The sequence below is a fragment of the Acomys russatus genome, chromosome 19, assembly GCF_903995435.1.
Source record: "Acomys russatus chromosome 19, mAcoRus1.1, whole genome shotgun sequence".
Taxonomy (NCBI): Eukaryota; Metazoa; Chordata; class Mammalia; order Rodentia; family Muridae; genus Acomys; species Acomys russatus.
Window position 1 is genome coordinate 61,829,287 of NC_067155.1, and position 265,673 is coordinate 62,094,959.

The 265,673-nt window shown below is 51.9% G+C and overlaps 7 protein-coding genes across 10 annotated transcripts in view; 4 read left to right on the forward strand and 3 right to left on the reverse strand.

Annotated features, from left to right (window-relative positions):
- Window positions 1–24,214: 24,214 nt before the first annotated feature.
- Ssh1 (slingshot protein phosphatase 1) lies at window positions 24,215–74,187 on the reverse strand. Its single transcript, XM_051161696.1, is given in 16 exon segments — window positions 24,215–25,914; window positions 27,618–28,167; window positions 31,625–31,825; window positions 33,043–33,189; window positions 34,461–34,507; window positions 36,902–36,946; window positions 36,948–37,031; window positions 38,686–38,779; window positions 39,228–39,422; window positions 42,309–42,374; window positions 42,860–42,928; window positions 47,339–47,460; window positions 47,803–47,867; window positions 50,627–50,730; window positions 69,371–69,411; window positions 74,073–74,187. Coding segments are annotated over 16 exon segments (3,114 nt in total). The 5' UTR covers window positions 74,142–74,187; the 3' UTR covers window positions 24,215–24,699.
- Window positions 74,188–84,898: 10,711 nt separating this feature from the next.
- Dao (D-amino acid oxidase) lies at window positions 84,899–100,894 on the forward strand. 2 transcript variants are annotated; one of them, XM_051161697.1, is made up of 10 exons: window positions 84,899–85,094; window positions 89,200–89,314; window positions 90,494–90,570; window positions 91,755–91,820; window positions 93,931–93,985; window positions 95,146–95,250; window positions 96,070–96,152; window positions 97,199–97,316; window positions 99,603–99,701; window positions 100,680–100,894. In XM_051161697.1, the coding sequence occupies exons 1-10, from the start codon at window positions 84,904–84,906 to the stop codon at window positions 100,809–100,811; spliced, it is 1,041 nt and encodes a 346-aa protein (XP_051017654.1). In that variant the 5' UTR covers window positions 84,899–84,903; the 3' UTR covers window positions 100,812–100,894. The 2 variants fall into 2 exon arrangements, with proteins under 2 accessions (XP_051017654.1, XP_051017655.1); XM_051161698.1 differs by lacking the exons at window positions 97,199–97,316; window positions 100,680–100,894 and having other exon boundaries at window positions 99,603–99,663.
- Window positions 100,895–103,733: 2,839 nt separating this feature from the next.
- Svop (SV2 related protein) lies at window positions 103,734–164,232 on the reverse strand. The gene is made up of 16 exons (XM_051161699.1): window positions 164,013–164,232; window positions 138,445–138,605; window positions 137,350–137,435; window positions 135,247–135,345; window positions 131,917–131,988; window positions 128,428–128,552; window positions 121,325–121,388; window positions 119,566–119,691; window positions 117,818–117,946; window positions 117,662–117,735; window positions 114,206–114,282; window positions 111,331–111,438; window positions 110,559–110,670; window positions 109,328–109,409; window positions 107,876–107,965; window positions 103,734–104,473 (listed from the first exon to the last, which is right to left on the reverse strand). The coding sequence occupies exons 1-16, from the start codon at window positions 164,045–164,047 to the stop codon at window positions 104,267–104,269; spliced, it is 1,647 nt and encodes a 548-aa protein (XP_051017656.1). The 5' UTR covers window positions 164,048–164,232; the 3' UTR covers window positions 103,734–104,266.
- Window positions 164,233–170,866: 6,634 nt separating this feature from the next.
- On the forward strand, window positions 170,867–193,662 carry Usp30 (ubiquitin specific peptidase 30). 2 transcript variants are annotated; one of them, XM_051161700.1, is made up of 13 exons: window positions 170,867–170,961; window positions 172,882–172,991; window positions 173,904–174,086; window positions 176,794–176,897; window positions 179,222–179,320; window positions 180,233–180,278; window positions 182,055–182,149; window positions 189,674–189,733; window positions 190,331–190,417; window positions 191,643–191,723; window positions 191,824–192,043; window positions 192,592–192,712; window positions 193,380–193,662. In XM_051161700.1, exons 1-13 carry the CDS (start codon window positions 170,879–170,881, stop codon window positions 193,642–193,644), a joined length of 1,554 nt encoding a protein of 517 aa, XP_051017657.1. In that variant the 5' UTR covers window positions 170,867–170,878; the 3' UTR covers window positions 193,645–193,662. The 2 variants fall into 2 exon arrangements, with proteins under 2 accessions (XP_051017657.1, XP_051017658.1); XM_051161701.1 differs by having other exon boundaries at window positions 180,236–180,278.
- Window positions 193,663–195,680: 2,018 nt separating this feature from the next.
- Window positions 195,681–199,854, reverse strand: Alkbh2 (alkB homolog 2, alpha-ketoglutarate dependent dioxygenase). Of its 2 annotated transcripts, none has more exons than XM_051161963.1 (3): window positions 199,640–199,854; window positions 197,053–197,251; window positions 195,681–195,915 (listed from the first exon to the last, which is right to left on the reverse strand). In XM_051161963.1, the coding sequence occupies exons 1-3, from the start codon at window positions 199,851–199,853 to the stop codon at window positions 195,708–195,710; spliced, it is 621 nt and encodes a 206-aa protein (XP_051017920.1). In that variant the 5' UTR covers window position 199,854; the 3' UTR covers window positions 195,681–195,707. The 2 variants fall into 2 exon arrangements, with proteins under 2 accessions (XP_051017920.1, XP_051017919.1); XM_051161962.1 differs by having other exon boundaries at window positions 195,681–196,014.
- Window positions 199,855–201,496: 1,642 nt separating this feature from the next.
- Ung (uracil DNA glycosylase) lies at window positions 201,497–209,928 on the forward strand. Its single transcript, XM_051161702.1, has 7 exons — window positions 201,497–201,693; window positions 202,135–202,341; window positions 202,897–202,992; window positions 206,940–207,037; window positions 207,299–207,387; window positions 208,270–208,448; window positions 209,640–209,928. Exons 1-7 carry the CDS (start codon window positions 201,568–201,570, stop codon window positions 209,778–209,780), a joined length of 936 nt encoding a protein of 311 aa, XP_051017659.1. The 5' UTR covers window positions 201,497–201,567; the 3' UTR covers window positions 209,781–209,928.
- Window positions 209,929–236,654: 26,726 nt separating this feature from the next.
- Window positions 236,655–265,673, forward strand: part of Acacb (acetyl-CoA carboxylase beta) — a 90,832-nt gene continuing 61,813 nt past the window's right edge. The window contains exons 1-11 of the mRNA XM_051161704.1: window positions 236,655–237,313; window positions 247,724–247,856; window positions 252,378–252,516; window positions 254,969–255,078; window positions 255,305–255,386; window positions 256,415–256,513; window positions 257,970–258,079; window positions 258,203–258,313; window positions 262,114–262,323; window positions 262,517–262,687; window positions 263,721–263,930. Coding sequence (XP_051017661.1) covers window positions 236,661–237,313; window positions 247,724–247,856; window positions 252,378–252,516; window positions 254,969–255,078; window positions 255,305–255,386; window positions 256,415–256,513; window positions 257,970–258,079; window positions 258,203–258,313; window positions 262,114–262,323; window positions 262,517–262,687; window positions 263,721–263,930 — 2,028 coding nt within the window. The 5' untranslated portion in view covers window positions 236,655–236,660. The remainder of the gene's footprint in view (window positions 237,314–247,723; window positions 247,857–252,377; window positions 252,517–254,968; window positions 255,079–255,304; window positions 255,387–256,414; window positions 256,514–257,969; window positions 258,080–258,202; window positions 258,314–262,113; window positions 262,324–262,516; window positions 262,688–263,720; window positions 263,931–265,673) is intronic.

Genomic DNA, 265,673 nt, shown 5'->3' on the forward strand with positions numbered 1-265,673 from the left:
TCACCCCCACCTTCCTAACTACCCCCACTCATGAGTGTTGAGCCCAAGTGTGTGTGCACATGGGGAGACCAGAAGACAACATTGGAAATCTTTATTACACCCTGCCTAGTTTTTTGAGAGCAAGATCTCTCAGTAAACTTGGAACTCACCAATTACTGGTTACTGTTCTGTTTCCTCCAAGACTGAAACATGTCATCCTTCAGGGAAGCTCCTTAACCAGGAAGATAAACAACTCAAAATAGTTTCAGGAAGTCCCTGAAGCTGATCAGATTCACTAGGCTTCTCCCTGCCCAGAGTGGTCAAGAAAAGCCAAGAGCTCCTCTCAGACGGGACAAGCTGCAAAGACCCTGAGACCAGACTAGCTGCCTGGAAGAAACAGAAACCAGCCCAGGTGCCGGGGAGAGCTTTAGACCAGCTGAGGCACCTGGAAAGGACACTCTCCAACCTGTTGAGCTAGCTGCAGGCTGTGCAGTGCGCTCCCAGTGTCCAGGTTTAATAAGCTGTCACCCTCACAGCACTCAGGAGGCAGAGGGAGGCAGATCTCTGTGAGTTCCAGGCCAGCCTGGTCTCCGGAGCGACAGCCAAGGCTACAGAGAGAAACCCCTTCTCTAAAAACCAAAAATAGAAAAATAAAAAAATAATATGTATGTGTGCATGTGTATGTGAGTATGTGCATGTGTGTGCAGGTGCCCTCTGATGTGGATCCTGGGAACCGAACTCAAGTCCTCTGGAAGAATAGTTCCTGCTTCTACCTCCCCTGCCCTCGGGCTTTCTCTGACATCCTGTTTTGCTTCATTTCTGAGACAAGAGCTCACACAGCCTGGTCTGGCCTCAAACTCACTACACAGCTAAAACCAGCCTTTTCTTTTTTCTTTTTTCTTTTTTTCGAGACAGGGTTTCTCTGTGTAGCCTTGGCCATCCTGGACTCACTTTGTAGACCAGGCTGGTCTCGAACTCACAGCGATCCGCCTGCCTCTGCCTCCCGAGTGCTGGGATTAAAGGTGTGCGCCACCACGCCCGGCTCTAAAACCAGCCTTTTCACACTCATGCAAACTAACTCACTCAGAGACCATCCCTCCATAGGCGATGCCACCATGACCTAATTAGCTGGCTTACGACCTCCCCCCACCTTTTGTTTTTTCGAGACAGGGTTTCTCTGTGTACCCTTAGCTGTCCTGGACTTGCTTTGTAGACCAGGCTGGCCTCAAGATCCACTTGCCTCTGCCTCCCTGACTGCTGGGATTACAGACATGCACCGCCCAGCTCCACCTTCTAAAGTTATGCCAAGCCCCAGTGCAAACGTGCTAGAGTCCAAACTCCCAGCCTATGAACTTTAGTGTGTTAGCTTCACAGATGTGGAGTCTGAAAACAGTGAGACTCAACCATGCCTGTGTGAGGGCATGTATGTATCAAACGCCTGGTCACTGTGGAGCCACTCCTGCTGTACAACAAGGGGAGCTAAGGGAACACATTTCAGTGCTCTCAACAAGAGACTACATCAACAACAGCACTCGGGAGGCAGAGGCAGGCGAATCTCCGTGAGTTTGAGGCCAGCCTGGTCTACAGAGCGAGTCCAGGACAACCAAGGCTACACAGAGAAACCCTGTCTCAAAAAACCAAAAATAAATAAATAAATAAAAATGAGAGGGGTAGGGGGAGAGAGAGATCGATCATCAGAGAAACAGGGTGTGGCTGGGTGCAGGAAGTAACATGTAACTCATCCTCTCGGGGCCCAACCTTTGCTCAGCCCCTCCTGAAATCAGTATCTCTAGCCTTCAAGTGTCCACAACTCTTGGGAAGGGCTGTGGCTCACTACGAGTGTGGAGTGTTCTCTCAGACTGTTTTCTCTGTGAGGGAGAGAGCAGCCCAGGCTGCCGGAAGCTGTGGAAGTTTCTCGTTACTTAATGATGTACAAAGGCCTTCCAGATGTGCGGCAGCAGTGGTTCTCAACCTTTGTTGTTGTTTTGTTCTGTTTTTTGACACAGGGTCTCTCTGTGTAGCCTGTCCTGGACTCGCTTTGTAGACCAGGCTGGCCTCAAACTCACAGCGATCCACCTGCCTCTGCCTCCTGAGTGCTGGGACTAAAGGTGTGGGTCACCACGCCTGGTGGTTTTCTACTTTCTGAATGCTGCAACCCTTTAATACAGTCCCTTATGCTGTGGAAACCCCCTACAATAACATTATTTTTGTTGCCACTTCATAACTGCAATTTCACTGCAGTATCCATGTTTTCCAATGAGACTGCGAAAAGGCCATGCAGTCCGCGGAGGGCCATGACCCAGAGATGAGAAACCACTGTTCTAGACGAGAAAGGGGTCAGGAGCGAGTGTGTCCTGTTTTTACAAAGCACAAAGTGTGGGAATCATTTCTTCCTGATAGAATTACGAGCACATCAGCCAGGGTTGTGCTAGACGGACAGATAAATGATAGCTAGATACATAGATAGACAGATAGATAGATGACAGATTAATTGATTTATTGATAAATGATAGATGGATGGATGGATAGATAAATAGATAGATAGATAGATAGATAGATAGATAGATAGATAGATGACAGATAGGTGGATTGGTTTTACAGTTTGTCTTGTCCGATCTTGGAACCCGAGGAGCTGCACACTCTGTCATCTTCCTTGGAGACTCAGGGAAGCTAATGATGCAGCTCTGACTCCTGAGAACCAGCCAGCCAGTGGAATGGAGTCAAGTCCAAGCACCAAGGCCTGAGATCAGAAGCTTCGAGGGTGCAGAAGACTGAAGTCCAGCTCAAACAAGCAGAGGGAAGCGGAGCATGGTGGCCCATGCCTGGAATCCCAGGACATGAGGAGGTAAAGACCCGAGGGCCATCTTGGCTACATGATAAGGTCAACCTGGGCTCTGTGAGCCCCTGGCTGTCCTGGAACTCACTCTGTTGACCAGGCTGGCCGCGAACTCAGAGATCCGCCTGCCTCTGCCTCTGCCTCCGCCTCTGCCTCCCAAGTACTGGGACTAAGATTAAAAGCGTGCTCAGCTATCAAAATGCTTGTCTTAAGTGCTCCTGTTACAGTCACTCATCACCCAGCACTTAGGAGGCAGAGGGGGGTGGGTGGATCATAAGTTCCAGCGCAGCCTGAACCCATTGCTTCTGGAAACTTCCTCATAGACTCCCAGACACACCTAGAAATCATATCTGATCAGCTCCCTGGACATCTACTATGTAGTAGTAGACGCACAAGACCAACCATGGTGATGGGTAAGCTTCTTGTTCCCACTTCCTGTTCCCGCTTCCTGTTCCCACTTCCTGTTCTGTATTTTCTCATTTTCCTGTAAGTATGTTCAAAGAGTGGTTGGCTGTCAGTCAGACAGGAAAAGAAATCCATAAACTCACAGTCCCTAAGCCCAGTGTACCCCTTTGACAGTCCTCAGCAGAGTGCCAGACAATGCAGTACTGGCAGATTTTCCAAAACTTGAATGTGAATCTCGTCACCCAAATTGCTCGCTTACCACAAGAGTCTCACTGTGGCAGTGATAACGCTTGCGACTGCTGTGCCTTGTGCAAAGACACCCCCTCGCTGTACATCCAAAGCCTGGCCAGGCCAGCTCCAATAGGAAACTGGAGTCACTGTGAAGAAAGAATTAATGCTGGTTAATAAATACAGCAAGGGCCGGGCGTGGTGGTGCACGCCTTTATTCCCAGCACTCGGGAGGCAAAGGCAGGTGGATCGCTGTGAGTTCGAGGCCAGCCTGGTCTACAAAGTTAGTCCAGGTCAGCCAAGGCCACACAGAAAAACCCTGTCTCAAAAAAAAAAAAAAAGAAGAAGGAGGAGGAGGAGGAGAAGAAGAAGAAAACACCAAGATTCACTTCACAGAGGTCTAAAAACCTTGTAGCTGTGTGGCTGGAATCTGAACCCCATTCCAAATGCAGTGTCCGTGGCTGCCACTTCTGTAGATAAGGTCATGTCAGATCCCAAAACGACCCCTACTCTTTTTTTTTTTTTTTAAGATTTATTTATTTATACAGTCTTCTACTCGCATGTACCTCTGCACACCAGAAGAGGGCGCCAGATCTCATTACAGATGGTTGTGAGCCACCATGTGGTTGCTGGGAATTAAACTCAAAACCTCTGGAAGAGCAGTCAGTGCTCTTAAACTCTGAGCCAGCTCTCCAGCCCCGCTGACCCTTTTAACATTTCCCAAATCTCCCAGTGTCAGGGAAGCAGAATAAATATTCATGGGCCATGTGGATAACACACAGATCTAGGCCTGGGTCTGTGCTTCAGTGGGGAAGCTTTCAAACAGGAGAGGCGGAGAAACAACGGAAGCCGAGTTCCTCTCTGTCTGGATTATTCCAGCGATCGTGGCCTCCTCCGACGAAGCCAGATGTTTTCGCTTACTCTGCTCTAGAGAATACCGAGAAGAGAGCGGAATTAACTTAAAACAGGCCGAGCTTGTTTGCTGCCCAGCACGGTCTATTAGATGGTTTAGCTGGGCAGGAGTAACAAGCTGCGAACATCCTATTGTGGCCACAAATCAAAACCCAGTCTCCAAGAGGGGGCAGAGCAGGAAGGGCGAGTGGCTGCAGATGTGGCGTCTAAACAGACACCATGACACAGGAACTCCTATCAGAAGGTTATGCAAGGTCACACATAGGCCAGTCCCGTGACAAAACAGGAAGCAGCGAGCTGGTGACTGATGGGGGGGGGGGGGGGGGACGGGGGAGAAGACTATGGAATGCTGGGTAATAAATCTTAAAGGCACTCCAGTCTTAGATCCATTATCTATTACTGTAAAAGACATCGCCGATTGGTGTGGTGAGGGCGTACGCCTTTAATCCCAGCACTCGGTAGGCAGAGGCAGACGGATTGCTATAAGTTTGAGGCCAGGGTGGTCTACAAAGTGAGTCCAGGACAGCCAAGGCTACACAGAGAAACCCTGTCCCAAACAAACAAACAAAAAAGAAAGACATCACCAGAACCATCCAGGCAGAAAATAGCATTCATACTGACATTCTATTTCTATGCTTGGGACTAAGGAGGGTATCTACTGCATGGGTGTGGCTCTGGTGAGGTCTCTCCCGAGGTTTTAATCAGCTGAGAGCCAGGGCTGTGGACAGATGAAGGACGAGGGAGTTCCATGGGCTCTCCCAGGTGGCTCACTCACCCAGGTTGATTGACAAGTTCCTGAGTCCAAGGCAGATGAGTGTGGCCGGGAATCCCTGTAATTCCAGCATTCTGGAACTACAACCTGAGCTAAAGTTCACCACTGTCTCTCTGCCAGTTCTGTCTTACTCTCAGACCAGCCTTGACTCAGCGTGGAAGGCGACACAAGGGACGTGTCTTAGCCAGCTGGAATTGCTCTCAGGGCACACCGTAAAAGGGTGGCTTTAAACGCTGAGGCCAGAGTTAGGCTCTGCTGAGCGCACAGCCCCTGGTTTATAGATGGCCACCTTCCCACAAATCCATACACATGGGACAGTCAGAGAGTGCTCTGGTCTCATTTTCTTGTTTTTTTAATTATTATTTATTATTATTTTTTTTTAATTTGGTTTTTCGAGACAGGGTTTCTCTAGGTAGCCTTGACTGTCCTGGACTCACTTTGTAGACCAGGCTGGCCTCGAACTCACAGCGATCCGCCTGCCTCTGCCTCCCGAGTGCTGGGATTAAAGGCGTGCGCCACCACACCGGCTTCTCCTCATTTTCTTACAGGGACAATAATCCCATCACAGAGGGCAGGTGTTAGGACTGTTTTAGGTAAAAAGAAGTTCATGGTAGCCTTATTTACAATAGAAAAAATTAAAGGTGTCGAAGAGTTACTATAGCAATGAAACACCTTCACCAAAGCAACTTGAGGAGGAAACGGTTTATTTCAGCTTTCATTTCCACATGGCTGTCCATAACTGAAAAAGTCAGAACAGGCACTCAGGCAGGGCAGGAGCCTGGAGGCAGGAGCTGATGCAGAGGCCATGGAGGGTGCTGCTCACTGGCTTGCTCCCCTGTTTTCCTGTAGAACCCAGGACCACCAGCCCAGGGCGGCCCCACCCACAATGGGCTGGGCACATCACCCCCCACCCCCATCGATCACTAATTAAGAAAATGCTCTACAGGCGTGCCTGCAGTCTGACTTTATAAAGGCATTTTCTCAACAGAGGCTTCCTCCTTTGCAGTGACTCTAGCTTGCGTCAAGGTGACATAAAACTAACCAGCACAAGGGAGGCCACCAGTGGACCCATCTTACAACCCTGGCTAGGCCAACTCCGGCACTCCTCGTAACAGAATAAGATTATTCAACATGCATACGTCCCGAGGAAGAAGAAGAACATCACTTCACTTCTGTGCTTTGAGCAATGGAGATTTGCCCAGATGGGTCTGTGTTGCCGAGTGCCACAGACCACCACGGGTCAGGAAGCCCCAGAGTGCGCCGGAAGGAAAACTTCTGTCTTCCTAGGCACTTCCTCCTCAGTCCCCGGGAAATCGACCCAGGCTAACTGGAGGCTCAGCAGCCACCTGCTGGTTTGCCCCCCAGCAGTAGACTGGCCACCTGGTTGCAGGCACTGTCTTTCACCCACCTAATCTCTGTCACCCACACCCATGAGGACCCGGAGCACCCAGGGCTGAGATAGGCCAGGGGTCTTCCTTGTCCCTGGGTATTAGCAGATGGCTTTCCTCTGCTCCCGTCCTCTCCCCCCAGGCCACTGGGAGCTACCAGCCATGGTCTTGACCTCTAACACAGTAATTACCCAGGGATTGCAAAGAAAATGAGCTGTTTCTGGAAAAACGTACAGTCCCATCTGGCTCTCTATTCCCTAAGGCTCTCAGGCCTCAAAAGGCTTCTTGTGGCTACAAACACAGGTTCCTTCCAGGCAAAACGCTGCTGCGACCCAACCCATGTCATTGCTGGAGTGGAGGCTGATTGAGAGTCAGACATTAGCTACCCGCGCCTAGCCCTTGTCAGTCAGCAAGCTGGACGTGACAGAGACAAAGGGCACGCTTTTCTGCTGTGATGGTAGCACCCATGGAAGCAGCAGGTGACAGAGACCGTCTCTGGCAACACTGTATCTTGGGGAAGCCACTTTCCCTCTCTGTAGGTCCATTTCCTGTCCTTGAATAATACTCGGCCTACCTGACAGCACCTAAATTCTAAGCTAGCTGCAGGGCATATTAGGAGCATTAGAAATGGCTGCCACCTACCAAGAAGAGACTTGATACCCTATGAGCATATACAGGGGAGGAGGCCCCCCTCAGTCACAGTCATAGGGGAGGGGAGTAAGGGGAAAATAGGAGGGAGGGAGGAATGGGATGGGATAACAAGTGAGATGTAATATGAATAAATTAATAAAATATATTTAAAAAAAAAAAAGAAATGCCACAGTTACGCTATTGTGCTGTCTGAGGGGAAGGGGCCGTACCTGTTGTAAACGTGCAACTCCCACAATTCCTTGCTCATCCTCCATAACCTTTTTCCACTTGATGATTTGGGGTGCCATTTAAAAAATCATGTCATGTTTATCCAGAAAGGCAGAAAAGTGTGGGAGACAGTCTGGAGCAGAGCCCGCTAAAGGGCTCGGTGCGCGGGGTGGCTCGACCTTTGCCCTGGGAGAAGGGGCTGTGGTGTGCGGTGGGGAAACCGAGACCCTCTGAGCATCAGCGTCTTCATCTGTGCATCTGACAGCTGATGTTCAGAGGCCAGCTATGAGAAGTTGGCTGGACTGATTGATTTGGGTTTCCAAGACAGGGTTTCTCTGTGTAGCCCTGGCTGTCCTGGACTTGCTTTGTTGACCAGGCTGGCCTTGAACTCACAGCAATCCTCCTGCCTCTGTCCTCCGGAGTGCTGGGAGTGCTGGGATTATAGGCGTGTGCCACCGTGCCTGGCTCTACACACACACACACACACACACACACACACACACACACACAGAGAGAGAGGGGGGGGGCTTCCTGCTAACCTCAACAAATCTTTTCTCATTTCAAAGAAGAAAAAGATGTAGCCTTTTCTCCTTGTTCACCAGAATCTTCTCTTTCCAGTGTCATTGGCAAATGCAGGTCCTACCCGTTACTTGCCTGACTCTGACATGTATGCACTCCCTGTCCTGCCTGCATTCCTTCTCTGGTCCCTTCTCTCTGTCCCCATGGCCACCTCAAAAAAGCTCTAGGCTTACCCCTCTGGTTGGGAGTTTAGTCTGCCCTCCTCCTCCCCTCCCTTCCTTCCTCCCTCCCCACACCTCCCTGCCCCCTCCTTCCCTCCTCCCATTCCTGTTCTCCTTCCCACAGATCCTAGCTCTCAGGGTTTAAAGATGGGGTGGGGTGGGGTGCGGTGTGGAGTGGCTGGTGGGGGGGGGGGGGTTGCCTCATTCTGAAATGACACAAAGGTGACTGGCTTGTTGCAGGAATGGATGCAGTGTTCAAGACCCGAGAGCAATTGTTTAAAGTCAGGCCACCCTGCTCGGACTCTCGCTTCTACACATGCTGGCTTGCTGGTCCGCTCTCCACCAACATGAGGTCCTTGCCAGCTACGGTCACTTATCTTAGACTCCCAACCAGGAGCTAGATGAACTTGGCTTAATATAAGATCCGGTCTCAGGTGTTCCACGGTAGCCACCGGAAACAGAGCAAGCTACCTCAGGGAATAAGCCTGCCACCCACGCAGCTGCAGAGGCCCAAACTATGACACACGCTTGCTTCCTCCACTGGCCTTTGTGACTTTGCCAGTTTGCTTCTGGAAGCAAGCTCACAACCACCTCTTGTCTCCATCTTGCCATCTCTCTCACATGCACTCAGTTACCCACTCAGGCGCTGGCTGAGTGCCAGCCGCCATGCTGGCACTGGCCGACCGCCTCCCACCTCACCGAGTCACGTGAGCCCATCCGTCCCCACTGGCTTCCTTCTTTCTCTCCAAAACGCTTTCCACCCAAACCTCGAGTGCTGTCCCTAACACAGTGCATCTGACACACTTTGAGACGCTGCCTGTGTTGGTGCCGGTGCCCACAGGCGTGCCGTCCTCTATGGTAGACACACACGTAGCTGGTGAGCACTTGAAATGACGCTGGGTGGCTGAGGAACTGATCTGTAGTTGACTCTTTGTAAAGTCCGGGCACACAGGCCCCATGGAGCCTCGAGCTCCTCCATGGCGGTGCCCTTATGCTCAAGCCCAGCTTCCTGATAATGACAACTCTCATCGTGGCCACTGCCATTACACTGGTTTGCTAGGAGTGTGTGGAAACCACGGCCCTAGCTTCCTGGACCTCTGCTAGAACATTCTTCCCACACAACCCTCGCTGGTTTTTTTTTTTTTTTTTAAAGCTTTTTATTGTGTATACAGTGCTCTGCCTGCATGTACACCTGCACACCAGAAGAGAGCATCAGATCACATTATAGATGGTTGTGCGCCACCATGTGGTTGCTGGGAATTGAACTCAGGACCTCTGGAAGAGCAGTCAGTGCTCCTAACCTCTGAGCCATCTCTCCAGGGCCTGCCCATCCCCACCCCCCTCACCGTTTTTAATCTCACTATTTCCGAGTTCCTTCTGGCTTCTTACACATGGCTTGGAAACTTTGTGTCACTGTGAGGAGCTGCACCAGTGCCAGGCTGTCCTCACTGGCTGCCTGTCCACCAGAGATGTTCCCCAGAGATTCCTCATGGTGATACAGGAAGGGGCTTTACAGGGAAGAGTGTGGCAGCCAGCGGGAAGGGTGGGGCCTGTGCCCGTTTCCTTTAAGAATCCAGCCTTTTCAGGGAAGGCGAAGGAAATGGAGAGATGGCCTTGAGAACTTGGGGCTTGAAAGTCCCATAGGCCGTCAGGGACATAGGGGCAGCTTGGTCAGGGGTGTGCTCTCACCAACTCAGGTCTACTGTGAATACAATTTTGTTGTTGTTTGTTTGGCGCTTTTTTTTTTTTTTTTTTTTTTTTTTGGTGTTTCAAGACAAGGTTTCTCTGTGTAGCCTTGGCTGTCCTAGACTCTCTTTATAGACCAGGCTGGCCTTGAACTCACATTGATCGACCTGCCTCTGCTGGGATTAAAGGCATGTGCCACCATGCCCCAGATACCCAATTGGACACTGTGCCCACACTTTAATCCCAGCACTCAGTAGGCAGAATAAGGACGATGGGCCTCTTTGAGTTTCAGGTCGGCCTGAGCTACACTGTGGGACCAAAAGAGAGTGAGACAGTGTAACAGCAGGAGTGCTGAGGGTCTGTGTGGACCGGAGGCATCTGCAGCTGGAGCACTCCTATGATTCCAGTGGGGGGTGGAGAGGAGCGTCCTCCAGGAAGGGGAGGAAGCTGAGATGTGCCCCACTCCTACCCCACTCCCCACCCTTGCCAAGTCCCTGGGGTAACTAGAGATGGTTCTGAGCACCTCAGAGCTGACCTGGAGCTCCAGCCTGCCTCCTGCAAAGATCAAAGTAAGACGTGGCCTGCAGGGCACTGAGCTGAGATCAGAGGTGGGACAGGGCAAGGCCAAGAGGTCAGTAGGCGTGGCCTAGAAGGAGTGCGCCACCTCCACCTGGCGCCACAACCACCAGTTTCCACCAAGGTCAGCATAAAAGGCCACCACAGGGCACGGCCCTGTGTCCGTCCACCTTGGCTGGAAAGAGGTGGAAAGCCCCGTGGGAAAAACCTAGGGGCGAAGAGGAGCTTCAGGGCACACACTGGGAGATTTTAATGCTTTCCACAACTTGTGTCCCTATTGTGTGTGGGGGATGCTGGAGAAATGGCTCAAAGGTTAAGAGCACTGCCTGCTTTTCCAAAGGCCCTGCGTTCAACTCCCAGCAACCACATGGTGGCTCACAACCCTCTATAATGAGATCTGGTGCTGCCTTCTGGCTTGCAGGTGTGTATTCAGGCAAAACATTGTATATATAAGAAATAAGTCTTTAAAGAAAAATTATTAAGGGGCTGGAGAGAGGAGGGCTCAGTGGTTAAGAGCACTGACTGCTCTTCCAGAGGTCATGAGTTCAATTCCCAGTAACCACATGGTGGCTCACAGCCATTTATAATGTGATCTGATGCCCTCTTCTGGCCTGCAGGTGTGCATGCAAACAAAGCACTGTATACATAATTAAAAAAAATTTTTAAAGAAAAAAAAAGATTAAAAAAAAAAAAGAATGGAACATTTAAAAAAAAATAAAAAGAAGAAGAAGGTGGAAAGGAAATACCACATTCTGGTCCTTTGGTTGCTTGTTGGAGTCACAGAGGCCACGTGTTTCCTTCATTTCCACACAGCCTCAGTGATTTGTGCTCTCACCCAGCCCAGGTGAGGAGCCTGAGGCGTGAGGTCTAGAGATGATCTTTTGCCTCAAGCCACAGAGTGACAGCCAGTACTGGAGTAGAGCGCTGAACCCCAGACATCAACCTAAGGGCTGGAGTCATCTTCCTGCAATGATCCTGCCGGCCACTGAGACCCAGCTCTCGTCCTTCATTTGGTTGCCCAACAAGTATTTATTAAGCATGTATTACAGCTGGCACAGGGTAGCGACCAGGATAAACCGGCCCCGGCTGCTACTGTCCTGGCGTGCCCAGAGCAATGCTCACACTCAAAGGCCAGAGTAGCGTAGTTTAGAGGGAGGACCTGTCAGGCTTCCTGGGGGAGGCAGCACTGCAATTCTGTCTGCCTCTAGCTGGGCTACCTGTGTAAGAAGAGGTGACCCACACTGTCCCGTGTGACTTAAGAAATGGCAGTCTTGAGCAATGATCCCAGCCAAGACCACCGCACAGGTGCAGCAATAGAAAGTGGGTGTGAGAAGAGGGCGGTCATTCCGTCCTAAGATTACTATCTCTGTGGAAAACACCACGACCAAAGCAAGTAGGAGAGGACAGGGCTTATTTGGCTTATGTTTCCACATGTTCATCACTGAGGGAGTCAGGACAGGAACTCAAGCAGGGCAGGAGCCTGGAGGCAGGAGCTGGTGCAGAGGCCATGGAGGGTGCTGCTCACTGGCTTGCTCCCCATGGCTTGCTCAGCCTACTTTTTCTTAGATTTTTTCGAGACAGGGTTTCTCTGTGTAGCCTTGGTTATCCTGGACTCACTCACTTTGTAGACCAGGCTGGCCTCGAACTCACATCAATCCACCTGCCTCTCCCTCCCGAGTGCTGGGATTAAAGGTGTGTGCCACTATGCCCAGCTCAGCCTGCTTTCTTATAGAACCCAAGACCACCAGCCCAGGGATGGCCCCTCCCACAAAAGGCTGGGCCCTCCCCCATCAATCACTAATTAAGAAAGTGCCCTATCGTCAGATCTTATGGAGGCATTTTCTTAGTTGAGTTTCCCTCCTCTGCAGTGACTCTAGCTTGTGTGAAGCTAACATAAAACTGACCAGCACATACCTCCACAGGCTTATTGGGAGGGTAAGTAGAGTAGTCACAAGACTCTCTGAGCCCAGAAGCACAGCCCAACAGACAGAGCGCAGGCTTGGTGAGCAGAGGGTAGCCACCCCGTCAGCTCACCTATGGCTTCTCAGGATGGGGTTGGGTGGCATGTGGTTTGAGGGAACACAGAGGACTTCTGGTAACTAGAAAAACAAGAAAGGGACAGGGACGCAGGGGTGGGAGTTTGGGGGGTTGGGGGTTGGGGGTGGGGGGTGGATTACGGATTGTAGCTTTGGAGGCACAGGCCTGTAAGGCATTAGGCCCCAACCTAATGGGGAGGCTAAGGCTGGATGATCAAAATTTCAAGGCTAGCCCAAACAGTGTGAAGCTCTAGGTTAAACCTGCCTCCTCTCAGTTTCTCTCTTAGAAAACGTGTCACTAATACCCGTGACCCCAGCTCGTCACATGGGATCAACTCCAGTTAGCCAGCCATCTAGTTTGTATGCAGAGCTTACTCTGCAGCTGTACGGATCATCAGGGGCACGTGGCCCTCCCCAGGCCCAGCTCAGACTCACCCCTCTACAGCCAGCACTGACCCCGTCGCCATGGCGACTCTTTTATGAACCATTCAGAAGAAGCATCAGCAGCTACTGTAAGAGTGAGGGCATGAGTTCCACCTGCCGGGAGGGTGGTGGGGCTTAGGGAGGCTCTGTGGGCCTGGCTGGGAGCTGGACCAGGCCGGAAGTTGGGAGGCCTCAGGCCTGCCAGGCTGCGTACTCAGGATCTCCTCTCAGAGTTTCCAAGAAGAAAACAGAGAGTTAGGACTGGGTGTGGCAGCATCTGTTATGCCAACACTAGGAAGGCTGAGGCAGGATAATTACTACAGGATTGAAGCCAGCCTGGGTTTATAATGGGGAGAGACTTTGTCCCAAACAACAATTTAAAAAAAAAAAAAAAGGGCAGTCAGGAGGCTGTTAGGGTTAAGGCACAGGCTTCTCTTCCACAGGACCTCAGTATGATTCCCAGCATCCACACATTGGCCCATAAGTGTCTGTAACTCCAGTTCCAGGGGATCTGATGCCAGCTTACAGCCTCTGAGTGTTCTAGGTACATACACACACACACACACACACACACACACACACACACTCACTCACACAGAGGCAAACTATCCATACACATAAAATAATAAATAATAATAATTATCAAAAACAAAGGCTGCCAGGCATGGTGGTACAGACCTACAACTCCAGCCCTGGGAGGGGGCGTGGTGGCGCACGCCTTTAATCCCAGCACTCAGGAGGCAGAGGCAGGTGGATCGCTGTGAGTTCGAGGCCAGCCTGGTCTACAAAGCCTGGGACAGCCAAAGCTACACAGAGAAACCCTGTCTCGAAAAACAAACAAACAAACAAACAAAACCCCCAAAACGCCAGCCCTGGGGAGATGGAGGCAGGAGAATCAGAAGTTCAAGGTGATCCTCAGTCACTCAGCAAATTCTAGGCCAAGCTAGCTGCACCACGAGACCTTCCTTCAAAACACCAAACCCAACCCAACCCAAATGAAACATTAAAGAAGAAAAAAAAATTATCAAGTAACAGAAAAATCCAAACGAAAAACAAAAAATACAAAATTCCTTGGGAAACCTGCATGAGCTAGGAGCTAGATTGTGAGAGAGAGAGAGAGAGAGAGAGAGAGAGAGAGAGAGAGAGAGAGAGAGAGAGAACACGAGAGAACTGTGCACATGTGTGTGGGAGACGGGCAATTTTACCAATCCCTGCCCAGCTGCAGGCCTTGCTCAGTCTGGTACTCAGCCTGCCCAGGCCCTTCTTGGCCAGAGCTCTGCTGCCAGGCGCCACCCCAGCCTGTGTTGTGGCAGATGTTTTCGGATACACCATGGCAACCGCAGAACAGGATGTGCCTCCACCGCCGCTGGACTGCGGCAGGGCCAAGCCCACGCTCTCAGGCTGCCCTGTGGGAAGAGCGGCCCAGGGCCTGCTTCTAGAGGGAGGTAGATCCTGGACTTTGGCTGGGGTCCCTGGGGGGAGGGTGTGTGCACATCCCTGCTAGCGGTTGCTTCTCCAGTGACCCTGTCTTAGTGCCTCTGGCCCTTAAAGAGGTACCAAGAAGGCAGGAAGCAGAGGATCTGGTCAGTAAACGGGTCACCCACTGTAGTCCTCAGGCCACTCGTCCTTGAAGGATGACTTATGTCCCAACCTGGACCCACTACTTTATATTGTACACAGGACCACAGTTCAGGTAGTTTTACTATGTGCTCATTACCCAGTGATTTTATAGGTGTGTGTGTGTGTGTGTGTGTGTGTGTGTGTGTGTGTGTGTGTGTGTTTTCTTTGAGGGCAGGATGAGACAGGGTTTCTCTGTGTAGCCCTGGCTGTCCTGGAAATCACTCTGGAACTCACTTTGGAACAAACACACACACACACACATACTCACACTCACACTCACTCACACAGAGTGTAGTGTAGACCAGGCTGGCCTTGAACTCAGAGATCCACCTGCCTCTGCCTCCTGTGTGCTGTGTGCTGGAATTAAAGGTGTGGTGCACCCTCCCACCCAGCTCTACCTAGTATTTTTTTTTTTTTTTTTTACCTCCGGGTGAAGCCATTCTGTTATTCCTTTTTTTGTTTTGCTTTTGAGACAGGATCCCAGGTAGCCCAGGCTGGCCTTGAACGCCCTTCAACTCTGCAGATTTGAGTACCTGTGGTATGACTGTCCTTCCCCTATCACCCTCCTGTCAGTGCCTATGACAGCAGCATGGAGCGTGTGCCCAAGCAGAGACGCAATTGTCACAGTATCAGACATTGGCGTCGGTGCTGTTGGTGTCACAGTGTCGTCAATGTATTCGTATGCACAGCTGTTTTGTTTGCTTACGAGACAGGCTCTTGGTATACAGACCAGGCTAGATTTGAATTTGAGGTGTTCCTGCCTCAGTCTCCCCAGTGCCAGGTTGCACATGTGTATGCCTATGTGACCTCTGGCCCTACTTTGATATCCAACCTCAAGAGCCATAGGAGGCTTGGCTCGGATACAACACTTCAGGGAGAACTGCCCCCTCATTTTTCCTCTTTTCTGATTTTGTTTGTGAGACACAGTCTCTCTATGTAGCCTGAGCTGGCCTGAAATTCATAACATAACCTTGGAATTAAAGGCATCTACCACGTCCTACCAGAATATGCCTTTTAAAAAAAATTGTTGCTGTAGAGTATCATGTAGCCCAGGCTAGCCTGAAACTATGGCCAAGACTGGTTCTCTATTCCAGGTTTTTCTGTCTCCACCTCCCAAGCGCTGGTGTCACCACTGCTCCTGGGCCCCTGGTCCTCTTCCCTTGGCCCCTGCCCTTCTGCTCCTAGTTGTCAGGCCTTGCCTCCCTCGCCTCAACTGTGAATCTGTGCACTGGCAAAAGCTCTCACGTCTTTGACCTGTGCTACTGGCTTTTCTCATCTCCGGGTGGGTAGAGGAGCGAGGGGCTTCCGAGCCTCCAGGACAAGGTGAGACAAGCTTTGTTTTGGAAATATCTCAGGTAGCTCAGGCTGGCCTCAAACTCACTCTAGCCAAGGGTGACCTTAAATATCTGCTCTTTCTTCCTCCACCTCCTCAATGCTAGGATTGCATGACACCACATGCAAGCTACTCCCCCCCCCCCCCCTCAGCTTTGCACAGGCTAGGAGACTTCTCCGCCTCAGAGTCTGATCTCAGACCTGAGAATGGGACTTTCAGATTCCACGTTAGATGTTGATATGGCCCCCTCTGGCTTGAGAGCTAATAATATAAAATGCTAATGAGAATTTTATTAGCTGGAACAATTTACCCAAAACAGAATTTCAGGTGAAAACTGGAATCCTAAGCCAAGCGTGGTGGCGCACGCCTTTAACCCCAGCACTCGGGAGGCAGAGGTAGATGGATCTCTGTGAGTTCGAGGCCAGCCCAGGACAGCCAGGGCTACACAGAAAAACGCAGTCTTGAAAAAGAAAGAAACTGTGCTCTTTACAACGTCTACTTTAGTGTTCATAAGCAGTTTTCCCTTAGATCACATTCTGTGTGGGAGGCTGACGCCCTGTGCAGCCCAGCAGTGCAGAGCATGCAGTGGGGCGGATGTCTGCAGGGTTGCGGGTTAAGCTTTGGTTCCCACTACAGCCAGAGACATCAGGGGCTCAGAGCAGGGCTGCTTTCCCAGCAGACTGGGTCATGTCTAGTCCTGGCACCTGCAGGGCAGCTCATAACCATCTGTAACCCCAGTTCCAGGAGATCTGGTGCCCTCTTCTGGCCTCTTTGGGCACCAAGCACACGGACACACATGCACTCAGGTGTACTGGCAAAACACTCAAATACATAAAAAAATTAAGAGGGGGAAAAAAAAGGGAATACCCTTCTACAGAAACGTTTCTGGGATTCCAAGCCTTTTGGGGGTGTCTTCCAAGCTCTTCCCATGAAAGACATACTCAGGCTTAAACAAACGCCGGTTTCCTCCCTGGCAAAACCACTTGCGCTGCAGGTGTGATCTGGGGTTGCACCCAGCCCTGGGATGGTTACACTGAAGACAAAGATCAAGGGAAAGGCAGCCAGCTGAGGCACATTCTGGCAGGGCCTGGAGCACACAGGTGATATGGCTAAGTCCTGAGAACACTCTCTTGCTGTTTGGGTGTGTGTGGGTGTGGGTGTTGTCTCAAAGTATGCATAGAATGTGGTTGTCACTAGCAAAGTGTAATCCTCCGCCACATCCTTATTTCAGTGGTTTCTAAATATGGCTATCAGAATTCCCAGAGCATTATGGGAAACATACACAATGCTGGACCGGCCCCTGGACCAGCGGTTCTCAACATTCCTAACACTGGCGGCCCTTTATTACAGCTCCTCCTGCTGTGGTGACCCCACCCCCACCCCCAACCATTAAATTGTTTCATTGCTACCTTCACAACTGTAACTTTACTACTGCTATGAATCATAACATATGGATATACAAGCCCCACAGATCAGTAACTGCCACCCTAGATTGATTTGTGGCTGGAGAGCTGAGAGGTGTGAGCCCCAGGTTGGCTTAACTTCCAAAGAAGCCCTTGGACCGTAGAATCCACCTGTTTAAAAAACTCATCTGAGGGGTCTGGAGCGCTTGTTCTTGTGGGGGTGGGGACAGGGGCTAGGCTCCCAGCTCTCACGTGGTGGCTCAGGAGATGCACTACTGCTGTCTGGTCTCCTCAGACACCAGATGCACATGGCGCAGACACACAGGTGAGCAAAGCACCCACACATGTAACATAAAATTTTAAAATCTTATGAGTTCGAGGCCAACCTGGCCTACAAAGTGAGTCCAGGACAGCCAAGGCTACACAGAGAAACCCTGTCTCAAAAAACCAAAATAAATAAATAAATAAATAAAATCTTAAAAACACACACACGCCGGGCGTGGTGGCGCACGCCTTTAATCTCAGCACTCGGGAGGCAGAGGCAGGCGAATCGCTGTGAGTTTGAGGCCAGCCTGGTCTACAAAGTGAGTCCAGGATGGCCAAGGCTACACAGAGAGACCCTGTCTCGAAAAACCAAAAAAAAAAAAAAAAAAAAAAAAAAAAAAAAAAAACACACACACACACACACACACACATTTTACAGAGGGTGGCGTTACAGTTTGATTCCACTGATTTGTACTACTGACTTTTTCATCCTCCCCCACTCTCCCCCTCCCCCTTTCTCCACCTTTCATCTTTTTCAGTCTGGGGATGGAAGTGAGGTTCTTGTGCAACTCCACCACTGAGCTCTATGTCCGACCTTGAGTCTCACTCTGTAGCCCAGGCTGGCCACAATCTCCACCTGCTTCAGGCTCCCAGCTGCTGGGGTTACAGGTGTGAGTCTCCATGCCTATGAGCTCTAGCCGTTTTTTTTTTTTTTTTTTTTTTGGGGGGGGGGGGACAAGGACTCACACACCCCATGCTGGCTTCAAACTTGCTAAGTAGGCAAGGATAACATTCAATTTCTGATCCTGGGGTATAGGCAAGAGTCAGTGTGCCTGGTTAACCTTTTCTTTTTCTTGTTTTTTTGTTTTTGTTTTTGTTTTTTGAGACAGGGTTTCTCTGTGTAGCCTTGACTGTCCTGGACTCACTTTGTAGACCAGGCTGACCTGGAACTCACAGAGATCCGCCTGCCTCTGCCTCCTGAGTGCTGGGATTAAAGGTGTGCGCCACCACCACCCAGCTCTGGTTAACCTTTTGCTTAGATTTATTACATTATTCCTAGTTACTTCCGGCTCACGTGTGAGTTTATCCAGGGCTGTGAATCTGGCTGTTTCACTCAGTCCAGATGAGTGACAGCTAAATTGAGATGAGTTGTGAAAGAACCTCAGTATCTGTAGGTACCGGACTCAGTGCCCCACCCACGGACACAGCAAATCCGGCGGGTCCAGCATACCCGCCATTGGTTTGGGAGGCTGGGGTGACACTGCAGCCAACACCCAGAAGAAAGGAGTCTCCTTGGCTCTTCCAGATTGCACAGCTAGGACCATGTGGGGAAAGGCGTCACAGCTGATGCTAACTTTAGGTGAGCTTTAGCGGTAGAACCCTTGGTCACAGGGGTTGCGTCCTTCAGGCGTATACAGGGGAGCACTCTGGTCATTCCCTGCAGTTTCAACGATTTCCAGAGAGCTGTTCTGCCTTGCCATGGGCCCCCAAAGCCAGAGATCACATGATCCAGGAGAGGCCGGCTTGCTTTTCTATTTGTCCAATCACAGGCACAGGTGACAAAACTGGAAGCTTTGGGGTGGCCAGCACTGCTTCTCTGGGTCGAGGGAGAGCCTCAAACTTAGTAGGTCCAATAAATCTCTCTTCAAAAAAAGGGGGAGGGGGACTCCAGGCGGTGGTGACGCCCGCCTTTAATCCCAGCACTCGGGAGGCAGAGGCAGGTGGATCGCTGTGAGTTCGAGGCCAGCCTGGTCTACATAGTGAGTCCAGGACAGCCAAGGCTACACAGAGAAACCCTGTCTGAAACCCCCCCAAAAAAAGGTGGGGGTGGCAATAATGATGGGGGAGAACACATGGCATGCCTTGGCGAGGGCTAGAGGCGGAGAGCCCTTCAGTACACACAGGCACTCACATGGCGTTTATAAAGGAAATGTTTATTTCATCACAAGAAGCACACAGACTATATACACAATACACACCGATAGAAGTAAAAAAAAAAAAAAAGTGCACTATGCCTCTTCTACTGCAAGTTCACAGTACAAAAGATACCGCCTTTTTAAATATATAATATAAAAAACAAGAAGTAAAACAAAAAACCATCAAAGTTGTAACGTGGCATGAGGGAACCCAGCAGCAGCCTCTGAAAGGTGAATCATTCAGTCTGGTGCAGCTCCCCTAGGGTGAGCTGTACCCATAACTTGCTGCAGGAGCTCAGGACATGGGCAGGAGGGAGGTGTGAAAGGAAACTAAGTGGTGACAAACCTCTTTAAGCCAGAGGGAAACTGGGAGGGGCTCTGGGGAGGTTCAGGTAGCACCTGGACTGCGCCAGCCCTCAGCTGGCTGGCAAACCAAGTCACAACCTTCATTGGCTCACATAGGTCGAGGGGTTCGCTGATGCCAGCCTGGCCTGCAGGGACTCAACAATGCCGTTTCTAGTGGGTTCTGTGGAGCAGTCAGGAGCCACAATGTCAACTGCACAGCAGAATAAAGGCAAGAGGACGGGGGAAAGGGGACAAACTCAAGTCCTAATAACCGCCAGGACCAGACCCAGCCACAAAAGATGGGGGCTGAACAGTTGTGCGTAAATACACAGTATTTGTAAACGATTATTAAGGCACTCACTTGTAAAAATAATAATAATAATAATTACAGTGTAGAGGAGGAAGCAGCTATCTTCTCATGCGGCAAGGCCAACGGCCAGGGCAGCAGAGGCTGCACAGTAAGGACTCCTGCCTGAGACAGAGATGAAGGAGGGGCTGTGGGGTCTACAGCAAAAGGTGCTCCCCCTTCTCCAGAGAGGCCCTGGCAGCCTCACTGTAGATGGGTCCAGGTGATGTCACTGCATAGGTAGAGGGCAGCGTGACGAGGAGACAGCTCACACCAGGCTTGACTGAGTAGGAGCTACTTATATGTATGTATACATACATATAATGCATACACAAGGCATATGCGCACACACGTGGACATGTGTGCATGCGGAGTGGACTCTCATACCTCAAGGTTGGCAGAAGCGAGGGGCTTTGGATAGGAGAGTATCAGTGACCTTCCTCTGGTCGTTATGGTCAGCAGGAACTCTGGATGGGGGACCAGGTCAGGTGATTCTGGTTTTTTTTTTTGTTTGTTTTTTGAGACAGGGTCTCTCTGTGTAGCCTTGGCCATCCTGGACTCACTTTGTAGACCAGCCTGGCTTCGAACTCACAGCGATCCGCCTGCCTCTGCCTCCCGAGTGCTGGGATTAAAGGCGTGCGCCACCACGCCCGGCCTAAGGTCAGGTGATTCTGAGCCGTGCTAGCCACCAGATGAAACCAAGCTTCGGTGTAGCCAGTGTTCGTGCCACAGGCATGGTGGTTACCCTCATGGGGTTGTTATGTGTTTCTGGTGAGCCCTGCTATGTGTCATCCAACCCATGGTGGTCAGTGAAATGAATTCTGACACCAGTAATTGCCAGTCACCAGGAAGGGGCTCCCTTAGGGCGATGTTTCTTGTGATCTGTTTGTTTTTGCTCAAGAGCAGACCTGCAAGCCTCCCAGGGTGGCTGCCAGTGTCTAGCCCCTCCAGACCTGGCTCCATCCTGCAGCTTTTCTGAGGCAGTGGATGCTGGGCCTAATCTTCCACTAGAGCAAGCTGTGGAGTGAGGGGAGCAGAGTGGGCTGAACAGCACAGTTCTCTTGAGTGTCTGTGAGAAATCTGCATGGCTGAGCCACAGGGAGAAGCTGTGTGTGCTTGGTGAGATCTTCACACTCACTGAGTACAAGGGAGTGTGTGTGTGTGCGTGAGAGAGAGAGAGAGAGAGAGAGAGAGAGAGAGAGAGAGAGAGAGAGAGAGAGAGAGAGAGAGAGACTTTGCTTTTAGTTCACTCAATCGGGCATCCTGACTCCCCACCCCCATCACCTCCCTTACATTTAGAAGCCTTCTGTGCTCCGGCTCTGGGGAGGCTGCGTCCAAGTGAGTGGAACCAACGAGAGCCACTGAGTTCCCAGGGCGTCAGGCTGGGCAAAGACATCCAGTGAAAGTGGCGGCCAACAACATCGGCGGCTCCTGCGGCAAAGATCCCTGTGCCTCTGCTTCTTAGCATTAACCAGGCATGGAGCAGCTCAGAAACAAAAATAGCCATGTTTGTGTTGTGTATGTGTGTGTGTACATCAGGGTCTGTGTGTGTGTCTGTGTCAGGGTCTACGGAGTCCTGGACTCAGTGACCTGCCAGCCCCTGCATCACAAATGCTGAGGTAAAAACGTGGGCCACCCTGCTGGCTGGAACTCTTTTCATGAGACAATATGGGAGCTGTCACTGCTGAGGTGAGCCTTAACGGAGCAGGGTAATTTCATGGGACTCTTAAACAGCAACTGTGTTTACAGAGAGATCCAAGCCCAGAGGACGGATGGGAACCATCAGGCAGGGGTGCAGTGAGCGCCTGCTGTTTGCATCCTGTTGGCTGAGATCCCCCTGCTTCTAAAAGAGGTGTTGGTTTGCCAGAAGCCACAGACCAGCTTCCGTCCACCCTCCTCCTGTCCTTACTCACTGAAAAGAACAGGACAAATTATGGTTCTCAAGATCCTATCACTGGGGTGGAGGGGGGGGGAATGAAGCTGGGTGTGGTGGCGCACACCTGTAATCTCAGCACTCGGGAGGCAGAGGCAGGTGGACCGATGTGAGTTTGAGGCCAGCCTGGTCTACAAAGTGAGTCCAGGACAGCCAGGGCTACACAGAGAAACCCTGTCTTGGAACAAAACAAAACAAAAAAGATCCTATCACTCTCCCAGATGGGATTAAAAACTCATTAAAAGCAAAATCTAAGGGACTATTTTGACACAAAAATTGATGGACCATGTGAGACCAAACTTGGCGACATATATTAAATTTGGCTTTTTTTGTTTGTTTGTTTCCTTGGCTGAGGGAAGAGTGGAGGAAACCCACAGGGTTTCAGGAATAAGTGAGTAATCACTTCTTAAGGTGATTGCCATTGACACTAGTGGAAAAACAAATCCCTATAAAATAATATATATGTGTTTAAAAAAAAAAAAAAGTCAAGCCAGGGAGAAAAGTTGTGAGACAAAGGTTCACAAAGACCGTGCACTAATGACACGAAGACAAGCCTCATTCCTGGAAGCGTTCTGGGTGATCATGAGGAGGGCTGCTTTGGGGACTCCAGTGGGATGACCCCAATCCACAGCCTTCCAGAACACGGCTGATCCTTGAAGGCTTTGTGGTCTCACTGAGCTGTCTGGCTGCGCCAGCCAACTGCAGGAAGGAGCTGCGCTCACCCCCCACAAGGGCCCCATCTGCATAGGAGATAAAGGGGCAGCTGGCAAGTCTGGGCGTGGGAGAGAAAAGGATTTGGCCTGTGGTATGCAAGGAGCAATGGAGGCCTTCAGACACATCTCAAGTCTCCCTGCAGGGCCATCAGTCAGGAACTCTCCACTGAGGGCTCAGAGCAGATGCCTCCGGCAGGTAACGTAGTCTCCGACAAGGTTGCTTACTATTTCTGAGGTAGAGTCTCACTCTGTGGCCCAGGCTGGCCACACGCCTGTACCACTACTCCTGACAAACAACCACGCCTGGGGCATGAAACACTTAAAGATTATACCCTGTAACCTCAGCATCGGGGAGGCTGAGACAGGAGGGCCAGCCTGGGCTACACAACGAGATTCTACCTCAAAAAGAAGAAGAAGGAAAAAAAAAAAAAAAAAAAGGAGGAAGAGGAAGGAGCCACCCTTTAACACCAGCACTTCGGAGGCAGAGGCAGGTGGATCTCTAGAGTTCGAGGCCAGCCTGGTCTACAGAGAAATCCTGTAAATCCTGTAAAGTACCCCAAATCATTACCACAGCAACAACAAAAACAAAGGAGCTCATCTTATAGGGCCTCACAGCATGGCTTTGCCAAACACCGAGCCAGGCCTTTCGCCACGCTGCACGTCTCTTCAAAATACTTAGGTGCCCTTTCTTCCTGCTGGGCACCAGACAAGGCCCCTGATTTGAGCCCAGAGGCCAGGCCTCCTGCTTCAGTGAGCTAACCTGTGCTAACACTTGTGCTGTGGTCAGCCTCCTTTGCCTCATCACTACTGCATGGGAGAGCTGGGGAAAAGGAAGCAGTGTTCTACTGACAGGAAGTAGCATCTCCCCATGGGAAGGGACACTTGTAAACATCTGTGAAGCTGTTCAACAGACTCACTACTCTCAGGGTGGCTCCTGGGGAGGGACCCACAACAAAGTATCCCTTTCCTCTCGGCAAATGTGGAGATGGCACCTAAGGAACCCCGGAGTCAGTGTCTCAGCAGGAGATCCACACCCTAGACCCACAACCTCTCCCAAACAGGACGAGGCCTTCTTAGCAGCAGGTGAGGCTCAGCGATGCCCAGGGTCCTTCCCTGTGACGGGTGATGAAGCCTGATGCTAGCAGCTGAGGAAACCACACAGCAGACCACGGGTGCTGGAGGGAGGGCTACACAACCGCTGCCCCTCAGTGCCTTCCTCTGGCGATTTCACTTAGCTGTTTGTTCTTGGGATGGTTGGGTTCAAAGTCTTGACACTTCTGAGGGTCCCCACCCTCCAAAAAAAACCAAGGCAAAGCAACCCACCCCCTCCCCATTCTCATGGAAAAACCCTTTCAGACACAGCACTGTTCGTCAGAAGGAGCCTTGGTCATTACTATTTTAAAAACAAAATGCACAGTGAGAACAGAGGTAGGACTTGTCTGAGAATTCTCCCTCGAGGACAGGAACAAGCTGGGAACGTGGGCCGCAGTGGTGACGTCACCACCACAACTCTTCTTACATGTTGCAAATTAAGTATTTTGTATGTGCACATTTTTATTTCTCCTCTCCACCAGGCTAGTCCAAAACACACCACCTTATGTGTCTTTGGATGACTTTGAACTTCTAATCCTTTTGTCTCCACCTCCAGTGTTGGGATTACGGTGTGCACAACCATGCCTGGTCTAATGGGATGCTGGGGGTCAGCCCTAGGGCTTGGTGTGTGGTAGGCACGCACTCTTAACAACCGAGACACACACCCCAGTCTGTGTGTGCATATATGAACGAGGATCAGAAGCTGTGTGCCTCCGACTGACAGTTTCCAGGGTGCCCAGGCCCACGCCCCTTCTTCACATTTCTGTTACTTCCGTTCCTCCCCCCTACTCTTTGGTAAGAGCCGGGAGAGCCTGGGTTCCTGAAGTTGTTAACACAAATCAAGAGGGTGGTCAAGACGATATGAAAGCCTCAGTGTCACAGAGCTGGAAGCGGGTCAGCTTTTGTTCACCCTCAACAGGCTTTTCAAGTTTTCTGGGGCAGATTTCCCTGATGGCTTGGAGGTGGCAGCAGGGTCCCTCAGTGCAGCCTGGGGTTCAGGCAAGAAGGAAGAGTGGCCGCACTTGGCATCCTGCGAGTCGGCGATGGTGGACGTGTCCGCCTCACTGGACAGGTCCTCCGTGGAGAAGTTGAGACTTCCCAGCTTGGCGAGGGAGTGGGATCGCTTCAGAGGGGAGGATACGGTGAGGCCCGCCAGGCGGAGCCGCGTCTCGATCTCCTGCGCCCGCTGCTTCACCAGCCCGGGCTTCCCGCGGACACTGTGGATGCTGTCGCTGCTGGAGCTCCGGGTCAGGTTGGAGCTCATGGAGGAGGAGGTGGGGGTGTAGCACACAGTCTTCAGGAAGTCTTTCGAGAAGTTACTGGTGTGATCTAGGCGGAGGAGGGTAGCACTAGGACTCTTTACCAAGGCTCCTTCCAGAGGTTTCTCTTCGGCCACCGCTTGGCCGCACAGGGCTGGGTATCCGGGTTCCTGGGCCTCCTCGGGGATGCTGGCCTCCAGCCTGCTGGCAGCGCTGTCCCTGCAGGTGGCCGGGGGGTCTGAAGGCAGGCCCTTCAGCCTCTCCAGCTCTTTGGTGTGCTTCCGGACCAAGCCGGCCTTCTGCAGCTGGATGATGGACTCCTGGTGCTGCGTCAGGTAGCTGTTGGTGCTCAGCTTCTCCACCTCGCCACTGAACAGCAGCCTCAGCTCCTTAGCTGGCTTCGCATCTTTCTTAGCTGACAGGTCTTCCCTGACCACATCCACGTTGGCAGCGCTCTTATCACAGTGAGAATTCTTCAACGGGATGGATTTTGGAAGGACTTTTGAGGTCTCTCTGGAAGGTTCTAGAATGCTTGCTGGTGGTTCTGGGGCAGCCCCGGCTCCAGAGCCACTGACGTCTGGCTTCCTCGGGCTTGCTGGTAGTAGGAGTGGAGGGGTGACCGGACCAGAGGCCTGTCTCTCTGGAGCTCGGGACCTGCTGCTTGTGTGGGCTGTTGCGGAAGACGTGGCGTCAGGTAGAAAGGCTGGCTGGGTGCAGATAGCAGGAGCACTGGGGTCTTCATGTTGTTCCGTGAAGGCCTCGGGAGCCCCACCGGCTGCGGGGTACATGCAGTCAGCACAGGATGTGTAGGAAGGTTTCACTTTACTGAGGCGTCCAAACACAGCACCGCGCTGCAAGAGACAGAGTACCGTGAAGCCAGCGCGATCCCGAGCCAAAGACCAAAAGCTCCAGTCTTGGGTGCACAGGCTGTATTCTCACCACCAGCCTAGCCTGCCACCTACCACTCTGCTTACAGCCCCCCCCTGCCCCCACCCCGTGCTCCGCTGGGTCCCCAGCACACTGCACACAGCCCTACCAACATGGCAGGGAGGCTCAGCCACCTCCAGCCTACACCTTTCACCATCACCCACTGCAGTGTGCATGCGCAGCTCCTGTCCATCATCCCTCACCCTCAGAATTCTCTGCTCAGACCTTAGCTCTGGAAAGCACTAGCTCTCAGTTGTTCTCCGTCAGGGCACAGATGATCCCCCACGGCTCTGGGTCACGCTCTGTCCTCTGTTGCCCTCACAAGTAAGTTTGTGCCCCCCAATACATGTGGGGCTAAGTCACAGAGCAGGGCTCCACACCAGCCCAGCACCCCACAATTAGTAAAAGGAGCCAGGCACACTAATGGCTGCTTGTCTCTAGGTCCACTTCCAGTGGGTCCTGGTGCAGAGCTCACTGAGCACCTACTCAGGCTGCTCCTCGGGTTACCATCCAGTGACTCACAGGCAGGCCGTGAGCTAACCACAGCACCACTGTCCCAAACAAAGGCATTTTATGTCATCTGTCTTCTCTGAGGGAAATGTGGGCAGCGGGGAAAGACATGTAGTTCCTCTCAGAACATTTCATTACATAGAGGCCTGGGGTGGTCAGGTGGTTTTTCTGTTTTGTGGTTTTGCTTAGCATTGTATGTAGCACAAAGTTAATTTACAGACCAACTTTCTACCTCAGTGTCCCCACCGAGACTCCTCATTGCCTGTGGGGAGTGGCAGAGATGACCAGGGGACATAGCTCCTGGTCACAGGCTTTTGGTGAGGCAGAGCCTAAGAGCAGGCAGCCCCCTCAGCCCTCTGCAAGGACAGCCATGTTTCGAGGTCATTGCCAGGTGCTGTGACAAGGTAGACAGGGCGAGGTGGGGGGGCAGAGCACATGGACCAGTGACTTTCTGACCAGCCTGAGGGTGGAGCTAATAAGGCTCCCAGCATATCATCCCTTAAGGATGGAGGCTGTAAGGGACCCAGGGACACACGAGGTGGAAGATGGGGTGCCTGGTGAAGCTAACCCGCACTGTCACTTGGTCACCTAATGAACCATTTGGGAAGGAAATGGCACCTCTGGGATTTGTTTCAAAGCCACCCAAGGTGAAAGAGTTGGGGGTCTGTGAAGGGTGCAGTGAGATGCACTAGGAGCACATGCTGGGTGATGCAGTGAGTCCTAAGGAGCCCTCGCCCTAGATGGGCGTGTCTCCTATACACGGCCTATCCACTAGCCAGGCACAGGCCATGTAGTCAAGCAGTAGCAGTCCCCCCCGAACCCCAAATAAACCCTTGTAGGCTGAAGTAAAAACTACAGCCTGGCAGGGCTGGCAAGGAAGGTGCTCTGTGGGGTGGGTAGAGGCGGCACAGCATGCTGCCCCGTCCTCACGGTCCCCCGCCTACCTTAGAGTCACAGCATGCTGATCCCCCCATGGTCCCCGCCCCACTGCCTACCTCAGAGTCACGGCATGCTGCCCCCGCCCCAGTCCCTCCTCACGGTCCCCTGCCTACCTCAGAATCACGGCATGCTGCCCCCCCCCCACACACACAGTCCCTCCTCACAGTCCCCTGCCTACCTCAGAGTCATCGGGGCAGCTCCTCTTGCTGTTGTTGTTATTTAGGTTTTCCTGGTCTAGTAAACGTCTGTCCAGATGGGTGGAGGCCCGCCTCCACCTCCCTGTTCTCGGGCCACCGTCCTTCTCCATCTCCTCGCTCCGAGGTGAGGAGCCACCTCGGGCTTTGGGGCTCCCAAACTCCAGTTTCCTCTTTACATCCTTTTCACACGGCCTGGCCCCTTCCTGGGGATGCTGAGCTAGCTTACACAGGTCCACTAGCTGAGCCGTGTCCTCCGTCAGAGCATCTCTCTCAAGATCCTCTAAGTGGACCAGGCCACCCATGTCATCATGGTAGGGGAGGAGGAGAGGGTCTGAGAGTCTTCGGAAGCAACAGGGGAGAGCAGGTCCTCCTGGGGCCTGGCTCCCCGGGAGCTCAGGCTGGGTGGCATCATCCAAGCACGGTGGCCGGGTGTCCAGGGCTCCATCCAACGTCTCTGGCAAGAACTCACTGGGCTCTGCTGCAGCGTCGTCCACAGGCTGCTGGCGCCACAGTTTGTTATGCCGCTGCTTGCTGCAGGGAGAGAGGGCGTGGCCTGCGTCAGCTGGGTTCATAGGGCACATAGGGATGAGAGCGCTGGAGATCACTACAGCCTACACGAGAAGCCTTTCAGGACTGTTTACCACGCGGTGACAACGTGGCAGGTGCCCAGCAAATTTTGACTGGAGGTCCTACCTTCGTGTTTGCGCTTATCTTGCTGTGGGAGTCTAGTCTCACCGTTTATATGGCCCATGAGAGTAACTATGGTTTCCCAAGCACACTGTGAGAACACTCAGAGATCAGAGCAGAGGGTGTGCCAGGCTCTCTGCACAGTAGTGTAGCAAGGCAAACATGACCACATTGTCACAGACTCTAAAAGACTCCCAAGTGTGTGTTTCAGGCAGAGGCTACAGGTCTGTTCCAAATTATTTCCTCATTTTTTTTTCTTCTTTGTAAGAATCAAGGGCTATGTAGCTCAGGCTGCCCCAAACTTATTATGTAGCCAAGGCTAGCCTTGAGTTCCTGATTCTTCTGCCACTTCCTTCCAATTTTGGGATTACACGTCCAGACTGAATAAATTCTGATATTTTCATTATTATCTTTTAGTATGAAGATAGAATCCATGGCCTTGTGCCTGATAGCCAAGTGTTCTACCACTGGGCTATATACACGGCCTTATGGTATAAAAAATAAAACAAAACAAAACAAAAAATAAACCACACACAGCATTTCTTTACTAATTCTTGAGAATTTCGTGCCATATTTGATCCTATTTACCCCAGCTTCTTTGCTCCAATTTGTGTCTCTTTAAAACAATCCAGAGTCTGGTTTATGCCGCCATCACTCACGGGTGTGGGCATCTCGTGGAGCTCAGGTAACCCCCAGGAGTCTCCCCAAGAAGCCATCAACTGTCAATAGCTACTGAGTCAGGTCAGGGGCTGGCACTGTCTGTGTAGCATGGGTTAGAGGAATAAGTAAAGAATAAAGAGAGAGTTCACAGTGACATGAGCCCCCAGGATCGCCTCCACCAAAGGCTTCAGAGTACAATCAACACTGGGGTGCCAGGGGTCAGTGGAGAAGTGACTACTGAGAAGTGGGGGCGAGGGGGTCGGCGCATCGGTCCCTGTCAGCGCCCTGTGTGTCCCCCGCCCCAGCTGAATCCAGGCTCCACACTATGATGCCTGTGCCTGCAGGAGCCCCTGGGCTAGGCTGCAGCATGGGAAGGCATCAGGTGGCTTGAGAGGCCAAGGGAGAGCAGGGTACCTTGTTTGCCTCCTCCCCTAGTTGCCTGGGGACCTGCCAGACACAGAGCAGCGGTGGCTGCAGTGGCTCTCCCGCCTGTCCAACTCTGCTGGAGCACCCTGCTTCCCCACACTTGCCCAAGGAGCTGGAGGACTCGCCTCTGGATTCCTCCCTACACTACGCAGAAACAGTCCGGGCAGCTGCTTCTGCAGACCAGGCACGGAGCAGGGAGAAAGCGAGTCCTCAGATGCTGGCACCTGCCCTGGCAGCCTGGGATCTCAGAGGAACCCTCACTGCCCTGACAGGGGCCCCCTGCATCAAGTGCTTTCTCCTGTGGCACTCAACACACATGGGTGTAAATCTCTTCTTGGCACACCAGAAGTCACTGTGTGACATCAGACACGCTTAACTGTCAGTGCTGGCTGCTCTGCTCCTCGTAACATGAGAAGCAGAACTTCTTTGAGGTGGGAGGAGACAGATTTAGCAGCCACAGTTACTAACTTGCTGGAAGTCAGCGTGCAAAGGCCCTGTAAGTGACTGTGCAACCTCACAGAGCCACCGTGCCGTCTTGACCACTTTTATGTTCACAGCCAGGCAGGGTGCATTCACAACACTGCACCCACAACCTTCCTTCCGTCTCCCTAACTGTCCGCTACTCATCACATTCATACCATTCCCCCCAGCCCTGGACACCAACAACACTTTCTCCAGCTCTGGAGACCTCATGCAAGCAAGGGGCCACAGAGTTTTTCCTGACAGCCCCAGTTTGTTCGGAGTGAACCACATGTTAGTAGAATTCCCCCTCCTTTCCTTTCTATGAGGCAGAGAACAGATGGATCTTGGTATATAGCAGAGACCAGCCCTGAGCTTCCTTCCGGGCCAGGCAATCCTGTAGGTTTAGTTCCCCAAGCAGCCTCACCTACAGTCAGGAGCTCCTTCATCCTTCCTTGAGCAGGCAGAGGAAGATTCCTGTGTTTGGTTACCACCCACCCACCAGCGCCTTTGCACAGACAACACGCAGTTTGTTTCTCGTCTTCTGGGCATACACGGCAGAGTGGGATTTTTGGATCCTGCAGTAGTTCTGCTTTTAGGGTCTGGAGGGACCACCAGCACCTGATCCCTGGGCGTCAAGCCCTTAACTGGCTTCAGAAAGATCGCCAGGCTCCTCGGTGGTGAACCACACCAGCGGCCTCTTCAGCCCTTGAGTTTGGCACAAAACAGTATTTAGGAAATGGATATGCTGAGGCCCACACCACATACCAGGACGCGCCTTGGACGAGCAGTTAGGCACCTTCCCTTGCCCAGCCAGACAAGCTTTTTACGTGTGCCAACAAAATAAAAAACGGATCCCTCCTGGAAACCACTACTCAGAGCCCAAACAATAGCTGTATTTTACAAGCTAGCTCTCCCGAGAGGCCTGCCTCCACTTGTGGAAGCTCCTGCCAGGCCTGGCCAGCTTGGTGTGCCAGCCTGTCTCCAGATGCGCACGCACCTGGCCAGCCTGTCTCCAGATGCGCACGCACCTGGCCAGCCTGTCTCCAGATGCGCGCTCACCTGGCCAGCCTGTCTCCAGATGCGTGCTCACCTGGCCAGGCTGTCTCCAGATGCGCGCTCACCTGGCCAGCCTGTCTCCAGATGCGCGCTCACCTGGCCAGCCTGTCTCCAGATGCCCGCTCACCTGGCCAGCCTGTCCCCAGATGCGCGCTCACCTGGCCAGCCTGTCCCCAGATGCGCACTCACCTGGCCAGCCTGTCTCCAGATGCGCACGCACCTGGCCAGCCTGTCTCCAGATGCGCGCTCACCTGGCCAGCCTGTCTCCAGATGCGCGCTCACCTGGCCAGCCTGTCTCCAGATGCGCGCTCACCTGGCCAGCCTGTCTCCAGATGCGCGCTCACCTGGCCAGCCTGTCTCCAGATGCGCACGCACCTGGCCAGCCTGTCTCCAGATGTGCGCTCACCTGGCCAGCCTGTCCCCAGATGTGCGCTCACCTGGCCAGCCTGTCTCCAGATGCGCACGCACCTGGCCAGCCTGTCTCCAGATGCACACTCACTCACCTGGCCAGCCTGTCTCCAGATGCGCACGCACCTGGCCAGCCTGTCTCCAGATGTACACTCACTCACCTGGCCAGCCTGTCCCCAGATGCGCACTCACTCACCTGGCCAGCCTGTCCCCAGATGTGCACTCACCTGGCCAGCCTGTCTCCAGATGTGCACGCACCTGGCCAGCCTGTCTCCAGATGTGCACTCACCTGGCATCCAGGATGCCTTCGTACTCAGACAGCTGCCTCATGAAGCCCGCGTTGGGCCGCGTGACGCTGCGCTTCTGCTTCACGTAGCTGTATGCTTTCTCCAGGGGCCAGCCAAACTCCTTCATGGCATAGGCTATGACCGTGGACGCAGACCGGCTGACGCCCATCTTGCAGTGGACCAGACATTTGGAATGGTTCCTTCTGCAGGGGTTTGGGGCAGGGGTTAAGAGCAAGGATTAACGGCCCTCCCCAGGCAGCTTATCATTCAGGTTTTCCTAAGCTGATTTTTGTTACCTCACAGCTCCCAACCCTCTCTGTCCTTCTGTGAATGGAGCAGATCCAACACACCTTCTAGGGGAGACAACAGGCGAATCTGCACAACCCAGCCCGGCTTTGCAGTGACCGCTTCAAATCGTAGTCTCCCCCGCTGCTGGGACAAGTGAGGGTACCTACGCTCGCTTCCTGGACAGCTAAAGGGATTTCTGCAAAAGCCACTCAGCTGCTACAGCAGATGGAGGCCCCAAGTGAGCTACTGTAGAAAATGGGGTCAGCGAGGCGAAAACGCTGTGCCCTGGGGGACAGAGTGAGCACCCGAGGGAGCTCAAGGATGACAGCAAACCTGGCCAAGAGAGAGCCGAGCCAGGGGGCAGAGCCGATCTGCCGTTGTAAAGAGGCTGTGCTGGCCAGGGCGCAGCTGATTTACGAGATACACACGGAACAGTGACCCATGCTGGGCTGGCAGAGGCCGCACCTGGGAGGCTGGGGTGGGAGCCAGCAGGGTCAGAGCCCCACCCCCATAGCACTGTTCTTTCCTGACTTCTAAACTCACCAGCCAGGGAGCCCAGAGTCCGTGCCCTGGGAAGGCAGGAGAAGTGGGTTTGATAGGACATGCCTTGCCGCTCATGGGGAAAAGGACATTTCTCCATAGTGCAGGAGACGGGTCTGGGGTGGGGGTTTCTCTGCTTCATGTCCAGAGGAGAATAAGAAGGGGCCTGGGGCTCAGGGACAGTGGAGGTAGCCCCATCTCGGGACTGCCCTATTCTAGGCACCCGGGAACATGGTGCCCACCCTGTATGTATTCCCTGAGGAGCTGTTCAAGAGGTCTATGGCCAACATGCATCAGCCGTTTGTGAGAGAGAGCTCCCCACAGCACTTTGTGGGAGACCCTGGCCTGGCATCAGCGCTGATGAAGGAAGGCAATGCTACAGTCGACGGTGGCCTGTAGGAGCGGATACGAGGGCACCCTACAGAGCGCGGACATTCCCCATGTTGGTGTCCTGTTGCTAAAGCCAAAGGCCCACCAGACAGCAAAGCCTCTTCCGGCACCAGGCTTCTGTAGCCGGGCTACCTACTCCCTTATCTGGCCTGCCCCCTGGCTGCACCATGCCCCTCCTATGGCTGGCTCCCCGCATACTTACTTCGCTTTGTTTATAAAATGATATGCTTCGTTCCAGTGCGCAAGAAGGTCTGTGGTCTCCTCGTCATAGACACGGATGTTATGATAAGCAAACAAGCCAGGGAAGAAATTGTCTATTTCTCTAGTGACGTTTAAAATGTAGTCAACCCTGCAAAGAAGCAAACAGCCCAGAGAATAAGAATGAGGGACAAGAAAAATAAAGTAACAAAAAACTGGCAGAGAAAATTCAAATTACATACACACTAAAGGGTACACGCTTGTGGTGAGAATTTTGTTTTTTTGCTTAACAATCATTTTTGTGTGTTTCCTTCACATATCAAGAATGTATTATTCAAAAAACCTTTTAAGAAAGAAAGAAAAAGGCATCTAGAGTTGCCCAACAATGCAAATTACAGAAGGTAAACTCTGAGACTTAAGTAAATTCCTAAGCTCCAAATTTCAGAATTTATAATACCAGTAACACACTGAGGTGTGAGGGTGCGTGCTCATAGTCACAGCACTGGAGAGTCTGCCTCAGGGATTTTTGAGTTCAAAGACAGGATAGGTTACATGGTACATATATTCAAGACCAGCTTGGGTTGTGGAGCAAGACACTGTCTTTAAAACAAAACAAAACAACAAAAAAAGACATCCTCCACTCTAGAAGCAGCTACAAAGCAGAACGGGCCTATTACTCATTTCTTAGTGAGGCCACCTGCTAACCCCAACTCCACAGCCCTCCACCCTTAACCAGAGCACTCATTTCTAGAAAACCAAAACAATTTTGGTAATCGGAAAACATCTCAAATAGGTTTCACCATAAATAACAACCAACGCATCGAGAATCATGTATTTATTCCCAGTGAGATGGAAGTGTGAGGGCTGAGCTCACACTGAATGGCCGCTCTGCTGGGGATGACACTCTGACCCGAGGTTCTAGGGATGGGTTTTAAACTCTGTTTAGTCTAAGAAGGCCAGCACAGAATGGTGATGCTGAGGCTGCTTTCCCCAAGGGCTTAAAGGGTCGCTCCTCAGGATGAACACTTCACAAGGACAGGCTAGTTCCCGCCCAGTAGGGAGCATCCAGTCACAAGATTCCCAGGCACCAAAGTATTACCACGAGTGGCCCAGTTTTCAGGGTTGCTGACTCGCTAAAAGGCCAAAAGAGATGAGAATCCACGCTAGGGTTCTCAGCAACCCTGCTGCAGACCGAGGCTGTGGGAGGGTGCTCAGAGCCTGCCAAAGGACAGGCTGCCCCCCATCCTCCAGAGTGATCAAGCTGTTCCCGGACCCCCACAATTACCTAAGACTGCAGGAGGAATCTAGAAGCCATGGATTCCTCTGGGAAGTATTCTGAAGCACAGAAGGCTCCCCGACCCTAGCCAAGGCAGAGGCTGTCTAAGATGCCTGCAGAGATGGGGGAGGTGGGGGCAGACTCACCCTGAGCCCTGCAGCTCCTCCAGATTGGATGCGTTCCACTCGGAGCCCTGAGGGACAGATCACACAAACCCCTGTGAGTGTCACACGCCAGCCTCAGAGCACCTGACAGTGGGGCCTCAGCAGTTCCCGAGGTCCTCGAGCATCACTGAGGGTGACAGAGAGGACCCCCACCTCATGGAAGCCTGCTGCATGTCTCCCAGTCTTCTTAGTCCGTCATGGGCACAGCCCCTCCAGGCAGTGACTTGTGAACGCCTCACCATTGGTTACAGAGGGCCCCACTCCCCTTCTGGCAGGTTTTTTGATATTATTTTTTAAAGTCCCCACTCTCTGACCCAGTAATTCCACGTTGCAAACAGCTCTCCTGTGATGACCAGAGCTCACACGGAGACTCAGGAACTCGGGATGTGGAGCCCAAATGTCCACCAGGGTGAAACCAGTAAGACAAATGATAAAAGACCCTCATGACGAACGCTTCAAGATAAATCATCCCAGGACACAAGAGGCAGAGGCAGGAGGATTGCCATGAGTTTGAAATCCAAGGCCACCCAGGGGTACATAGTAAGACTTTGTCTCAACACAAACCAGAAATAAATAAATCATCATGTTAGTGTGTATAAGCATATGTGTGTGTGTGTGTGTGTGTGTGTGTGTGTGTGTGAGAGAGAGAGAGAGAGAGAGAGAGAGAGAGAGAGAGAGAGAGAGAGAGAGAGAGAATGGTCCCCAAACCAGCTTCCACAATGGGCTGTGCTTTCAAGGATAAATGCAATAAACAGAGAGGGACACAAATCTCACAAATCCGCTACAGGGTGATCAGGGCACAGCGTCCTCTTTTTATACAGAGACACAGAGAAGCAACCCATCGTGCTCTGGAACATGCAGCCACCTCCTGCCCGTCCCTGCAGCTCAGCCTCTCCTGAGCTCCCCAGGTCCTCCGGGGCCCAGGTTCCACTATCCTGGCATTGGGTGATGTGAGCTGGATTTTCGCATCTCAGGGGCAGCCGCAACCATAAAATTCCTTTACTATCTCTCCTGGAAAGAATGACACAAGGCGCCAAGCCTCCCCAAACTGCAACAGTCCATGACAGCTGAGGCCTCTGGCCACTGCCCCCACCTAGTGCAGGGAGTGGAGGGAGGCCAGCCAGCACACCCTGTCTGTCTTTCAAGTTATTCACACGTCGGTAGACAAAGCATGAAATGTACACGCAGAAAGATTCACATATAAGCAAAAACATAGAAACATACACAGCCAATGTTCAGGGGGCTGAGGCAGAAAAGCACAAATTCTGGGCTAGCCTGAGCTACAGAAGGAGCTCCTGTCTCAAACCTTCTGTTCCCACTACCCCCCACACGTATGTTTGTGTGTGCACACGCGTGTATCCACACACGTTCATGGAGACTGAAGGTGCCCTCAGTGGCTAACGCCATCTTCCTTCAGCTCCTGTAAGCACCACAGTCACCGTCCATCACCAGCCTGCAGAAGTGGCATTTGCCGCCTCTAGGATGCGTCTCACTTGAGCCTCATGAACACTCCATGCGGTGCAGAGGCAGGTGGCTCAGAGGGGACACAGGACAGGTGAGGGGGTGAAGGGGGAGCCTGGCCTTGCTGGGTCTGACTTTCAGCATGACTCCGTGGTCTCCTAGCTAATTTTAGCAAGCTGCCTGCCTTTGAAAACTGGCCATGCTGGCCAGTGGTGCCGCATGCCTTTAATCCCAGCACTCGGGAGGCAGAGGCAGGCGGATCGCTGTGAGTTTGAGGCTAGCCTGGTCTGCAAAGAGAGTCCAAGACGGCCAGGGCTGCACAGAGAAACCCTGTCTCGAAAAACTGAGGGAAAGAAAGAAAGAAAGAAAGAAAGAAAGAAAGAAAGAAAGAAAGAAAGAAAGAAAGAAAGAAAGAAAACTGGCCAGTTCTCTCTACAGAGATCTACAACGTGGAGACGCCAGCTGGAGGTACACACGTGCACGGGAGACAAGACGAGGGTGAGGTGTGCCCTTCAGTGGGCTCTGAGAGCAGGGCTTAGAGGGGAACAGCTCGGCTCTTGTGTTTCTGATTAGGTGCGAAGTTAGGAGCGAAGGCACATGGGCGTGTGTGTGTGTGTGTGTGTGTGTGTGTGTGTGTGTGTGTGTGTGTGTTTGTGTGTGTGTGTGCGCGCGCACACACATGTTTCTGCCTGTGAGCATGAGTGTGAGCATGCATGTGTAAACATGTATGTGAACGTGTGTGAGCAAGTGTTTGTGAACACGTGTGTGGGAACACGTACCTGTGAACATGTGTATGAGCATGTGTGTGAGGGTGTGCGGCATGAACATGTGTGTGGGAGCATGCATGTGTAAGCACATATGTGAACATGTGTGTGCAAGTGTTTGTGAACATGCGTGTGGGAGCATGTGTGTGAGCATGGTCACCCCACCGGACTCCCCCAGGGACTGGCTGCGCTGCTCACAAGATAAAGATGGTCGAAGATGAGGGAGGGTTTGTCCATCTGGCCCCAGGATGAGCAGCATCTCGTTATCGATGAACTCCTTGAATTCCTTCAGGTTGCAGTTCATCTGCTTCTCTAGCTCATTGCGGATCTGTGGGGACAGAGCAGAAGGCATCATGGGGTGCAGCCCGTCAGGTCAGGAGTGATGTGCTCCAGCAGCAGCCTGGCTCCTCTTGCCTCTACAGAGGCCTACAGAGGCCTCAGGCTGTCCTGTTTCCCAGAGTAAGGCGTAAGTAGACACAGGCAGGACTGTGTGGGCTGCGGATGCTCACCCACTCCACTTCCAAATTAGCCCACTGTTTTCAACAAGGGAAGCAGATTTTTCCTTGGAGCTTTTCTACTGAGCTTAAAACACTTAACCTTTAACAACTAAGTACCAACAATACTACCGTTGAAAAGGTAAAGTTGCTTTCTTTCTTTTCTTTTTTTCCTTTTTTTTTTTTTTGTTTGTTTGTTTGTTTGTTTGTTTTTTTGAGACAGGGTTTCTCTGTGTAGCCTTGGCTGTCCTGGACTCACTTTGTAGATCAGGCTGGCCTCGAACTCACAGCAATCCACCTGCTTCTGCCTCCCGAGTGCTGGGATTAAAGGCATAAAGTTGCTTTCTTGAATGAGAAGGCGCCACTGCATGGTTTTTACTACTTAGTTAAAGATTAGGCTTTAAAGCTGAGGCAGGATAAGTGAGTTTGAGGATAGCCTGAAAAATGCACAGTGAGTTCTGGGGCAGCATGAGCTACAGAGGGAGACCCTGACTCAAAAATACCAAACTAGAAAACAAACAAATAAACAAATGGGCACCTTAAACTTCCTGTAACTCATTGTAGTCTTCAAATAAAAAAAAAAACAGCAACAAAAGATAAAACCATCAAGATGTCAGCAACAAAACTTGACTGAGTTCACAGTGGAGAGAGCTGACTCCCGCAAGCTGTTTTCTCTCTCACACGTGTGTTGCATGACACACTCCCAGCCCCAATTACATACATAAATAAATATGATACTTAGGAAAAAAATTAAAGACTTTTGTTTGATACAGGGTCTCACTATATGTCCTAGCTGGCCTTGACGCCAGAGAACTTATGTCCAGGCACTGGGATTAAACCTGTGCCCCATGCTTGGCCTGGAGATTTGTTTGGGGTTCCACCCACATATATGTCTGTGCACCATGTGCATGCAGTGCCTGCAGAGGCCAGAAGAGGGCGCCAGATCTCCTGGAGATGGAATTACAGAGGGACATGAGCTACTACCAGGTGGACATGGAACTCGGATGATGATCTTCAAGGCAGGTAGGGCTATTTACTGAGGAGCCATCTCTCCAGCCCCCTGGTGAACCATTTAAAGCTATTGATGATGATGATGATGAAGCAACCGACAAAAGAAACAAGCTTAAGAGGCACAGGGAGCAGCCTGAGATTACTAGCTCCTGTACAAGGCCAAGGAGGGCACAGAAGCAGGAAAGGGCGCAGAAGGCTGAGGTTCCTCGGAGGACCTTCTACAAGAACTTCCATGACTCAGAGAGGGCAGGCCATCTGTCTGTGGTCTCCAAGCCTGGGCCCTCCACAGCCCTCGTGCCTCTGCAGAGGGAAGTACAGGAGCCTCCGGGTGGACAGAGGTACTGGGCATGCCCGTGCTGGGGACATGTGTGATGGGCTGGGGCCTGCTGTGGGCTGAGGGGGAGGGCTGGGGGAGGGAGGGAGGGAGGGAGGGAGGGAGGGAGGGAGGGAGGGAGGGAGGATGGGAGGGCTCCTTACTTCCTTAGAAGTCACATTTTCAAGGTCCTGGCTCATCATGATGCTTCGGAGTTTGGCTCTAATAAGCCTCTCGGTTCTTTCGCCTTCGGTTGGCCTAGGGAGAAAACATACAGGAAGCTGCAGACTGTAGAGGAAGCAGCGTCACAGGGACACGACACCCTCACAGGTTTACGGCAGCGTGCACAGGTATCAGGCCCTGTGAGGAGAAGTGGAGGAGACCTCCCCCCAAACCCCAGTCCCCACGGCAGCCGAGTGTAGGAAGAAAGAGGTCAGTGGGTAGGGCGCTCGCTCACACACAGGCCACACACGCTCTAACTGCCAACGTGCTGGGCTGTCTGTCAGTCTCCACTTGGGGCCACTACTGCATCCTAAATGTCCTCACAGGACACCCAAGCCTGTGCCCTCCCAGGGCCATCTATGTGCCAGCGCTGCTTATTAACTCAAGGGCCACGGAGACCTGGACAGTCCTCTCCTGCCCCAGGGAAGCAGGGCCCCGAGAGGGCCCGTGGGCAGCGTCGGGAGGCAGCCCCCCTCCCACGCACTTGTCCACAAACAGCGCTGGGGAGTCGGGCCTCGTGGACTCCAGGTCCTGCATGGCGTTCCACTCGTTAATGCAGCTCTGCTCGGAGCCGATGCAGCTCTCATAGTAGGTGGCCCAGATGAGTGCCACGCCCCCAGGGAAATAGTTATGCCTCCGAGCCACTTCACAGGCCTTGTGAAGCACTTGCAGGGCAGACCTGGGGGAAGAGAGAGCAGCTCAGGATACGTGTGTGCGCACACATGTGCCTCCCACACACGGGGGGGGGGGGGGGGTCTTGGGTTCTGTAGCTCACACCACGGCAGTGGAATGGGCAATTCAGAAAGGACTCCTCACTCACAGGGTATGTGAGGCATACCGGCAGCTGGGTACACCTATCAGCTCCCAAAGGCTGTATCAATTAAGCTCTCAAGTGCACAGATAGTATTCCTCATCGTTTCCACAGGAACGAACAAATGCCAGCAACAGACCCCACCCCATAGCACCCAACTCTTCTAAGCTGGCTGGGTCACACAGACCATCTGTGTCTGAAGTCACAGTAGCCCGAGTGCAGGCAGGGCTGTGCTGCACTGCGGGCATCTAACGTTAGGAAAAGGTCTTTAAGGATCAGCAGGGGCTCCTGAGTGCGCCTGAGGACCCCTCCTCAGTGTGTAACATCTCAGGGCCCCCAGGGCTTAAAAAACGCGTGTTTTATTTAGTCAGCTTCTTTTACTTCTTTTGACAAAAATACAGGCTGAAAATTTCTCAACGAATGGGCTGCTGAGGGAGGTAAGGCAAAGGCAGAAGGGCTGCCCCCAAGGGAGGGCATCAGCAGATGAGGCACTTCAAGCAGCGTCACTGTCCATAATTCCAATTGTCCTGCCATCTAGGCTAGTTGAGGGAATAAACTTGAGCCAAGTTATTAAATTCAGTTCTGGGGCTGGAGAGATGGCTCAATGGTTAAGAGCACTGTCTGCTCTTCCAGAGGTCCTGAGTGCAATTCCCAGCAACCACATGGTGGCTCACAACCATCTATAACGAGATCTGGTGTCCTCTTCTGGTGTCTGGCTCCTAAGAATTTAAAAAAAAAAAAAAAAAAAAAAAAGGCAAAACAACCATCAACCACCACCATCACTAATGGTGATGATGATGATTATGTTAAAAATTTGGCCAAAGAAAAAAGAGACAGCAATTATCCGAGGGCGCTTGCTGGTTTGTCCATCCTCAGGACACTGCCCTCCACTACCCGTCCTTACCTCAAGTGAACTGAGTGTAGCCTAGAGTAACAGAGGCGGGAATGGACATAGGCTTAGCCAGGGACCCGAGAGAGCTCTCTGCAACTCTCCCAGCCTGGACCAGAGGCATCGCCTAGAAATCCCATCTCCTGCTTCTCGAGCTTGAAGTTTTCCTAGTGTATTCCAACTGCTCTGTTGCACTTGTACATAAACTGTTGAGCCCACAGGAGTGTCCCCGTTAGACACTGCAGTATGACACTGCCTATAACCCTGCTGGGCCACACCCCGTGAGTATGCAGCCGCAGGGCTCTAGGCTGGTCACACCTAAGAGAGCCCTAAGAGGAGCTGATCCAGGAAGCTGTGACGCCGACGCAGTGTTCGCCCACAGCTGCTGCTAGGGTCAAGGCAGCCCTGCCTTCCCTGGGATCCAGGCTGGCGACAAGCACTCTGAAGCCTGGCAGCCATAGAGAACAGCTGCCCAGCTGTCCTGGCATGACATACAAGCTTGTTCGTGTGTGTGTGTGTGTGTGTGTGTGTGTGTGTGTGTGTGTGTGTGTGTGTGTGTGTGTGTGTGTGTGTGTGTGTGTGTGTGTGTGTGTGTGTGTGTGTGTGTGTCTGCCTCCCTTCAAGAGGTGATTCATGCCTACATCATGACCCTCTGGCCACTTGCAGCCCCCGCCGAGCACCGCGCTTGTCGCTTCCCGGCAGAAAACTAAGACCTACTGTGCGCCAGGCTCAAGGAGTCAGTGAACTTCTGCCAGGTCGCACTCACCAGGTTGATGGGCGAAGCTTCATCTTCAATAGTAATAAACTTTAATTTATTTGGGTTTAAATGGGCAAAGAACTTAAATAAAACATTTCCCACAAAGACACACACATGAAATTCATATAAAAAATGCGCAGTGTAGGATATGGGGGGCATGGAGGCGCATACCTTTAATCCTAGCACTGGGAGGCAGAGGCAGGTGGAGTTCTCTGAGTTCGAGGCCAGTCTTGTTTACATACTAAGTTCCAGGCCAGCCATGGACCCTGTCTCCAACAGAAAGAATTCTCCACAGGACCTAACAACTTGTAGCTATAAACCCCAGAGCCTCACACCAATTAAGCATCCAGGGACAGTCGGGGCAACACTGTCTGCAGTAGGTAAGATGGAAGCAACCGCCTCAGGGATAACAGGGCAGACACAACACAGCAGGGTGTTCTTCAGCTTTGTAAAACAAGGGGGCTCTGAGTCACATCACGACATGAGCGAACCTGACCGTTATGTTAGAGAGAAGAGACATGGGCTGACAAGTCCACTCAGAGGCAACACAAAGTACAGAATCTTCTGGGGCCAGGGGAGTTCACAGAGGCAGGACTTCCTGTTGGGATGTTGAGACTGTTCTGTCAGCGGACAAGTGTTGGCTGACAGACACTGAATCAACCCCCTCCAAACAGCTAAGGTGGCTACTTATATTATGCAAGATTCTAAAGACAGACAGACAGCATTAGCTTCCAAATAGACGTGGTTTTTGTTTGTTTGTGTTTGTTTTTGAGACAGGGATTCTCTGTGTAGCCTCAGCTGTCCTGGAACTCCCAAGTACTGGGATTAAAGGCATGTGCCAACGCCACCTGGCTAAAAGTGGTTTTTCTTTTTCTTTTGGGAGGAGCGTGGTTTCAAGACAGGGTCTCTTTGTGTTATCCTTGGCTGTCCTGGACTCGGTTTGTAGACAAGGCTGGCCTTGAAATCTCAGCGATCCACTTGCCTCTGCCTCCCAAGTGCTGGGATTAAAGGTGTGCGCCAACACGCCTGGCCTGAAAGTGGTTTTTCTATTCATGCTGTCAGGTAGGAAATATCTCTATGGAATTCAAAGCCCCCAAAGCACACTTACCACATGGCCTGGACTGACACGGGCTTGAATATGTGCATCCTGCCTGCCGTGCTCACACTGAACCCGCTGAGGACAGAAAATACAAGTTTTCAGTCAAGTCACTTGCAGACTGTGGGTGCAGTCCCACCCCAGGCTCGGGACCAGCATGCCTTCTGCTGCCTGACAAGGAGCGGCAGAGATGCCACGTCAGACAAGAGAGTGGCACCTGGAACGCTGCTGTGTCTGCCAGCCGCATCCCTGGCACCCCAGATACAAGTTACTGTGTGGTGTCTCACTCACCTGTGCACCCCCAGGTCACAGCCCTGGAGGGTCCAGAGTGAGTGATCCACACAGCAAGCACATTCCAGACCACCCACGTGTGACACCCATGCCGTGGTCGTTCCTGAGTAAATCCCTAAAGGACGCCCAGCACGGCCCTCCTACGGGCCTGACCCACAGGCACACCGTGGACCGGCCCACCACACGGTTACAGTTAAAGGCCATGTGGGTGCTCTGAAGCCCTGGCCCAGCCCCCAGCCCCAGGAAAGAGTCTCTTCAAGGCGCATCCATACCCATCCCCGTCCAGGTGGATCTTGGTGTCGCTCCAGAGGCAGAGAACCATCCCGATGGTGCAGCTCTTGCTACATGAGGAAGAGAAGACGCCGGAGTCAGGGCACGCCCTGCACGTGTGCTCTTCCCTCGGGCTCTTTGTCCAGCAGGTCCAGGCTACAGCCACCCGGCCCGGCACCAACTGCGGTGTGTGTGTGGGAGGGGCTCCCAGGCAGTCTGCGCAGTGTCCACTCACTGTCTGATTCCAGAGGACACAGGACTAGGGTGGACCCACTAGTGGGAGTGGCTGTGATTCCACAACTACAGAGGCTCTTGGGTACTGGAGACAAGCAGCTGATGTTGGGCACAGGCGCCTGCTGCAGTGGGCCAACTGGGGTGTGCAGGCAAACAGCGAGTGATACCATATGCCAGGCTGGGTAACAGGAGATGGCAGGGTCCCCACGGCTCCACTGCCTTTTGTGCTGCTGCCACTTTACAGACTAGTTCAATCCGGTTCTGTTTGGCCCATCCTAAGAGTGAATCGATACTCGCAGATTTTAGAGACTGGCGCCACTGGCACAGAGGCTTATCAGAGGGTCTCAGATTGTGATCAAACTCCAGAGGCATTAACTGCGGCAATTGTGCCCCCGGCAGCCCCACGGCCCTCAGGAATTCCGAGCTTCTATCTCTGCCATGGCTTACAGGCTCTGGGCACAGGGTAGCGGTGGGGGAGGGGAGGAGGGCTGGAAGCGGGTGGTAATGTTACTCCCTCCAGTGCCTGGACGACTCCCACTCCAGAGATATCACCTTGGTGCTAACCTGCCTTACGGTATCTGTGGTGAAGTGTAAGGCGGTAGGTCTCAACCTGGGGGTTGTGACTCTCAAAAGACCATCAGAAAACACAGTTATGGCTCACATTACAGTTATGAAGTAGCCACGAAAATAATCGTATGGTTGGGGGCCACCACGGCCTGAGGAACTGCACTAAAGGGCCGCAACACCAGGAAGGTTGCGAGCCGCTGCTGTAAGGCCTCCAGGTTAAGGTGGACTAAATCTCTGGGCAGGCAAAGTCCCCAGTTTTCCCTCCTGCAGTTCTACCCACCAGCAGAGGGCTTCCCGGGTGTCCTTACTGGGGGTAGAAAATGAGGTATGTGCTGAGCCCTACAGAGCTTTGAAGGCTACTGAGCTGAGTTGGGGCCAACAAGGCCCCTTTGGCTGCCCCAGAATGGCACAGAAAGGCATGCGGGGATATGATGGCAGGCCTGGAACCTTGCAGGAAGGGAGGTCTGTGAGACAGTCATTTCAACTGCCCCCGTTAGGCACGCAATGTAGAAAGAGCAGGTAACTGATACACCAGTGGACAGATGTCCCTGAAGGACTAGGGCCCAGGGCACTATGTCACCATGACAATGATGGCAACAATTTTATGAATTCACGAACCTGTCCATGGTGTCACTACCGTAACTCTCTGGCTTCCCCACGTGACTCACAATGAAGCTGGACAGTTGGAGGCAGGCCCTGGGGTGACACATACAGCAAGCGAGGCAGGGACTGGGGTAGGGAAACTGCACCTTCACGGGTGACAAATCACCCTGGAAGGGGAAGCAGGGGGGAGCAGCTGTGGGCAAAGGGAGCAGGTCACAAATCCCTGTGGGTTGGGAACAAAGGAGCCAGAGGACCTGGGCCCGGCCGGAGGCCGGCAGAAGACACAAGCTTGCGAGCGGAGCCCACTTTGAAGGGCTTTACAGATTCCAAAAGAAAATGAAGGGCCGAGGATGGCAGAAACGTTTGCAGTACTCAGCACCCGTGAACCAGAAGCGGAGTTACCCATGATGGGCCCAGGAGGCCTATGGAGATGCCTGCACCCACCACAGCTTCAAAGTAGCCTTTCTAACACAGTCCTCATATGTTCTCACCCTGGGAACCCAACACTTACTGCACCCCAAGAAAATAAAATCTCATGGCAGCAATTTAGGAAAGCAGAGAACCCTTATGTTACCAGGGCACTGGCTGCCATGGAGCCTCGTGCTTGGGGCTACAGCAGCAGCCAAGAAGGCCAGGTCAGGCCTGAGCCATCACCTCCCTGGTGAGATGCCCACGCACAGGACACATCCCAGCTGCCTCAGTCCCCACTGCAGAAAAGGGATTCAGTTGCTCACCGCTCTCTTGACCCCCCTGTCTATTTTTTTTTTATTTGTTTTAATGATTTACTTATCTTATATGTGTGTGTGTACATGTTTTGTCATGCGGCATCGCTTCCCTCTGGTCACAACAAGCTGCCACTCTCGGACTTTGCCCCCGTACCACAGCAACCAGAGCATAACAGCACCATGGGAGCTGGGTCTCCAGGGTGAGAACTCCCTGGGGAGGGTCAGGACACCGGCACCTGGGACCTAGCTGTTCCTCCCTCCCCTGACTGCACATGATTTTGGCGGATGCCAAAGGCTGACGGAGCGGGACTGCGCGGTGCAGTCCTTACCCACAGGATGAACAGAGTGACAGAACCACGCTCTGCTCTGCGATGTCAACAGCAGAGATGGTGGGAGGGGACCTGACTCCTACGGAGCTTCTACAGAAAGGATCGAAAGGAAGGCACAGATCGTCCTGTGAGGTGACAAAAACTCCTGTCCCTGAAGATTCCTACGGGGATGGGCCATCATCTGAAAACCCGTGAGTGACACTGTAAAACATGATGCCTTAGCCTGGCCATGGAGGCATGTGCCTGGTGCCTGTTAAAAAGCTGAGGCAGAGCTGATGGCGCAGGCCTTTAATCCCAGCAGAGGCCAGCCTGGTCTACAAAGTGAGTCCAGGATAGTCAAGGCTACACAGAGAAACCCTGTCTTGAAAAAAAAAGCTGAAGCAGAGGTAACAGGAGTCACTCAACCAACAAAGACGGACCCGCCCAGTTCTATGAGCACCCTCCTGGCGGCCCCAGGGCAGCAGTTCTGAGAGCACACTGGCCATTCTCCCAGCAGGTCCCCTGCACACGGCAGGGTGCCAGGAGGCAGGCAGAGGAGAGGAGTCACAGAGTGGATTCATCCCCCGCTCTTGTCTTCATCATCAGCCCTAACAAGTGGCAGAGTCTTGCTCACTGGCCTATGACACAGCAGCTTAGTCACAAGACGACCCGGCTGTGGTCATGCAGCCTCTGGGATTTCCCTCTTGCTACTGACTGAAGCACCACCCAGGTGCACCTGCCGTCCTACAGGCCCTGACTTCACCATGCTGCCCACTGGACCGATAACCCACCTGGCACCTCGCCCCCGCTTGCTCGCCCTCTCCCAGAAGCCTCGCGCCTTCCTGGTGGTGACGTGGTCCTCGTGCTAAGCTGAATGGGTGCTATGGCATCTCGGCTGACTGGAGGCCTAGCGGAGGCCTAGCCTGTTGCCGCCTACACAGGATCCTCAGAAAACCCATTGGGTTATTGAACACAGGATCCTCAGAAAACCCATTGGGTTATTGATGAGTAGGGTAAAGGGTAAAAATAAAGGGTTCGCTCTGACAGATCCAGGGTTGCAGACACCTCCCCACACGGGTCATTTCATGCCATGCTAGGGCCATGATGGAATATGCTTGACCTCCAATCCTAGGAACCAAGGGCCTTAAGAAGCTTTCACTTAAGAACCTGTCGAAAACAAAGAGCCAGTCTCTTTGGTGGTGACAGCGCATGCCTTCAACCCCAGCACTCGGAGTCAGAAGCCTGTGGATCTGTGTGAGTTCGAGGCCAGCTTGGTCTACAGAGTGAGTCCCAAGATAGCCAGGACTACACAGAGAAACCCTGTCTTGAAAACAAACAAACCAAGCGATCTGCAAGATCACCACTGGACAAGGCCCACAGCATACCATCCTCCTACCCGGGCTGTGTGCCTGGGAGGCGTCCTCCTGGCCAGCTCCCCTTTGTCCTTCAATGCTCATCACTGCTGTCCCATCCTTCGGTAAACGTTCCTGTGTAGGATGCCTTTACACATTCGAGGGACCCCCAAATCTGATCACGTCTAGAAGCTGGGTCCCTAACCCTGGAGCACTGAGGAGCTGAGACCTGGCAGAGGATGGCACCAGGTTCCACCCACAGAAGGAATTACTGCTGGGTAAGCCTCGCTCCCGCTGCGGCTGGCTTCCTGCTCTGCCACATGATCTCCTCTGCACGTGCTCCCACTCCTGTGATGTCATCCATGTGGCCAGAGGCCTCACATTAGGCTTGTAGGCTCTGGCACAGTGGGCTGAATAAACATCTTTCCTTTATAAACTGCCCGAGTATTGTGTGTAGCAACAGAAAGCCATCAGGCGCCTCCTCCTCCTCCGCAGCGCTCAGCAGTGTGAGCAGTGCATGTTTTCCAGCTGGCCCGCGGCAGCGGGGAACTAAGAGCTGGGAAACCAGGCCTTCTTCCCAGAGCCTTGGTGGCCCCATCTTCTGTAGGCTTTCACCCCAGGACACCAGGAGGGCCTTTGGCCAACATGACCCATCTCTTACTCAGATGGGAACTGCCATCCCTGAGACTCACCTCTCCTCACTGGAAAAGTCAACTCCCAGCAAGATGTTCTCCTCAGTGTCCTGGCGCCCGCTGGTGTACACCACGACCATGTAGCGGACACGGTCAGTCCAGACGCTCTCTAGGCGCACGGCCTGAGGATGGGGATGGGGTGTCACCTCACTGGTTTGTTCCCTTCCTCTGTTCCCCAAACGAAGACCACGGGCTTTAATTCTGTGTCTGGCACAGAGGCGGAACACAACCGTGTGCAGTGGGGGCGTGGGTGACGTGTACAAATTACATTCACGTTCAGCATGGATGACACCTCACACACATCTCTTCTGGCCCCTTTGGGGAGCTGGCACAGAACCCAGGGTGTCATACATTTCACAGGATGCCTCTACCACTGATGAGCCCCCCAGTGCCCTGGCCTTGGCCAACAGTGTGAGAGAAGAAATCACGACAGAGAAGGGTTCGATACCACCCACAGCTCTCACCAGCTTGATCCTGTCTTCACAGCGGAGGAGGTTGATCATCACTTGGAGGTGCTGAGGCAGGTCACCTGTCGGGCCAACGAGAAGAGGTTTTAATGGCCGAGTAGCCTACCTTCTTAGAAAAGCCAAGCCAAAAACAAACCATGGAAAGCTGACTCCAGTGGCCTGGATGACACAGTGGTACTTTCAGTGGTATTATCAAGAAACACATTGGGGAACACACGTGGGCCCGTGGGAGAACGGAAGCCACCACGGCCAAGCAAACGCTCCCAGGCAAGGCAGGAGGCAAGAACTATAGCTGTGGCTCCAGGGAGGCGCTGCCAAGGGCTGAACTGCAAGAAACTGTTCTTCATTCTTGGACATTTTCCACACAAGTCAGATGTTACTTTTGCACTGACAGGAGTGGGAGTGGGGGTAGGGTCAAGGGGGTGAGGAAGAGTATCTACCTGACCACAGACAACAGCTGAATACTGGGTGTCCAGAGAAAAGAAACTGAGAAAAAAACCAAAAACCAAACCAAAATAAAAAACCAACCTCAATCTATCAAAAGAAACTACTAATCTGTTGTCCTTTTCCTTCACTGCTAAGTACAAAAGACAGTCATCTAAAGCAGCAACCCCCCTGCCTCAGCATCGTGGGATCTGGGACTGTGGGTGCACACCACCACTCTCAGCCAGATAAAGTCACCTTTACTTTTTAAGACTGAAAAGAAGAATATGTGTACATGTGCGCAGTGGAGGGTGTCTGTCTACATGCGGTTGCCTGCAGAGTCCAGAAGAGAGCGTCCGATTCCCTGGACCTCGAGCCAAGGCAGTTGTGAGCAGCCAAGCTAAGATGCTGAAACCCGCACCTGGGTCCTCTGCGAAAGCACCATGCTCTCTTAAGCACTCATCTCTCTGCAGACTCACTCCACTTCCCTTTTTCGGATAGCGTCTACATAGCGCAGTCAGGCTTCAAGCTCACAACCCTCTTAGGGTGGATGTGAACTCCCCTGGGAGGCACCCCAGCGTTGGGGGTCTGGGGAGCTTGCTCCCTGGAGGATGGTAGGGTGTTCCAAGGGGTGTGGCTGCTGGGTCTGGGGTACAGTGTTGCTATAAAGCAGGACACAGGACTCAGCCCTGCCTTTCCTTGTCCTAAGGCTTTCCTGCCCTCCGAGGAAAGGGTCATCTGCGAAGGTGCTCAACCGTGTGAAGGCGCAAGAAACAACCCAGTAAAGCCTTTACAGTGCAGGGATCGGAGGAACTCAGCAATTTGTCTTAATTACCCTCTAGGGAGCTGAGGGTGAGGCTCCGCGGCACGTCAGTTGCTCAGTATGTACAAGGCCCTGGGTTCTGTGCCCAGTACTGCAAAAGCAGGAGAAAGAGTGACAACAGAGACACTGGACACTCGCTACATGACACTGCCTGTTTCTGGAGGCACTGGACGCCATGGATGTTAGGAAACTGAGGCTCAGAGGCAGAACAAGGTGGACAGAGGCAGGTCTGGCTGGCTTCACTAAGGACCCTGAAATATACCATGTAGCCTAGAGTGGCCTTGAACTCATGGTCCTCCTGCATCTATCCCACACCCTACTGCTGAATTCACAGGCTGACTAACAGCCTGCTCCAAATCAAAACTGTTTCCACACACCACACTGCCCCTCATACAGGACAGTGATTTTCTTAAGATTCCAACCTAAATCTTGGTTGCCAGGGTCGGTAAGTGCTTGCCATGAACTACAAGGAGGGAGATTCCAGCTCAGCACTTAGACCTAAGATGAAGCTGAGAGAGTAGAAGCCAAGCACCCCCCCCCAAAAAAAAAACAAAAAAAAAACAAAGAAAGAAAAGTAACAGAGGTAAGGAAAAGTCCGGTGTTTCCAGAGTCCCATCCTGGCTCTTTTGAAAGGTGAAGGGGCCTCTCTACCATGAGAACAATCAGACCCCAATAGCTCCCCTCAGAAAACCCCCAGGACCAGGATACGTTACAAAGGGCCCCTGTGCACAGGGACCTCTTGAATTCCACTTTTTTTTTTTTTTTTTTTTCGAGACAGGGTCTCTCTGTGTAGCCTTGGCTGTCCTGGACTCGCTTTGTAGACCAGGCTGGCTTTGAAAGTGCTGGGATTAAAGGCATGCACCATCATGACAGGCTTGAATTCCACTTTCTTTTTTAAATTTTGTTGTTGTTGTTGTTTATTTATTACGTAAGAAGGCTCTATCTGCATGTACACCTGCACACCAGAAGAGGGCACCAGATCTCATCATAGATGGCTGTGAGCCACCATGTGGTTGCTGGGAATTGAACTCAGGACCTTTGGAAGCGCAGTCAGTGCTCTTAACCTCTGAGCCAGCTCTCCAGCCCCCTTGAATTCCACTTTCAGTTTGCCTTCATTTCTGGAGTCAGGCAGCCCAACCAGACCAGTCTTGGTACCTGGCAGGTACTGTTTCTCACTGGTTCCCCTACGTAAGTTACTGTTCAAATTGACCCCAGTTCTATTACTTCTGTTCTTTCCACAGGTAGCCATGATAGGACAAAGACACTCTGTCACATGATCACTCCGAGTGCAGCCAGGCTCTTAACACCACCCACCGAGGGGCATTCAGGTGCTCATGAGGTATAAAGAGCTTGCAGGCTGCCTGCAAAGCTCATAGCTGTAATGCACACTGGTCCATCTGTCCAAGTCTCTCTGTGAGCTGAGATGTTCACTTAACTGGCAGAGAACACACAGGGAGCCTTTGCACCCCGGTAACTGTGCTGGCCATCACCAACCCATGATGCACTGCTTCCCTGGCTGTGTAAGAGCCAGCAAATGACTTCCCACCAACTACGGCTCATGGACGTTTCTCTCACCTGCATGTCTGTGAGGGTGCTGAAGACTCCGTTGGCCCTGGGGGCTGTTTCCCTGCTGTAGGAAGAGGGCCGCTCCTTTCACCATGAAAAAGCTCTCGCTCAAGCTGAGAAGAACAAAACCAGAGGATGGTTAGGGCGGCTGAGAGAAATATGGGCGAGGCATGCAGCAGAGGGAAGGCTTAGCATGGACACACAACAGGATTAAATGGTACAGCTGCTGCCACAGCGCTCAGGAGCAGACGAGGCTTCAGCTACCACCCTCACCCCACGACCCCCATTTCAGGTGTGCTGCCCCAGACCAACAGCTCCTCCTGACAGAAGCGAGATGAGGCTATCGGTGTAACGCAGAGACCCCATCCCAACAAAAGGCTGTTGTGCACTTGCTTTGAACCTGCACTCCTCGGTCTCTGCTTCTAGCCCTCCTACTCCCACCCACTGCCTCCCAGGAACTTTCAGTACAGTCCCTTCTCCCTGGTGCAGTCCCACAGATGGCCTCCCAGTGTGTCTGCATCCTTAGACCCTGGTTGGGTGCTGAGCTATAACTGTCCTCAGTCAGGACACCCAGACAGAGTCTCTCAGAAGGATGAATTTTGGGCCTATTATTATTATTATTGTTGTTGTTGTTGCTGTTTTAATTATTTGGATTTTCAAGACAGGGTTTCCCTGTGTAGTCTTGCCTGTCCTGGACTTGCTTTGTAGACCAGGCTGGCTTCGACCTCACAGCGATCCACCTGCCTCTGCCTCCCGAGTGCTGGGATCACAGGTGTGCGCCACCACGCCTGAACGGCCTTTTTATTTCAACAAAAATATTCACATTCATATTCAGTCTGTGACTGTCACTGTTTACAAGGCCAGCAGCCTGGGCAAACAGAAAGTAAAAAAGGACAGCTGGGGATGGACAGCAACACACACACACACAGAGCAGAGGATCAAATCAACAACCAACAACAACATTCTTGCAATTCTTCACTTATAATTTGGTTAGAAGTTTTTTTTTTTTTTCTTTCAGGGCTGGAGAGACAACGGTTCAGTGATTAAAAGCACTGGCTGATCTTCCAGGGGACTCAGGTTCAACTCCCAGCAACCACATGGAGGCACACAACCATCCATACCTGCAGTTCCAGGGGCCTCTGAGGGCACTGCACGCACATAGTGTCCAATCATTAATGCAGGCAAAACACCCACGCACGTAAAACTGAAAAACTCACATCTTAAAAAGAATTCTTCAGCTTGTGCAGACAATGAGGCTTTGAGATGAGGCCTCAGCTATTAACTGTTAGCAAGCGTTCAACAGCGACTGCAAACCAGAGAAGCATCCGCAGGACACAAGACTGTACCAGAGTGTTAACCTAGGACACAAGACTGTACCAGAGTGTTAACCTAGGACACAAGACTGTACCAGAGTGTTAACCCAGGACACAAGACTGTGTCACAGTGTTAACCTAGGACACAAGACTGTACCAGAGTGTTAACCTAGGACACAAGACTGTGCCAGAGTGTTAACCGACCTCCTGTGATTACCTTCTTTCAACTTCTTAGCAGTTTCCCTATTTTACAAGCTGAACATAAATCAACACTCCTGCCCACCCCTCCTGTGTAGCCTTGACTGTCCTGGGCTTACTTTGTAGACCAGGCTGGTCTCGAACTCACAGAGATCCACCTGCCTCTGCCTCCCGAGAGCTGGGATTAAAAGTGTGTGCCACCACCACCGCCCAGCTATTTTTGCTTTTCAAAGGAACATAAAAAACTCATAACACACATTTCATCTTTTATCAGTTCTGTAAAAGGATCACAGTTTAAATTACTGAGATACAGAAGTGTTCTCCCTAGCAAGCAGCAAACATGGGTAGATGATCTGAAGGAAAAAAAAAATCTTAAGAAAGTAGTACCTTTTAAAACCTTGGAATTGCAGAGTGCAGTGGCGCACGCCTGTAATCCCAGCACTCGGGAGGCAAAGGCAGGTAAATCGCTGTGAGTTCGAGGCCAGCCTGGTCTACAAGGACAGTCATGGCTTGGTTACACAGAGAACCCCTGTCTCAAAAAACCAAAAAACAAAACAAACAAACAAAAAACCCACAAAATCTTGGAATTAAGACTATTAATTCCTAGGTAAATGGAAGATGTTATCTACAGCGCAAGAGGGCAAACTCGTCTTTGATACCCGACGCTGGTGGCTAAGCATTGCAATTTAGAACTAAGGACCCTGCCTGCAGCTGCTGAGACAGCTTGCCTCCTACAATAGTGGATCCATAATAAACTCTGAAGCCTTCCTGCTTATGTTCTCATGGTAGGGGCTGGAGAGCTGGCTCAGCAGGTGAGAGCACTGGCTGCTCTTCCAGAGAACCTGGGTTCAATTCCCAGCACCCACACGGCACCTCACCAACTGTCTGTAACTCCAGTCCCAGGAGACCTGACACTCTTACACAGACACACCTGCAGACAAAACACCAATGTGAGTAAAACAAAAATAAACGAATCATAAAAGAATTTGAGAGGGGAAAAAAAAAAACCCCTCATGGCAAACACTGTTCAACTCTGATTGAACAAAGCTTGGCTGGGCCCCTCAGGTGCAGACCTTTGAACGCTGACAACCCAGCAATGGGCCATGTGATGCCAAGCAGTCACAGACCTACAAAGCACCTTCCCACCCCCACAGCTGCCACACACCTGCACTGAGGAACCGACAGGAATGTCCCCGCTGACGCTCCAGAAAAGAGAGGCCCTTAGCATTCGCAGCGCAGGTAAGAGCCAGGCTGTCTCCTCCTATCTGCCCTGCACCCCTCGTCCCCAGCCTTTTCTACTCATTTTTACAGCTAGGCTTTCAGAATACTCTGATCTCCACTATAGCCATCCAAACTCCAAGAGCCAAGACCCAGGAAACTTAAAGCAGCTATCTCCTGATCAAAGCGGCTGCGGAGAAATTTTCAAGGCATCATCAACTCCTTTTGTTCACAAATTAGAAATAAAAAGAAAGAAAGAAAGAAAAGAACTCAGACTGACCAGAAACCAGAGCATTCTGGAAACAGCCAGTAACAGTGACCTTTGCCTTGGAAACCATGAGCAAAAATTCCCCTTGGTTTCCCTTGCATTTCCTTTGGAAAAAAAGGGAACAATGATAAAGAGCAAGCTGGGCTCACCCTGTGACCTGCTCTGCAGCGGGTGACTGCTCTGCGTCATAAGGAGGGGCACCCCCCTCCACCCTCGGGGTGCATTAGGGTCCTGCAACCACCTCAGTTACTGTCAATAGACAGCCTGCATGTTGTGGGGAGCCCCACTGCCCTGAGGCCTGCAAGGTCCCGTGTCCTGGAAATATACGGGAAATAGCCGACCGCTGGTGGCCGGATGACCCTCAGCCACAGACAGAAAGGCCGTGTGCAGGACAGAAGGCTGCAGAGCATGCTCAGGCACGGAATCTACACAAACAGGATGAAGCTACTCCACGGCCTGGCTTCTAGGCTGTGTGTGGCCTGGGCCACTGCTGCTGACGGATAGCCCCTGGTGTCCACAGGCGGCTGGAGAGCACTGCATGTGATGGTGGCCAAGGGCACCTGGTTTTCTACACTGAGCTCATACAGATGCTCAAGACCAAGGCGTGGCGAGCGGCCTCAGAGCCCAGCAGGGTTTCCCTATCAGTAATGGCGCACATCCTTCTCTGAGTACTCAGGGCACAGATGCATGCCAGCCCAGCCGCCACCTATGCCAGACAGTGAAAAACCGTCCTTCCTACAAGAGACTTTAGAGCCCTAAGAGTTACAGAAAGTGTGACGCAGACGGAGGAAGCAATCCTCCTCCAAGGCTCTAAGGAAAATCCCGGCCCCTCCAGCCCTGCTAGAAGCTTTTTATCTCCACAGAACAAGCAAGTTCTCAGACACAGCCTGCTGCCCTTGGGGAGACCCTGCAAGATCAAAGTTTCTCAAAGCTGGGAAGACAAATGCAACCCTCCATGCCCAGGGCCGGCTCTCACACAGACAGGAGTGCATCCGAAACAGTTCCCAGGGAGAAGGCGAGTCAGCTGAGCTTACGTACTAATGTGGGCCGGAAACCTCCGAATGGCAGAGGTACTGGGTTGGCCGAAGGAAGACACAGAGGTCAGAAAGATACAAAAGGTCCATCGCAGCGGCGTTCACATCTGCAGTGACCCGGCTGAAACAGCCAGTGCGGTCCACACGGCACACACCGGACCAGCAAGCAGCACTGGGGCTTTCCAGGGCAGCAGTGCAGTCCGTCCTCAGACAACGGTCCCCACCCAAGGAGCAAGTGGCTCTTGTGGCACTTGTCCTCCTCTGATATGCTGGCTTAAAAAGGCCCTTGTCCCAGCATTTCCCGATGAAAAGGGTCCATTCAGGGGAAGCAAAGCAGCTGAAGGTCCTCCAGTCACAGCACTCCCACGGGCTGTACTGCAGGCAGTGGAGCCAGGAGGAAAAAGCAGCTGGCCACAGAGAGCCAAACCCCAGCGAGAGGACCCCATCCTGGGTCAAAACCATGTACAGGAGGACGTCCCAGGGTGTCCTTTTCTTCCAAATCCCCACCCATCCCACCAGGCAGGATGGTGGGTGGATGCCATGGGTATTTAACAAGGCATTGTTCAAAGCAGCTTTATAGCCTAAAAAATACTTTTAGTTATATTTATAGCTGCTCGAGGTGCCTGGTGACTCTCAAGTGGGGACACTGAAGATGGAGGAATTCACACTTGCTTCCATGAGGAGCTTTGAGAGGTGCAAGGTGACCCAGCAGGCCACGCTGCAAAGCCAAAGCAAGTCTCCGACTCCAAGGGGCTGGAGACACCGGAGACGCTGAGAGCCTTAATTTATAGGTTAAGGAGAGGACCTTGGGCGGGTGTGAAACAGGAAGACTTGGCAACCTGGACCAGTTCCTGAGCGAAGGAGCAGGAACCTCTGGGAGGTCATGTCCGGAAGCCCCGCCCAGGTCCAAAGGACCATTTCGCCTTTACTAGAGGAGTGCGTGAGTCATCCCCCTCTCACTCAGCCGACGTGTAAACCATTGCTCATCCAGGAACACACGTCGGTACAGCCGGGACTGACTCCTTTCCAAAAGCCCCGCATCACTGTCTCAACCCCAGATAGGAATCTATACCAGGCACAGCTGCCACCTCTGCACACACCAGCTCTAGTGGCCCACACCAGTGTCACCAAGAAGCCGGGACACAGATCCAAAATATAGAACACAGCAAAGACTAAGGAACGGCTAAGAGAAACAACTCCAGGCCGGGAAAGCTTGGCCACAGAATGCTTCCATGTACCCAGAGGACCTGTCCCATCATCCGCCCACTGCCACCACTAGGGCCATGGGACAGCCCCTCGCTGAGCATGGATGGAGAGATGCTGTGGGAGAAGCAAGGTCATGCTGGTCAAGGCTTCTCATGGAAAGAGCTATCCTTCTCCTTCATGCCAGAGAGTGCCTCAAGTGTTTGGCTTGCCACAGTGTCTTCCATAACAGGCATGCTCAGTCCTTTCCACAGACAGGCAGCAGGACTAGGTGCAGTGAAGGAGGTCACACATGCCCCCCATATCCTCCTTGGAAGCAGAGTTTAGCTGGTAACCGTACACACCTGTGACTGACCAAATGCCTTCGGAGTCTAAGCACTCTTGGAGGCTAAAGGAGCTCAGAGTCCACATGACAGGGGACAACAACAGTGACAGCAGGCTGGGCATTCAGTAAGTCCTGCTGCTGACAAAACGTTCCAGCGGATATCTGGAACTCACTCTGTAGACCAGGCTGGCCTCGAACTCCGCCTGCCTCTGCCTCTCGAGTGCTGGGATTAAAGGTGTGTGCCGCCACCACCCAGCCTGATTTAACCTTTGATTGTACTCTGGTTGGGCACAGTGGTGACTGAGGACAGAAAACGGACAGCCTGAAGGGTAATCCTTGACTGGGAACTACAGAGAAGGTGGCTGTGGACATCCCAAAGAGGACGGCCCAGTAGCTCCCTCCAGATTAACGACCGGTCGCTCCATGGCTGCACGCCTACAGACTCTGCTTTCTAGAGCCTGATCAGCATAAACTAGACCGTTATCACCCGAGGAAACACATAAACTCACTGTAGAATGTGAAAGGCTATGAACCCTTGGCTTGTGGTGCAGCCATCCATCCGTCAGCCTACCAAGTTCTCAGCACCCGAATGCGCCGTCCCTACGGGCACTCCAAGTGACTCCGAAGAGAGCTTTACAGCCTGGAGAGCTCGCCGCTCCACTGTTACACCTAATTCTTACAATTCCGCTCTTCTGACAGAAGATCCAGATGGGAGGAGAGTGAGCTATTGGAGGTTGTAGAGCAAACGGGGGCAGAAGGGCTGCTCCACGCCCAGGACGGCAGGGCTGTCTGACCTGCAGCTGCTTTAGGCTGGTTTAGACGGATTCACAGCCCCAGCCAGGCCTGGCAAAGTGACGTTTAGGATGTAGAGAAAGATGGAAGCTATTTGGAGACCAGGAAACGGCTGCAAATGGGATGGAAAATTCTTCCCAGTTTATGCACAGCAGCCTCCTGATGGTCAATGTCACAGAGAGCCCTTGGCTGCCCTAAACATCTCTTCTATCTTCTGCCTCCAAGTGAACCATGGCGGCAGGGTCTGGCTCCCAATACCTTCTTTGGAGTGAAAGAAAACAAGCTTTGGGGCTCCCAGCTTCCAAGTCCTGCTCCAAATAGGTCCCTGAGAGAAGGGACCCTGGGGTTTCTCTGCAGGCCATGCCATTATGAAAGGGGTTATGGGCAGAAAAAAAAAAAAAAAAAATGCTGGCAGGGCCACGCATTGTTTGGCTGCAGGCGTAGGCTTCCCTCAGAGAGAAGGACTGTGCGGAGGCACTGTGGACGGTCAGAGACTCTCCCAGCCAGCCACACAGCCTTCCTCATACCCAGCTGGTGGGAACAGGCAGCGGAGACTCACAAGAGCAAGACTTTTTGTTTCTGCTTAGGTAAATTAGCCAGTGAGCCCAGACACAGCCTGCAAACCTTCAGAAAGTCCACCCATGACCCTCCAGAGCCCCTAGCCCTGAAGGCAGCCTGCTGCTGCAGCTCCACTCTCTCATTGGGTATACGGGGCCCTAAGCCTCCTTACCAAGGGCTGAGGTATAAAGGCTGCATTGTGCGGGGACGCTACAGCAGCAGCAACCCAGCCAGCCAGAACCTATAATAACATGAAGGCAATATTTTTGAAACAACTCAAAAGTTCAAAAAAACAAAAAACAAAAAAAAACAAACCACCAAAAAAACAAAAGCAAAAAAATCTCTAGTGATGTCAGCTGTGCCAGGCACTCATGGCTTTCCGTGGTGTGAAGCCCCATCCTGTACTCACTGAGGAACAGCCTTCCCATAAGTCCCTCCTTTCCACTCTTCAGTGCCACCCGCCTCTGGTCTTCATTCCTGTGAGTGCAACATGCTAGCACAAGAGCCTACTGCACAGTTCTCATGTGCTCAGGGTGGCCAAGGAACCGAACTGGTGCTGCATTAACATCTGGCATGCACCGGGCCTAGAATCCCAGCACTCAGGACAGCGGCAACAATTAGCCTGCCCTCCACTCACCCGACTCCAGCATCAGGCTCCGACTTAGGAGCTCCTACATTACCACAGCCCATCCTGCCCCGTGGTGCTGAGGAGCCAGCCGTCCACTCCAAGTCTGTGTTCACAGCCCCTTGCCCACTCCCCACGCGGTGCCTGACACCTGAAATCGTGCCTTCTTGAGGAAGCTTTCCTCGGCTGCTCTAACAGAAATCCAGTTCCTCTCTGCCCAGTCCCTTGTCCAAGGTCAAAGCCCTAAGCCTTGTTTTCCACATCCTAGTCCCTGCCCACTGGTACTGCACTGTTCTCCGCCAGTATGATTTAACTTGAAAATTGGATGCGGTGGCCGAGATACACCCCTTTATCCCTGTTAGGAACATAAGTAACAGATCTGAAACGCTGAATGAAACAGAAAAACACAAGTGCAGAGGATACTTAATAAATACATCAGAGGGCTGGGGATGTAGCAAGGTTGGTAGAGTGCTTTCCGAACACTCACAAAGCTCCCCGCACAAGCCAGGTGTGGAGATGCAACACCACACTCGGGATGCTAGTGCCTGGGTGAGGGAAACAAGATGATCAGAGTTCGAGGTCACCCTCCTATACACAGCCTGGGCTATCCCAGACCCTGTCTCAGGAAAAACAACTGTCAACATTAACAAACCAAACAAACTAATTAACTAAATTGGAAAGCACCTTGACAGGGCATAGTATTAACGTCACAGTGAACTATCTTCCCTGGGCTATGCGCAATGGTAAAGAATCCAGACGATACCGCCACCCACCAGGGCTTACACTGGTGTCCAGCCAACCGTGGGTCAACGGCTCGAGCTCCCTCACGGACTGTGACACAAATCTAATACAAAGGCGTTATAACTCACATAAAGGGCCTATTATTAAAGATGATCTTAGCCAAGCAACCTACCCAGCATTCAGGATGCAGAGGCAGGGGAATGTCTGTGAGTTTCAAACAGCCTGGTTTACATAGAGTCCAAGGCTAGCCCAGGTTATATGGTGAGACTCCGACTCAAAGAAAGAAACAAACAAACAACAAAACATAAACCAAAAAAGGGATAAGGATAGATACAAAGTCCCCAGACCAGACAGGCATGGTGGCACAGCCTGTAGTCCCAGCACTCGGGAGGCAGAGGCAGGCAGATCTCTGTGAGTTTGAGGCCAGCCTGGTCTACAAAGCGAGTCCAGGACAGCCAAGGCTACACAGAGAAACCCTGTCTCAATAAAACAAAACAAAAAAACCAAAGTGCCCAGGTCATAAGACTGGAATGTTCCAGATGGAAAGAACAGGTAAGGCAGTGTGCAGTGACAAACCCTGAGCTAGGCTCTCTTCTATAAAGGGCATTCTGAAGGGGTGTGTGTGTGGAGACAGGGTTTATCTGTGTAGCCTTGGCTGTCCCGGACTTCCACTGATCCTCCCGCCTCTGCCTCCCTGAGTACTGGGACTACAGGCATGTGCCCTCTGTGCCCAGGCCAGATTGTCATTTGTTTGTTTGTTTTTTCAAGACAGGGTTTTGTAGGCTCTGAACTTCTCAAACCTACTTTATTTGGGGGTCTTTAACGCTTACACCTCCCTTCCAACCCACCTACCCTAGACAGGAGAGAAAAGAGGTTAGTGGGAACAGGGGAAGTAGACCTTTTTAGACTCATTTCCTTAGAGCAATTCCACTCTTCGTAGTCAGATCCCAGAAAACCCTTTAAGTAGCAACCCAGCAACCCAGCAAAGGTGACTGCAACCACAGCAGGCAGAGTGTTTCTCTGGAGCGTTTCTCTCAGCCGGAGTGTTTCTCTGGAGCGTCTCAAAGCAGAGTAACGAACAGCCAAACAACAGGAAGCAATACCAAAACCAAAAAGCCCAGTCTCTCATTTGGGGCATATGTATATATATATCCTCTCAGAGTCCGTACTAGAATATCAGTCAGCAAAGACCATGCCCCCGCAAGAGGAAGTTCCTCTTCTAGTGGAAAACACCACCTGTCCTCTCACAAGCCTGTTTCCAGGGGACAAACAACCGCACACCCTCACACAAGTCGGCTTCACATCCCACACTTAGGATCAAAACAATAACATGTTTACATCCACTACATGGTTTCTCTGTGTAGCCTTGGCTGTCCTGGACTCGCTTTGTAGACCAGGCTGGCCTTAAACTCACAGCGATCTGCCTGCCTCTGCCTCCCGAGTGCTGGGATTAAAGGCGTGTGCCACCACACCCGGCTCTCTCGGTTTTTTAAACTGGCATATTTCACAGCTTTCCTTTCCACCACCCGGGTCATTTACCTTCAGGCTTAGTGGCCTCCTGCCTGGGGCCCTCTTTTTCCACTTGATGTTTTCCAGAACACAAGCTGGACTAGGCGCGCTGCTCTGCCAGTGCCTCTTGGTTTAAGAGTCCAGACTTAGAGGGCTTCTCTCTGGGCCACATAAGAATTCATTTGACCACTTCCCTGCTCTGAGACTATATTTTTGGATCGGTGGGGTCTGACCTACTTAAGCAGGGCCTCCCACAGTGCTGGACAGGGCTCTGGCACCTGACAGGAAGTGTCTCGGCACCCAACAAGTGATGTCGGGTGGCTGCACCTTTGGTACCAACTACAGCTGCTGCCCTCACCTCCCAGGACTACAATTAACTCTGGTTAACTGGCAGGACAGACAGACAACACTGGCGCCCAGAGCCACACCTAAGGCTACCTGCTTGCTCATCCATCCTCTGGGTCTCCCCCCGGGCATCTGCAAGTGTCTCTGATGGGAAGAATTCTTCTGAAGAACTGACTGGCCTGAGCTTTTGTTCTGACCCAGGTCTTGCTGTATTCCCGTGTTCCAAAACCAGTGAGCTCAAGTGATTTTCTTGTTTCAGCCTCCTGGGGTGCTGGGACCACAGCTACACATCATTACACTTGGCAATCCGACTTCTTGGTGTCTTACAGATACCACTAGGAGCGTAACAAAGTTTTTCTTTCACTTCTTTGATGACCAGAAAACTTGGAAGTCAGATTCAAGCCCATACTCTTGTAACTACCAGGGTTCCAACTTCCTCCAGTCAGGCTCTGACTTTATTTCCTCCTTGTTCTAAGTTCCAACTTTCTGAATAATGTTGGTTTTTTTTTTTTTACATTGTGTATGTGTGTGTGCATGTGTGTCTGTGTGTGTATCTGTGTATGTGTTTGCGTGTGTATATCTGTGTGTGTGTATGTGTGTGTGTGTATCTGTGTGTGCGCGTGTGCATGTGTGTATATGTGCGCATGTGTATCTGTGTGTGTTCATGTGTATTTGTGTGTGTGCGTGTCTGTGTGTTCGCGTGTGTGTCTGTGGTGTGTGTGTGTGTGTGTTGGTGTGTGTTGCAGAGCATGAATTAGATCCCTGGAACCCAGTAGTGGATGGAGAGAACTTACCCTTCGGGCTGTCCTCTGACACACACACACACACTTACACTCAGTCTTGGATGTTAGGCTTGACAGCAAGCATCTTTCCCCGCTGACCCATCTCACTGGCCCTTCACTAACATGTGCTTTACGAATTGATAAGCTGTTTCAAGTCCCTTTTTGAAGGCCTGTGGCTGACACAGGAGGTGGGGGGAGGACCATTTTTATTCAACATGGTATCCCCAGCACTCAGTGCAGAACCCACAGAGTTCTGCACCCGCTCAGTGATAATGAAACAAAACGCACTCCCATTTCCAGGTGGCCTTCCTCCTCACTGTTCCACACGGGATGGCTGGTCAGCCATTTCCAGGGCAGGGCTCCTTGGGAAGGCTTTTCCCCCAGTCCTGGGAACTAAACCTCAGGCCTGCGTGGGTTTTGTTTGTTTTGTTTTTTGTTTTTGTTTTGGTGTTTTTTTGTTTTTTTATTTTGTTTTGTTTTGGTTTTTGGTTTTTTGAGACAGGGTAGCCTTGGCTGTCCTGGACTCACTTTGTAGACCAGGCTGGCCTCGAACTCACAGCGATCCACCAGCCTCTGCTTCCCAAGTGCTGGGATTAAAGGCATGTGCCACCACGCCCGGCTGTTTCTTTTGTTTGTTTGTTTGTTTTGTTTAGCTTTTTGAGACAGGGTTTTTCTGTGAAGCCTTGGCTTTGTAGACCAGACTGACACAGAACTTTCAATCTTTCTGCCTCCACAACCCTAGCACTGAGATGGAAGGTGCGCACCCTGCGCCTGGCTTCATATCACAGCCTCCCTGGAGGATGAAAACTGAGAGGGTCATATGTGGACACAGCCTGTACAAGCAGGCCTGTAAGTGTGCACACTCAGGGAGTGGAGCGTGGGAGGATGAGAACAGCCCCCTGGTAGTCTTTTAAAGTCTAAAAATTGGCATCACAAGAGTTTAGTGAAACCCACTTCAATGTAATTTACTTCAACTGCAGCAATGGAACTTAATTAAGCTGTGGCAGAGTCAATTTAACTCTTCGCCTCCACTACAGGATACTCCTCTAGATGTAAAAGTTTAATATATACTGAAAACAAATTATGACTTTAAAATAACATTTTCTAGGCTGTCAAGACAGCTCAGTGGGTAAAGGTGCTTGCTGTCAAGCCTGAAGACCCAGGTCTGATCCCCAGAACCGAGAAGAGAGAAAAGATTCCCAGAAGTTTTCCTCTCACCCCTCAAGTCCCCGGAGTCAGGACACAGAGAGACACGGGCTGAGTACAGACTGACACGTCTGAGTGAGAGGACACAAACAAGAGGAAACGCTGGCCTTCCAGGCATGGCGTCACCTCCAGATCGCAGTTCACAATATGGAGGGTCTGACCCGTAAGACCCCAGAGGCCACCTAGGGCATGCCAGACACTGAGGCTTGAGCGAGGAAGCAGAGTCCTGCAAGTGTCTCAGGCCTGCTGGGCGGGGCTGATTCTCACACAGTCACAAACTGAAACCACTGAGCTTCAGCTGTTAAGTCTGCAGCAACCTGTGACCCAGTGACAGGGTGACTGACTCACTGGCCTACACACTCCTGCCTATGTCGCCTCCCTCATGGAGGAAACACAGTGGCTGTTCAATACTTCAGAGGCCTTCACCTGCCAGAGTGTCAACGGAGGCTCCAAAAACGCTCTGAAGTAAACCCTTGAGCAAGGCAGAGGGAGACACGAGCGAGGGCAAGCTGCAGGCAGGTGTTTTTTGTTTTGTTTTGTTTGGTTTGGTTGGTTGGTTGGTTGGTTTTTTGAGACAGGGTTTCTCTGTGTAGCCTTGGCTGTCCTGGACTCACTTTGTAGACCAGGCTGGCCTCAAACTCACAGCAATCCACCTGCCTCTGCCTCCCGAGTGCTGGGATTAAAGGCATGCGCCACCACTGCCCAGCTGCAGGCAGGGTTTTCAAAGGGCAGGCATTGGAGTGGTCCACAGGGCAGGGCACGCTGGCCCGATCTGACACTGTGGGGCAAGGTCAGAGAGCAACCACACGCCCAGCAGCTGCCAAAGTGGAATCCCCTAGGGGACCCCAAAGTCAAGACCATGAGGAGTGTAGGAGAAAGGCAGATAGAGGGAATAGGAGGGTTCACGGCTTACCCCTGAAACTAAAAAGAACTCAGAAGGCCAAGCCTGCTGCCCTGACCCAGAAATCCATGGGGGGAGGGGGAACTGGGAGGAGGGGAAGGGCCAGGCGACAAGAATTAAAGAAAAGGCCTAATGAGCATGCTTGTGGACCTGACTCAGAGCACAAGATTGAAAAAGAAAGGAAATCCCACTCAACCAACAGTCTGGGGATGACAGGATGACACGGCTGGACCGCCTTCCCAGTGTCCCACCTGGCACACAACCCCTTGTGCCTCGTGCCAGCCTGAGTGGCTCCCAGGGTCATGATGAGAGAGTCAGGAGCCACTGCCAGAAGGGCCACCTGCTCACCAACTCCCATGGTTTTAACCACGCTGCTTGACCATGAGAGGCCAGCAGCCAAGTACATACATACAACACCAGAGGGTCACCACAGGCTTGGGGGGGTCACTACAGGCTTAGGGGGGCTTCTACTTGGCATCTGTCTCCTTCATCTAGGTGTGAGATAATCAATGCCTGGACATTTTCCAGAAGGTCTTTCAGCGAACCTGTCAGAGTTAGATCCCCGAAGCCCCAGCAGCCCTCCGGAATGCAGCCACATGTGGGCTGTAGACTGTGCTGGCCAGGGCATCCTTGTGACCTTCTCAGGCCGGGACACATACAGGCCCACTCGTTCTCCTGTGCCACTGGCCAACACTTCATGGAAGGCACACCCGAGGAAGATATTAAGCTCGCACATAACTAACAAACATATCTGATCCCACACAAGGAAGTGTCCACAGGCTATTAACCCATGGGCTGGCTCCCATCCACAGATAAGCCCCACAGAGGCAAAGCCACGGCCTTTCAGAGTAAAGAGCTTGGTGCAGTGGCAGGGCCAGGACCCCCATGCAGACTCACCCAAAGCAGGGCCCCGCTTATCCAACACTCCGAGCCCACTATGTCTCATGTTTATAGTTTACCAGAAAGTCCCATCTTATATCCCCTTCAACTATGTAAATGCCACGTGTGGAAAGGGAACTTGGTCCTATTAGTAATAGGAGCACTGGCGACAAGGAATGTGACAACAAAAAACAAACAAACAAACAACCCACAAGAGGCTGGAGAAGAGGCTCAGCAGTTAAGAGCACTGACTTCCACAGGACCCAGCAGTTTACGACTGTCTGTAACTCCCAGATCTGGCACCCTCACGCAGACATACATACAGGCAAAACACCAATGCACATAAAATTTTTAAATTTTTTTTTAACTCACAGAGAGCTGCGACGCAAGAGGCAGGTGGGACCCGCCTTCTCCACAGAGAGCCATGAGGAGGGCTGCCTGCTCACTCAGGTACCAGGGAAGTCACCTGTGAGTCAGCAGATAACACAGGGTGCAGCCTACTGGAAAAGACATGGCTGAGGGGACCAAGTCAGGGACAGGAGCTGTTCTGCAGGCTCCAAAAACAGTATGTGGGCAAGAAAGGCAGCTAGGAGGTGGGCCTTGTGGTGCACGCCTTTAATCTCAGCACTTGGGAAGCAGAGGCAGGTGGATTGCTGTGAGTTCGAGGCCAGCCTGGTCTACAAAGTGAGTCCAAGACAGCCAAGGCACCCAGAGAAATCTTGTCTCAAAAAACCAAAATAGAAAAAAAAAGAAAGGCAGACAGAGATGTGGGGGGGGGGGGGCTGTGAGAAAGAAGCAGGAAAGACCACAGGGGTGATACACTGGGGAGCACTGAAAGGCAGCAAGAGGACCAGTAGATAGTACTACCCAAGAGACATGGAGATAAAAATTTAATCCCAACACTCAGGAGGCAGAGGCAGGTGGATCGCTGTGAGTTTGAGGCCAGCCTACAAAGCAAGTCTAGGATAGCCAAGGCTACACAAAGAACTCCTGTCTGGAAAAACCAAGCAGGCAGGCGAGCCCCAGAAGACCATATGGGATTCAGCAATGTGCTACAAGTAGATGAGCCAACAGGATTACGAGGACCACCCTGAAGAGCAAAAGTCACCGCTGTCCCTCAGTACCCGTAGGGAAATTGGGGGGGGGGGTACCTGCCTACAAAAACAAACATATGCAGGTGGGCACACTTTGTGGTTATCTGTAGTACAGTGTAAATAAGGGTTAAAAGTCAATACACTGTATCACCAAGTAATGACAGTTTAAAAAAAAAAAAAAAATCTATGCACTGTGCCCAAACACATGCCAGTAACAATGTAACATTTAAACCTTCTGTCTACAAGGGTTGACATCACTAGACAGAACCCAAGGCTCCAGAGGCCCAACTGTAATCAAGACAGAACAGAGCACCCCTCCTCCACCCCACCCACTCCTACGCCACCCCACCAGCTTCCCAGGCTTTCTCTGGACCTCAGAAACTGAATAATGGCCGGTTACCATTCTAGGCCAAGCCAAAGCCAAGAGAAATCTCTCCCCAACTCTCCTGCCGCAGACAAAACCACGTGGCCGTCCACTCCACGTCTGTTTTGTTTTTCTAGGAGAGGCTGAGGGAGAGCAGATCTGAAAATGCAAATGAGCAGTGTGGTGGAAGACTAGCAGTCAAAGGTCAAACCTAGACACAGAACTTCCTTGTTAGAAAGCGGGATGGAGCCCTTTGCCTGAAAGGGATCGTGAACCACTGAGGTGAGTGAACAGGCCTGAAAGGAAGGCTAAGAGAGCAAGCAGAAGCCAGCACTCCCCACCCCCACTTCCCCTACCATGAGAACCCAGGACCTCACTCCAGCTGGGGCTCTCCCTGTGGCCACAGTGGCTTTGGGATCCTGTTGTGAGAAGGGCTCAGCTCTGCCTGGATGGATCTAACATCACGGGAGCTCCTGCCATGAAGTCAAGGGGACTTCTGCTTCTTGTCCTGGGACTGCCTGCCTTCAGCCCTTCAGCTCGGTCCCTCATCTGTGGGTCCAAAAGAACTGACTCCTCTGGACTCTAAAGAGCTCCTGGACTATCAGCCTGGAGGTACAAGATATGTGTGCGTGTGTCTGTCTGTCTGTCTGTCTGTCTGTGTGCGGCTCTTGTGTCTTTGTGTGTGCCTGTCTCTGTGTGTGGCCATGTTTGGCTTTGTGTGTGTGTGTGTCTGTCTGTCTGTCTGTCTGTCTGTCTGTGTGCGGCTCTTGTCTCTTTGTGTGTGCCTGTCTCTGTGTGTGCCCGTGTTTGGCTTTGTGTGTGTGTGTCTGTCTGTCTGTCTGTGTTTTTAAGCAGCATCTTGCGACGTAACCCTGGCTGCCCTGGAACTCTGCAGGCCTCAGAGATGCTCTTGCCTCAGCCTCTAAAGCTGGGGCGACAGCCTTCACCACCACGCAAACACTTCACTCTGAGAGTATTTCAAGCAGGAAACCTGAGCTTCCAACTGTCACCTGGATCACAAAGATGTTCCCACCCTTCCCCCACCAAGCGCCACATCAGGCAGCTCTCCCTTGTATTAGTCAGTGAGAGAGAGGGGACCATGGACACAGTTTCTTATCACAGCTCTTCCTAAGTTCTTGGCTACAAACACTATGCATCCAGATAATTAAGGGCAATAAAGACAGAGCTAGCTCAATGCTCTCCCTGGCCCAGTGCCCAGAGAGGAAAGGCCGGGTGGATGGGAGAAGGAATTCTGACCCCAGGGCCGGGTCGCAGGGGCCGGGCACAGGAAACTGCGGAGGCTCTGGGGGCCGCATCACACTCATGAAGCTCCCCTCCCTGTTCCGGGCCTGCACCCAACATCCAGACTCCACAGGCCCTCCTCTACACGCAGAGGCTAAGCCCATTACTGTCCCCGGGAGTCAGTGTCTCCAGCCCGGGAACCTAAGCCTGGACCACAAGCTGCTCCAAACCAAGGCGGGGAAGAGCCAGTCTCCCCCTCCCTTAGCCTAACTTGACTGACAAGATTTGGCAAGTGAAACAGCTACCACTTCGGTTTCTGCACAGCAGGGCTTCCCCATCCACGTCATCTTCACAAATAATACGTGCGCTGACCAAAGTGGAAGGCTCCCCTCCTCTCACTCAAATACATGAAGTCTAGAGACAGGCCAGGCATACTTCTACTGGTATTACAAGAGTTTAAGCAGAACACCAGAGAACAGTACTGAGCACAGCACTGAGCAGTACTGAGTACAGCACTGAGGGGCTGATCCCTTTCAGACTCTCCCTTCCTTTTACAATCACTGGTTTGGGCCCCCCACAATGAAACAGGCTCTTCTTTGTAAAGAATGTCCCTGTTGGGGCTGGAGGGATGGCCCAGTGGTTAAGAGCACCGCCTGCTCTTCCAGAGGTCCTGAGTTCAATTCCCAGAAACCACATGGTGGCTCCCAACCATCTATAATGTAATCTGATACCCTCTTCCGCAGATAAAGCACTCATATGCAATAAATAAATCTTAAAAAAAAGAATGTCCCCGTCCCGTGTTCTTCCGCGCGTGCCCCCCCCCCCCTGGACTGGCTCAGCAGTTAAGAACACTTGTTGCCCCTAAAGACGACCCCAGGCTCAGTCCCCAGCACCCACATGATGGCTCACACCCATCCACAGGTGTGAGTGTAGCATATATACATGCAGATAAGACACTTATACACATGGAATAAATAAACCTTGTTCGTAAAAAACACCTCTGAAAGTTTGTTTACTGTGTTAACATATTTCTATTCGATGATTGGTAAAGATTTCAGATGGGCAGCCAGGAGCTGGTGGCGCACGCCTTTAATCCCAGCACTCGGGAAGCAGAGGCAGGTGGATCTCTGAGTTCAAGGCCAGCCTGGTCTACAGAGTGAGTTCCAGGACAGCCAAGGCTACACAGAGAAACCCTGTCTTGGAAAACAAAAAGCGAACAAGCGATCTTTTGACTTCAAAAGTAGCAGCTTGTCAAAAGAAGAGTGAGAAACAAAGGGCATAGCTTGGAGGTGGTCATTTACGCCTTTAATCCCAGCACTGGGGAGGCAGAGGCAGGTGGATCACTGTGAGTTCGAGACCAGCCTGGTTTACAGAGTGAGTCCAGGACAGCCAAGGTTACACAGAGAAACTCTGTCTTGAAAACCCAAACCAAACCAAAAATCAATTCTTCTCTGACACACACAGACACACAACGCAAGCATGTGTACACACACACTCACACATACACACACGGCAGTTAGTTGCCTCCTTTTCTAAACCACAGCTCCTATGTAGGCAGTACGGGGCTGTGTGTTTACTGGTAAAGCATTTACTTAGCATGCTTGAGGCCCTGCGTGCGACTAGCACTTCCTGCGACCTGAAGCAGTGACTGGTATATGAGTTTCACTTAATTTTTCATTTATTATGGTGCTGCAGATGGACCTCAGCCCTGGTGCATTATGGGCAAGAACTCTGCCACTGAACCAGATCCCCAGCATTTTTTTTTTAAGATAAGGGTCTCATGATGTAGTCCAAGCTAGCCTTAAACCCGCAATCCTCCTGCCTTTACCAACTGCTGGAATTACAGATATGGACTACAACAAGTAACTTATACAGTAGTGTCTCACCACGTAGCTCTGGCTGGCCCGGAACTGGCTATGTAGACCGGGCTAGCCTCCAACTCACAGAAAGCCACCTCCTTCCAGAGTGGTGAGATTATAAAGCATGAGGCACCGTCTTGGGCTTCCGTTAAAGACACTCGCACAGGGGAAAACATCAGTGTTTGTTTGTCAAGCGCGGCCGCAGCGTCCCTTACCTGAGTGTAAGGCCTAGTGTTTGTCAAGCGCGGCCGCAGCGTCCCTTACCTGCTTGTGAGAACAAACACCGAGTGGACTCACCTAAGGTTTACCTTCCGCTCTTCATCGCTGCCAGCCTCCAACTACAGAGAGAGAGAGAGAGAATGTGACCCCACAGATGCCATTATCACCCAACAGCAGGCTGCTCTCCCCCCACCCCTGTTAAGGCGCCCAGGAAGGAGGCTGCCCTGCTCAACACACCCCTGCCCTCTCCTCGCCAACCTGGTGTGTTGTTCCTTGAGTCACTCTCACATGTTTACAGCAACTGCTGCCACAGTCTAAAGCCAGCCAGCGCCTGTGGGCTGAGCCACTGTGAGAGCTACCCAGCACATCCTTACAGCCCTCAGCTCCCGACACACTGGGCGCACTGGCTCTGAGCCTTATTTTGGTATCACTTGCTTTTTAAGGGATGCAGGGTTATGTTCTTAAGAAAATTTATTTCTCTGTTGAGCCAAACACTAGTGAGCCTGAGGAATACACCACCTAAAAAAAACCCCATTCCCAAGCAAAGTCGCACACCTGTCACCCTAGCTACTAAACAAGCTGAGGCAGGGGGCTGCATGAGCTGGGAACCTGAAAGCAGCCCAGACAACTTGGCATGTAGGCCTTTCCACACACAACAGCAGCAGCGGCTACAACAACAACAACCCCAGGCCAGGTAAGTCTTTGACCATGGAAGGTAAACCTCACCACTTTTTTATTCTTTTTGGGTGAAAACACAAAACGAGGGGGGGGAAAAAAAAAACAAAAACAGCAGGGTGTGGTGGCACACACCCTTGATCCTAGTACTTGGGAGGCAGAGGTAAGCAGATCTCTGTGAGTTCGAGGCCAGCCTGATCTACAAAGAGAGTTCCAGGACGGCTAAGACAACACAGAGAAACCCTGTGTTGGAAAAGAGAGGGGAAGAGAGGGAGAGAGGGGGTAAGGAGAAAACATAACGCTTCCCAGGGGGACTTGGTGTTTTTTTAAGCACCCACTATACGGAGGATAGCCCTGTGATGGCCAGGACAGACACAAGACTGACTGACTTGTCCCTATCCAGCCAGAGGTCAACAGGAAATGTGTCCAGAGCTAAGGTAAGACAGGAAGCCAGCAGTAAGGGAGGTAAACCAAGAGGTGGCAATTTCAAGCAAAAACAAGTCGTTTACAAAGCCCGGGCATCCCTCCTTATATGAAGCTTCTGTGTCCGGCTTCACAGACACACACACTGGGGACAGACCACACGTCTGTTCCTGGACTGTAAGGGTGAAGAGGAAACCAGAGAAGGCCCCACACACCAGGGTCAGACAGACGCTGACTAGCAGCAATCAACACGTGCATAGAAGCATTCGGTCAACAAGGGCCACTGGGCACTACTGGCATCTAGTGGGCGGAGCACAGGATGCTGCCACAAGAGAGAAGGCGCTAACTGTCCTGTCAGCAGCGAGGCTGAGAAACCCTGGTCCAAAGTGTCTGGAGACCTGCCCGTGCCAGGAAAGAGGGACCTTGTACATTTGTCAAAAACAATGTTACTATACACCAGGAAAAGGCTGGTGTAGCTACTTCTCGGCTCCCCTTCTTCTCCTCAAGGAGTTCAGATAAGGTTAACAGGAAAACGACAAGCTTGAGATAATTAAGGATCCAGAAAAAAAAGGGGGGGAAGGGTGACAAAGTAAGAGGACAGGGCTGCTGCAGAGCCAAGGGCTGTGATTTCCCTTGGTTTCCCAAGGCTTTACAGCCACGCTAGCTGTGTCAGGAAACCGCGATGTCCCTGACTCATAAGAAAAGCTGCCGTTTGATAAGTGCTGGGGGGAAGGGGACGCAGGCTCCACAGCCATTTAGTTTCTTGGTCCACACTCTGAGGTTTTCCACTGAAAGGTGATATAAGGTCAGGAATTCCAGAGAAGCAGAGAGGGCTAAGACAAGCAGCCCTAAGAAGCAATCCAGGTCTCTGTCCAGCTGACTAGGGGCAGCCAAGTGGAGGAGGGGCAAGCCAGAGGTACAGGCGATCTGGACCCAGGTCTCCCAGCTCAAGGCACACCTGCCACGTCCTCTCTGCCTTGCTTCCGGCATCAGCACATCTGGAAGGCAGCCTTTCCATCCTGGGAACAGCCCAACCTCTGACAAATGATGCCACCGATGTGCTGAAGTTTTTAAAAGGCAGTCTGGGATTTTAGGTGGTTTTGTTTGTTTCATTTTCTGTTTTTGTGTGTACCTGTATGTGTGCTCACAGTGGGTGTGCACATGTGTGTGTTTGTGTGTGTAGATGCTGGAATCTATGTGGGCGTCTTCCATATTCAGTCAGGGTACCCATTCTTTATCCCACTAGTCTGGCCACGCAGCCTGGTCTAGGGATTTCCTGGCTCCACCTTCTACATGCCTGGGCTGTAAAAGGCAGGTTGGCTCTGAGCATCAGAAGCCTTCCTCGCACTTTCAGCATCTACCATCTCCCAGTTCACGGCTGAGGTTTTGGGGTTTTGTTTTGTTTTTTGTTTGGTTTGGTTTGGTGTTTGCTTTTTCGAGACAGGGTTTCTCTGTGTAGCCTTGGCTGTCCTGGACTCGCTTTGTAGACCAGGCTGGCCTTAAACTTAGTGATCCACCTGCCTCTGCCTCCCCAGTGCTAGGATTACAGGCATGAGCCACCGCACCGGGTGGCTGAGCTTTATTCTGTTAATTGGTCATTGGGACTTGGCTTAATAATTGTCTTACGAGCCAGGTGCAGGCGCTTTAATTAACCACTGGAACTTGGTTTAATAACTGACTTATGAGTCAGGTTCAGGGCAAAAAGACCAAATAAAGGAACAAATAATAAATAAAATGTAGATCAAGAGGGGACTGCAGACAGCTCAGCAGTTAAAACCACTTGCTGCTAAAAGCAGATCTCAGCACCTACAACCTGCAGCCACACCCCCAGAAACCTACACAGATCTGGTGTCCTCTTCTGGTCTCTGTTGGTATCTACATTCACCTGCACATACCCATAGACAGACAGACAGATGGACGGACGGATGGACAACACACACAACTTAAAATAACTTTTACAAATATATGAGCTGGGAATATAGTGCCGTAGCTAGCACACACAAGGCCCTGGCTCAACACTTAGCACTAAAAATTAATAAAATAATAAAAACGTCCTGGAAAACCTTCACTTCCATGTAATGGGTTATTCATTCTTAGAAAGGAATGAGATACTGAGCCACGCCATAACATGGGTAAACCTTGGGACCACTGTGCTAAGAGAGAGATGCCAGACAGAGGCAATACTGTATGTTTCTGGTTATATGAAATACATAATAGGCAAACAGAATGTAGATTAGGGGCCACCTGGCTGGGGTACGACAAAGACATCTACAGGTGGTGAGGAGGGGCGTGGGCCAGTGCAAAGCGTCTCCTGTTGGCTAGAACTGACTTACTTACGTTTCAAAGGTAAATTCGAGGGCCCTCCATTACATCTCTGGCGGAAAGATTAAAAACCTAAAGATTGGCCTAAGACAGGAACAGGGGCGATCGGGTGCTAAGTTACCAAAACAACATGGAAGTTGGTCAGAAGCCCAGGCTGAGAGCCAGGAGGGGAGGGCACTTCTGAAATGCCAGTCCCTGGGTTGCAGAAGAGGGCAACCAGTCCCGAGTTTGAGACCAGCCTTGTCCATATAATATACCAGGCCAGCCAGAGCTACATGGTGAAACAAAGAAAAGAAAAGAAAGAAAGAGAGAGAGAGAGTGGCCGGGCGTGGTGGCGCACGCCTTTAATCCCAGCACTCGGGAGGCAGAGGCAGGCGGATCGCTGTGAGTTCGAAGCCAGCCTGGTCTACAAAGTGAGTCCAGGATGGCCAAGGCTACACAGAGAAACCCTGTCTCGAAAAACAAAAAAAAAAAAAGAGAGAGAGAGAGAAAGAAAAGAGAAAAGAAGGAAGGAAGAAAAAGAGAAGAGGGAAGGAAAAAAAATTTAGGCTGTGAAGGCCTGTGCTGTCACTCCCTGAAGCTACACTCTTCCCCCAAGTTCCTGTAGCTTTGTAGAAAGAACATGAGATAAGGGGATAAAAAGTACTTTGTAAACTGATGTAGAACCGAGCTGTGTGGGAGGCGAGTCCCTACTAGAATCTCACTTCTCAGTCGCTCTGCCTAATTGTGTGCAAAAAAAACAAGGCAACCAGAACCTCTTGCCTGCAGATAAGACTCTCAGACAGAAGAGGCCCTGGAGGCTTAACCTCACAGCCACTCAGCAAACGCGGCTGCCAGTCCCTGCAACAACACGGGCATGCAGGGGTGCTGGGTCTCACGCAGACACACAACCGGGGGACGGGGGGGGGGGGGGGGGGGGGGGGGGGAAACAGGGCCCAGAGTCCAGCTGGCAACTTCCTGGGCCTACAGGGCTGGTCGAACAGGCGGGGAGTCCCCTGCAGCGGGCTGGGTCTTCAGGGGCTCATAGAGGGGAGGGGGATGAAGAGGGAGGGGGGATGATGGGGGGTGGACCGTGAGACCGGTTGGTGTAGCGCAGCCTAGGGCGGGCCGTCCTGGGGACCCGGGCGCAACGGTCCCTATCTACCTCGACTCACGGCAGCATGAGCCCAGGCCCGAGAGCACCCCGGGGACCGTGCAGACCACAGCTAGCCAGAGCCTTTCCGGGTGCCGCGCGCGCTGGCAGCATCCCCTCCCCGCAACCCGGCCACCCCGCGCATGCTCAGTCGCGGGGACGCCCGCACCCCAAGGGCGGACGCGCGCCTCCGCCTCACACCTTGCGGGAGGGCGCGGCCGGGCTCACCTCGCTGTTGCTGGCGGAGGACGACGCGGCGCTGGGAGTGGGAGAGCGCTGCAGGGTCACCAGGGCCATGGCGGCGCGGGCCCGGCCCGGGGTCTCCAGCAGCCGGCCGGGCCCGCCCCTGGCTCCCTTAGCGCCCTCTTTCCCTCCCTCCCTCCCGCGTCCGCCCCCGCGTCCGCTCGGCCCGCAGCGCGCAGGCAGTGGTGCGCATGCGTCTGGGGCCGGCCTAGGGCGGACCCGGCCGCGCGGTCACGTCCACCCGCGCGCGCCCCCGCGGTGGCTGCTGCAGCCCAGCCTGGGCCCCGCCTCCGCGGCCGGGCTCGCGGGCAGAGTAGGGAAACTGAGGCCCGGGAGGGAGCCCTGCAGAGCCAAGGCTGCTCGGACTTTGTAGAAACGCACTCGTTTATTCTTTCAGGAAAGTTACTCCGCCCCTGCTAAGTGCGGGACCGCGGGGACTGTTAAGTCGGCTTGCCCAGTTACTTTGCATGGGGCTGGGGTGTAGCCCGGTAGCTGGGTGCCCAATTGGCTCCAGGTCCTGGATTTCAGCCCCAGCACCGCCAAGGTCCGATCTAATCTGCAGCTTCCTTCTGGTATCTAGAAACGCCGGTAGCCCGTGGGGTGAGGAGCAGAGGACGCTCTGAGGCAGGATTTGTGAGCTGGGAGAGACAGCCTTCGGGCAGGGAGCCTTGGGCCAGCCAGAAGGCTGCTCAGAGAGGCAGCAGGGAGGAGTGGGCGCCCGTGGTGTGCAGGGAGTGCAGGGTGAGGTGCCTAACGCCTGTAAGGGGTGGAGCGGCCCCAGCAAGGTGGTACTGGGCGACTTGGTAGCAGCTTCTCATATATACAGGTCGCACCCCATCCCCAGACCTCTGCGTGGTGCCCAAGACTTGCTGATCATGGATCTGCCATCCCACTCCTCCTCCACCCTCCTCAATGCCCAAGCGGAAACCTCCTGGCTCCTCCCTGCCTCTTCCAGGCCCTGGGGGTATTAACAGTCCAGGTCCTCAAAGGGGGTCGTCTTTCCTTTTAAATTTTTATTTATTATTATCATCATCAGCGTGTGTGTGTGATTTGCGTGTGAGTACGTGCATGCCAGGACTTGCTGAGGAGGTCGGTGGACAGCTCTGTGGAGTCAGTTTTCTCCTTTCACCTTTATGTGGGCTCCGGGAATCAAGTTGAAGGCGACAGCCTCCTTTACCAAACCCTGAACCATGTAACCAGACCTTAGAGGGTATTTTCAGCGGGGATACACAGTAATGGAATGAAGTTTCCCCGTTGCTCACATCTAACAGCCACCTGTTAGGTGCGAACCGCCCCAGTTTACAAAGATCTGAGGGTGGCCCCAGTATCTGCCTGCTGTGTCTGCACAAAGTTATCGGCTGCATTTTCAGAATGCAACTAAAGAAGCCGGGGCGTGGTGGCGCTCGCCTTTAATCCCAGCACTCGGGAGGCAGAGGCAGGTGGATCACTGTGAGTTCGAGGCCAGCCTGGTCTACAAAGTGAGTCCAGGATGGCCAAGGCTACACAGAGAAACCCTGTCTCGAAAAACCAAAAAAAAAAAAAAAAAAAAAAAAAGAATGCAACTAAACTATGCCGAAACCTAGGCCCGGGCATACGTTTTGTCTGTGAACATGGTCCACAATTTTTCAGCATTAAGTAAGACAGGTTTAGGATGGCAGCCCCCACCCCCGCCGCCCGCCCCAGCATGACTCGCCTCTGTTTGGAGAGCTATTCTTTGGCTGGTAGATGATCACAGAGTGTTCCAGAATGTTAAACAGCAGGTGAAGTTGTAGGTGTGGGTCAATAGAAAAGCGAATGTGAGCATCAGGCTCTGGCTGCTTCTTCTGTTGTTTTTTGTTTGTTTGTTTGTTTGGGTTTTGTTGTTGTTGTTTTTGGGGTTTTTTGTTTTGTTTTGTTTTGTTTTGTTTTGTTTTGTTTTAGACAGGCTTTCTCTGTGCAGCCTTGGCTGTCCTGGACTCGCTTTATGGACCAGGCTGGCTGGTTTCGAACTCACAGCAATCCTCCGGCCTCTGCCTCCGAAGTGCTGGGATTACAGGCGTGGACCACCATGCTCAGGATTCTGAGGCTTCCCGTGGCCAAGCCTGTGTATCTGCAGTGAGCATGGTTTCTTTATGATTTATCTTCTCAAGTGGGAATGTTTGGGGAACCCCAGAGAAAACAGCCCCTGGCCCTGTTTAGACTAAGGCAGTGGGCTGGTTGGTATCTGTGAGGAGAAAATGCCTCCATAAGGTCTGGTTTATAGACAAGCCTGTAGGGCATTTTCTTTCTTCTTCTTTTTTTTTTTAAGATTTATTTATTTTATTTATTGCATTTGAGTGCTTTATCTGCAGAAGAGGGTATCAGATCACATTACAGATGGTTGTGAGCCACCATGTGGTTGCTGGGAATTGAACTCAGGACCTATGAAAGAGCGGGGGGGGGGGGGGGGGGGGGCGCTCTTAACCACTGAGCCATCTCTCCAGCCCCAGAGCATTTTCTTAATTAGTGATTGATGGGAGAGGGCCCAACCTATTGTGGGTGGGGCCACCCGTGGCCTTCTGGTCCTGGGTTCTATAAGGAAGCAGGCTGAGCAAGCCAGAGGGAGCAAGCCAGTAAGCAGCACCCGTCCATGGCCTCTGCATCAGCTCCTGCCTCCAGGTTCCTGCCCTGTTTAAGTTCCTAGCCAACTTTCTTCAATGATGAATTTGAAAGTGTAAACCAGAATTACAATCCGGAAGTGTAAGAAGTTAACCCTTTCCTCCCTAGTTGCTTATGCTCAGGGTGTTTAATCTCAGCAACAACAGCAACAGCAACAACAGCAACCCCAGCTAAGACAGGTAGATCTGGAATTCTCTCATGTCTCCTCAGCCCCAGGTCAGGGCCAGTTCTAATCCCCTTGATTTTAACCTTTGCCTACACCCCTGTCACTCTTGGTCTTGCTGCCCTGGCCTGGCTACCTCATCCCACCACAGAACCCCACCCCTTCTCACTTCCTCCTTCTGCTGAAAGGTTCCTGTCCTACAGTAGACGTCACCTCTCTGGAGCCTTCCCCGCTCCCAGACACTGCCCTTTTTAGGATGACACAGCCTGCTCACTGCCCCCCCCCCATCCTGCATCAGCATGCTGCTAATTACCTTCTGTATTAATCACCCTATACCTCAGGCATTCAGCCATTAACATCCCAGAAAGGCCTCAGGGAGGAGGCTGGGATTAGGCGTAGGGAGGGGGTGGGGCAGGGTGAAGGGAAGTGCTAAATATTTAAAGACATATCCTCACAACTTCAGTGCCAGATACTAGTGTGATCAGTTGTTATTTTCATCCGTGTGTATGTGTGAGAGTATGTGTGTGAGGGTATGTGCACACATATGTAGGTGCCCATGGAGGCCAGAAGAGGGTGGCACATCCTCTGGAGTCAGAGTTACAGGCAGTTGCTAGCTACAGAGCTCCAAGCATTTTTAATGGCTCCCCTGAGATAGCATTTTAGGATAGCAACATTAGCATATAGCTCTGCAAGGAACAGAACATCAAAACTCAAATAAAAAGACAGCATCAACACCAAGTGTGTGGGTGTTTCTTTACCTCCACCCCAGGCTCCTGTATGCTCAGCAAGGCACATTATTTATTTGATTTTGTTTTGATTTAAAAGTTTGAATCTTGGGGCTGAAGAAGTGGCTCTCAGGGGTTAGAGCACTGGTTGCTCTTGCTGAGGACCTGGGTTCAAATCTCAGCACCCACATGACAGTTCATAACCATCTGTAACTCCAGTTGTGGGCATCGATGCCCTCACCTGGCTCAAGGTGAGTACAGACATGCACGCAAACAAAACATCTACACACATAAAATGAAATGATTTTTTTTTTTTTTTTTTTTTTTTTTTTTGGTTTTTCGAGACAGGGTTTCTCTGTGTAGCCTTGGCCATCCTGGACTCGCTTTATAGACCAGGCTGGCCTCAAACTCACAGCGATCCACCTGCCTCTGCCTCCCAAGTGCTGGGATTAAAGGCGTGCGCCACCACGCCCGGATCAAAATGATTTTTTAAAACAATTTATTTACAGTATTCTGCCTGCATGTGTGCCTGCAGGCCAGAAGAGGGCACCAGATCACATTATAGATGGTTGTGAGCTACCATGTGGTTGCTGGGAATTGAACTCAGGACCTTTGGAAGAACAGCCAGTGCTCTTAACCTCTGAGCCATCTCTCCAGCCCCAAAATGATTTTTTTCTTAAAAAGTTTTTTGAGACAGCGTTTCTCTGTGTGTAGCCTTGGCTGTCCTTGAATCACTCTGTATACCAGGCTGGCCTCTAACTCACAAAGATCTGCCTGCCTCTGCCTCCCGAGTGCTGGGATTAAAGGCATAGGCCGCACCACTGCCTGGCTTGAAAAAAAATTTTTTTTCAAGACAGTTCCTCTGTGTAGACTCTGCTCTCCTGGAACTTGCCTCAAACTCAGATCCTCCTGCCTCTGCCTTCCAAGCACTAGGATTAAAAGCATGTGCCAGCACCACCTAGCTGAAATTTAAAAAAAAAAAAATTAAGATTGACTTTTTTTTTTTTTTTTAAAGAATGAACATATTAGGCCGGGCGTGGTGGCACATGACTTTAATCCCAGCACTTGGGAGGCAGAGGCAGGCTGATCACAGTGAGTTCAAGGCCAGCCTGGTCTACAAAGTGAGTCCACAACAGCCAAGGCTACAGAGAGAAACCCTGTCTCAAAAAAAAAAAAAAAAAAAAGCAAAACACCAAAAAAGAAAAAACAAACAAAAAGGAACAATACTTACTATAGGCTTTGAATTTTTTCAAATCTACTTTATTTGGGGTTCTTTAGTGCCTACACCTCCCTTCCAACCCACCTACCCTAGATAGGAGAGAAAAGAGGTTAGTGGGAACAGGAGAGGTAGACCTTCTTAGACTCAGTTCCTTGGGGCGATTCCACTCTTCGTAGTCAGGATTTCAGCAGACCCGTTAAAAAGCAAAATGGCAGTTCAGCAAAGGTGACTGCGACCTCAGCAGCTGGAACCCAGAACCTCAAAGCATTCTCTGGAGTGACTCGAAGGGGAGCGATGAACAGTTGTGTGTGTGTGTGTGTGTGTGTGTGTGTGTGTGTGTATGTATGTTAGTTTCTCCTCCAGTGGACAAACATCACCTGTTCTCTCACAAGTCTGTTTCCCATCCCACGCTTGGGATCAAAACAAAAACATGTTTACATCCACTACCACAAACCTTAAAGGGCTGGACCAGCTGAAGTGCTCAGGACAGGTCCCTTCGCAGAGCACTGCAGGAGGGAGCTATCCAGGGCGTGGCCACACACGTGGCTCACTCTTGGTCATTTCCAAGTGCATCAGAGTCATGAGGGACTTTGCTAGGGTTTCAAGGCACGTGAGACATGTGACTCTTCTCAGCGTGAGAGAGGACACTAAGTGGAAAGTGGGCTTTGCCCTGGGCACTTGTTATGGTTACAGAAGACCAGGCTGTGGCTTTCCCTCAGAGGCACGGTGCCTGCCTAGCGCGCATGCAGCCAGGGCCTCTCCAATGTTATGCCTGCTTCCTTTGCCTTCTCTTTTTCCGTTTATGTTGCTCAAGAAGAAGCTCGTAGCACAGGCTAGACCATCACAGTTCTCCTCTCTCTGGGCCTCAGCACCCTTATCTCTTTAGGCAGATGTGTTTGTTTGTTTGGTTGGTTGGTTTTTGGTTTTTCGAGACTGGGTTTCTCTGTGTAGCCTTAGCTGTCCTGGACTCGCTTTGTAGACCAGGCTAGCCTTGAATTCACAGCGATCCACCAGCCTCTGCCTCCCAAGTGCTGGGGTTAAAGGCGTGTGCCGCCGCCACCGCCCGGCTAGGCAGATATGTTTTAGTCTCACCGTATCCAGGCTGGAGGTCTAGCCTTGGCAGAAGAAGGACCCAGAGACCTGCTGCTTTGGTCTCTGGGGTACTGAAGCAGAGGGCCACACGTCCTCATAGCCCAGACAGGCGTTCCTTCCCAGCCTCATCTGTCCAGCAGACAGCAGTGAGCTAGCTGGCTGGCCATGAAGGCCCCATCCTGTGCCTTTGGCCCACGGTGGCCCAGGGAACGATACCCCCCTCTCCGCTGGGGTGGCAGCCGGAGGGAGGGCAGAGGCTCATCTCCAGCTGGCCAGGGAGATAGGTCTTCTTGTGCCTATGCGCCCCTCCCCCACCCCAGGCCTGTCCACAGGGGCTTGGAATCAGCCAGGAAGTCACTAGAGCGAGGAACCATGAGGTCCCTTGGCCGGACTGGATCCTGTTCCTGGGAGCAGCACAGTGCCCAGCCCCACCCCTTGCTCTGTGCCCCTCCGCTGCTGAAGACTTTGACCCTGTGTTCCAGTCCTAGCTGGTGGGCAGAGGGCTGAAGTCAACACACCCCAGAGTCAAGAACACTCCTGCTGGAAACTGGAACCTGCACCCCCAGACGTTTTTGTTTTTCTCCAGACACCTGACACAAGTGGTAAGTGAAAGATACACGCTCGAGCTGGGCCAGGGGACAGGCGCAACATGCTATCTTACCCATGTCAACAATCCAGGCTCAACATTAGCGCCTGAGATTGGTAACATACAAAAAAGGACTGACTTGGGAAAACGTCTTCCAGAGAGATGACACCATACCCTGGGATCGGAATAGCAGGTTAAGAACTCCACCTAGCCAAGCCTCAGTTTCCCCCTCTGGAACATGGACTCTTTGAACAAATTTTTCTGTTATGTTATTGATTGGCTGATTTGGTGTTTGGTGGTGGGGGACCACTTTTGCCACGGTCTGCATGTGGAGGTGAAAAGACGGACGGCTTTTGGAACTGAGTTCTTTCCTTCTACTGTGGGGGGGGGGGGTCTGAGGAGTAGAACACGGGTTGCCACCCTCACGGCAGGCGCCTTCACCAGCAGAGCCGTCTTTAAGGCTCTGGATGTGAGACCTTGCCTTGTGTTACAGGGCAAATTTGAGGCTTAGAAGACAGATGGATATAAAATGCCTGGTGCTGAGCTGTGCCTAACGAACACCCCCATATGGTTTTTGCTGTTATATATGGTTTTTGCTGTTACACTGGAGAGGGGGCTTGATTCTTGGCCTCTTAGAGCTCCTGTCCCAGTTTAAAGCTAAACTGCACAAGTTACAGCCATTGGGTGTAGCCTGGTGGAGCAGGTCCCTCCTCCTCTCGGTGCCTCGCTGCGGCCTTTTTTTGCTTTTACGACACTAGATCCTTCATGTTTTCTGCTAAGAGTGTGTGGACGATTGCAGGTGCAGGCTGCCTGCTGCGGTTGCTTTCCCATGGACAAAGGTTGTAAGCAGAGACCAGGGGAAAAGTCAGTGCGGGCTGATCGCCGGGGAGAGATAAACCCAGGCAGAGCTGGGTGAGCCCTGACGTCCCACACGGGCGGGGTGGCCGGTGTGGCCGTCAACAGAACTTCCTCTCATTCAACCTCTGTGCCTGGTTTAAGATGACAGTAAAGGCAATCGTCTCCTACGGGAGCTGGGAGGGTGAAGACGTTGTGCTGTCTGCATGTGTCCTGTGTCTTTACGGTCCAATAGGCTCTTTCCTGTCCCGTGCTTGTATTTACTTTATAATCTTTGTGTGTCTGTGTCTCTGTCTCTCTTTCTCTGATAAATGTAATAACTCCGCTGGTCCCAGGATACACACTCCAAACATGCTTAATTAAGTGGCCACAAGACAGGAGACTTGCATGACTAACATAAAAACATCAGCAACCACAGGAAACGGCTGGCTTAACAGAGCTATGCTCTCGCAGGCCCTGAAGCTCAATACTGCATCTTATCAAGACTGTGTGAGTGAATAGCCTTACTCACTATACTCACAATAGCCTTTGTATCATATTTTAATGACAGCTACTCGGCTACTCTTTTTTTTTTTTTTTTTTTTTTTTGGTTTTTGGTTTTTCGAGATAGGGTCTCTCTGTTTTAGCCTTGGCTGTCCTGAGCTCACTCTGTAGACCAGGCTGGTCTCAAACTCACAGCGATACACCTACCTCTGCCTCCTGAGTGCTAGGATTAAAGACGTGCACCACCAACGCCCGGCTTCTTTTTCACTTTTGAGACAGGAAGTCGATATGTAGCTCACCAGCCTTGAATGTACAATCCTCCTGCCTCAGCCTTTTGAGTGCTAGGATTACAAGTGTGTGCCACCAGGCCTGCCTCAGGGATCCCCCCCTGCCCCCCCCCGCTCCTTCCCTTTCCTTCCCCACTTTTCCCCTTTTCTTTTTGAGACATGGGATTGCAGATGTGGGTTCTCTCTCTCTCTCCCACTGACACTGCTCTCTGGACAACTCAGCCCCTTGCCTGTGAACGGCTGTTTCATATGAGCTCCTAAGCACCCAACAACTTTTGTTTTTAAGTTTTACTTATTTATTTTATGTATATCGGCACCCTATTTGCATGTACACCTGCAGGCCAGAAGAGGGCACCAGATCTCGTTATAGATGGTTATGAGCCACCATGTAGCTGCCAGGAATTGAACTCAGAACCTCTGGAAGAGCAGACGGTGCTCTTACCCTCTGAGCCATCTCAGCCATAACCTGAGAGTTTTCTAAGCTGTCCCTTTATTGGTGTGTTCATATATGTGCTACTCTTAGTCCCAGGAGGTGGGGGACAATGGGCATTCCCCCCCCTCCCCCGCCCCATGGAGTGTGCTGTGGTCGGGAGCTTTGTCAACCTGCAAGTGTGTAGGCAAGTGGACAGGCTCAGTTCACATGGAGCAGCTCCCCTGGAGTCCCCTGGCTCAAACACTGAAAATGCACATCCCAGGAGCACCCTAACCCTGGGCAGGCTGGGAGCTACTCTCTCTTAGCCTGTCGGGTCCAGTGACTTGGCCAAGGTCACCTTGTCAGTGTGTGTCAGAGCTAGGCTGAGCTAAGCACATCTGATCTACTAATCCAGCACAGTACGAGTTTCTAATATTGTGCACTGTGCACTAAGTACTAAGTACTGTGTGCTGAGTATTTGTACTGTATAATGTATGCTGCCTGCTGAGTACTGGGTACTGGGTACTGGGTACTGGGTACCATGTACTGAAGGTCTACCAGGTAGCATAACAGGAACCAGTGCAGAACTTGGAATCGACTCAAGACGGCTGATGACTCTTGAGCTGCCTCTGTTTTACTAATGAAGTGGTCTCGTCTCAGAGGTGGGGGGTGGAGAAGGGTGGGGGGGGTCTATTCCCTCAGCACTGAAGCACAGACTTCAAGCTGCCACCTTCTGTTTGTGAACTCAGTCCCCAATTTGGCGTCTGAAACCTCATCAGAGTCCAGCTTTTGTGGCCTGCAGCCATCCCCGCTTTGCAAAAACTAGGCCATATTGAGAATGACCCGCTGTTCAGGGCCCCGGGCCCATGTTGCCAGGAGCTGGGGTCTGTGGGAGGCCAGCTGAGTGTACAGGAGGCAAAATTGAGTTTGGCCCTTCCGGACACACACAGTCCCCTTGTTCTGCCTCACAGGAGCTGACTGAATACAGCAAAGTCAAAAGCAGCTAGGCCTGAACAGCTGAAGATGTAGCCAGCCCAGTACGCCCCGTCGGGCCTGTTCCCCTGACAGAGGAGCAGATTCTTGAGGCGAATCCTATATGGGGCAGGCCTAAAGCCACACCGGCTAGCTGGCAGCCTGGCACGTGAGAGGGACACAGTAGATGTGTGCTGAATTTACTTGAATTGGGTCGAAATTCCACCACCACCACTGGTGGTGTGTGTGAGGCACTTCGCCACTCCAAGCCTCGGTTTCTTTATCTGTAAAGTGGGACCCAAACCAGCAGCCCTGAACTCAGAGGGACACGGGAGGCTTAGGATGTGTGAGGCCGTAGTTGAGGGACAGGAGCACTGGAGCTGTTTCCTGAAGGTGGGCTCCGCTTCGCACTGGGAGCTGTTTGACATAATTGTCGCCCTTGTCCACCACTGAGGTGTGTCTTCCTAAGCTCGCCCACAGTTGTCACCTAGGAGGGCTGAGCCAGTGCTGCTGAGCACCAGAGTACCCGGAACACGGGCAGCTGTGACCATCCTCCGCGGTGGGGCGTGCGGGGAGCTGTGCCATTAACAGCCGAGTGACGGTAGGCAAGTGATCTGCCACAAAACAGGAACACTGCACATGGACAGACGGCTCAGCAGTTAAGAAATTTCACTGTGCCAGGCATGGTGTCGCACGCCTGTGATCCCAGCACTCGGGAGGCAGACGCAGGCAGATCGCTGTGAGGCCAGCGTGGTCGACAAAGCGAGTCTAGGACAGTCAAGGCTACACAGGGAAACCCTGTCTCGGGAGAGAGAGAGAGAGAGAGAGAGAGAGAGAGAGAGAGAGAGAGAGAGAGAGAGCTCTTCCAAAGGACCCCAGTCAAGTTGGGGAGCTCACAGCCATCTGTAACCCCAGCTCCAGGGGACCTGATGTCGTCTTCTTGCCTCCAGTGGAGCCTCACACTAAAGTGAACACACACACATGCACACGCACACACACATATAGACACATGATAAAATGAAATAAGCCTGTAAAAAATCTAAAAAATCGATTGACTGCCTCTTATGTTCTAGAATTATTTTTTTTTGCTTTGTTTTGTTTTTCAAGACAGCGTTTCTCTGTGTAGCCCTGGCTGTCCTGGACTCGCTTTGTAGACCAGGCTGGCCTCGAACTCACAGCGATCCCCCTGCCTCTGCCTCCTGAATGCTGGGATTAAAGGCGTGCGCCACCATGCCGGGCTCACATTCTAGAACCCTGGGCTCTTGATTGTCACCAGTGGAAGGGGCTTGGCAGTGTCTGATGCTTCCTAAGCTGTATGGAGCTCGCGGTGACGGTGGCGACAACAGCAACCCTCAGTCTACTCTCTCCGCTTGCAGGCCAGCGCGATGCGAGTGGTAGTCATTGGAGCTGGAGTCATTGGGCTGTCCACCGCCCTCTGCATTCATGAGCGTTACCACCCAAGACAGCCGCTGCACATGAAGGTCTACGCAGATCGCTTCACCCCACTCACCACGAGCGACGTGGCCGCAGGCTTCTGGCAGCCTTATGTCTCTGACCCCATCAACCCACAGGAGGCGTGAGTGAAGGTTCCACATGGTAGTCTGGGGGCCCATGGAGCTGAACCCACAGAGGGAGCCTTTCAGCACAGTCCACATGACCGAGGACAAGTCCCCCGTGGAAGCTCTGACCTGACATACCATGTGTCCCAGTGCTTGCTGATCGAGGGTAGCAGGTTATAAATTTGAGGTCATCTAGGGCTGTATAAGATTCAGATTAAAGGGAGGCAGAGGCAGGTGGATCGCTGTGAGTTCAAGGCCAGCCTGGTCTACAATGCAAGTCTAGGACAGCCAAGGCTACATAGAGAAACCCTGTCTCGGAAAAACAAACAAACAAACCAACAAACCAACAACAACAAAAGATTCAGAGTAAAAAATAAACATCCAGGTGAGTACAGCTACTTGTAATTCCAGCACTCAGGAAGCAGAGGCAGGCAGAGTCACTGCAAGTTGGAGACTAGCCTGGTCTACATAGTAAGTTCTGGGTTAGTCAAGACTACATAGAAAGACTGTATTTATTTTTCCCCGAAACAGGGTCTGTGTAGCCCTGTTTTTGTTTGTTTGTTTGTTTTGTTTTTTTAAGTAAATACACAATGAAAGAAAACAACAACACAAGCTGGGCAGCAGACACAACTGTGGTCCCAGATCTTACAAAAGCCATCCTGGCCGTTGTAGATCCCACCAGGCAGGACTGAGACCACGGCCACAGTTACTGAGCCAATCTGAAGCATGTTTCACAAAACACCGGCCAGGAGGATGGACACAGGCCATATCCATCCCAGACAGTGGCCACACACATCCTGACATACATCCTGCCCACATACCTCCCGCCTACCTGGGATCAAGCATATGCTGTGCAGTTGGGGCAACCAACTGTAAAAGTGACTTTTTGTTTTCTCGGGTTTTTCTGTCTAGCCTTGGCTGTCCTGGACTCACTTTGTAGATCATGATGGTCTCGAACTCGCAGAGATGCGCCTGCCTCTGCCTCCCAAGTGCTGGGATTAAAGGCATGCACTACAGTACCTGGTTGTAAAAGTAACTTTTTTTTTTTTTCTCCCCTGATGTAATTGTCATCTCTGAGATCCTAGGCCTAGTCCTGGAATCTTCTAGTTTCTGTACAATCTAACCTAGGCCTAGAATGTTTTCAGCCTCTGAGACTTATGGTTGAATAAGCTCACCCTTACTTGTTCTTTCTGAACTCTGGCTGGCTGGTTCAACTCAGCTATTTTGGCTCAAACTCCTCTCCAAGCTGACTGATTCAAATTGGCTTCTCTCAACTCCTGACTGCATTGCTCTGCTTGGACTCATAGTGACTTTGGCAATCTGTCGTAATCTTCTGGCTCCTTCTCGTTCTGCCTTCACCTGCGTCTCGTTTGCTCTCTCTTCAACCTGTCTCTGTAAAACTGCCTCTGAGTTCCACAAACTGAACTGCCATGAACTCAGCTCCACTGCGCTGCCTCTTAACTCACTGACTCAACCAAACTGCCTGAACAGCACTGACTAGAGCTCAGAGATCCACCTACCTCTGTCTCCTGAGGGCTGAGAGTAAAGGCATGTACTACCACGCCTGGACCTAAGCTTTTCTTTACCTGAAACTTGCTCTATACCAGACTGGCCTTGAACTCAGAGCTCTGCTTGCCTCTGTATCATAGGATTAAAGGCATGTCTGCATGCCAGCCGGATCACGCAGACCTACCTAGAAGGTCTTTGGATGTGATCTCTTGCCAGAACAGCCATGTTCTGAATTAAAATTTCTCTATAACCAACCTTTTTTACAGAAGTGAAAACAAAACACACACAGCTTCTTGTCTTACATGAACAACGGCCACCGGCATCCTGGAACGTTATCTGTCTTTTCGTGAGTGAGGGCTTACAGGTTAGAGGAACAATTTCTGTTTTACAGATCTCTCTTCTTTTTTTTTTTTTTGGTTTTTTTCGAGACAGGGTTTCTCTGTGTAGCCTTGACCATCCTGGACTCACTTTGTAGATCAGGCTGGTCTCGAACTCACAGCGATCCGCCTGCCTCTGCCTCCCGAGTGCTGGGATTAAAGGCGTGCGCCACCACGCCCAGCTCTCTTCTTTTTTTTTTAGATTTATTTATTTATCATGTATACAGTGTTCTGCCTGCAGGTCAGAAGAGGGCATCAGACCTCATTATAGATGGCTGTAAGCCACCATGTGGTTGCTGGGAATTGAACTCAGGACCTTTGGAAGAACAGCCAGTGCTCTTAACCTCTGAGCCATCTCTCCAGCCCAGTTTTACAGATCTCTTAAGCACAGTTAGAACATAATTTTAGCTGTCACAGGCTTCAGAGCAATCGGTGGCTGTGGACCGGCTCAGAAGATAAAGCCTTTGTCATCCAAGCTGGACCACGGGGGGGGGGGCGGGCAGATCCCCAAGAACCCACATAAAACTCAGGCGTAGTGACTCACCTCAGTAATCCCAGCCTGTCCTTGTTGATGGGGGGGGGGGGGCAGGGGGGACCACAAGAGAGCTGCCCGAAGCCCACATCGCTCACGCAGCAAACAACAGACAAGGTGGAAGGGATGAGCCAGCGCCCAGAACTGGGCTGTGACTGTCTCACAAGGACCACAGCAAGTGCAGGAGTGTGAATTTGCCAACCAAAAATAAGTAAATAGAACTAATGACTGTGGCAGGCCCGTTCTGTGACCAGTTCTGGGCACTGGGGCCTTTGCTGCTTACCACAGCATGAATGGCTCCACAGGGCCTCAGAGCTGGAGGCCTGATGAACTTGACTGGAGAAGGCACAGAAGGGCATTGTGGGAAATGACATCATGCAAACCCTAATGCTCACCCCTGTTAAGAAGAAACTGAAGCCGTGTGCTCCATCTGTGGTATCACTTCCACCTCATGTCCCCCACCCTTGAACACAAGGCCACTGACAAGGTTTCCTTTCCCTGTACCCTGCAAGGTTGCCCCACCATGTAGCCTTGGAGCCTGCAATGTAGATCAAGCTGGCCTCGAACTTACAGAGATCCGTCCGCCTGTGCCTCCTTCTAGGATTTATAAGGCATCTGCCCCTATGCATGGCATTGATGTTAGTTGCTTGAGGACCAGGAACTACAGGGAAGGACCAGGAAGCACTCCCGGAGGCAGGCATTGGATGGCTCTACCTAGCTAGAACGGAGCCTCTGAGCTGTGTGTCTGGAGAGCAAGCCAGGGTCTGTCCCTGGTGCTTACAGCGGGCATGCTCAGTCCCAGGCTACACAGTGTGGTGCTGAGTTCCCAAACCCAGATCAAGGCCTTCACAGCGTAAGCCCAGGCCCCAGGCACACTCCTCAAGGGTGCACATGAGAATGGTCTTCACCTGGGAAGCCAGGTGTGGTTGAGCTGTCTGGAGCACCATGGGCATGAGCACCGTGGGTGTCAGGTCAGGGCTCTGTACACATCCCTGTCAGCATTACAACCATGATCCACAACTGGCGTTCTGAGCAGTTCCTCTGCCCCGGGGTGTTTAGTGACCAAGACTGGGGTGCCATTTTGATCAGGAATAAGTTTGAGGTCACAAAGAAAGAGACCAATATTCCAAGTGAAGTGTCTGGACAAAGCCCTTGATCAAGAGGGCATGCTTAGAAGAGGAGAGAGGGGGAGAGAGAGACAGACAGACAGACAGAGAAAGAGAGACAGAGAGAGACAGAAAGAGGAGGAAAGTGCATTTGAGGTTTATTCTAACTCAGATGGTGACTGTATCTTTTCCCCATCGCCTGGAGTCTGACCACTCATTTTATTTTTCTCTCAATAGCAGTCTTTTCTCTGTTTAGCCTTAACCTGTCCTGAAACTCACTCTGTAGATCAGGCTGGCCTTGTGCCTCCCACATGCTGGCATTTACTTAGACAGTCTGAATAGAATCGGTGCCCAGGAAACAAAGGAGGAAGGGGAGAGGGGTGCCTGTCCCAGATCACCAACTTCTTAGCAAAGAGCAGTGGGTCTTTGTGTAAACAAAGGTTCTACTGGGGGGGGGGGCGGGGAATTAATACATTTACATAAAAGTCTAAAAGTCTTAGAACGTGGGAAGGTAAGAAGATGTAATTTCTTGACCTAAACTTGGGTTTTATAGTAATTGGTAGACGAGACCCACACGCCATATGCCTTACACTTCCAGGGAGTGGAACCAGCTGACTTTCGACTACCTGCTGAGCCACCTCCATTCTCCAAACGCTGAAAAAATGGGCTTGGCCCTAATCTCAGGCTACAATCTCTTCCGAGATGAAGTTCCGGTGAGGCGAAAGTCCTTGACCAGGGTGGGCATATAAGTGAGGGTTCAGAGAAACTACAGAACTAGACCACTCCCTGGGTAGAAAGAAAGTTTTGTTGGTGGCCACATTTCCAATGTTATCATCTTTTTTTTGGGGGGGGGGCGGGGTGGGGAGAGGGGGAGGAGAAGCCAGAAGACAAAGACAAAAGCAAAATGGGAGAAGAGCAAGTAGATTTTATGTCAGCAGGGTGAGGATCTGGCTGATAAGCATTGTCTGGATTGACCAGGAACTAGATGTCTAGATGACAGTTGACCCTTGAGGGAGGGTCCAGGGAGGTGGACTAAAGGATGGCTCCTGCTCTGCTTGTCTGGTCAACTGAAGGCCACCTTTAGGGTTGTCTGCCCAGTAACAATCCTTCTGTTTACTCTGCCTGAGTCCTTCTGTTTAGGACAATGTCACCAGCACTGCCATTTGGATGGGTGGGTAGGTGGAGGATTTGGGCCTAATGGGGCACAGACAGCTGACACCCTGAGCTGGAGGGGTGCTCAGAGACGTGGGTCCAAATTAGTTTTATATATCTGTCTGTGTATGTATGTATGTATGTATGTATGTATCTATCATCTATCTACCAACCTACCTACCTATCATCTACCTATCTATGTATTTTGGTGAAGCTGAGGATCAGGGCTTTGCACGTGCTATGCAAATGTCTTCCTACTGAGCTACACCCCAGCCTCAGGTCCACTAAGACCCTTTGTCTCTACCCTACTCCTGCCCTTTACCACACCACTTAGTCTTACTCCCCCCCCCCTCAGACAGGGTTTCTCTGTGTAGCCTTGGCTGGCCTGGACTTTGCAGACCAGGCTGGCCTCAAACTCACAGAGATCCGCCTGCACCAACGTGCGCCAACGCACCCGGCTGGTCTTGCTCTTACATTAAGTGGAGTGAAAGGAAGACTGTAGCCTAATTGTGAGTTTGGGTCTCAGCTCTACCTCTTAGCTGTGTGATTCAGACAAATTACTTGACTTCATTTGGCCTGGTGCAGAGCATCCACTCAAGTGGCTGCTTCTAAAGATCAAACAAAGCCAGAGAAGTCAGTGCCTCGGGCAGTGTCTGCCACCCAGCAAGCACTGTGTGCTTCTGCCATCCTGGCGATCGCAGCCACCTGCCCCTGGGAACCTGTCTCTGCTTCCTCCTCAGGACCCTTTCTGGAAAAACACAGTTCTGGGATTTCGGAAGCTCACTCCCAGAGAGATGGACATGTTCCCCGATTATGGGTAAGACTGCTGTTGAGTGAAAGTGAAAAAAATGAATAAATAAATAAAAAAAAGAGGACATGACTGCCCCCAGGTAGGGTGGAGGAGAGAGCTTGATGTAACGGAAAGAGAGAGGATGGCAGCGTCAGAGACATCTGGGAGAGGCCAGAGCAGATGAGGCCAGAAGGAGCTGGGCCATGTGGGGAGACAGAGGAGGGGAGGGGAGAGGGGAGACAGGGGGACCGTGTGCAGCAGCCAGGAGACCAAAGGTACAAAAGGGACAGGTAACCAAAATGGTTGGATTATATAGAGAAAGGCAGCCCAGACCCCCTGGGTTAGAGAGTTCAGGGCAGAGGGCGGGCATGCCAGCCATGCACTCTAACAGGCAGAGACTGAGGGATGCTGGGAGAACCTAGAGGCCAGGTCTGCTTTGCCTCAGGGTCTGAGACTTACACCTGTCATGGGCAAAGACACTGGGGCATGACACCTCAGGGATAGAACCGTCTAGAAGGCATCCAAGAATGGAAGCACCGACTCAGCATCCCGACTCGGTGCTAGAGACCCTGGTACCCTGTCCTTCTGGTGTCCAGCCTCTTCCTGGGCCTCCAGGTGTGCTGGGCTTTGGGCAGAAGTGTCAATCAGCTTTGTATACTAGACACAAGCTACCTATGAAGAAAGGCTACTTCAGCTCAGGAGGGTCCTTGTCACAGCTGCTGGTGTCACAGTTCAGGAAGCAGAGAGAAGGGACGATGGGGTCCCACAGCGGCCTTTGAAGGAAGCACCTCATGGCTTAAGGATCTTTCCCGAGGTGTCACCTTCTAATCCGGCCACCTTTCAGTTCTGTCCCCTTAGAGACCAAGCATGGGCATATGGCCTCTGAGGGACGTACAACATTTAAACCTTAGCATTCACATTGTTAAACCGCTCGGAGGGGCTAAGTGACGTCCCAAGGCCACACAGCCATGTGACCAAGCTCAGCCTGTGTGATTCCACACTCCTGCCCTCTGGGCCTCTCCTCACTTGCCCTCATTCCCAAAAACACACATTCAATTTCTATTTGCATAGCCCGGGGTGCCCAACGTGTCAGGGAATTCCTCTTTGCACTGAGCTGAACCCCACAAATGCCACCTGGTGGCTCAGAAGAGCACCAAGCCGACCTTCAAACAGCAGATTCTGACTCCTTTTCCCCCCGACTCTGTCCCCAGCTATGGCTGGTTCAACACCAGCCTCCTGCTGGAGGGGAGGAGCTATCTGCCGTGGCTGACTGAGAGGTAAGACCTCAGCCTTCCTTTGAGATGGCGCAGGGACCAAGCTATGGAACAGCAGTCCCAGGGACAAGTGCCGAGGCTGTCCCTCTGGGTGCTGTGTGGGAACTGTCCCCAGTCCTGATCACCACTGTGGGCTGAAGCGATGGTTCTGCATCCTGCAGAGCATCAGACCTCCTGGGCAGATGTGGCCCCTGGGCAGATGTGGCCCCTGGGCAGATGTGGCTTGTTATGCTTCTTAGTGACTTCAGGAACCAAGCCTTCACGCCTGTGTAAGAGTTTAAAATGGATTTAGATGTTTTTCTAAATATACTTACATAATTTGTATACATTATCTTTAAATGTTTCTCTCCTGTTGCTGGGCGGTGGTGGCACACCCCTTTAATCCCAGCACTTGGGAGGCAGAGGCAGGCAGATCCCTGTGAGTTCAAGGCCAGCCTGGTCTACAGAGTGAGTCCAGGACAGCCAAGGCTACACAGAGAACCCTGTCTTGAAAAAACAAAAACAAAAACAAACCTAAAAACAAACAAACAAAAAAACTTATGGGTTTTAGGGTCCTACTCCACACTTACTGAATCAAAAATGTTTGCTTTTTTGTTGTTGTTGTTGTTTTGGGTTTTTTGGTTTTTGGTTTGGAATTACCGATGCAGACCAGGCTGGCCTTGAACTCACAGAGACCCACTATCCCTGCTTCCCAAGTGTGTGTCTCCTGTCTAGTAGGCCCAGAATTGTGTATATCAATGACTTCCCTGGGTGAGCATAGCTGTCAGCCAAACTTGGGAACTGCGCGGTGTGAGACCTTTCCTGGGGGACACAACATACACACGACGACTCACCTGACACAGGGACCCCCCAACAGACTATTACCTCAAAGTCCAACCAGTGAATTCATTGAGTCAGTAACAGGAGGTATAGGTAAGGGGTCATTTACGGGAGCAGGGATGACTCGGTGGCAGCTGCAGCCCATCCCAGTGCAGGTGGGAGCTTGGACCCCGAGGAGCTCTCGTCTTCAGGCAGCTGCACAAGCCGGAGACTCTCCCCTGGGCTGCTCAGCTGCCCCAGTCTCCTCCCTTGGCTGGTCATTGCTTGTTGCTTGCGTAACCTCAGGGATGGGCCTCCTCATGAGTCTTGTGTTTCATCTTCCCAGAAGTGTGAAGTTTGTAAACTTTCCGCTTCTTCCGGGAGGGCATGTTACAGATCTGAGGAAGTCCGGGCAGGACAAACCACTGCGCTCCTGTTACTGCTCTTGCCCTGGGGACATGGTGACCCCTGACCAGCCTCTTCCCAGGTGTTCTGTCATGAAGAAATGACATAGTTAGGACTCCCTCCCAGGGAGCCTGTCATAGTTATGGTCTCTGTACTTTTTGTTTTGTTTTGTTTTGTTCTTTTTTGGTTTTTCGAGACAGGGTCTCTCTGTGTTAGCCTTGGCTGTCCTGGACTCGCTTTGTAGACCAGGCTGGCCTCAAACTCACAGCGATCCGCCTGCCTCTGCCTCCCGAGTGCTGGAATTAAAGGTATGTGCCACCACTGCCTGGCTGGTTTCAGTACTTTTGATGGATTTTCAGAGCCAGGATCAAATCCAGGGCCTTACATACTGTGGGCAGACATGCCACCACTGAGTCCCATCTGCAGAGCCCATCTCTGGGACATTCAAGAAGAGAGAAATGGGTGTACCAGCACCATTTTGGTGTCTTGCTCTGACTGAGGCGCATATGGCGCTTGCCCAGTTCCGCCTCTTCCCCCAACTCCCCTAAAGTTCATCATGTAAAGCAACATGGCAGCTGCAGAATGTAATGAGAGAGAGAGAGAGAGAGAGAGAGAGAGAGAGAGAGAGAGAGAGAGAGAGAGAGAAGCCTGGGTTTGTGTCCCAGTCGCTCTGTGACCTTCAGGAGACCCTCCTCCATGGGCCCGATGATGAGCTGGGGCCATCCGAGAGGACCTCGTCTTCAAATGGATGCTTTTCAGACCCCTGGTCCAGCTGGATGCTCATGAGCTGAACAGCTACACAGGGGCATCGCGGGGCTAATATCCAGCAGAATGCGCCCAGTGCTGCCCTCCAGGGGGGATGCGCAGGGAAGTGAACCCAGGGCTGCTCTGATGCGTCTCCCTATCCCAGGTTAACAGAGAAGGGAGTGACGCTCATCCATCGGAAGGTGGAGTCTCTCGAAGAGGTGAGCGGCTGGACGTGAGGGGGATTGGAGGCGCAAGGGATGAAGGAAGATCTTTTCTGCTGGTGTCTCCGGGCTCCTGTAGGCCTGCCCCAGGCTCCAAGCCTTGTCTCAGGCACAGCAGGACTTGGGCATCCCAAGGAAGGTGTCAGTCTTGATGTTAGTGCTAAGAAGGGAACAATGCAGCTGGGTGTCGTGGCGCACGCCTTTGATCCCAGCGCTTGAAAAGCAGAAGCAGGTTGTGAGTTCGAGGCCAGCTTGGTCTACAAAGCAAGTTCCAGGACAGCCAAGGCTACACACAGAGAAACCCTGTCTCGAAAAAACAAAAACAAAACCAAAAAAACCCCAAACCAAACAAAGCAATTTATGTGTCCATGTTGGCCTTAGGGGGGTCACCAGGGATGGGCTGGAAGCATGGGGGGTGATTACTGTGTCTGAGTTGATGAGTGTCCTGGGCATAGGCAGAGCCAAAGCAAGTATCCTGGGCATAGGCAGAACCACAGCAAGTGTCCTGGGCATAGGCAGAACCAAAGCAAGTGTCCTGGCAAAGAGAAGACAATAGGATAGGCTAACGGGGTCTGATGGAGGATGGAGCTTCCTTGGCTGACTGTGAACTTTTCCTTAAGGTTTATTTTTGTTGTTGTTTGGTTTTGGTTTTTCGAGACAGGGTTTCTTTCTGTGTAGCCCTGGCTGTCCTGGAACTCACTCTTTAGACCAAGCTGGCCTCAAACTCAGAGATCTGCCTGCCTCTGCCTCCCGGGTGCTGGGATAAAAGGCACGCCCCACCACCTGGCTTCTTTAAGGCTTCAGGAAAGCTCTCCCTCCACAGCGCTCTCTCTCCAGAGCTCTCTTCAGGACCACAGGGCAGGCGTTCCCATGGTAACCTGTGAACACTGTTGGCTTTGCCAGAAAGTTTTTGTCAAGCAAGAACAGCTGAGCCTCAAGGAGCTAAAAGCACATTTCTGTGCTTAGAAACTGAGTGAAAGGTGGGGGGTAGGGGGTGCTTGATTTGGAGCCAGAGTCATTGGAACTACAGCAGCACACCTCACCTCAGTTCTCCAGGGAGCAGACAGCTGTGGTGTGAGAGGGTGGAGGAAGGAGGGGACGGGACACAGCACAGTCCTCAGTCCTTCCTGTCCTGCCTGACTTGTTTTTGCTGCCAGGTGGCAAGAGGAGGCGCAGATGTGATTATCAACTGCACCGGGGTGTGGGCTGGGGCTCTGCAACCAGACGCCTTGCTGCAGCCAGGCCGGGGCCAGATCATCCAGGTGAGATGCTGGCCTCCCTGATAGCTTGCCCTGCCTGCCCCCGCCACTCTAAAGCCTGTAGACGGTCACACTGATGGAGTGACTCCAGATGTTGAGGAAGCGACTCATTGAAGAAATAGGGGCCATACTCCCACCCCAGCTGTTCTGTTCTGGAATCTCTTTCCAAGTAACAAAGTGCGTGTACAGATGTTTCCCTCTCGTGGGAGCCGTAGCGCAGGCCCGAGTGATACAGAAAACAGCAAAGCTTTATGGAGAGCGCCAGATATGTGCCTCAGTGCTTGAGCTGACCATTTCGTCTTGGCTGCAGCCCTTTGAGGTGGCCCTTTGGTACCACACAGCCATCTTAACTAAAGTGCAGAAGTTTCAAGTAACGTGTAAGAATGCACAACAGAAAAGAGTGAGAGACTGGGGTTAGAGCCCATGTCAGCTGGCGTGTGGGTATGTCACCATTGTCCTAACCCTCTCATGATATGTGGGGACGTACGTGTACAGGCTTGCCTATTTGTGGGCACTCTGATGGGTACGGCCATATGCACACATGGACGTGCGCATGTGTGTTTATATGTGTGCAGGGTGTGTTCCTTGTGTGGCTGGTGTGTGTGTGTGTGTGTGTGTTTGCTCTTGTGAGTTAAGGTTTTCCTGTGGACATGTATAAGGATGTGGGATACTCCCAGGAGTAAGAGGAGCTGCCTTTCAGATGTCCCTCCTGCAGTCCTGACTCAAAGGGATCATGAGAGGGCTGACCACTCGGGGGGGGCAAGTTAAGGGGGAACCCCTGACCTCCCTCCCTGACAAGACGTGTCTGTCTTAAACCAACAGGTGGAGGCCCCTTGGATGAAGCACTTTATCATCACCCACGACCCAGGCCTTGGCGTCTACAACTCTCCTTACATCATCCCAGGGTAAAGCTGGCTGATCTAAGGTCATAGAAGGGGGACCTTTGGGCAGGGCATGGTGGCACTCAGGCACCCGAGGCAGGCGGATGGCTGTGAGTTTGAGGCCAGCCTGGTCTACAAAGCGAGTCTACGACAGTCAAGGCTACACAGAGAAATCCTGTCTCGAAAAACCAAAAAAAAAAAAAAAAAGAAGGGGCACCTTCTTGGCATCTTGACGCCAAAAGTGGTTGGGATGGCGGCAGAGGGGGTGGGAAGCAGGACTGGGTTAGGATGCCAATAATGGTGGCAGAGGTGACGATGTTCGTGTGGCTGTGTTGAGGGGATGACGGTAGCTCAGTTATCGATGGGGTGGTGTTGATGGGGGTGTTGACAGGCACAGGGGTGTGAGAGCGGCAGTTAAGGAGATCAATGTCATTGATGGTAATGACTTTACTGCTGCTGAAGACGAAGCATGTTTTTGGCATGGCAGAGACGATGGCTTCAGAGGCAACAATGGCGGGGCGGGGCGGGGCGGGGTGGGGCAGCGCGCTGGCTGCCTTGGTAGTGATGTCATTGGCACGCTGGAGATGGTATGGTGCTGTTGCTTTGGTGGTAGAAACGGTGACAGGGTTGGTGGTGTCAAGGACATGGCTGGCTGTAATGAGATGTTGACAGAGGTGCTGGTACTGTTGGCCACGGTGATGCCGGGGATGGCTGGCATGGCGGGTTGATGGAGCCACGGTTGGCAGAGGTGGCAACGCTAACAGGAGTGGGTAACTCAGTGGAGGTGATAGGGAGGGAGAGAGAAAGAGAAGGGAGAGATACCGCTGTCTACCAGGCTTCATTTTCCTTAGTCCTCTTTCTTTCTTTCTTTTTAAGATTTATTTATTATGTATGTAATATTCTGCCTGCATGTACTCCTGCACACCAGAAGAGGGCACCGGATCTCATTGTAGATGGTTGTGAGCCACCATGTGGTTGCTGGGAATTGAACTCAGGACCTTAGTAAGACCACCCAGTGCTCTTAACCTCTGAGCCATCTCGCCAGCCCAGCCCCCTTTATTTCTCTCCAGGTCCAAGACAGTTACTCTCGGAGGTGTCTTCCAGCTGGGGAACTGGAACGAGTTAAACAGTGTCCACGACCACAACACCATTTGGAAGGAGTGCTGTAAACTGGAGCCCACCTTGAAGGTGAGGGGTGTTGGTGCCCTGGACCAGGGCACTTGGTCCTGGTCGGGGGATACTACCATGGGGACATGTGGACAAGTTAACCCCAGAGAGAGAAGGGGGGGGAGGATGGGAGGGAGGGGGAGAGGATGAGAGGGAGGGAGGGAGAAAGAGAGAGAGAGAGAGAGAGAGAGAGAGAGAGAGAGAGAGAGGAATATGCAGTATATAGCAGCATTTGACGGTGCTCTGGAAGTCCTTGCTGTGATGCCAGGCGGTGGTGGCGCACGCCTTTAATCCCAGCACTCAGGAGGTAGAGGCAGGCAGATCGCTGTGAGTTCGAGGCCAGCCTGGTCTACAAAGTGAGTCTAGGACAGCCAAGGCTACACAGAGAAACCCTGTCTCGAAAAACAAACAAATAAACAAGCAAATGAACAAAAAAAGAAGTCCTTGCTATGGACAAATGACACCTAACTGAATGCCTCTCATAGGGTGGCATCCCAGTGGGTCCCCACAGACAGCAGGCACACTTGATGCCTGTAAGTCTCCATTTTCACATTTGCCAGATCGTAGTGATGGTGACAAGAGTGGTGTGAAACCGTGTGTCTGTGTGTGTGTGTGTGTGTGTGTGTGTGTGTGTGTGTGTGTGTGGTGGTGGTGGTGGTGACAGAACTACAGCGATGCTGACAGAGACATGGTGGTGACACCAGGACAGCACCTGGTGGTGATGGTGGTCGTTGAAACGGATGAACCAGTACGTGGTGGCAGAGGGTAAAGGAGTTGGCTGGGGAGGGGGCGGCGGTAAAGGACTTGCTGCCAAGCAGTCGGGACCTGAGTCCGGATGCCCAGAACTGATGTATGACAGACACAGCAGCCGACGTCTGTAATCCAGCACTGCTGTGGTGATGTGGAAGGCGCAGGCCAGGATGCCTCACACAGGCACGGCAGCCAGCCCAGCACACAGAGTAGTGAACAGACCTTGTTTCAAACAGGGCGGGAGGTGAGGACTGATATCTAAGGTGGCCCTCTGACCTCCATATGCGCACTGTGGCATGCACGTATGCATCTGCACATGACATACGCACACTCATACACACTCATACACACTCACACGATACACTCGCACATACTTACATATGCTCACACTCATACACACACACTCACATACATTCACACACACACACATACAATACGCACATACTCACATTTACACACATGCACACACACATGCACATATACACGTATACTCACACACATACATATACACACTCACACAAATTCATTCACACACTCACATTCTCACATACACACTGACACTCATACACACACACTCACATTCTCACATACACACTGACACTCATACACACACTCACACACTTACACATACACAGTGACACTCATACACACACACTCACACACTTACACATACACAGTGACACTCATACACACACACTCACACACACATACACACTGACACTCAAACACACACTCTCACACACACATACACACTGACACTCATACACACACTCTCACACACACATACACACTGACACTCATACATACACCCACACACTTACACATACACACTGACACTCATACACACACACTCACACACTTATACATACACAGTGACACTCATACACACACTCACACACTTACACATACAGTGACACTCATACACACACACTCACACACTTATACATACACACTGACACTCATACACACACACTCACACACTTACACATACACACTGCCACTCATACACACACTCACACACTTATACATACACAGTGACACTCATACACACACACTCACACACTTACACACTGACACTCATACACACACACTCACACACTTACACATACACACTGACACTCATACACACACTCACACACTTACACATACACACTGACACTCATACACACACACACACACTTACACATACACACTGACACTCATACACACACACTCACACACACATACACACTGACACTCATACACACACACTCACACACTTACACATACACACTGACACTCATACATGTACACGTAACTCACACACACTCACATTCACACACTTACAGACAAACACACTCATGTACATACACATACATTTACACACATGCACACACATATACACATATACACACACGGACACTCACACACGTACACGCTCACTCACACTGAGAGAGGGGGTGGTAACCGATAACTTGTGATCAATACTGTGGTGACTAAGGAAGGGGGCGGCCTCTAGAATGTCAACAGGGCAAACAGTCTAGGTAAGTCCTTTCTTTGTTTTTGTTTTTCCCCCAGAATGCAAGAATTGTTGGCGAACTCACTGGCTTCCGGCCAGTGCGGCCTCAGGTTCGGCTAGAAAGAGAGCGGCTTCATTTCGGATCCTCAAGTGCAGAGGTGGGTTGTGTGGAGGGAAGTGGTGCTCGCCCCTCCCCCTCCCCCCTCCCCCTCCACAACCCTCCCCCATCCTCTCCTCCCTTCCCCCACCCCCACCCGTGCTCCAACAACAATCTGCCATTTCCCGGGAAAAGTCACATCGGCTGAGACCCCATAAATGGGGATACTGAGACTTGAGGTGGGAAAGGATTGAGTCGTGAGAAATGGTACTTTGTGTCAGAGGCAAACACATGACCTTCCGCAGTCAGCCTGGGGAGCTCTTTGGGTAGGAACAGCCTTGTCTGTCCTTCTGAGAAAACCAAAACCAAAACCAAAACCACCCCAAGCCCTACGTTGGCAATCTTGCTGCTTAAGCTGACTGACTGCCCCTGAGGGGCAAGGCTGAGGTATAACAGGAGGAGCTCCTCTGGGTGCCCTCACCAGAGGTGTGAGCATGTGTGGGCCCCCATACCGAGGTTAGCTTTCTCCTCTATCTCAGACAGACAGGGGTGTGTGGAGGGCACAAATGTAGGTGAGCGTGTACAAATAATTGCGTGCGTGTGTGGAGGGGCTGTGTATGTCTCTACAAAGCTCAGTGTGTGGAGAATGATGGTTCTGTATTTCCTGTGCTGGGGGATGAAGCACCCTCACCTTCCCAGGCCCCGCCCACCACCACCCACTAACACACTGCTGGGGCTCCTGGCATCCGGTTTACCCAAGGCTTTTTGTTTGTTTGTTTTGTTTTGTTTTGTTTTTTGAGACAAGTTTTCTCTGTGTAGTACTGACTGTCCTGGACTCGCTTTGTAGACCAGGTTGGCCTCGAACTCACAGGGATCCACCTGCTTCTGCTTCCAGAGTGCTGGAAAGGCGTGCGCCACGACACACCCGGCTACCCAAGGCTTTTAAGACAGTGTCTGGTCTTCCCGTGTGGCCAAGTTTTCCTGACCCCTTTCTGACATCACTCCTGCACCTGACCATCGGCTCTCTTGTTTCTCCTAGGTCATCCATAACTATGGGCATGGAGGCTACGGGCTCACAATTCACTGGGGTTGTGCAATGGAGGCAGCCAACCTCTTTGGGAAAATTCTTGAAGAAAAGAAGTTGTCCAGGATGCCTCCCTCCCACCTCTGAGGACACTAGTGACCACCACTTGCCCCAGAGGGCACCCTAACCCCTTCAGCCAACAGATTCACTCCTGGATGATTCCTCTTCCTCCTCCCCCACCCCCGCTTTAGTTGATGACCACTCCACCCCCATCCCTACCCACCTTGTCCCACCCCTACCCCCATTCCCCCCCAGCCTCTAACCCCACCCCCTCTCCCACCCGCACTCTCGCACTCTCGATTCCTCTGGCAAAGGTGTGAGGTGAGGAACTCCTGACACTCCACTCACCCATGGCTGCCTGGTCCATCCCACGCATTCCATCTGGCACCTACAGTGATGCCAGCTGGTCCTAACCCAGTCTGATTGAGACAGGCAAGACCTGAGACCATGATGCAATGCAATTGTTTTCACAGCAGAATGGCTGCATGAAGGCTGGTTGTATTGGACGGCAGGGCCTGTGCCCATGCTTGCAGTGATGGGAGGCGGGGACTCCTTCCCTCAGCACTCGTCGGTCGACGTTATTAAAACACTGGCTATCCAAACTCTCTTCAGGATTGATCCTAGGGCATGTTCTCTCAGTTGCACCTCCTCGAATGCCATCTCCACGCTCTTGAGGAGGCCTGATCTGGGTTGTATATGCATGTGTGAGGGGACGGGAGAGGGGGAGGGTGTGGCTCAGGACCTGAGGCATGCTGGGTAACCCTATCCTCCTGAGACCAGAAATCAGGGAGGGAAGCTTCTAACCTTGGGTACAGCGATCATCTCTGTTTACATTTGTTAGTTTATTGTGTCTGTGTGTGTGTGTGGGGGGGGGTGAGCATCCATGGTGGTGATGTGTTGAGGTCAAAGGGCAACCCATGGCAGGCAGGCAGGCAGCTCTCTCCTCCTGGTATGGAATGCAGGTCATCAGCTTTGGCCACAAGCACCTTTCCCCATGGAGTCATCTCCCCAGCCCACAGAACTTCTTTTTGTTTGTTTGTTTGTTTGTTTTTGAGACAGGGTTTCTCTGATTATCCCGACTATCCTGAACTCACTCTGTAGACCAAGCTGGCCTTGAACTCGCAGTGATCCACCTGCCTCTGCCTCCGAAGTGCTGGGATTAAAGGCGTGCGCCACCACCACCACCCTGGCTAACTTTAAGCTTAAAAACCCTTCAAGAGTTAATTTTTCTCCCCTGAGTAGAAACTACAACCCTCTTCACTGTAGGCCCTGGAGAACACTGCTACCACCCCCACCCCCACCTCCAGCTTCTTCCCTACTGGAGCTGGATTGGTTGAAGATGAAGAGAAAATGACCATCTGGCTGGAGGGAGGGAGGGAGGGAGAAGAGCAGAGGAGAGCAGAGCAGAGTGAGGAGAGCAGAGCAGAGTGAGGAGAGCAGAGCAGAGGAGAGTGAGGAGAACAGAGCAGAGGAGAGAAGAGCAGAGCAGAGTGAGGAGAGCAGAGCAGAGTGAGGAGAGCAGAGCAGAGGAGAGTGAGGAGAACAGAGCAGAGGAGAGAAGAGCAGAGCAGAGCAGAGTGAGGAGAGCAGAGCAGAGGAGAGTGAGGAGAGCAGAGCAGAGGAGAGAAGAGCAGAGCAGAGTGAGGAGAGCAGAGCAGAGTGAGGAGAGGAGAGTGAGGAGAACAGAGCAGAGGAGAGAAGAGCAGAGCAGAGTGAGGAGAGCAGAGCAGAGGAGAGTGAGGAGAGCAGAGCAGAGGAGAGTGAGGAGAGCAGAGGAGAGGGTATATAAAGCAAAGGGAAGACTGTTTCTCTGGAAAGTTGAGCAGCCCAGAACTAACTTGAGATACAAGAAAATGTGGCTGAGTGAAGAGAATTGGGCTAGCCTGGGCTACACTCAAAGGTCAGTCTCAAATATCAATGATGATAGTAAATAATGTGACTGTCATGCCGGGTGGTGGTGGCACACACCTGTAATCCCAGCACTCGGGAAGCAGAGGCAGGAAGATCGCTGTGAGTTCGAGGCCAGCCTGGTCTACAAAGCGAGGCCAGGACAGCCAAGGCTACACAGAGAAACCCTGTATCGAAAAACAAAACAAACAAAACAAAAAAGAAAGAAAGAAAGAAAGAAAAAGAAAATGTGACTGTGAGGACAGAATAGGGGGGGTGGACTTCGAACTGTCCTCATGATGAAGAGGCCACTGTGTCTTTCTCCCGTCAGCATGTTGTCTCCATCAAACTCAAGGTCCCGAAGCTGCCCGCCAGCCCAGCCGGGGTGACTGCCCCTCTTAGAGTGGAGTTGTGTCAAAGCACTTCCTTGGAACAAGTTAGCAGACTTTAGAGTGAACTGTCATCAATGACCAGACTTACACCTGGTAATGTCAGTCACCAACGGTTTAATAAGAGATGAACGCACATCCGGCTTCCTTGCAATGTTGCATTGAGCAGCGTGAGTCACTTTCCTCTGGAGAAGACTCACATGTCTCGGGATCTGGGAGCACATGTGAAATGCCGAGACCTACCTCCAACCCTTCCTCCCGAGGCCACGACATCAGCCTCCCCTCTCCCTCTGACGTGGACTCTCCTGACCCTCGTGCCAGGCCCTCCTCTCAGGACCTGCCTCTGTAGGGCCAGCGCTGCCCCTGTCAGAGGAGCGGGAGAGAAGCAGAGGCAGACCCGGAAAGAGCAACGGGCTCCTGGTGCCCAGACTGAGTGGGCCTCAGCCCATGCCGCCATCTACAAAGCCTGAGTAAGTGGGGTCTCACTGTCCAATTCGGCCGAAGAGGGAGCCAGAAAAGGGTCCTGAAAGGCCTTAACTGCTTCCGGAGACTCTGGCTTTGGCTTTGAGCTTGAGTTCCGCCCCCCGCCCTTCCCCTCTGCTAGGCCTCACCCTCCAATTTCCAGGTTGGTGAATGGGCAACTGTTCTCTGACTCCATTGCCTGGTGGGTACCTGGCTCTCCCAGAGATATAACAGGCCTCTCTGCAGCCAGAGACAGAGACTCCAGAAGGGGCCCGTGGGGGGCTGCTTGGCTCAAGTTCAAATGCACATTCATCTGCCACTTTCTACCCGGCAGGCCCTGGAGAGGCATCAGGAGGGCCCAGCCAGACACTAGCTCACCTTAATCCCAAAGAATTCAGGGACGGAAGAAACCTACTGGACAAAATGGCAGGTGTCACAGGGGTGTGGGCCCGGACTGTATCTATGGAGATCTTTGGGCCGTGGCTCTCCAAGGGTGTAACTGGGTAACTATATGACATCTGCTCAGCTGGCCCTGAGCATCCTGGGACCCTCCCACCATAGTGGCTTCCCCATGCAGATCCACAGTGACGTACAAACCTTCCCCCTGGAGTGAATGGTGCCCCACCTTCCTGGGGTGGGTGACCCTCGATGAACATGGCCAAACACAGTGAAGACACAAAACCCTGCTGGTCCACATCACCCTCTTGGGTAAGTTCTTGGTGTTGGCAGTGACCACAGGTCGCCCCGCTGGGCTCTGCCAGCTCCTGGGCTCTACGCCTCAAAGACCAGCTCAACCCCCAGGGGTCATTCCTGAGAGCCGGAGTTCGACCTGGGGACACCTGTGCTGTTTGTCCCTCGGCCAACCATCTCCTGGCCCCACTCCCGTTGGCTGGATTCCTGCAGTCCTCTGCCTTTGGTCTCGATGGGCAAAAAGCAGGAGGCCACGGCAGCCAGGAGGCAGCAGCCACTGTAGACGGCCAAGGTCAGGTACACAGACGATTCCAGCATCACCTACGGAGGAAGATGCACAGAGATAAGGGGAACACTTCATCCCCACCCCAGGGGAGCACTTCATCCCCTCCCCGAGCACTTCATCACTACAGGTGGAACACTTTCTCCCCCCACTCCCCCCACTCATCCACAAGGGGAGTACTTAATTCACCAATGGGAGCACCTCATCCCTACAAAAGGAGCACCTCATCCCCCCAGAGGGAGTACCTAATCTCTACAAGCAGGGGCACTTCATCTCCCAAGGGGAGTACCTTATCCCCCCAGAGGGGAGCACTTCAGCCCTACAAGGGGGCACTTCATCACCCCATAAGGGAGCACCTCATCCATACAAGGGGAGCACCTTCTCCCTAAAGGGTGCACTTTATTCCCCCAACAAGAGGAGCACTTCATCCCTACAAGGGAACATCTCATCCTTACAAGGGTAGCATTTTATTCCCCCCAAGGGGACGACCCCATTCCCACTAGGGGAGCACTTTATTCCCCCAAGGGGAGTACCTCATCCCTACAAGGGGAGCACTTCATCCCCACAGGCGGAGCACTTCATCCCCCCCAAGCCAAGCACTCCATGTCCATTTCAGACAGGAACCTGAAGCTTAAGAGGCCAGATGAGCCACCAGGTATGGTGATGCACATTTCTAATCCTAGCACTGAGTGGCTGAAGCAGGAGGATTGCTTGAGTTCAGGGCCAGCCTGGGCTACAGAGTAAAACATATCTCAACACACAGCAAACTAAGGAGCTTATTCAAGCTTATCTGATGAGGTTGGGGCTGAGCTCTGAACCCAGGCCCATCGGGCTTAAGATTCTGTACCCTGCCAGGCACAGTGGGTGCCCATGGCCCCAGGACCCAGGGCAAGAGGATCCTGAGGCCAAGTTAGTCCCAGATGCATAGTAAGAGCCTGTGTCGAAAAGCCCAAGGGGCCAAGAAAGAATCCAAAGTCATAGCTGTAGCCTAGCCTGTGCTACATTCCCAGTCTGATGACAAATGTCAGACCACAGACAGGGCAGAGCTCAGTGCTCTGTCCCCAAGGAACTGGCACAGAATGAAGACACCCCAAAGAGACATGTGCTGGCCTCTCTGGCCACACGTGTTTGACACAATGGCCCCTGAGAACTGAGAATTGAGATTGCTTAAGGGGTCTTGTGCTGGAAGGAGGAGGCTGGAGCCTGGGGCAGGTCAGGAGGAGCCGCCTGTCTCCCAGGAAGAGATCACACAGCGCTCCAGGGATTTAAAGACTGAGCAGGCCAGAGCTGAGATGATGACAGGTCAGTGCTGGGGAGGACCACACTGTGACCAGGACCACTTAGCTACGTGAACCTCTTACCCTCCGTGTAAGGGCTGACGACGGCCCTGAGGGGGAGAGTCACTGGATCCCTCCATTGGTTCCTCTTCCCAATGTGGCCACAGTGAGTGAACCCGTGCCTTTCCACATGTCCATCTCTCTCTTTTTTTTTTTTAAATAACTTATTTTATTTGCATTTGTGTTTTGCCTACATGGTGTCTGTGAGGGTGTCGGAACCTCTGGCACTGGAGTTAAAGGCAGTCGTGAGCCACCATGTGGTTGCTGGGAATTGAACCCAGGACCTCTGGAAGAGCAACCAGTGCTCTTAACCTCTGAGCCATCTCTCCAGCCCCCCCCCCCTTTTTTTTTGGTTTTTCGAGACAGGGTTTCTCTGTGTAGCCTTGGCTGGCCTCGAACTCACAGTGATTCACCTGTCTCTGCCTCCTGAGCGCTGGGATTAAAGGCATGCGCCACCACTGCCCAGCATCCATCTCTTTAATTGGTGCACTGAGACACCTTGTGAGGATTTAGAGGATCCAGGCTTTGGCCCTGACAACTCTGGTGACATATAAGGGACAACAGTGCTGAAGAAGATGCCAGCACCCCAATTTTCTCAACTACCAAGAACAGATAAGTCTGCATGGACAGGATGCAGGCTGGGTGTGGGGCAGTGAGGGTGACAGAGATGTGGGGGGGGGGGTGATGAGAATGCTTTGGAAGTAGACAAAGTGGGGTACAGCACCAAGAACATACTAATACCACCAAATTATTTGCTAGAACACCACCCCTCCAGGTGCTCTTGGAAAGACCCTCAGAGACACAGCCCCACACCTCTGCAGTTTCCTCCCACACCCTACCTCCACCCCTGTAGTTACTGCAAAGAGCTGACTGACCACGGTCAGCTGCTGCCCGAGCTTCCTAGACCCCATAGGCTCCACCCCTCAAGGCTCTCAGAGAGAGAGTCCAAGCCTCACCTGCTCCTGAGAATCGGGGTGCCCTGTTCGCAGGTGCATAGAGAGCATGTTACCTAACCCTACTTCCTGACAGCCCAGGGCCTCCTCCCCGCTGGAAACCTTGAAGGAGACCCCCCAGCGTTATCTGGCGGGACTTAGCATCTTGCTGCAGACTCCACAGTGCTGTGTGGCCTGTCTGCCTGCAGAGTTAATAGGGCCTGAAGGACACCCGACACGGGCCTTTCTTTTGAAACTGCCCACTTCCTTCTCTCCCTCCTGGAAACCTAACATCGTTGTCTGTGCATGAGCGAGCTCGTGTGTGTGTGTGTGTGTGTGTGTGTGTGTGTGTACGTGTGCATGCACACATGTCCATGCACAGTCCATGTGTAGAGGTCAGAGGCCAACCTGTAGCAGCTGGCTCTCTCTCCCCTTCTTCCTGTATGCTCCCAGTTATCAAACACAAGTCATGGTCAGACTCATCCCCACCTGCCATCTTGTTGGGCCAATTTATCTTTAGGGCAATTAAGTTTAATAATGGGACTGACTCTTTCAAAAAGTGACAAAAGTCTGTGGGCATCGTGGCACATGCCTTTAATCCCAGCACTGGGGAGGCAGAGGCAGGCAGATTGCTGTGAGTTCGAGGCCAGCGTGGTCTACACAATGAGTCCAGGACAGCCAAGGCTACACTGAGAAACCCTGTCTCAAAAGAAACTGACAAAAGGAAAAAAGCTGAATATTTAGACCCTACACACGGACAGGAATGTTTTGCGGCAACAAAGTCAGCAGGTTTGGTAACTCACCCATCAGCCAGTTCAGAAAGGAAGACAGACAACTAGCCTGCTGCACTCTGGAGTCTTGTTCTTTGGGTCGATGGCCCAGGGTTACCTTGGCCCTGAACTGTGCTCCTCCCACCACAGCCTCCCCTAAGTAGCTGGGACTGTCACGTGCTGCCACACCCAGTGCATCCACCTTCCTCCGGTACCCTCATGGTCTTCTGCACAGGGAAGCCCTGGGTTTAACTCCAGGCTCTCTGAGTCCAGGCCTGATGGCCTTGGACCCTTTATCCTGCGGAGGCTTCTTCCGTCCTCGGGTGGGTTGCTAGGAAATGCTGTCCAGTCTACAGTCACAGATGGCTGCCCCCTGGATCTGTATTTGGGGCAACACTTACCTGAGCAATGAACGGAGTAATGAGGGCACCCACTCTCGCCATGCCGCTGCAGGTGCCCAGGCCCAGTGCCCTTGTCGCCGTGGGGTACACCTGGAATGTCAGTGTGTCAGGCGGATGTCATGGGAAACGCAGAAATCCCTCACCCCTTCCAGCTCAGGACCCATGGGACTATGCTTGTGGGCAGGACACAGGCGAAGGAGGTCGGAGGTTCGCCCAGTGCAGAGAGCATGAGGTTGGCTGCCGGCAGGAGCCTATTCTGTTTAACAATAGTGGGGGCAGGGTGTCTACAGAGTGCTTGCCTGGCATGGTGAGGCCCTGGGTTCTATCCCCAGTATAACAGAAAAACCTATGCAGACAGTTCCGTAGGGGTCAGTGGGCACCACACACAATGCACAATACACAACGTAAACTACCGGTTGTGCACAACACCTGGCACATGGCGGCTACTCAGCATTAAGTGAATAGAGGGACTCAGTCTACGGTTCTTTTTCTCTGCTGGAGAGCTTCAAGAGTTCCAAGCTGAACTTGGCAATGGCCTCTCTCCTGCAGGCACCGTGACCAGTGCTGTGTCAGCCACACCACACCTTCCTCCAGAGCTAATGGAAGCAGGACACGAGAGCACCCGCACTGACCCTGTTTTGAGCAACTTGGTGTGCCGTGAGAGTGTGTGTGTGTTGAGAACCTCTGAAGCTGGGGTTACAGGCGATTGTGAGCTGCCCCGTGTGGGTGGTGAGAACCAAACTTAGGTCCTCTGGGAGACCAGTGTGTGCTCTTAACCACTGACATCTCTGCAACTCCTAGTGTGGGTTTTCAGAGGCTACACAGAGACCTAACATCGCCTAATTAATTACTTCATGGTTACCAATAGCCAGGTGACTGAGATTTAGCCAGGCTTAGAAAATTTAAAACTTTGGGAAAAAAAAAAAAAAAGGCCGGGAGTGGTGGTGCATGGCTTTAATTCCAGCATTCAGGAGGCAGAGGCAGGAGGATCACTGTGAGTTGGAGGCCAGCCTGGTCTACAAAGCAAATCTAGGACAGCCAAGGCTACATAGAGAAACTCTGTCTCAAAAAAAAAAAAATGTTGATTTTTCTTTTTTTTACGTACTGGGGGGTCAAATCTAGGGCCTTGAGCAAGAAAGGCAAACACTTTAGCACTGAGTTACACACCCATCTGGAGAACACACCAAGCTGCCTATGAGAAGGGAGGTCATGCCCCCCCGATCCCATCACCATTGGCTTTGCCTCTACACACTTAGGCAACCTCTGGGATTCTTATATTGAGCTTAAAGCATGTATGAGCAGGGGAAAAAAGGATGATTATAAAATAAGTGGGAGTACTGAGGGCTACGGGTGCCACCCAGAGCCGAGAACAATTGATGTTCTGGGCTAACATCGCTGCCAGCCTCCCCCACCCCCACCTCCCCACCCCCAGTTCTCAGGCACCTCTCCTACCTCTGGCGTGTAAACATAGGCCGCTTGGAAGCCTCCAGAAATAAAGGCTCTTGCAATGAAGAGTAAGAGGGTGAGCACATTTCTGGGGAGGAGAAAGGAGCAGGAGAGAGGGGTGTTTGTTTGTTTGTTTGTTTTGGTTTTGTTTTCTGTCAGATTTCCTCAGCACAATCCCACCTTCCTGGGAAGAACTGACACCTGAGTGGGCAAAGGTTTTCCTACCCAGCACATGGGCACAGACGCACCTCCAAGTGCTGAGCACTGTTCTCCATCTGGCACACCTGCTCACAGACGGCACACCTGTGGTACACCGCTATGTCGAGTGGGGGAAGTGGTCAGAGTGATTAACATTCCCGCTGAGGCTCAGTGATGGAGCACTTGCCCAGCGTGTGTGTGGCCTTGGGTTCTAGCAAGACCGTATGTTTGTTTGTTTGTTTTTAATTTTTGACTTTTTGAGACATAAGTGGCATTTTAAGGGCACTTCAGGTCCCCAACGTTCTGCTCAGCTGTTCTCCTTGGTGACCTGTAATACCAACCCTTTATGCTCTAAGCCCCATCTCTCTCGCTTCCTGCAGCCCACTGATTACTCATCGGGATTGGTCTGGGGTTCCTCAGAGGTCAGGTCTATATTCAGGGGGCTCCTAGGAGTTGGAAAACTAGAGAAATAAATGTGTCTTCAGTAGGAACTGTTTGAAACAAGGTCTCTTTCTGTCCCACAAATCACTTTAACACATACACAACTTCTGTGACTGACCACTCAGAGCTCTTGTTTGGGTTAGGCACATGGTGGTTTGGATATGAACAGTCCCCCACAGCCTCATGGATTGGAATGCTTAGTCTGCCAGGGAGCCACACTATTTGAGAAGGAGTAGGAGGTGTGGGCTTGTAGGAGGAAGTGTGTCACTGGGGGTGGGCTTTGAGGTGCTTTCTTTTCCTGCTGCCTGCAGATTCGATGCAGACCTCTCAGCTGCTTTCCAGCACCACATCTGCCTGCGTGCTGCCCTGCTTCCTGCCGTGAGGATAACAGACTAGACCTCTGAACTGTAAGCCAGCCCCAGTTAAATATCTTCCTTTATAAGCGTTGCTGTGGTCACAGTGTCTTCACAGCAATAGAGCAGCGGTTAGGACCAATAGAAATGGTCCCTTGCTACCCTGGCAGAGGCTTTGACCTTGAGCCTGACTATCCGGCCCATCAGGAGATCCCCCCTGGGCTGGGGGTCCTCCCGACACCCACCTTCCGATGCAGATGAACAGCAGGAGGCTGCAGAGGGAGAAGGTGATGAAACACAGCGCCATGGTCTTCTTGCGGCCCAGGCGGTCGATGACCCACAGAGTCACAAGCACACCTGCCAGGAGAGTGGGGACATGGCAGGCAGTTTCTCAGCTGGTTCCCAGTGACCCACCCCATGTTACCCTCTGCCCCTGAGAGTGGACCAGCCCAGCAAATCCAGGAGACTTGCTCCGCCCCCCCCCCCCCCCCCCCGCTGACCTCTCGTTTTTAAAAAAGATTTATTTATTATTACATATACAGTGCTCTGCCTGCATGTACACCTGCACACCAGAAGAGGGCATCAGATCACATTATAGATGGTTGTGAGCCACCATGTGGTTGTTGGGAATTGAACTCAGGACCTCTGCATGAACAGTCAGTGCTCTTAACTTCTGAGTCATCTCTCCAGACCTCCCCTTTGTTTTTGTTTTTTTGAGATGGGGTCTCTCTGTGTATCCCTGGCTGTCCTGGACTCGCTGTGTAGACCAGGCTGGCCTCGAACTCACAGCGATCGCCTGCCTCTGCCTCCCAAGTGCTGGGATTAAAGGCGTGCGCCACAATGCCCCGCCTGGAGTCGAGTCTTGCTCTTTTATCAGAATACCCGAAACCCGACAGCATAACTCCTTGGCCCTTGAGTAGAGTCAGACCTCAGGCCTCTCACTACTCCTTGGGATGTGTAGCAATGGACCTACTTTTTAAATGTAAACACTCAATAGAAGGCATGCCCCAGCCTCACCTGGGAACTCGGACAGGGTGGTCCACAGAAGGTCCATGTAATCCTCCTTGCTCAGGTACTCACAGGCCAAGCTGCATTTGGCCTCCACAGTCTTCTTCCGGCTGGAGACTAGGGTGGGGAAAGCGGGGCAGGGGTGGTCACACAGTTATGCACCACAGCTTTCTGTACCCGAGCCCTTCTTGCCTGTAGAGTGGCGAGCTGGGAGAGATTCCAGTCTCCAGGGCTTGGATTTTGCAGGGCTGTGGTTCAGATCTGAGACACCACAGTAAGAGAGGGGAGACCCGCAGGCTCAGGGGTGAGCCTCAAGCACAATGCAGAGGCCTGGCTCAGCCTCTCTGCACCCTGCTTCTGCACACTTGTGAGGTTTTATGCACTTTCTCCAACTCTGAGGCAGGCTGTGTAGAGGCGATGCAATCCCACAGATGCATCGGACCTGCTGAAATAGGCAGGACCCACTAAGGTGACTGCTGGTTCCTGTCACATGATAATGACCTCTCTGTGTAATTAGCCTCCCCAAAATGCCTGCTGCCACCGTACCATGATGTGTGTGTGCGCATGTGTGTGCATGCATGTGTGTGTGTACATGTGTATGCATGTGTGTGTGTGTATCTGTGTACACACATGGGTACGTGTGTGTTGGGGTGGGCATGGGACCCACAAGAGACAGTCAGGGCATTAAAGCCTCTTCCAGGGAAAGTCCTCACTAGGTCCTGGAATTCTCATCCTTTTCCCCCTCCCCAACCTCAACTCCTGAATAACCCTCCTCACAAAGGTTTACCCATAAAACAAGCCATCCAAAAGTCCACCTATGTGGGTGCAGCTCTCTCTCTCTCTCTCTCTCTCAGCACCCCACACCCACTCTGGGGTATGTACCAGTGTCTTTAACACATTGCAACTCTTATGTCCAACCAAGTCACCCTGAAATACTGTCACTGACAAGATGCCGTCTTCAGAGGCCTCTGCAAAGACTACTCGAACTCACAGTGATCCACCTGCTTCTGTCTCCTGAGTGCTGGGATTAAAGCCGTGTGCTACCACAGCCAGCTCTCCTCAAATTCCTATACCATTTCATGAGTGAATGCTTGAACACACTGTGCTGGGTATCGAACCCGGGGCCTTATGCTTGCTAAGAGCACCCTTTACCTCTACCCATCGTCACCCACAATCCCTTAGGCTTTACATGCAAAAGAGAGCAGGCAAACTGTGAGGAAACTTGGTGCCTTTGTTCTCTGCCCTGGACTCAGTGTCAAGAGTTCCAGTGTTGCCTTTGAAGCAGAGCCAATGGCTGAACATCTGCACACTGCACTTTTCTTTTTATTTCTTCAGTTTGTCTGGTGATCCTGCTTCAAGATCCTCCGCCCCTTAAACCTGACCGATGCGTGGGCCTCACCCATGCTGATTAAACTGGTCTGGAGAAGGCTGAAATGGTGCTGGCATTGTGTCAAAGTTCCCGGGGGCGGGGCGGGGGGGCTGTGGATGGCCGTAGAGCCCTTGCCTAGCATTCAGGAGGCCCTAGGTTCCACCCAAGTCAGGAATTCCCTTGGACAGGGCGGAGACCCACTCTGCCTGACTCCATCTCACAGGCAAAGGGCACATTAGCCACTGCCCAGGATCACATGTGTAAGCCTGGGAACTGTGCTTTGGGCCCTTTAAAGGGAGGAGGGGCTGGAAAGGTTGTTTTAGCTGTGTGCAGTGCTCACCTTAACCGCTGTTAGTGAAAAATAAATCAGGTGACCCCATGGCTGAGGCAGCCCAGAGCTTGGGGATCCAAACTGCTGTGTTTCTGACCAACCAGAAGCCACAGCTCCCGGGGGTGGGGGGCGGGTGTCTGGGGGTGGGAGGAGATCCAGGACACTCCGACCTATCTGAGCTATGAGTGAGCCCTTTGCCTGTGACACGTGTGTGTGCTGCTGATGTTCATGGTCCCCAGAGCTGTAAGCTCCTGCCTGGCCCCTGCAGCAGACGCAGCCCCTGGGCGAAGGGACAGATCTAAGCTGGGAGAGTCATGCAAACAATGCATTCTGTGTTGTAGAGGGAGATCTCCTCCAATCCTACAACTGCTATCTATCGGTCTGTCTGTCTGTCTGTCTGTCTGTCTGTCTGTCTATCGGTCTGTCTATCCATCTATCTTCAAGACAGGTAGCCTTGGCTGTCCTGTAACTTGCCCTGTAGACCAGGCTGGCCTCAAACTCACAGAGATCCACCTGCCTCTGCCTCCAGTGCTGGGATTAAAGGCGTGCGCCACCACGCCAAGCTCTACTGCTGTTCTTTAAAAGCCCAGCTAAAGGCTAGGCATGGTAGCCTCTGTGAGTTCCAGGCTAGCCTGACCTACATAGTGAGACATTATCTAAAAACATAAAAAGCCTACTACGGAGCTGGCGGTGGTGGTTCATTCCTAAAATCCGGCATTGGTCTAAGCGTGGTGGTGCCTATATATAATCTCAGCACTTAGGAAACTGAGGTAGGGAGAAAACAAAGCAAAACAAAAGTTAGGTCTTTATTTTATTTATGTAGCTAGTTATTTCTGTCATGGGGAGTGAACCCAGGGTCTCACACACACTAAGTGGGAGTGCCCCCTTCACTCTTAAAATGCGTTTTCCTCGGGTCTTTTGACAGATGAAAGTTCCCCTCATGTCCCTTCCAGCCAAACAGACTGCTCTTTCTTCAAGTGAGATTTCTCAGCGGTGCCTCAGTTTACCCCTAAACACTGCTAGCTTCAGAGCCGGAGCCCTGACTTAAGGTGGACCTGGGCACACGGCCAGCTGATAGCCTTGGGATTTATGCCACGCCAATGACAGTGGCGCCCTGTGGTGGGGAGAGCGAGTGGCTGTGTTATTAGGGGTGGGGGTGGAGGGACGCGCGGTTGGGTACTTACTGCTGCAGACGTCTCCAGCCTGGAAGAGTTCTGTGGTGAGCAGAACCAAGCCGTAATAAGAAAAGGCATTGGAGAACCTGCGGGGTGGGGAGAAGGAGCTGCATGGAGGCGTCAGAGAGCGGAGCGCAAGGCCCCTCCCGGCCCCAAGAGTTCTCCGAAGGACAGTGTGACATCCCGGGACGGACAGCACGGCATTCGCAGGGGCACAAGGCTTCTAGGCTACTGTGAGGGGATGAACATGAATTTCTGAGTATGATGGCACTTCGCTCCCACCTGGACCTGAGGTTTTAATTCAGAGTGACCAGAGCCAGAAAGTTCATAAAACAACCACGTGGAGACCCAGACACAACCAGAGGCCGATGTGTGTCTCCTGGGTTACAATGACGCTAGCAAGCTGTGGCTTCTACCGTTCAGTATGAACTGTAGAGATGAGCTGGACGTGGTGGCGCATGCCTTTAATCCCAGCATTCGGGAAACAGAAGCAGGTGGATCACTGTGAGTTCGAGACCAGCCTGGTATACAAAGCAAGTCCAGGATAGCCAAGGCTACACAGAGAAACCCTGTCTCAAAATAAATAAATAAATAAATAAATAAGAACTGTAGGGCTGTTTGGATTGGTTAAAATGGCCATTTCCTTCACTTTCTACATCCCGTGTTCTCAGCCTGTAACGTCAAGGATAACGTCTCCCCATATGTTACATGCACAGAAGGTGGGGAAAACCCCTCCCTCGGCTTGTAATGGCGATGTCCGAGTTCACTAACTGCTGCCCTATCACCCGGAAGTTGCCCTCTTGCCTGTCCAGTTTCGTCTTGTCAGATTTTAGCAACGAATGAGCCCCCTAGTGCCCTGGGATATAAATTAAAACCCGGCCTCCACTTACACAGAACGTGATGCTGGCTCAACTCCGTATCAAAATACCTTAATAGCCATGCATCTGCAGTTGACCCACCGTCCTTTCAACTATCAAGAGTGTTATGTACTCACTTACCAGCCACCCACTTCCACCAAATAAATAAATAAGGAAAAAAAAAAAGAAAAAAAAGAAAAGCTAAGAACGCCATCAGGTTGTTGTATCTGCGACCAGCCAGCGAGTCTTTTGGCAGATACCTTGATTTATGGCTTTCCCACTTAACCACTTCCACAGGGGAACACATATTTGCTTCTGAAAAAAAAAAAACTGTATTCTCTTTGAGGTAAGAACTGGGTTTGAAAGCCGGGGCTGGTGGCGCACGCCTTTAATCCCAGCACTCAGGAGGCAGAGGCAGGCGGATCGCTGTGAGTTCGAGGCCAGCCTGGTCTACAAAGTGAGTCCAGGATGGCCAAGGCTACACAGAGAGACCCTGTCTCGAAAAACAAACCAAAAAAAACAAACAAACCAAAAAAAAGAACTGGGTTTGACATGGACTGACAGGATTAAAATCAGCCTCCCACATTATTTGCTGTTGGGATTCAAAATCAGTCCAAGGGAATTGCAGATCCTTTAAAAATTATTTATTTATTTATTTTAATCTATAGGTTCTTAAAGGCAGATATTTCCGTTCTGTCCAACACTCCTTTCTAAACACCCTAGGATGCCACTCTGTACCGGACACACAGCAGGCGCTTAATAAGTGCTGTGGAGGCAGAACTCACGCCTGGGTTCTGCGCTATGAAAGCCTTTCTTCCCTGTAATTGGCCATGCTGGGAACACCTCTCTTCTAATCAATGCCTCTGTTCAAAGGGGAAAAGAAAGGTTGGAACCAGGCTAAATATAGGACACAGGTCCTCCAGCCACCCAGGGCTGTGTACCAGCAGGTGCTACATAGGAGACTTGGGGCGAGGGGTGGGGAGGGGGAGAAGAATGGCTGAAATTGGACTTTGGACTTGCTGCAAGGAGGAAAACAATTACTTTCTGCATCGGCCTCCTTTCCGGTCTCCTCCCGCGGCTGTTGCTTAAGAAAAATTAAGCAGAGTGGGAACTGGGAAGGTCCCAAGAATGGCCCTGTTGACCACACCTCAGTGTTCAAAGGGTGGGCTGTGTACCAGCAGCTGTAGCCAAGGCAACAGGTGCAGCGAGGAAGGGCCTGGACCATAAACAGTGACCTCCTGTAGGAAGGGGAATTTTCTTTCAGTTCCTTTGGTTGCTTCAATCTCATTACATGTTCCCGGTTCCTGAGCCCTCACCACAGCTGCCCCATCTCCAGTAAGCAAGTTCTCAGCCTTGGGCAGCCGCCCTGTCTTCCTGGTACACAGGCTCACTGCCTTGGCACACCGGCCGCCCCATGTCTCTGGTACACAGGCTCAATGACTTGGCACACCGGCCTCCCCATCTCTGGTACACAGGCTCACTGCCTTGGCACACCGGCCGCCCCATCTCTGGTACACAGGCTCACTGCCTTGGCACACCGGCCGCCCCGTCTCTCTGGTACACAGGCTCACTGCCTTGGCACACCAGCCGCCCCGTCTCTCTGGTACACAGGCTCACTGACTTGGCACACCGGCCGCCCCGTCTCTCTGGTACACAGGCTCACTGCCTTGGCACACCGGCCGCCCTGTCTCTCTGGTACACAGGCTCACTGCCTTGGCACACCGGCCGCCCCGTGTCTCTGGTACACAGGCTCACTGCCTTGGCACACCGGCCGCCCCGTCTCTCTGGTACACAGGCTCACTGCCTTGGCACACCGGCCGCCCCGTCTCTGGTACACAGGCTCACTGCCTTGGCACACCGGCCGCCCCGTGTCTCTGGTACACAGGCTCACTGACTTGGCACACCGGCCGCCCTGTCTCTCTGGTACACAGGCTCACTGCCTTGGCACACCGGCCGCCCCGTCTCTGGTACACAGGCTTACTGCCTTGGCACACCGGCCACCCTGTCTCTCTGGTACACAGGCTCACTGCCTTGGCACACTGGCCGCCCCGTCTCTGGTACACAGGCTCACTGCCTTGGCACACCGGCAGCCCCGTCTCTCCGATGCACAGGTTTTGTACTGCCGACCTGTATCTTTACTGTATCCACCTTTGCAAGTCATCGTTAGGGATGTGTTTTCTTGAAAAGCTGAGATGGAAATGTCTCCTTTAAAAGCTACTTATCTGAGTGGCTCCAGGCCAAGTTCAAAAGATGAAGAAGAGAATGAGAAAATAGCTCAAGTGGTGGTACCTCGACGTGAGCGCTGACTGCACGTATGGTGGCCAGCCTGGAATCCCAGCACTCCAGAGACAGAGACCAGCTCTCCATAGCAAGCTGCCTAACTTCAAGCAAGAGACACCGCCTCGATTTATTAGGTTGAGAGAGGCTGTGCGACAGACCCCTATATCATCTTTGGGCCTCCCGTGTATACATGTGCATACACACATGTGCACACATATGCATATAAACATTCATGCACACATGCATGCAAAATAAATAAGTAAATCTCAGGCCTCAACCATGTGCACTGGGAGGGGCTCACAGTGGGCGGAAGGGCGGCAGCTCCTACCATATAAACCACAGCAGCAGAGTCGTCCAGCGAAAGTGGGGTGTGAACAGGTCCCTCATTTTGCCTCGGTCTTCCTATTTCGAAACAAGAACATAAGGGTTATTGGCTAACCGACACACACACACACACACACACACACACGGTCCAGACACTCACCTGTCTGGAGATGATGAGTTTTCCCAGAGGCATGGGGGCTCCATTTTCTGTTGCGATCCGCTTTAAGGTAGCAATTGCCTTCTCCTGGTTTCCGGAGAGCACGTCGTACCTAGCACTCTCTGGCAGCCACTGAGGAGGGGACAGGAGACCCGGGTGTGGCTGGTCACTGTGGATCAGAGCAGGCCCTCCCAGCTCCCACCTCTCATCTGTGTGGGCATCTTTGGAGTCAGAGACCTGGCTTCTTTCCAGGTTACATGGTTATATGAGCCTGTGCAGTGATGTCACTTCCCTGAGCCTCTGTTTCCTCGCTCAGGTGTTTTGAGGGCTAAGTGGGGTGTGTAAGTGCCATCACTGCTGTGGTTGCTTTTAAGTCAAAGGACAAGTGGAGTAAATAAAGACCACCATTAGAAAACAAAAACAAAACAAAACATCTCAGTCGGCAGAGGCAGGCAGAGATGTGAGTTCCAGGACAGCCTGGTCTACAAAGCAAACCCAAGACAGCCAAGGCTACACAGAGAAACCCTGTGTCAAAAAAAAAAAAAAACAATCTCCTTCTCAATTCTTGAGAAACTCTGTAATTTGGGGGTTGGAGAGATAGTTAAGAGCACTGTCTGTTCTTGCAGAGGTCCTGAGATCAATTCCCAGCACCCACATGGTGGCTCACAACCATCTACACTGGGATCTCATGCCCTCTGCTGGCCTGCAGGTGTATGTGCAGATCGAGCTAGAGCATTCATCATTAAATAAATAAATCTTAAAAAGAGAGAGAGAAACTCTGCCTTCATGTGACTAGCACCATCTTACAAACTAAATCTGAGGGAGAGAAATCAGAAAGTTTTAAGCCTGATAAAGAGAGAGAGAAACTCTGCCTTCATGTGACTAGCACCATCTTACAAACTAAATCTGAGGGAGAGAAATCAGAAAGTTTTAAGCCTGATGGAGACCCAACTCCAAGCATTGAAGGCAAGTGCATGTCTGGGAAGGGAATCTGTGCTTTGCACACCAGCTGACTTAGTAGAGAAACCATGGGGCTGGGACTCAACCGGTCCAAATAAGGTCTACTTGAAAATCTCATTGGCCTCTGGAATTTGGTTTCCTCGTTAGTAAAGTGAGGCTATAGCAGACTTTGTCAATGTCCAACAAAATTTACGGCACTATGTGGAATCCTCCGTGGACATGGCTGCTCAGCCACGGGCTACATTTCCCAGCTTCCCTTGCAACCACAAGAGACCACACGGCTGGCAAGGGTGTTAGCCTCCACTTTGGTTACTCTCCCCTACCCCTGACCCCTTACCCACCCTTCACTCCCCTCCTCTAATGACCTGGGGTGGGGGTCAGGGGTGGAAGGCTGAACCACAAGCTGCAAAACCAAACCCAAACAAAACGCATTAACAACTAAACCTGGGCCGAGATGCCCCATGGGAGCCAGAACACTCTAGAATGCTCTGCTGCAGAAAAGCAACCTCCTCCTGCTTTTGGCTACGGAGCTGCAGCTTTGTTACAAGAACAGATGTCACCCTAACTCATATGGGCTTCGTCACGGCCGTACCCTACATGGTTATAAGGGGAAAGTAATGTCAAAAGCGAGCGGGTAAGCCAGGCGGTGGTGGCGCACGCCTTTAATCCCAGCAGCACTCCAGAGGCAGAGCTCTGAGTTCAAGACCAGCCTGGTCTACAGAGTGAGGTCCAGGACAGCCTGTCTCGAATAGAGCCTGGACTAGCAAGGAGACGGCTTTTAAGATACTTACGAAGCACAGGACGGCGAAGACGAGCAGTGGGGCCGCGGAGAGCATGAGCAGCCAGCGCCAGCCCAGGCTGGGCATGACAAACACAGCCAGGAGGACCTCCAACCCTGTCCCGAGGGCCCAGAAGACCTGACAGGGGAGGGGGGCAGGAGTGAGAGTCAGGGATGGGACAGTGTGGTCCACACAGGGACAACTGTGAGGTGCTGTGGACGGAGTGAACGTTAGAGCAGTCGCTCCTTTCCTTCCCGTGTGGAGGCATCCTGCCGTGATCTCCCCCCCTGCCCCCCTACCCCCTACCCCCCTGCTGCCCATCCCCCCACCCCATAGGCCCCCCACCCACCCACACACAGCGCTGGCTGGACTGCAGGATATGACATCACAGCGAAATAGGAGGACGAGGTGGAAAGGACCAGTATTTTGTGAATTCTGTGATTCAGGAGCGACAGGGGGCATTCAAGGGACTTTGGCATGAGTTTATTTCTTTCCCCCCTTTTTTGTTTTGTTTTGTTTTTGTTTTTTGAGACAGGGTTTCTCTGTGTAGCCCTGGCTGTCCTGAACTCTCTTTGTAGACCAGGTTGGCCTCGAACTCACAGCGATCTGCCTGCCTCTGCCTCCCGAGTGCTCCGATTCAAGGCGTGAGCCACCACCGCCCAGTTTAAAAATGTTTTCAGACAGGGTCTTGCTATGTGGTCTTGACTGGCCTGGAACTTGCTAAGTAGACCAGGCTGGCCTGAAACTTACAGGGATCCTCCTGCCTCTGCCTACTGAGTTTGCAGATCACAGGTGTGAGCCACCACTTTAGTTATTGGATCTTGGCGGGAAGCTTGCAAGGGCCTAAGAGAGAACCGAGTGTGACCAGGGCCAACCAAAATTCAAGATCAGGAGGTTCTAGGCCACCCAGGGCTACGTAGTGAAAGCTTGTCTCAAAACAAACACATTGATTCAATATTTACACAGCTGATTAGCCATGCCCATGTCATGGTCGAGAGCCGGCGCTCTGGTTGATCAGGGGAGGGCGTTGTTAGAGGACGTAAGTCCGTGGTAACGATGCACCACGTGATCTCGTGGCAGAGGAGCCACCACTGTGGCCACCACGTGATCCCGTGGCTGAGGAGCCACCACTGTGGCCACCGGTGTGCAGCACAACCAGATGTCCTGTGCAGTCCTTGTATGGCCAGGCCTGACAGCTGCAGAGCAAGTTCGAGGTCTGCCTGAGCAATTTAGCAAGACTGCCTCAAAATAAAAAGGACAAAGAGAGTCCTGCGGTAGAGCACGTTGTCTAACGTGTGTGAGGTCCTAGATCAGTGGGTCTCAACCTGTGGGACAAAACCCTTTGGGGTGGGAGGTCAAACAACCCTTTCACTGGGGTCGCATGTCAGATTATCCTGCATATATCAGATATTTTACGTTATGATTCATAACAGTAGTAAAATTACAGTTGTGAAGTAGCCATGAAAATAATTTTATGGTTGGGGGTAGGCTCCCCACAACACGAGGAGCTGTATGAAGGGCCACAGCATTGAGAAGGTTGAGAGTTGCTGTTCTTGGTCAACCTCCAATTGGAGAAAGAAAGGCAGGAAGAAGTAGGAGAAAGAGAGAGGGAGAAAAAAAGGTTTTACAGTGTATATGCATGAGCGTAGCTGCTTATTAAGCTTGCTGTGTTTTCCTTAAACTCTCCTTTGCAGTCCTGTGGCTCCGTGCATCCAAGAACCACTTGCCAGCCAGTTAGTGCCCCCCTGGAGACCCGTCACCAGCTCCTTACCTCAATCAGCAAAATGCACTTGGCTCTGGACTTCATGGGAAGGAACTCGGCGTACAGTGTCACCCTAGGTGAGCAAAGAGACAGGGCTCAGAGGGTGGGCAGATGGCGGACTCTGAATTTGCTCCAGCAATAAACAACATCCTCTAATAACGGTCTGTGGATTCCTAAGTGGCGATTTCCCAGGACAGTGGCTAAAGTCAGAAGTTCAACAGGTTCTTCCCGTGGCTCAAGGCTACCTTCAAACTCACCACCTTCCCGCCTCCACCTCCTGAGCGCTGGGGTGGGAGGAGGCGGGGGGTGGTGGAGGGGACACACACCCTCATCCTGGGTCCCTGGTTCTGTGTGTTCGTCCCTGCCCAGTTGCTCCCAGCAGCTGCATCCTGAATGTGTAATGCCAACCTTCTTCCTCACTGGCATATTATTATGCATAGATGGATGGAGTTGGTGTCTGACAGGTTTCTCCACTCTAAACTATCATTTTTACCCTCGTGACTAGTCGGTAGTTTGCCAGGACATGTCCAGATTTGCCAATACCTTGTTCCCCACAGAACCTCTGCCCACTAGCTGTAGTAACTAGCTATTTCTTCCTGAAATGATCACCACTGCATTGAGGACAATCGTTGTTGTTGTTTTTTTTTTTTTTTAATTTGTCTTTCTTTTGTATTTATTAATCACAACCTAGTATTAGAAAGAGTTCTTTTGGGGCTGGCGAGATAAACCAGCTGAGAGAGGAACCTGCCCCCAACCATGGTGAGCTGAGTTTGATCTCTGTAGTTCCACACGGCAGGAGGAGATAGCTGACTCCTACACGGTGTCCTCCTCTGACCTCCATAAGCATGGTTGCGTACTAAATCACCTGCAAGGTGTCCCGGACCTGCGGACCTGCGTTTGTTCCCCTCTGCCAGCTGTGACTTTACCTGAAGGGTGCTATATGGATGTTCACAGCGCCCCCTACTGGACACAAAAGCTATTGCCCTTCACGAGTCACCCTCACTTTTCCTTAGTCTCACGAAAAGATACGTGAGGCTTCAGCGAGATTTTTGTCTTCTTTTGCATTTTATAACCTAAAACGTCACTTGTCGTTGTGGGTTGGGGCCCTGGCGTACATGCCCAGGGTTTTATATGCTGACGCTTCACCCTCATCCTGCAGCTGTGAACTTGATCCTGTTTTGGTGTTTAGGGGCGGGGGACTCAAGGCTAGGGGAGCTGACCAGGGTGAGACAATACTATATGGGCCAGTCTCAAGATTGAACATGGGGGTGAGGTGGGGGGAAGAGTCTCCTCGCTAACCTGGCACTCACTTATTATGTAGCCCAGACTGGCGTCAACCACACGGCACGGTGAGCCTCCTTGGCCCCAGTCCCTGAACACTGGGATTATGGGAGAGAGCCACCGCATTCACCTTAAATCTTGGTGTTTCGGTGAGGAGGCCTGAGGTCATGTGTGTGCCTCCTGCCTCCTGCCAGCTCAGTGGCTGCTAGCACACACCCCTTAGCCTTGAGTCTGGCCTATGAGCCTAGAGCAACCCCATTTCCTTATAACCCGCCCTACCTGCGGCATTGTGTGCTTGAGACATCAAGCCAGCTGCCTCTGTAACACTCTGGCTGTTGACTTATTTGAAAATAAGACCCCAAGATGTCATTGTTCCGATTTTCTGAGGAACTCTGGCTGGGTAAAGTTATTCTAAATGAATGGAATTTTTTTTTTCTTTCTGTGTAGCCTTGGTTGCTGGCCTCAAACTCACAGAGATCTGCCTGCCTCTGCCTCCCTGAGTGCTGGGATTAAAGGCATGGTAACGCACGAATGGAAACTTTTTTTGTTTGTTTTGTTTTTCGAGACAGGGTTTCTCTGTATAGCCCTGGCTGTCTTGGACTCGATTTGTAGACCAGGCTGGCCTCGAACTCACAGCGAGCCGCTTGCCTCTGTCTGCCCAGTGCTGGGATTAAAGGCATGCGCCACCACACCTTTGACTGGAAACTCTTAATGTTACCTAACTACCTAAAAATATTGTCACCTAAGTGTTTCCCAACAAAGCACTTAGAGGTGCCATGTTTATAACTACATGAGAGTGCTGCCTAATTACGGCATAATTTAGGTTTATGCAAATGACTATATCGTAAGTGCTACGGAGCCAGAGTCCTCTTCGGTGGCTTCGTAGTTTGTAATTTTGCCTATGATTTTATTTGTCCTCCTCACAGATAAAACCAGCTATACAGTTGAAGACGTGGGTGGACGGCCCAGAGAGGTTTTTAATCTCAGGCTGGCCACTAACTACCTGTGGGACAGGGGCACATATGTCACTTCACTGCTACTGTGACTGTTGTTGTTGTTGTTATTTTGGCAAACGTGGATGGAGTATAAGTGATTTTACTCGGTGCTTTGCTGAGACAAAACCTTTATAAAGTTGGGCAGATCTCAGTGACTTAGACCAGAAGTAAAGAGTGTCCTTAAAGTGAGGGAACAGCCTAAGAGAGATCTCTTTCTTTCTTTCTTTCTTTCTTTCTTTCTTTCTTTTTCGAGACAGGGTTTCTCTGTGTAGCCTTGGCTGCCCTGGACTAACTTTGTAGACCAGGCTGGCCTTGAACTCACAGCGATCTGCCTGCCTCTGCCTCCCGAGTGCTGGGATTAAAGGCGTGCGCCATCACGCCCGGCCCGACTCTTTTCTTTTTTAAGGGTAAAACAGAGAAAGAGGTCTGTCTGGGCCTGCTCAAAGATAAATGTGACAAGATTTGTGGCGAGCTGGAGTTCCTGAGGAGAAAACTGATAGGAAGCCAAATTGTACACTGAGGAAGCTCCCGGAAGGCTCTAAAGCCGGAGGAGCAGTTCACAGTGACATCTGTGATAGAGCAATGCAGGCGAGGATGATCAGGCTTGTCCCAGGGGTGGGTAACTCCTACCCCCTCCCCAAGACTAAGAAGGGCACATGTCCCTCCATCAAATGGCTATGCTAGGGGTGGAGATGGCTGGCTTAGCCAGGAACCCCTCAGACCGCCGGGTATGGTGGATGGAGAGACGACTAAAATCACATCCACGGTGCCAACCCAGGGCCTCTCTGACCCAGGGAGGCAGCAGGTGCAGCTGCGGAGAGCAGAGCCTTGTCCCACTGGGTCCTGAGTAGGGTCTGAGCAAATGAAGTCAGGCCCGTTGACCTCATCGGGCATAGAGGAGATTGCATGGCTCAGCTGTCACGGGCAAAACCAACTGCCTTCTGGTTGGATTTAAGACCCTACTCCACAAGACGGAGTTCCAGGACAAACAAACTGTGGCTGGGAAGGTCACATGACCCGACGGGGAAGCAGCTTGTATGGTTCCTCTAGAAGGATGTGACGGGCCTATCAAACTGCCTTCTAAATGTGCGTGCTTATGTGCGTCAATCACTACATTATCAGCCTCAACTCACAGCCACTAGTGAAGTTTCTGGGAACAAGTGGCTGTTACGTTTGGCATGGTGGCCTATTGCGTAGCCATTGGTGGACATTTATAGTCACCCTCTCTACGCCTCAGGGATCACTGGGGAAGAGGAGGCAGGAAGAAGATAGGACCTAGAGGAAAGGATGGAGAGTCTCCTGTAACAGCTTCCTCAGATGTTCAAACATTCCCTGCTATGGGTCAGCTCCTAGGAAGGAAAACAAACAACTCAAAGTAGCTTCAGGAAGTCCCTGAAGCTGAGCAGACTCACCAGGCCCGCCCCCCCACAGAGTAAATGATAAAAGCTGAGAGTCCTTCTCAGACAAGCCAAGCTGACCTGTGAAAGAATGCTCCTGAGAGGAGACTAGCTGCCTGGAAGAAACAGAGACCAACCGAGCTGCTCAGAAGAGCTTTAGACCAGCTGAGGTGCCCGGAAAGGACGCTCTCCAACCTGTTGAGTGGCCTGCAGGCTGCGCAGTGTGCTCCGGGTGTCCAGCTTTCTTTAGCTGTCACCCTTGCTGGAGTGGGCCTTGGTGTTGCAGCTGTCTTCGAGTCACTTCTGATCCTGTAAGTGACCCCAATATAATTCATTGTCCACCAGGTTGGACTTGGATGGTATCTGTACCTCGGCCTGTAGTGGGTGTGTGTCTGGGGTGCAGATGTGTATTGTGTCTCCCCAGGTAACATTTTGCTACACAACACCTGGTGTGTTCCCCTCCCTCCCTGTACCAGGAACTCTGGGAATGACGCTTTTTTCAGATGCTGAGGAAGACCCCTTTTTTGTCATGTGGCTCTCTATTGCTGGTTTGGGGTGTATTCTTTCTTTGATCTAGTTACTCTGCCTTGTAATTCCACTTACTGATCTGCTTCCGGAAATTTCTCAGAATTTCCACATGTTTGACAGCATCCTTTCCTTGTTTTTGGACTCTGTTAAGGATTCCTATCACTTTTAGGCCATTTCCAGGTTTCTGAGCATTGCTGAGCTTCCCAGGAGGAGGAAATTTGACCTGAGCCGGGATAGTTCCTCCAGCCACCAGGGGGCGCTGCTCCATGGTCAGTGGTTCACCTGCAGGAGTCCCTGGAGCTGGGCCACCATTATGCCACAGGTTACCAGCTGCCGCCAGCCCAGAATATGGCTGTGTCTCTGTTAATGGCCTCTGCTAAGAGCTCCTGTGATTTTTAATCCCTGAACAGTGTGAAATTACGCTTTTCTACTCCAGGAAAGCATGTCAGGTGCCAGCTCTACAGGGCCCTGGAGGAAGCCATGGGGAACTGGACTCACTGACCTTCCACGGGGCAGGAAGCCATACGTGGGTGAGATCCGTGTGGCCAATCCCCCCTTCACACTACAGTTGGTCCACCCCACACTGTGTGACTTTATCAATGCCCCGTGGAACTGGATTCCTGCCAGATTCTTGACTTCATAGGAAAACGTTGGTTTGTTTTGAAGCATAACCCCAAGCTGGCCTTGGAATTGTCACTTAGTTGAGGATGACTTTTAGCTTATGATGCTCTTGCCCCCAGCTCCTCAGTGCTGGGACCACAGGGATGAAGGACTGAACCGAGGGCATGCAGGGCAAACCTGAGGATGAGCAAGCCCTTCATATGAAGGGACACAGTGTTTGGCAGAGCATCCGTAATGGCCTAGGAGAAAATGTGGTAGGAAAGGATTATTCTCCCAGGCATCATCCTGAGCACCTTGTATGTGGAATCCTAATCTAAGGGACCCAGGAGGGGGCGGGTGCTGACAACACGGATGTGTACAAAGCACCAGTGATGCTGGGTGTGGTGGGCAGAGGCAGACAGATCGCTGTGAGTTCAAGGCCAACCTGATCTACAAAAAGAAAGTCCAGGACAGCCAGGACTATTACACAGAGAAACCCTGTCTCAAAAATCAAAAACAGAAACAAAGCCGGGCAGTGGTGGCGCACGCCTTTAATCCCAGCATTCGGGAGGCAGAGGCAGGTGGATCACTGTGAGTTTGAGGCCAGCCTGGTCTACAAGTGAGTCCAGGACAGCCAAGGCTACACAGAGAAACCCTGTCTCGAAAAACGAAAACAAAAACAAAAACAAAAAACAAGCCTAAACAAAGGATCCACGATTCACAGAATCAGAATTGAAACCCAGACAGAGCCCGTGATGTGACTGATTTGGGATGAAACTGCGCCTATCTAGACTGTCTCTCCACACTGTCCCAAAGGAGGCCCAGCAGGATGTTTATGATGGTCGAGCTCATGGGCCATACGTATCACATGCTGTCCCACCCCTGGCACTGATGGCTTGAGCAATGCGCAGACATCAGCTCGGACATGGCACTCTGTAAGAAAGCATGTGCTTTCTAAGCCAACATTCCCATTGCAAAGGATAGATGGTTCTAGAAGGGGTTGGGGTAGGAACAGTTCTTGTTGCCATAGAGTCTGGAGGTGGGTTTGTGTGGACAAGCATCTTCCAGAGGCCCCCCCCCACCTCCCCTCACTAGCCCTGGCTGTCCTGGACTCACTTTGTATAGACCAAGCTGACCTCAGACTCAGGAAGAGCCACCTGCCTCTGCCTCCCGAGTGAGTGCTGGGGTTACAGGTGTGACATTCAGGAGCCCATAGGGCCATCATGGTGTAATTGCGTCACCTGGGTGGCATCGTGGATGTCTCTCAGTGTCCCCAGGTGAGACTAGAGCTGTGGCCTGAGAAGAGCACGGTGACCAAGGAAGGTACCCCTCTGCTATCAGGTCTGGTCACCCACCTGATGGACCTGCTACCTCAGCAGCTGCATAAGCTGAGGGCCGGGGGTTTTAGACTGTGTGGTACAGGAGGGAAGGAGTTGACACCCGAGGCGGCCCTGAGACCAGCAGCCTGTGGTCCATCCCTCCAGCTGTGCATGAGGAACTCCGCAGGGAGAGACCGGCCAGGTCCTGGGGCGCACTCTTCTCTGATGGGCACAGTCACGCCAGGATGCTTGGCACCCTGAGAAGGGCAAGAGTGGCACACTCTGCCACTGGACCAGTTCAGGAGCAGCGACTGACCAAGTGAGCTCCTGCTGGTACCAGCCAGGAGTGTTACCTGTTGGAGTTCACAGCTGGACCCTACAGCCTTTGCCTTGGCCCAAGGCTTGTAGTGGGTCATTTGGGACAAAGAATTTCACATTTTCAGAGTCTTAGTGTCCTCTACTGAAAAACAGAGCTCATGACACACACACACACACACACACACACACACACACACACACACACACACACACACACCTGCTGGCCGCCATGATGTGTGGACATTAAATGTGTCATCAAAGTTGAGTCTACGTCGTTATGACTTCACTTTTGGGGTCTCTGGACGCTGTGCTGGTGCTATTGTTATCTGAAGGCTACTGGTGCTGATGCTGCCTGTTCTACGTAGCTCCAGGTGGTTCCAGAAGCCCTGCATGGCCAGCCAGCCCCACATTCCAAGGCGGTGAAGACACACAGCCATCCTGCTTATCTCCAGGGCACTGGTACCCAAACCTGAGGCTGCTCAGCTCCTTCCTATGAAGCAGACACGCTCACACCTCCGCATGCTATAAACCGTCTCCCAGTGGCTGTTAGCACAGAGCACAGGCCAGATGTTATCCGCATGGCCAATCATCCTATATTCTTTAGCAGCTAACGGCAAGGGTGCCCAAGCTGTGAGTACAGTAGGCAGCCAGGCCGGCTCTGGGTATTTACTTACGACTGGGGCACCCCTCCGATCCCAAAGCCCACCAGGCCTCGGAGTACCAGGATCCAGCTATACACAGGCGCGAAAGCACTGAGGATGCCGTAGTACAGGGTCCAGAGCGCACTGATCTTCAACCCCTGTGGAGAAGGGGAAACAGAGTCACAGGAGTCTTGAGCACCTCCAGGTGGCCTGTGCCTACAAGCAGTGAAAACTACCAATGAAGGGCAGGTGCAGCCTGGGCCAGAGAGCCTGCTCTGGGCTCTGTCATTGGTGTGGTCATTTTTGTTTGTTTGCTTTTTCGAGACAGGGTTTCTCTGTGTAGCCTTGCCTGTCCTGGACTCACTTTGTAGACCAGGCTGGCCTCGAACTCACAGCAATCCACCTGCCTCTGCCTCCCGAGGGCTGGGATTAAAGGTGTGCGCCACCACACCCGGATGCCCAGCCTACTTTTTGGGAGTTTTAAGTAAAGAGGATATGATGATCATTGGGGTTGAGAACCAGACAGGGACCTCGTGACAAACATGGCACAAAGTGTTGAAAGTGTTAATTGATAGAAAATCAAATGCAGGATGTGTGTTATTCAAGGGATGACAGACATCACTCATTTTCTGATTTATTCACTTCCTTATTCAGTGTATACATATGGTGAACACTTACTGTGTGCCCAGCATAACAACATGGATATAAATGTATATATATGTGTGTGTGTGTGTGTGTGTGTGTGTGTGTGTGTGTATCCTCTCCTTCAATACACATATATTGAGGACCTGCAGTGAACCTAGCCTACTAAAATATACCACCCACCCACTCATCCACCCACCCACCCATCCGCGTGGCTTGTAGGCACTGAATGCCTGCAGCTTGGTTGGCACAGGAAAGGACCCGGCAGCTGGAGGGTCTCTGACTGCACAGGACTGTTCTCCACATATTTAAAAACCACCCTCACGCTCTTACAGGGCTCACCGCAGCGTGCCTGCAGGAAGAGAATCTTCTCATTTCTGCTTTATAAACTACCAAGGCAGAGGCGGGGTGATTCCTCAAAATGAGCACGTGACAGGGCTAAACCTGCAGCTGGGGCTTCCAACACCAAGACCACACCTGTGCTTTGAAGGTGCTGCTCCCTACCTCCAGGGCCTTCAGTAGCCCCCCTCCCGCCCCCTTTCCTCCCATCCCCCTGCCCTCCCTCCCACCGCCCCTAATCTCCAATAGACCTTGGACCTCTCAGGCGACTGTGGGGACTGAATCAGCAGGAGAATTTGCCTACTCGATTCTGGCCAGAAGTCACCATGACAGATTGTGGGTCCAGTCACTAGGTAACCCAGGTTTTCCAGAGAAGCCACACACCACGTGGTGATGGCTTATTTTCATGCAAAATATGTCATTTTGAAAATGGAGGCAACCCCATAAAACCCCGAGAGGGATGAGTAAAACGTGGGGCTGGGGTGTAGCTCAGGGTTAGAAGGTATGGTCAGCATGCTGCAGGCTCTGGTGTCAAGCCCCAGCCTAAAATCTGGAACACGGCCGTGCTTCTGTCTCTGTGTCACCAGTTTGCAACCAGTGGGCCAGAAAGCCCGGGGCGCCTTCCGAATCCCTCTCTGCTATGAGGACAGTGTTCACAGGTCACAGAGACTAAGGGTTCCTCGGAGGCAGAGTCCTAGTGTCTGCCTGGAACCTCTTTCTCCTTCTCAAAGATGGCATGTTGCCAGGTGCAGTGGCACACACCTGCGGTGCCAGCACCCGGGAGACTGGAGGATAGGAGTCATGAGTCCCCACCCGGGATTCACACTCAGTCCCTATCTCAAGAACAAAAAACAAGCAACAACTACAACAACAAGAACAAGACAACACACGGACAGAGTGGCCGGATTATAGGACCCACACTCTGAACTGTAGCAATTATAACCAGAACACTCTAGGGCACATAAGCAATCATGTAATTTTGCTTTTTGAGGTAATCTCATGTAGCCCAGATGTATACCCTCCCCCCAGGCCCATCTGTGAATTTCTAAAGCCCAAATTCTTGCGTCAGTGAGCTGGCTCAGTGGGTGAAAGTTCCTGCCACCAATCCTGACCACCCGGGTTCCACCCTTGTCACTCACATGATGGAAGGAGAGAAGGGACTCCTTGAATGTTATCTCCTGTGTGCTGTGGCACAGGAGGGTGCACGCATGCACACCGATGCACGGATGCACATGTGCACACGCGCACACACACTACAAAATAATTAAAATAAAATCGAGGCCAAAACTTATAGCATCCTTCTCTGTTCTACAGAGCTGCCTCTTGATACCCAGATATGAACCATTGGTCTCGGCGGCAGGGTGTGCACGCTCTTCCAACAGGACATCACCTGAAGACTGCTGTGAACCAGGAGGCGTCGGAGGGCTGCAGGCTTCCCTCACGTAAGCATCTGGATGAGAACGGCCCCCATAGGCTCATATATTTGAATCCTTGGTCCCCAATTGGTGGAACTGTTTGGGAAGGGTTAGGAGGCGTGGCCTTGTTGGCAAAGGCGTGTCACTGGGTGTGGGCTTTGAGGTTTCAAAAGCTCTCAGTTACTGCTCCAGCACTGTGCCAGCCTATCTGCTGCCGTGTTTCTTGCCATGGTGGCTGTGGACGGGAGACTTCCGTTCACTTGTACAAATGAGGTCACTTGAGACAGGATCTCTCTCTCTCTCTCTCCCTCCTCTCCCTCTCTCTCTCTGCCCCCCCCCCAGCCCAGACTGACCTAGGATTTATCGGGATCCTGCTGGCTCGTCGTTTGGAACTCTAGCTTTACAGATATGCACTGCCATGCCTGTCTCAAACAGGTTTTTTGTTTGTTTGTTTGTTTTTGTTTTTTCGGGACAGGGTTTCTCTGTGTAGCCTTGGCCATCCTGGACTCACCTTGTAGACCAGGCTGGCCTCGAACTCACAGCGATCTGCCTGCCTCTGCCTCCCGAGTGCTGGGATTAAAGGCTTGCACCACCACGCCGGCTCTGTCTCAGTTAAGCCAGCAGGGCGGTGGATATGGAAGGCAGGCCAGGGAAGGCTCATGCCTGGCAGATTGTGACAGGACCCCATTCCTCTAGGACAGCGGTTCCCCATCTGTGGGTCACACCCTTTCGGCAAATCTCTATCTCCAAAAATATTTACATCACGATTCATAACAGTAGCGAAATTACAGTTAGGAAACAGCAACAAAAATAATTTTATGGCTGGGGGCGGGGCTGTCACCACATGAGGAACTGTAGGAAAGGGTCGCAGCATCAGGAAGGTTGAGACCTGCTGCACTAGGACAATAAAGCTGATGTCATCTACCATCCTTCGCCTGCTCTGGCCCCATGAAAGGGGCACAAATTTGCATGGAGAGCATCCGCTGGCCTCGCATGCCCCTTCTTCAGCCCAGGAGACTGCACAGCCACGCCCCACCCCCTGCTAAAGCTTCAGAGACGGCACTGCACCGGACCCATGGAGGCAGGAGCACAGCAGCATGCGAGGCATTTAAGAGAGGAGCCTTACTGTTTTCCTGCCGTACTGATCCGAGATGTTTCCCCAGAGCATGGAACTGGACATCATGCCGATGAAGACCACCTGTGGGCAGACGGATGGTTTCCTTTAGCAGCAGGAAGAGAAGGGTATCGCAACCAGCCTCTGGCGTCATCTGCAGACAAACCTGCTGCTGAGCAGGCACGGTCCCACGGTTTTGAGACAGCGTCTGTTTGCATAGTCCAGGCTGGCTTCAAACACTCAACCCTCCTGCCTCGGCCTCCTGAGAGCTCGGATTACAGGTGGGCACCAGCACAGGTATCCCAACACTCACACCGGGGAGGGGTGTGCCATTGTTACTCCCATTTCTCTGTAGAGGGTGCTGAAGTTCAGTAAGGGAAAGGCATGTGCTCCCACAGTGGTTAAGTGAGTACACGGGCTGGGCACGCTAGCTCAGGACCTGGGCCTCTACCAGTTTTCTTACAGCAGGGTTACAGGGATGGTAGTTACCGAACCCAGACGTGTTTGTTTGTTTGTTTGTTTGTTTTAAAGACAAGGCCTATCTTTATAGCCCTGGCTGTCTTGGAACACTTTGTAGACCAGGCTGGCCTCGAACTCCCAGAGATCCACCTGCCTCTGCCCACCCTCCCCAAGAGCTGGGATTAAGCGTGTGGTTCTGTCTTTGTTACAAGCATGGACTATATAGCCCCAGCTGGTCTTGGACTTGCAGTCCTTTGAGCACAGTTTTCTTGTGTGCATCTATGTGCATAGCTTCGCTGTCATAGTTCTCTCCCTCTCCCTCCTCCCATTTCTCTTCCTCCTCCCCTCCTCTCCCTCCTCCCCTCCCTCCTCCCCTCCTCTCCCTCCTCCCCTCCTCTCCTTCTTCCCCTCCCCTCCCTCCTCCCCTCTTTTCCCTCCTCCTCTCCTCCCTCCTCTCTCTCCTCCCCTCCTCTTCCTCCTCCCATTTCTCTTCCTCCTCCCCTCCCCTCCCTCCTCACCTCCCCTCCCTCCTCCCCTCCTCTCCCTTCTCCCATTTCTCTTCCTCCTCCCATTTCTCTCCCTCCTCCTCTCCCCTCCCTCCTCCCCTCCTCTCCCCTCCTTTCCCTCCTCCCCTCCCCTCCTTCCTCCCTTTCTCTCCTTCTTCCCCTCCTCTCCCTCCTCCCCTCCTCTCCCTCCTCCCCTCCCCTCCCTCCTCCCCTTCTCTCCCTCCTCTCCCTCCTCCCCTCCTCTTCCTCCTTTTCTCAATGCAAGCCTTCTTACTGACTTCTCTCATCCTTGGCTTCCTTCTCCACAAAAAAGAGAGGAATGGCAGAACCTTAAGAGAGCCGCTTCTACAGGACAGCCAGTGTTAAAGAAACATGGTAGGCAAACTCTCCACCCCAGACCTGGCCCATCTAGGCTCTTCAACAACCTCCATGAGAGAGGTTGCTCCCCAGGGGGAGGGTGGAGGGAAGGGAACAGTCTCCCTCTCCTTTACTCAGCCCCATTGTTTTTCACTCAAGGCTGCTCCTCAGCCACAAACATGTAGGAGTGTGCGCAGTGCCTGACTCCCACTGAGCTGTGACCTCATTGCTCAAATCAGCCATGCTGTGCCTTAGGTAGCACTCCTAGTCAGTCAGCTAAAACTGCAGCAATGATCGAACTCAGTGTCCTGGGATCTGTCACTAATTAGCAACTGCTCTTGGTCACAGCTGGGCTGTGTGACCTGGAACGACCGGCTTGCTCTGTCTGTAACAGACTTACGAAGGTTAAAGGGCACAGTAGAAGCTGTGTGTGGTGGTTGGTGGTTGGTGTTGATTGCCAACTTGACTCCAGAATCGCCAAGAAGGCAAACCCGTGGGCCCGGCTATGAAGGGTTCCTGCGCTGCGCTGGAGAAGCCCCATCTAATGCAGGCGGCACCATCCCGTGAGCCAGGCCAAGTAAACAGAGAGGTCTGGACACCAACGATGGTCTCTTTGCCTCCTGACGGGGAACGCCACATGACCAGCTGCCTGGCACTCCTACTTCCTGCCTTGCCCTCCAGGACAGCCTGGACTGTGCCTGCTCAGACTTTCAACCACATCAGCCCTGTCTCCCTTAAGTTGCCTCTGCTGCTGTGACCTTGGTGGCTGCACTCTCTGTCTCTCTGTGTCTCTCTCTGTCTGTGTCTGTCTGTCTGTCTGTCTGTCTGTCTCTCTCTCTCTCTCTCTCTCTCTCTCTCTCTCTCTCTCTCTCTCTCTCTCTCTCTCTCTCCCTTCCTCAGCCCTTCTATCCCCTCCTCTGAATTCTCGGAGCAAAACTTCTCGGAGCATCTACTACCTGTGAGTGCCACATGTCCAGCCTTCACATCACCCTCCCGGGAGGCAGGATGGCATCTCTTGTTTGCAGGTGGGGAAAGTGAGGCTTGTACGGTGCCCATGACACATGCTGGTGGGTTCCAGGTTTTCTGGGGTCCCTAAACAGCTAAAGCACTGGGTGGGTATAGCTGACTGCTGACCTGCTGGGATACATACAAGGAAAGGGGAGCTAAGAGAAGCTGACATCGGTGTTTCCATCTAGGGCTAGTGTGCTGACCAGTTTTATGTCAACTTGACACAGGCCTCAGTTGTTTCAGGAGAGGGGATCTCAGTTGAGAAAATGCCCCCACTAGATTGCCCTGTGGTACATTTCCTTCCTTCCTTCCTTTCTTCTTTCTTCTTCCTTTTTTTTTTTTTTTAATTTTTATTTATTTATTTTTGTTTTTCCAGACAGGGTTTCTCTGTGTAGCTTTGGCTGTCCTAGACTCACCAGGCTGGCCTCGAACTCACGGCAATATGCCTGCCTCTGCCTCCTGAGTGCTGGAATTAAAGGCATGCGCCACCACGCCTGTCTTGATTTTGTTTTTCAAGACAACCTTGGCTGTCCTGGGACTCACTTCTGTAGAAGACTCGGCTGTTCTGGAACTCACAGGGATAGGCCTCCAGCCTCTGCCTCCTGAGTGCTGGATTTAAAGGCTTATGCCACCACCGCCTGGCTTTGTGGTACATTTTGTGGGAGGTCCTGGCTCACTGTCAGTGATCACTGCTAGGCGATCCTGGGTGCTATGAGGAGGTAAACTGAGCAAATCATGAGGAACAAGACAGTAAGCAGCACTCCTCCCCAGCCTCCCTCCCCAGCCTCTGTTTCAGGTCCTGCCTCCACATCCCTGCTTTGAGTTCCTGCCCTGACGTCCCTCAGTGACAAACTGCTGCTGGGCTGTAAGCAGAGATGAGCCCTTCCGCCTGGAATTGCTTTAGGTCTGCTCTTAGGACAGCCTGGCTCTCTTCTGCAGAGCCCCGGCAGCAGGAGAGGGGCAGCATCCCACAGGACACCGGGGAAAATCTGTGAGCTGCCGGGTCACCTACCGAAGTCAGCAGCGCCACCTGCCAGCTGGGGAGTCGCCACTCACAATGCAGCTGAGGTGCCAGGATGCTCAGGATCATCATCTCCATGGCGTCGGCCATCTGTGGGAGGAAGGGGTGCTGTGAGGCAGGGGTGCACCCCGCCCCACCCTGCCCTGCCCCGCACTCAGAAAGGGCGGCCAACCCTTCTGCTTCCTGCTGGCACCCAGCCAGACATCCTCAGAGGAAAGCCTCTGAGGCTTAAACCAGTGAGCTCTTACAGGGGGACACACACCATGCAGTGCCAGTGAAGGTCAGAGGAGGATGCTGGCTCCCCTGGGGCTGGAGTTACAGGCACTTGTGAGCCACCACATGGGAGCTGGGAATTGTGGGAACTGAACCTGGGCCCTCTGGATGAACAACCAGCACTCTTAACCGCTGAGCCACTTCTCTAGTCATTTTTTAAAATTCCATTCTGGGGTTGGAGAGATGGCTCAGAGGTTAAGAGCATTGGCTGTTCTTCCAAAGGTTCTGAGTTCAATTCCCAGCAACCACATGGTGGCTCACAACCATCTATAATGAGATCTTCTGACCTGCAGGTGTACACGCAGGAAGAACACTGTATTCATAACAAATAAATAAATCTTTTAAAATTACATTCATTCGTGTATGTGTGTGTGTGTGTGTGTGTGTGTGTGTGTGTGTGTGTGCGCGCGCGCGCACCATCTCACTGATAGCTCTGCATTTTGTTTGTTTTGTGAACCAGGGGCTCATATTGTATCCCAGCCTGGCCCAAACCATCAATCTTCTTATCTCCCAAACACCGGGATTACAGACATGTAGCACCGTAGTCCCTCATATTTACAAATATTTTTTAAAATACAGGACTTTGGGCCAGTGAGGCAGCTCAGCGAGTGAAGCGCTTGCTGTCAGTCAAGCCTGAGGCCATGAATTTGACCGTTAGACATAATGAACCAACTCCTACCCCTGCAACAAGCTGTGCTCTGACTACCATATACATGTTCACCATGGTGCGCGCGCACACACACACACACACACACACACAAAGACACACACACTCTCACAGCACATACACAGTGCACATGTACACAATCACACTTATACACACATGGCACATACACAGCACACACACACATGCCCTCCAAACTCACTCTTTGTCTCTCTCTCACACACACACATACACACACATAAAAACACATATGCACACTCACACACACACAAAATGTAGAAATAAGTACAGATGCCCCCCAGACGAAATGACAGAACATCACGTGTCTAACATCTGAGCCCACATTTTCTCAGACGCAGGACAGTGTGGTCCTTGTCGTCAGTGCAGTTACTCCCTTCTCTTGGTGAGTCACGTGTGCCTGAAGAACCGTCTGCATATTTAATGAACACAAGGTTTGGATGTATTAGGATTGTATCAAGACGCCCCAGTTACTAAGTGTATTGATACCACTTTATGACTGGACAGGTAAAAGCAGACCCATGCTCAGGCCATGGGCGTGTGGGGACCAGTAAAGGTCTGTTTCTCATTAGTGAGAGAAATGGCAGAGAAACTGGTCCATTTTGGAGAACGTGGGTTTAGATGACCCCTCGCATCACACTCAGGCGGTTGCAGCTGGATCCGGAAGGCTTGCTGTGGGTCACAGCGCCATAAGGGGTCTTAGCCAGGGGTTGTGAATGCCTTGAATCAGAAGGCATTCTTCATTTCATTTTAATTTTTGCAGTACTTGGGAGTGGAGCCCAGGGCCTGGGACACAGCTAGGTGAATACACCGAATTATACACCAGCCCAGATGGCAAATGTTTATCGTGTCTGTTTCTCTGGGCAGAAATATGGCACCCGAAGCCATCACCTCACAGGAGCCCTGAGTCTCCAAGGACATCCACTTCCATAGCTAGATGCTTCCTGGGGGGTGATGGCCAGCCATGTCCACTTTCCTCTCAGCATGCACCTGGACCATCACCACACATCACCTCTTGCTGATTGGTGTTCAGGCAACAGTTATGTGAGGAGAGAACTGTGTTATTCCTGTGGCTCTGGTTCCCAGCTGAGCAGCAGGGGATCCCTGGGGTGCACCAGGTGCTGTGCCCAGATATTTACCCATGCCAAGCCAGTGAGAACAGAGAGCTTCCACTGAAATCTTCCAAACCCAATGGCTTCCACCGCATCTTCCACCATGAAAGTGTCTAGGAAAGAAAAAGGAGAAGAGAGGAGGGATCAACACGTCTTTTGTTTGTCCTAGTGTGGCATCTGGAGTTGTCCCCAGACAAGCTGATCATCTGCAGCATGTACTGCTAAACAAAGTAACATCATAACCACCATCATCATCACCACCACCACCACCATCACCACCATCACCATCACCACCATCATCACCATGATTAACACCATCACCACCATCACCATCATCACCACCACCATCATCATCACTGTCACCACCATCACCACCATCACCATCACCACCACCATCACCACCATCACCACCATCATCACCATCATCATCACCATCACCACCATCACTACCATCATCATCACCACCATCACCATCATCATCACCACCATCATCATCACCATCACCGTCACCACCATCACCATCACTACCATCACCATGATTACCACCATCACCACCATCCCCATCACCATCACCACCATCACCACCACCACCATCACCACCACCATCACCACCACCATCACCATCACCACCTCCACCATCACCACCACCATCACCACCATCACCATCACCACCATCACCACCATCATCATCACCACCATCACCATCACCACCACCATCACCACCATCACTACCATCATCATCACCATCATCACCACCACCATCACCACCATCATCACCATCACCACCACCATCACCACCATCACTACCATCATCATCACCATCATCACCATCATCACCATCATCACCACCACCATCAACATCATATTTATCACCATAATCACCATCGTCACCACCACCATCCCCCTCATGACCCTCATCAGCCAAGTGTGCGGTGATGCAACTGACAGGGATTGTGACGTAATAGGACCCCCTGAAGTAAGCCTTGTGGTCCCAGCCTACACTTCCCGTGTCACCCTGGGGCCCTCTACCTTCCCCCACTGCCCCTTCACAAGACCTAAGGCCACCACCCAAGCAGGCAACCTGGGTGCCAGGCTAACGCCTGAGCCGCTGGGCTTTCTCACCATCAGTGGGATTGGCAAACTCCTTGGGCACAGCTGCCCCATCATCCAGCTCAACCGCTTCTAGGCCCACTCTGACCCCCTCGATCTGGACATCATGGTCCTCAGAAGCCGCGTTGTCCTCTGACCTTGCACTCTCTCCTGTGCGGCGGAATTTCACCACCCTAGGAAGGAAGCACATGTGATCAAGATGACCAAGGCTCCCTCCAGGTGGCTTTGCTGCACCCTTTTCCCACCCGAGACAGGCAGAGGGCCTTGTCTCACTGTCTAGCACGCTGGATGGGTAAGCCTGGCATTTACGTTGAATTTGGTTGGGCAGGGAGAAGGGAGGGGGTATTGGGAGTTATGGTTGGGCACTGCGCAGTGGCAGTGCCCGGTGTTCTCCGGGGTGTGACCACTGCCTTTGTTCTAGGCCTGAATTCTGTTTCCATTCATTGTTTCACAGTTCCCAGAATGCCTCAGGTGGCTGTTTCCCAGCTGTGGGAACATCATAGTATGTATTTACACAGACAGTGATGAGGTGATCTAACCTCGTGGGTCCACTGTCACGTGTGTCCAAGAGCACCACTGGGCCGTGTGGAGGGCCACTTGTTTGGGTCTTTTGACTCTGTGACAGAAGTAGCGTTAACACAAGAGGCTTATGCAGAGAAGGTCTCAGCTTTGACTTGGCTTTGATTTAAAGCACCCACCCATGCTTTAAATGGGGAGAATTCATACTAAAAGCGACACTCCCAGGGGTCTGGACTGTGGTGGGCCTGTGTCCTGCCTCAGCCTCCCTTTCCGTAATGACCTCTAGCCCTGAGGGCTGTGCTGTCATCTCCATGTCCCACTGCTGCTCCTTGCTCCCCCCACTTTGTCTATTTGTCTGGCCCTGAAGACATTCGATCTGAGACTCCACAGACCCCCACACCATAAAGCCATTCCGCACTATGTATCCTTCCCTCCCTCCCTCCTCCCCTCCCTCCCTCCTTCCCTCCCTCCCTTCTTTCCTTCCTCCCCCCCCCGCCCCTTTTAAAAAAATAAAGACAGGGGTCTCACTATGGAGCCCAGGCTGGCCTTGAACTCCAGATCCCCTACCCGACTCCAGCCTCCGTGGCTTCTCAGCTGAGCATCACCACTCCTGGCCCAAACTAAGCCATTTCTCATCTCTCTGGGGAGACATGGTGTTGAGAGTTTATTTCTTTATCTGAGACTCAGGACAAAGTGAACTGTCGTCTCCTTACAGCCTTTCTCCCTCTAAACACAAGAACCCTGCTATCTGTTACCCTAGGTCTGAGGTAACAGCCCCAACAGTCAAGTGTGCTCTGGCGGGGTGGGGGGAGTGCGGGGGGTACAGGGGTGCAGGAGGGTGTGGGGGTGTAGGGGATGCGAGGGGTACATGGGGTGTGGGTGTGTGGGGTGTGGAGAGTGGGGGTGCAGGGGTGTGGGGGTGGGGGTGTGGGGGTGCAGGGGGTATGGGGGTGTAGGGGATGCAAGGGGTGCATGGGGTGCAGGGGGTGTGGGTGTGTGGGGTGTGGAGAGTGGGGGTGCAGGGGTGTGGGGGTGGGGGTGTGGGGAATGCAGGGGTGTGGGGGGTGTAGGGGATGCGAGGGGTGCATGGGGTGCATAGGGTGCAGGGGGTGTGGGTGTGTGGGGTGCGGAGAGTGGGGGTGCATGGGTGTGGGGTGCGGAGAGTGGGGGTGCAGGGGTGTGGGGTGCGGAGAGTGGGGGTGCAGGGGTGTGGGGTGTGGGGGTGCAAAGAGTGTGGGTGATGTGGGAGGTGCAGGGGTGCAGGGGTGCGGCGGTGCTGGGGGTGCAGGGAGCGCTGTCCAGTTCAAGAGGCTCATTTCTGTGACTTTGAAAAAATAATCACACATAGCAGAGGGAAAAATAATCACAGGCAGCAGAGGGAAAAATAATCACACACAGCGGAGGGAAAAATAATCACACACAGCAGAGGGGCGGCGTGAGAAACCGGAGAGCAAGATGAAATCTTGGTTTGAAGAGGCAGAAGGGTGAGCCAACTCAGTACAAACTGCCGCTGTATTGTTACCACTTTTGAGACAGCCTCACGTAGCCCAGGCTGGACCTGAACTTGTCATACAGCTGAGGATGGCTTTGAACTTCAGATCTCTTGCATCACCACACTCCATCTATGCTGGGACTCAAACCCAGGGCTTCACACATGCTGGGCGAGCCTTCCCCCACCTGACCATCCCGCTGTGTTCAACGGAGACTCAGTGTGCTCAGGCGTGCTTGTCTCAGAAGCACGGGGATGCTGCCCTGCTTGGGAGGCTCCTAGAGCACACACAGTGCCTGAGCGCGATCGCAGCTACCCAAGGACAGCCAGAAACTCCATCCTTAGCCACAGTGTGCCTGGAAAGGGGCCAAGTGTGGGGTAGCAGGGGAGGGGGTTGAGTTCGAAGCTGGAGGCCAATTGTCTGTCTCTGGTACTCCAGGGAACAGGGTGGCACCAGGGTGCTCTGTGGGGCGGCCTGGCTGGCATTCTCTGCACGCTGAGTTCACACGGCAGCTCTGTGAGGTTGTGTTATCCCTATTTTACAGACAGGGAAAAACGAGGCCCTGAGGTCATATGTCATACCCATGGACACGGCTCCTGAGGCAGGGAACCAGGCTTGCACCCCAGGTCTGCCTGGCCCTGTTCAGGCACGGTAGGCACTAGGTCTCTCTCTCTCTGTCTCTCTCTCTCTGTGTGTCTCTGTCTCTCTCTCTCTGTGTCTCTGTCTCTCTCTCTCTCTCTGTCTGTCTCACTCTCTCTGTGTCTCTGTCTCTGTTTCTGTCTGTCTGTCTGTCTGTCTGTCTCTCTCCTATGTACTCCAAATCTTTGTGGAAAATGCTTTGGGGTGTTTTGTTTGTTTTATTTTTGTTTTTTGTTTTTGTTTTTAGTTTTTTCAAGATGGTGTCTCTGTGTTATCTTGGCTGTCCTAAGCTCACTTTGTAGACCAGGCTGGCCTCGAACTCACAGTGATCCACCTGCCTCTGCCTCCCAAGTTCTGGGATTAAAGGCGTGCACCACCAGGACTGCCTCACCCTGACCAATTTAAGTGTCCTGCTCAGCGGCATGTCAAGTACTCACAGCCATCACCCCTATCTCTGGACCTGCTTCATCTTTACATCTCAAACCCTGTCCCCTGAAGCCCGACTCCCCATTTCTTCCTGCACCCAGCACCCAGCACCCAACACCCAGCACCTGCCGTTCTCCAGTCTCTGTGAACTCCACTCCTCTAGAGAGTTCACATAAATGAATCAGAACTTTATTCCTGTTCATCTTCAGTCCTGAGAATTTAATCTAGGGCCTTGTGCATAAGAGGCAAACACTGTATCGCAGATATGCCCATCGCTGTTTTTACTTTTAAAATTGTCAGTTTCACTAAGATACCTAGGCTAGCTTTGAGCTTACTTGGTAGCCAAGGCTAGCCTTGAACTTGTGATTCTCTTGCCTCAGCTTCCTGAATGTCTAAGGTTACTGGCCTGAACCACTACAAGCCAGGCTTCTGACTCCTTTGTAGAGGCTGAATAACATTCCATTGTATGGACGTACCACAGTCTGCCCGTTCACCAGCCGGCAGAGGCTCAGGCTGTTTCCATTGTGAAGAAAGCTGTGACAAGCACGGCTGTACAGATTTCTGTTGGGGTTTTTGATTCTACTCCTTTGGTGTATAAACCGATGAACCGCCAGAGCGGCTTGTGCACCCGCTTACTATTCCCACAGGTTCCTGTTTCTGCGTGTACTAGCCAATCCCGGCCCATTCCTGTTTGTCTCAACACAGACACCTGACAAGTATGCTGAGGCAGCTAGCTCATTGTGGCTTTCGTTTGCATTTTTCTTTTTTAAAAAATGTTATTAAAATTTAAAACTGTAGCTGTGTGTATGTGCACACTCCACATCACACTCTTGAAGGTCGGAGGACAGCTCTCTCCTTCTACCACGTAGGACCAGAGCATCCAAGTCTGGGCGTCAGGACGGTGGCAGGAGCCCTTTCTGGCTGAGCTGCCTGGCCAGCCCTTCATTTGCAAGCATTGAGCTGCCAGGGGCTCTTTAAACACCAACTTTGGAGCAGTATGCTTGAAATTAAATACCTGTTTTCAGATTCTATGTTTCCCGTGATGGCTTCAGACTCTCCATCCTCCTGCCTCAGCCTGCGATGTGCTGGGACTCGAAGCCCGTGTCAGCACACCTGACTTCTTGTTCTCATTTGTCTGACTTGCAAATATTTTCTTGAGTCCCTGACCAGATGTGCACATGCCTATATGCACAGCACAGCATACCCGCGGAGGCCGGAGACAACGTGGCAGGAGTCAGTCCTCCCTTTCCAAAGTGTAGGTCCCTCAACTAAATCAGGTCCTCAGGCTTGGCAACAAGCACCTTTGCCCACTGAACCATCTTGCCGGCCCTTGGCCCTTCTTCTAAAAGTTTACAGGTTTTGTCTTTGATGCCCTAGGAGCTGGTTTTTGTAGATGGTGTAAATTTAGGGCTGATTTTTTTTCTGCTGTTCTTTTCCAGTTAGGCAGTCCTATGCCCGTGTTGAAAGCCACCCATATCCAGGGTTTGCCCCCGGCTTTGCAGTCTCTTGAGGCAAGTGCCACACAGGTTTTACCCATTTAGCTCTGTAGCAGCTGTTCTTTTTAATTATTAAAAAATTATTTTTTATATCGGGACCCATGAGGCGTCTGTGGTTTTTGCTTTCTGGTGTGTCCTCTTGAGTCTCCATGTGAATGATACGATGGACCTTCCCCCTTCTGGAAGGAATGCAAAGTGGATGTCTGGGCCAGCGATTTACTGAGAAATCGCCCTGGAGAGACCATGCACTGCAGTGGGGATTGAGAGACAGCAGGAGACCTGGTAGAAAGACTCCACTAGCTCCCTGTGGAGGCTGCAGCAGGGACGGTCCCCACCAGAGGTGTGGGGACCCACGTATGGGCCACCTCCGTTTCAAAGGCCATGCATGACCTCCAGAATAGATGGCTGCCTTTGGCCATAGGTGGCCCTTTATGGGAGGGACCCTCTCAGCAGCCAACACTGGAAACTGCTGGGCAGGTGTCAGCCCAGGAAAGGGATCTGTGCGTCCCTGTCCCCTATAAATAAGGGAATTTTGCAGTGCTACGCAATTGTGGAGAGCTGTTAATAAGTACACCTGAGCCAGCACCAAGTCACACAGCTAGTGACAAATCAAAGCTTGCTAGAAGCCAGGAGCTGTGTAAAGCCCTTGCTGGTGTGTATGTGTGTGTGTGTGTGTGTGTGTGTGTGTGTGTGTTACATGTGTTCACGTTCATGTGTGTGTGTGTGCTCACATGCATACTTGTTTGTATGTGCATATGGAGGCAAGAGGTCAACATCAGATGTTTTTCTGTATTGTTTTCCACATTATCGTTTTTAATGTCTTCTTGAGATTTTACTTATTTTTGCTTCATATATGTGGGTGTTTGCCTGTATGCATGTCTGTGTCACATGCATGCAGTGCCTGTGGAGGCCAGAAGGGGGCATCAGGTTCCCCTGAAACTGGAGTTGCAGATGGTTATGAGCTGCCATGTGGGTGCTAGGAACAGAACCTGGGTCCTCTGGAAGAGCCGCCACTGCTCTTAACTGCTGAGCCACCTCTCCAGCCCCTCCACCTTCTTTTTCAGTGAATCGGGAGTTCATGGCTGATCAGTGCTACAGATGTTTACCTGTCTGACTCCACCTCCTGGCGCTAGGATTACAGGCGCACAGCAAACGGGCTGTGTGTTCTGGGCCGCAAACTCAGGCCCTCAGCTTTCACAGCAACCACTTACAGGCTGAGCCATGCTCCCCAGACTCTGATAGCCCTGAGTTTTAGAAAAGTCACTCCCTGTTACCCTGACAACCAACCTATGTGTTAAGTTCTAGTTCATGGATGTGAATAAAGTGCTCAGGGGAGATGAAGGCCTGAAGTGGGCACAGAGAACAGTGTTCTAGAGCCAGAATCCAAGCCCAGCCCAGTCCCAGCCTGCCAGCCTCTCCAGCCGGCCGCCATGGTACAGGGGTGGCCAGAAACCTAAGCTGTCTACAACACAGGTGCCTGGCCCCAAAGCTCTCCCCTGGGTACTGAGAATTTTCACTCTGAAGTTTGTGGGAGCTGCCTGAAAGCAGAGAAGAGTTTGTGTCACTCCGGGACCCTTCACTATGAAGCAGGGCTGCCAGGGGGACCCAATGCCAAAGAACCTCCCGGTCCCCTGTGGCTGAGCAGACTGTCTACAGCCGGCCCTCAACCCAGGAGGCTAACGACACTGGGGTCTGACCAGGGTCCCATCTGTGTGGAACTGGATGGCAGGTGTCCCTTATGAACACAGAACAGGAGATAAACTAACCGCCTTCAACGGGGGGGGGTGGGGGGGGGGGCGCACAGCTGAGAGGGGGATGCACGCCCCTCTCATCCCACGTCTTGAGAAACACCTGTCAGAAAGTGCCTGGTCTTGCTAAGGTTGTGGGGTGGGGATGGAGGGGGGGACAACTCGGGCTGCTGGCAGAGGCCACACAAGCCAGGACCATGCTGAATCCTGACTCTCATGCACCTTGTCTAGATTGGACCATTTGTCAGCACCAGTGGGCTAAGTGTGCCCGTGACAGGTGGCTAAGCTCAAGCCACCAGCGGGTAAACAACAGGTTCTGAAAAGTCCTGAGTGTTTCAAAGTCAGTGAGCCCCTGGAGAGCTGGCCCGAGTAGGTTCCAGCCCAGCACAGCTGTGAAGTAAGAAAGCCTTCCGGTTACTAACACAGGCCGCAGAGCATGCAGAATCTTCCCCTTGAGAAAAACCCAATTGCAAGAGGCCTGTGAGTCTGGCACACATGTTACATGTCCAGAGCTGGGGTAGCCGGAGAAACAGAAGGGCAGTTTGCTGGTTGCCAGGAGCTGGACAGTTGCCAACGAGCACCGAGTGACTTCTTAGTGGGGACCAGGCTTCCGTTTTGGGTAAGAGTGATAAAGCTTTGTGATACCTGAAATTCCACTAAGTTGTACTTTTCTTTTCTTTCTTTCTTTCTTTCTTTCTTTCTTTCTTTCTTTCTTTCTTTTTCTCCCAAGATGGGGTTTCTCTGTCTTGCCCTGGACTCACTCTGTAGACCAGGCTGGCCTTGAACTTACAGTGATCCACCTGCCTTTGCCTCCTGAGCGCTGGGATTACAGGCATGTGCCACCACACCTGGCGCAATTTTGTTCTTATTTATTTTTCTGAACCAAATGAACAGTCTACCTAAACTCTCAACTCTTAACACTGCACTGACATAACTGGAGTGCATTTGTTCATTTAGTTGACAAATACTTACTGACAGCACTAGGCCAAAAGGTGTTTTTGGACCAGGCATGGTGGCACATGCCTTTAATCCCAGCACTCGGGAGGCAGAGGCAGGTGGATCGCTGTGAGTTCGAGGCTAGCTTGATCTACAAAGTAAGCTTAGGACAGCTAAGGCTATATAGAGAAACCCTGTCTTGAAAAACCAAAAACCAAAACCAAAAAAAAAAAAAAAAAAAGAGGAGTTGCTTCTAGCATTTTAAAGGTGAGTGAGCAATGGACTGACCTGTCCAGTCACAGTCATCCTGCCCTGGAAGTGGACCCACAGCACAAAGCCTGATGCTGGCCTGATGCACCCAAAGTCCTGGTTACTCTGGAGGTTGAAGCAGGGCAACCTGAACAAAACGGTGAGACCCTATCACAAAAACCAAAAGCAATTCACGTGTGCACACGTGTGTGTGTGTGTGTGTGTGTGTGTGTGGTTTGCTATAGTAGTCACAGAAAATGAAAATGTAATCATTGGAGGAAGGTCTGGTTTAACTTCTGTTGCCATGATAAAACACCCTGACGGAAAGCAGCTCTGGAGAGAAAGGAGCTTATTTCAGCTCACAGTTGCAGGCTATGGTCCAGGATTTGGGGGGAGTCCAGGCAGGAACTTCAGACAGCAAGTGCACACCGCGCCCAATCAGGAGCAGAGAGGAGTACATTCAGGCTCCACTGCTCCTCTTACACAGTTCAAGAGACACACACACATACACACACACATGCGCACACGTGCCTAGGGAATGGCGTCGCCCACAGTGGACTGCTTCTTCCCACATCAGTTAACAAGACGACCCCTCACTGAGACACTTCCCAAGTGACTCTAGGTTGCATTAATTACAGCTGACCGGGGGCCGGAGAGATGGCTTAGAGGTTAAGAGCACTGCCTGCTCTTCTAAAAGGTCCTGAGTTCAGTTCCCAGCAACCACATGGTGGCTCATAACCATCTATAATGAGATCTGGCGCCCTCTTCTGGCCTACAGGTGTTACATGCAGGCAGAATACTGTATACATAATAAATCGAAAAAAAATCTTTTAAGAGTATGTTTCACAGGCTCGAAAGCTGGCTCAGGGGTTAAGAGCACTAATTGTTCTTGTAAAGGAACGGTGTTCAGTACCGAGCCCCTACATGGAGGCTCACCATTTCCTTAGGCACCAGGCATGTGGCGAATAGACATACATGTAGGCAAAGCATTCATACATACAAAATAAAATAAATCTTAAAAAAATAAAGACTAGAAGAATATGTACCACAGTGCACAATGTGCCAACATACTAGCCAAAGTGGAAACAACCCAGGTATGCATTGGTGGGTGGATAGATAACCTGTGTACATCCACACAATGGAATACTATACAGCCTTTAAGAGGAAGCAAGTTCTTTTTTTTTTTTTTTTTCCAGAGCTGAGGACCAAACCCAGGGCCTTGTGGTTGCTAGGCAAGCACTCTACCACTGAGCTAAATCCCCAACCCCAGGAAGCAAGTTCTTAACATGTTACAACTTAGAAAAAAATTTTTGGCTTTTTGAGAGTTGTTGGGTTTTGTTTTTTGTTTGTTTGCTTGCTTTAAATATCCTTGGCTGTGCTGAACTCACTTTGTAGACCAGGCTGGCCTCAAACTCACAGAGATCTGCCTGCGTCTGCCTCCCAAGTGCTGGGATTAAAGATGTGTGCCACCATTGCTTGATTAAAACTTGTTTGTTTTGTTTTTTTCAGGCAGGGTTTCTCTGTGTAGCCTTGGCTGTCCTGCACTCACTTTGTAGGCCAGGCTGGCCTCAAACCCACAGAGATCTGCCAGCCTCTGCCTCCTGAGTGCTGGCATCACAGGTGTGTGCCACCATGCCTGGCGGCTAAAATCTTAAAATACTTAAAAGTATTATACTAGGAGAACAAGTTAGACACAGGATGGGCATTTCACAGGTCTGCTGTTATGGGGGGGACTCAGAACAGATGACTTCATAGGTAAAAGCAGAATAGTGGCTCCCAGGGCCTGGAAGAAGAGGGGGTACACAGTGGATGGTTTTATTACTTGTTACACTGTTTATTCTTTTGTTTCTGAGACGAAGTCTCACTAAGTAGTTCAGGCTGGCTTTGAACTCATCCTGCTTCTGCCTCTGGCTTCCGTTGCTGGGGCTACAGGTGTTTGCTGGCTTGTTTTGCTCAGGGATCAGTGTTTAGTAAGGACTAGAAGGGTGAAGACGCGAAGCTGTGGGGAGGGACACGGTGGTGCCACTGTGCCCTCCAAAACGTCAAGACAGTTTACGCGTTTTTTGGTGGGGGGGTCTTTTCTTTCTTTCTCTCTTTCTCTCTCTTTCTTTCTTTCTTTCTTTCTTTCTTTCTTTCTTTCTTTCTTTCTTTCTTTCTCTCTTTAAGATTTATGTACATGAATGCTCTGTTTTCATGCATACCAGAAGAGGGATCAGATTCCTTTACAGATGGTTGTGAGCCATGTGGGTGCTGGGAATTGAACTCAGGACCTCAGGATGAGCAGCCATCTCCCCAGCCGGTGCCAAGACAGTTTTACTCAAGGTTTTTCTACCAGGATTCTGAGACCCCACTGAAGGGGAGGTAAACATGTTTCTGTTTTGATCCCAAGTGTGGGACAGAGAAGAGGGCAGGGTGTTTACCACTTAGATGTGAGAAACCAGGATGTTTTTCCACATAAAAGTGGGACTACTTCGTGGGGGAGCTTGGTTAAAAAACACCCTTAAACAGACTGAGAGGATATATAGATGAGCCCAAAACAGGAGAGGAGGCTCTTTGGTTGGGACCTCGTTTTTGGCTGTTCCTCTCTGTACTTCAAGAGGCTCCTAGAGAGAACTGCTCCAGGGAAAGCTTCAAGGCTTTGGACTCCAGCTGAGGTTTGAGGTTCCAGCTGCTGTTCCAGGTTCCAGCAGCGACTTTGGTGGAATTGCTGGTCTGCTGAAATCCTGCTGACCACGCCAAAAACTGATATCCTTAAGGTTTCCTTGTAGTGTTTTTTAATGTCGTTTTCTGATTGTTTGGGTTAGTCGGGTTGTTAAAGAGGCAGGGCCATTTAATAAGTTCATAATAAAAAATAATTGATAAAAAAAAAACTGAGACTACACCCAACCCTTGTGACTTAGGGACTTCAGGGTGACCCTGAACCAGGCTCCGTGCCTTCCTGAGGAGCTTGCAGAACCTTGCCTAAGGTCATGGGTTCCAGCCCCAGCACCCCCTAAAAACAGAATATCAGGTCTTGGCCCCACCCTCCTGAATCAGTGTTTGTCCCTTAACAAGAAGCATTGCCCTGAGGTGGAGGGCTGGAGGGCTATGCGAGGTCTTGAGGGGAGAAAACCCATTTTCTTTTCCTTTTGGACTCATTAATTTTTGGCATTTTTAACTGGGACATCTGATTGCTTTTGTTCCATTTGTTTCCGGGGCGCCGAATCAGGCTATCTTTGTGCTGAACATCCGTGAAATGGGGGGCCGGATGGACTAACGTGAGAGTGATGAGTGGGAATGGCCCCTCCAGCCCCCCACCCCCCCCACCCCCCACCCCCACCCCCTGCAGGCCCTGTTTGCAGTTTCTCTCTGGAGACCTTCAAGAAGCAACTTTGATTGTCAAGACCGGTCTTCGGATATGAAAAAGAGATCTTTGAAGTTAAGTTAGACTCAGCCAGCCAGGCTATATTTCAAATCTGTTGGGCTCCAAAAGAAGTGTTAGTCAACTGTGTGAGCCAAGGTTTCCTGAGGAGAGGGGGGTGTTAAAGAGAAATCAAACAGCAGTGGCATATGCTGAGAATAGAAGGGTGCGCGCGTGTGTGTGTGTGTGTGTGTGTGTGTGCGTGCGCGCGCATGTGTGTGTGTGCGCGTGCGTGCGCGTGTGTGTGTGTTCTCAAGACAGGGCAGCTGTTGCTGTTTGGATTCTTGGCATTTAAATAATATGTGTGTGTGTGTTATAATTTACCAAAATAGATAAAGACATTTGTTTTATCTACCTTTGCTAGTTAAGAAAGGGAAGAGCGGGCCAGGCGTGGTGCCTTTAGTCCCAGCACTGGGGAGGCAGAGGCAGGTGGATTGCTGTGAGTTCGAGGCCAGCCTGGTCTACAAACCGAGTCTAGGGCAGCCAAGGCTACACAGAAAAACACTGTCTTGAAACAAACAAACAAGAAAGAAAGGGAAGAGCTTGAAGAAACAGCTGTCCAGCTGGGTCTTGTCTTACGAGGAACCTTAAGTCCCTGAGACCCCAAAATTGCTGGATAAGGATGTGGGTATCTGGCCCTCATTCCTTGAGTCCAGGCTGGAAAACAAAACTTGACTCAATCGGTGATCACCACAGGGTAGCGTTTAGCATCCTGCAGGCAGAGGAGTCCACCTCAGAAGAGAGTCCACAGTGCCACCACAGACTGCCTTGGCCTTGACTCTCCCTCACCACGCTGCCCAGGAGCTGTGACCCCCTAGGCAGGCTGCTTCACCACACTGAACCCATTTCGTGGCTTTGAAGGGGAGACAGCCCTTGCTGCCTCATGGGATTCCCATGGGGACAGAAGGTATCACTGTAAAGACTGTCTTGAAAAGACTGGTGGTGTCCGTGCTACAAAGTGGGACAAAGGTCACGTGGTTCTAACCCTCTTCTCACAGGGACACCTCAGAGGTGGCTGCCCGTGAAGTGCTTGCCTCTAGAGAGTGGGGGGGGGGGGGGGGGCGGGTCCATGTTTGAGCTCCTAAACCCACTTTTAAAAACATCAGGTGTGCGAGCAAACATACATAATCCCAGTTCTGGGGAGACAGAGACAGGCTTGACAGCCACTTTAACTCGGCCAATGAGCACCCATCTCAAAGAAAAGGGGATGGTGGCCGGGACATAGCAGCCATCTTGTCTCCGGTCCCTACATACATGTACAGACATGTATGTAGCGTGGGCGTGTTATAAAGGTATAGACAGGTTAAAAGGCCCAGTGAGCTTACCCCCTTTCACTCTCCTCTCTCTCTCACGCCTTTCCCTCCTCTCTCTCCCTCTCTTCCTCTCTCTGGGGTACCCCTCCCCTCTTTGCTTCTCTCCCCAGGCTCATACAATAAAACTTCTCCACCTTAAAAAAAAAAAGCCGGGTGGTGGTGGTGGTGGCCCACACCTTTAATCCCAGCACTCGGGAGGCAGAGGCAGGTGGATCGCTGTGAGTTCAAGGCCAGCCTGGTCTACAAAGCGAGTCCAGGACAGCCAAGGCTACACAGAGAAACCCTGTCTCAAAAAACAAAACAAACAAAAAAGCCCCTTGAAAGGATGTGCTCTGCTTACAGCAGTGGGTGTCACCGGGGGTGGGGGACGGGGGACAAAGACGGGTGGATGTGCTCCACAGACTGAGAGACGGGGGTGGTGAGTAGGGACAGGAGGCCTCAGGACCCAGTGCCAGCTGAGCTTTTGCTGTCTTAGGACGAGTCCTCTCCAGAAGGGACAACATGGCATCTTCACTGTGAGATGCCTCTCTCCCCGCCCCCCACAGCTTCTGTTTGGGATGAGGTTTGATCCAGCTGCTGGTGCTTTCTGAGAGGCTGAGGGACCTTCAGCAGGGGCCTAGCAGAAGGAAGGAGGCTCCTGGGGTGGGTCCATGTGGCTGTGTCCTTCCTGTCACCGTCTATTTCCTGGGCTCTGTGGTGGACAGCCTCTGTCACACACCTTTGCCACCATGAGCTGAGTCGTCCCACCATCCCTCCCTCATCGTGGTGGCCCGGTAGCCACAGAGGCCGAATAAAAGATTCATTAGGATGTCATGTTGGACATTTGATCACAGCCGTGCAAGGGCACCTGGTGCAGGTGACAGGCCTCTCAGATGTCAAAGACGTTAGAATCCAGGCTTCCAACATGGTCCGTACTGGAAAATGGAGAGAGGGAAAGCCAGCCCAGGCCAGAGGGAGGCTGTGTGGGCCCCAAAGGGCTGTGGGGTAGGGGGTGGGAGCTTTCTCTCAGGACCACTGTGTCTGCTTCCGCAGTCTTCCAGTCTCCTGGGGAGACACCTGTAAGGCTAAAGGTGACCGTGATCCCTGGCACACAAAACCACTTCCCCTCAGCCTTGTCCCAGGTGCCTGTGTTGTTTGGCACTGGGGCCTCAGGAATCTGACAGCCGTTCAAGCAACAGAGACTGCCGAGGTCACTGACAAATAGCCTTGCTTGGTCTCCTACAGAAATGGCCTGAGGCCTTCTTTATTTTTATAATTTATTTCTATTTTATGTGCTTTGGTGTTTGGCTGCCATGTATGTCTGTATGAGGGTGTCGGGTCCCCTGGAACTGGAGTTACAGACAGGTGTGAGCTGCCATGTGGGTGCTGGGAACTGAACCTGGGTCCTCTGGATGAGCAGCCAGTGCTCTTAATCACTAAGCCCTGTCTCTCCAGCGCATAGATTGCTGTGGTTGGGGAAAACTTGCTCAGGAATGGGACCTTTTTTTTTTCCCCCAGTATCCGAGATTCTGACATAAGAAAGGGAACCCTTGTTCGATCTGGACCCAAAGAGTAGAGCACCAGCTGGGTGTATAAGGAGTGGGGAGGCAGGCTGTGAGCTGGCGTAAAGAGGCCCCTTGTCACCCAGAAAAGCCTTGAGATTAAAAGGCTGTTTTAGGAGGTGGTAGATGCAGCAGAGGATGTGGGGACAGGTGGGTGCCCACATGGCTGGATCAAGGGTAGTGTATAAATATGCACGCATTGCTGCAGCGGGCCAGAGGCAAGCCTGAGGTGCCGGCTGCACCAAGTCCTTAGAGCGCTGCACATGAGACTCTGGGCCTGGTACTGCAGCCTCTGAGGACTTAAAAAAATAAAAAATAAAAACACTTATTGCTGGGTGGTGGTGGCACACGCCTTTAATCCCAGCACTCAGAAGGCTGAGGCAGGTGGATCGCTGTGAGTTCAAAGCCAGCCTGGTCTACAAAGTGAGTCCAGGACAGCCAAGGCTACACAGAGAAACCCTGTCTCAAAAAAAAAAAAAAAAAAAGACTTATTTGTGCATGCCTGTGTGCATGTGCACAGATGCATGTGTGCAAGCACAGGGGCCAGAAGAAAGTGTTAGATCTCCTGGGGGCGGAGTTACTGCCACATGCCCCGGGCACTGGGGACTGAACTTGGGCCTCTGTGTTAAGCCCATGGCCCCTCCAGCCCTGGGACTTTCTTAAAAGACAGGCTGGCCTCAGCTACCTGCCTGTGCCACTGTGCTAGCCTTCAGCATGCATGTTCTTAGTCCATAGGCCAGTGTTTCCCCACCGAGGCCAAGAGCCTCTTGGAGAGAGCCGCCTAATCACTGGCTGCCTCTCCCTCAGGCACAGATGCCCTGCTCCCCTGCAGGACGGCTCAAGGACTCCGAGTTCAGTGAGATGCTGAGAAAGTATGTCCACAGGAGCCAGAAGTAGAACTTGGGAAAGGAACATTCTGGTAGTGACCAAGGGGTGGGGGACGAAGAGTTGAGGAGGTGTCTCGTGGACACGGGAATAAATTGAGGAGCGCTTGAAGACGGTCAAAAATAGATTTTTAGTGTTATCACCACAGAAGTATAAAAGAAAGCAAGCACATGATGATGTAATGTGAGCTATGCCTTTGAGGGTCCCCCCTCCACTCCTGTATTCTAAGTTTGTTGGTAGTGGGAATTCTGGCTTTCTGTGGAGTTTTGTTTGGGTTTCCCTGTCACCCCCCCCCCCGGCACCCCTCGTCATCCCTCATGATCTCGGACCTGCGAAACCGACTACTACCTTATAAATGCATCCGTTATCTTCTCCACTGTGGCAGATTGCCTGAGAAAAACAATTTAGGGAAGAGGAAGGACTTGCCCTGGCTCGTGGTTTGGAGGGATACGGTCCGTGATAGCTGGGGAAAAGTTTGTCACCTGGCAGGAGCTTGCCTGTGCAGAATAGGAGACAGGTCAGAAGCAGGGTCAGGCTCTAACCTGAAGGCTGCCTCGGACGACTCAATTCATCCAGCCAGGCCTTCCCTCCTAACCACCGCCAGGACTTTAAAGACCAGACATTAGTCCGGCCCTGCAGTGTGGGCTCCCGTTGGCACTCTGGTCTCCCACAGTCCACATGAGAATCTCCCATCAGCCTCTGCTTAGGTGTTGTAAGGTTTCCCCAGACCCCTAGCCCAGAACTCCAAAGTCTTCCAAATTCCTACAGCAGATCAGTTCCGAAGCCCAGCAACCCTCCAGCCAGGCTGAGCACAGCAGCGGGTCACTTCCCGGAACCAGTTGGCCTGTGTCAGGGACGTTTCTCATGCTGTGATGAAACACCCGGAGGAGAAATTAGGGGAGGAAAGGTTTTCTTTGGCTCATGGACTGAGGGCATGCTGCCCATCACTGTATGCCTGTGGGCACTCACTCACATCTGGAGGGACCAGGAAGGCCAGAGCAGAGCCAGGCTACAAACCTCAAGGCCAGCTCCCCAGTGACACACATCCTCCAGCTAAGCCCCACATCCTCACGGTGCCACAGACTCTCAAGGCCAAGCCCTCAGCTGGAGACCAAATGTCCAAATGAGTAAGCCGGTGGGGACATTTCACACTCAAATCAAATCACAGCTAGTGGGTGTCCCTGAGGCCCATACCGTGTTCCTTTGTACGCATGAGTGGCCACTCAAGGAAGCACTGTGCCCTGGAGGTAGGACTCCTTACTGTCCCCACAGCTGAGGCCTGGGAGGAATTACAACCTGCCCAACAGTCCTACAAAGTCAGCAGTAAAGTTAAATTTGAACCTGGGTCTGCTTGAGCAAGAAGTGCCCCCCCCCCAGCTGGGCCATCAGTGGAGCTGTCAGGAGGAGGTGGGCAGGGTGCCCGGCCTGAGTTACAGCTCCCCAGGCAGCTCATTGTGGCAAGACTTTATTTATTTACTTTGAGAGGAGCTCTGTCACTTGCTTAAGGCCTGGCTGACCTGGAACTCAGAGATCCTCCTGCCTCTGGCTTCCAGTTCCTAGGATTAAAGGACTAAAAGTGTGTGCCACCACGCCCAGCTGCAAGCTTTTATTCTTGTATCTACACAGTGACCATGCAACAGGGACCGTAAGATTGAATTCTTGCCCTGTTGGCTCTCGGAATCTCTTGCTGACGGCATACAGGCGGTGAGGGAAGATGCAGGCACTGCTGAGGAAGCAGGTTTGAAGGATTCCATGGGATGGAAGCCAGGAGTGGGGTTCCAGGGAGATCTGAGGGCATTCTAGAGGCCATGGCTATAAACTTGTGTCTACGGTAGGGGTGCCCTCCTGGGGACACAGGCAATGTTGGGAGACAGTTTCAAGTACCATAACTGGAGCTGAGAAGTGGGGGACAGATTGTGGCACTTAGTGGCCAGGGTCATGGCTAAATACCAACAGATCTAGTCAGAAACAACAGTCACATCAAGGAAAGATGCCTCCGTTACATCTCAGGGAGTGTCATGGGAAGGGCCACGTTAGGGACTCGCTCACCAGCCTCTGGGAGGTGGTAGGCCTGTGGGAGGAAGTTAGGTTATTGGAGGTAGACCCTTCAAGGTCCCAGCCATCTTCCTGTCTGTTCTCTGTGCTTCCTGGTCCTTGAGGTGAGAGGCTTTCTCTGCCACACAAGTCCTGCTGCCAAGATGTTACCTTACCACCTTCCCAAGGCAATGGAACCAATTAACCATGGGTTATCTCAAGACAATGGAGCCAACCAGCCATGGGCTATCCCAAGGCAATGGAGCCAACCAGCCATGGGCTATCCCATGGGCTATACCAAAGCAATGGAGCCAACCAGCCATGGGCTATGCCAAGGCAATGGACCCAATCAGCCATGGGCTATACCAAAGCAATGGAGCCAACCAGCCATAGGCTATCCCAAGGCAATAGAGCCAACCAGCCATGAGCTAAGACCTCTGCAACCATAAGCCAATCATCTTTCTTACTTTTAGGTTGTTTTCTTGGGTAATTTTATTAGAAATAAGGAAATCTTATTAACCTGTCTGGACTAAAGAGTGAAAGAGTACCTGGCAGTGGCAGTGCACACCTTTTATCCTAGCACTTGGGAGGTAGAGGCAGACTGTATCTCTGAATTTGAGGTCTGCCTGGTCTACAGAGTGAGTTCCAGGACAGCCAGGGCTACACCAAGGAACCTTGTCATTAACACTCCCCCCCACACACAAAAAGACTGCTAATAACAACACAAGAATAGTCACATGATGTGAGATGGCACCAGGCACACCCAGAGAGAGGTTACAACCAGGGGCCGGCCAGATGGGCAGAGGCACTTGGTACCAAGCTTGATGACTGAACCAGCAAAACACTGCTTCAAGTGAAATAAGCCAGGCACAAAAATGCCGCAGTGCATGTGGGCTCAACAGCACCTAGAATCAGAAGCAGAACTTGGGAAAGGAACATTCTGGTAGTTACCAAGGGGTGGGGGACGGAAGAGTTGAGGAGGTGTCTCGTGGACACAGGAATAAATTCAGGAGCGCTTGAAGACGGTCAAAAATAGATTTTTAGTGTTATCACCACAGAAGTATAAAAGAAAGCAAGCACATGACGATGTAATGTGAATATGTCGAATTTGGTCTCTGGCAATGTGTACATCTTCAGGACAGTGTGTTGTACATGCCGTAAATACACTCAGATGCCCGAAGCTTTAAAGATGGTTAGTCTGTCAGTAAGTAAATTTCCTTGACTTAGTCAAAGGCAAACAGGGGCCTGCGTGAGGAAAGGAGTCTGGGCCAGCAAGATGGTACAGTGGGTTAAGAGGAGCTTGCAACCAAGCCTGATGACCTGTGGTTCCCTCCCTCAGCACCGTGGGGTGGAAGGAGCAATTGTGTGACCTCCACATACATGGCCACACACATGCATGCATGTACATTAAATATAAATAGTAATTTTCCAATAGATAAGGAATCTGGTTTCCCCGGTGGCTGGAATCCCAGCAGTGCTGTGTAACCCTGTTTACCCCACTGTAAGGAAAAATCCTGCAGCCAGTGGATGGGCCTTCATGATTTGTTCTGTTTTGCTCTCATCACAAAGCTTTCTTAATCCTTTGGCGTGCGTAAACTGGTCTGTATTGGAGTCCAGTAATCCAATGTGGGGTGGAGACTGCGCCTTGCCCCCACACTTGAAATGCTCAGTGGCTCCCGTCCCTGTGAACCAGTGTGGCTCAGTACGTAGCATTGGCCTACCAGAGTCGAATGCCTGGGTTCAGTTCCAGCATCAAGATAGATTAGTCTGTGAGGGCAGGCAAGATGGCTCAGTGGGTAAGGGGGCTTGCCACACGAGCCTGCAGATGCAACTCAGTCCCTGGAGCCCAAGTGGACGTGGAAGGAGAGAATCGGTCCACAAAGTTGCCCTCTGGTCTCCACATGCACGCTGTGGCACAGCACCTGCACACACGCCATGCACACACAATAATAATGGAACTATTAGGTGATAAAAACTACAAAACACCCTATGAGCATATATAGGGGGAGGAGGTCCGCCTCAGTCACAGTCATAGGGGAGGGGAGTAAGGGGAAAATGGGAGGGAGGGAGGAATGGGAGGATACAAGGGATGGGATAACCATTGAGATGTAATATGAACAAATTAATAAAAAATATTTTTTAAAAACCTACAAAACAGGAAAGGTTAGCTTGATGTCACCGTTGGAGGACGAATGGAAACTTCATTTTTTTTTTTTTTTCACTTAACGGCAAAATATATGTAACAAATTTTATCTTGCTGCTTGTTCCTTTTTTATTTTATTTTTTTAATTTTTTAATTTTTATTTTTTGGCTTTTCAAGACAGGGTTTCTCTGTGTAGCCTTGGCTGTCTTGGACTCTCTTTGTAGACCAGGCTGGCCTTGAACTCACAGCAATCCACCTGCCTCTGCCTCCCGTGCTGGGATTAAAGGTGTGCACCATCGGGGCTGGAGAGATGGCTCAGAGGTTAAGAACACTGTCTGTTCTTCCAAAGGTCTTGAGTTCAATTCCCAGCAACACATGGTGGCTCGCAACCATCTATTATGAGATCTGGTGCCCTCTTCTGGCATGCAGCTGTACATGTGGACAGAATACTTACTGTACAAATGCAAGTAAATAAATCTTAAAAAAAAAAAAAAAGGTGTGCACCATCATGTCCAGCTCTCTTGCTGCTTGTTTTAACACACACCTGTAATCCCTGAACCCATGATACAAGGGGTAGGGGTATTAGGAGTTCAAGGCCAGCGTTGGGTACATAGTAAATTCAAGACCAGCTTGGGATACTCTGGACATATGAGATGGTATGGGATTTGCACACATCTTCCTGTACACTTATTTGCATCCCTAAATTACTTTCAGTCCCTGTCAATGGGGTCACTGTCATGGAGACAGACTGTCATTGAGAGGATGACCACAAAGCCAGCCTGTGGGAGCTCAGTGAGGGCGCAGTGCTCCTCTCTGTCTTGAACCCGCAGAACCCAGAGCTGGTTGGCCCTGTAGACAGACCGCTGGCATGTGGAACTGCAAGGGCCGGTGGAGCCCTAGTCTGGAGCGTCTGAGGCCCCACTCCCCTGTTTCACAGTAGCCATGCATTTCCTGCTCACACAGGCCGATGAGAGATTGTGACCTTTACAGGGTTTCATTGCCTGCATTAGGGCTTTGTCTGTTTAACTTAACACTAGGCTACTAGTGTGTGTGAGGGAGGGAGTGTCAACAGGAACCACAGGAAGCTCTTGAGCAGGTGGCATGATGGTGACACTGCACATGGAATGGATGTGTGGCCATCATGGGGTGGGAGCCTCTGAAAGAAGAGGGATTGTGGGGTTACTTTTGGGGGGCTGGAGAGGTACTTGGTGGCTAAGGTGACTTGCTGAGCTTACAGAGAACCAGGGGTTGCATCCCAGCCCTGTGTTGTCAAGAGGGTCATCATAACTGCTGGGAACTACAGTTTGGGGGGCTCCCACACACACAGTGCACAAAAAAACTCACGCAGGCACACACACACACACACACACACACACACATATTTTAAAATTAAAGTTATTTATCTTTAAACCATGCAACTGCAGGCATTTCTGCAAAGGAGACTATAGCTTCTGCTTGCATTATTTCCTGAACAAAATGAAGTCCAGGGACCCAAACCACAGCAGAAGACGATAAGAATTCCAGAAGCATCTTTTGGAGGCCCGCTGCCCAGCGTCTTTCCCTGCGCCTGCAGCAGGCCAGCCATGCGGGGGCAAGCAGACTCCCAACTTCCTAGATGAGTACCTTAGCCTTGGGAAGATGAAGTCAAAGGCCAAGAAAAGCACCACAATGGTAAGTGTCAGAGGCAGGATTCGAACCTAGCACTGCCAGACTCTGATTCCCCCATTTTATTAGTTATTGAAGCCAGGAGAAGTGAGAGAAGGGAGAAGCTCACTGAGGTCAGAGTCATGCTCATTGGGAAGAAGGGAAATGGAGAGGGGGGGTCCCTGCATGCCCTGTGGTCTTTCGTGAGACAAACTACGCTTTTCCCACTCAGAACTTTCTTCTCACAAGGTCTCCTTTATCTGGAATGCGCCACACCGGCATTGCTTCTGAATCATTCCTGCCCGTGTCTGGGATCTCTCCTTTGATCTCATCGCTGTCTAGAACCAGGATCCCTGCACAGCCCTAGGCTATGCGAGCATATGAGGCTCCTGTTCTAGCTATGAGAGTGACACACTCGATGCCCACCTCTTCTCCCAGGCCAGGGCTGCACAGTTACAGGAATGGCCAGGATATATACCCTGCCTGCGGTGGTATACATTTGTATTGTTTTTGTCCCAATCAGCGTTAACTACCAACTGGTCACACAACCTGAGAGGAAGGCCTCAGGTGAGAGGCGGCCCCAGATCAAGTTGGTCTGTGTGACTCACTCTGAGGAACTTTCCCGATTGTTGATTGTTGATTACGTAGGGAGGTCCAGCCCACGATGGGCGGCACCATCCTCTAGGCAGGCGGTTCTCAACTGTGTAAGAAAGGTGAGTAGATCACCGGGTGTCATGGCACGCACCTTTAATCCCAACACTCGGGAGGCAGAGGTAGGTGGATCGCTGTGAGTTTGAGGCCATCCTGGTCTACAAAGTGAGTCCAGGACAGCCAAAGCTACACAGAGAAACCCTGTCTCAAAAAACCAAAAATAAATAAATAAATACACCAAAAAAATAAAAAAGAAAGGTGAGTATAGGCCCGCAGTCAGCAAGCAGCATCCCTGGTTGGAGGTGATGCTGGGTAGAACAGGAAGTGGGCCGCTTCATAGACCCTGCCCTGGCTTCCCTCACTGCTGGTCTGTGATGTGGAACTGAGGCCAGAGAGACAAACCCTTTCCGGGTTGGGGATTTAGCTCAGTGGTAGAGCATTTGCTAAGAGCCTGGGTTCGGTCCTCAGCACTGGGAAAAAAGAGAACAACCCAAGCCCTTTTCTCCACTAATGCAGGGGCCACACAGCTTATTACAGCTGCAGAAATGTAAGCAGAACAGTATTACTCTGCATGAGTCATTTCACATGTAGATGATATCACTTACATACATGGCCAGAGGCCACCATATTGTGGCTATAGACGGCAACACTTTCAAGGCGTGGACCATGTTTCCTTAGTCATCCATCCAGTCCTTTGTACCAAGGATGGTATCAAAGTTAAACTATTAGCTGGGCGTGGTGGCGCACGCCTTTAATCCCAGCACTTGGGAGGCAGAGGCAGGTGGATCGCTGTGAGTTCGAGGCCAGCCTGGTGTACAAAGGGAGTCCAGGACAGCCAAGGCTACACAGAGAAACCCTGTCTCAAAAAAACAAAACAAAACAAAACAACAACAACAACAACAAAAACCCTAAAAACAAAACAAAAAAAACCCACAAAGTTAAACTATTGAGGGCTCAAGCATGGAGGCACACACATTTAATCCCAGCCCTCTGAAGGCAGAGGCAGGTGGGTCTTGGTAATCTCTAGGGCAGCCTGGGGCTCTAGGACAGCCTGGCCTATGTAGTTCCAGGACAGGCACAGTCACCTGAGGACTGGGGATGTAGATCTGTGGTAGATTTCTTGCTTAGCCTGCAAGGAGGCGGCCCTGGGCTGTTCCTTCATCACTGAAAAGAAAAAGCATTAACCTGGAAAAGAGAAATCTCCTAAGCCAGTCTCACACAAATTCACGATTAGGAAGAACAAGAGGCAAACCCCCTCCACACGTGTCCACTGCAGACAGCAGGTGAATAAGTGCTGTGTGGGGTCCTACCAGGCCGTCCTGGAGCTGGCTGTACAACAGGGCCTCCAGGTGCACAAGAGGGCTGCTTGCTTAGACAGGCTCGCTCGCTTCCCTGCCCAAGCCTGCAATCTGCTTACAGGCTTATGATCTATTAGTATGCACCCTCCCGCAGGACCAGGTCTGTTTCAGAGTCCACTCCTGCCAGCACTCTGAATGTTTGTTAAACCATACTGCTCAGGGAATCTGTTGCCTGCAGTCTGCGCATAATAATATGCAAGGTATGGCCTGAGGACTATCTAAGTCGTGACGTGTAACCCACCCACGTTTACGTGGCTGCCTGTTTCTTTTAGCTTCTTGTTTTTATAAATGGAGGTCAGGCTGATTATAGGCTAATTCTGACTTCATTCAAATCTTATCCGGGCCTTGCTTTTTAAAAAAAGATTTCTGTTGTTGTTTCAAGATGGGGTTTCTCTGTGTAGCCTTGGCTGTCCTGGACTCACTTTGTAGACCAGGCTGGTCTGGAACTCACAGAGATCCACCTGCCTCTGTGTCCCCCTGAGTCCTGTGATTAAAGATGTGTGTCACTGCACATGGCTTAAAAAGAATTTTTTTTATATGTATGTGTGCCTGTATGCCACGTGTGCAGGTATGCCACGTGTGCAGGTGCCACGTGTGCAGGTGTCCTCAGGGCAGAAGAGAGTGTCAGATGCCCTGGAACTTGAGTTACTGTGATTGTGAGCCACCCAACATGGCTGCTGGGAACCAAACTCAGGCCCCTGGAAAAGCAGCAAGTGTTCTTAACCCCCGACCCCCGAACCATCTCTCCAGCCCCTGGGGTTTTAAAGCAGCAAACATAATTACCTTTTATAAATGTTTCAGATGTAACCAATGGTAAATCGCTAATGTCTGTTGCTTCGTGACAAGCATTTAGCACATTCTCACTTAGCCTTCAGAATAAAAACATACGAGCCAAGTGTGGTAGTCGTTTTCTTCAGTAACTGAACCTGAGTGTGCTAACCACACACTGTGCCACTGTCCACCTGTCCCCAATCGATCCCTGTCTCCCTGTAGCTGGAGAAGCTAAGTCTTAGATAGGTTAATGACTTGGGGGTCAAGATTTGAACCCAGCCGGGCGTGGTGGCGCACGCCTTTAATCCCAGCACTCGGGAGGCAGAGGCAGGCGGATCGCTGTGAGTTCGAGGCCAGCCTGGTCTACAAAGCGAGTCCAGGATGGCCAAGGCGACACAGAGAAACCCTGTCTCGAAAAACCAAAAAAAAAAAAAAAAAAAAAGATTTGAACCCAAATCTGCCTGGCTCGTAGCCAGTGTTCCCCGACGGTGCACCATTTAACGTCTCCAATAGGCAGTGTATGCTCTTCTACCTATAAAAACATCGAGAGAATTTTTTTGAGGGGTGGGGGGCGGGGGGACATTCCAGACAAGATTTCTCTGTGTAACCTTGGCTGTCTTGGGACTCAGTCTGATCTTGAACTCATAGAGATCCACCTGCCTCTGCTGGGATTGAAGCTGTGCGCCACCACTGCCCAGCTTACTGTTGTGTTATCATCATCACATACGTTTTTGAGACACACTGTGGCTTGGGCTGGCCCAGAGCCTGTACTTCTCCAGCCTTAGCCCCACAAATGCTGGGGTGACAGGACAGGCCCACATCTGTAGACCCAGCTTCAATTAATGACACATGTCAGCTTCCCTTTTCTCACCGGTTCTGTCTGTTTAGCTCTGGGGATGATGAGACCCAAGGCCTTGCGCATGCTCGGCAAGCGTGCTGCGTGAGCCCCGTTTTCAGTCTATGAGCATGGAATATCAGACCTACACACGAGGCTAAAGGCACACGTGTCTTTTGCCAAGCTCACCTGCTCTGAATGGTCTTTGGAAATTCCTCCCACTAAAGCCAGCCGTGTATACGTGTTCTTACTCTGAGCACCGAACGCTGTTTCGGTTTGTGGACTATGGTTTTACTTGGGGCAAATCACTTGGCCTTGTGAACTTAACGCTTGGGCTCAGTGAGAGGGGCATGGTTTCCTCGAGGGGTCTATACTCTTGACATTTGGGGGTGTCAGAAGCGGTGCCCTTTACCATTGTGAAATACAACTGTCACTAGTTGGGGGTAACTTACGGAGCTAGTAACAAAAGCTAAAAAACACAGTTACAATTAATGAGAACCGTGTAATGAGAATTAATCTCACTCGGGGTGAGAGGCAAATATGACAACCCTGGGAGCACTCAGAGCCTCAGAGGGCAGGATTGGCCACACTAAAAGACGCCTGGGAGCATTCCTCAGTAGCTTGAGGGGGGCAGTGCACACCATTTTTAAAGTCGGCAACACACACACACACACACACACACACACACACACAGAGCTAACAATACCCAGTCCTTTCCAACAGACCCAAACGGAATTGACTTCCACCTGCCAAATGACGAGCAAGCCTGAAAATTAGAACAGGAACCTTGGAAATACTCTTAGTGCCCCCTTCAGACACTTGGAATTTGCTTAACAAATTACCATTGCTGGGGCAGGGAAGATACCTATAAATCCCTCTGAAGGCCTCTGGCTTTTCCACTACCCCTCCCTGTGTGTTCTGTCCCCCTCACCCCCACCCCCTGCCGCCAAGATGCTTAAGAGTATGCCAAGGCTTACTCCTGCCAGCTCCCCCCAAACCCTTCATTCAGAAGGGAGAAGTCTCCAGCCACTGCTCAGAGCCCTCTCCTTCACATGCCTCACAAACAGCCATCCGTGCTGTTTAGAAAGCAGTTTGCAACATCACATCTCTCCGAAAGACCTTGCAGGGAGGAAAAATCAGGAATCGCACAGTAGGAGAGAAAGGCTCAAAAGGACAGATGTCAGCCCTCGCCAATTCAGCCCACATTTGCAAACAGCATAGACCTTAAAACCCCTTCTGGGCTGAAAGCCATTTCAAGGGAAAACACAGAAACTAAGGAGTCTCACAAGGTCCTGACAGATCTTGTTGGGGGGGGGGGCGCGGGGGAGGGGGTAGATGAAACAGAAGCTGGGTTAGGAAAATGGCTTGTCTCCTCCAGGCCCAATGCTTCCATCTGTAATAGCATTTTTCCAATTCAAGAGGCCGTGCGGGGATGCACCCCTGCAGGCTTTGCTCTTCTAAAGGGCACCCTGGCTGCCTCCCTTCGCCCCCGCGGTACTCACGGCAACTGCCTGAGCTGGAACAGGTCCTCCTCCATGTCCGCGCTGCGCCAGGGCGAGCCTGGGCATGACCCTTACATGGTGGAGCAAGGCCGCCGCCGCGCCGCCTTTCAGCACCGGGATGCTGGACAGCTCCGGCGCTCCCTCCCTGGGCAGCTGCTGGGGGGAGGGATCCCTGCCCGGGAGACAAAGCAGCCGCCGCCGGGAGACCGACGGGAGTGGGCGGAGGACGAGGGGAGGGCTGCGCGGTGGAGGGGGCGGGGCGAGCCTTGCTGCTCCCAGGAGCCCACGGTCCGCCGACTGGGGTGTCTGCGGGGCCACCATGGCCTGCCTGATGAAGCCTCCCTGGCTGAATATTTGTAGGAATTTATTAATGTTGCCAGTATGATGTTCTGGTAGCCTAAGCTCTAGGACGGAGGATGGCTTTTTGGACGTGTACTCCACGTATTGCGCTGCTGTGTACTGAGCACCTACTGGGTGCCAGGCACAATAACGCTGATGACAGAACACTTTGAAAAGATTGTTACCACAGAGCTGAGGGCCAGATGAAACGGACCTAGGAAAGGATCGTGTTGGGTACTGCAGGCCACAAGGAGCTCAGTTACTCAGCCAGCACTGTGATCTTTGCAGTCTCCCCAGAGAACCAAAGGTGAACAGCAAAGTCCCTGCCCTGAGCCCCTTTCCTTTGGATTCATGACCTCCACCCTCCCCACTTCCACGTGCTTCCGAACCTCAGTCCTTGAATTTTTCTGCGTGGATCCCAAGCGCCCAGAAGAGCACACCTGGCACACAGAGCATGCTCAGTAAACGCCCACTATGGCTGGGTGTGGTGGGAGAAACAGGAGGATCATGAGTTCAAAGGCGGCCTGGGTTGCCAGCAAACTTGGGGGACAGATGGGTGCGTCTCAAAAGTTAAACAAGCACAGCCTTGATCCCAGCACTTGGAGGCAGAGGCAGGTGAACCTCTGTGAGTTCCAGGCCAGCTAGGACTACAGAGTGAGATACCTGGGGGGGGGGGGGGGGGGGGGGGGGGAGAGGGAGAGAGAGAGGGAGAGAGCTCTACAAGTGAGTGATTCTCAACCCAGGTTAACCCATAATAACCAAACTCATTCCCAGACCATGGAGCCTCCTGGGGGTGTGCCTGGTGTTAGCTCCTCAGAAGCCTACAGTGGAAACTTCTCGTCCTAGTGTGAATAAATAGAGAAAAGAGAAAAACATTCAACTACCGAGACAACAGCTCCCATGCAGCTGACCCAGGACAGCCATGATTGTGTGGAAGAAACAGGGACAGAAAGAAGAGAGAGACTTTCTGCTTTTTTTTATAGTGTGTGTATGTGTGCGTATGTGTCTCGGGGAATACCCTTAGACGCCAGAAGAGGGTATTTGATTTCCTGGAGCTTGAGTTTCAGGCCCCTGACACAGGTCCTCTGGAAGAGCAGCAAGTGTTCTTAGTTGCTGAGCCATCTCTCCAGCCTCCTACACACACACACACACACACACACACTTACTTATTTTTATGTGTGTGTTTGCCTGCGTATGTATGTGCAGTACATGCACTCAGTGCATATAGCAACCAGAAGAGGATGTCAGAGCGCCTGGAATTGAAGATCCAGGTGGTTGTGAGCCCCATGTGAGCCAAACTCAGGCGCTCTGGAACAGCAGCCAGTGCTCTCAGCCATCTCTACAGTCCCCTCCCCCAACCATTTATTCTTCTCTTTTTTTAAGCTGAGTATTAAGAAAACGAGAAGGGGTTAGTCCAGATACAAAGAGACCAATCTGAGACCTGGAAACAATCATTATCTAAACATCTTCATGCCACAGACAGACAGACAGACAGACAACACACACTCAAGAACACTGAGCCAGGTGTGGTGGCTCAGGCCTGTGGTCCCCACCCTTGATAGACTGAGACAGGAGGTTAGCCATGAGTTTGAGGCCAGCTAGGTCTACAGAGTGAGACTTTGTCTTAAAAGCATAATAAGCCAGGGATGGAGAGAGGGCTCCATGCTTACAGCACTGGCTGCTTTTCCAGGGGGCCTGAGTTCAGTTCCCAGCACCCACTCTGGGCGGCTCACAACTGCCTGTAACTCCATTTCCAAGAAATATGAACATTTAAAAAGCATACTCCTGAGCCGGGCGTGGTGGCGCACGCCTTTAATCCCAGCACTCGGGAGGCAGAGGCAGACGGATCGCTGTGAGTTTGAGGCCAGCTTGGTCTACAAAGTGAGTCCAGGATGGCCAAGGCTACACAGAGAAACCCTGTCTTGAAAAACAAACAAACAAAAAAGCATACTCCTGGGCTGGAGAGATGGCTCAGAGGTTAGGAGCACTGGCTGCTCTTCTAGAGGGCGTGAGTTCAATTCCCAGCAACCACATGGTGGCTCATAGCCATCTATAGTGAGATCTGGCGCCCTCTTCTGGGCTGCAGGCGCACATGCAGAAAACACTGTATACATAATAAATAATTTTTTTTTTAAAGCATACTCCTAGAAGCTAGTCCCTTCCACAAGACTCTGCCTTCCAGAATGGGGAGCATCTGCTGCCCATGCTTTAAGCACACAGCCCTTTGAGAGACACCACATACATCAACTATTTCTAAAACTCTGAACTATCACCAGGCAGTGGGGGTGCACTAGGGAGGTAGGGACAGGCAGATCTCTGTGAGTTCAAGGCCAGCCTGGCCTACAGAGTGAGTTTTAGGACAGCTAAGGCTACACAGGGAAACCCTGTCTCAAAAAACAACAACAAACAAACAAACAACAAACAAGCCTCCAAACTATCACTCATCAGCATCTACTGACTGGGCGCATCCATGCCCGACAGCAAGCAGCAGTTTCTATCAACCCATTTGTAGGCTCAGTTTTCTTAACCAATATATTTTATTAACAACTTAGTGACTGAGCATACGTCACTTATATCCCGACTAACCAAAACAACAGGAAATGAGGATTAATAGACACAATAACAAAATGGTGAGGATATCAGTTCCAAGGAACAATTCTCCTGGTACAATCAGCAGGATTTCTTCTGCTGGAACCTGGAGTAACCAGAACCCAGAACCTCAGCAGGAGCCGGAGCCCCGAAGCCTTCCCTCGAGCGGTTCTCTCTAGGAGCATCTTGAAGTGCAGCGATGAACAGCCAAAACTATCCCAAGTCTCCAAAAAGCCCCGCCTCCAGTTCTGGGCTCATTTATGTATCTCCTCCCAGAGTCTGTTCACGGCATCTTTTCAGCTGGCAACAATCGAGCTCCCGCACGAGGTAGTCCGTCTTCTAGTGGATTAACCTCACCGTTCTCTCCCAAGACCATTCCAATCCCACACTTGGGATCCTAAAAGACAGGTTTATCTCTCCTTCAGCCATTCATTAAGTACATGTTAACGTTCGTGGTATGTGTGTGTGCTTGTGTTCACGTGTGTGGGGCTGCGCATGTGTGTATGCGCCGGTGCATGTGTTTGTGTGTGTGCACAGGTGTGGAGGCACAAGGTTGGCATCTGGTGAGGTCTTTGACTGTTCTCTCCAAGGTCTTTTACTTGAATCCAGAGCTAGCTGTTTCAGGCACTCTGTCCAGTCAGTTTGCTCTGGAGACTCCTGGCATCCGCCTCCTGCACACCAGGACTTCAGGGAGGCCTCCGCTCCCACCTGGCATTCTATGTGGGTTCTGGGATGCAAACTGTGGTCTTTATGGTTGCACCGCAAGCGGTTTACCCATTGAGCCATTGCCATGCTCTGCCATGGCTACTTTTTACCCCATGCCTGTTAGATACAGCTTGTCCCACCCATTCTCACTTGTAAAGTCTACCCCACCTCATGTCTCTTAGCCACAGCTGTATGGTTCCAGAGGTAGACGCTGACCTAAAGGCATCCAGTGCGGGGCACCCAGTGCAGGGCACCCAGTGCGGGGCACCCAGTGTAGCCATCCAGTGCGGAGCACCCAGTGCAGGGCATCCAGTGCAGAGCATCCAGTGCAGGGCATCCAGTGCAGGGCACCCAGTGTGGAGCATCCAGTGCAGGGCACCAAGTGGGGGGCATCCAGTGCAGGGGAACCCAGTGTGAGACACCAAGTGCAGGGCATCCAGTGCGGGGCACCCAGTGCAGAGCATCCAGTGCGGGGCACCCAGTGCAGAGCATCCAGTGCGGGGCACCCAGTGCAGGGCATCCAGTGCAGGGCATCCAGTGCGGAGCACCCAGTGCAGGGCATCCAGTGCAGAGCATCCAGTGCGGGGCACCCAGTGCAGGGCATCCAGTGCAGGGCATCCAGTGCGGGGCACCCAGTGCAGGGCATCCAGTGCAGAGCATCCAGTGCAGGGCACCCAGTGCAGGGCATCCAGTGCGGGGCACCCAGTGCAGGGCAGGGGTGAAGCTCTGCTGGTAGAGGATTGCCTGGCGTACATGAGGCTCTAGATTCCCGCCCCAGAACTGAATGAAGCTGGCTCTGGTGGTGCGTGCCTATGAGCCCAGCACTCGGGAAGACCAGGAACCCAAGTTGTCCTTGCCTACACACTGAGTATAAGGCCCTGCCTCAAAAACACACACATGTGACTATATGCACATAAGCATGTATGATGTACCATTATGTGTATACATGTGTGTGTACACGCACGTGTGTACACATGTGCATATGTGTGTATGCACGCATGCATGTGTATGTATATATGTCATGCTGCTGTTAATTTAAAAGTAGGGTCTAATAAATGTTTATCATTAGCCCTATAATTATTATGGCGGTATTTTCTAACCCGCTATCAGTAAAAACACAGACACCTGTTATATTTTAAAATTGCCTTGCTTCAACTGGGGCAGGGCAGATATTAATCCCCTAAACTATCCTCCATATCACCCCCCATCCCATGCCGTCTGCTTCTAATAATTTCTATAGAGCTACCACCCATTCATAATCCCAAATACTTGCTAATGTTCCTCATCTGGGCCAGATTCTCCATCCATGCCGGCCATGCGCTTCTTTCTCACCCGTGGCTGCAACCTCCTTCCTTCTCTCTCTCTCTCTCTCCAGCACCATCCCTTTCCCAAGATCCTTCACTCCCCCAGTAATTAGCATCAGAATACACCAGACCAACCTCCAACAGATACACAATGCAAACATTTGTCAGTAGCACCTTTGCAAAGATGGATTCAAACACTGTCAAGTTACTGTGTGACCTGTGGTAATTAGCCACCTAGAATCATCTGGGAAGAGCGTCTCAGTGGGAACTGTCTGCATTAGTTGCCCTGTGTGTCTTTATTTTTATTCTTCTTCTTTTTTTTATTTTTTATTTTTTGAGACAAGGGTTCTCTGTGTAGGCCTGGTTGTCCTGGGACTCCCTCTGTAGACCAGACTGGCCTCGAACTCACAGCGATCCGCCTGCCTCTGCCTCCTGAGTGCTGGGATTAAAGGCGTTCGCCACCACCACCCTTGTGCTTCTTATGTAACTCGATTGATATAGGCTGGAGAGGTGGCTCAGCGGTTAAGAGCACTGGCTGCTCTTCCAGAGGTCCTGAGTTCAATTCCCAGCAACCACACGGTGGCTCACAACCATCTATGAGATCTGGTGCCCTCTTCTGGCCTGCAGCTGTACATGCAGTCAGAGCACTGTATTTACAATAAATAAATAAATCTTTAAGAACTCTGTGACTCCTCTCACAGAGTCCTGGAGACAGCCAACTCACAGGATCAGAAATAGAACGGAAGAGGAGAAGGGGCAGTTAACACACAGTACAGTTTTGAGGAGAGAAATGGCATAAAGATCTGCCTCACAGCAACTTGCTCACGCAAGACAGAAATCCGAAAAGTCCACCACTTTTATTTCATGTATAACAGAGAGAGCCATCAACTGATGAAGATCTGCTTTGTTTCCACATTTCGCTGTTTTGAAAGTGACTCCCCAAACACTTGTGTGGGGCTGTGTAGGACTTTTGTGAACCTAATAGAAACAAATTTCTAAGACGTTGCATCATTTTAATCTGTCGAATTTATTGCGTGTGTGTGTGCATTTCGTGCGTGTGCCCAGGCATGTGTGTACATGTGTCAGTGCACGTGTGAACGTGTGCGTGAGTGTATGTCGTGTTCCCATGTTTGTGTATATGTATGTGTGTGCATATATATGTGTGTGTGCGTGTGTATGCGAGCATGTATGTGTAATCGCGCGCGCGCGTGTGTGTGTGTTCGCGCGCGCACCACAGCTCACATAGGAAGGTCAGGACAACTTTGGATTTCTTCTACTGTATGGTCCTAGAGGCACAGCCATCTCGCCAGCCCCACATTTATTTATTTATGTATTCATTCATTTAAAGATGGGACCATCTGAGCCGGGTGTGGTGGCGCACGCCTTTAATCCCAGCACTCGGGAGGCAGAGGCAGGTGGATCACTGTGAGTTCGAGGCCAGCCTGGTCTACAAAGTGAGTCCAGGACAGCCAAGGCTACACAGAGAGACCCTGTCTCAACAAACCAAAAAAAAAAAAAAAAAAAAAAAAAAAAAAAAGATGGGACCATCTACTTTCTAAAATTGCCAGTTTAATAATAGCCTTTCCACTCGAAAACATGACCCAACCTCTGTCCTGAGGGCGGAGCGTCTGCATTTGTGAATGAAGCCGGAGCAATCGCCAGCTCTCACACTTTCCGAAGGGCTCCACCGCCCCCGGAAGCCTCCCTTAGCAACGGATCAGGCCGCGGTTGCTAAGGGAGAAGGAACCGGGGAGAGGTCGTCCGTCTCGTGTTGCAGTCCGGTGGGGGCAACTTCCGGTCCGTCATCCTGCCTTCCCCCGCCAGGGCCGGGGTGGCGACGGCGGGTTCCGGCACTTTAGAAACCTCGCGCTCTAGGATCCTCCTGACGCGGTAGCGGGCGCGGGGCGGCGGCTGGCGGCGGCGGCCGCGATGCTGAGCTCCCGGGCGCAGGCGGCGAGGACGGCGGCCGACAAGGCCCTCCAGCGCTTCCTGCGCACCGGGGCGGCGGTCAGGTGAGCGAGCGGAGGGTGGCGGGCGCGGGGCCTCCAGGCCAGCGCCGACCCGGCCGAGACAGAGGCCGCGGCCCAGCGTCGCCTTCTCGTCCCTGCAGTGGCCGCGGCCTGCGAGGCCCCGCAGCCCTCTGCGGTGACCCCAGACCCAGGCCCACAGCCTCCCCAGGCCTGTACGCCGCCCTCAGTTTGTCATTCGCCAGCCTCCCACCTCTGCCCTGCTGGGAATTCTCACTCCTGCGTCCCAACCCGCTTGGGTCCCTAAGCTATCGCAGCCTCTCAGCTGCTAAACTGCCTAATCTGTGACAACTAGGACCCCTGCCTGCATCCCAGCCTGTCCACATCCATCTTTCTAAAGCCTGGGGCCACACCCCCATTGCTCACCCTGTCTGCTGGGACCTGTTGCTTGGGTTGGCTTCCTTGGATACTGGGGCAACGTCTTATCCAACTTGGGGACCCCCAGTGGCTGTCCTATCCAGTGCCCTCAGGGCAGGGCAGCTTAGTGTTCGCGTTCCCAAGCTCTCATACACTCGTGATACCATTCTGCAGAGGAACTAGTCAAGCAACAGTGTGCCTCAGTTTCCCTCGTTGAGTTTATGCCAGGCAGGTGTGCTGTCACTGGCCGGCTCCTCCAGTAGACTACTTTTTTTTTAAAGCCAAGTTCTGTGCACATTCTGTGGACTCACCGTGGAAGAACAAAACTGACTCACAAGTCATGATTAGCTGCGATGCAGGAGAATGCTGGTCGCTGTCTGACGGCTCCTGTTGTCACTAGTGACCCTTTTCAGGGAGTGTTTCTTGAGCTGAGAGCCATACTCATGCAGTCAGGGTGAGGGATGGTCCTAGGTTTAGTCTCTGGTACTGCGGGGGGGGGTGGGGTGGGGGGAAATCAACTTTATAAGGCCCAAACATTAGGTAAGAATGTATCACACACGTGTCCACAGACAGCCTATTGTGTGGTTACATGTTACACGCGTGTGTGGTCTGCCTTACCTGGAGATGTAGAAACTTTGAGATTGTGTTTTGATTTACTGCTGCAGGCTCCTTATTTGTAGTAAAAGAATCGTGTGTTGGTGTTCGAGTCAAGCCTGCAATGAGGAAATCTTTCATTTTATGAATATACAGGAGAGCTCCTGTTGTTTTGTTTAATGTCCTCAAAGAGAAAGCTATTTCTTTTTTTTCTTTTTTTTTTTTTTTTTTTTTTTTTTTTTTTTTTTTTTTTTTTTTTTTGGTTTTTCGACACAGGGTTTCTCTGCGCAGCCTTGGCTGTCCTGGACTTGCATTGTAGACCAGGCTGGCCTCGAACTCACAGGGATCCACCTGCCTCTGCCTCCCGAGTGCTGGGATTAGAGGCGTGCGCCACCACCGCCTGGGGAGAAAGCCATGTCTAAATCCAGCCCTGGCAGCTCCGTCAAGAGTTGAGGGATGAGCACTTTTGAGATCGGAGCCAGCCTGGTCCACAGCGTGAGTTCAAGGCTAGTCTGAATGACTGAGGGATCCTCCAGCTCAAGAAATAAATAAATAAGTAACAGCGCCTGGGGGCATGGTTCAGGTGTTCAGGCGCCTCCTGCACAAGCAGCAGGCACTGGAAGCCGTGTAGGCACCGGGTGGCCTGGTGTATTTCCTACACTGGGCAGGGAGAACGTGGGAGTCTGATTAGCTGTGTCACTGAGCTCTGGGCTTAAGTGAGAGGCCCTGCCTCGAATAAGGTGGAGAGTGACAGCAAGGACTTCCTCGCCCCAGTTTTCGTCTTAGTGCTTAAGCACCCTGATTTCCAGGGCATGCTCTTAGTGGTGTTTATCACTTTAGGTTTCAAGCTTGCTGGTTGGTGCCCTCTTGGATAAAATGTCATTCTCCCTGCCAGTGTCTGTGCCCACCTGCTGCTACGAGACACAATGACAGTACACCCCTTTTCTTTTTCAGATGTAAAGTCATGAAGAACTGGGGAGTGATAGGTGGGCTTGCTGCGGCCCTTGCAGCAGGAATATATGTTATTTGGGGTCCCATTACAGAAAGGAAGAAACGGAGAAAAGGTAGGAATGAGCCTCTGCGTCCCGGTCTTTGGACTTGATGCTGGAGCAAGAGGGTGCCGCGAGTTTGAATCCAGCGTGTGCTGTATAGCCAGCACCAGGCCAGGCAGGGTTACATGGGCACCCATCTCAAGGGCAGGGAAAAGCATGCTTTGTAATTATGAGCAAGTGGCTCAGTTGTCTGATGGCTTCATTAATGTGTGATTGTATTTTCAGTCCTGCAGCTGACTGATGACATCACACCAGGGCTTTCTCTGAGAGCAGGAAGGGAAGGAGAGAAGCGGGAGACGGGAGTGGAGGCCTAGGACAAAATCCGCCTGACCCTTGCTAAGCAAGGGCATGGTTCTAGAGAGGTTCAGTATGGATGAACAAGGCTTGGTTGCATACACTCACGTTAGCACTCAGGAGACTGAGGCAGGGGACTGGCTCGGAGATTGAGGCCAGCCTGCACGCTGTGTACTGAGCTCATGACTTAAGGAAAAGAGGCCCCGTGAGCCGGTGCTGCTGTCCCTGCAGACGACAGACTGAATAGAGCCAGTGTCTCTCTCAGCCACCGTGCTCAGAACAAAAGCATTGTCCCGGGCCGCAGTGCAGTCGCCAGCTGTTGTGAGGCACTGTAGTGTAACTGAAGGGGAGAGCGTCCAGGAGAGCCTGGTGGTGAGGAAGGAGGCGTGGTTACTGCTCTCGTCCATTTCATATCTGCTGGGCACCTGAAGGATTTCCGAGAGAACGCAGGACAGAGGCCTGATCTGTGGCACAGTCTGCGGCATTACCACGTCCAGAGCCCCAGGCTCGCTCAGGAGGAATCCCGACTGAGGGCTCCCGTGCAGAGACTCTGGGTCCCACAAGGGAGGGGAAAGAAGGTCACCCTCCTGGTGTGACCTACTGTCCTCTCCCTCCCTGCACTCTCCCTAGGGCTTGTGCCTGGCCTTGTCAACCTGGGGAACACCTGCTTCATGAACTCGCTGCTACAAGGCTTGTCTGCCTGCCCCGCTTTCGTCAAGTGGCTGGAAGAGTTTACCACTCAGTACCCCAGGGACCAGCAGGGGCCACACACACCCCAGTGCCTGTCCCTGACACTGCTGAACCTCCTGAAAGGTACAGTGGGGACTTGAGGGGCGTGCATTTTCAGTGTCTAGGTGACAGAAGAAAGGCTTAGTAGCCTCTTTGTAGAAAAAGACATTGTGAAAAAAAAGAAAAGAAAAAAGAAAAGGACATTGTGGGGGGAAGGGTCATGCACTAAGAACCTAAGAGAGACAATCAATTTTTTTTTAAAGCTGTAATTCTAACGTGTGCCCAGCACACACGGGAAGGCCGGGCAGCTTTGCCTCTGTCTACCATGTGGTCCTGGGTGCTGCACTTCCACAGCAGCACTTTATGCTGTCACAGTCAGAGACAGGGGACTGAGAAGGTCCAGTGGGCAAAGTGTACCCACAGAAAAGGCTGTCACCCCAGCAACGTGAGGCAGAGACAGGCCTGAGCATTCCAGGCTTGGTGATACCGTGGCGAGGGGTGGAGAGAGACATGCACCCCTCAGTTGGATGTGTGAGGTGGTGGTTTCTGGTCTTGGCACTGAGAGTAACCACTGCAGCTCTTACCCTTCCTGCTGGCCATTGTCTTAGGAGAACTGGCTGCCCAAGGCTCTGCCTGTGTCTGCGGTGGTTGTTTGGTTTTGTTGTTGTTGTTGTTGTTAGTTTATAGGAGTACTTTTTTATTAGAATGTTCTTTTTTTTTTATGGCTGTGTGTACCTCAGAGGCCAGGAGAGGGCGTTGGGTCCCCTGGAGCTGCCCCACCTGGGTGCTGGGAACTAAACTTGAGAGCTCTGGAGGAGCAGCCAGTGCTCTTACCTGCTGGGCAGTCCCTGCAGCTGTGGTACAGCTGTGAGGCCAGTGACATGACTTGCTTTGTAGCTCACCGGTGCCTGAAATCCAGGCTGCAGCAAGCACCAGTGCATGGGGCCGTTTGTGCACAGAAGCACGTTTCTCTGGGTAGAACAGAAGAGCCGTGCTGTTGGTGCCTGTGACCTCACCAGAGTGCCTCAGTGTTTCAGGCGTCATGCTAAAGGAGACAGTGGCATTTCCCCAGGAGTGTGCTTCCTTTCCCAGCTCTGTGGCCTTTGTCCTGGAGGTGAAGGGCTGGGCCAACGTGCTCACCTCACGCTGCGGGGATAGCTGCCCCCCTCCTGTACCCCCCCCATGTCCTGCCCCTCAGGTTCTGGCCACTTCAGACAGCTCAGGTGGGGCTGCAGTGGGGCAGGAGGTAGGCAGTGTTCCCACCCTCTGGAGTCAGAGCCAAAGTGTGAGGACTCTCACATGCTTGACTGCAAACCAAGAGGAGAAAGGGTCTGCCCTGTCATCTGTGCATCAGGGAACCGGATCCCAAGACAGCAGACCCTTCCTTTGTCTCCCACCTGAGCAGCACCGGCCTCCACACTGTACTGTGGGAAAAAGCCTCTGCTGAGAATGACGCCTGCCTCTGTGGCCTGGGGCCAGTCTAGGCTCCATATTGGTTGTTTTTGTCTTTTTTTTTTTTTTTTTTTGAGACAAGGTCTCACTGTGTAGTCCTGGCTGTCCTGGAGTTTACTCTGTAGACCAGGCTGGCGCCTCCGCCTCCTGAGTGCTGAGGTTAATGTTGCTCACCAGCACACCCAGGTTAGATTTATTTTATTGCTTGTGTGTTTGTGTGCATCTGTATGGGTATCCTTATGGGTGGCCACAAGAGGGCGCCAGATCCCTCAGCTAGCATTACAGGTGGCGAGCCACCTGATGTTGGCTTTGGGCTCTGAACTCCAGGCCTCGTGATAGAGCAACAAGTGCCCTTCACCACCGTGGGTCGCTCCAGCCCTGGGGCTACCTGCCTTGCTAGCAAAACTTTCTAGATAGTCAGGCTGTGTGTGGGGTTTGCCTGTGGCTCCATCTGTGCTTCATGCACAGAGCACAGTAGTTGTGAGAGCATGCATACCTCCTGTAGGAAAAGGAGCTGACCTTGGTGTAGATAGAGCCATGGACCCTTAGCGGAGGACCCAACTTTATTTACTGTTATGTCTTTTCCTTCTTTCTTTCTTTTCTTTCTCTGTCTTTCTTTCCTCCTCCTTTTCCTCCTCTTCCTCTTCTCCTCCTCCTCCTCTTCTCCTCCTCCTCCTCTTCTTCCCAAGACAGGATCTCTCTGTGTAGCCTTGCCTGTCCTGGACTCACTTTGTAGACCAGGCTAGCCTCGGACTCACAGAGATCCTCCTGCCTCTGCCTCCTGAGTGTGCACCACCACGCCCGGCTTTATTGTTATTCTTATTTGGGACGGGATCTTATTCTGTTACCAGGATTGGCCCCAAATTCCTGGAGTCAAGAAATCTTTCCACCTCAGCGTCCTCCATAGCTGGGACTATTGCCTGAGCACTATGTCAGGCCAACTTTTGTTTCTGCACCTTTGTTCATAAAGCATCCAGCTGCCCCTTCAGCACCTGCTGGTCAGGGGTGTGTAGGTGTCAGCAAAGGTTAAGAAGCCATGCTGAGCTCTGGGAAGAGGCATTCCACGCTGGGTGTGGGGTTGGCCTGGTTGTGAGTGCCCTTCTCCCCTGGGAATTATGAATTCAGATCACACTCAGCTGGCATCCCTCTTTACCAGCGATGGTAATGTGTAGCTTCCTGAAAGGTTAGATTCATTCATCAAATGTGGGGTGCGTCCTTGCTGACTCAGAGTGTAAGGCTGCACAGAGCACCAGGGAGCTGCAGTGTCACCTGGCAGTGCACACAGCATTTCCAGTTGGTTCTTTCACTTTGGCTCAGTTGTCTTCCTTTCTTGTCCCAGCTTTGTCCTGCCAAGAAGTCACTGAGGATGAGGTCTTAGATGCCAGCTGCCTGCTGGATGTCTTGAGAATGTACAGATGGCAGATTTCCTCCTTTGAAGAGCAGGTGAGCACTCCAGACAGCAGGCCGAGCCTGGGGAGTCCTTTTCCCTAGGGACTAGGGGCGGGCGCACATACATGCACATGCGTGCCTGAGTGCATGCGCACACTGCTGGGATCCAGCAGGGGCCTGGCAGGTACTGTCCTCGCTATATCCCCTGCTTTTTTGTGACATCTTGGGCAGCCTTGGTGTTGTGTGTGCAGGACCTTGCTGCTGTCCTGATTAGAAAGGACGCACCGTTTCAAGTCACTTAGAGGGCCGATGCTGGCACTGCCATCAGAGACCCTCTTTCAGCTCTTACGCTTGCTTTAAAAACCCATCTTCCGAGGTGACTGACTGTCCCCGACCTTGGACAGGTGTCCCTCACAGCCACAGGGCTTCGTTCTTGACACTCTCCTTCCCTTTTGCAACTGCACTGTGGTCCACGCTCCTGACCACTCTTAGTCAGGGCCACTCCGAGGCTGAGCCAGAAGGGCCGGATCCTGGGGGAGAGGCTCAGGCTTCCCTGGCACCTAGGCATGCCTTCCACAGCTGCATCTCTAGGTGGCTGTGGCTGTGTATGCCGTCACCATCCACACACTGAGGCAGCTCTCAGAGACCCTTCCTCACTGAGGCTGGGTGGGGACAGAGGGACAGCAAAGCTATGGGCAGGGGTGAGGGCCCCCACCCCTTGATCTTATTTCCTGTTCTTCCCCAGTCTGAAGCCCTGTGCCATGGTGCCAGCATTAAGTGGGTGCTGTGTGTCTTTGCCAGTTGCCTTGCTGGCTGCACTTGTGTGCTATGATGTGTGTCTGTCTCCATTTTGAACGACCCTCCCCTACGTCACTGAAAGCTGTCTCTCCCTGTGTCTCAGCTGAGACCCTCAGGTTGCTCCCCGAGGATACTATAACCTTTCTGAGTCCCATCCTTCCGTCAAGGACCCATTTAGCCCAGCCACCTTTGGGACTGTTGCCTGTTGGCTGGTGAATGGCAGTTGATGGGCTGAGGCAGCTACAAAGCAGAGGGAGCCTGTCTGTCTTAGTCTCTTGCCCTTCGAGGCAGGTTGCCCATCTGTCTGCGGCTGGTGTTGCCCGCATCAGCACCATTTCACCATGTAGTTGTCCAGAGCCATTCTGTGTCTAAGCCAGGAGCTCAGCCCTTCATGTGCGCAACCTGACTGCACCCCCATGACAGCCCTGTAAGGAGTCAGGGACAAATGGGACACCGCCTCAGAGATCTTGCCACTCCGCCTCCACCCTCTTTGCAGCATTGCCCTTTGCCTCACGTATTCTGTGTCAGCTTGAAGACTGGTTGACACAGGCTACCTGTGCCTCCAGAAAGTACAGCTCGCAGCTGCTTCTCCTTCCTGACAGCTGAGCTGAGTGGTGCTGCTGGCTAACGATGCTCCACGCTGCCTCTGGGAAAACCTGCCCAACTGTTAAGCTGCATCTTTAGCCAAAACAACCACAAAACTTTTTTTAAGTTTTCTTTTTATTATTTGTTTGGTGTTTAGCCTGATGTGCACCACATGTGTCCACGGGGACCAGAAGAGGGCCTCAGATCCTCTGAAGCTGGGGTTCAGACAGTCGTGAGCCACCGTGGGGTGCTAGGAACTGGACCAGGTCCTCTGCAAGAACAGCGGTGCTCTTAACCACTGAGCCAGCCCCCAAACAAAATTACAGTGCAATACAGTCAGCTTAAAGGGAAGGGGCTCTGCCACATGCTGCACTGTGGATGAACCTTGAGGACAGTTTACTCAGTGAAGTGCTTGTTCTGCTGTGCACGGTGCCTCAGAAGCAGGGCACTAATGTCTGCTTCCATTCAGATAGCTGTTAGATTACTACGTGGGTGTCAGCAGCGGGGTGGGATGTGTCCACTGGGTCTGGAGTCTCAGTTGGGGATGGACGGGGCACTGGTTGCACAGCCATCTGCATGTGCTCAGGGCTGGTGCTGTACACCTGGGAAGGTCAAGGCGGTTAATTCTGTGCTGTTTGCATCTTGCCTGCTTTTTTAAAGTGACTTCACCCCCCAGAGTTGGGTACAGGTCTCCTCCATTTATTGGGCTGGGTCTGTCTGCTGCACATGGTCTGGGCTCTGACCCTGGCCTGGCCTCGTCAGCCTCTCTCACCGGGAAGCTTTGTCCTTTGTCCCTGGTCTGGCCTCGTCAGCCTCTCTCACCGGGAAGCTTTGTCCTGTGGCCCTGGCCTGGCCTCGCCAGCCTCTCTCACCGGGAAGCTTTGTCCTGTGGCCCTGGCCTGGCCTCGCCAGCCTCTCTCACTGGGAAGCTTTGTCCTCTGGCCTTGGCCTGGCCTCACTAGCCTCTCTCACCGGGAAGCTTTGTCCTCTGGCAGGATGCTCACGAGCTATTCCACGTCATCACCTCATCGCTGGAAGACGAGCGGGACCGCCAGCCTCGCGTCACACATTTATTCGACGTGCACTCCCTGGAGGTAACATTGGCAGTGTCAGTCTGCATGTTCAGTAAATATAGGGCACATAAGCTCTCCAGGCCCAGGGGCCGGGGGCGGGGGACACAAAGCTGCCAGACCTCAAAGTGTGCACCTTTAACCCTAGCACTTGGGAGGCAGAGGCAGGCAGATCACTGTGAGTTTGAGGCCAGCCTGGTCTACAAGGCGAGTCCAGGACAGCTACAGCCAACACAGAGAAACCCTGTCTGGAAAAAACAAAAAAATCACTCAGGAGGCAGAGGCAGGCAGATCACTGTGAGTTTGAGGCCAGCCTGGTCTACAAAATGAGTCCAGGACAGCCAGGGTAACACAGAGAAACCCTGCCTAGGGGTTGGGGATGAGATTTATTTATCATTTATACAGTATTCCACCTGCAGGCCAAAAGAGGGCACCAGATCTCATGTATAATGGTTATGAGCCATAATGGTTGCTAGGAATTGAGCTCAGGACCTTTGGAAGAACAGCCAGTGTGCTCTTAAGCTCTAAGCCATCTCTGCAGCCCCGGGGGCAGGCTCTTTAAGAGGATTCGTTGCTGCAGCCTGGCTTGTGCTTGAGGAGAGAATGGTTTATTTTCCCCTGTTAGTAGAGGGGAGCAAGGACCGCTGCGGTCTCTGTGACTGCTCACCTCCCTGTGACACTGTAATGTTAGGGTTGGTAAGAGTTGACCTGCAAAGGAGGCATATACCCCAGAGAGGAGAAGCAGGGGTCTGGGCCACCATAAAGGAACTTGTGCAGAACCAACCAGAAGGTAGGTCACGCCACCTTCAGAGTGGTGGCTGTGGAGATGGTTGGCGTTGTTGGTGCAGCCTGCCCGGGAACTGTAAGATTCCCCGTGGGGAGGGCGGCTAAAAGGAGAGCAATCAGGTTTTCAGTATCTCTCTCTTTTCCCTACAGCAGCAGTCAGAAGTGATTCCCAGACAAGTCACCTGCCACACACGAGGTAGTCGGTTTTTATTAATAAAATGTGTATTTTTAAAGAAATGAATGAGAATAAAATGTGTTCCTTTTAGATAGGACTGCACTGCATGTGTCTCCTGCTGGCTGTGTCCAGCCGCACTGTGCTGGACTGCCATGCACCTGCCGAGGGCCTGGTGTGTTGGACTGCCATGTACCTGCCGAGGGCCTGGTGTGCTCCAAACACAGCTTTGAATGAGCGGCACTGAGCACTCCAACCCCAGGCCAACCCAGGCTCCTCCTACCACTTCCTCTCTCTCCTTGAATTTTAGGCCCTGGCACAGTCGGTAAACAGAATCTGTCCTTCCTGCAGCATCAACACTTTGGCCAACTTTCACGTATCATAGTCTCTTGAGAAGTCTTTGTTTTCTTAAGACCTGCAGTCAGCACAGCCTCTGGGTTGGTGGCCCCAGGCAGCACAGCTTCTCCCCTGAGCCTCTCACGGGGACAATTAACCCTGTTCCCACCAATGAAAGTTTACAGAAGCCAAGTCTGAGCTCACACCTGTAACCCCACACTTGAGAGGCTGAGCAGGAGGATTAACGCTGTCTTTAAGGCTAGCCAGAGCTACATAGTGAATTTCAGGTCAGCCTGGACTATGGCATCAGACCATATTTCTGTTTCTCAAAAAGAGAGGTTGGGTATAGAGGAATGTTAATTCAGAACATGGTTGCTCTGGCAAGAGATCACATCCAAAGATCGTCTAGGTCTGTGGGATCCAGCTGGAATACAAACACACCTTTAATCCAGGAGACACAGGCAAACAGATCTGAGTTCAAGGTCAGCCTGGTATAGAACGAGTTTCAGGTAAAGAAAAGCTTAGGTCCAGGTGTGGTGGTACACGCCTTTACTCCTAAACAAAGGTAAAGTTAGTTTGTAGAAGGAAGCAGCCATGTTTGAAAGTGATGTCTATTGAGTGGCAGAAAATCTGACAGAATAGGACACGCCCAGCTCTCAGGAGACGAGGGGAAGGGGAGCTACTTAAGGGAGCACCACAGAGAATGAGGGAGAGAGGAGCTGGGTTACCAGGAGAGCTTTACAGTGAGAGCAAGCTAGACTCAGGTGACGACAGAACGAGCCAGACAATGTGAAGGAGCCAGGAGGCTAGAGCAGACTGCTGCAGTTAGTTCAAGGCCAAGCGGAGCAATTCAGGGGCCGAGAGAGAAGCCAGATTGACTCAGTCAGCTGGGAGAGGAGTTTGAGCCAGAACAGCTGGCTTGAACCAGCCAGGCCTCAGATCAGAAAGAACAAGGGTGAGCTTATTCAGCAGTGAGTCTCAGAAGCTGGAACATTCTAGGCCTGGGGTAGATTGTACGGAGGCTAGAAGCTTCCAGGACTCGGCCTCGGTTAGCAGGAAGAGACAGCCTCCAGGATAACAGCTGAGCCAAGAGAGTAAAGTTCTTTTATAGTTGGGGGGAGAGAGGACGTGGCTTTCCCTCCAGGCTCACTAACCCACCCTATTCAGGGGCAGCTTTGTTCTCCAGAACTTGTCTCCTCAGGCTGTTCCCAGAGCCGCAAAGCGGCACACCTGTGCCTCCCCCTACCCTCTCACAGCACGCGCACCTTAGAGCCTGCATAGCATACTTCACCATGGTCTACTGCCATGGTACCCGCCACCGGCAGAGGCCTTGAAGCCCTTCCGTGAGGATGGAGCCTGGACCTCCCTGTGAGGAACATCTTCCTAAAGGAGGAGTGCCTGCTCTGTGCTGAGGAGGGTGGATCTCAGGTGGTGCAGCACGTCAAAAAGTGCTTTGCCTTCCAGGGTCTCCTCACCCCACATCCAGTCACTGGAAGTCCCAACACCCTTTCCATGGAAGACTCACCAGTAACATGGTGTGCAAGCACTGTGAGCACCAGGTAAGTGGCTGCACGCCCCCGCATTCAGGGAGACCGCTCAAGTCAGGATGCGGGGGTGGGGGGGTGCCCAGAGTTGGGCTGGCTGCAGGATCGACAACACGTCAGTGTCATTTGACCCTCAAACAGCATCTGCCCCAGAACAGCAGACCTGCCGTCAGAGGAGGCTTTCAGGTCCTGAGTTTGAGGCCTGTCTGCCCATGATGGGCACAGCAGATCTCAGGAGGGGGAGGGGCTTTTGCTTGGCATCTGAAGGTTCAACCTTTTCTATGGAAAATTTTCAATACAATGCAAAAAGACAATTTTACAACTGTTACAGCAGTTTTAGGGCATTTGACACACTGCTGTGCCTCCACTCCCCCCCCCCCCAAATACCCCAAAAGCCTGACACATGAGCATCCTCTCCTGAGCACCACACAGCCATTCATCTAGTGCTGGTCCTCCTGGGTTATATGGGCTGGGCTTTGGGCCTTCTCTTTTGTGGTGCCTGGGAGAACACCTCCTGCTGTTTAAAACCCTGTACTGCTATGTCATGTGCCCTGCAAGTGTTCCTGTCCACGTCTGTTGAGGGGTGTTTACCTTGTCTACACTTTGTGGATTTTGTGTGGTGGTGTTCTTTAGTGAGTGAGTGTGCCTCAGAGCTGGCAGCTGCCATGTGTGCAGACCCGGATTCACCCTTTTGAGGTGCTTCCAGATGGCTCTCCAGAGCAGCTGCACCATCCCAGTGGGCGCCCAAGGCCTCACCAGCACTGTCCATGTGTGCGCCCAAGGCCTCACCAGCACTGTCCATGTGGGCGCCCAAGGCCTCACCAGCACTGTCCATGTGGGCGTCCAAGGTCTCGCCAGCACTGTCCATGTGGGCGTCCAAGGTCTCGCCAGCACCCTCTGTCTGACCCCTTGAGGACAGCCTCCCTTGCAGCCATAGAGAATCCCTCACTGTGGAATTCTGCCAGCCTGGGTATAAGTAACATGCAGAATTCACACAGCTTTAAAGGATGCTGGGCGATGGCTATGGAGAATCCTCTGACTCCCATAGTCAAGCAGCCATCTCCTGAGTAACACCTCAGTGTGAACGATGACAACCCCCTCAGCAAGTGTCAAGTGTGCTCTGTTAACTATAGTCACCGTGCTGTCTGCCAGACCCCTGGAGGGCTGGGCCAGTGTCTCACCGTCCTGCCGACCACCTGGACAGTCACTGTCTAGTCTCTGTAAGTCTGTTGTTAGGGAGGTCATGTGGGAGTTACTGTTTGGAGGGCGCCTCCCCGCTCACCCGAGTGGTGAGAAAGGATAGCACTGCCTTCTTTTTGCTGGGAGAGTAAGTGCCCATCGAGTACAGGTTGTGATGCCCAGATCTCGAGACCCCTAAAAGTCCACCAAGAGTTGAAACCACTGTAATTGCAAGAGGAATCTTTAATTTCAGCTTGAGCTGGGCCGTGACCAACACCAATTCAGTAGTATTGAGAAGCGAATCCTGGGACGTTGGTTTGGGGGCTTTTTTGTTTGTTTGTTTGTTTCGAAATAGGGTTTCTCTGTGTAGCCTTGGCTGTCCTGGACTTGCTTTTGTAGACCAGGCTGGCCTTGAACTCACAGCGATCTGCCTGCCTCTGCCTCCCCAATGCTGGGATTAAAGGCGTGCGCCACCACTCTCGCCTGGTCTAAGTACCTTTCCTCCCAATGCCCCTGAAGCAGGGGAGCTCCAGCCTGGCAGTCACCTATTGGTTGAGCAACATAAGGAGGCCTGATGTCTAAAGGTGACAGGCTACAGAAACAGGCGCCAAGACCACCCCTGGCTTAGCTCTCTTGTTCTCTTTGTTCACTGCCTTGTCCAGGGAAGTGTCTGGTTTATTAGTAACCCTATCTCTGGCAGGCAGGAAGGAACATGGCCATAAAACTGGGTCTCTTAGCAACTCTTATCTCTGGTGGGACCCTTCAGGTCAGTCACTAGGCAACACTCTCTCTGTGGGGCTCTTCTTTGCAGCTGTGAGCCCAAATCTCCTTACCTTTTTTACCTGTGTTCCTACCTTTTAAGTCTGTCTCTTCAAGGAGAAAGAGATGGACACTGAGGCTTGCCGTGGCTCTGCCTCAGCTATGTGGCCTTTGGCTGTAGTTTCTGTGGCCATCTGCGTGGGTTGCTCAGGAACAGTGTCGTGTTAGCTCAGGAGGGAGTGCAGCCCTGGTTACGCCCTGGGTCTGCCTAACTGCTTGTCTCTTATACTGAGAGCTTAGCCATTTTAAAAAATCTTTTAGGCCTCTCAAGATGTGTGTGTGTCCATGCACGTGTCTGCATGTTTCTTTTACCCTGTCCTCAAGTGGACATTGAGCTTGCTTCTGTGTCTTGGTGTTGTGCCAGGGCTGCTGTGAGCGTGGAACCGCGGGTGTCTCTGATGTCCTGAGCTCATCGCCTCCCAGCCCACGCCCCAAAAGAGATGGAATGAGTCATACCATAATTCCATTGGCTGTCTGGTTGGCTGGTTGATTTGAGACAGGTTGTCACAGCTGTAGCCCAAGCTGGCCTACAGTTGTAGCCCAGGCTGTCACAGTTGTAGCCCAGGCTGTCCTACAGTTGTAGCCCAGGCTGTCCTACAGTTGTAGCCCAGGCTGTCCTACAGTTGTAGCCCAGGCTGTCCTACAGTTGTAGCCCAGGCTGTCCTACAGTTGTAGCCCAGGCTGGCCAGAAGCTCTTACTCTTTCTGCCTTTAGCATCCCAAGGACTGGAATCACAGGTACCATTTTGAAGCCTCTCCATTTTGTTTTCCATGGTGACTGCCCCAGTTTGGGTTCTTAACACAATGTAGCAAGGGTCCTTTTTTCCATCCTTCTGCTGACATGTCTTGTCTTGTGTGAGGAGGCCAAGTGTGAGCCTTGAGGGCCACTTGTCAGGAGCCGTCTCTATTGCTTCTGGAGACATGGTCTCCCTCTGTCTAGAATTTACCAAGTGGGCTGGGCTGGCTGACCAGTGAGCCCTGAGACTCTGCCTGGCTCCACCTTCCCAGTGTTGGCATCACAAGTGTGTACCACCGTGCCTGGGGAGCAACCTCAGGCCCCTCCTGCTCGCAAGGTGAGCCCTGGAGCCCTGAGCTGTGTGTGGCATCTGCTTCTCCTCTGTGATTCAGTGGCATCTCCCTGATGGCTGCTTGGCAGCGTCAGAGTCTTATTGGAAATGGTTTTGAGGGTTCTTTGACGACCTGCTTTCCTCCCTTCTGTCCTCTCTCTCTCCCTCCCTTCTGTCCCCTCTCTCTCCCTCCCTTCTGTCCCCTCTCTCTCCCTCCCTTCTGTCCTCTCTCTCTCCCTCCCTTCTGTCCCCTCTCTCTCCCTCCCTTCTGTCCTCTTCTCTCTCCCTCCCTCTGTCCTCTCTCTCTCCCTCCCTTCTGTCCCCTCTCTCTCCCTCCCGTCTGTCCCCTCTCTCTCCCTCCCTTCTGTCCTCTCTCTCTCCCTCCCTTCTGTCCTCTCTCTCTCCCTCCCTTCTGTCCCCTCTCTCTCCCTCCCTTCTGTCCCCTCTCTCTCCCTCCCTTCTGTCCTCTCTCTCTCCCTCCCTTCTGTCCCCTCTCTCTCCCTCCCTTCAGTCCTCTTCTCTCTCCCTCCCTTCTGTCCTCTCTCTCTCCCTCCCGTCTGTCCCCTCTCTCTCCCTCCCTTCTGTCCCCTCTCTCTCCCTCCCTTCTGTCCTCTCTCTCTCCCTCCCTTCTGTCCTCTCTCTCTCTCCCTCCCTTCCTCCCTTCTGTCCTCTCTCCCCCTTCCCTCCCTCCCTCCTTCCCTCCCTCCCCTTCTCTCTACCTCCTTCCCTCCCTCCCTCCACCTCTCCCTCCCTCCCTCCTCCCCCTATCTCCTTCCCTCCCTCCCTCACTGTTTCCCTTCCTCTCTCCCTCCCCCTCTCTCCCTCCCTCCCTCCCTCCCTCCATCCTGCTCCCTTGCCTGCCTTTTTTTTTATGTCTTCCCTCTGTACCTCCCACCTCCTTTTTTTGTCCCTTTTATGTGCGTGAGTGTTTGGCGAGTCATATACAAATGTGTGGCTGGTGCCTGCAGAACCCAGCTCGCCCTGGAGCTGGAGTTTTGGACACTTGTGACTCACCGTGTGGGTGCTGGGAGCTAAACTTGGCTCCTGTTCAAGAACAACTAGTGCTCTTAACCACTGAGCCACCCTCCACCCCCTTTCTTTTCTTTCCTTCTCTTTTCTTCCCTCCCTCTCTCCCTCCCTCCTTTCTTTCCCCTTTTTGTTGTTTTTGGAGCAGGGTCTGACCTCTGAAGTGCTCCTCCCGCCTCTAGAGGAGGCCTCGCCCGTGTGAGTAGTACAGGTACGCCCACCACACCGGGCTGCTTGGTTTTGTGGTTTTGATTTTTCAAGACAGAGTTTCTCTGTGTAGCCTTGGCTATTCTGGACTTGGTCTGTAGACCAGGCTGGCCTCGAACTCAGAGATCGGCCTGCCTCCGCCTCCCGAGTGCTGTGATTAAAGGCGTGCGCCACCACTATCCAGCTGGCTGCTTGGTTTTTGTTTGTTTGTTTTTGAGGCAGGGTTTCTCTGTGTAGCCTTGGCTGTCCTGGACTCACTTTGTAGGCCAGGCTGGCCTCGAACTCACAGCGATCCGCCTGCCTCTGCCTCCCGAGTGCTGGGATTAAAGGTGTGCACCACCACCGCCCAGCCATCTGCTTGGCTTTTAATGTACTTGTTTTAGTTTTTTGGGGGGTATTGCTGATATGTGGGCTCCTTGTATATTTTGGATCTGAGCCTCATCAGGTGTCTGGTTTGCAAATTTGACTCTTACTTGCTTTGCTGTCTTGTTTTGATTGGCATCACCCGTGACTAACATGTTAATTCTTTTGAAAAGGCAGGTTCGTGTAACTCCTTGGTGTGTCTTGCCCACTCATCTTCAACTTGTCCTTGCATTTATTTATAGTTTGAAGCCGTTGCAAGTGGAGTTAGGAATGTTGTATTTTCTGATTGTCACCAGTACATAGAATTGTAGTTGTTGATCCATTTTATTATATCTTGAGATCTTATTTTAAAAACATTTTTTTTCAAGACATGGTTTCTCTGTGTAGCATTGGCTGTCCTGGACTCACTTTGTAGACCAGCGATCCGCCTGTCTCTGCCTCCTGAGTGCTGGGATTAAAGGTGTGCACCACCATGCCCGGCTTAAAATATGTTTATTTTATTATTTTATTTCATAGTGCTGGGGACTGAGCCCAGGGTGTGCCCTTGTGATTTCAAGGCAAGCACTGCCCCTGTGCACATCCTCAGTTCTGGAGTCTTGTTGTGGATTCTTCACAGTGGCTGATCGTGTCTGGGATGGGAGTTTTCTTGGGCCTCAGCTGCAGCTCGTTGCAGCTTGTGTGTTCTCTTCACCTTGTGTCTGGCACGGCCTCCAGAGCTGAGGAAGGTGGGGAAAGCCACTGCGTCTTTCCGTTTCAAATCTAGGAAACAAGTGACTGCTGTTCCTAAGGACGATGCCATCTCAGTGTTGTTACCCTGTGTTGTTACGTGGAGTGCTCCTTTCCAGTCCCTGTTGAGGGAGTGTGTGCACATGGGTATATGCATGTGGATGCCAGAGGGCCAGGCTGGCTAGCCTCTTCAGTTGTCCTGACACTGTGCTTTGGCTCAACTTGGCCATCACCAGACCACAGGGACGGTCTCTCCTGCGGCCAGCTTGGACCACAGGTGTCTGTCCTGCTCTCAGCTGGGACCACAGGTGTCGCTCCTGCTCCCCAGCTTGGACCACAGGTGTCTGTCCTGCTCTCAGCTGGGACCACAGGTGTCGCTCCTGCTCCCCAGCTTGGACCACAGGTGTCTGTCCTGCTCTCAGCTGGGACCACAGGTGTCGCTCCTGCTCCCCAGCTTGGACCACAGGTGTCTTTTCTGCTCTCAGCTGGGACCACAGGTGTCTGTCCTGCTCCCCAGCTTGGACCATAGGTGTCTTTTCTGCTCTCAGCTGGGACCACAGGTGTCTGTCCTGCTCCCCAGCTTGGACCATAGGTGTCTTTTCGGCTCTCAGCTGGGACCACAGGTGTCGCTCCTGCCCCCCAGCTTGGACCACAGGTATCTTTCCTGCTCCCCAGCTGGGACCACAGGTGTCTTTTCTGCTCTCAGCTGGGACCACAGGTGTCACTCCTGCTCCCCAGCTTGGACCAGAGGTGTCTGTCCTGCTCTCAACTGGGACCACAGGTGTCACTCCTGCTCCCCAGCTTGGACCACAGGTGTCTTTCCTGCTCCCCAGCTGGGACCACAGGTGTCTGTCCTGCTCCCCAGCTGGGACCACAGGTGTCGCTCCTGCTCTCCAGCTGGGACCACTGGTGTCGCTCCTGCCACACCCAGTGGGGAAAGCACTGGTCACCAATCCTGACAGCCTGAGCTTGATCCCTGGGACCTACACGATGGAGGACAAAAATCTGATGCAAACCTTGTACATATAAACATGTGTGCTGGCACACACACTCACAAACACGTGTGCACGCACACACATTATAAGTTTTCCTCTCCTTCCTTTCCAGTAACTTTTCTCCTAGGATTCTCTGTCTGCTGCCTTGTGGAGCTCCCTCTGCCCTGAGAATGCTTAGAGCAAATCTGTGCAGCACTTCTGTGCCAGCTTCACACTGAGTCTGACTTCTCATTGGTTTCTGTTTTCTTTTCCCCTGTGTCACTAGGTGCTAAGGAAAGGAATTTGCAGCTAGGGTGCACACACTATCATAACTGTATGGAGATGGGCCTTGGGATCAGAAGTCAAGACCAGTTTCAGATACATAGTGAGTTCAAGGCCAACTGGGTACTATATGAGACCCACAAAGACCACGCACGTGTGTGCACATGCATATATGCACACACCCACAGAAAAGAAAATGGTTTTGCTCTGACAGGCGTTAATTTGGCTCAGATCCCGAGCTCTCCCTTTTCCTCAGACAGCAAATGTCCTGCTCTGCTTTACTTCCAGCCACACATCTGCCAGGACCCTCAAGGTCCCTGTAGCTGTGTGGCTCAGTGGGCAGCTGTGGGATAGGCGGGTGTCCACAGAGTCCAGGCCTCATCCTGTCTGTAATAGCCTGTCTGTCTGTCTGCCGGCCCTGTCTGCTGTCTTCTGATATCTCCCTCCTGAGCTGTGCACAGTAGGTGGGCAGACCTCACCAGAAGCCCATCTCTAGCCATCCAAATGTTCCTGCTTTTAGAGCTTTTCCAGGGGTGACAGGTCTGAGCCACCACATCACCTCACACAGTGATGCTTCCTAACACAGCGTGGACATCTGTGCAGAAGCTTGCGTGCTCCTCTGCATCACTCCACCGACACCATAACTGTCCGATGGCTCCTGAGGCCTCAGTGACACCTGGATTTGGTGCTGTCAGTGGCACTGATGGGAATCCTGGCAGTTGGTGCCAGTTGCTCAGGATATTAAAAAGCCAAGCTTCTGGGCCGGACTGTTTCCATGCCAGTGTTTACTGCTGTCCTGCACTTGCTCTCCTGTGCTGGCATCTGGCTGTGAGCACTAAGGTGCTTCACCTTTGAGTCTAACTAAGCTCTGTGGATTTTCTGCAATATTTGTTTCAGAGTCCTGTTCGATTTGACACCTTTGACAGCCTCTCCCTCAGCATCCCAGCTGCCGCTTGGGTATGTACTGACCTGCGCCTCAGCTGGGTCTATTCTGACAGCTTTGAGGCCCTTGATGTGGCCCAGGTACTAAGTACCATTCAGACATGTGGCAGGCTAGGCCGTTTTAGCTGTGATTTAAGGGCCTGGTTGTGGGAGGCAGAAACTGACACTTGGTCTCATTGAAAACACATTAGTATTTTGGATACTAGTGCATTGTGCACACATCTCAAACTCTCAGATTACAGCTCTGTGCACAGTTGCACATGCCCTCCACCCCTCCCTGAGCCTGTGCAGTTCCCCCCCCACCTGTGCACAGTCCCCTCTGACCTATGCACAGTTTTCCCCACCCAGCCTGGCACAGTCCCCTCCTGAGCCCGGGCACAGTCATCCCCCACCTGTGCACTCTCCCCCTCCCAGACTGTGCATGTCCCCCCCACCTGTGCACTGTCCCTCCCCACCTGTGCACAGTTCCCACCTAAGCCTGTAGCAGCAGCAGAGTAGTGGGTGGAGCCTGATACCTGCATACTCCAAACAGCACCATGAGCGGTGCCTGCCTGCTAATGATTTCAGCACGGCTCTCCTGTGAGCTGCTCTAAATGCCTACTCCTGCTCTAGGGGCACCCGCTGACCCTGGACCACTGCCTTCATCACTTCATCTCATCTGAGTCGGTGCGAGACGTTGTGTGTGACAACTGTACAAAGGTGCGCATCACACAGGGGCTCCTTCTACCTGGCAGCAGCCACTGCCATCCTGGCCATGGCTTGCAGAGTGGCTGCCTATGACTTTGTCTCCCAGATAAGTTTTGTTTTGTCCACAGTATTTACAGGGAAAACCCAAAGCTTTGTGCATAGAGCTGAGGCAGGCCCACTCCAGTGTGTGCTGCCTTCCTTCCCACCTTTTCACTGTGCCAGACTTCCTTCTGAATCCAGAGGAAAAGCTGTATGGACTTCACACAGCATCCAGACAACAGAGCCCGCTTCCTCCATAGCGTCCTGCCCAGGCTGCAGGCAGTCTCACAGCAGAGCATCCTCTCTCCCAGCAATTACTCTGTTTACATAATCTCTTGGGGGTGGGGGTGGGCCTCCTGAGTTCTGGTGACCTTCCTGGGCTTCGCACAAACTTGTGAGTTTCCAGGGCCCCAGCGGCTTCCTGCACACTCCTGAAGGAAGCTTTGCCCTGGGGGAAGTGGAACCTTGGTAGTTGCTGAGCAGCACAGCGGGCGAAAGATGCTGCTCACGGGCGCCTCTGGTGTCCATGTACAGATCTGACTGCTGCCCCACCTCCTGCCCTAGTCCCACTATCAGCAGGCACTGCCTGGAAATTCCAAGGACCCTAGATACCGAGGCTCTCTCAAGCAGGGAGGTCCAAGACGTCCATAATTGTCCCCAGAAGCTACTCAAGTGGCTCCTGAGTGAGGCATACAAGCTTGAGAGGAAGAGGAGGGCCTGGGGACTCCACGTAGAATTGGTGTTTTGATTTATTTACATATTTCTGCCTTCGTGTGTGTGTGTGTGTGTGTGTGTGTGTGTGTGTCTGTGTGTGCGCGCGCACGTGTGCGCATGCATCCATGTGAGTGCCTGGTGTCTATAGAAGTCAGAGAAGAGAATTGGACCCCCTGGAACTGAAGTTATAGAGGGTTGTGAGGAATCCATGTAGGTGCTCAGAACCAAACCTGGCTCCTCCGAAAGAGCCACAAGCTCTCTGAACTGCTGAGACGGAGCGCTCTGTCCGTCTCTCCACGGAAGCCTTGAAGACTTTACAATTTGACATGTCAGTATTGTTTTTTTCACTGTCTTCCCTCCATGGTTCCTGTCATTTACTGACTGAGAGGAATCTGTGAGGACGGAGCTCATGTCAGCAGGAGCTGTAGGCTCGGGAGGTGTCTGCTCTGCGATCCCAAAGACATACGCTCTTGCTTTATTGCAGATTGAGGCAAAAGCAACCGTGAATGGGGAGAAGGTGGAACACCAGAGGACCACTTTCGTTAAGCAGTTGAAACTAGGGAAGGTGAGTCCACCTGTGCATGCGGCCCTCTATGCTTTCGGAGAGGAGAGGGATTCTGTCAGCTCCTGAAACGCCGTAGCTCTTTCCTTCCCTCTGCCCACAGCTGCCCCAGTGCCTCTGCATCCACCTGCAGCGCCTCAGCTGGTCCAGCCACGGCACGCCCTTGAAGCGGCATGAGCACGTGCAGTTTAACGAGTTCCTGATGATGGACGTGTATAAGTACCGCCTCCTGGGCCACAAACCCACTCAGCATGGCCCCAAGGCCCCCGAGAGCCTAGGGCCCGCCCTGGACCTGCAGGGCGCACACACAGCCCCAAAGCCAGGTGTGTGCTGTGGGACTCCGCACAGAGGATTTGCCGTCCTCACTGCAGCTCTTGTGACAGGCACACTGGCTGTGCCGTGGTTGGTTAACTTCAAAGCAGCAGGATTGGGGTGCTCCCCCTGAGCTGTGGCCCGGCGAAAGAGCTAAACTTGCATAGTAACAAGCCTTGTAGCCTTTAAAGTACTGCAGGGCCATAGTGCCTTGTAGGGAAAAGCACTCTCACACGAAGGTGGAAGGGGAAGACAGACTGCACAAAGTGTTCCCTCACTGCCACATGTTTGCTGGTAGTGTGCATACATGCAGTAATAGTAGTACATTTAAAAATCGTGAGGCATAAATAAAATTAAAGCTATCACAGATGGAAAGGCACAGGGAGACAGTGTGGGCCATCTTGCTTTGACATTTTGACTTTTGACCTTTATGCAGCATTTCAGAGCCAGCTTGGGCTGCATTGCATGACCTTGTCTGCAACTAAACAAAAAACAAACCTGATTGTTTGCACAGGTCAGCTGCCCATCTCTACGGAACTCAGGTCCTTTTCTCTTTCAGGTCTGAGTCAGCCAGGGCCCCCCAAGACACAGATTTTTATGAATGGCGCCTGCTCCCCATCTTTGTTGCCAGCCCTGCCTTCACCTGTGGCCTTCCCACTGCCAGTGGTTCCTGACTACAGGTGAGGAGACGCCTGCTGGAGAGCCCACTGTCCATTTGCTGTGGCCCAGCTGTGCCCAGGGCCCAAAAAAGGCTCCCTACCTAACCACATGGAAACGTGGCATCATTCCCTCTTTCCGTGTGACATGGGTGGTCACTCTGTTTTCCACATGGAAATAATTTTAAAGTAAAACTTATGGAAGTGTATGAAATTCACGTGTGAACGTATATGTGCGCGTGTGTAAAGTTTGGAGAGAACTGTTTGCTGGTCCCAGCGACACAGCTAGTGCAGGCGCAGCTGTCCTGGTTAGAAGCATGTGTCACCCTCAATGCATGTCCTGTTGTGCTTCAAGTGTGGAGCTGTTGTGGTTGGTTGGTTGGTTTGTTTGGTTGGTTGGTTTGGTTTTTCGAGACAGAGTTTCTCTTGGAGTCCTGGCTGTCCTGGACTCACTTTGTAGACCAGGCTAGGCTTGAACTTAGAGATTCGCCTGCCTCTGCCTCCCAAGTGCTGGGATTAAAGGTGTGCGCCACCACACCCTGCTGTGTGGAGTTGTACTTAACAGCTAGTTGTTATGTGCACTGTCACACTCACCTCCTGTAGTGTATGTAACACACAGGGTGCTTTAGCTTTGCCTTGGCCTACAAGGGCTGGTTCTGTCATAACTAACTGGTACTTTCCCACCCATCAGCTCCTCCACATACCTCTTCCGCTTGATGGCAGTCGTCGTCCACCATGGAGACATGCACTCTGGACACTTTGTCACTTACAGACGGTCACCACCTTCAGCTAAGAACCCTCTCTCAACCAGCAACCAGTGGCTGTGGATTTCTGATGACACTGTCCGCAAGGCCAGCCTGCAGGAGGTCCTGTCCTCTAGCGCCTACCTGCTGTTCTATGAGCGAGTTCTGACCAGGGTGCAGCAGCAGGGGCGGGAATACAGGTCAGAGGAGTGACGGCCAGCCCAGGCCAGGGCCCACGGTGAGGTCTGCACAGCCAGGGCAAAGCAGAGGCATGCCGTGAGTGCACGCGCAAGCCAGCCCCTCTTGAGCCCCTCGGCCATCTGTGTGCTCTGAGCGCAGGCTCTGCACAGGAGCCAGTCCATGCAGCACTGCCAGGGTGTGCAGATGGTGTCCTCGCCTGAGGGGCATTCGCTGTGTCTGCAGCACCCTATTTGACATGGGTGGCCAACCCACCTTCTCTATACTGTAATACGCCAGGTGTTCTGAGAGGGGTCGCCTTTGTCCAATCCCCTGACAGTTCAGCATAGAATAGCATTGACAAGAATTAGTGAACTTACTAAAGGCAACAATTCAGAAGAAAAAGTGCCTTTCACTTCCGGTTGTTGTGAGAACAGGCATGGCCTAGGGCCACAGGCAGCACGGTGTTGGGAAAGCCTGGTCCTTCCAAGCTCCTCAGAGTTGAGAAGACCAATTCAAGGATGTCTGAAACAGCATGGTGGCTCATGCCTGGAATCCCAGCTCTTAGACACAGAGGCAGGAGGATCACTGCAAATTCCAGGCCAGCCTGTGCTACGCAACAACACCTTGTGTCCTCCTAAAAGCCTCAAGAACACCTCCCCACCTTTAAGTATGCCTTTTGTAATCTTCAGTTCTCTGTATGGTCAAGCCCACCCTGGAAAAGAGGCAGTTAACTTTTCTAACGCTGTGGCACCTGTGCTGCCTGCTCATCTGCCCCAAGACAGGGCTCCATGTTACTGGTTGCCCACAACAGGGTTTATAGGCAAGAGCCTGGGCCAGGCACCTGAGAGCTGGGCTAGGAAGAGGGGCACCAGCCCAGGGCTGCAGACTCCAGACCTTGCTTTTCAGTCAGAGCCACAGTGAGGGGGAAAGCACCGTGATGCCACAGCAGAACTGCAGTAGATACATCCTGTGGTTTGGCTCCAGGACCATGTATTCTCAGTGTGTGTGCATCTCCAGTGACCTTGTAAAGCAGAGGGCACACTGGGCCTCTTCCTCCCTTCCCAGACCAGTCTCATCAACAGCTAGGGAGCAGGAGTCTGGGTGGCACAGTGGTACCTATGTGTTAGCTAAGTTTGTAATAATAAAAAATACCAAATGCAAACTCTCTTCTCATCTAAGATGTGGAACCAGCCCTATCCAGGGTCAGTGGGGTAAGGCCAAGGACATGTTTCCTCTGCATGCCATGGCTCCCGCAAGGGGGCAGCAAAGGCGGCCCTGCAGACCTGGCTTTGGGGGGTGGGGGAGGCACTTGTGACCTTAGAGCACTTTGCAGGGTTACAGGCACATCAGTCGTCCGTCCTGCCACTCATCCTGAGGTCATCTGGGGAAGAGAGGTGGCTGACAGGACAAGTGTGGGATGCTGCCAGAGGCCAGGATTGAGTCACAGCTGGAATGTGTCAGCCTACTGGGCGCCGTGTATGCCCTCATTTTGTAAATTATCAGACATTAGGTAGTCTAGCTTTAAGTTACTCACGGTAGGCAGCTTCTTCCCGGGAAACCCAAGCTCAGCTAGTGCGTATGCCGTGGGCTGCTGAGTTGATTTGTTGAAGCACTTTTTTATCTGCTGTGTACAGTAGCAATAAAGATGGTTTGTTAGAAAACACCTGGTGGTGGGCTTTAGTCTCTTCAACAGGGTGCTGCTACAGCAGGCTACCCGTGAACATGTGACCAATCCTCCCGCCTCTGCCTCCTGAATGCTGCAGTTAAAGACTGGTGCCCACAGCTGTTCTTTTATTGCAGATGTCACACGGCACCCTCCTCCTGAACTGAGTGCTGGCTAGGCTTTTATTAAACTTCCGGTGTATTCTGTGCAAACACCAATACTTTCAAGCAAAAAGAAAACACAAAGTACTGATTATTAAAAGTAGGTGTAGGGGCTGGACAGATGTCTCAGCAGTTGGCACTGCTCTTCAGAGGACTGAATTTGGTTCCCAGCACCTGTGTCAGCACCAGGTGATCTTACACCTTCTGTGGCCTCCCTGGGCATAACACACACACACATACACACATACATCAAAGTAATAAACAAAAACATTTTATTTCCTAGTAGGTAAAATTTTCCGAAAAGTCAAGTTAACCCGAGGAGCCAGGACCTTCTTGCGGACAGGGAGACTGTGGTACCAGTGGGCGTTGGTGGGGTGGTTCATCATCAGGAGACTTCCATGGGCCAGCTGCAGCCTGACCGCCTCCACTGTCCGCCGCGTTCTCTTCCCTCGGGAGAGTCTGTGCCGGAAGACGAAGTCTCTGCAAGCGCCAAAGGAGACAGATGCGATGGGGCTCTGGGGGGCCAGTTCTCTTTCATCATCTCTGTGCTCCCCAATGTGGTCACAACCATCTTTGTACCTGTAGGATCAGAAACAATCACAGTCCCAAAGAAACTCTGTGGCTCGCTAAAGCTGCAGGCGCCTCACCGTGCAGGCACCGATTCTGCACCGGAGGCCAACCTCAAGCTGCCTTTGCCAAGTGTGGTGCTTAGAGTGGGAAAGGTCCCTATAGGCCCGTATGTTGGCACAGTGGGTCCCCAGGTAGTGTAAGTATTTGGGACCAATCAGGAGGTGTGGCCTTGTTGGAATATGTATCATTGTGGCTGGGTTTTGAGGTTTCAAAAGCTCACACCAGGCTCAGTGTGTGTGTGTTTGTGTACACACGCGCTGCCTGCAGATCAGGATGTAAAGCTCTCAGCTACTGAGTCAGTGCCATGCCTGTCTGCTTCCTGCTGCGCTGATTGTGGACTAACCTACAACAGTGAGCAAGTCTTCTGTAAGAGTCGCTTTGGTCATGGCATCTCTCGCACAACAACAGAACACTGACTGGGACACGAAGTTACTTCTTGCAGGGCTCACAGCGTCACCAGGTTCATGTATGGAAAACCTGCCGTCCTCCACACACACACTGACCACCACCCTCTGCAGTTGCCCCGCCCTCCATACCCCTCTCTGCAGCAGCCACACAGGACTCTCCGCCCCATGCTTTACTCTACACTTTGGGTCTCCCCAGCTCTCTAACTAGTTACCTGGTCAAATGTCCCTGCCTCAAAGGGCCTCCCTCTATCCTCCTCATGGGAAATGGCGCCTTTAGCCCAGGCCTCAGAGCCAGCCTGCCTGTCTCCTGATAACCTCACCCAACCCCCTCACTCACTCCCACTTTCCAGCTCCGTGGAAACTCGTTTCTGTAAGAAAAGCATCATAATTCCGCATGTGAGTACAGGGATTGCTCTGTAGCGGTTCACACATCAGAGGGGCTGGGTCCCCTGGGGCTGGGAACAGAATTGGGTTGTCTGCGACATGCCCACCTCTCCAACCTCGGCCGCTACAGAAGGGTTGTCACATACGAGCACAGCATGGCGGAGTCCCCAACTCTCCCCTGTGGAGGAAGTGTCACCTGTTAATGAGCACAAAGTTGAAGGTCTGTCCTGTCACCCTGCAGACTCGATCTCGAACACGCTCTAGAACTGGAATCCAGGGCTTTGGTGTCAGGGTAAGACCAGAAAACGTGTACGTCAATCCGGCGTCTCCGTAGGTTGCCTGCTTCCTGGGAACGCTGTGCCACTTTCCAAACACCTGGACCTTGGCAAGCGCACCTGTGTTGAACAAAATGGCAGCTCCATCCGAGACCCTCAAGGGATGCAGGCAGACACACCCTCATTCGCTGAGTACCCAAAAGGGAGGGAACCCCGCTCCGTGTAAAATGCCTGCTGGGGACCTTTTACTCTACATCACTGTGACTTGCCCCAGCATTCATGAAAGAAAGGGCGTGATGGCGCAGGGCTCGATCACACTGCTGGACAACAAGGTTTGGAGAGGCGGCTCAGTGGGTCAAGTGTCCACCACCGCGAGGTATCGCTGCATACGCCTCACACCCCACAGCTGGGGCTCACTGGCTGTGCTGGATCTGCAAGTTCCAGACTCAGCAAGAGACCCTAGCTCCAAACATGATGGGGTTGGGGGGGGGGGTCTCCAGCTGGGCACTGCCTCATGAAGGGCAGAGGAATGAAAGCGCGTCTACCGAGAATGCACTGAGCACGGCTCTCTGGCTCCCTCATGTGCACACACACCAAGCATGCAGATACACTAGCAGTGAGACCAGAGGGCTACGAAAACAAAATAACCTGAAAGTAGAAGGGGGCTCGAGACAAAGGACGTTTTCAGGAATGGGGTGAGAGAATAGAGCATGTATGAAAATAACCGAAATGCATCATATGTGTACATGAAATTCTCTAAGAATTAAAAACAAACACAGATGACTTGGTCTATGAGAAAGTGCTTGAGGCCTCTGTCATTTTGCTTGCACGTAATGTCTGCGCACCCTGTGTGTCTGTGCCTTTGAAGGCTGAAGAGGGTATTCAAGTGCCTGGAACTGAGTGACAGAGGGTTGTGAGGTGCCATGTGAATGCCTGGAATAAAACCTGGATCCTCTGGGACAGCAGCTAGTGGCCTTAACTGCTGGGCCCTCTTATATATTTAACTGTGGCCTTTGAAAGATAAGGTATCACCGGGCATGGTGGTGGCGCACACCTTTAATCCCAGCACTTGGGAGGCAGAGGTAGCTGGATCGCTGTGAGTTTGAGACCAGCCTGGTCTACAAAGCAAGCCCAGGACAGCCAAGGCTACACAGAGAGAGCCTGTCTCAAAAAAAAAAAAAAAAAAAAAAAAAAAAGGGTCTCAGGCATCCTATGCTAGCTTTAACTCTCCATTTAGCTGAGGACGACCTTGAACTCCTGGTCCTCCGACCTCCACCTCCCAAGCTCTGAAATTAAAGGTACACACCACCATTCCCTGGCTCCAGTTTTTGTGTTTTTGTTTTTTGAGACAGGGTTTCTCTGTGTAGCCTTGACTGTCCTGGACTCACTTTGTAGACCAGGCTGGCCTTGAACTCACAGTGATCCTCCTGCCTCTGCCTCCCGAGTGCTGGGATTAAAGGCGTGTGCCACCACCGCCGCCCGGCTCCTGGCTTCAGTTTTTAAGGCCCGTTGCCTTAACTAAAGTGGGGGCATACAGAGACAGCCTCGGCGTGGCAAAGTTGTGACGGCTGGATGGTCTAGACAGATATGTGGATTTATGAAAGATGGGCTTATTGTAGCTCCAGCTGGTACAGACCCTGTGTGCTTACCACAGCTTCCCAACATGTGGTCTCCAAGCAACAGCATCAGCACCACTTGCAAAGCCTCAGACGCTGGACTACAAGGGTTTGGGGCCATCAGAGCCCCGAGCGACCCAGCCTTCAAGGAAAAACTACCTGGCTCTTTGTGTGGTCTCTTCTGTTAGCTCAAGCACAACTTGGCTGCACGTGAGTGTGCTTGTTTTGACAATGCTGGGGGTCTAACCTGGAGTCTTGTGCAATGCTACAGAAACACTGAGGATTATAAAACACTGAGGCCCAGGCCAGGCGCGGTGGCACACACCTTTAATCCCAGCACTAGGGAGGCAGAGGCAGGCGGATCTCTTTGAGTTCGAGGCCAGCCCGGTCTACAAAGCGAGTCCAGGACAGCCAAGGCTACACAGAGGGACCCTGTCTTTAAAAAACGAAAATAAAAAACAAAACAAAAAATCACTGAGGCCTAAGCTGTTGCAGCTATTCTAAATCAGTATCACCAGAACCCAGAATGGTTCGGATTCCACCACTCCCCCGACCGCCTTTTGGTGGTTTTTGTTTTTTTTGTGTTTTTTTGTGTTTTTTGTTTTTTGTTTTTTTTTTTTGGTTTTTCGAGACAGGGTTTCTCTGTGTAGCCTTGGCCATCCTGGACTCGCTTTGTAGACCAGGCTGGCCTCGAACTCACAGCGATCCGCCTGCCTCTTGCCTCCCGAGTGCTGGGATTAAAGGAGTGCGCCACCACGCCCGGCATGGTGTTTGTTTTTTAACTTCCCATGTAATCTCCTCCTAGATCTCGTGGATGGTTCCCATCCCAAGCCTGGAGGTGCCCAGACCGTTTTCACCCCACAAGGCTAACACACCTAAGTCCTCCGCCTACCGGTAAAATACTCCACCTCTTGCTCCAACTCTCGGAAAATCTCGTCTGCCTCGGCTTTGCCGAACAGGACGGTGTAATCACAGTTCAGACCTTCGGCGCGAAGGTGGCGCCAGCCGGGGCTCTGCAGGCGGCGAGAGGCTCCTTCCGCCGGGGCGGGCTCCTCCTCTCCCCCTTGGAGGTCGCCCTGGTCCGCCCTCACCAGGAACCTGTCCATCCCGCCGCCCCGCCACTGCCGTGGGGGCCGGGGCTGAATCCTCCACCTTGCTGCCGCAGGAGGGTCCTACAAAGGAAACAGAGGCCGCTGAAACCACAAGGACGCGCACCAGCCGGTGGTGAGCTTGCACACCCCACAAGCCTGCTCTTATGTTTACGTTTTCTAGCACAAGCTGACCCGGACGACGCCCTGGGATGTCCTGTTTTTAAAGACCCGCCCCCTTCGGAATTCCCGTGCACCGGCTGCAAAACCCTCAGGCTACGGAGGGGAAGGCGCACGCGCAGAGAGGCCCGGGGTTCGCCCAGGGTTACCCAGAAAAGCAGGTGTCCGTGTCCTGCGCCCCGCGGGGCAGGCACTGACACGGGAGAGTCGGGAGTGTTGCCCCACGCGGGGGCTCGGCACACGGGCGTGCTCTGTCGGCCGCTCCCGCTGCGCACGACTTCCGGGCACAGCGCCACCTGCGAGCCGCTCTGCGCACCGCAGGATGCTGCCTCTCCCTGAGGATGGTTCTGCCATCATGACTGGCTCTGGCTGGCGTCACCTCGCTGGTGTCGTGTAGGATGCGGTCCGGGGTGGGGAGCAACGTACAAACCTGCGCATCCGACAAAGCCACAGCATTGTTTGACCACCACAGTCACTATGGAGAGCAATTACACCCGTCCCACACGCTCCTCCCTTAGGTATACAGAGGCCCCTGCCGGCCTTGCCTGATGCCCCGTGGCTGATTTTCCAAATAAATGTAATGCATAATGTGCTGTATAGTCTTTTGTGTCTGACTTCTTTTTTTAAGCGCAATGCTTTTAGGTATAACCGTGGTTTTGATCCCTAGTATCAAGCACGGACATTATGTGTATCTATCATATATATGACATTTGTAACAGTTTTTTTCCCCCTTTCATTGCTGGTATGGAAAGACCATGACAGTCCTTTCTTGCTCCAGGTGACACAGCAAAGTCAGTATAAATGTTCATGTCCAATTCAAGCTTTTCTGTGAACGATGCTGCGTTTAAGATCGCTTTGTACAGTATGGGAGTTAGGAGCAGGTTGACAGAGTGCGGCGGGACAGAAGGGCCATTACAGGGAAGGGTCCTGAAACCAGGACTCAGACTTTCCAGCCATGGGGCAAAGAGGACCGGGTGTGAAGATCTCAGGGGGCTGGGGAGAAGCTGGCGGGAGGGGTTTTCCTGGGCAGTGGTCAAGGTTTCAGTCTACAGCCCTACAAGATCACTCAGCAGGAAACAACAGCCAGGATTGCGCAAGTCCAGGTTTGTTGTTTACAGGGGGGAGGGGATAACTGAAAGGTGCTGAAGGTCTGCGGGGAGGTAATAAAAGTACAACGGGGCGTATAGCTCGGTGGCCCAGCGGCTGCTCGGCGTGCACAAAGGCCCTGAGTTCAAGGCCCAGAAGGGGAGGCAGGGAGGGAGGAGATAAGCCTTGGGGGCTTAACCTCCGAGGCCTGGAAGTCTCCAATCTTTACAGCGTGCCGAGAAAGACCTGTGCACGACGGGGGCCGGGCAGGCAGCAGGCCCTCCCTCCCTCGCAAGCCCCACCTAGCCAGAGGCTGCCCCTCCCGCACATGCGCGCTGGGCCCCGCCGCCCCCTGCCCTGCCTGCCTCCCTCCCCGCCCCTGCACCGGAGCCCGCGCGTGTGGCTGCTCGCCAAGGGTGAGCACGGCTGCGAGCGCCCCGGAGCTGCGTCCTCGCTCGGTGCAGGCATGATCGGCCAGAAGACCCTCTACTCCTTCTTCTCCCCGACCCCAGCCGGGAAGCGGAGCACGCGCAGCAGCCCCGAGCCGGCCCCGGGGGGCGACGTGGCGGCCGAGGATGGCGGGGATGCGGTGGTGAGGCGCGCGGGGCAGTGCGGAGCAGCGCGGGACCGGGGTGGGAATGGGGGTCGCCGGGGTCCCGGACTCGAGCTCCGCGCACGCCGCTGCTCAGCCCGACCGGGCCACCGTAGGGGGTTCAAAACAACCGCGCGCCTCTGCGGCCGCCATGCCAAGGCCTCCGCCAATGGGATTGGGGCTCGGCCGCCGCACAGCCAATCGGCGTGCGGCGGGTCCGCCCCGCCCCCCCGCGTGGTCCAATCGCAGGCGGCAGTGGGCGGGAGCCGTTTTGCCGCGAAAAGGCCGCGTGGAGCGCCGTAGGCGCGTAAGCGGGCGGAGCGCGGCGGCGGGTCCGGCATGGGCGTCCTCGGGCGGCGAGCTGCGGGCTTGGCGCGGGGGCTGCGGGCGCCCAGGGGTGCCAGGCCGCGGAGCCTCACTCCCGACCCCGACTCCTGGCAGGCTAGCCCGGCCAAGAAGGCCCGGGTGGGACCGGACGAGCAGGCCACGCCGCCCTCCTCGCCGCTCAGCGCCGAGCAGCTCGACCGCATCCAGAGGAACAAGGCCGCGGCGCTGCTCAGGCTCGCCGCCCGCAACGTGCCCGCCGGCTTCGGCGAGAGCTGGAAGCGGCAGCTCAGCGGCGAGTTCGGGAAGCCGTACTTCGTCAAGGTCGGTGGGCGCGGGCCGGGTGTGGCGCCCGCGTCCCTGGGATGCTGTGCTTCCAGCCTCCCGCGTTTCCCTCCCTTTCCGCGCAGAACTTGAGATGATGCCTCGGGCTTTGAGCTAAAGGGAAGCGCTGGGAGGTGGTGTCGTGCTTCCTTTTCTGTTCTGGGCGTGTGGAGGTCACAGGACCATCTGGGGAGGCTCCCTAGCTATCACGTGGGGTTTGGGGGGGATTGAACTCAGGCTGGCGCGCTTGGCGCCAGCTGCCTTCATGGCTTCCTGTAAACCACTTGGTTTCCGCGCCGGGAAACCATCCACCAGACCGAATGGCCCCCGGGCTGTAACCCCAAGTCTTGAGAGCTGGAGAGCAGGGTGGGTGGTCAGGAGTTGAGGGCGAGCCTCAGACTCGGGCCTAAATCAAGAAAGGGGGGGGGCAAAAACAAAACAGGAAGAGAGACGGGGTCACTGAGAAATGAAAATAGACCGGGAGTAAAGGGAAGTTCCGTTGGAGGGGAGCAGGTGCCAGCTTCGGTTGTAAGTCTCCTCTCTCTCTTTAACCAGCTAATGGGATTTGTTGCTGAAGAAAGAAAACATCACAAGGTCTATCCGCCCCCGGAACAGGTGTTCACATGGACCCAGATGTGCGACATCCGAGATGTAAGCAAAGCTGGGGTCTGCTTAAGGAGGGATCGAATGGTGTTTCACACACTGCAGTTGTGAGGCTTGGTTGCGGTCGTTGTGGAAAGCTGTGCCAGGCGGCGTCCAGGCCCCATCCCCAAACACACACACACACCTGTATGTGTCTCCACGTGTTTATTCTTTTAACCAAAACGGACTGCTGTTTCCATAATAAGGATATGCACATGCGCCTTTGCTCACATGTTCAGTTTTGGGTTTTGGGTTTCTTTGTTTTTTCCAAGACAGCCTTGCTCTGTAGACCAGGCTGGTCTCGAACTCAGATTTCTGTCTGCCTCTGCCTCCCGTGGTGCTGGGATTAAAGGTGTATGCCACCATACCCAGCTGGGTATAGGCAGTGGGATGAGCGAGCTGTGGCGGTCTTTCTGTTTGTAATGCGCAGGGTGGGGGGTGTAGAGCAGCCTGTGGTAGCACATACCTATAATCTCAGCACTTGGGGGTTGGAGGCCCTGGCTCTGCAAAACAAAAAGCAACACCAAGGACAGTTCTGTCTCACGCAGCCGTCGGGAGGGTGGCCTGCCAGCTTGTGTGAAGACCCTCGGCTAATCTGAATGACCATCCTTTACGGGATGGCTGGTGACTCTTGGGGTTTTGTTTTGTTTTGGGGTTTTTTTTTGTTGTTGTTGGTGGTGGTTTTGTTTTGTTTTTCAGTACAGGGTCTCTCTGTGTAGCCCTGGCTGTCTTGGGACTCGCTTTATAAGCTAGGCTGGCCTCGAACTCACAGAGATCGCCTGCCTCTGCTTTCCAGCTTCTTGGTGACGCTTTTCCCCTTATGTCTTTGACTTCCTCATCCAGCCTTTCTCAGGACTGGTAAAGAAATGAGTGAGTGAGCAGATCACCCACAACTTCCAAAGACCTTCACCGCTGTCCCTGTGGCCCCTGAAGCCATGCTCACTTAAGCTCTTGGGCCTGTGGGTTTGGGTGGAGAGTGCATAGCCTCAGGCTTAGAGGACGACACAGTCTGCCACATCATTGTCTATTTTTTGCTGTTGGTTGTGCCTGGTTGGGGGTGGTATGGGCCAGGAGTGCTGTGAAAGAGCTCTACCACTGGGCTCCATCCTTTTTATTTGGACAGATCTAAGTCACCCAGGCCGGCTTTGAACCTACCCTGTAGTTCAGGCTGACCTTACACAGTGGTGGCACATGCCTTTAATTCCAGCAGGGATGGGCAGGTCTGAGTTCATCAAGGACAGCCAGGACCACACGGAGAAACTGCCTCAAAACAACAAGAACGACAAAAAACTCATTTGGTCTCCCCTTTGTTTTTCTGTTTTTTTTGTTTTGTTTTGTTTGTTTGTTTTTTTGGTTTTTTTTTTCAGTGCGGGGGTGGTGTGTGTGTGTGTGTGTGTGTGTGTGTGTGTGTGTGTGTGTGTGTGTGTGTGGCTTCACTCTTGGTTACTGCACTTCACCATGGAGCCACACTCCGGTACCTATATTCTGTATGCCTGCGCCACTGACTGGTGGCCTTTCTAGGCCGTCAGCTTGTCTCATTACGTCAGTACACTGCTGGGCAAAGAAAGAGCCCCATCTATCTACTTAAGTGTTGACACCAGGACTTAGCCTCACAAGTAACTCGCATTATAACCTGAGCAGTCATTCTGCAAGTGGAGCCCTCAATTGCCCTGGTGCAGAAAGAATCACAGTCCCCCTCACCCTACTGGAGGGATGCCCTTCCTTTCTCTTTTTTTTTTTTTTTTGGTTTTTCGAGACAGGGTTTCTCTGTGTAGCCTTGGCCATCCTGGACTCACTTTGTAGACCAGGCTGGCTTTGAACTCACAGCGATCCGCCTGCCTCTGCCTCCCGAGTGCTGGGATTAAAGGCGTGCGCCACCACGCCCGGCTCCTTTCTCTTTTTTTAAGTCCTTTTTTTTACATTTATCTTGTGTGAGTGTGTAGGGGTGGGCACCACAGCACACTCAAGGTAGTTGGGGATGGCTTAAGGAGGGGATTCTTTTCCATTGGGTCCTGGGATTGAACTCAAGCAGCTTTACCCACTGAACCATCTCAACCCTGTATTTTTTATTTTTAATAACACATACTGACTGTACATGCTTGTGGGGTGTGGTGCGGTTTTGCCGTACGTTTGGCAAGTTCGTTGCCCCAGGCATTTATCTTTATTTTGGTTTTCTCATAAAGACTTACTAAATTTTCCCGTACATTTGTGGCACATGTCTGCAGTACTTGTGGAGGCCAGAAGAGGGCCACGTGGGTGCTGGGACATGAACCCAGGTATTCATTACCAGCCCTTTGCTTTATATTGGGAACGTTCCAGTCCTCGCTCTTAAACTATTTTTGCAATACTTAATTGTTGTCACCTGTGGCTACTATAGTGCGCTGAGGAGCATTAGAGCTTGTCCCCCTGCGCACTGGCTCCGCCCCATCCTTCCCCACATTCTGCTAGTCACTGCTCTCTACTTCTGGAAAGTAAAATTTTGTTTTGGTTGGTCGGGAGGCGTGGGTGGCACTTGTAGGCTCTTCGCCTGTTGCCTGCCTTTGCCAGTTCTCCCGTGTGTCAGTTGTCCACTGGCCATGTGTGTGTCTTGGCCATGTGACCTGTGAGAGTGCCTTTCACAGTCTGCAGGACCACCTGTGTCTCCCCACTTTTCTGGCAGGGCCGGGGAGCCTATTGCTATTCACATGTGACCCAGTCACCCCTTACGCTAGTGGACAGGTGACCTGCCTGGAGGAGGGGTTTACCCTGTCATTGTTGGTGGCCCCAGAGGTCTCAGAAGTTAGTAAACACCGTGCTCCAGGAGGTGTAAAGTAGGTGAACAAGCCATCGTGCGTGGGCTCAGGGAAACCAGGTGTCCAGTTGTCCTTGACTGCCACTGGAGTCCCAGGACAGGAAAGGGAAAGCCTGCAGCTGGATTCTAAAGGGACAGGGTGTCAGCCACACAGGATATTCTAGAAAAAAACAGGCAAGATTGTGAAGACAAAACGGTCTGTGTCCAGAGGTCAACTTTCTTTCTTTCTTTCTTTCTTTTTTTTTTTTTTGGTTTTTCGAGACAGGGTTTCTCTGTGTAGCCTTGGCCATCCTGGACTCACTTTGTAGACCAGGCTGGCCTCGAACTCAAAGCGATCCGCCTGCCTCCCGAGTACTGGGATTAAAGGCGTGCGCCACCACGCCCGGCTCCAGAGGTCAACTTTCAACACCTGAGAAAGGTGCTGGTCCTCATGGCTTGCCAGCAGCTCCCACACCTGTCGACTGGCCTTGTTCTCTTAGTGTTGCCCTTCAGCACTGCAGCGCAGCAGCTGTTGGAGGGGCCTGGGTAGGTCTGCCAAGGTGTAGGTGGAGCTCTTCCTTTGCCCAGCAGTGTACTGACATGAGACAAGCTGACAGAATAGAGATACTGGAGGGTATAGCCTTTTGACATTGTCACCTATAAAGGTAGTGGGCTGCAGGGACGCTTGTTAGATAGGTAAGGAAAATAGCTTGCAAGGCCACCTCCATCTTTGTGTGTGGATGACTTGTAATCGCCTGGGATGGTCCCTCCTTGGTTGGGTGGTTTTTGTTTTTTGTGTGGTTTTTGGTTTTTCTAGACAGGGTTTCTCTGTGTAGCCTTGGCTGTCCTGAACTCACTTTGTAGACCAGGCTGGCCTTTGAACTCACAGCTATCCGCCTGCCTCTGCCTCCTGAGTGCTGGATTAAAGGCATGGGCCACCACGCCCGGCCTTGGTTTGTTTTTGAGTAGTTCCACTTGTTACAAGTTTTGTCATGTGAGAAGTGAAGCAAAGAAACACCAGACTTGACCTGTCTTAAGTGGGCCACTGAGTGCAGGATGGCTTGTCACTGGATGCTGGTGTGCAAGGGGCTGCTTCATTGGGGTTCCTCAGCTGGGTGGTAATGGGGCTCTGCTATTGGTTGTGGGTCCCTCTGTGTGTCCACAGTGTTGTCCAATGTGCTCACAGGTGAAGGTTGTCATCCTGGGACAGGACCCCTATCACGGACCTAATCAGGCTCACGGGCTCTGCTTCAGTGTTCAAAGACCAGTTCCGCCTCCACCCAGGTAACGCCTGCTGCAGCTGGCCCCAGTCCAGAGGCCGTTACTCAATAGTGTGGGGACTGGGCAGCTGCGGACGGGCACTGCTTGAGGGGGGGCAGTCTGATGCAGACCACTGTGGAGATCTGTGATGGGTGGACCTGAGGGCAGTGGGTGCCCTTGCAATGGCACAGTTTCTGTGTCCCTCTCAGGCTGGCTTTACATTTCTAGCCTTTTCACTCCTGCTGGAGATTGTGATTGCGTATGCTTTTCTCTCCCTGTTTGCAGTTTGGAAAACATTTTTAAAGAGCTATCCACAGACATCGATGGTTTTGTTCATCCTGGCCATGGGGATTTGTCAGGGTGGGCCAGACAAGGTAACCAAGCCTCGCTAGGCGAAACCCTGCACCGTGTGTGTGTGTGTGTGTGTGTGTGTGTGTGTGTGTGTGTGTGTGTGTGTCTCTCTGTCTCTGTCTGTCTGTCTGTCTGTCTGTCTGTCTCCATGAGTGCTAGTGCTGGAAGAAGGCAGACACTAAATCCCCTGGAGCTGGAGTTAGTCAGTTGTAAATTGTCTGACATGGATCCTAGAGGTTAAACTCGGTTCTCTGCGAGAGTTGGTTGGCCCTGCTCTAAGCCTTCTCTAGTGCCCTTGCTGTGTTTCTAGAAGCAGCTATTCTGTGTGGAGGCTCTGAGGGCCTGGAGGCCGTTACACCTCATGTCCCTGGCCACTCGGTTTCATCATGCTTGCCACTGGCGGTTTGTTCTTGGCTTCTAACAGTTTGGTTTTGTTGCCATCAACTATTTAGGGCCCATTTTTTCTGGTTCTTTTTTGTTTTTGTGTTTGTTTTGTTTTTTGTTTGTTCTTCAAGACAGGGTCTCTCTGTGTATCCCTGGTTGTCCTGGACTCACTTTGTAGGCCAGGCTGGCCTCGAACGCACAGAGATCCACCTGCCTCCAAGTGCTGGGATTGCAGGCGTGCACCACCACGCCCAGTTCTTTTCTGGCTCTTTAATATCACTTAGGATGTGTACTTTTGAACACTTGGGATTTTTGTTTACTACTCCAAACTGGAAGATGGCAAGGAGGCTGCCATGAAACACCTCCTGAACGGGGCTCACAGGTCACCGCTGGTGGTGGTGTAACACTTTTATGGCTTGATTTCACTTCTGCCCTGCATCTATTGTGATTAGCCTGGTCTATGTAACCGATTAGCATTTGTTTGAGCTGCCTTCTAACCTTTCTCCCTGCTGTGTTGACAGGTGTCCTCCTCCTCAATGCTGTCCTCACGGTCCGTGCCCACCAAGCCAACTCCCACAAGGAGAGGGGTTGGGAGCAGTTCACTGATGCAGTTGTGTCCTGGTTAAATCAGAACCTGAATGGCCTTGTCTTCCTACTCTGGGGTTCTTATGCCCAGAAGAAGGGCAGCGCCATCGATAGGGTACGTGTCTTTAGCTACTCTGTAGAGAGCTGGGGAGCCACAATCTCTGTGTCAGTACCCAGCGTACAAGTCTAATTGTAGCTCATGTGACCCCAGTGCCTGGGAGGAGTGCTGTGAGGTGTGGACAAGCCTGAGCTGTGGAGTAAAGTGATTGAGTGTGTGTGTGTGTGTGTGTGTGTGTGTGTGTGTGTGTGTGTGTGTGTGTGTGTGTGTGTGTGAGATCTATTATAAGAGCAGAGTTTGCATTGACAGCTGAGCAAGTTCAGACAATGGGGTGCTCAGGGCACCCCACTGCAGCTAGTAACACAGTAGCACTAGCATCCCCTGTAGTGAGCACTCCGTAGTCCTAGCACCCCTCCTTCATGTGTTTTGCAATGCTTGATGAATGAGGCAAGTGTCCTGCTTCTGAGAAACTTCCGGCACAGTACAGCTCCGACTGACCCACGAGTGCCAGAGCACAGCTTGTAAGCTCATCAGGACCAGAGTGCGTCCCTTGTCCCCTCCCTACCACCAAGTCTCTGAGACAAGGACCTGAGCCAGCTTCATCTGTGAATCCTCTTACCCTCCTTCCTGTTAAGTCCTGTCTTACCTGTAGATCCAGTCACCCTGACCTCACTCCTGGGCTGGGCACCAGCATTTGTCTGTAGTGATGGCTGGAGGAGAGCGATGGTATGGGGAGGAGGGAGTCCAGGAGGCTAGCCACAGAAAGGACTAAAGGAGCCAGGTGCCTGTGCAGTGAGATTGAACTGCACGTCAAGTCTCAGGTGGGCATTTGAGGTTGGGACAGTCCCCAGGGTTACAATGAGGCTACAGAGTCGGTCTCAACTGGAAAGACAGCTCAGCATTTGATGCACTTTAACGGCTCTCACTGAGGACAAAGGTTCTGTTCCCTGCACGCCTATCAGGCACCTCTGAGCTGCCTGGCTCTAAACTTAGAGGCGCTGCTGCTGCTGCGCATGGTGCTGATCAGCTCCTGTGCCAGTTTGTGGTTCACAGCACCCTCAGCAAATGTGTCCTGAGTGTAGTTAGAGCAGGGCATTGTAGGAAGTGCCCTATGCTGTAGCCCAGCAGACGACAGGAATACAGGGGTGAAAACACTCCAGAGGTAGGCAGGGCATGGCGTGCACAATGGCTGTGGTTGTGTTACAAAGGTACTAGCCGCCACATTGCATGCGCTCTGTTCTTTTTCAGAAGCGTCACCATGTCCTGCAGACAGCTCATCCCTCCCCGTTGTCGGTGTACAGAGGTTTCTTTGGGTGTGGACATTTTTCTAAAGCCAACCAACTGCTCCAAAAGTCTGGCAAGACGCCCATCAACTGGAAGGAGCTGTGAGCCTGAGCTGCAGGCATGCGTCTCCAGCAGCGCTGTCCGACGCTGCCACAGAAGTGTTTGCCAGCTAAGAAGTCATTGGAAATGCCCTTGTTCTTAAGTTCCCCCTGTGGGTGAGGAAAGCGGAGAGATCTCTGTAAAACTGTCCTGAGCCAGCCAGGCTGCAGAAGCCACAGCTTTGGCAGCCAGGCCTCTTGACTGGCACTAGGTTTGAACTCTTCAAGGCCAGGCAGGGTGGCTGCTTAAACACCCACTTCTCACAGAGCAGCAGACACATACCTGGCCCTCCTGTGGGCTGTACTCGGGTTGTAGGGGTGGTGTGCTGTAGTTGGTGGCTGCTGCTGTTGAGAGTTGGAGATTACTAAGTGTGTGGGTGTTTTCTTCAGGAGGCCCTCTGCCATGCAAGGAGCCCTTGGGTGTTAGTCTAGTCTTGAGAAATTGGCTTAATAGAGGCTCTGCTTGGTTACAAAGGAAGTGAGTGTGTGTGTCTGCCTGGGCTCAGGAGGAGTGGCTGTAGCATCCTACCTTTTGTCCAGGTCTTTGCCTTAAGCAGATGGTGAAGTTGAGTGAAGCAGAGGAAAGGTTTGCTTTTTGTTTTTAAGTGGGGGTGGTGGGTATTCTAGTGCCTGTGGAGTTGCTGTTTCCCCACAGCAGACAGCCAGATGTCGGTCTGTGTGTGACAGTGGGTGACCCAGCTTCAGCTGCTGTTTTTATGGGCTTACGCACAGGTTGTGTTTTCTGCAACGCTGGAGTGTTGTGCCTTTTACAGGGTAGGCAGCTACATCTATTTTTTCAGTCCTTTTTTGAGAGACAGTCTTAAGTGAGTTTACACGTCCAACCTGGATCTAGTGGGTCCAGCCAGTTGGTGTCCCTGCCTGAGCAGAATAATAAAAGATGGATGAAGTTTGGCTTTGTGCTAACTAGCCTCCATTTATTTGCAGATGCCCTGTGCTTGTGTTGTTACAGGACAACCACTGATTGCAGGAAGGGCAGCTCTTCGTCCTGGTGCCCTACTTGTAGCTCTTCATGGGTTCACACTGCCGGCCTAGAGCAGTGGTGCACGGATACACAGGGCAGGCTGGGACCCTAAAGGAACAGTTTCCTGGGGGAAAGTTGCATCTTCAGGGATCTTGGCTTGCCTGTCCTTGATAAATTCAGATGTGGCCAACCCATTGGCTTCCCTAGTAGTTGCTTGCTATCCACTGGTGTTTGAGGAAGGAAGCAAAATGCACCAAGGTACAATCCCTCATCTACATAAAATAAATCTTAAAAAAAAAAACCAAACAAACATGTTGGGGTTAGCAGATAGGCTCCTTGCTGAGGAAGATCCCTGAGTTTACCTGCTGGTCCCTTGGGGACCCCTCCCTGAAGCCCTGCAATGACCTCCTTTGCTCAGAGGCAAAGTGAGAGACCATCTCTACCAGCTAGGGTGACGGACACCTCCCTGTGCGGGACTATAAGAATGCTACACTGGCCAGGTGTGGTGCATACCTTTTATCCCAGCACTTGAGAGGCAAGAGACAGGCAAATCACTGTTGAGTTTGAGGCCAGCCTGGTCTACAAAGTGAGTCTAGGACAGCCAAGACTACACAGAGAAGCCCTGTCTCAAAAAACCAAAAACAAAAATTTAAAAACCACTGAAAAGGGCAAGGAGGGGACATTTAAGTTTTAAAACCTGAAGGCCTAAGCCAGACAGAGTGACACCCCTCTAATCCTAGCACAGAAGCCAGTGGATCTCTTGAATTGGAGGCAGTCCTGGTCTACAAAGCAAGTCTCAGAAAACCAAAACCTCATTCTAAAAGACGTGGCTCATTTTAATGATTGGAAGCACAGGCTACCCTTACAGGGGACCCTGGGCTTGGACCCCAGCCCCCACGCGGTATCTTATCGCTGTCTATACGTCAGATACCTATTTCTGGTCTCAGGGTACTAGCTACACACGTGCACAGACATGCATGCAGGCAGAACACCTAGCCGTACTGTGTCTCTGCTGTACATCCAATACCTGTTTCTGGCGTCTACTAGCTACACACATGGTGCACAGACAGACAGACATGCAGGCGGAACACCTAGCCATACTGTGTGCTGTGATGAAATACCAAAAGCAACTTGGGGAAGACAAGGTTTGTTTCAACTTACACTTCCAGAAATTCAGGGCAGGAAGCTGGAGGCGGCAACAGACCACAAAGGAAATGCTGGTGACCTGCTCAGCCTGCTTGCTTTCTGGGTTTTCAAGACAGGGTCTCTCTATCCCTGACTGTCCTGGACTTGTTTTGTAGACCAGGCTGGCCTTGAACTCACTGAGATCCACCTGCCTCTGCCTCTTGAATGCTAGGACAAAAGATGTGCGCCCCCATGCCCAGCTTGCTTTCTTATAGTAGCCCAGGGATGATGCCACAAAATCGCTTGGGCCTTCTACAAAGTGAGGCCTGGGTTATACAGGAAAACCTTGTCTCGAGAAGCACCGCCTGCTCTTTCAGAGGTCCTGATTTCAATTCTGAGCAACTACATGGTGGTTCAACCATCCATAATGTGATCTAATAGCCTCTTGTTGCAGCAGTATGTGCGGAGAGAGCACTCATACACATAGTGAATAAATACTTAAAAGACACCAGCAGGCACCTATGTACACGTCGGCTGGAGAGATGGCTCTGGCTGAAAAGCACTTGCTGTTCCAGGGATCCTGAGTTTTAGTTCCCTCTAACACCAGATCTAACGCCTGTACTCAACTGTATGTGCCCACTTGGAGACATGCAATTAGCCAGGCAGTGGTGGCACTCGCCTTTAATCCCAGCACTCGGGAGCCAGAGGCAGGCAGATTGCTGTGAGTTCAAAGACAGTCTGGGCTTCATAGAGAAACCCTGTCTCAAAAAAAGAAAATTGAAAATTCTTAAGCAGCCGGGCCATTAATCCCAGCACTTGGGAGGAAAGGCAGGCGGATTGCAATGAATTTGAGTTTGAGTCCATGGCAGCCAGGGCTTGGAAGGAAAAAAAACTTCAGCACTTGAGGGGCTAGTGAGTGGTTGGCTCGCCCAGTGAGGGCCTGAGCCTGGCCCAAGGCCACATAGAGGAAGCCACTGATGTGCTGCCACGGCACATGCCCATACATGATAGATGAATTATAAAGAGGTGAGTGTGGCTGGGCGTGGTGGTGGCGGCACACGTCTTTAATCCCAGCCCTCAGGAGGCAGAGGCAGGCGGATCGCCGTGAGTTCAAGGCCAGCCTGGTCTACAGAGGGAGTTCAGGACAGCCAAGGCTACACAGAGAAACCCTGTCTTGGAAAACAAAGGTGGATGAAGAGGGCTCGGCAGAGTTTTTTAAGCAGACCTGAATTTGTCCCCACCACGTACATCAGGTGGCTCACTGCTGCACGTCACTCCAGCTCCAAGGGACACAACTGGACTAGGCACCTGTCTTGTGTGGACGAAAGTACCTACATGTAACAATGATTTTTGTTGAGGGATGTGACTTAAGTGTATGTGCCAAGGAACAGTTGATGTTGAGTTGGATTTGGGTAGGCACATCCTCCTGGGCCTGACCTAGTTTGATACCTTGGACCCATGAGGTAAAGACAGCTTATTTCTACAGATTGTCCTCAGACCTCCACATGCCCCATGGCATGAGTGCAATTGGTTTGCATAAGTTCCAGGACAGCTAGGGTGACGCAGACCCTGTTTCGGCAAAGCCAACCAGGTTGAAGCCAGGTGTGGTGACACTCTTCTTTAATCCTAGCCCTCGGGATAATGGCAGGCAGATCTCTTAAGTTCCGGGCCAGCCTGGTCTTTAAGTTCCAGAATAGCCAGGGCTCTTCCACAAAGAAGTCATGTCTCATTTGGGAAATGAAAATCCACCAAGTTAAAGCTGCTGTGGCACACACCTGTGATTCCAGCATCTCTTAGCTAGAGGCTGGGTGGTCTGGAGTTGCCCTGGGCCTCACAGCAGCGCTGCTTCCGACATAAGACAATAATGTAATGGTGAGTAGCTGTGAAATGTAATGCTTTGTGGAACACCATTTTTCTGAAGGGTGAAGTGGCTGGTGAGGGTTTGCTTTATGGCCCACACTGCCCTGGAACTCATGGCAATCCTCCTGCCTCAGCTTCCCAAGTTCAGGAATTATCGGTGTGGACCACCATGCCTCGCTGAACATCTTAGAGGATCTATGGCCCTAAAAAGACACAAGTTAAACAACAAAAGTCTCATGGGCTGGAGGGATGACTCAGTGGTTTAAAGCACTGACTATACTCCCAGAGGACCTGGGTTCAATTCCCAGCACCTACATAGCATGCGTGTTTACATGTGGTACATGTTCGTGCAAGTTTACATGTGTGAGGGTGGCCGGGCGGTGGTGGTGCATGCCTTTAATTCCAGCACTCAGGAGGCAGAGGCAGGTGGATCACTGTGAGTTTGAGGCCATCCTGGTCTACAAAGCGAGTCCAGGACAGCCAAGGCTAACACAGAGAAACCCTGTCTCAAAAAACAAAAAAAAACAAAACAAAACAAAAAACGTGTGAGGGTGTTTCCATGTACATGTGTGGAGGCTCAAGGCTGACATCAGGAGCCCTCCTGGATAGCACTCCACTGTATTCACTGCAGCAAGGTGCCAGCTGAATGCAGGGCCCACTCACAGGCAGGCCCAGCCACGCCCACTTTCGGAACTTTGGAATAAGATAAAGGCCACCAGAGCCACCCAGTTGAAGTCAGAGCTTCTTGTCCTCATGTGTGCATGGCACTGGTTTCAGCCACTGGGCCATCTCTAACCCTCCACCTCAGCCTTACCCCTGCCCAGCACTAGGATTACAGATGTGGGCATTCACAGCCACTGTTGCACAGGAGCTGAGCTCTGAGCTCAGTCCTTTGTCCTTTCACAGGCAGAGCCCCGTGGCACTTTCATGAATGTGCACGGTATTCCCTGTAGAACACTCCACATTAAAATCTGTTGAGGTGCTGGAGAGATGGCTCAGAGGTTAAGGGTACTGACTGCTCTTCCAAAGGTCATGAGTTCAATTCCCAGCAACCACACATTGGCTCACAACCATCTATAACAAGATCTCTATACATAATAAATAAAAATAATCTTAAAAAAATAAAATCTGTTCAGAGAGAGGTGTGTGTCTCTGATAGAGCCAGTTACTTTTGGTTTTTTGTTGTGTTTTGAGACAAGGTCTCATAAGGTACTTCTGGCTGGCCTGGATCTCAGCATGTTGACCAGGTTTGCCTGAAACTTCGGCAATCCTGCCTCTGTCTGGCTACTGGTGGGTTCACAGGTGTGTGCTACCACACCTGGCAGGAGGGGTGAGCCTCATTGGAATGCTCAGTCAGGTGTGGTGGTCCACATCTGTCACCCAGCACCACAGAGCCTAAGGGAAGAGGATTCTCACAAGTTCCAGGACAGCCGGGCCTGTATGAGTTTCGATCAGCTTGGGCTACAGTGAGATTCTGTCCCTCTCAAACACATCGGAGAGAAAACCACTGTGCGGAGAGCCTAGTGTCGCCATCTTCTCAACCATATGGTGAAATGACAGATGACCACATGCAACCTCAAGGTCATGAGCAGCTGAGCAAGGAGTGAACTCACATCAGACCAATGACAGCTCCATAGTCCTGCCACTCACAACGCCCTGGGGAGGATGGGAGGATGTGGAGGGTACCAAGGCCTTTAAATGCTAAGAGCTCTGTTGCTCTCCGCACCTCCTACCTGGGAGTGTTTGACGAGGTCATTTGAAGCGGCTTGAGTCCCACATGGCTTTCTAGGAGATGCACTTTCCAGGGAACCTGTTCAGTCAGGAGATCGCATGAACTCCTTTAACAGTCTGAGAGAGATGCTGGTGTCAGGTGTGCTTAGCGCTGGCTCCACCCTCCATTCCCAAGTGTGTGCTCGCTGCTGTGCAGGTGTGTGGCCAGTGGCACAGCAGCCTGAAGAGGATGTGGGTGACTCCGGGAAGTTAGCTTCCTGCTCTCAAGTCCACTGGAGAAAAACCCCAAGAAACCTAAAGTTTATTGCTTTTTTTCCTTACTGGAAAATAAGCCTACAGGTGAAGTAGCCCAGGCAGGGTAAAAAGGTACTGCAGCAGCCTTCCAGAACATCCCTGTACCGACTCTGTGCCTCTGCTGGCTTTGCATTGTCACACAGCCGGAGTTTACAGACACCTGGGCAGCTCTACCACTGTTCTCTCCTCACGGTGGGCGGGGTACGGTTTCTGCTTCTCTGCCTGCTGCCAGTTGGGGTTGGGACCTGGAGGTGACCTTTGGCCCACATCTCTCAGAACACCCCGTGGCTGCGCTGCCGCATGGCCTGGCTCCTTCTGCTTCACTCAGCCCTATACTTAGCCAGCCAATCACGAATAAAGGCAGCCTTGTCGTCCCCCACCCCACCCCAAGTTCCAAGGTATTAGAATATTCTATGAACAGGGCAAGATTCCCAAGGGCTTCCTTGTTGGGAGGACCTATCCTTCCTGCCTCACTATGGATTTCCCTAATGACCAGCAGCCTGCCACAGGCGAGAGTGACCTTTCCCCTGTTGCTTATGACACCTTGGGCCTTAGATGCCTCCTGCTTAAGTCTCTAGGAATTTTGAAATAAAGCGAACTGTGGGATTGAGGAGTGGACCAGTTCCCGGGCCACCAGCGCAGCCCCAGTGGACTGCTGTAGATTGCTTTCCTCCCTGCCTGGGTCACTGCCGCCACTCAGTGCCTTGAAGGTTAAATGCTCCGGGGGATATTTTTAAACAGCAGGGGCTGGTTAATCTAAAAGTGACATTTACAGACACAGCGGTGAGCTGCCAGCAGCAAGGAGCTTGAAAATGTCACCCTGAACACACAGCTGGGAAGCTATGGAGAAAGCAAGGCCGAAGAGTTAACGCAGTAAGTGCGCCCACCCCTTCCTGGGAAGGGATGGTGTGTGTGTGTGTGTGTGTGTGTGTGTGTGTGTGTGTGTGTGTGTGTGTGTGTGTGTGTGTGTGTGTAAGTGTGGTGTCAGCCCCAGACAAAAGCAACCACTTGAGTTGAGAGTTTTAGGGGACACTAAAGGAGGGAGCTGCTGAGCAGCTGGTTATACAAACCAGTCTTTGATTCTGTGCCCCCATGTAGTACATGCCTCTTCCCCATAGCGTTGCCATTACTGTTATTTTAAAATTAAAATGGAGTTACATATTGAGATGGATGGCCATCTCAACTTGTCCTGGACAGAGTAATGCCTGGGATTCAGAATTATCTTTTGTTGTGTCTTTGGTTAGTGTTTACCCAGGATGTCCTGGAGCTCTCTGAGTCATCCAGGCTGCCTTTGAACTCATGACAGCTCTTCTACCTTTTAAAAACAGGCAAATTGGAGGTGCAGGTCTGGGATTTCCTTCATCCATGACTTTCCTCAAAAGCCCTGGGAAGGCGTTAGAGCTGTGCTTGTCCCTGTAAACGACTTTTCCGAACCACCTTGTGTGGGTTTGTTTGTTTGTTTTTTTAAATCATGTTTCAGTCCAATGCATCAAGGCATCAAATGTGGTTCACAGGCTGTCTGGGGATGTGGGCATGCCCGTATTTTGAAATGGAGGTGGCCTCTGGATCCCGTATTTTGAAATGGAGGTGGCCCTTGGATCTTCCTTCGATAGATTCTTTCCTGTCTCTTGTTCTAACACTGCCTCTGAATTTTGACCCAGAAATTTCACTTCCAAGGTGGGTTTGTGGATCCCTAGTCGGGTGTGGGAACAGCTCCCTGAAAAGGGCACGCTGCTGCCTCCGCACTGGCCACTGGGGTGGGGGGCTCCCAGCCCTGTGCACATTCATTCCAGGAATCCAGGGCTCCTGTCACAGAGTGCAGGCTGAGCCCTGGGACGCTGAGGGATGGGTCACTGCATGGCAGGTGTGAGCAGGGCACTCAATGGCCTTGAGATTCTGAGGACAGGGAGAGGCAACAGGTGCTATTTATGCATTTCCCCGGGTCAGAAAGCCAAGCTGCAGAGAATTTTCGTGATGGCCCGGGCCAGAGACGGATGGTAAAGGCCCTCCCCAGGTCCTCCCTCACTCCACTCTTCTCCGTGGTCTCTTAACCACATCATGCCTGTGTGTGGTTCATGGGGACAGAACAGTTTGCGTCAGGGTTCCAGGCTTCCAGCTGAATTGGGGGACAGGAGGACAGAATAGAATTAGATCCACTGCAGGCTGCCGCACTATGGCACTCCCCAGCTCTGTCCCAGCTCTCCCACTTCCTGGGGACATTAGTTTCTCTATATTCCAAAAGAAAATAAAAAGCAAAAACCAATACAGGAAAACACATATTTACAGTTCGCCCAGACTAAAAAGAGAGAAAGTAACTAGCTCCCAGCAGGCCCATGCCAGTCTTGCAGCTGACAGAAGTTACAAGGACTCATGGATTTTGCTATAATGCTGTAGCCTGTCCTTTCCTGGGGGCAGGGGGCCAGGGGGCGGCTCCTGGGCTTTATCCCATGCCCACGAGCAGCAGGTGTCAAGATCATGGAGCTCAGAGTTTCTGTGGATGTGAAAGGGGGGTGAAAGGTGCCAGTGACGCCCAAGGCCAGCACTCAGTGTCGTCGCAAGGCCTTTGTACGTCTTGAGTGCCTGCTCTGTGCGCTGAATCTGTACTTGATTTGCGGTCTGCAAAGGGAGTTGTTTTTAGAGCTGTGTTTCAAGTGTCTTGGTGGGAAGGGGCTGGGCAGAGGAAGTCAACTGGGGGCTCTTTGTGAAGAAGCCCCGTCTGGGAGATCCACAGTGTTGGGATTCAGACCCGGGACAAGCAGCTGAGGTGCCTATTTAACATAGAAAGTGGACCTGGCCTTCAGGTTCTCCCAGCATCCCTCAGTCCATACCTGACCTTTCCCGCCCAGGGCCAGGGCTTCCTCTCTCCCTGAGGATTTTCACTATATATTCCCAGCATTCTGATGCTCTCTCCTACACGCCCCCCCCCCCCCATGCTTTCTCTCTCTGCTCTTCCCTGGCCAGATTTTCTATCTCCCCATATGCATGGTGACTTCCCTGGCCTCGTTCCTTGGGACCAGCTGTCCCCTATAAGCCTGCCTTTATACTTTAATTTGACTTGCTTGAATTGGCTCATTTCATCAGCAGAGAATGGCTACCACATCTATACAGGACAGTAGCTCACATGTCTGCCACCTGGGAGGAGCCATGCCAGCCTGGCAGTGTGACACTGATCCCCTGAAGCCACAGTGGGAGGAGAGAAATGACTCCCGAAAGCCGCTCCGCCCTCCTCGCACACGTCATCACGCACACGCACAGATGCTTGCGTGTCGCTCTGATCTCCTCATGCGCGCAGTCACACTCACACATGCTCGTGTGCCGCTCCCTCATGCTCACACACACACACACACACATACACATACACGCTTGTATCTCACACACACAACTTTTTTGTGAAAGTCTATTTTCAGAATGCTGAGTCATGGGGAATCATTGGCGCCTTCATTTTTTGGATGGCACTGTGATGTCCTGTCCCTGAAAAGATGCGTGACACCTTGTGACCCACTGCTGTCATTGTCCTTTCGCCTCTCGCGCTGGCGTGGGAAGCCTGGGAGTGTTCCTGGTTTTCCGCAGGACAAGGTGTGTTAGTTGACCACGTACACTCTGCCCTCCGTTTCTTCAAGGGCCTAGTTCCTTTCAGTGGGGAGAGTACTTAGAATCATAATGTGGGGACCAGCCACACCCGTGGTGGATTCCTACTGAGCTTTTTTTTGAGACAGGGCGTCTCTGTGTAACCCAGGCTGGCCTCTAACTTGCCATCCTCCTGCTTCAGCCTCTGGAGTGCTTGGGATCACCACCACACCCGGCATCTGTAACTTTCTTATGTTATATTTATATATTGTTTTGTTTTGTTTTTTGTTGTTGTTTGTTTGTTTGTTTTGTCTTGTGTTTTTGAGACAGAGTTTCTCTGTGTAGTCCTGGCTGTTGTGGACGTGCTTTGTAGACCACGCTGGCCTCGAACTCACAGCGATCCATCCACCTGCCTTTGCCTCCCAAGTGCTGGGATAAAAGGTGTGCGCCACCATGCCCCGGCCTCTTATATTTTTGGCTCCTCTGAGCGTAATGGACCAGACTGGGGCCAGGGAGCTGGGTAATCAGTTTGTGCAACCGCCCAGGGCTCATAACAGCTTGAACTTGATCTCAGGTAATATGCTGAACGTGGTGCCTAGGAAACTGGCGAGCCCAGGTGTCATCAGCCAGCTTTTCTCCTCTGGCTGTTCTTGAGGACATGAGAAAGACCAAGAAGCAGGAGCTTGGTGAGAACTCAGGATCTCACAGCAGCGAGGGAGCACTTGAAGCCAGCCCCTTCCAGGAGCACCCACGGGACGCGTTTATCTGTGGGGTTCTTGGGTGTTTGGTTTGGTTTGGATTTTTTTAGACAGTCCGGTGTAGCCGAGGCTGGAGTCACACTTGTAGCTGGCACGTGGCTCCGATTTTCCTGTCTTTACATCTGAGGACCGGAAGTGTAGGCTTGTGCCGCAATGCCCAGCTGGGTTCTTAGGTTTTTTGTTTTTTGTTTTTTTTTTTAATTTATGTGCATTGGTGTGAGGGTGTCAGATCTTGGAGTTACAGACAGTTGTGAGCTGCCATGTGGGTGCTGGGAATTGAACCTAGGACCTTTGGAAGAACAGACAGTGCTCTTAACCACTGAGCCAACTCAGGTTTTTTGTTTTCTTTCTTTTTTTTTTTTTATGTTTTTATTAAACAATATTGTGGAGTTACACACGCCTCTCTCTCTCTCTCTCTCTCTCTCTCTCTCTCTCTCTCTCTCTGTGTGTGTATGCGCGCAAGTCAGAAGACAACCTGGGGTGTCAGTTTTCTCCTTACACCATGTGGCTTCCAGGGATGGAACTCAGGTCATCAGGCTTGCCAGCATGTGCCTGTATCTGCTGAACCATTTCACTAGCCCCTGTGTTTGGGTTTTGACACAGGCAGGACTGGCTTCCTCGCTCCACCCTGCTCCCACATAGGGAAGTGGAGGACGGGTTCCAGCTAGAGTTCTGGGCCATGGGTCACACTCCACGCACACACCTAGAGTTTCCACATCACTGACCTTGCCAAGCTGAAATGACCCTCAGAGATGCTCTCAATGCCCTTGACCTCCACAACCTCCCAGCTCTTCAGAGTCCTGTTGCCTGCCTCTCAACAGCCTGGTCAGCACCGGGAAGCGGCAAATGTTAACAGTGCTAAAGCGCTGCCCAGAAGCCAGTGGTGCAGAGCTCTGACTGCAGGGCTTAGACTTAGAGTGGCTTTTTGGTTTTGTCTGGAAAGGGACCTCTGGGAACTGGCTGCTCCTTCTTAGGGAGGCCATACATACACTCTGGAGCTCAGCTTCCGCCAACACTGTCACCTCAGCGTCTGAGGCTGGTGGAAAGCCCTGGTCTCCTCTGGGCGGTTACTTCACCGCGCCCAGGCTACGTGTTGCAATAGTCCTGCCCTAGGACCAGCCTGGGGGAGGCTTCGGGAAGATGAGAGAGACACCATCTCTTCTACACACTTGGTAGAAGAGGCGCTTTCACCCACCTGCTGCTACTAGGTGAAGCAAAGGCGAGGCTTCCCACGGTAGCCAGCTCCGCCAATGAGAGAAGTACAGCTGTGGTGGGGGTCGCCATGGTCACTCAGGCCAGGCTAAGCAGTTTGCACTCCATCACCTGGCAGGCTGATGAGGTTGCTACTGTTGTCCCTGCTCTGCACAAGGGGAAGTTAAGGCTCATGTGAGCTGTCAAAGGGTAGCCTTCCGGCTCACCGGATGCCTGATGTGTGCTGTGGCACCGTGGCTATGGTTTTCTGGGCCAACACTCCCCCAGTGCTTGCAACGTGCAATCACCTGAGCCGCCTTCTTCTTCTCCTTCTCCTTCTCCTTCTCCTTCTCCTTCTTCTTCCTCTTCTTCTTCTTCTTTTTGGATTTTTGAGACAGAGTTTCTCTATATTATCATGACTGTCCTGGACTCACTTTGTAGACCAGGCTGGCCTCGAACTCACATCGATCCGCCTGCCTTTCCCTCCCGGGTGCTGGGATTAAAGGCGTGCGCCACCACCGCCTGACTTCAGAGTCTCATCTTTAAAGCAGTATAAGGGTCGTACTTTCCAGGGGCTGCAGAGCCGGCTCAGCTGCTCTTGTAAAGGACTTTGGTCCTCAGCGCCCACTTCCTGCCCCTCACAACTGCCTGTAACTTCAGCTCCCGGGGCATCTGGTGCCCTCTTCTGGTGTCTGCAGGCAAATGCACTCATATGCTTACGCTCACTCATAAACACATACAAACATAATTTAAAATTCTTTAATTAGCAAAGAATACCTTTTGAGCTGGATATGATGGCGTATGTCTGTGATCTCAGTACTTGGGCACCTGAGGTGGGAACGACACCCTTAATTCAAAGCCAGCCTGGTTACATTGCCAGACTGTGTCCCAAAAGGAAGGGGAAAAAAGAAAAGACCACATGTGGTAGTTTATTCTTTTGATCCCAGAGGCAGATCTCTGTGAGTTCAAAACTAACCTGGTCTACATATCAAGTTTCAGGCTAGCCAGGGCTACATAATGAAACCCTATTAAAAAAAAAAAAAAAAAAAGTAAGTCTTTCTTTATTTGGGCAGAACACCCCTGCCTCCCTAAAGCCTTTTCCAGGGAAGCCCAAAGTGTGGGCATCTATTCCTGTTTCTTCAGGTTCCAGGCTCTTAGACAGAACAGATCTGAAGGCCAGCCACAGCTGTGGGAAAACAACAACACACCGAATATGAGCTCCCTTTGAGACAAGGAGTTTTCTTTTTTCTTTTCTTTCTTTTTTTCTTTCTTTCTTTCTGTCTTTTTTTTTTTTTTTTTTTTTTTTTTTTTTTTTTTTTTTTTTCGAGACAGGGTTTCTCTGTGTAGCCTTGGCCATCCTGGACTCACTTTGTAGACCAGGCTGGCCTCGAACTCACAGCAATCCGCCTGCCTCTGCCTCCTGAGTGCTGGGATTAAAGGCGTGCGCCACCATGCCCGGCAAGGGGTTTTTCTTTTTTAACTACATTTTTTTATTTAGTTTGTATGTATACGTGTGGGTTTGAGTACCATTGCATGTGTGTGATAGTCTGACAACCGCATTTCTGTCTTTGTGCCACGTGTGTGCTCACAGCCAAACCTGCCTGCTTCATTCTGTTTGGGAGAGCCACTAATATTGACGCTGGAAGTGACTACACAGGCTTTGTTGATTCTCAAGGTAACCCTACAAGGTGGATGGGGGTGGGGATGGTCCCCTTTTCTAGGTGAGGGAAACTGAGGTTCAGGATGAGGTCAAAATCTGCCCAGGACGATGCTCTCCTGGGAGTCTGAAATCTGCCCCAGGCTCTCTGAGTGCAAGTGGCACGTGGCCTACGTGTGACATTGGGCTTCTGTTTACTCTGGTACAAAACACAGTGGACACTGTGTCACCCTGCATCAGGCTGCAAATGGGAGAGAGTTGGCAGAAGTATCATGGCCTGTGATATCCTTGACCCCACAGCCATCCCCAGGGGCAGTGCCTCGTACCCTAGTGGCTACAGTTGGCTTCATGCCACTCTCCTCGTAGCTGGGGAGTCCTTGGCCAACCACTCTCTGTCCCGACACTATCACCTCTTTTTCCACAGTGTCCAGTGTGGCCCATCCCAAGAAGATGCTGAACCTTACCCTCCCCTCCAGGCAGGTGCCTGAGGGCTGAGGACAAGGGCTGCATCCCACCAGAAGCCACCTGTTGGGGCTATGGGAACATTTCACACAGACTCCAGAGAAGCAGACTTAGGCAAGGAAAGTGATTGCGTGAGTGCAAAGTAGGCTGAAGAACGGGAATGTGGCAAGCCAAGGGGGTGGTGGCTCTCTGTGCTGGCCAGATCGTGGCGAGAGCCATGTGAGGACCGAGCTAGGGCTAGAGCCACGGTGGCAGGTAAGAGTGTGGCTGCAGGGAATCCCAGCTCTTCTGAGCTTCGGAGCACGGGCCAAGCCCCTCCCCCCATGGCCTGATACAGCACACCACAGCCTCCTGCTGAAAGGTGACACTCTGTAGGCTGGGTTCCCTTAGTCACCCTGTGGGCACTTGTGGGACTTTCATGAGAATGGAGCTGGTGGCCGTGACCCCAGTGCCGGTAAGTGGCCCCAAACACTTGGGAGCTGAACTGGGTGGGAGGGAAAAGTCCAAGTATAGACGGGGGCTGCAGGATGCTGACATGCCTCGCTGACCCTCCGAGACCTTTAGTAGACAGATTGAATGTAATTTTATGTGTGTGTGTGGGAAATGTAACCATGTCCTCCACCTGCTGCACTGTGGTGCTGGCCACTGGCCAGAGCTTGCCGGAGCCCAGCAGCTCCCTGTACTGGTCATGGGAGGCTCCATGGCTTAGGCAGCAGACAGTTGTTGCTTGGGTTTGAATGGCAAGAAATAAAAATAAGCCTGGGGGTGTGGCTTAGTGGTTGAGCATTCGCCTCCATGAGTGCAAGGTCCTGGTTTTGCGTGTAGCCCTGGGGAAACGAGAAAGAAAAGAAACTAAATAAAAAGATCTTTGAATAGCATCCAGTTTGGGGGTCAGCTGGGTCAGTTTAGGGGAAAAGGACCACCTGGGCTCACTAGGAAGCCTCCTCTAGTCTCTGCTGCTCAGAGTACCGCCCAGCTGGTCTGAGTCGCAAAGGTGAGCTGTGGGTCTGCCGTCCCTTCTTAAAGGCACACATCCAGATGTGGCGTCTCAGCACAGTGGAGTGCTGGGTATATGAGAATTATTCGTGTCTGTATGTTGAAAGGGGAAGGTGTAGGTGTTGGGCCAGGATTTGAGCCGGGCTGACTGACTGAGCTTCTCTGAGCCATATGTGTCCAAACTGCAGCGGAAGTCAGGTAAGGGCAGGCTGCTTCACAGCGCTGCGCTGAGGAGGGTTGTGGGGTGGGGAGCAGGCGGGACAGGGGTGGGGGCGAAAAGGGACCCGAAGGTCCTCTGCAGGCACAAGCGTGTGTAGATTGAGTGTGCGCTCATATGCTGTTCTAAGGACAACTGCAGGGCAACGAGGGGACTCTGCATTTTGTAGAGGGAGAGCAGGCCCAGCGTGGGTTGTTGGCAGCGTTCTCAGTCACTTTGCCACTTGAACTTGCTTGGAAATCTTCTGTCCTGGAAACCTCTGGGTCCTAAGCTATTAATAATAATAATAATAATAACAACAACAACAACAACAACAACAATAATAATAATAATAATATGTGTGTATGTGGTGGTGCACACCTGCACACCTTAATCCCAGCATTTGGGAGGCAGAGGCAGGTGGATCTCTGTGAGTTTGAAGCCAGCCTGGTCAACATTGTGAGACCCTGTCTTTAAAGAAATAAATTAGGGCTGGAGAGATGGCTCAGCGGTTAAGAGCATTGGCTGCTCTTCCAAAGGTCCTGAGTTCAATTCCCAGCAACCACATGGTGGCTCACAACCATCTATAATGAGATCTGGTGCCCTCTTCTCATGTGTAGGTGTACATGCAGGCAGAGCACTGTATAAAATAATAAATAAATCGAAATAAATAAATAAATAAATAAATAAATAAATAAAAGACCTTGAATATTTCCACGTGGGCAACCCTAGTAAAGCTCGGCATTAGAATCACTGTTTCTTTCTTTCTTTTTTTTTTTAATTTTGGTTTTTCGAGACAAGGTTTCTCTGTGTAGCCTTGGCCATCCTGGACTCACTTTGTAGACCAGGCTGGCCTCGAACTCACAGTGATCTGCCTGCCTCTGCCTCCCGAGCGCTGGGATTAAAGGCATGCGCCACCACGCCCGGCAGAATCACTGTTTCTTATCAGAATAGGATTTATAGCCTAGAGAGAGGGAGCCCAGTCCTGGGGAATGCCTGGTTACTCTGTTCATTAGAGTTTCCAGGTTTGAGTGTGGCAGCGCCCCGCCCCCCGCCATTTGCCAAGCAGCTTTGTGTCTGCCCATCTACTCACAGTCAACCCCTTCTCAGCTCACCTGTGGCCAGTCTGTGTTAGCTTTCCTTCAGCTGTAACAAGGTACCCGACGCTAGATACTTTGTGTTAAAAAAAAAAAAAAGTTTCTTTAATTCCAAGTTCTGAAGATCTGAGAGTGAGATCCTTAGATCCAAGTTTCTGTTTGGCTCTGCTAAAGGCCTTCTAGTGACATCGTAACATGGTAGATGGCATCCTGATGGGAACACAGGAATATGGTGAGACGGGAGGCCAGAGGGATAGAGCAGCAGGCCCACTCTTTTTATGGCAACTCATTCCCGCATAGACCTGTCACCTGGAGGCCAGCGCTAGCCCCTTCTGTAGTGGCTGTGTCTGTGTCTCCATATGGATTCGCTTGCACTGGCTACACCTCCCTCTTTTTTTTTTTACACCTCCCTCTTAAAGGCTCCTGCAGCCACCGACATCATCCCCACTGGGGACAAGATCCCGGCACATGACCCTTTGGGGTCCAGCATAGCCATAGACAGCCAGACTTTTCTAAAGCAGGTGCCTCGGAGTTTGCACAATACAAAGCTTGCACCACCTCTGGGGCTTCCCAGCCCACAAACAATGCACCATCAGGTCACCTAAGTTTTGCTCCCTCCAAGCGTTTTTTATTTGCATCCTGCTCTCTCCTCAGCAATAATTTAAATACGTTTATATGCTTTATTGTTTTTTGGTTTTTCTTTTCCTTTTTTCTTTTGGTTTTTTGAGACAGGGTTTCTCTGTGTAGCCCTGGCTGTCCTGGACTCGCTTTGTAGACCAGGCTGGCCTCCAACTCACATCAATCCGCTTGCCTCTGCCTCTGCCTCCAAGTGCTGGGATTAAAGGCGTGCGCCACCACCCATGTGCCACCACTGCCCAGCTTATTTTTTTAGTTTTTCTTTTTTTTTCTTTTCTTTTTCTTGGTTTTTTGAGACAGGGTTTCTCTGTGTAGCCATGACTGTCCTGGACTCGCTTTATAGACCAGGCTGGCCTTGAACTCACAGCGATCCTCCTGCCTCTGCCTCCCAAGTGCTGGGATTAAAGGCACCTGGCATGCTTTTTATTTCTAACTTTGCATTCTTTCATATGTATACATGTGGAACTTGCCAGACAGTGGCCTTTCCTGGGTCATGGCCTCTGGCTAACTTCCTGCAAAGCTGTGGTGGTGACACTCCCTTGGCTCCCAAGTGCGCTTGCGGAAACTGGACCTTTAAAGTGCAAAGGTCCAGCTTGGTTCATGCCATTGCTTGGTGCTCAGTTCGTGCCTGGATTCCTTCATTCATTCATTCATTCACTCATTCATTCATTCAGTGCCATTATTAAACACCTACTGTATGTTTAGTACTGGGCACAGGGATCCTAAGTCTCTATGGGTCAGTTCAGGAAAGATGGAGACGGGGGTGTGAGACAGGAGTGGCCTCTCAGCAGAAGCCAAGCGTGCCCCACCCTCCTGCCTGAGGAACCTGTTGAGCCTCTGAGGATGCCAGGGTCCCTTCTGCAACCTTCTGGCATTGCTATCTGTCAATAAACTCAGGACAATCCTTTTTCCTTAGGGCTTGAGTGGGGCAACAGTTTCAGAATGGTGACCTTTCTTGCTGATGATTGATTATCCTTTTGCGACAATTTACCAAGGGCAAGAGAGATAATGTTAGCAGTAAACTCCAGCCGGGCATGATGACACACGCCTTTAACCCCAGCGCTTGGGAGGCAGAGGCAGGCAGATCTCTGCAAGTTCAAGGCCAGACTGGTCTACAGAGTGAGTCCAGGATAGCCAGGGCTACACAGAGAAACCCTGTCAAACACAGAGAGAGAGAGAGAGAGAGAGAGACAGAGAGAGAGAGAGAGAGAGAGAGAGAGGGACGGACAGACAGACAGAGAGACTGAGAGACAGACACACACAGACAGACAGACAGATACACACACACACAGAGACAAGACAGACACGCACACAGACAGACACACACACACACACACATATGTCTGGCCTCAGAAGTTTCCCGTTCAACACCCAGAAGCAGGAGGGAGCCAGACACAGTGCAGCACACGGGTGGTTTTTGATCCTTGTGACACACATCTTAATTTCTGGAGACATTTTTAAACACTTAAAATGCACAGTTATGGCTTTATGTATTCGTGTATGTAGGCGTGTGCATGTCACAGCACTTGTGTGGAGGTCAGAGGACAAGTTGTGGGTGTCAGTTCTCTTTCTCTACCATGTGGGCCCTGGAGACTGAACTCAGGTCATCTCAGGCTTGGCAGCAGCTGACCTTAGCTGTGGAATCATCTTATTGGTCTTGGAGATGTTTTTTGGTTGTCACAACTGACTGTCACTTGTTGGGCAGAACAGGGGCGTGTACCGTAAAGCACAGGGAAGTCCTATGTGACATGCCCCACACACTAGTCTCTAATCTCAACGGTCGATGGCACTGGGACTGAGACTCCCAGGGAGTGGGGTGGGATGGGCTTGGCATCAGGAAGCCACCTGGAGAGCTGCTAGGGACACAGGTGCCTGTTTTTTTTTTTTTTTTCTTCTGAGAGCAGCTGTATATGACTTAGCCATTTATTTACATATTTGAGACAGAGTCCCACGTGGGTTAATTTCCAGGTCACTATAGCTGAGCACGACCTTGAACTGATCATCTTCCTGCCCCCACCTCTCCTTACTGGCAAGGTAGGCATGCACCTCCAGGCCTGGCACTGTGTTCTCTTTTTGTTTTTGTTATACAGGGTCTCTCTATTTGGTCCTAGCTGACCTGGACCAGGCTGGCCTCGAACTCACAGGAGACCCACCTGCCTCTACATGTGCCACCACTCCTTGCACACTGAGTTATTCGAAAGACCCACTCTGCACTGTCTTCCTCGGCATTTGCTCTGTGTTAAACTCCCAGCAGCAGTGGGCCACGCACCCTCACCCACGGTCATTTGTGTGTTTGTTTTTGTCCTGGTAGCTTTCCATTGCTATAAGGAACCAACCGAGGCAAGTGTAAAAAGAAAGGTTGGTTCGGGCTGAACACATCGGAGGTTCCAGTTGAACATCAAGTGTCGCCACTGCTTTGGGCCTTAGTGTTTGCCTGCTGTTTTACAGTAGGGATATAACGGGCCTCCTGCTGTGTCACTGGGCCACATTCCCAGCCCACTGTAGGCTTCTGATGAGGTGGAGCACCATAGCTGGAGCACGTGGAGTAGGCAGTGGAGCACACACTGCTTACCTCAGCCAGGGAAAAAAATAGAGAAAGTGCTGCCTCTTGAGGGCGTGCCCTGGGGACCCAATGACTCCCCACTGGGGCCCAATGACTCCCCCCTGGGGCCCAATGACTCCCCTGGGCCCTGCCTTCCAATGATGCTACACATTCTGAATAGCACCACATTGGGGACCTGCAGGACCACCCATCAAAACTAGTGCATGAGCTCTTGTGTGCTCCCTACCTTTCTGTCTCTAGCTCTCTGTCTCTCTTTACTTGCTTTGTAGACTAGGCTGGCCTCGAACTCACAGCAATCTGTCTGCCTCTGCCTCCCTGAGTGCTGGGATTAAAGGCGTGCGCCACTGCACCTGGCTTAAATTATTTCTTTTTATTACTTAATGTTTTTAAATGTGTGGGTATTTTGTCTGTCTGTATGTCTATACACCACATGAGTGCCTGGTGCTCACACAGGCCAGAAAAGGGTGTCGGGTCCCCTGGAATTGGAGTTATAAATGGTTTGTGAGCAGCCACGTTGGGGCTGGGAATTGAATCTGAGTTTTCTAGACCAGCTACCAGGGCTCTTAACTTCTGAGCCATCTCTTCTGCACCCGCTGTAGTTATATTGTGTGTGTGTGTGTGTGTGTGTGTGTGTGTGTGTGTGTGTGTGTATGCGCATGCAGTGCTTTTGGTGGCCAGAAGGGGACATTGGGTTCTCTGGAGTGGGACTTACCGGCTGTTGTGATTTGCTTGATATGGGTGCTGAGACCTGAACTTGGGTTTCCTGTAAGAACAGCATGGTGGTTTGAGTGGCCATGGCCCCCGTAGAATCACATATTTAGCTATTTGGTTCTCAGTTTTGGATGGTTGAGAAGGATTAGAAAGCGTGACCTTCTTGGAGGTGATGTCACTGTAGGTGGGCTTGGGAGTTTCAGAAGCCCATCCAGGCCCAATCTAGCTCTCTCTTGGCCTCCAAAAGCTCTCAGCCCCTGCTGCAGTGCCACGCCTTACTCCCTGCTGCCAGGCTTCCTGCCGTGATAGACCCACCCCTCTGAAACTGTAAGCAGGCCCTCAATTAAACGCTTTGTTTTGTTTTGTTTTTCCAGACAGGGTTTACGGCATAATAGAGCCCTGCTTGTGCTGGACTCACTGTGTAGACCAGGCTGGCCTTGAACTCACAGAGATCTACCTGCCTCTGCCTCTCAGTGCTGAGTTCAAAGGCGTGCGCCACCACCGCCTGGCAAGTGCTTGCTTTTATGCCATTTTTTTGTGGTGTCTGCTCACAGCAATAGAACACTGACTGAAGGTGCTTAGCGGCCGAACCAGCTCTCCACGCACAAGATCCGCTATCTATGCTCACTGGCCCCTTTGTGTGTCTCCTTCGGGAAGTGGAAAGCATCTCATGGCCCACTTTAAGTTGCAGTATCTTCTTTGTTGTTGAGTTGTAGGAGCTCTTTATATATTCTTGACTCTCAGCCTCATCAGAATACCGCCTCGAACCCACAGTCCTTGAGGCAGGGGAGACGGCACAATGAGTAAAATATTTGTCATGCAAGTGTGAGGGCTTGCACCTCAGCAGTCACATAAACAAGCCCGGTTGCCATGGCGCCCGCCTTAACTCCAGCAGTTGGAAGGAAGCACAGATGAAGTCTGTACATCAAGCTAGACAGCCAATCAGCAAGCTCTGGGTTTGATAGACAGCCAACCAGAAATCTCTGGGTTTCCTAGCCGGCCAATCAGCAAGCTTGGGTTCAAGTGAGACTCTGCCTCAGTATAAGGTGGAGAGTGATTGGAGAAGACGCGCAATGTCACCCTGGGACTTCCACATACATGTGGGTATGAGAGCACATGTACCCAAGCACATATATAACCACGTGCACAGACACATGCAAAACAAAACAAAACAAAGAATCATTCCTTTACTCTGAGCCTCCCCAGGGCAGGCATCATAGGCGTCTGGGTCCTCTCCTTCCGGCAGATGGGCTTTGGAATTGAACTCTCCTTATCAAGCTTGGCCGCTGCTCAGTGAGCTGTCTCGTCGCCCAACTCTCAAAAAGAAATTGATGAAGCAAAACCTTTTTCAAGACAAGGTCTCTCTGTGTAGCCTTGGCTGTCCTGGACTCACTTTGTAGACCAGGCTGGCCTCGAACTCACAGCAACCAGACTGCTTCTGCCTCCCGAGTGCTGGGATTAAAGGTGTGCGCCACCACGCCCGGCTCGGGACCCCTTTTCATTTTGAGTTAATCTTTCATCGCCTTGGGTGACTTGGCTAGCTCCGCAGCAGCGAGTTTTCCAATCTGTGAGCTTGTTGTGATGTTTTCTGGTTCTCAGTACACAATACCTTTCACGCTCCTTGGATACATTTTTCCTTTTTTTTTAAATGTCATTATAACCTGAATTTTAGCTTGCTAGTTGCTTGTGTGTAGGAACCTGATTGGTTCTGGGGTGGTGATTTTTTTTGGAGGAGTGGTGATTTTTGATCCTACAAATTTAACGTATTGCCTTTAGCAGTTCTCAATTTCTCCATGTCTTTCTGTCATCACTCTAGCCCTGGATCTTTGGGGCTGTCTGTGTGGGGCCAAGCCTTCCGCAGACAGCCTGTTTTTCCTTTCTCCTCTTCACGTAGGCACTTGCTCTGGCTAGTGGTACTCCTGTACAGGTAGATGGCTCTCCTAGTCTTGTCTCTGGTCTTGCGCCGGCGGCGGGGGGGGGGGGGGGGCGGCTTGCAATCATTATTTTGAGGCTCCTTTATGTTCCTCATTCTCTAATTTTTTTTTTTTTTTTTTGAATCAAGAAAAGGTGTTGACTTTTTTTTTTTTTTTTTTTTTTGGTTTTTCAAGACAGGGTTTCTCTGTGTAGCCTTGGCCATCCTGGACTCACTTTGTAGACCAGGCTGGCCTCGAACTCACAGCGATCCGCCTGCCTCTGCCTCCTGAGTGCTGGGACTATAGGCATGTGCCACCACGCCCGGCTGTAAGGTGTTGACTTTTATTTTTAAAAGTTTTTTTTTTTTTTGTCAGTTGAGATGACCATGTGATTTCTCTTTTGTGCCTTTAATTGTGACATGTCACTCTGACGTTGAGTGACCCTTGACTTGCTTTTCTTTAAAAAGAAATTTGATGACCTTAAATGAAAATAGAACCTGTGTCTAGGCCTTACCCAGAACTAGAGCCTTGCCAGCAGTTCAGGGACGCAGCTGCCAAGCAGGCATGAGGTTTCCACATGGCTCCAACACTTCCAGGAAAACTTGCGAACTCTTCCTGGTTCTCTAAAGAACATGGTGTTGAAATCATGGAGGAAGCTGCCATCCGGATGCTACAGGGTTCTGCCTGAGCCCTGTGTTCTGACTTTGCAGAGTTTCTGACATAACCCCGAGAGCATTGTTCATTGATTTATTTTGTCTTTGCAAATGCTTAGGCTATCCTAACGCCTCACATGTGTCAGGCAAGCGCTGTGCCCCTCAGCTGCAGCCTTAGCAGGATGGCTTGGCTCAAAGATGTTGAAATGTGTTCAGGTCATGATTTCTAAAAGATTTAATTATTTGTATATATGTGTGTGTGGTGTGCTCACACGTGTGCATGGCCTGTACATGGGGGTCCGAGGACAACTTTGCTGGCAGTTGGTTCTTTCCATCCACCCACTGGTTTCTGAGGCAGTGCCTCTCTTGTTTCTTCCACTGGGCTGCTGCGCCTGCGCGTTTCTGAATGACTCTGTAGGAACACTGGCGTCACAGACATGAGCCACCACGCCCCGCTTCTCACAGGGGTTCTAGGATGACTGAACACAGATCTTCAGCCTTACCTAATTAGCGTGCTTCCTTGCTGAGCTGTCTTCCAGGCGTTTAGGACACTTTGATCAGACAGCTCAGAGGGCAGAGCTGTGAGAGGAAGATGTGTGGGACATCCGAACTCACTTGTCCCACACACGCTTGCTCGGCCTGCAGGTTTCGTCCAGGGACCGCTCTGGTTGTGAACACCTGGGTCAGGTGGACTGGACCTGGGTCAGGAGGATGCAGCCATTCCTCCACGGCATGGAGACAGTGGAAACGCTATGAGGAAGGAGAGGAAGCTCCCGTAGCAGCAACATTTCTCTTCCTGTGTGGTTTATAGCACCCTGACTCTGCAGCTGATTCCACGAACCTCCACAGATACCAAAATCCCTCCTCCATACAGTAATGTGTTTGCCTGATGCCGCCACAAGGCCAATGCATACGCTAATCTCTGGGTGATGCCATGTAAATGCTATGCAGAGAGCCAGCAGCCAGGCTCCGTTGTTGAGAGAACATGACGGCAAAGGCCATGTGCAGTGGAACCAGTTTCTTCCAAATGCTTTTAGCCCGGTTAGTTTTAAAACTACAAAGAAGCTTCTGGGCGCATAGGGATGCCAATGTGGCTGCAGTCATTTGTATAGCATGTAAGTACTTTACACAGCACACAAGTCATTACATAGAATATAGTCCACTCATGTAAAGAACAAGTTAGCATTGGCTGGAGAGATGACTCAGTGGTTAAGAGCACTTGCTGCTCTTGCATAGGACCCAGGTTTGGTTCCCGGCACCCACAAGGTGGCTCACAACCGTTCCTGACTCCATGAGATCTAATGCTCTCTTTTGACCTCCAAGGGCATGAGGCACACATGTGTACATACATACAGGCAGAATACTCACATATATAAAATAAGAAATAGAGCCGGGCGTGGTGGTGCACGCCTTTAATCCCAGCACTCGGGAGGCAGAAGCAGGCGAATCGCTGTGAGTTCAAGGCCAGCCTGGTCTACAAAGCTAGTCTAGAACAACCAAGGCTACACAGAGAAACCCTGTCTCAAAAAGCCAAAAAAAAAAGAAAAAAAATAGAACAAGCCAGTGCAGTTAGTATGTTCAGAATGCTCGTTACAATCGGCATTAGAACACGTCCACCCCCACCCCTCCCCCAACCAGAGATGACGCACTTTTAGCTGTGACCCCCACCGCTCTGTCCCTCACTAAACCACTAATCCTTCTGTCTGTGTGGACTGGACATTTTGAGGAAACAGAATGATAACCTGTGGTTTTTCATGATTGGCACAGGTCTTCGGGTTCAGCCATGCTGCAGTGTGGGTCATACTTCCTTCCCGCTGTGGCTGGATAATGTCCCGCTGTTGGCTCTGTTTTTTAATAATTAAACTTTATTATACAACCCAACTAGCTTACACAAGAAGGAAAAAAGGTTAAAGGGACAAAAGAGTGAACCTTCCGGTATCCGTTCCACGGGACGGGTCCTTAGGTGTCTCTCTGGCCCGCGTGCTGGTCCAGCCTGTTTGCTGCTCCACACGCACCCAAGCCCGGGCTGAGCCTGTTGTTCTCTCCTCTCCACCTGCCTGAGTCGCATGGGAAGGGCGGTCTCCTTCTCCTGGTGAGGGTCAATTAGAAAAACAATAGCCCAGTTGGGGTTCCCAGGTCTGCTTCCTGAATTCCAGGCCCAGGATGGCTGTCACAAGGTATTCATGGGGTGCCCCAAGGGTAAAGCCTGCCAAGACTGTTCCCACCTGTGACAAAGCTTAATCTTTCCCACACAGCCCCCTTCTCTTTTAAAAAAATTAAGAACTATATACACACATATACACATATACATAATCATCAGGTATCAAGTACATAACCAAGTCTTTTTATACTTGTTTTTTTTTTTTTTTTTTTTTTTTTTTTTTTTTTTGGTTTTTTCAAGACAGGGTTTCTCTGTGTAGCCTTGGCCATCCTGGACTCACTTTGTAGACCAGGCTGGCCTCGAACTCACAGTGATCCGCCTGCCTCTGCCTCCCGAGTGCTGGGATTAAAGGTGTGCGCCACCATGCCTGGCTCTTCTTTTTATACTTGTTAACCTGAGAGAAAGTATTCCACTATCTTACCAAAGAGAGTCCTTTTTTTTTTTTTTTTTTTTTTTTTTTATGAGAAATTGTAATTATCAATCTATAAATGTGTTTTTAATTCTTAAACTAAAGCTTCTAGTAACACTGTGGCTATCTAGTCTTCAATCCCATCAGAGACCCAAGAAGGAAAATCTAATAAAGGAAGTGCTGGCAGGCAACTTCCAAGTTGCATAGGACAGAGAGAGCAGACAGTCACCGGATTCTCTCCTTCATTGGGGCAATCAGTCTTCAGCCTTATCGGCCCTAAACATCCAACAAACTCCTTTTTGAAGCAGGAAATCCGACGGTCTGGTCCATCTAGTCTCTTTAGATTGGCACATCCCGCTGTGTGGAAACGCGCCACATTTTATCCGTCCATTCAAAGATATTTTTGACTTTTGTTTTTTGAAACCGAGTCTCAGTGTGTATTCCTGGCTGGCCTGGAACTCACTGGTGCCCTTCTGCCTCTGCCTCCTGAGTGTCGTGGTTAAGGACCGGCGCCACCATGCCGTGCCTTAAGGACTACTTGAATAGTCTCCATGGTTTTGATGCAATAGATCATGTTTCTAGAACAGCATTCGTTATAGTAATTACACTCTTTAGTTCTCTCTCATGTGTGGCTCATGTTGAGAATGTGCTGGTGTGTGATCGTAAACATGTGAGACTATGTGACTCATAAAGAACAGGCATGTCTTTTAAGAAGATTTATTTAATTTTGTTTTAAAGAAAGATTTGTTTTTATTTTGTAAGTATTTATTGAGACTGCAATGGCATCATTTCCTCTTTTCTTTCCTCTCTCCAAACTCTCCCAAAGACCTCTTCTTGCTGTTTTTTCAATTCATGGCCTCTTTTTAAATTAGTTGTTGTAGCTGGGCGTGGTGGCGCACGCCTTTAATCCCAGCACTCGGGAGGCAGAGGCAGGCGGATCGCTGTGAGTTCGGGGCCAGCCTGGTCTACAAAGTGAGTCCAGGACAGCCAAGGCTACACAGAGAAACCCTGTCTCAAAAAACCAAAAAAAAAAAAAAAAAAGAATTAAATTAGTTGTTGTTACACGCGTGCGTGCGCGCACACGCGCGCACACACACACACACACACACACACACACATCCCTGACTACATAAGTACCACCCACTCAGCCTATCGAATGTTGCCTGTGTGTGTTTTCAGGGCTGACGACGTGGTACGGGATAACCAGCTACGTGTTCTTCCCTCGGGAAGGCTGTTTTTCCTCGCAGCTTTCCTTAGTTGCCTATAGTTCTTTGTGTAGGGTTGAGGCCTGGCATCTCGTCCCTGACTTATTTATTTTTATTTTATTTGTACGGATGTCTTGCCTGCATGTGTCTGTACCACATGTATGCCTGGTACCTTCTGAGGTCACAGGGGGGCATAGGATGCCCTGAAACTGGAGTTATAGATAAATGTGTGGGTGCTGGGAATAATCATCCAGGTCCTTGCAGGGACAGCCAGTGCTCTTAGCTGCTGAGCCGTTTCTCCAGGCCCAAGAATATATATACGTTCTGTTCCTGGTTTGAGGCTGGGAAGCCCAACGTTGAAAAGCCTGTGTTTTGTGAGAATCGTCTTGCGCCTCATACCACGGCGGAAGCAGATGGGCAGGAGATCCGTGCTCGTGACAGCACACCTCCCGCCACCATGTTTTTTTTTTTTTTTTTTTTTTTTTTTTCTGACTGCTTCCTGGTCCTGTTTCACTGGGGATCACACATGAGCTTTGGGAGGACACATTCAAACCACAGAGTATGCCCACGCCAGGAGGTTAGGAACACGCCCTGGGCTACAGGGCACGGAGCTGAGGTCTGAGTAGAGCCTCATCATACTGTTGTCCGCTTGCTTAACACAGAGAGAAACCTGTTGATACTAACTGTAAACTCTCTCTCTTCTCTTGACAGCTTGTCTGAATGGTCTTGCTCCTCTTTCTGACTTGCCTGGTTTTCTCCTACCTGACGTTCTCCTGGCTGAAAATCTGGGGGAAGATGACAGACTCTAAGGCGCTCACCAACAGTAAGGTGGAAGCGAGCCTCCTTTCAAGCGAGGAGTCCTTCCCAGGCTTGGACAAGTCAGAGGAGCCGCTGCAAAAACATGGCAACTGCCGCTCCCCGTCAAAGACTCCTGACCAGGAGGAGCTGGCCTCCCACAGAGGTCCCAGTGCTGCCAGTGAGCAGAGGAACTCCCCACCACCCTCACACCGGAAGCCTCCGAGGAACCCACTATCTTCCAATGATACCTGGCCCTCCCCAGATCTCCAAACCAACTGTAGAGCGGCCCAAGGCCCAGAGAGTCCAGATGCTAATGGTTTGTCCTTCCCAGCCAGGCTTCCAGGCCAGCAAGCCATGCCCCCGTCCCGAGAGGACGAGAAGCAGGCTCGCATCAAGAGGCAGCTGATGACCAACTTTATCCTGGGCTCCTTCGATGACAACTCCTCTGATGAGGACCCTAGTGCTGGCTCCTTCAAGGACACATCCAGGAAGGGCAGCAGGGCTAGCCTGGGCACCCTGTCCCCGGAGGTTGCACTGAACACAAGTGATCCTGAGTCCCACACGCCCACTATGAGGTAATGGACCTTCTCTTCATATTGGGAATTGGGAGAAAACTTAGCGGAAGATTTGTGTTCTTGACTTGCAGTGGGATTTCCATCCTTCCTTGGATCTTCCCTCTGATCTTCTAACACTTGAGGGTAGCCATGTGGAAGAGCAGAAGGCAAAGCCTGAATTCTTTGCTTCCTGTTCCCTCCTTTCAGAAGCACTGATTGTACACCTGCTGTGTACACCTGCTGGGTGCACCTGCTGTGTGTATCTGTTGTTAGCACCTGCTGTGTGTATCTGTTGTTGGCACCTGCTGTGGGTATCTGTTGTTGGCACCTGCTGTGTGCACCTGTTGTGTGTACCTGCTATGTACACCTGCTGTGTGCACCTGCTGTGTGTATCTGTTGTTGGCACCTGCTGTGTGCACCTGCTGTGTACACCTGCTGGATGCACAGTGCCCCATGCCAGGAAAATGGCTTCCTAGAGCTCTCAGCCCAGCTGGGAAAGATGATCTTGTGGGTGACTAGTTACCAGTTATAGAACCCCAGGGGATCACAGGAGTCTGCAAAGAGAGACTACTAGTCTCCATGCCTCCTAAGAGACAGCAGTTCCTTCCTTCCTTCCTTCCTTCCATAGTAAACTAATCCCCAGTGATGCTACCCAGCATAATCTCAAATTCTGCCACCTACTATCAACTCCCCTCTGAAACCAAAACCGGTACAGTCACTACAGGTGTGACTACTCCAGGGTTCTAATTGGTGATGTGTGTGTGTGTGTGTGTGTGTGTGTGCTCGCGTGTGTGTGTGTGAGTGCAAGTGTGTGCTTACGTGTGTGCATGGCAGGAGCATGCCCATGCAATAGTGCAGGTGTAGAGGTCAGAGAGCAACTCTATGGTCAGTTCAGAGGGCTGAACTCAGAATGTCACGCTTTTGTCCACCGAGCCATTTCATTGCCCTTATCTTGAGGCAAGGTCTCTCACTGATCCTGAGGCTCTGTTTCAGTCTACTGACTGGCCAGCAAACTCCTGGCATCCTCCTGCCTCTGCCACTCCAGAGCTGAGTGAAACACACCTACTGCCATACCTGGCTTTGAGAGATCCAAACTCAGGCCCTGATGATTTTGCAGTGAGCAACTTCCCACTGAACCACTTTCTAGTCATCTTTTTCTTTCTTTCTTTTCTTTTCTTTTGGTTTTTTGAGACAGGGTTTCTCTGTGTAGCCTTGGCTGTCCTGGACTCACTTTGTAGACCAGGCTGGTCTCGAACTCACAGTGCCTCCCGAGTGCTGGGATTAAAGGAGTGTGCCACCACTGCCTGGCTTCATCTTTTTCTTTTTCTTTTCTTTTTTTGAGACAGGATCTTGTGCTGCCCAAGCTGGCCTTCCTGTGTAACAGAAGGTGTCCTTGAGTCTCTATCTTCCTACCCCTGGCTCCTGAGTTCTGGGATTTCAGGCATGGGCCATCATACCTGGCCAATTTAAAATTTTACTTATATAAAATGTAAGCAACCCCATGTTGTTAGTGTTTATCATATCAGTGTGAACTAGACATAGTGGTCAAAGAAAATCCAATTTGGGAATTAGTTACTGAACCAACAGGCTTGATAAAAAACGGTAATGTTGTTGTTATTTCCTGAGCCTTAGATTCTCTAGAGCGGAGGAGGTGAAGTTAAAACCATGGTGGAAACTTCTAGAAAAAAATCCAAATTGAGAATTTTGCTCACTAATTTTTTTCCCCCTTCAACTGTCTGGTCAGGGCACATCTAACCTTGGATTCTTGAATAAACCAGGCAAGGGTCGCAGTTCACAAGGAGGCGGAGGCGGAGGGGTGTTTAGTGGCCCCAGGGAGACCTGGGGCATAGACCCCAGAGGGCAGGTGCCTGCGGGAACCTACCACTAAGCCACGCCCTCGCCACGCCCACCTCACAAGGATCATTTGGCTGTTTTGATCTTAAGCACAGCCCTGTCCCTATGAGTAAGGTGCATCTCTGGCCCCTGCTTTTCTCATCTGTGACGCTAAAGTGAGGTGAGGATGAGACAGGGCGGGTTCCCAGGCTTTCCCCCGTTCTGTTGATGCTTAGGGGTCCTGGTGAGCAGTGAGATGGTCCCCAGGGTAAAGGCGCTTGCCACTAAGCCTGATAATCCGAGTTCAATGCCCAGAACCCATGTGGTCGGCTTCCACAAATTGTTCCCTGATCTCCACACTTGCTCAGGAAGGTCCACTCCCCGCCCATAAATAAATAAATAAATAAATAAATGTAACTTTAAAAGTCTTTAAAGTGCTTGTTGGAAGCTCTTGAGGGCCGGTTGGCAGGGCACAGGAGGGACTGATAGTCAGTTTCAGTAGTTTCTTTCTCTCTCTCTCTCTCTTTCTTTCTTTCTTTCTGGTTTTTCGACACAGGGTTTCTCTGTGTAGCTTTGACTTTCCTGGACTTGCTTTATAGACCAGGCTGGCCTTGAACTCACAGCGATCCGCCTGCCTCTGCCACCCAACTGCTGGGATTAAAGGCGTGTGCCACCATGTCCGTCTAGTTTTCAGTATTTTCATCCGATCCCTACCGTGCGTATCCAATGTTTGGGACTAGAGTCTAGAACCTAAACAGTGACTTCTCTGAGGGCGCTAGGGAGGAAGATGAGAGACACCCAGAGACCTCAAGGTCAGGGCAGGAGGAGTAGGACAACAGGAACAGCCCGGGGGAGGCGGGGCCTGGATGGGACAGGTTCCTGGGGGCGTGGCCTGAGCGCAGCCGGGAGCAGGACGGGAGGCGTGGCCTGTGGGGCGTGGCATAGGCGGGACAGGGAGGGCCGGGCGGAGCCTGGCAGTCCGGCAGGAGGCGTGGCCTGGGCGGGGCTGTGGCTCTGGCAGGGCGTGGCCAGGCGGGCCTTGGCTTGGTCTTCCAGGAGTCGGAAACAGTTCGGGATGGCCCGCGAGGCGCACTGTCCCGGGACCCACAGCTGTCGCAAGCTGCGGCCAGAGCCCCTCCGGGAGGAGGCCTCTGCCTCTGGTGGAGACCTGGCGCCCCTGCTGTGCCTTGGGAGCGGGGCTCGCTTCCGGGGATTAGGGGGTGCAAACTGCGCATCCCCGCTGGAGCAGGCTGGGATTGGCCGGTGGGCCGGGCAACATGAGCCCTGCCAAGAGCAAGGTCTGTTTTCCTGAGCTCACAGGAAAGTAAGTAAGCCCGCGATTTTAACAACTGCTTTTGCACACTTATGTCCTCCTCCCCGTCCATTGTCTGCTCCTGAGCACCCTGCCTTTCCCCTTCTTCCTCCCGAGGAGATGTGAGCTTAGCTTGGCCGCCTTAGGAAGGAGCCAACCTCTCAAGCTGGCATCCTAGGTGGGCACCCAGGGACATTGTTTGGAGAGCATTGTCCAACACACAGGTGCCTCAAGATTGATCTCCGAGTCGCGCCACCCTTCACTCCGTCTTTGTCCCTTTGGCCTTGAGAAAACTACATCTGTGGGAGGCAACGCTTTTGAAGCTGAAGCCTCCGGAGAAACCAGGCACCCTGAGCAGGCCTTGTATTTAAGGTCGTTTTCTTTTTCTTTTCTTTTCTTTTCCTTTCTTTTCTTTTCTTTTCTCCAGACAGGGTTTCTCTGTGTAGCCTTGGCCATCCTGGGCTCACTTTGTAGACTAGGCTGGCTTCGAACTCACAGCAATCCTCCTGCCTCTGCCTCCCGAGTGCTGGGATTAAAGGCGTGTGCCACCACGCCCGGCTTCTTTAAGGCCGTTTTCTGAATGTACTGATTAGGAGGAGCTTCTAGGCCCCCTCACTTGACTGTCTCTTTCCCTTTTCCCTTTTATTTTATTACACTTTAAACCAGTCACCGGAAGGAGGCTATATTTGTTGGTGGGAATCCAGCCTTTTATCCTGAGGGTAGCACACATTTGTAATCCTAGCACTGCTGAGGCAGGAGGATTGAGTTTGAGGCCAGCTGGGGCTATATAGGAAAACCCACACAAGTAAAGCCCCAAACAAACAAATGAACAAACTCAGAAAAATTATACATAAACAAAAAGAGAAGTAAAGATATAATTTCACCTGGGTCAGCAGCAGTTACTTGACAAGTCTTGTTTCAGTGCAGTTGTTTATTTATTTATTTATTTTTTTAATTTTTTATTTTTTTTTGGTTTTTTCGAGACAAGGTTTCTCTGTGTAGCCTTGGCCATCCTGGACTCACTTTGTAGACCAGGCTGGCCTCGAACTCACAGCGATCCGCCTGCCTCTGCCTCCCGAGTGCTGGGATTAAAGGCGTGCGCCACCACGCCCGGCTTGCAGTTGTTTAATTTATAAAATTGAACCATACAGAATTTATTGTATTGTAATCCCTGTTTAGGTTTTTTTTCCCCACGTTGGCTCTGCAAATTATGAGTTTATCCGTGTTTATCTGGCCTGAGAGCAATGATTCTTATGTTTTTAAATAGTTGGAAACATTCAAGAGAAGAACACTATTTGTGTGAAAACTGGGAGACATTCAAAGGCCAGAGTGCACAAATAAAGTTTTATTGGCACACAGCTTCACTCACTGGTCTCTGGAAAGCCTGTGGCTCCACTTGTGGGCTTTGCTAGAAGCCCTGAGTAGTGGACAGAGGCTGGGCTCTGAGGTATCAACTGGCTGGGACTTGCCAACCCTTGCTCTATACACCATGCTTTTACCGGGTCCGGAGTGTTCCTGGAAATGGATGCTCTTTAAAAATGTGCAAGCAGGGGCTGGAGAGACGGCTCAGAGGTTAAGGGCACTGGCTGTTCTTCCGAAGGTCCTGAGTTCAATTCCCAGAAACCACATGGTGGCGCACAACCATCTATAATGAGATCTGGTGCCCTCTTCTGGCCTGCAGGCCTACATGCAGGCAAGACGCTTTATACATAATAAATAAATACATACACACATACATACATAAATCTTTTTTTTAAAAAGGTAAATAAAACGTGCAAGCAGCCACTAGATGCAGCGGATAGCCAAGCGTGTCTCCTCTTTGCGATACGGAACAGCTCTGCCAGCAGCAGTCGGTAGCTGAGTCTCCGCCTCCTTCTGTGCTGCTTTCTGGTGTAGAGGAACCTGGTCCCTAAGGCTCCACTGTACGCGCCCCGAGTAGAAAACTTACCTCTGGAAACAAGAAGGGACATATTGTGTTCGGGAAAAACGACTTGCGCCTTCCAGGAACTCTTGGTCCGGTGTGTAGGCGAACATCCGGTCAGCTCAGCAGCCTCGCCTTCCCTGTGGTTTTGCTATCTATCAATCATGGTCTGAAAATATTGAGTTAAGGATTCTAGACATAGTTCATTAGTTTGTTGGCAACCCGTGACGCACCCTGAGGGGTGTGATGAGGTCTTGTGAGATCCCATCTGGGATGCAAAGCATCTTTTCCTCCACTGTATCCATTCTGTATATGCTGCCTGCACGTTAGTTATTCAGTGCCGCTCAGGGTTGCCTCATCGCCATTGTGTTACCGTGCTATTTCTGCTCAGGTAACCTTTCTTTTTCTTTTCTGTTCTTTCTTTCCTTTGTTTTGTTTTCTTTTTTCAAGACAAGGTTTCTCTGTGTAGCCTTGACTGTCCTGGACTTGCTTTGGAGACCAGGCTGGTCACAGAGATCTACCTGCCTCTGCCTCCTGAGTGCTGGGATTAAAGGTGTGTGCCAGGCTGGCCTGAGTACCTTAAACTCCTGACCCTCCTGCCTCTACTTTCTGAGTGCTGGGTCACAGTGTTCAGGCATCAATACAAAAGCCTGCCATATCAGCCTTGCTTGAGGTCAGTGTGCTGTCTTCCTAAAAGGCCAAATAGTCAATACTTTCAGATTTGTGACAATATAGCCTCTTATCGCTACTCACTGCTGTTTTCTGTGGCAGCAGCCACACAGTTAAATGGGCCTGTCTGTGTTCCTCTAAGGGACCCGAAACAGGACCTTTATATAATTCCTTACGGTGTCACAATATAGACTCCTTCAGACCCCCTCCCTCCCCTACAACTTGAATCTGTTAAATCCACTCTCAGCAGATTGAGTTTGGCCCAGAGGCCCTGTTTGCTCACCCTTGATCTCGTATCATCCCAGAAGGCATCTGGAGGGTGCCTCCCGAGTGTTGGGCTGGTGAGACAGCTCAGCAGGTAATTCCCAGAATCTACACGGTAGAAGGAGAAAACTGGCTCCCAAAAGTTGCTCTCTGACCTCTCCACGTGCATGGAAGTACATGCAGCCTACCCCCAAATAAATTAATAAATGCATCTAATTAAATTAATTAAAAATTTAAATAGAAATCACCAAAGGTCTACTTATCTGGTATCCTAGTTGTTCATAAGATTTATTTTTATTTCTATGTGTGTGTCTGTATGTGCTCTGTGTGTGTGCATGCACACATCCATGTGTACATGTGTGCACAGGTGTGCATGCCAAAGCACCCCTGTGGAGGCCAGGACAACTTGAGTGAATTGTTTCATCCCCTCCACTTTGTGGGTTGAGGGGCTCAGACTTAGGTCATCAGGTTGGCTGGCCCTTCTCGAACTTATTTTGTTGAGACTTTCCATGTGGTTCAGGGTGGCCTTGAACTCACAATCCTCCTGTCTCTGAGGTGCTGGAATTTCATGTGTGTACCACCACTCCCCTCTTCAGATCCCTGCGAGAGGAGGCACAGGGTACTTACTAGAGGGGCATCCAGGGTCGTGTAGGTGGTAGGCGGCTGATTCTGGATTAGAAGCTTGAGGGGGTGCTCCAGGCCACTCGGGGTTCCTAGCTGGAGCTCTACTGGTGCTTGGGGACCATCCTGTGCATTATACGGGGTTGAGCAATGTCTCTGGTCTCCAGCACACATCCTCCTGGGGAGCAGAAGCGCCTTGCTTGACAGCTCCCATGTCCACACTCTTTTTTTTTTTTTTTTTTTTTTTTTTTTTTTTGGTTTTTCGAGACAGGGTCTCTCTATGTAGCCTTGGCCATCCTGGACTCACTTTGTAGACCAGGCTGGCCTCGAACTCACAGCGATCCGCCTGCCTCTGCCTCCCGAGTGCTGGGATTAAAGGCGTGCGCCACTACGCCCGGCTGCCCATGTCCACACTCTTATTTCCAGAAGCGACGTTGCAGTGTTTGTCTTTGTGCCCTAATCAATATTTGGATAGGGTTGGATTGCCAGCTCTGCCACTCGCTGGCTGCACGACTTGAGGTCAGCTGACCTCTCTGAACCTCTGTCTCATTACTGAGAAGAGATGGCAGCCTCTCCTTCACAGAGAGGGAAGAAGGCAGCGGGAAGTTCCAGGGCACCGTACGCCCTTGAAAACATTGAATTCCTCTCCTCCCAGGACAGCGCCGCTTGGTCTCATGCCCAGCAGCTGACTGAGCCTGGTGTTTGGCTGGCATCTTTGCTGTTGATTGTTACTCAAAGCCATTTCCAAAGCCACTGTGGAACATTTCGGCCCTCACCCCCCCGTCCTTCTGTGTAAGGTCAAGGCTTAGCTGGGTATAGGGACAGCTGGCTCCAGTGCCAGGGGAAGGTCGTCTGTCTGGAGGCAACGGTGTTTGACCTTCAGCATTGTCAAAGAGAATCAAAATAGCCCGGAGAAGGGGCCTGACACGAGGTCATGGCTGCATCCTTGCCTGCCCCCTTGGCTGTCTGCAGGGATGTGTTTGCAACCTACCTAATGAAAGGATTCTGTCAGCAGCCTAAAATCATAGTGATGCCACAGATGGCTCTGGACCCCAAAATGGAGTTTTTTTCTTTTTCTTTTTTTTTTTTTTTTTTTGGTTTTTCGAGACAGGGTTTCTCTGTGTAGCCTTGGCCATCCTGGACTCACTTTGTAGACCAGGCTGGCTTCGAACTCACAGCGATCCGCCTGCCTCTGCCTCCCGAGTGCTGGGATTAAAGGCGTGCGCCACCACGCCCGGCCCGGAGTTTTTTCTTTATTGCACATTTCTTTTTTTTTTTTTTTTTTTTTTTTTTTTGGTTTTTCGAGACAGGGTTTCTCTGTGTAGCCTTGGCCATCATGGACTCGCTTTGTAGACCAGGCTGGCCTCGAACTCACAGCGATCCGCCTGCCTCTGCCTCCCGAGTGCTGGGATTAAAGGCGTGCGCCACCACGCCCGGCTTATTGCACATTTCTACCAAGTCGCATGGTGTGGAAGGGTTGTGTGTCTGAGAGCGGCAGGAGCCTGACTTTCTGACGCAGGACGACTTCAGCCTGTCAGGGAAGGTCGTGGAAGGCAAGGGCGGGGACCTTGTGGAATGGGTTCGGTGAGCAGTGTGTTGCTCCTGTTGGCTAAGGAACAGGTGGACCTGACGCCCCTGGTGTGACAGTTTATTCAGGGTGCACCAGCCCCCCACGGAGCCCTTTGCTTACCCTGTGCTGATGACCTGGGCAGCCTTGCTTAATCCTGGGTAAACATGCTGCCCTGTTGAAGGGTGTGTGTGCTGTTGTCCCCATATTCCAGGTGGGGAAACTGAGTACTTCCGGGGACAGTGGGGGTAGCTATGGCTTTGGAAACAAAGAGATCATTCAGGAGAGGGCATCTGGACTGGGGACATGGCTAGGTCAGGATCGTAAGTTGAGGGACCCAATTTTGACTCCACCAAACCCTTATAAAAATAACTGTTGGGCTGGAAAGATGGCTCAGAGGTTAAAGGCACTGACTACGCCTCCAGAGGTCCTGAGTTCAATTTCCAGTAACCACATGGTGGCTCACAACCATCTATAATGTGATCTGATTCCCTCTTCTGGCCTGCAGGTGTACATTTCATTGTATTTATTTATTTGGTGCATGTTCATGTGTACATGCATGCGTACGGTGTACATATGGGTTCGTGTGTACATGTGTGTGCACGTGCACATGTGTGCATGTATGTGTGTGCATGTGCCATGGCACCCTGTGAAGGTAAGAGGACAGTTTTTAAGAGTTGGTTCTTGTGTTCTACCAGGTGGGTCCTGGGGATTGAACTCAGATCGTCAGGCTTGGGAGCAGGTGTCTTTACCCACTGAGCCATCCTGTCTTCTTGTAATACGTTTTTTCTTTTTTTCTCTCTTTCTTTTCAAGACAGGGTTTCTCTGTGTAGCCTTGGCTATCCTGGACTCGCTTTGTAGACCAGGCTGGCCTCGAAATCACAGCGATCCACCTGCCTCTGCCTCCCAAGTGCTGGGATTAAAGGTGTGTGCCACCACGCCTGGCCTTTTCTTTTGTTTTCACATTTTTAAGTTTACTAAACCCTCAGCAGTTGGTTATCCACAACTGTCTATAAAGGTTTCTTTTCTTTTTTTCTTTTTTCTTTTGCTTTGTTTTATTTTTTTCTTGAAGACAGGGTTTCTCTGTGTAGCCCTGGCTGTCCTGGTACTCACTCTGTAGACCAGGATGGCCTCAAACTCAGAGATCCGCCTGCCTCTGCCTCCTGAGTGCTGGGATTAAAGGCAAAGGCACGAGCCACCACCCTCTGCAAGTTGTCTTTTTAAAAAAGATTCTGTTCATTTTTGTTTTATACCATGAGTGTTCACTTCCGCATATGTCTGTGCAGCATGTGTGTGCAGTGCCCACAGAGGCCAGAAGAGGGCGTCAGATTCCCCGAACTGGAGTTCCAGACAGTGGGAGGACCTGGGTCCTCTGCAGGAGCATGCAGTCCTCTGAGCCTGCAAGTCTCTCCAGCCCCTGCCTGGGTGCCAGGTGGACCCTCCCTCTTCCTGGCAGGAGCCGTTCTTCCGGGCCTAGGCTAGGAAGGAAGGTGTGTTTGTGTGTGCAGGAAGGAACACTGAGCTGCAAGGACAACTGTGCTGCGTTTCCTAAGAGTTGTTTTCAGTGGACTCGGCGCGTGGTGCACGCCTTTAATTCCAGCCTGATTGGGAGACGGAGGCAGAGGCCAGCCGGGTCTACAAAGTCAGTCTAGGACAGCCAAGGCTACTGGAAAAACAAAACAAAACAAAATAAATTTGTTTTCAGCTTTTAATAAAATAAAAGTTTTATATGAAAAGTTGGTGAAAGCTATGCATACTGAATTTGGCAGGTGTTAGATGCAGAACCAGGATGTGTGTCTCCCCTTCCTGGTCACAGGCCACCTGTCCCTGTTGTAAGTTCCCAAATCAGGGACATGTTGAGTAAAAGTTGAGTTACCACAGGGCAGCGGCACAGGCTCGTGGGACAGCATTCTGTGGCCTTGAGTCTCCTTGTGTTTCCATATTTCTCCTGTGTGTGTGTGTGTGTGTGTGTGTGTGTGTGCAGGGTATGCATGTGTGTGCGCAGGGCATATGTGTGTGCAAGGCATGTGTATGTGTGTGTGTACAGGGTGTGTGTGCAAAGTGTTGTAGAGGGTGTGTGTATGCATGTGTGTGTGTGTTGAGTGTGTGTGCACACACTCTCTCTGGCCATTGGCCAACACCAACGGCGCCAGGCTCCGAGTCTGTCTGGAGGCCCCAGGCCCCCCCCGCCATGGCTCCCCTCCCCAGGCCCCCCTCCATGGCCCCCCTCTTTCCTCTCTGCAGGCCCAGCATGTCTGGACTCCACCTGGTGAAAAGAGGCCATGAACACAAGAGACTGGACCTGCACAGAGACTTCACTGTCGCTTCCCCAGCCGAGTTTGTCACCCGCTTCGGAGGCAATCGGGTCATCGAGAAGGTAGAGGGGAGTCCTCTGTGCTGGTGGGGGTGGGATCGTGGGGTCCTCTGTGCTGGTGGGGGTGGACCCCTGGGGTCCCCTGTGTTGGTGGGGCCGTGGGGTCCTCTGTGCTGGTGGGGGTGGACCCCTGGGGTCCCCTGTGCTGGTGGGGATGGGACCATGGGGTCCTCTGTGCTGGTGGGGGTGGGGCCATGGGGTCCCCTGTGCTGGTGGGGGTGGACCCCTGGGGTCCTCTGTGCTGGTGGGGGTGGGGCCATGGGGTCCCGTGTGCTGGTGGCGGTGGGGCCGTGGGGTCCCCTGTGCTGGTGGGGGTGGGGCCGTGGGGTCCCCTGTGCTGGTGGGGGTGGGGCCGTGGGGTCCCCTGTGCTGATGGGGGTAGGACCATGGGGTCCTCTGTGCTGGTGAGGGTAGGACCGTGGGATCCTCTGTGCTGGTGGGGGTGGGACCGTGGGATCCCCTGTGCTGGTGGGGGTGGACCCCTGCGGTTCTCTGTGCTGGTGGGGGGTGGACCCCTTTCTTACTGGAGGCCCAGATCCAGGCCTGTTCTTCACAGGGAGAGTAGGCCTCCTCCTGGGACACTTGCTTGGGTGCTGAGTGGGTGCTTGGCTTGGGGAGCTTCTCACCCCTCTCCCCAGCATGGGTGGATTAGCCCATTCCTCAGAAGGGCCCTGGGCTTGGTCAGGAGGCTCTAGGTGCTTTGGGGTGTGAGGGCTATAGTGACGTCATGGATGGGTTGCAGCGATGTCATGGATACGCTATAGTGACACCATGGATGCGCTGCCTTGGCATCATGGATGTGCTGCAGTGACATCATGGATGGGCTGCAGTGACGTCATGGATGGGCTGCAGTGACGTCATGGATGGGCTGCAGTGACGTCATGGATGGGCTGCAGTGATGTCATGGATGGGCTGCAGTGACGTCATGGATGCGCTATAGTGACACCATGGATGCACTGCCTTGGCATCATGGATGTGCTGCAGTGACGTCATGGATGGGCTGCAGTGACGTCATGGATGGGCTGCAGTGATGTCATGGATGGGCTGCATTGGTGTCATGGATGGGCTGCAACTGAGCGAGTTCTGCCATGTGTGAGGTTGCCCTTGGTCCCTGCTCCTCCTCACAAAGCAAGCCTCTATCATGTTTTTCCTGCTACGTTCATGACAAGCTGTGACCCAGTGGTGGACATAGGTTGTCCAAGGTTGTAGCTTAGGAAGAGGAGCTAAGTTCCTCACTTTGCAAGTGAGGACAGCAAGGTACTGAGGACTGGTCACTCATGGGGATTTGAACCTGGCTCTCTAAGAACAGATCACTCATGGGGATTTAAACCTGGCTTGCCAAGGAGAGATCACTCATGGGGATTTGAACCTGGCTTGCTGGCTCCTCATCTTGCTCCCAACATTCAGATTTAGAGTCCCCTGGGAAAGATCTAGAAATTGTTTTGTTTGTTTTGAGACAGGGTTGTGTATCCCAGGTTGGCCTCAACCCCAGACGATGAATTGTACTTCTGACCACCTGCCTCTGGCTCACAATTGTGAGCCATGACACCACTCTGCGAGTGCTTGGCAGGAGCGTTCTTCCCACTGAGCCAACCCTTCACCTCCCACCCCCGAACCCTGCTTCTAGACACTGCATTTGGACTCACTGGGAAATTGTTTTGCAGCCAGCCCCACTGTGGGCTAGTATTGTGTTCTCAGAGTGTCAGTGCTAGCCTTAGGTAGTACCCCTGTGGGCTGGTGCTGCTTCCTCGGAGTGTCAGGGCTAGCCTTGGGTAGTACCCCTATGGGCTGGTGTTGCATTCTCAGAGTGTCACAGCTAGCCTTGGGTAGCCCCACTGTGGCTGCAATTGTGTTCTCCAAATGTCAGGGCTAGCCTCTAGTAGCCCCTCTGTGGCTGGTGTTGCCTTCTCAGAGTGTCAGGGCTAGCCTCAGATAGCCCCTCTGTAGCTGGTGTTGCCTTCTCAGAGTGTCAGGGCTAGCCTCAGATAGCCCCTCTGTGGCTGGTGTTGCCTTCTCAGAGTGTCAGGGCTAGCCTCAGATAGCCCCTCTGTGGCTAGTGTTGCCTTCTCAGAGTGTCAGGGCTAGCCTCAGATAGCCCCTCTGTGGCTGGTGTTGCCTTCTCAGAGTGTCAGGGCTAGCCTTTGCCCAGAGTTCTTGCACTTTCTGACTTAGGAATTGACCCTGGCTTGCCCTCAGTGCTGGAGTCCAGTGGGAAATGTCGTCCACTGGGGGATGAGAGGTGAAAGCTGTCCCCCGGCCCCCCAATGGGGCTCCCAGAGTGTGCCCTCCCCTACCACCCCAGCCCTTCCCTCTGGACCAAGCCTTGCTTCAGCAATGAGAAGGCCTCAGCTAGCCTGTCCTTGTTGCTTCCCAAGTGCTGTTCCCTACAGGGTGAGCAGGGCCGTGTACTTGGGCCAGGAGCCTTGGCTGAAGCCTCAGGCAGGTCACAGGTGTGAGCCTCCCCATCTGTGTGACAGAGACTGTACATCCCAAGTTGCTGAGGAGTCCGGCCCTCAGCAGCAAGGCCAGGACTGGAAGCGGGGGTGGGGGTGGGGCTACACACAGGACGGAATAGCTCTGTGAGTGAGAGCTTGAGACCAGAGGCCTAATTGCTTTTGGAAGTTTGTATTCTTTATTTCTTCTGAGACAGGGTCTCATTGTGTTCCCAGGCTACTCAAGACCTTGAAATTCTTGCTCAGTTTCTAGACTGTGCCTGGATCTGGCCCCCACCTCCCAACAGGGTCTCTCTCTATGTAGCTCTGGCTGTCTTGGAACTCACTATGTAGACCAGACTGGCCTCAAACTCACAGATACCTGCCTGCTTCTGCCTCCCAAGTGCTGGAAGTGTGTGTGTGTGTGTGTGTGTCCCATTATGCTTGGCTCAAAAGAGTTGCATATCTTATATGTGAGAGTGTTTAGCATGTGTATGTACCATGTGCATGCAGTTTCCGCAGAGGCCAGAAGAGGGCATCGGATTCCCTGGAACTGGAGCTACAGATGATTATGTAAGAGCTGCCCTGTGGGTGTGGGTGCTGAGAACTGACCCTGGGTCCTCTGGGAGTGCAGCTAGTGCTCTTAACCACTGAGCCATCTCTCCAGGCCTGAGAGATTTTAATTACTTAGTTGTCTTTCTTTAGTGTTGAGCAGTCAAACTCCATTCTGTGTAAATACCCCACTACTGAGCTACGCCCTCAGCTGCATATATTACGTGTGTGTGTGTGTGTGTGTGTGTGTGTGTGTGTGTGTGTGTGTGTGTGTAGTTATTGTTGCCAGGTGTGGTGGCGCACGCCTTTAATCCCAGCGCTGAGGAGGCAGAGGCAGGTGAATCTCTGTGAGTTCGAGGCCAGCCTGGTCTACAAAGCGAGTTCCAGGATAGCCAAGGCTACACAGAGAAACCCTGTCTTCAAAAAACAAACAAACAAATGGGCTGGAGAGACGGCTCAGAGGTTAAGAGCGCTGGCTGCTCTTACAAAGGTCCTGAGTTCAATTCCCAGCAACCACATGGTGGCTCACAACCATCTAGAATGTGATCTGGTGCCCTCTTCTGGCCTGCAGGTGTACATGCAGGAAGAACACTGTAAACAAATCTTTAAAAATAGAAAAATAAAAAAACAAACAACATAGTTCCTGTTAAAGGGTTTTTTGAGAATATCACACGTGGCACCTTCATCCTAACTACATCGCCCTCCATTTCTCCTTTAACTTTTCTGTGTCCCCCTCTCCCGAATTCATGACCTTTTCATTAATTATTACACACACACACACACACACACACACACACACACACACACACACACACACACACTACTGAGCCCATTCAATGCTGCTCGTAATTACAGATTCCCAGAGTTACCACCACTTGGGACTGGACAACTTAAGCAGGAAGGAAGGAGCGCCCCCTGGAGGGGACAGACTCTCTTCCTCTCAGCAGCCATTGGCTCCTTCATCTAGGGCCGGGACCTTGTGGAATTCCTCCGTCCCTATTTCTTAGCAGGCATAAGATATTATTTTATTATTATATATTTTATTACAAATAAATTTATTAGAAACACATTATATATCACACATTAATACACACCAGCACGCATATGTTAGTATATTAATACACTATATTATTTAACTATGTATACATATATTGATATGTTGTGTTAATGTATTGATGTGTACATATATGGGAGTCTGCGCACAATAATATATTAAAATAGGCTCATTATATATTATGTTGCACATAAACTATATATTATTGATTTATCAAGACAGGGTTTCTCTGTGTAGCCTTGGCTGGCCTGGAATTTGCTCTGTAGACCAGGCTGGCCTTGAACTCTCAGAGATCTACCTGTATCTGTTTTCTGAGTGCTTGACAATTTCGAAAAACCAAATCAGAGACTTTGGGACGCAGAAGAGGCCGAGGGGCCCTGTGAAGTACGGGTCTGGAGAGACGTGGGTTTGAGCCCGCCTCTGACCCTCGCTGGGCGTGTGACCCTGAGGACGGGGCTTGACTCCTCCCCCGGGTGATGCCTTCAGGTGCTCATCGCCAACAATGGCATCGCAGCGGTCAAGTGTATGCGCTCCATCCGCCGCTGGGCCTATGAGATGTTCCGCAACGAACGCGCCATCCGCTTCGTCGTCATGGTGACGCCTGAGGACCTTAAGGCCAACGCAGGTACCTGAAGTTGGCCTCTCAGCTCCATGCTTTCTGGTCTCTGCCTGCCCGCACCTCCTCCATCCTGCCCAGGCAGGTCCATCCTGGGCCCCAGAGATACAGAATTTCTAGCTGTTAATGTGGGTTTTGTTTGTTTGTTTTGCATGCACATGTCTGTGTGTGCACGTGTGCATGCGTGTGTGTGTGTGTGTGTGTGCATGCGTGTATGTGTGTGTGTGTGTGTGTGTGTGCATGCATATGAATCTTTACTATAGAACATGTAGGCATCACTATAGCATCTTGAAGCAAAATGAATTAGTTTCTTCCCCTTGCCCACTTCTCCCTTGTTCTCACAATCCCCTCCCTCCCATCCCCACAACCCTTTCTTTAGCTGTTCTTCCTGCAGCCCTGTGTGCTGTGTTTTATTTGTTAATTTCTCTTACTTATTTGCCTTCGGTCCTGTTGAAACGCAACATACTGTAAAAATCACTGTCAACTCTTTGTTTTAAATCCTTTCGTTGACCCTCCTCCATCAGCATCCAGAGTGACCTCTGAAAGCCGTGCCTCAGAGCCCGCAGTGCCCTTCCTGGTGCCAGCAACCTCATCACTGTCCCCAGTCCCTCGAGAACACAGGCTGGGCTCTGCACAAACATGGCCTGGCGTCATACTTGGTCCCAGTTAACAGACACGGCAGTAGAGGCACAGGGACACAAGTTCATCATTTGCATATCGTCCCACGGCCGGCACATGCCATTCTCCTGCGGGGCCTCCTGTCACGCCACACTGATATTCTCCATATAGTTTGCCTCCTGTTGGCTCCGGCTCCAATTTGTTCCTCTTGCTGAGTCTTGGGTTCTGGACCACACGTATCTTGCTCTCACAGCCGGATTATGCTGCTTCTCAAAGCACTCGGCGTAACCTCCCCGTACCCCATCTCCCTCTCGGCAGCACCCCCACACCATCCCAGGCTTCTCAGGGAGAAGCTAGGTCAGTTTCCTCTGGCACGGAGCCCTGTTGGTAGCTCTGTTCATCTTCTCTGACATTAAAAGAACTCGGAGAAGACAAGGTGGCTGAAGACTGGTTGGTCCCTGCAGCACGGGGACCTCCCCGGCGACTGATGCTCATGGCTCCACAGACACTGGGAGCAGCAGGGGGTGAGGACCAGCCATGCTTGACTTTTTGTTCTGTTTTGTGTCTGTACCTGGAAATTCCACTGCAGACGTTTTTCATGATCTTGGGGAACTCCACAGTCCGATGCATCAACCTTCATCTTCGGATTGGCTCTGAACTTATGGTCCAAACAGTGCTAGGTGACTATCCTTCACTCTGTCCCCCGCCCCCCCCCTCCATCCTTGCTGTTTTCCATGAGTACATTTCTTTTTTTAAAGAAGATTTATTTATTTATTATATATGCAGTGCTCTTCCTGCATGTAGACCTGCAGGCCAGAAGAGGGCACCAGGTCTCATTACAGATGGTCGTGAGCCACCATGTGGTTGCTGGGGATTGAATTCAGGACTTCTGGAAGAGCAGCCAGTGCTCTTAAACTCTGAGCCATCTCTCCAGCCCTACCACAAGTACATTTCTAAGGAAAGAAATCTGTTCACACCTGTAATCCGGCCCATGGGAGGCTGAGGCAGGAGGGTCAAGCATTCAAGGCTAATCTGGATACAAAAATCCTGTTTCAAAAACAAAAGCAAGCAAACAAACAAGGCAGTCAGGGCGGGATTCCACCAGAAGAGCTCGTCAGGGGGCGAAGTTCACAGGGAGCAGATTGAGCTTCCAGAGCCCACAGGGAGGAAGGGGAGTTGTCCATGAGCCTGCAGTCTGTGATTTCAAGGTGAACGTTTTTTGGGGTGTCCCCAGGAATTGGCACAGATTCAACCCCATACAAAGTGGTTTTGGTTCTAAATTCTGTTTATGTACTTTTTACATACAATAAGAAATACAGATGTAGCTCAGCTGGTAGAGTACTTGTCTGACGTGCGCGGAGCCCCACGTTCGAGTCCTCACGACACAAAGTCCCCAGCACGGTGGTGCATCTCTGTAATTCCAGTCCTTGGGAGGTACAAGCAGGAAGCTCGGAACTTCAAGGTTCATCTTCGGCTTCATCGAATTGAGGCTAGCCTGGGCTGCAAGTGGGTCGGTCCCCAAACGAACAAATACTCTATTGTTTAACGATAAAGCGTTAAGACAAATCTTAAGTAGGAATAGCAGCCATCCTGACTTTCCCCCTTTTATTCTAAGGCACAACTATGGCCGTATAGCTAAAACTCCGATTTCCTTCTGGTGTGTGTGTGTGTGTGTGTGTGTGTGTGTGTGTGTGTGTGTTTGCGTGTGTGTGTGTACGTGTGTGCACGTGTGTGCACGTTACCCATTGTCACCACATCGTCTTCACCGTTGTGCGTGGGCAGAACGCGTTGCACCTCGCTGTTCTATGGGCGACTCTTCCCGCTTTCTCCGGTTTCATTGTAGAGTACATCAAGATGGCGGATCAGTACGTTCCTGTCCCGGGAGGACCCAACAACAACAACTACGCCAACGTGGAGCTGATCATAGACATCGCCAAGCGAATCCCTGTGCAGGTGACCGGCCACAGCTCCCAAGGGCGGGGCGGGGGCGGGGATGTGGGGGCGGGGCCTGGGTCGGGGGGCGGGGTCAGGGGCGGGGTGGGGATGAGGGCGGGGTCAGGGTCGGGATCACCCCATCCTATGGTTCTTGGTGGTCTGGTGGGATGCAGCAGGGAGTGTTGGGTGCAATGGCAGGTGGGGCCTGGGGGGCCGATCTTCGTTCACCCCTCTGTGTTTGCAGGCCGTGTGGGCTGGCTGGGGTCACGCTTCGGAGAACCCCAAACTTCCGGAGCTGCTGTGCAAGCACGAGATTGCTTTCCTAGGTAGAGTGTTGGGATGGTGCTGGGTCAGTGTGCCTGTCTTGCACTGTTCTTCAGAGCGGAGATCAGGTTGCTTCCTCTTGAGGCGCAGACAGCAGGGGTGGCAGGCAGGCAGTGAGTGGACCGGACTATGGCAACAGGAACCACTGCTGTGGCTGTTGCAATGAAGTGATGCTGTGGGCAGCAGGGCCTGTTGGTATTAAGGAACTAGCCAGGTTGGCCCAAGGGTCACGTGTCTGAGAGGGCCGTATCTTTGGGCTGCTTTTTGAAGGACTAAAGCCCCTCACTTTTTTGTTAGGTAAAATGACTCCTAGTTCTGATGTCTGACCTGTGGGTTTCAGGACTTTCATTTGTCGCCATGTTGGTCAGCTTTGCATATGCAGAGGCAGTCCTGTGTCCCTCAGGATTTGGGTTCCAGGAGCACCCACAGACATTGATGCCCCTTCTATAAAGCAACACAGCCTCTGTGACTGGTTCAGCGTCCGGGCTGGGTCACATAATATCAGTTAGGGAGGTGAGACCAGAAAAAAAAGTCGGTACAGGTTCTGTCCAGATGCAACCCAAAATCTTTCCAGTCCACGGTCATTGTATACTCTGTGCTGGATTCGGAGTGGAACAGAGCAGAGTATCCGGTTAAAGATGAAGGACTTCACGAGGGGAGGCTGGTTGCACAGGCCGAGCTGTCCTGCCTGTCACAGGGAATGCTCGCTGTGCCACCATCTGGTTCTTTGAGCCTCTAGTTTGACTCCTTCCTGCCGGGTTTTGAATCTTTCCAAAGTGAGTCTTTGCGTCAGCCACACAGCTTGGTTTTCACTTGGGTCAGGGTTACGGCCTACATGCTGGTAGCGGCCTCCTGGCTCCTGACCTGCGCAGTAGCAGCCTCTTGGCCGCTGAGGGCCGGAGCAGAGACCTGAGAATGTTCCTCTCTCTCCTCGCTCTCCTGGCCTGGCCACCCACCGTGCCCTGGGTTAGCACTTAGCTCTGCCTGTCAGCGGCTGACTCCATCCTATTTTCCCACCCTGCCCCTGCAGGTCCCCCCAGTGAGGCTATGTGGGCCCTGGGAGACAAGATTGCCTCCACCATCGTAGCCCAGACGTTGCAGATCCCAACCCTGCCCTGGAGTGGAAGTGGTAAGGGATCCAGCCCTTCGGGGTGATGGGAATGTGTCTGCTTAAAAATTATTTTGCTTAAAAATTTTAGAAATAAGAAATAAATAAGAAATGACTTCAGCTGGGTGTGGTGGCACACACTGTTAAGTCTCTGCACTTGGGAGGCAGAGGTAGGCGATCTCTGTGAGTTCGAGGCCAGCCTGGTCTACAAAGCAAGCCCAAAACAGCCAAGCTACACAGAGAGATCCTGTCTCGAGAACATACGAGAGACATGAAAATGGCTCAAGTCTGTAATCCCAGCGTTCGGGAGGCTCGGAGTGCACAGTGAGTCTCAGGCCAGCCTAGGCCAAAGTGTGAGACCTTGACTCAAAACATCACTACCACCACACACACACACACACACACACACACACACACACACTTACACACACATTTACACTTATACACACATACTCACACATACTTTAACACTAGGACTAACACACACATACTAACATATACACTCACATTTGCACACGCAGACTCTAACACTTGCACTAACGTACACACGCACACACTCACACTTACACACTCACACACTCGCACTAACACACACACACTAACACACACAAAAGAGGAAGAAAGAAGAGTCCTGCATGAGCCAATGTGGGGCACTTACTGGCACTATGGATGTTTCCTTTTCAGCCACTTTCTAGGCATGTCCTTTTAAAAACCAGATCTGGCTGGTGAGGTGGCTCAGCCAGGAAAAGAACTTGCTATCTAGCTGAGTTAGATCCCCAGAACCCAGCACAGACAGGATGTCATGGTGCGCACCTGAAACCTCAGCCCTCCTGTGTTGAGATAGGTGGGAAGCGGAGGCAGGAGAATTGTCTGGGAGCCCCAGGGCCAGCCCCAGATATAAGCTAAGTACTCTGTGATTTCTTTTTTAATTTAATTTTTTTTATTTTATGTACATTGGTGGTTTCGACTTCATGTATGTCTGTGTGAGGGTGTCGGGACCCTAGAACAGGAGTTACAGACAATAGTGAGCCACAGTGTGGGTGCCTGGTATTGAACCCAGGTCTTCTGGAAGAGTAGACAGTGCTCCTAACTGCTGAGCCGTCTCTCCAGCTCATTCTGTGACTGCCTTTGCATAATTATCATCTTTCTGTCCCAGTCAATAGACTTCGAGCCTTTTGAGACACCCATGTTACTCCTGTAGTGTTCGTGGTCCTGGGGACAGAATCCAGGCCCAGGCACATATGTTCACACTGTGCCCCTGAGCTTCTTTCTGAACTTTTGTGTTTGGTTTGCGATGGTCTCTAGGTTGTTGGGCTAGCTTAGAACACGGCATCCTCCTGCCTCGGCCCCCAAGTAGCTGGAATTGCAGGCTTGCACCCCACATGTGGAGCCTGTGCCAGATGCTGTCATGTGGCTACGCCGTTGGGCTGTGTTCCTGCTGTCCTCAGAAGGACACAAATCTCTTTGTCCCCTTCAGGTCTCACAGTGGAGTGGACAGAGGACAGCCGGCAGCAGGGCAAATGCATCAGTGTCCCAGAAGATGTTTATGAGCGGGGCTGCGTCAAAGATGTGGATGAAGGCTTGGAGGTAGCTGCCGGCTGTGCAGGGCCAGCGTGGGAGCTGCAGGCCAGCGTGGGACATAGCCTTCCCTCCACCCTGCTATTGGACTTGTGCCACCTTTAAAGGGGCCTCTTTGTCCGTTTCCTTCAGGCAGCAGCGAAAATCGGGTTTCCTTTGATGATCAAAGCTTCGGAGGGTGGAGGAGGGAAAGGAATCCGCAAGGCTGAGAGTGCAGAGGACTTCCCGATGCTTTTCAGACAGGTGAGCGCTTCTTGCCTTGTGCCTTCCTGCTTTGGGGGCTGCCTCAGGCCACTGTGGATGGTTGTGTCGATTAGCAATACCCTGTAAGGTCAGGAGGACACGTGCAGGAGCTGGGCTTATAGCTGGTTTTGTTATTGTTGTGTGTTTGCTTATTCATTGTGTGTGGGGTATGTGAGTGTATGTGAGCATGTGTGAGTGTGAGCATGTGTAGTGTGTGTGTGAGCATGTGAGTGTGAGCATGTGTGAGTGTGAGCATGTGAGCGTGAGAGCATGTGTGAGTGTGAGCATGTGTGTGAGCATGTGAGTGCCAGGGTTAAGGACGGTCAGAGGATACCGTAGTGAGGGTTTTGGTTCCTTTAAAAAACACAGAAATAGGGCTGGAGAGATGGCTCAGAGGCTCAGAGGCTAAGAGCACTGACTACTCTTCCAAAGGTCCTGAGTTCGATTCCCAGAAACCACATGGTGGCTCACAACCATCTATAATGAGATCTGATGCCCTCTTCTGGCATGCAGGTGTACATGCAAATAGAACACTGTATAAAATAATAAATAAATCTTAAACACACACACACACACACACACACACACACACACACACACACACACACACAGTAATAGCCAGGCGTGGTAGTTTATGCCTTTAATCCCAGCATTGAGAGGCAGAGGCAGGTGGATTGCTGAGAGTTCAAGGCCATCCTGGTCTACAAAGCGAATCCAGGACAGCCAAGGCTACACAGAGAAACCCTGTCTCGAAAAACAAAAACAAACAAAAAACACAGAAACATTCTAAGAATATGTTTTCATTTTAATCCCAGCTGCGGGATATGGGGCTGCTTTGGACTGTCGGAAGCAGCTGACTATGATTTGCCTTATGCTCTTGGTGGGGGCATGGTTTTGCCAGCTGCGGCTGTGATTGTGCGATGTTTGGAATTCTGGGGACTTTTCAGAGGGTAATAAATTCTAGGACCCTACGAGGGTTGTTGGGATGCTGGTTGGTTGTTGATTGCAGTTTGTTAAGTAGTTGTGCACAAAGAAGAAACAACAAGAAGAAATTAGGCATCCTAATAGTGAAAATTTGACTTGCCCTGAGGAACTCAGTGTCCCTCATCAGCAGGAAGTAGCCTAACCATAGCGTAACCCGCTTCCCTGACTCCTGACTTTATTCAGGGATCTCTTTCCTCTCTCTCTCTCTTTTTTTCCTCTCTTATGTAGTGTTAGGGGGTTGAAAGGGTAGACACAGGCTGGAGAAGGCGGAAGAAAGAAGAACCCACAGAGCAGCCAAAGCCAGCGACAGGGCACCGTCAGTTCTCAGGCCTCCGCCTGCTCGAGACAGGCTCTTTTTTTTTTTTTTTTTTTTTTTTTTTTTGGTTTTTCGAGACAGGGTTTCTCTGTGTAGCCTTGGCCATCATGGACTCGCTTTGTAGACCAGGCTGGCCTCGAACTCACAGCGATCCGCCTGCCTCTGCCTCCCGAGTGCTGGGATTAAAGGCGTGCGCCACCACGCCCGGCTCGAGACAGGCTCTTAATGTTTCTGCTGTCTCTCTGTAGGGGTGCTGGGACTGCAGACATTCATTCACTGCACTACTGCTTCTGTGGGTTCTGAGATTTGAACTTAGTTCCCCACACCACTAAGCCCCCTCCCCAGCTTCTTCCTTCCTTCCTTCCATCGTTCTTTCTTTCTTTCTTTCTTTTCTTTCTGCGGTGATGCTGGGGTGGGATCCCAAGGCCTCACACCTTCTAGGCAGTGCTCTCTGCCACTGAGCTACACACCCACCTTGTGTCCTTTTGAAGCAAATGTGCACATTGGGGCTCACAGAAGCCCGTGGCCTTTGCAGCATTTTCCTCTGATGGGCAGGTCTGTGAGTTAGGGTAACGCTGAAGTGACACCCTATTTGCACACAGGGTGTTTCGTAAGTCTTACAGTTTGGGCTTATGTTTTCAGGTGTCTAGAGGCTCAGTTTTTGCGTGGGCATGACCTCTGTGTCTACTTGCTTGTGGCAAGCTTTCCTCCTCGGCCTCCTTTCATCAGCAGTGTGCTCAAGCCCTGTTCCCCCAGGCTGCAGGTGCATAATAGACTGTGTGTTTTAATCGTACCGATCAGCTTTCATTTTTGGGTGAAGGGTGCAGGAGACTGAACCAGGGCTTGTGCACTCTGGACAAACACTCTGGCTTCAGTTTCAAACCTCTCCCCCTTTTTTGAGAAGGGTTTTATGTTGCTTGATAACCTCAACTCTTTTTTTTTTTTCCCTCTGAGACAAGGTTTTTCTGTGTAGCCTTGGCTGTTCTGGACTCACTTTGTAGACCAGGCTGGCCTCGAACTCACAGCAACCCACCTGCCTCTGCCTGCCCGAGGCTGATCACCTCAACTCTTTTTCTGTTTTTTTTTTTTTTTTTTTTTTGTTTGTTTGTTTCTTAAATTATTTTATGTGTGTGGGTGTTTTGTCTGCATGCATGTCTGTGCACCACGTGCCTGCCCGGTGCCCACAGAAACCAGAAGAGGCCTAGAACTGGAGTGAGACCCATGAGTGCCAGGCTGCACTGGGCCACAGAGTGAGTCCGAAGCCAGCTGGAGCTACAGTGAGACCATCTGCAGCAACAACAGAAGCCCCGCTCCAGAGAGGGACTTAATTAAGCCCACACACTTTGCATGCCCTGCCAAAAGCACTTTGGGAACTTGCTAGAAAGGCTTTCCTGTGGTCCTGCTCTCATCACGTGTGATAGCGTGATAATGGTTTTCACTGCCTTGCTGTGTCTGCTGAGCTGAGCGGGGCCTCAGGAAGAACTTCTGGAAACTGTGAACAGCAGCAGGGATGGTTCCCAACTGCTCTTCACCCAGATTCCCAGTCGCCCAGGTTCCTGCAGCCCAGAGGCGTGGGGGACGGGGTTTGTCTAAAGACGTATTCATTTTTGTTTTGTTCAAGATTTATTTATTTATTATGTATACAGTGTTCTGTCTGCATGTGTGCCTGCCTACCAGACGAGGGCACCAGATCTCATTATAGATGGTTGTGAGCCACCATGTGGTTGCTGGGAATTGAACTCAGGACCTCTGGAAGAGGCGACAGTGCTTTTAACCTCTGAACCATCTCTCCAGCCCCAACAAGTATTCTATGTGTTACTGCATGTGGAGGAGAAAAGTAGCTTGCAACCTTCCCCCAACCCCTAGGGGTCTGTATCTGATAGCTACAGCTGTGTATGTTTAAGCTGTTCGGCATGCTGCTCCATCCTGCATAGATTTGCTGGGGTGATTCTCATGGTCAACTTAGCCCACAGACCCATCATCTCACGTGCTTCTCTGTGTTTGGGAAGAATGCTGAGATTTCATTGAACAAGTTCCAAGTGCACAAAACGTTAATTATTACACCATGCTGTATGCCACACCCCCAGAAAACTGCTCAGCGAGTGGGATTTTGTTGTTTGTTTGTTTGTTTTGTGTTTTTGCTGTGTAGCCGAGGCTAGTCTTGAATTCCTCATGTAGCCCAGGCTGATCCTAAACTTATGACAATCTTCCTTTTTCAGCCTCTTGGATGCTGAGATTACAGGCGTGGACCACTGTGTGCCACTTAGTCAGGGAAATGTCGTCCTTTTACAGTGTTTGACTTAAAAACAGCGAGAAACATGTCTGTGGGAAGAAAAGTGAAAGTGAGGGAGGAATGGAGGTGGGCAGGAGCCCCTCCCCGTACCATCGCTTGTGTTTAATGTTCCCTTCTGAAAACGTCCAGAAGCTTCCAGAACTGGATTCTCTGGGGTCAGCGATGACCTGTGTTCCCCCCCCCCCCCCCCCCCCCCCGCCCCGACAGGTGCAGAGTGAGATCCCGGGCTCGCCCATCTTTCTCATGAAGCTGGCCCAGAACGCACGGCACCTGGAGGTCCAGGTGTTGGCAGATCAGTATGGAAACGCCGTGTCACTGTTCGGACGAGACTGTTCTATCCAGAGGCGGCACCAGAAGATCATTGAGGAGGCGCCGGCCACCATCGCTGCCCCTGCAGTGTTTGAGTTCATGGAACAGGTGCCTTTGGCAGAGTGGGATTGGGGTAGCTGGGCAGAAACTGGCTACAGCATGGTGGCTGAGGGTGTGTGTGTGTGTGTGTGAGAGAGAGAGAGATATCTCGGCATCACACAGATGTGTTTGTCACCGGTCACTGCGTCTCAGTGTGCACTGGGGAGGGAGCTGCTGGAGGCCCCTGGTCTCTGTCTTGCAGTGTGCTGTTCTCCTGGCCAAGACGGTGGGTTACGTGAGTGCCGGGACTGTGGAATACCTGTACAGCCAGGATGGCAGCTTCCACTTCTTGGAGTTGAACCCACGCTTGCAGGTGGAGCATCCGTGCACTGAAATGATCGCAGATGTCAACTTGCCGGCTGCACAGCTGCAGGTGAGGATCTGGGAAATGGGCCCTAGCCCTGGGAGGGTGCTTTCCCGACTCTGCTTTTTACAGAAAAGGAGGAAGATTCTCTTTTTCACTCGGCCTGAAGTTCCACCCTGTTTTGTAGGGAGAATGATCTACGAGTCGTGCTTTGGGGTTTGAACGGGTTTGTCTTATTAAGTGTGCAGAAAACAGGGGTGAAAGATAAGGCAGCAAGGAGCAGGACGACGGGGGCGCCTTAGATTAGACGCATGCGCCACCACGCATGGGCCACCACGCATGCGCCACCACGCATGGGCTACCACGCATGCGCCACCACGCATGGGCTACCACGCATGCGCCACCACGCATGGGCCACCACGCATGGGCCATCACGCAGGACCCCCCTGGGGAATCCAGGGACCAAAAGGTCTGCAGGAGCATTTGACCATTAAGAGGACCCCAGGCAGAACATGTTCTCCCTGGCAAGGCACCCCAGGCAGCTGTTCCCACCCTAGGCAGCCTGTTCCCACCCTAGGCAGCCTGTTCCCACCCAGGCAGCCTGTTCCCACCCTAGGCAGCCTGTTGCCACCCTAGGCAGCCTGTTCCCACCCCAGGCAGCCTGTTCCCACCCTAGGCAGCTGTTCCCACCCCAGGCAGCTGTTCCCACCCCGGGCCTGTCTGTACCACAGGATGAACAGTAGCTGAGGTCCCTGCTCTAGGGAGGTGGCTGGGAGTGACTGACCTCCCAGCTGTGCTCAGGGACATTGGTTTTGCTCCCACTGTTTGGTCTCCACTGTTTACTCTTCTTCAGTTCTCAAGGTCATGGCAACCTCACTCTTGGGCTGTGTTCTGTTTCCTTTTCACAGGGTCAGCTTGTCCTGGACAAGGGTTTGGGAGGACACTCTTAAGACAGAGGTGCTTGGATGTGAGAGGGAGGCTCAGTGTAGCTGAAATTGTTGACTGAGCCTCTTTCTTCATCACATCCACTGCTGTCCTCCCTGTCTCAGGGCCAGGGTCCTAGCAGACTGATCTGTGGGGATGGGTTTTTATTTCCGTTTAGATTGCCATGGGTGTGCCCCTGCACCGGCTGAAGGACATACGGCTTCTGTATGGAGAGTCCCCCTGGGGAGTGATCCCCATCTCTTTTGAGACCCCTTTAAGCCCTCCCATTGCCCGAGGTCACGTCATTGCGGCCAGGATCACCAGTGAGAACCCGGATGAGGCAAGTGTGGGCCCCGTGGTTCCTCCAACTGTAGACTCACAGCGGAAGGTGGGCGCTGCCTTTGTCTTGGAGTGGGTACCAGCACCTGGGCTTCTCAGCTTACACACAAGCAACTGAGGGTGGAAGCTGTGTGTGTCATGGCTTTGGGCTTGCTGGATGCACAGTGTATGCCAGGCTTCAACAAGACCCTTCCCACAGCTCATCGCTCGACCTCACCAGCATTGGTGGTCATATTACAGCCTGCTGGGCCCAGCTAAGCCACCCCGACTCTCCACAGGCAGCCTTGGAGCCCAAGTTCTTGGATTTCTGTTATCCAGTCCTCTCAGGAGCCCGAAGGCAGTCTCCTGTAGCCTGTTCTTCCTCCAGTCTTGGGAACAAAATGGCCGCCACCATGTTTACACGTCTTCTGGGGCTTACTGGTCTACCTGGCTTCATTGTTTGTGTTTTACTTTACTTTTGATCAAAGTTTTTTGTGTTTTGGTTTTTTTTTTTTTTTTTTTTTGCTTATGTTTGAGATAAGGACGTTCTATAATAACCCTGGCTGTCCTCTAACTGTGTCGACCAGGCTGGCCTCAAACTCCCAGAGGTCTGCTTGCCTCTGTCCCCTGAGTGCCACTGCACCCGGCTTCAGAGACATTTTTAATTGGGCAAGCTGGTGGGTGCCATGTGATGCTCCCATTCATGTGTGCATGCCTCTGTGTAATGTAATGTGTAAACCGTACTGCACCGAGGAACGTGGGGTGAGCCCTTCTTTTCTGTCCAGATCGTTGGCTGCCAACCAAACATCAGCTGTGGTGGACAGCAGGGTGGGTGGGACACTTAGCCACATCCTCAGCACCACATCTTAACTTTTAAAGAACAAGACTGTCCTTTTAGATATTCACGTATTGTTTGTGTGCGTGGGAACCATAGTGAGCAGACGGAGGTTAGAGGGCGGCTTGTGAGAGTCGGTTCTTTCCTTCTGTCCTGTGGAGCTGGGGCTGATCTCAAGTTATTGTGCTCCGCCTTCACCCAGAGCTGTCCAATGGGCCTTTCGGGGCTCCTTCCTTCCTTCTTTCCTTCCTTTCTTCTTTCTTTCCTTCCTTTCTTCTTTCCTTCCTTCCTTCTTTCTTTCCTTCCTACCTTCCTTCCTTCCTTCTTTCCTTCCTTCCTACCTTCCTTTCTTCCTTCCTTCCTTCTTTCCTTCCTTCCTACCTTCCTTCCTTCTTTCCTTCCTTCCTTCTTTCCTTCCTACTTCCTTCCTTCCTACCTTCCCTCCTTCCTACCTTCCTTCCTTCCCTCCTTCTTTCCTTCCCTCCTTCCTTCTTTCCTTCCTTCTTTCTACCTTCCTTCCTTCCTTCTTTCCTTCCTTCCTTCTTTCCTTTCTACCTTCCCTCCTTCCTTCCTACCTTTTTTCCTTCTTTCCTTCCTTCCTACTTTCCTTCCTTCCTTCCTTCTTTCCTTCCTACCTTCCTTCCTTCCTACCTTCCTCCTTCCTTCTTCCTTCCCTCCTTCCTTCCTACCTTCCTTCCTTCTTTCCTTCCTTTCTTCCTTCCTTCCTTCTTTCCTTCCTACTTCCTTCCTTCCTACTTCCTTCCTTCCCTCCTTCTTTCCTTCCCTCCTTCCTTCCTTCCCTCCTTCCTTCCTTCTTTCCTTTCTACCTTCCTTCCTTCCTTCTTTCCTTTCTACCTTCCTTCCTTCCTTCCTACCTTTCTTCCTTCTTTCCTTCCTTCCTACTTTCCTTCCTTCCTTCTTTCCTTCCTACCTTCCTTCCTTCCTCTTCTTCCTTCCCCCCTCTCCCTTCCTTCTTTC

What these genes read in the sequence shown, in the direction of transcription:
- Dao (XM_051161697.1), top strand. Translation starts at nt 84,904, where the DNA reads ATGCGAGTGGTAGTCATTGGAGCTGGAGTCATTGGGCTGTCCACCGCC. An exon ending in CCCATCAACCCACAGGAGGC is followed by an intron (nt 85,095 to 89,199) that starts GTGAGTGAAGGT and finishes TTACACTTCCAG; the next exon opens with GGAGTGGAACCAGCTGACTT. An exon ending in AACTGGAGCCCACCTTGAAG is followed by an intron (nt 97,317 to 99,602) that starts GTGAGGGGTGTT and finishes TTTTTCCCCCAG; the next exon opens with AATGCAAGAATTGTTGGCGA.
- Usp30 (XM_051161700.1), top strand. Translation starts at nt 170,879, where the DNA reads ATGCTGAGCTCCCGGGCGCAGGCGGCGAGGACGGCGGCCGACAAGGCC. An exon ending in GCAAGCACTGTGAGCACCAG is followed by an intron (nt 182,150 to 189,673) that starts GTAAGTGGCTGC and finishes TATTTGTTTCAG; the next exon opens with AGTCCTGTTCGATTTGACAC. An exon ending in TGTGTGACAACTGTACAAAG is followed by an intron (nt 190,418 to 191,642) that starts GTGCGCATCACA and finishes GCTTTATTGCAG; the next exon opens with ATTGAGGCAAAAGCAACCGT.
- Ung (XM_051161702.1), top strand. Translation starts at nt 201,568, where the DNA reads ATGATCGGCCAGAAGACCCTCTACTCCTTCTTCTCCCCGACCCCAGCC. An exon ending in AGGATGGCGGGGATGCGGTG is followed by an intron (nt 201,694 to 202,134) that starts GTGAGGCGCGCG and finishes GACTCCTGGCAG; the next exon opens with GCTAGCCCGGCCAAGAAGGC. An exon ending in AGGGCAGCGCCATCGATAGG is followed by an intron (nt 208,449 to 209,639) that starts GTACGTGTCTTT and finishes GTTCTTTTTCAG; the next exon opens with AAGCGTCACCATGTCCTGCA.
- Svop (XM_051161699.1), bottom strand. Translation starts at nt 164,047, where the DNA reads ATGGAGGAGGACCTGTTCCAGCTCAGGCAGTTGCC. An exon ending in TCTTCGCCGTCCTGTGCTTC is followed by an intron (nt 117,947 to 119,565) that starts GTAAGTATCTTA and finishes TCCCCTCCTCAG; the next exon opens with TGGCTGCCAGAGAGTGCTAG. An exon ending in TTACTCCGTTCATTGCTCAG is followed by an intron (nt 104,474 to 107,875) that starts GTAAGTGTTGCC and finishes CTTCCTCCGTAG; the next exon opens with GTGATGCTGGAATCGTCTGT.
- Alkbh2 (XM_051161962.1), bottom strand. Translation starts at nt 199,853, where the DNA reads ATGGACAGGTTCCTGGTGAGGGCGGACCAGGGCGACCTCCAAGGGGGA. An exon ending in AGAGGTGGAGTATTTTACCG is followed by an intron (nt 197,252 to 199,639) that starts GTAGGCGGAGGA and finishes TGTTCAACACAG; the next exon opens with GTGCGCTTGCCAAGGTCCAG. An exon ending in AACTTTGTGCTCATTAACAG is followed by an intron (nt 196,015 to 197,052) that starts GTGACACTTCCT and finishes CTGATCCTACAG; the next exon opens with GTACAAAGATGGTTGTGACC.